This window comes from Oxyura jamaicensis, chromosome 2 (genome assembly GCF_011077185.1).
Source record: "Oxyura jamaicensis isolate SHBP4307 breed ruddy duck chromosome 2, BPBGC_Ojam_1.0, whole genome shotgun sequence".
Taxonomy (NCBI): domain Eukaryota; kingdom Metazoa; phylum Chordata; class Aves; order Anseriformes; family Anatidae; genus Oxyura; species Oxyura jamaicensis.
Window position 1 is genome coordinate 144,599,020 of NC_048894.1, and position 256,238 is coordinate 144,855,257.

Genomic DNA, 256,238 nt, shown 5'->3' on the forward strand with positions numbered 1-256,238 from the left:
CCCCCCGGTACAGCCCGTCCCAACGCCTGACTGCTCTTCCTGAGATCATCTGGGCAATCGTGCCCCCTACCACCCACTGAACCGGCTCTTATTGCGTGGGCCGGTAGGATAACCTGCTAGGATAAAGGGCTTTCTAACAGTGAAACTGACCACAACTGAACCATAGAACTGCTCAGGTTGGAAGGGACTTTAAGGATCGTCTTGTCCAAACCACCCCCAAAACAGGCAGGGGTGGATGCCACCCACTAGATGGGGTTGCCCAGGGCCTCGTCCAGTTATGTGCTGTTACGCTTGGAGTTTGTAAAATAAGAAATTAAACCTCAAATATCGGGGAAAAATAATAACAAGATAAAAATAAAAAAGGAGGCTCGAGGGAGACCTTATTGCTCTCTACAGCTACTTGAAAGGAAGGTGTGGGGAGCTGGGGGTCGGCCTCTTCTCACAGGTACCTAGTGATAGGACTAGAGGGAATGGCCTCAAGTTGTGCCAGGGGAGGTTCAGGTTGGAAATGAGGAGACATTTCTTCTCAGCAAGAGCAGTCAGGCACTGGGACGGGTTGCCCAGGGAGGTGGTGGAGTCACCGTCCCTGGGGGTGTTCAAGGGAAGGTTGGACATGGTGCTTAGGGACATGGTTTAGTGGGTGACATTGGTGGTCAGGGGATGGTTGGACCAGGTGATCTTGGAGGGCTTTTCCAACCTCAATGACTCTATGGTTCTATGGTAAGTGCTCCAGAACGAACACCCCAAACCTCATGGGGCTGGCCCTGGAGCGGGCCAGTGGTCAGGTGCTCCTGCAGGGAGCTGCCAGAGCACCCGAATGTCCCTCAGGCTACGTGTTTGTGCTTGATTTCACCCATTCCTCAGCGTTTAATTCCATAACCAGCAGCCTGGTTTGCTGGAGGGAGCCGTGCTGCTGGTTGGATGGTGAAACCAAGGACATGGCTGGGCTGCAGGAGGTGGCAGGAGAGCAGCAGGACGTGTGGCAGCAATGTCTGTGCACACACGGCTCTGTGAGGGGCAACAACACCACAGATGTTTCAGTGTACGGGTGTCAATCCTGCTAGCTCAGCAGCTGAGGGCGGTGGAATGGGATGGGGCAGGCTTCAAGCTGGTTGCACAAACCGTAGGTACCAAGGAACCATCCCATGGAAAAACCTGTGTCAGCACGTTTGTCCTGCTGCTCGTGTCGGTGTTAAAGCCGTAACAGGTGGGCCTTCCCCTGCTGCGATCCCACCTCCCACCCTCCTGCTGCTGTGTTGGAGCGCAACTGGGTCAAGCCAGCTGAAGGCCACAAACCCTGTCCTGACAAAAAGCGTGCCCATCCCCATGCTCTTCCGTGCCCCTGGGGCTCCTGTCGTGTCTTCTCCTCATGTCCCTCCGCTTCTGTGGAGCTAAGAAGAAATGTGAAGATGACAGGCATGAAGACGTCGTGCCTCCTCAGCAAAGGAGAGCCTAGCCCAGGACACGTTACCGACGGGAAATGAGGTTTGATCTCGTGGCTGGCGCCAAGAGGAGACAATTCCCTTCCAAAACAATTTGACTGTAGGGAGGATGGCTGAAGGAAGGAGGCCAGGGTTTCATGCAGAAGAAAAGAGTGAGAGTAATAACGCGGAAATTTCGGGTTCCTAGTCGAAAGTGATATGGCTGGCGTATATTTGGGTCCGGGGGCAGAAATTTTGGCCTGGGACGTGAAAGCAAGGAAGTGGGATTAAATATTAATGCGTTAATTAACCCTGTAATCCTTCCCTGAAACATTTGTCACAGCCCACATACCAAAACTGGGATGCTGTTCAAGAAAAAGAGGTCAGCTTCTTGAAAGGTGAACCAAGGCTGCTCGCAGAGGCACCTTCTGTCAAGCGCAGGAAGATGGAATCCCATTACTGTCTGCAAATTAAGCCTCTGGGGACCAGTTTCAAACAGAAAAGGAAGCCTGCGAGCTTTGCTGTCTGTGCCAAGGACAGTTGCTGTTGCAAGCCAATTTTGAGGATCGGGTGCTAGCGAGCCCATGGCACCAAAACACCTCTCACCACAACAGAGAGGCATGGGAAGGAAGTGAAAGCAGCTGGGTTTCCAGCAGGACTGCGGCACGCTGGAGGTACCGAGGCCATTACCAGCTTCGCGGCAGCAGCAATAAATACTTAAGCTTTAAAATGTCTGGGTCTGGACACAGGCAGCAATGACATCATGTTGCGAGGCAGGGAAATGAACCTCTGCAGATCGCTGCTGCCGTGCCCGACGTGCGGTACGGCCACTGCAAGACTCACTGAGGGAGAGGGTGCGTGCCCCTACCCGAGCTGTGGAGCTCCGGCGATCGATTCTCTTTCTGAAGACTGCCTTCAGAAACTGGCTGCTAGCAGCTGTTCATCATTTCCCTGGGTAACAGCATGAAATCAGCCTTCTCCAGCCCATTTTTCAGCAGCGCTCAGACCCCATGGGCACCGTGGATGCCACCAGGACTGGTGGGGAGCTGTCTGCCGGGCAGCAGGGTGCTCCAGCGATGCGAGCCTGCCTTCCTCGGAGGAAATAAATCTGCCTGCATCTGCTGTCAGGCAGGTGGAGTGCAAGCCAGCACAGAGATACCCAGCCTGGAGGAGAGGAGGAGCATTTCGTGTACTCCCCATCAAGGCTGAACCCCGCGTTCGCCGTGGCTGCTGTTGCCTGCTAAGGGCCTGCAAGCCAGTGGTGACTTTTGACCCTGGTCCATTAACCTTTTGCCCTCTTCCAAGTAATTTGTACCTTCGTGTGGCTGGCAGTTGTCTGGGAACCAGTCCAAGACCTCAAACGAAAGGCCAGGAGTGGGAATCAGTTTTCTATTTCTGGCTTTGCCTCTTAACACCTGTCCGACCCGTGCAAGTCGCTTAGGGACAGATTTAAAGAGGTGGATTAGCATGGACTCCTCCTTTGGGGTCTTCCTTGTGGTGCCCAACTGCGATTTGTAGCACCTCCAAAATCTAATTACTTGGAGTTCCCTGCTCTGGATGAGCAGGAAGCTCACAGAACCTTTTTTTGTGTGTGAAAAGTCCTTATTGCTCTGCACGCTTGGGTGCAGCTTCATTTTGATGCTGTTAAGTCCTTGACCGACCCACTGGGCATTGGATGTTCCTCTGTCTACTTTGCCTACAGGGCTCAATCTTGGTCTCAGAATGTACTCCTTGGATTGAAATCTACATAAAACATAAGAGAAAATGCTGCCACACTGCCACCTGTCCCCAACCCCTTTGTTCTGAAGTGTTTGCCCATGCAGGAGACCTGGAATCACCCTCATGCCTCAGAGGAGAGCACCCTCCCAGGCTGGGCTGAGTGGGATGCCCCTGCTGAAAGAGCTCCGTTCTGGGGCCTTGCGAGCATCTTGGCACGATGCAAGCACCTTCATCATTTGAGCAGCCTCCGGTAAGGAAATTCCCTGCATTTCAGTTCACATCTCAGTGCATCGCTCTTTTACTCATGCCATGGCCAGAGGAGCCACATCAGGCAAGCGCCCTGGCTTCAAGACCCCTGTTGCGCTCACCACAGCATCATGAATGTGCCTGAGGTCTAATTTAGGCAGGAACATGGAGAGCCTTCGGTAGGAAAAGCCTCCCACACCTCGGGGAGGAGGCTACAGAGCTTTCCTGCAAGCTGCTGAGCATCTACGTGCGTTACTCCTTGGTGCCTTACTGTCCCGTGAGAGGTACGTGGCACCTAAACCTCGTGGTAAATCCAACCCTCTGTGGGGTTTTTGGCATGTTTGAGTACCAGTTGTCCTGGTTTCAGTTAGGACAGTTATTTTTCCTCCTAGTAGCTGGTAGGGTGCTATGTTTTGGATTAGGATGAGAAGAGTGCTGATAACATGCTGATGTTTTAATTGCTGCAGAGCACTGCTTATACTAAGCCAAGGACTTTTCAGCTCCTCGCTCTGTCCTGCCAGCGGGCAGGCTGGGGGTGCAGCAAAAGCTGGGAGGGGACAAACCCAGGACAGCTGAGCCAAACTGGCCAAAGGGGTATTCCATACCATCTGACGTCATGCTAAACAATATATAGGGGTGGCTAGCCGGGCTGGGGGGGCCAGCTGCTCGGGGTTGGGCTGGGCATCGGTCAGCGGGTGGTGAGCAATTGCATTGTGCATCACTTGTTTGTACATATTATTATTATTATCATTATTATTTTCTATCTTAATAAACTGCCTTTATCTCAACCCACAGGCTTCACTTTCCCGTTCTCTCCCCCATCCCAGAGAGGGAGGGGTGAGGGTGAGCGAACGGCTGTGTGGTGTTTAGCTGCCAGCCGGGTTAAACCACAACACCAGATCTCACCGATCTGAACCATTTCTTTCTATTTTTTTATTTTCTACCTCAAGAAGTGCTGAGCTCTGTCTTGGACTCAGTGAAGCCATGGGGAGCCATCACACCATTAGGCCATCTGTAGGCCTCGGATTTCTCACTAAACGGGGTCGATAATACTTCCCTGGCCAACAGGACAGCCCAGGAGTTGACTTATCACTGCTGTTGAGTGTGTCATGATCCTAGGAAGAAACACAGCATAAAAACACAGAGCAGCCAGCATACTTGGAAAGGCTTGGTGACAGGCACGTGTGCGTTAAGCAGTGTCACCTGTTGCTTAATTAGCTCTGACTGCAGCCTTCGTGCCACGGATTCACCTTTCCATGGCCAAATGTGCTATTTCCCCACTTCTGACAGGAGCTGGGAAGGTCCCAAGGCAAGGCACCAGGTTCACCTTTGGAAAGCATTCCTGGTCTGTGGAGCTTGAAGGCTGACTTGCAAACTGGCTCTGCCTTAACGTTGCCTTTGCCCTGCATTGTATTGCTTCATCCAAAAAAATAAAAAATAAAAACAAAAAAAAAGGAAGTGGGGAGAAAGGAGGGAAAGACAAAACAGTAATTTGTGGAGTGATAATACTGCATTAAAATTATTCCTCAGCTTGAAGCAAATTAAAGCGATCTTTGCTCCACAAATTAATACTAACACTATGGTTGTTTATCATGTCTTAGTAATATCGCATGGGAATAAAACTATCAACTCTTATCCGTTTAAATAGCCAAGATGTAACTGCTTGAGCTACAGCACTGCAACAGCTGTTCCTCGTGTCCTCGGAAATAATTGGTTGCTACAGAGGCTATTTAAATGTGAGAAACTGACTTTGGTTTTATAATTAGTTTATTTTTAAGAAAAAACATCACTGCCCTTTCCTCAGGAGGCGAGGGTTTCAGGTGGGATGGAGGGACAGCCGTTCAGGCACCGATGTACTGTGACATTAAACAGCTAGTAAAACCAGAGGCCTTTAAATCCTACAATGCTAATCGCACAGCGGAGCTCTGCTGGGGGAAATCCAGGCTTTCCTGACTTCTCTGCAGGCAGGGCCCTCGGCAGGTGTTGGTACGGAGCAGGATGGCAGGGCTAAGTGCCATCATCCTCAGCCGGTGGCCAAGCTGCCATGCCGTGGCTTAAATCTCCACCGCCTGTGTGGGAAAGAGCCAGCACACGCTGCCTTCCTTGCCAGTGGATGTAAGCAAATCCCCAAGGAGGGGAAGGGTTGGCACGTGATGGCTGCCTGTGGCACAGCCCTGTCCCCAGTATTTCACAATGGCTTTGCAGATCGGGGTTCTGCGTAACGCTTTGGCTTTCCGGCCCCGGGGCTTCGCCGGCCACAGAGCCTGGTTGTTGGTTCTTCTTCCTTCGAGGAGTAACAACTTCCAGATTTACTCCCTTTCTAACTGAGCATCTTTCAAAGTGGGTGTCGAACTATTTAAATAGCTTCTGTGGAGGTGGGATGAGAAATTGCTCTTATTCCGTAGTCTGCAATCAGCACCAAACAAGCACTTTTCTCCACTGCACACACAAACAGGCAAGCAGCTGCCAGCAGCCTCAGCAGTTTAGATTTGATTCCCTGCTCGCTGCTGCAAGGCGTGAGGAATTCCACTGACATCAACAGCGTTTCAGCGATGTGGTTGTTATTTTATTTCATTATTTTATTTTTAATCCACTTACGTCTCCATTTATTTATTTATTTACTGCTTCAGGGGGGCCCTGGAGGCTGCACTCCATGAGGATGTGTGCGTGGTGCGGAGCAGCCCTGGGCCCCAGCGTGGTTCTTCTTCCCCCAGCTTTTGGAAGAGGCAGGGACCGGCTCCATCCCCTGCCTGTCCCCTGATGGCCAAAGGCTTCCTCTGGCACTGGCACATCTCTGCTGGGTGCAGGAGCTGGAGGCTGCGGCTGCTCCAGACTCATCCCCGCAGCAGAAATGCGGAGGGCAGCACAGAGCACAAGCAAGCCACAGGCCATCGGGGCACAGCAAGCCTCTTCGGTAGCTCCCAGATACAGCCTGGGCCTATACAAAGTGGGAGCACAGCAGGCAGCCCAGTAAAGCTCAATAAAAGTTTGGGCCATTGCTGAGTCAGTTCTGAAGCTGGCGATGTGCGGTATTTTCGTGCACCACTTTTTTTTTCCTCCTTTCGGTGCAAATATGGGTGGCAATCTGATTAGTTTATGATTCACCATTTGGCTAATGTCCCTACTTCCCCCAGTCCCCACCTGTTCAAATAACTGCTACTGTAATGTAGGCTGCTAACTTGGAATAACTTTTCCAACCCCTTTTGTAAATGAGCTCTGGAAACTGCTCGAACTCTTGTCCATGGGCTGAAGTTGTAATCATTTTAACCTAAATGCTGTTAAAACCAACTCAGCCTGCTGCAAAACTCCATGCGGGCATTTAAGGGGAAGCAAGCTCACTTTGAGCTGCCCCTACTCAACCAAGGGTGGGATCAGAGTGATGTTTTGGGAGGGCCACGTCTCCAGCCCCAGCACAGCTCCTTACAAAGGCTGTCACCTCCCCAGCACTGCCACACAGGGACATTGCAGATTTGCCGGTCCTGGGATCTGATCCAGGCTGGCCAAGCCTCCCAGCAGTGACAAGCACATGAGGTTGGTTGGGGCCGGTCACCTAAGCTCAGTTTCGCTAAGGTCAGCAGCTCTGAGCACACCTTTGGTCAGCCAGTCCCATGCCCACCGCTCCTCCTTTCGGCTAAGTCAACATCAGCCAGTTGCTCCCGTGACCCCCATAGGCCCTTTGCTCCAATTTAAACAGATCAATCAGGCTCAGGGAAACTTCACAAAAGACCTAAATTATGCAAGCTATGCAGTGCAAGCCAAAAAAAAAAAAAAAAAAAAAAGGGTGAGGGGAGTAATGGTGGTACTGAGCTCACCAGAGGAATGGTTTGTTCTGTTCCCAAACTGACCATGATAGTGCGACAGGAAGGTTAGACAGATCATTCTGAGGCTGTGAGAAGTCCACATGCATGTCAGCATCTGTGCTTACACCCTTGAGAAGATCACAAGGCATACCCCACGTCTCGCCTAGCCCTCTGACCACGCAGCCCTCTGCACCTCTCCACAACCTCCCCTGCCCAGCCCTCCATCACCAGCGAGGTGCACCTCATCATGCTCAGCTCTTGCTGTGCCGCAGACCTCTCTGATCCTCAGCCGGTGGATCCTCCCGGCCCCACGTTGGTGGGCTGGCGTGTGCACAGAGCTCCCCGTGCTGAGGGAAGGATGCGGCCGGTGCAGAGGTGATGGGGAGAGGAGCGGCTGCGTGTCCATGCTGCTGCTGTCAGGATACAGTGATAGCGCCAGGGCAGGCAGATGCTTTGCCTGTGGGTAAAAGCAGTAGGTTTGCCAAAGAAGAGGCTCTCCCTAGGTGGTGTGCTAATTTCACCCCTGGCAAATGGCATTAATATAATACATCAAAGCTGGGCACATTAATAGGAAACCAAGGGAAAGGATTTGCTATACATGCTAGCTACTTTTCAAATGCAAATGTCTGTTTTAAATCAGATTAAGATAGAAGGAAGCCTAGAGAATGCCAATAATTAATACATGATAAAGCAATAAACATCCAGGGCATGAAAAGGTAAAACACAATTGCAGAGATGAAAGTGCTCCTGCTCCTCCGTGGTGCATGCAGGTGCGAGTCCCCATTCCCACCTGCGTGGGCTGGTGGTGATCACAACCCAGAGCGGCGGCTGCTGCTGGGCACATCCCTCTCCTGCTTCAAGGGAAATGAGAGGAAGCCTTCAGCTCAGCCAGGAAAGGGGAGATTGCCCCAGATGGGGTGAGCAGTGCTACTGCAGCAGGGGAGCCTGGAGCTGCTCCTGAATTCACGGGCATGGCCCCAGTGGGGAGGCCTCCTGGCAGCGTGAGGATATCTGGCTCCTGCAGCTCTACTTCAGTAGGAAAGATGGGGATGGGTGCCAGCACCTCTGAAAACCTTGGGTGTTCAGGATCCCCCCTGGCCACTGCCATCAGCTGATCTCAGCAATGTTTTGCGCTGCTGCCCTGAATCCTCCTCCCATGAAGAGCAGACTTGGCATTGCCCTGTTCGCCTCCTTCTTCCAGACTTGCATGTTTAGTTACGGTTGCAGCAGGACGTATCTCGCCTACCTTGAATCTTAAAAGGTGGGGAATGAGAAACAAGGGAAATATTAACAGTCTCCTGTTTCTTATAGTTCACAAGGTCCTGGCATCAGACCCCGCCGAATACCCCGTGGTTTTACTTCCTTCTTCAACTGATGCCGAAAAGCAGCGCTCACTCCAGCTTTATTGAGCTTGCATAAGGCACCCAACTTCAGCAGGCTTTGCCTATCGATTGTGCCACCAGATAAGTGGGCTGCCTCGCACGCAGTCCATGCGTGTGGGAAATGAGCTCCTCTGACGGCAGATAAACATCGCAGTTAATGTTTGAAAGCTGCCGCTCAGCCCCGAGCCCCGGGTGGCTGCGGGTCCTGCTGACTGCTGCGGTCTGCGTACTGGTCCCTGGAATTGGAGGGCGCTTATCTATTCTTTATTTTTAGCCCGAGGTACCAGAAAATGAGCAGAAGTTTCTTCCCAGGCCTCTTAGGAGATATATTGCTGACTTACAGGTTCTTAGCCTGCCCCCAGTCAAAATAGGACTTAAAAATCAAATAGCTGAAAGCTGAGCAGTAATGGTGCACTGGGCTTCTCTCCCGATTTGTGATCACCTCCCAACATACAAAACCCTCTTGCTGGCCCATGGAAACCCAGGAACACCTTCTGCTAAAATAAACTGGGAAAAATACGTGATTCCCACATGCATCTTGGACATTTCCCTTGGAGCCCCACTCAGAGCGCATGCAGGGCTGGAGGGAGCCACGGGCACAGCCATGGGCAGTTTAAGCCATTCCCTTTGGACGTGTAGTTGGATATCTAGCAACCTTCGAGGCCTTTGAGACCTTTGAGGCCTTTGAGGGTAGCGGCCTGTTTCTGCCCCCACTCCCTCCAGCCCCGTTTTGGTATCGTTTCTGGTGTAAAAGTCGCGGTGTCACAGCACGGCTGAGGCTGGAAGAGGAGGACACCTGGTCCAAGCCCCGTGCTCACGCGGGGCCAGCTAGAGAGACCAAAACAAGGTTGCTGCAGTCAGCACCTGTGGTGGTTGGGCTCCAAACCACACGTAATGACCAGAATCCAGCCAGCCCCCCCCGGCTGATGTCCCCCTGCCCAGCCAGTGAGATCGGTCAGAGGGATCAAACGATGATCCCGGTCCGGATCTCCATCACTGCGGAGAGTGTGTAGATCCAGGTGTGAGATCCAGGTGTGCTGGCCAGACTGAACGAAGAGGAGATGCCAGGTGCTGCCAGCAGCATTAACATAATGTAGGACCCATGTCACTGCCCACCTGAGAGCACCTACAGGTCTGCTGAGGCCACAGACAGCAGCTGTTAACCTTCAGAAGACACTCTGGGCCAGAGGAGAAGATGGTCCTACGGATCTTCTGAGAGAGGGCTTCATATCCACTCCACCAGTGGTTATTCAAGCCTGACCATATCAACTGTTGATAATACCCAAGCCCTCTGGCAGATTGCTGGCGTCAGCATGGACTCTGATCTTTGGCTGCTGCCCAGAGAAAATTATTAATCAATCCAACAAACACTTTCCTAAGCAAATCCAAGCAGGTTGTGCTCCAGCGTTCAGGATTTTGGGTAATACTGAAGTTATGAAAGGTCTGAATTTCCATGTGGCCCCTGAGACCCCTACAGTTTGGTCCTACTAATTAATGCAATCACCGTGACCAAATGTTATAGAAGTGCTTACCAGCCTTGGTCAAGGGGACCTCTGAGATGGAAATTACCCTGGCATGGTGCTGAAGGAACATTGTTTCTCAGACCTGCATGTAAGTTTCTTTCATACAAGAACCAGAAGAGGGTTGCCTCCAAGTCCTCACAAGATGTAGCTGCTTACCATGAGCTGGACTTGGGTACAGGGGCACCCCTCTTAATAAAATAAAATAAAATATACATATAATATATCATTTTTAATTCCATTATGAAATGAGGGATCTCCGTGGAGAAAGGTGGGTGGACGCAGGATTTGGCGTCACAAGCAGGTCACTTTTGCTGTGCTGTAACTCTCACGACTGGAGGGCGCGAGCTGAGTTTCACAACCTTTCGGTTCTGGTGGTGCTTCCATCACAGACAGGGGATATTTGGAAGCACAAGCCTTATCTACCTTAGAGGCCCAGCTCCCTGCAGCCTTGGCAAGGTCCATTTTTTGCCCGCGGTGCCTCTCACTGGCGTGGGTTTTGTTTCCCTGGCCGATAACCTCCTCGTTCACCCCGGCCTTGCTCAACAGCCGCCGTGGCAGCTTCGGTTCCTGTCACAACCACTTGCTAAGTGCTGATTTCTGTCCTAAGCAGTGTTTCTTCTTATAACTTTGTTTTTATTTAGTGCCTAAAGTTCTAGATTAAATGCCATCTCCTAGCAACCAGTATATTTTTGTCCCTAGCCTGCTAACTTTTGGTGCTTGAATATTGCTCTCCATTCATTGTGCTGCCTCAGATAAAAAGCGAAACACTAGTTTCCAGATACCTACTGGTATTTACATTTTTTTATTAAATTTATAAACAATTGAGTCAGTTAAACAGCCAGCTTTATGGCTGCTAGTTCATTGCCTCTATAGGTATGCTCCAGAGAACCGAAGATACGCGGTGTAGCCCTCCTGTCTGGTGCATCTTCAGAGGAGAGGGACAGCGCAGGAGCTGCTCCTGCTGGGCACACCGCCTGAGGTGTTTGGGGGTAGGGCTCTGCCCTCCACCCAGCAGCCTGCCCAAACCCTTGCCTTTTCTTGACATGCTAAAGAAACATCCAGACGTGTGCTTCCTACTTCTGCAAATTATCTCACGTGTGTCCTCCCAGCCATGGCAAAAGCACCTGAGAAACTCCAGATAACACGGCAGGGGGCTGAGTTATCCCCGCAGGGAACCTGGCATGGCAGCAGGCTCCTGTCTCATGATAGGGCACAGGACATAGCCCACGTTACAGCAGAGCCATTTCTTTTCGGCCGTTCAGCCTCAGATTTTGCAGCATGACTTCTAAAAGTGTGCATGGAGAGGGTTTTGCGGCTTTTATCCTTGTCGGGTAGCGCCGCAGGAGCTCAGCATCCTGTGAGGAAGGGCATGTGGATCACGCCAGGTATCTCAGCAGAAATTCTCAAAATGATTAGGGACTTGTCTATGAATTTGGCTTCAAAGAGCATCAGCAAGTAGGGTTCGCTTCACCTAACTTTAGTCAGCCATAGGCTTTATCTGAGCTAGTTTGTGAGCCTTCTCTCATGGTCAGCAGAGGGGAAACAGCAGCGTTAAGGTGAGCTTTGCCACCGTGGCTGGCTTTTTTAGGCCAGGATGGAGATTTCCCCAGCAGAGATCATACAAAGACACTGCAGATGTTGACTGCTGGTCAGGTGAATCCCACTAAAACACCTTGTTAGAACCCATCCTTAGGCTTGCAAGTTCTTGTTCTCAAAGCTAAGTCACTTTTCTATCCATGCAAACTTGGCTTTAGCTATTCTTTCTGTTTGTGATAGTTATAAATTGAATTTATGTATAATAAAAGATGCTGTCCATGAGCATAAAAAACAACTGATGCTTCGTGACTTTTATTTCTGTAACTTCTCACTTCCAGAATATCCATTTGACAAACTGTGAATCATAGATATTGGCTTGGGTGGATATACTTAGATCTGATTTGTATAGTGAGATGTAAATAATCAGTTAATTAAATGAAAAATTTCTCTGCAAATTACTGCTTCCCTTCTCTCCCGTTTTCCCCTGCCTCCCATCCGCCTTACCTCACCACTGCTCGAAGGCATTTGTGACCGCCGGCAGCTGGGGAGGCTGAAGCTGCCCAGGACTTCCTGCACAACTGACACAGAACCAGGACGAGTTACAGGTGATGGGGCATTGAATTTTGCAGCTCATTGCTAAAACAAACAAACAAACAAAACAAAACAAACAACAACAGAAAAAAAAAAAAAAAAAAAAAAAAAAAAAAAAAAAAAAAAAAAAAAAAGCACTTCCAGCCCCATGCTTGGACTGTGCTGGCTCAGAGAAAAGGATGCTTGCAATATCCTTTAATACTGCTCTGTTTTCACCTGTAAGGGATTGTCCAAAGCTCTACTTTGACAGGTGGGTTGCAAGGTCAGATCTGCATCCTGTAGTCTAAAACCCATCAAATATCCGTGCAGGGAGGGACGTGTGTGAGTGGCCCCCAGCTGGCTGAGCACAGCGGCAGGCGGCCGTGAACATCCGATGAGAGCACGGATTTTGCCTGATCTTGCTGAGCTGGTTTGGTCTCGCCTGCTACATGCGACGGTCTCATTAGCACCTACTGCCAGATATCTTCCTCTCATTCTGGCCAGGGCTGCATAATCAGCAGTAGGCAATGCCGAGCAGACATGAGGCAGATTTGGCAACTTTGTGCCATTTGACTCCAGAAGGATTAAACCCTGCTCGCAACAAACAGAAAGGTGACCATTGTGAGTTCAGATGGGGACAGGTTGTGCAGTTTGGTGTATTAGTATTAGGTTAAAACAAGTCATTGTGCTAAGGCTTTTTGAGAGACGGTATTTTAAAAGAGCAGCTGTGAAAGCAGTCAGTCGTGTTTGTGCATCCTTCCTCCTCCTGTCCCTCCTCCCCCCAGACACAGCATTGCTTGCACACAAAAAGCAAGGAGCTGCTCCCCAGAAAGCAGCATCTGGGCCTGCTGATGGGCTGACTTCTCCAGCACAGCCCACTCCTCCTGTTCCTTGCCTCAGTTTCCCCTTATTTATGGAGCAAGCTCAATGGCACCAGCCTCCTGGACTTGAGTTATCAAGCTGGGTTCCTTTAGAAAGACAAAGAGCCTTAAATTTTTTAGGTTTTGTCTGGATGCAAACTGTACCATGCTGTTATATGCATGGGAATGTGTGCAGGCATTTAATAATTCATGACTGATCCACCTGATCTGCACCTCACAGCGGCCCCTTGATTTTGATGCGGTCACCAGTCGAGGATTTGGTCTCAAACAGCTGAAGGCTGGAGGTGATGTCTCTGCAGTAAGCTCAGGAAGCACGAACACACGTCTCACATGTCTATGACTATCACTTCTTAGTGCTCCATCTCCCTAGGACCTACCTTAGCACTCATAAATCCTGCAACAGCCAGAAAACCAAACGGGGCTGCCAGGAAGACGATCTGCCACAAGCTTCCCTCCCGGTTCCTCTCTCATTTCCCAAAAGGTGGCGAGGTGGGTCCCAGGGGTGAGGTGGGAACGGCGGATGATCTTTGCAGCAGCAATCTGAATGGACGTGTGCCAGGGAGGATTGCATGCGTCCGGGGCGGAAGAAAGGATGTTGCGGTGAGACGGGAGGCGATGCCAAGTTGAGCTGTGTGGATGGAGGGGAGAGGCTGTGTCTCAACAGCGGTGTGGAGGAAGGGTCTGGAAGGCTTCAGCAGAGCCTGGAAGTAATTGAGGGCTGCCCCATGGCCTCCGTTATGCACAAGGTCAGATTAGATAATCACTGTGGTCCCTTCCAACTTCAGCATCTATAAATCTGTGAAATAGGAGCTTTAAACCACAATGAAGGACTGAGTCCTTGGAGCATCACTTTGAAAGCCCTGAGTATCCTGAGATATTGGCCTTTAATACTGGGATTTGGGGGTATAGGAAATCTATTTGAGGAGTTGGAGTTGGCTTTTTTTTTTTTTTTTTTTTATTTTTAGGTTTACTTCATCTACCTGGTTTTACAGGCAGCGGCTATCAAAAGAAAAGAAACAACAACAAAAAAACCCTACCTAATAAAATATTTAAAGTCCTTTAAATATCCCTAAAAGAGTCTTTTCATGCCATGTGTTGCATAAATAGGCTGTGTGCTGCTGGGTGTGATGCAGACATCATGGCTTTGATAGTTTCAGAGCTTTCATGGCCAGGAAGCACCACTGTGGTGGTTTCCTCTGCCCTCCTGCATAATGCACACCGTGGAGCTTCGCCCAGCAATTCCCACTCCAATACATGAGCTACATCATGTAGAAAGACATCCACACTTAATTTAAAGATCTTTTTGGGTGATGGAGAATCTACCATATCCCACGTCAGCTCCTCCAGTGGTTAATTACAAGGCTATTAAGGAGAAAAATATGCCTCATTTTCAACCTGATTTTTTTTAGCTCCAGTCTTCCCAGCTTGCATGCCATTGTCTGCAAGAGAAAGTAATCCTCCGATGCAGCATTGCTCCTCCATGTGCAGATACTTACAGATCTTGGTCAATTCATCTCTCATGCTTCTCTTTGATAATATAAATGGATTGTGCTCCTTTGGGTCATCGTAAGATATGCTCTCGATCAGTCTTATAGCTCTTCTCCCAACCTTTCTCTGTTTTTCAAAGTGATTTTTAAGTGTTGACAGCTGAACTGGACTATTTTTGTCTCATTAATGCCAGATAGAGAGCTAATACATTTCCTTACACTCAGTATTCCCATTTATACATGCTAGGGTCATATTAGCCCCCTGAGCAAGAGCATCACATGGGGACCTCGTATTTGGTTGTTTATCCATCACAACCTCTAAAGTAAACAGCCATGGAGAGCTTCCTGAATGAAAACTCCCATGGGATCACTCTTCATTTGCAACTTCTCTTCTGAGACCTGTCATTTAACTGCCTCCTAATCCATTTAAAATGGGCAGTATTGATTTTGTTTTAACAGTGCTGCCTCTCAGCACAAAGCAAACGGCAGAGCACAGCCCCCAGGATCTCTCAGATGCTTCCCAAGCACCCATTGCCATGGATATGGCTGACCATGTTATCTCTCTGCGCCGTGGCAGGGGACGCGTGCAGGCATGGCCACCTCTTAGCGATGAAGGTCTGCTGCCTCTTCAAGTCTGCGATGGGGACCCAGGAAAACCAGAGCCAAGCATTGGCCATGAGCAAGGCAAACAGAGGAGGTAACACTGCCTTACAGCTAATGCTTTCAGAGATGGTAGAGCAGAGAGCAATTATTTTTGTGGCTGGATACCAGTGCCTCTCGTTGGCTTTCGGAGAATATTTCAAGACAATATCCTCCTCTCAGGGGGTCCCAAACCATGGCCTGTGGGGAAGTATCAGGCTGAAGATCCCATATAAATGCCCTGCTGACTGCTTGAAACCATACTGCTTTTATGGTGGTTTTAATTTAAGTCTAATGGGGAAGGTTTTGTGACGGGCGGCCCAAGAGAAAAACTGAGGGTGGTCCTTGGTCCAGCACATTTGGGTAATATTCCAGGCAATCTTGGTTTTCCTCTCGGTTGCCTTGTCCCTCATGGGATTAGCAGAACACTGTGAAAAAGGTCCATGTTTGGGGATTAAGAGGCAGCCTAATAACAAAGACTAATAACAAAGAGAAAGAGAAAGCATGAAGAAAGCCTCATTTACTCGACCCTCATTTCCTCGACCCTCGATACACATCTCAGGGAGGCAGAGGGAGGGAAGAAGAGCTGCTCCCAGAGGGCAGTAAGGGGCAGTTGTTATCGCCAGGAGGAATTAGGTGCTCGGAGCCCCAGGCTCTCCCAAGTGCTGAGGCTTCTGGCCAAGAACTCCCAACGCCAGTCTGAGGCTGGGACCGAGGGACATGCAGTTAGCAGGACTGTATTCCTCATGCTCTGCATTAAAACTTAAACAAAGGCAGAAAAAAACCCTGCATTTTCCCCAAAGTGCTACAATTTCTGGCTATAACAATGACAGGCAGAGTCTTATCTGGCTTTCCTGCATGTGGGAGCATTTCATTGTGCAAACGCTTACAGCTGCACTTTCATACGGGGCAACTTCTGCAGCTAAATAAAATTGTTTAAATGAGTTAATCAGCTTAGCACAATGGTTCCTGATACTTTCCATAAAACAATTTGCCTCCCACATTGTCAGCCTCTCCTTCCCTTCCTGCAGCAGGGAGAGCTGAAGTGCCCCTGGGGCTGCGCATCGGGCGCGTAGCACAGACCACGCTCCCCCTGGGCTCTCCCTGCAAAGTGCCAGAGCAGGGTGCTCAAGCCGAGACCTGCTACGTGCCCTGGAGCACTTCGTTTCTCTGCCTTAAAACTCCCAGTGAAGGAGAGGCTACACCTACAGCCTTCGGTGGAGGCGGAGGTGACCACACGCACCTCCAGCCTGCCCTCTGCCAAGGACAGATGAAGCTTTCAAGGCTTTGGACTGCTAGTTATAAAATGTTGCCCCTTTTCTGCCTTGTAAATGGGCTAAAACAGTTTCTTTTTCTCTTTTTTTTTCTTTTCTTTTTCTTTATTTTTTATTTTTTTTCTTTCCTTTTTTCCATTTCTATCCACCTCTCTTTTCCCAAGCCTCTTGCCAACCTTGCCCCAATTCCCTGCTTGTGCCCTGCAAAGAGCAGATGAAAGCCTGGATCTTCAGGTGGTCTCAGCCATGATCCTCACCATGACACGAGAAGCCCAGAACCAAAGGACAGCCCAGGTTGGATGGGACCTCAAAATATGATCAAGTCCAACCTGTCACGGGAAAAGGGTGCCTAGATGAGGTTATCTACCACACTGCCCAATTGCATCTTGAAAACTTCCAGTGATGGGGGCTCTACCACATCCCTGGGGAGGTTGTTCTGGTGTTGGATTGTCCTCCCTGTAAATTATTTCTCTCCTTTACCAGGACAAACCCACGCTGGTTAGGGCCCCGCTCCCTGCAGCCACCCCGCGCTCTGCCCTGTGCCCGGGGCAGCAGGAGCGGTGGACGTGTCCCAGTTTCCCGGCTGACAGCCTGATGTATTGACTTAAATGAGCCAGAGCATGTCTGGAATTACTCAGAGCTACAGAGTAGTAGGTTTCTACCTCCAAGAGGTAAAAAAAGAAGAGCTAAATTCGGTTCCAGCTGAAATGCAAAGTAATGATAATTAACAAAGTTAACTCTTTGCTTCCCATTCAAGTCATACCTGCAGAAAAATCGGTCTGAAAGAAACTCCAGGAGGGCACTTAGTTCATCCTCCTGCGCCAGCACAGGGTCAGGATTCCCCTTGGCTGAGCAGTTCTCCATCTCTCCAGGCAGTCTCTCCTAATCCTTCTGCATCCCTGTTCCTGGAAGGCTTTGCCTCATGTCCAGCCGGAATTGTTCTTGCTGCCATTTCAGCCTATCGCTCCAACACGGGTATGAGGAAGAGATGAATCCCCTTGCTGCCCTAGAACAAACCTGTAGCAGTTTGTCTCTTTTTTATCTCCTCCTAAGGCCAGTGCCTTGGTGCCATTTAGGTTAAAGCAAAACCACTTCAGTTGAAAGCATGTTTCCCATGCACAGTAACTCAGTGTACTTCTCACTCGATGCTAACAGCAGTGGAAGGCAAGGAATCACGCTAGGTGCAGAAAGCAAGGAGAAGGCAATGACAAACCAATGACATGACTGAGGCAAAGGAGTGTTCAGAGGAGAAATTAACCTCAGACAAATCAAGGCCAGACTGATAGGAAACCTGTTTTCTGGGGCTGGACTTCATTCACTGGACTTCACTGTGGTCTAAAGGCATTTGCTCACAGTGCAAGACTTTGCTCCAACTGAGCACAGACTGGCTCAGCTTATCAGGTCTCAGTTCAGGAACCCAAGGTTTGGAAGAGACTTTGGAGCAAAGGGGCCCAGCAGCATGGCCAGGGCTGTGACCTGTGGCTGCTCCCCAGAGGTACAGCAAGCTCTGGAGGACCCAGAACTGTGCAAGTCACTCTGAGGGCCATCCATCATGGAAAGGAAATCCACTGAATAACCAAACTGCACAACCAGCTGCTCCAGCGATGATTTAGGAATAATGAGCTATGAACTAGGAAACTGCCCACTGGTGAGGAAGCAAAACCCACAGAGCACACGTGGCAGGTCCTTGCCCCAAGCACCGGTAACCCTCTGTGTGCAGGGAGGAGTTTCATTGTCACGGCAGCTGCTGTTTCGTCCCACGGCAGATCTGATTTAGGTGCCATTGTTTTTAGTGGAAATAATCCTCATAGGCAGCCCCCAGAACATAGTCATATGGTGCTGCTGTAACCCCTGTGGAGACTACTGTGGTGCAAAGAACATGCGACATGGAAACTGCTTCCTGCACCATTATGGTTCTTCTGATTTCCTTCAGCCCAAACGTAACGTGCACAGATTTGTTCTAAAACAGAGCTTTCTCTGCTAACACATACTCCTCGCTAACAAAGTTCATGGAGTAGAAAGCTTTTTAAAGATGTAAACAGAATTTAGTAGATGGCAGCACGATCACAAAATGTTACAATAAATAAATAAATAATAATAATAATAATAAAAAAAAACATGATCTATGTTTTTTTTTTTTAAATGACAATTTATCCTGACTTTGTCAGGTCCATTGCACACTACATAATTTCACTCTATTATTTTGTATTAAGCCCACTATTTTCTGTTTGACCAAAACATGTCATCCCTCTCTACCTTGCAAATAAGAGAATGTTCAGAATTATGGCTGAAAAGAAACAAACAAAAACCAACCACCACATGCACGGAAGAACACAGTATTGTGCTGGAATTCCAGCATTAGCATCTCTGAAAACTACCTCAGCCACTGACTTACAAATTGCTGCTGTGCTGTAGGTGGGATGGGGGTGGGATGGAGATGAAGCAACATGCACCATCAAGCCTAGTACCTGCCTCTTTTGTGCTTTGGTCCCCATAGATGTCTTGTTGCATTGTGGTGGGTTTACCCTGCTACGGGGCTGAGCTCCAGCAGAACCGCTCTCTCACTCCCCCTCCTCAAAGGGAAAGGGGCAGAAAATATGATGGAAAGGGCTGCAGCAGGGCACAGGTCCTCTTCTGCTGAGAACTGTCATCAGTGGGCCTCTGTTCCCCATCAATTTTTTTTTTTTTCATTTTTTTCTCTTCATGCAATGGAGCAAGCCCAGCACTTGCTGAAATCAAACAAGATCCTTTTACTGTATAATAAAAATTCCATGTTTTAATACATCGCCATGCACAAATGAAGTCAAACGATGCAGAGTACAAAATTGTCAAATATACAAAATGATAAAGCAGATACCCAAAGCTTCCAGAGATCATGCCCAAAGATACCAAAAACTTGATATTGATTTTAATTTCATCATTTATAAGAATTCCTCCCTCCCACCCGGGTTTTATTTTCTGTTGATTTTTGAAAACAGAAGGAATTTAATAGTAAATATAAAAACCGTAGGGTGGAATTAACAGTGATGGCCACTTTGTATACTAAAAATCAGATTGCATGACAATTTTTGTTTTTGGGAAAAAAAAGCACTGCTATACAGATGAACACCTTGGATGCCTGGGGAAGCGCAGTGCACATCAAACAAAAGGCACGCTTTTGTGCTACGCCACCTGGTTTGGCTCTGTCTTTAAAATGCTTGCTCATAGATGGACAGGGAGTAACAGTGTGTCGCGTTTTAACCACTCGAGTGCTGGCATTCTCCTAGATTTTCAACCAAGTTAACATCAAAAGGAGGTTACAGCCTTAGAGTATTTCCCTGGTGAGTGTAGCTCAGAACTGAACCCAAGGGCAGCCAGACCAGGCATAGCTTGCGAGGCTGTGGGACCCTTCTGCCCATGCAGCATGGCCAGGGCACCGCACTTGTCCCTTTCTGCACCAGGCTCCTCAGCAGCTCTCCTGGCTCACCCCGGTGTATTTCCCAGTAACTCAACCCCAGGAGCTCGATCCCAGCCTCCCCCTTGGTTCCTGCAGCTCATGTCCATCCCCAGCTGCATGCAGGCCACGGATTTGGGGCAGCCTTTGGAGACAATGCGGATGTGGATACAGCTCCACCTGTAAATTACCTGCCCTCCTCAAGGACAGGTTCAGCCAACCTCAAATTCAGCTCCCCAGGATGGAGGAACCCAAAGCTGGAGGCCACTTTTCTGGCTGACACGGTGTGAGACTGATGGTAGAGTCAGGCAGCTGTCACCCTCATCTTACCCATGCTTAGCTGCGGAAAAGGAATAACTGTGAGGCAGGTCACAAGAAACCAAAGACAAAGCCAAGTGCATCCCAACCCTGCCAGGTGTCTTTGAGCAACCTGACCCAGTGAAAGATGCCCCTGCCCATGGCAGCTGGGAGTGGGGATGGGTGATCTGATGATCTTTAAAAGTCCCTTGCAACACCAGCCACTCTGTTATTCCATGATTTAAATGCTGTCGTTCACATTTTCAGGTTCTTGCCCCATGCAGTTCACCATTATTGTGGAGGAAGCCCAGCAGACCTCAGTGACCTCCGAAGGCAATGAGCTTCCCTGGCCCCGAGCAGGCTGACCCTGCAGGGGGGATCTGTCTGTCTGTCTGTCTGCCTGTCTATCTCCTGCCATGGCCCCAGGACAGCCTGGTGCAGGGCTCTGGGTTCCTCTCCTCCATCCGTGGAGCTGAGCTTAGCAGGAAGGATGAGATCTGTCTCAGGCTGAGATGCTCTGCATAGTCTGGAAGCTCATAACCCTCCGTGGCTTCTCCACTGCGCTGGAGGCCACTCAATCTCTTCTGCCTCTCTCAGGAGCAAGGCAGAGAAGGAGCCTCCTGCACACAAGGAATGAGGATGAAGCAGTAAGAGGGATCCAAGCATTTGTTTGGACTAGTCTTGAGGCCAGAGCCTGCCACAGTAGGGAAAACCTCTGTCTGGATGTAAAACCAAGCTCTCGATAAACAAAACAAACAAGTCCCCTAAGCATCTGATGGGCAGATTTTTTTTTTCTCTGCGCAGCTTTTTATTGCTTACATGCGGTTTTGCTGCAATATTGATCTCCCTGCTTTAAAAAACAACAACTGTATATCGCTATTTAATTTGGTGACATGATATTAAATAGATGAATTCAAGGCAAGTGCTTAACAGAAGTAATGTGATTAGAGATGTAACAGCTACAGAGGATGTTTTTTATTTATTTATTTATTTTCAGCAAAGGTATTTAGATATATTTGGAATTCAAATCAGAAAGGAGCTTTTCATTTCATTCTGACTAAGCCTGGACGTGTTATAATAATGCCTGAAATCCCGCTTTTATGGGAGAAGCAGACATGATACAGCCATCTGCAAGACCAGCTTCCTTCCCTGCCCAGCCTGACCTTGGCCGTGCCTCCGGGGGCTGTCTGTCCGACCCTGCTGCGAGGGGACACTCGTGCCACTGAGCACAGAGCCAGTGACTCCACGGAGCTCATTTGACGGGCAGCCGGTATGTACTGGTGTTCTTCAAACAATAAATCTAGCCCAAACTCATTTTCTTAGGATTTCACACTGGATTAGAGAGAGAATCCCCGAAGATCTTTATCTTCTTAGCTCTGCCTGTAGCCAGCTCCCTTCTTGTCTCAGCTTCGTGATATTGATTCAATACCAATTTGCAGTAAGTATTGCTTTTACGGTTTCTCTTGCCTGTGCGAACTGTTTACTCTTTAAAACATGCATTCCATTTCGTGCCATTTGCCACAGCACAACTCTGGAAGGTGGCTCTTGGCTTCACGCTTGCCTTGCACCTCCTGGCAGCAGCTCTGTGAGACCTGAGTGAGAACCCAAGCACTCCTTTGGTTATTTCCAAGGCGCAATATTCAAAACAGCCAACTGCACGGGACCCCTTATTACTCGGGGTTGTCCCACCGAAGTCGTTTCACTTCCTTCATTAACCAGCTCCAAAGGGGCCCATCGGGAGAGCAGGCACAGTTTGCTGGCTTTGAAGCAAGGAACTCACGCACCTCGTTCAGCAGCAGAGCAACACGATGTAATTCTCAGTCAGCACTTCGGCTTCCCTACTCGTTGCTGAACACAGGAGAAGCTGTTTCTTGCCAGCCCAATGCCGCCTCCTTGGTTAAGAGACAAAGCCATGGCTCTCACTCATTCCTTGCTCACACTGACCACTTGAGTGCGTGATTTTGTCCCAGGCTGTTATTAACGGAAGATGTCAGGGTTATTCTGTATGCCCAAAGGTTTTTGTTGTCCTTTCTTGTCCAGTTCTCTTCCTTTAATTACAGGCAGAACAACCTTGCAACTGCGAGGAGATCTAATGCAGCTCCTACCAAACGCTGGCAAGTTCAGTTTAGTTCAGGGCCCTTTGTTCAAGTCAATTTTGTGTGAAAAAAAAAATGAATATAGGTGAGCCAAGGCAGGCACCTGTAGCATCGGAAACTTTGAGAGAATTTAATTCAGAAGTTTGCATCTGATGATCTAGCCTAATCTCTGGCATAACACACACCTAATAACCTCATCCAGTGACTGCTGAACTGAGCCTAAATTCCTGTTTGAGGTAGAGCTTACTGACTTAGAAAAATACTCTGCATATATTTAAAGACTTTATGTGATGGAGAACGTGCCAGGTAACTAAGTAAGTTGTCTCTATGGGTAATTATCCTCCCTGTCGAGCGTTTGCACTTAATTTCTAGCCTGAAATCTGTTCCCAACCAGTAGAGCACATCATTCCCTTTTCCTCCAAATAGAAGAGCTACCTGCCTTCAGACAGCGCTTCCCCACACAGGTAGCAGATTGTGATTGCAGACAGATCAAGTCACCTCTTCAAATTGTCTCTGATAAATTAATAGCTTGAGCTTCATTAGTCTGGCACTATAATAAGACCTGTTTTCCTGCCCTTGAATGACACTGGGAGCTTTAGAAAATAATCTTTCCAAGTTGTCAATATCCTTTTTGGAAGATGGGCACAAACTGGCTCCATTACAGTGTCACTGTTGCCAGATCCTAAATCTCCTCCAAGTCCTACTGACTGTCTTCCTTCAAGATTACATTTTCCCAGCTGGCAAGTACATCTGTGGGGTTGATGTTGAACGGATTATTTACCAGACCTTCACAGCTACCCTATTCCCAACCCCCCAGGTGTGACTCTCCTTCTCCTCTCGTGGATTTCTGCATTTGCAGTACTCCAGGTTCATCATCATTTCGTACCACGCAACTTTTTTTGGTGATCTCTTGGTGTTGCCAACAGTAACTTTCTATTTCTGTGGGAGGAATATTGAAAATAGAACATACCTTGGGAGGAGCTCATTAGGAATAGTCTCGCTGATGATCATTTCATATTTACAGCCATTTTTTTGTGATCTAGCAAGTAATCGGCTTTAATCCACCTAATATGGGCTATACTGATTTTGCACCTATAGGAGGCTAAGTACTGTGCATCAGCAGAGTTTCTTTTATCAACAAGCCTTTGATACCACGAGAAAATGATAGGAAGTTTATCGGACACAATGCATTTCTATAAGTAATCATTCGGAGGGGTTTATCAATTTTTAATTGTGTCAATGATTGTGTCATATAAACCTTTCCATGATTTTCCCAAAGGAAAATAGGAAGCTAATGAGCCTATAGTTTTCTGGGTCAGGTCACTCATTCTTTTCTATTATTGTTTTGTGTGTGTGTGTGATTTAAAGCTTCTTTTGCGCTTTTGAGTTCTGATTAATCCTAGGTAAGTTTTCCTACACTTTTGGATTCAGTCACCTGGCTCTGCAAATTTAAGAATCTGTTTGGCTAGTCGCTGCTTAATATTACCCATAATTACTGACGGAGTACGAGGAATTACATTTTAATGTGCAATCTGACTCCCTCATTCTACCGCTTTCAAATGCAAAACAAGAATATTTCTTGTTTTTTGCATATTCTGTGAGTAATCACCACGCTGTATCTCACGTCAGACTCTGCTTTGCCACGACTGTATTTATTGGGATGCATGTAAAGTGTTTGGTCTTACTAGCCCTAACCTGCTGGCTACTGACTTCCCATACATTTTTGGGTTTCCTCATCAAACATTTACTTGCTTACTTGCTGATTTATACTCATGAGCCTGCCTAATCACCCATACATTACGTTGGTGGCTTTTTTTTGCATTGCAGAGTGCCTTCCTGAATTTTACTATAGGAGATTGCAGGTAATGCTGGTAATACATCCCCCTCCAACCATCAATTTTAATTATAACAGAGGGCCTTTTCTTTTTAAATTAAAATCTTATTGACCAGTCTATTTATACCGGGTCAATCATGCCACAGTCTTATAGCAGGGCCTTTCAAGGAGATTCAGATTGCAGAGATGTTATTTGTTAAAAGGGGACTGGGGTGAAAAATGCAGGTTTTTACTTTGCTTGCCTGAAACAATTTTGAATAATTGAGATCTTGTGGCTTCATGAAGGGTGGAGGGAGGTCAGTTTTAGTTATAGCAAAAAATCACCCCAGGAAGGGCTCCACAGCTGGCATTAATCAACAAATCTCCGGGGACTGCGATGGAGCAGTGCCAATGCAGGTCTGCTGGGGGCCTGCCCTGAGGTCTTCTGAAAATTCAGAACAAACCAAAAAAAATAATTTTGTCATTTTTAATGGTTTGATTTCCTTAACGACACTGCAGCTGCTTTCGGTCTGACTGTCGAGTAACGGAAGCAGCCAGGCACGAACCCACCGCCAGGGCACGGCGATGCAGACGGGTTGGCAAAGCCAAAGAGCTCGCAGAGCTGTTGCAGGCTTCCCTCCTGAAGCTCCTTAACAAAAAAACGACGGGGTATTCAGGCAGAGAAAGCCATGCAGATGTAAAAAACAAACAAACCAGCAACGAAACAGTGCAAAGGATGTTTTCAGCCGCAGCACGTTTTTTTTTTTCAGGTAAGCAATTCCTCCCGTTTCAGGTTTTGGCCTTCACATAATTTGAAGCGCTGAGGACAGCTGAGTCTCTGCCTGGGTTTCTTGTTGGGGCTGACGCTGCATCATCCTTCCCTGCACAAAGACAGCGGGTAAGAAGTGGCCGGGACAGGCACCCAGGGGCAGCAAGGCTGCAGGTCTGCGGCCAGGAGCAGCGCCCTGACCACGGGGAGCCACCCGTGCGCCGGAGCTAATAACCAGTGATCAGCGTAACGGGAGCACTGGCCTTTGCCAATATATCTATCTCCACAGGGCTGATAATTGCTGTTTTATTAAAATAGCATTAGTCTCCAGCTCTTTTGCACAGAACTAATGGCTCTGAGCGTATTTAAATTCACTTCCTTTGCCGGAATAACTTATGCGCTCCCTTTCATGTTGACTTGGTCTTTGGCACTCTCGACATAAATGATTTATTGACTAGAGATAAAGCATTCTTTCCACAGAACCGTTCTTGCGACCCAGGCAAAAGCGGATGTGTCTGCTATTAATAAGGTGTTCAGCATAAAAAATGCAATAGACTTGATTGTCTGCACTCAATAGCCTTTCCGAGAACACAGTACCTGCCCCCATTCATAATAACAAAAAATTTCTCCCACATGTTTATTTATATTAAAAAGTTTTCAGAAGAATATGCTGGGATCCAGATAGTTGTTCAGCAGATGCAGAACAATTTCATAAATATCCCTGAGGAAGCATGGCCTACTTTGGGAGAATAACAGCGATTAAAAAAAAAAAATCCAAACATGATGAATAGTTAAATACAAGCCAAAAAGTACAGTTATTTCCTTATGGCTCCTTCAGACAGTTAGACACGTGAGGAGTGTTGCGAGGCTCGGGGGTACTATTCTTGCTCACATTTGGAGTTATCCACATGCACAGGCTGCCTGTAGGATGGAGACCTACACCACTGTCCAACGAGCTTTGTCTGATGGGCACCTACAGCAGAGTTCTCTCTGAGTTTGGCTACACAAAGGGTCTGGACGTTGTTTTCACATTTCTCAGGGCCTATAACACTGCTTTTCTAGATCATCGTAGCTAAAATCCTGGGAAGCTTTTAAAACAAACGGTTTTAACAGGAGAAGTGCACACATCTAAATTCATGCCCATATACTGGAAGATGTTCAAAACTAACATTGATAAAAAAATGCTTCTAGTGGCTCTTTGCCTAACTCAACTTTGTCTCATACGCCCTTTTAAGATAACACTCTTCTTTTTTTAAAGATAAACACTTCTTTTATCATTCTAATTTTACAGATCTGTTTCATTGGATGTAATATAATATGAGAATCCCTACTGCAGAAGCATAGCATTCTCCTTTTAAAAATAACTTATATCCAAGTTGTTTCTTTTTTTAATTGCTGTACCAACATGAAATTGATGTCAGTTGCCAGAGTGCATTTTAAAAATCTGTAGCAGAAAGAGCTGTAAAATTTACTGAAGCTTACAATGGAATTCTGCAAGGCTCACGGCCACTTCTCTTAATAAGGATCAGATTCCAACCTGCAATGCTATGAAAAGCTCTAAAAAGTGCAAATGCTGCTGTTGGCAAAGATTCTTATGTCTTAAGGAGAACTTGTACACCAATTAATTTAAAATTAGGCGCCAGGATTTTCAGAAAGAAAATATAAAGCTCACTGCTTTATAATTTTGGGAGCTCCACTGAAAACCCATGGAAAGACCCAAACCATTAGAAATCACTAGCAGCTTCTGAAAATCTTGGCCATCAATAAAAATATTTTCCTTCTGGATTGAATAGTAAAGAAGCATTCAACATGCTGCATCTGAGAGGGGTGGAGAGCTGTAACCAAAGCCCGCACCCATCAGAAAAAAATTACACCCTAAATACATTTATCTGTTGGTTGTACAGGCACCCTCAGCAGTTGACCTTGCATTCTCTAGCAATGAACTGTACAATAGCTAAATATTATAACACAGGAACTTACTCTAAAAACATCCCTTGGCCTTGATATGGTTCCTTCTTACGGTTCCTTGATATTGCTCCTTCTCTCGATCACTGCATCCTCACACCCCTATGGCATCTCACCCACAGTTTGGCATACACACTAATGGCAACTCTACAGAACCTGTCTATCAGGCTGGAGAGAATGATGGTCTTTAAATACACAAAAAGCTACCTTTGATTTTAAAGAAAGAAGGAACAAATAGGTAAGCCTCCTCCGTACGCCGATGACATCAGTTCATTATAAAGAATATGTCAGGAAGGTCCTGATGTTAGGGACAGACATTAATTCCACTAAGTCCCCATGGAAAAAACAGTACCACAGCCAGCTGTGATACAGCCAGTGATGAGGCCAGCCATTCAGAGACTGAACAAAAAACAACGCTCAGGTTGAATGCAACAGTCTTGAGCCTGCTACAGTATATTGAAAGGCTTATTAGAACCATTTGCTTATTCCTATTTCCTACCAAAGTACTGTTTTGGATAGAAAGTGGAAAAAGTTAACAAAGAAGTCTGCCCTCTCCAGAGGGAGTGTCTTGCTCCTTAGAAGTATAGTCTTACACTTTACCTTTTTCAGAGAGTTTGGTTTGGACTGTGATTCCCCAGTCCTTCCCAAAACATAAATGGTCGCCAGCACAAAGAACCTGAATTCTTCCAGTTTGTTCTGTTTTTATTGTAGACCAAACCCAGGGTCAAACACATCACTGAGAAAGGTGCTCTCCCTTTCCTCTCCCTCACTGAGTAAGAAAACTCATTGGCAAGCTAGAAATGAGAACCTTTGACATCTGGTGGATGGGAGGGAGAGCAGACACAGTGTCCTACATCCCATTCAACCTACCCTGTTCTTGGCTACCTCTGTGACAGCCATTCTGTAAGTCTCAATAAAATGTCACACCTCTGTCATGGGCAAATCTATCTACACAATCTACTGTGAATCAGTGAAGGTATGCTAGTAGTGGACTTCAGTTTGGATGCAGTCTCAGCACAAAGACTGAAACGTATCCTCAGTATTTTAAAAAGACCTTTATATATATATGGGCTGTGCTATTTCTGTGTGGAAAGCACGTATGAAGTGCTGATATCGTTTAACAGAATACCATTAGACTGCAAAACTAACATATACAAGACGCTTACATTCCTATCAGGGATGTAATATTGTGAACATATCCACTGAGATTGGAGAATTGCTGTAAGTTTTTCCTAAAACATCATGCCATCTGCATACATAATAAAAGAATCCAGTAGTTGCCATGCTAAAACAGGACTTCTAGTGAAGGGCATAGACAGTCCCCTACAGGGAACTCAAAGTTATGCACAGTGATGAAAACTGGAAGAAATTTTCCAGCTAAAGGTCTGTCAATGACCATTTTGAACAAATTAGCACTGGATATTATGCACCACATCTTTACTCCGCAGCAAACCAGGTCTTCCCAGAATGCATCATCTTGAGTGGGCTGATTTCACTTCAAGTTTGCCTTCAGTCCTCCATGGTCACCTCTTGGCAGTGCCATTTATTTTTATTTATTTATTTACTTTTTCACCAAGGAAAGTTCACTTTCATATCAAGTGGCAGGACAGCAGCTTTAGAGGCTGGAAATATTTATGGAGAGCTCTCTGCTGGGGCTGTAAGAAACAAAACAGAAAACCAAAACCAGACAGTGAGTACAGAACAGAGCAAAGGAATTACCATATATTTCAATTAAAATAAAAAGTCAGGTTTGTGCTGAGCAAATGCATTTATAATGTAAAGACAAACTACTCCTAGAACATATATTGTGAACCTGGCAGTTTTATTAATCAGTTTCACTCATCAACCAAAAACTTCAGTGCTTAATCAATTCCTTAGATAAATATAAAGCACAAACCAGCAATCATTTGTCTGATTTGATAAATGCTACTTGAATTTTATTGCTTCATCTTAAAGCACTCTTCCTCTAGATGGAGTCCCAGAGAGTTTGAGACTTGGCTAAGCTTTCTTGCAATTTCTCCTCTCCTCCACCCAAAGTCTTCTTTGGGATGCACAGCAAAAAGACAAGAGGTAAGGGAGACAAGGTGCACCAGGAGATATTCCAGGCAGACACTGGAAAAAATTCTGCCCAGTGAGGGCAATCAAATTTTGGAACAAGTTCCCAAATGAGGTTTTGTGACCTCCACCTACAGAAGATACTCACCACTCAACCCGAGAAGGCCCTGAGCAACCTACCTCAGCCCTGTTTTGAGCAGGGTTGAATTGAAGGATCTCCAGAGGTCCCTCCCAACCTAAGTTGATCATAAAATTTTGGATGGGGATTTGTGTTCTCCATTCTGCCTTTGTAAACAGGAAACGAGTGCCTCTGCAGGACAGCTCCCACTGAAACACATTAATTTATTCAGTATTTACCCACCAAAACGCACACAAATTGCTCACAGGCCTACACTGGTGTCTGGAGCCAGGGAGCCGTGCAGAGACAAGCGCCTGTGTTACTTCAACAGGCCTGCTCTGGACACAGCTTCGTTTCTCACAGAGCCCTCAGCACTCCCAGTTTTACAGACCAGATCGTGTTTAATACATATCACAGATTGCTATTGCTGTATGAGTGCAATTTGGGAACCCTGAGGGCAGTGCTGGGACAGCCCTCATCAGGGCGTGCTTTGCACCCTCTCCAGCTGATGTCCTTCCTCATGCATGAACGTACATGTCTGTATGTGTGGAGCGAGATGGATCTTTGTTTTTTTTTGGGACAGATTCCAATTTGTGAAGCTAATGGGATGCCGATGCTGCCAAGGCAGTATTCATGTCAACTGAAACTCAGGCTGGCAGTAGCCTTCTACTCTTCACCCCTTCAAAATCATGCCCGGAGGGCTCTTCTCTACAGGGTGTGGACTCACTGGCTCTGCCAACCCATCAAGTTTGCCCATATTTGCCTCTCCCACCCCCAGACCCTTGCAGCTATGGAAATGGAGGTCTGATTGAGCGAGAAAAGGGTGGGATGCTAAACCAGCAGGTTCTGGAAGAGTACTGAGTAAGATATAAAACAACAACAACCACCAAAACAGACCCTGCCATGAGCACTTTATTCCTCAGTTTAAATATGGCCTATTAAATAGAGGAACAATAAAACCCAGTCTCCTTAGCTGTTTCCATTCTTATGTGGGCACATTCACCCAATTATGGTGCTAGTTTTCATTTTTGTTTTCACAGCTGTACTGTTTTTATTCTCCAGGTTCTCTAGGGTGATGATCCCACTAGCATCTACTGTCATCGACTCCATAATACGACCATGACAAAAGTGGCCCAAGAAAGATGCACATTTGGGACCTAGCAACTGTTTTATTCCATGAAAGAACGTCAGGAAGGTTTGGATCCAGGGACCTTTGGTCCAGACAGATAATTGACTGTATCCCCCAGGACAGAAAAGGACACACTGGCGATATTAAGCAGGTGTGAAAATAAAGGAGAAATCTGGGGGGACGTTTTAAATGTGGAGAGAGGGAAATTGATGCCTAACCTCAAAAATGTTGGATTCCAGGTGAACTGGAGGCTATCTCACTTCTGTGTAGCATTGGCAGAGATGTACTTGTCTCATAAAGGAGAAATGAGACTTTTTTTTGAGATTAAATAGCACACCTGCTGCAAGGAAGGGGAAAAGCTCGCTCAAGCAAATGAAAATATCTTACCTATCCACAGTTACAGGACTAAAATGAATTGGGTGAACTGGCTAACTGCATCAGATCAGACTTTAAGATTACACTCGTGCTGGAATTTCCATCATCCACTTTGTCTAAACCATGGACCTGTACTTGTGCTTTGGTTTGAACTGGGCCAGCTGGCCCGTGAGAAACCCATGAATGAGCAGGGACTGGTCTGTCCACACCATGGCGTGAGCACAACCATCTCAAGCCATGTGGGACACCAAACTGAGCCAGACTGGATACAACCAATGACACTGACCAAGGGAAAAGCAGTAAGTCTCTTAAGCTCTGAACTTAGAACAAAGCAAGGATTTAGTAGAGATTTAGCACCTCTCTTCTTGCTTTGTGTTTTGAGGCCAGGAATTCAGAAGCACTTACTCCCCCTTGTAACCTAACCTATCATTTCTGGTGTCCAGATGGAGACACCTCTAAGGATCCTGGTTTACTAAGGATCATGCATCCGGTGCTTTAGGAAAGTAAGATCTTCTAAAAAGGCTTCACAAATGAGCAGTTGTCTTTGAAAACATTGCCTTAGACTGAAAGCTCTTGGAACAATGACTGCTTTTTGCACGGGGTTTGTATGCTTACCAACTCAACTGCATATAGATCTAATCTCACATGACATTTTTGAGAAGCTGCTGTAGAAGGACTCCAATCATTTCACAGCCAGAGATGTATTTCCCTTTTGAGCACCTGTGATTTCTTTCTAAATGAAAAAGGGACATCTTTTTCATTCATTTTAAACACATGTTAATTCAGCTCAACCTAGCAGTATTATCTATTTGTCTTATTTTTGTAATTGAGGAATCCCGATAAAGAAAACAAGCATCTGTTTTCTTTGCTATGTTTCTTCTCCACTGGAACTAATTTTATACAACATTTCTAAGGTCAGGACATTTCAAACACGGGATTATTGTGAAAAATGCCGATTTCCAACATCCATATGCCAACTATCCCTTTCAGATTGGTAAAAAACTGAATTCAGCTACTTTTACTAGCATTTTTCCTGTGTCAGAAAGGTCATGGGTATCTCACTTAATTCTTGTAACATCACATGAGACATTCCAATATTCTGCAGATTGATGCAGACTTGTTGCATCTTACTACATAATAATTAGAGATACTACCAGTTTTGAAGATTTTCATACAATTGCAAAAGGAAACGGTTGCCAGCCCATTTGTAGATTTATCTTTTTCTTTTTTACTGAATTATAACCACTGAGGTGTATGAGCATGAGGTGTTTCTATGAGGCTAATGGAAGTTAATGTGAAAAAAAAATGGGGGAGCTGCTGATCCTGGTCAACCACCATGACAGGAGGAGGAATGGGCATTACCATGGGCTGGAAAATGCAGCTGAGGGTGGGTTGTGCCAAGAAGAGTGTCCCCCACTGCAATCATCGGCCCCAGGACAGATGACACCGAGTTTGTTTTCATCCTGAAATCATCCTCTTTCTGTTCTGGGCCAAGTGGGAGGAATTTCTCATCTTCTATTCTCTACGTAAAAGCAGCTATTGCTACACATCCTTATTACCTAACCGGTCCCTGATAAGCGGAGTCAACAGTGCCAGAGATGAAAGGTTACCCCAGCGTGTGCATGGTTGTCCTAGCTGGAGCCAGCACGGAGGAGGTGGCAAAGCAGAGCCCTCCAGCCTGCTGTGGCCACCTCTCTGCCCTCCTCCTCCTCCTCCTGGCAGGGCAGCCCTGTGTTGTACCGACAGCAGGACAAGCCTCCAGGCTGCAGGAAGACAGCAAGCTGCCTGGGTGCTGTGCCACAGCCTCGCAGCCCGTATTAAAATGATGTTAAGCAGTGACACATTAATCAATGGACTGAACGCAACACCCAGCAGCCAAAAGGGAAAGCAGAGACGTGGATGATTTTTGATCAGCCTGACAATTTTGTTTTTATTCCCAACCAGTCATGTGTTGGTCTGATTTTCCCCTCATTACTAAGACCTGGTAGCTGACACAGGCTTGAAGGTTATTTAATGTTGTTTGTCAACTGCAGTGTCAATATGGTAGGAAAATGCCGAGAGGGAAAAGGAAAGACGTCTCTTCTTGCTTTTGATTTCTGAGTTTGCTTGCCAAGCAGGAAACCAACATTTTAGTTTTGGAGCAGACAACAAAGGTGGATCTATGAGCATAGCAGAAGCATCTAGAGCTTCAAACACAGCAATCCTAATCCCAAGCATTTAAAATTCATTAATAAGGCCATGCTAAATAATTATAATGGCTGCAAGAGCATGAAATTAAAAATACATGTTGCTTTCCCATCAGTTCTATTTTTTTAGGATACCATTATGACAGATTCTTCATTTTCACCCCCAACCATGAAACAAGATGGTTTTGTTCAAACGGTCAGGGACAGAGATGTATCATCACAAGACTCCAGGAGCAGAGCCATTAAAACAAACAGCAGCTGACACGTGAAACGCGATTTCTGCAAATGTGTGCTCAGGGTTTCTTTTTTTTTTTTTGAAAACACTTATTTTTCTGGACAACACACTCCCATAACCAGGTGGTCTAAATGTACCTGTGTATAGTTTTAACATCAGTCCATAAACATGCCACTGAATTCCCGGGTGAGATACATGAAGGAGAATGACTTTACATGCAATAAACTCCTAGGTGTTATTTCTACGCTGCTCACCCCGAGCAGCCCCAGGGCTTCCAGGAGGCAGCTGGCACGCAGCTCACACACAGCCTGCCCCAGCAGGGCTCAGCGTGGGATGCTGCTAGCGCAGCGTGAACGCCGTAACAGCCATCATGAGCACGTGGGGACGCCGGATCCTGGCTCGCTCACAGATTCACAATCTGGATCTCGTCTTAAGGAAGGCTTCCGGGTGGCCTTCAAAAGCCAGAGCAGACGTCTCTCCTGTCACTTGATGCTGATGTACTTTAATGCCTCTCCTCTATTTTATATTGAGATTCTAAGGAGCTCAGCTGGGGGACGGCCGGGTTTGAGAAGGATGCTTGGTGCTTCAAGACAGATGATGAACATTCAACAAGGTCGGGCAAATATATTCCCCTATATTCTGACTAAAGAGAAAACTCACTTCTTGCTGGCGATGCAGGGCTCCGTAGCCTGTATCAGGCAATTTCGAGATGAAACATTTCTGGGAGAATGGATGTCATGGCAGATGCTCTCAGCAGGTAACCTTCTGAAAAGCCAATTAGTCAGAGGTTATCGCAGCTGCTCTGTGAAACACAGTTGGTTCACACAGAATGGGCTGAAAATGTAGTTGTCCAAAATGTGTTTCACTAAGCTATTCAATGTCCTCAAATAGTTGGATTAGCCAAAAGTCTCTTCATGAGTCACGCACAGTTCCAGCTTCCCTACTAAAGCAGATCTCTCAGCAACTTTACTAGGTTAAACCAAATGAGGACACGATCGATCTGTGCACAGATGATTTATGCACTAATTTCTGTTCCTTGCCTCTTCCTTCAGAAACTGGAGTTCATGAAGGGCATGATGAGCGCTCTAACAGGCTTGAGCTCACACTTCATCCTTGTACTGAAAAATATCCTGAAAGTGTTTTAGCATCTACAAAGCTTGATTTTACAGCGTTAATCTGGAATCCTCAGAGGAAAAAAAACATCCCCTCAAAATGTATGCCCTTTTCATGTCTGAGCCTAAACAAAATGTGACAATTTCCAAGCTTAAAAGTTAGGTTCAAAAAGCTGGGAAAATCCTGGGAGAGGCTTTCTTCTTTCAAAGAGGCTCATTCATCCCTACTCAGGATGCATCATACATCCCACCATCTACCTGCTGCTGCGAACACACAAAGAAAAAATAAATGTGTTTTTGCATTCAACAGAACACGATGATTTCCTTGAACTTACAAGCAGCTATAATATTTTGAAAAAGTGCAAGCAACCACTTCCTTAGTGTTTATAGCTACTTTCAAAGAATTCTCTTGATCTACTGCAAACTTACCCATCACCGTGAGCAGTGAACTGCCTGTCCACCAGCATCCTTCTCTAGAGACTCAAATTATAGCAAACCGAAAGATTTAAAGGAACGTGCTGCTAAGGAGTCTGGAAGTTTCAGCTGGTGCTGTCTGGAGCTGCAAGTGCATAGGAGATTGCCGACTTCGTACCCTATCATGCACATCTCTCGCTGCCTGCCTGTAATCAGTTCTTGATCTCACAAGTCCTTGTGGGGTGCTCTGCAGGAAGTGAAAAAGGTTGTCACAGATGAATAGGCTTCCACACACCGTGGCTCTAAATAGCCCTCTGCACTACATCTCGAAACTGCATCTGCATTGCTTTTGTCTTGAGACACTGGGTTTTAATACACAGCACCAGGAACTGTGCAAACTGAGTGAACTTAAAAACAGATACGGCCTTAAGTGGTATCCTCAGCATGCAAATAAGGTGCTTAGCCACACAGTCTGCGGTGGCCTGCAGTGGTTTGGTGGCTGCTCTGATCATCACCTGGAACGTGCCCTTGCATTTGTTCTGCAGCTTCTGCAGGACACTTTCAAACCCATCCCGTTAAAAACTGTGCAGCAGCATTTGGAAATATAGTTCTGTCCATTATGTCGCTATATTACTTGCCCGAGGATCTTCAGCAAAATATGCATTAAGTCATGAAGCATAATCAGAGGAAACTAAAGACTTCACTAGAAAAATCAAAGTATTAGAGCAAAAGGGTTTGGAAACTCTCTGGAGCTCCAGATCCCCCACTGCCTATGCAGAGCTTATGCAGGATTAATAGGTGGAACGAACTACCCACCTTTGGGGAGATATTCACTGTGAGGTTCCCTGAAATAAAAGTTTTAACTCGGTTTTCATTCTCTCAAATGATTAACCAAGTGAAAAGGAAAATTAAACCTACTAAAACCACCGAAGAGATTACATGTGCACGCACACACATTTATCACAAAACAAAACAAAGAGATCATGAAGCCTACAAAATCAGCCTCTCCCCCAGTACATTGAACAAGCAACTTTATTTACCTCTTTGGAGAAATGAATTATGATACATCCTTTACTTGTATTACCATATCACATGATCATTGTTTTCCCCAGAATCTTTGCATTGCTCTGAGCTCCAAACAAGGGGAAAGAACAGTAAGAGGACTTTGGTGCCATTTGGTACTTAATTCTCTTTACCCTGGTGGTTCATGTGGCACCTCATTTAATGTGCAACATCCAACCCCAGGAATAACTGCTATATTCATGGGCTCTTCTGGTGGACACACTGTCCTACCATGTCCCAAACAAAATTTTTCAATTTCAAAATACTCCACGAAAAGACATCACCTTATTTTACATTTCCTACCTAGGCACAAAGGGTATTCCAAGGCAGCATTGCTGTACAAGCAAGACCCTAAAGATGCAAAAGAAAGTCTGGGTTTGACCGTCTATACTGAATCCTCAACATGCACTTGAAATAAATAAAATAAAATAATAAAACAAAACAAAACAAATAAAATAAAAGGCCCCATGTCTAATTCTCCCAGCTCCAGGACCAAGCTCAAGGAGGTGCTGCAGCAGCAGCAGGTCTTGCCTGAGGCACAAGTCCCCTTCCAGCCCTCCACTGATGCTGTGACAGGGAGAGTGCTCGCTGCTCTGCAGATCAAGCTCGCGTTTCTGTCTGGGCGGCTGGAAAACGAACTACAGAGATCAAACTGATTTACCACCTCTGAAGAGTCCCTGGGTGATTATTAAGACTATATCTTGATGTATACCCACCAGAGACCCCAGATACCAGTGCTACTGCCTCTGCAGAAGGGCTTCGGAAATGAAGGATGGGCTGGCTGATTGTATCAAAGAGCCTCTTAAGTCAGGCCTGAAATCTCAGGCCTGAAATTATGTGGGCTGTGTTGATCACAGAGACAAGTAAAGAAGTCATTCATGAAATAGTAGGTATGAAACAAAGAATACCTCGCCAGTGTTCAAGAAGATTTGAGAAGTTCAGCTGTTGAGGTTTTAGGGAGAAATACTAAGCTCCACACAGGAACTGACTGATCAGTTGCAAAAATCTGCTTTATGCTGATTTGCCCCTTTCCTATTATTTTAGTGAGGAGGCTACCCAAAGCACTTGCATATTTTTCTGTCTCCTTTTGCATCAGGCACAAGTACGTTCTGAAAATATGATCACACAAATATATTTAAATGGTTTCAGACTGGTGGCTTTTCTGTATTCTGTGGAGGTGATTGCTATATTTGGTTGCTGCCAACCCCAGCAAAACGTTATTCAGATTTGTGTCATGTCCCCTGCCTCCCAAAATAAGCGATACGAACCATGTCCTTAAAGGGCCCTTTGGGTCTATGTTTGTAAAGGGTCCTCAGGGGGGTCTTTTGGGGCAGATCACAGGGAGGGTTGGAGTACTCCATGTCCCCCTTGATGCCTGCAAACCCAGCTTTCCTTCCCAGAAAAACCCACGCCATTCCCAGATCCCACGCTTGGCCTTGGAAGTGCTCTGAGGTGCTGCAGCGTAGACATACCTGGTGTAAATCAAGGACAGGACCAACGTACTTAGTGGCAGAAAATAATTTAATACCAGGTAGAAATTGACCTTTAAAAGTCAGACAGAAGGGCATCTCCACACTAAAAACAGAGGTGTTTTGGACTAAATGTCATATTGGGAAAAAAGACTTTCACTTATCATGCAGATTCTTTGCTGGGGCAAAGTATGGACGTGTACACGTCAGTGAAATACGCAGCAGAGCAGGGCCTCGGCCCAAGTGGTTGAGGTGAAGGCCTTGCCTCCCATGTCCGTGTTCCCTCTGCTGTCCAGCTCAGTAAATCCAAAATTGTTCCACACAAAGTGGAACAGCATCAAGAAAAGTCTATCCCCTTCCTGCCTGGGAGCTGGTCTTTAAGGTTAGAGATGGAAATAAATAAGCATGCATGGACTTCTGAGGCGATGATTCGGCTGAGCTGCTTTACTCTGAAGCTAGCTGGGCATTTCCACACTGCAGGCTGCAAAACAGGCCAAATGTAAACTGCAGGCAGAAGTGGGGCATGCGAATGCATCCCTGTGTTCGCTCAGCTATGAGAAGTAAAAGCACCAGCACACTCGGTGTTTGCACAAATTCATTTTATCCTCCTCTTGACGGGCAACCAGTCTAAGATAATTATCGAGGCCTCTTTGACAAGCGGTGGGGAAAGACAGGGCCCTTGGAGGAGTGATCCACCCTACTTACTTGTCGTATTGGATAAATGATCCTCTGGAAGGTCCTCTCTTCACTGATTATCCGGAAAAGCTAAATGATTAGCGCGGAGCAGGAATCCAGCAATTAAATAGCAAACGAGAGGTGACAGGAATTGCAACTTAATGCCTAATTTGATTGTTACAAATTCCAATTAGCATGTGAAATGTAGGTACCACAATGTTCAGGATTAGCATGTTTAATGCTTACATTTCTGCTGAAATCAAGAATGATATAGATCCCAGGGAGGGATAAGAGCCCTAAATTCCTTTGAGGCCTTGGATATTGGAATTTGACAGGGAAATTACACACTAAATAATCTTCTTAGAAATTTATATGCACAGCTGAGATAATGAGATGCTTCCTGCAAACAATCCACAAAGTAGCAAAGTTTTTTAGAGAAATTATTTACTCAGCATTACCAGTATCATTTAACAGCCGGGTAATTTATTGTGTCCGTGCTGCCAAATTGTTTCGATTTGCCACTGATTTGCTTTTCATTTCTACTTGCAATATATGAACAAATCGACATCATAGTCAAGGAATTTGCACAGGCACATAAAAAAACAGTAAACAAAAATTATGCTTTGTTTATTATTAAACACTTCTCATATTTTAGCTAAGGTAGGCAATTAGGTTGATAGGAATTTGAAAATAGAAGAGAAGTTACACCATTTTATCTCAGGCCAAACAGTTTATCACAATTCATGCACAGACAAACTTCTGTGCTTCAAAATGTCTAATGGGATATGGTATTTTTCTTCCAGTGCCAGAAAAATACAGATCCCAATTACATTTTTGCTTCAAGGAAGGCAGAAAGGAGGAATTTCTTCCATTGGAGCATGACAAAGATTTTGGCTAGAAAGAAGATGGACCAGATTTTCTAAAAAATAAAAATAAAAAAAAAATGATTTGCACACCAAAGTCTCATTAGAAGTCAGCAAGACTTTGATTTCTAAGTTACTTGTGAAAATTTTCTCTGATGATTCCTACAAGTCTTTTAATATTTATCCTAAACAAGTGCTGACATATCATTCAGAAGCAGATCTGGGGCTGCAACAAGTTCTGGTAACCCCTCAAGACATTTCTAAAGCCTCACCCACAAGAGATTTGAAACTTCTGGCATGTCCATATGTCTGAAATCTTCAGTTTGCATCATGCATTTGTCTATTTAGGATAATTAAGGGTATACCTCTGTGCACATTACTGCGAGGTAACCAGCGTCCGGATTTACAGCAGAACAGATGCTCTGCTATAACTGTCCATGGGCATGCCCTTACCCTGTGGAAAACACATGGCAGCTTAGCGCCCTGTCATTGAGTACGAGCACGCAACACACATTCAGCATTCGCACTCCATCTTCCTATTTCCTCACAGTAACTTGCTCAGGTACTTGCCACACTGTCATATTTGTTTTACAAGCCCAGCCCCTATCACACACTGCTCAAGAATAAACACAAAATGTCCTTTGCCATGACATTTTTTAGGCTGTTCACTGTCACCTCCAATCCGCCCTTCGAGGATTTTGTATTCAGTGCTCATCCCTGCTTAGGCTGCACCAGGCGGGGTGCAACACAAAGAAATGGATGCTGGAGGATGGTCAGCAAGGGGGACCCTCGCCCTGGTATTTTAGCAAGATGAACCTAGGTTCCTGAGAGGTTGTATTTAACCATTTTACTGATAAAATGCCAAAGTGAAAAAAAAAAAAAAAAAAAAAAAGCTATGACGTTGCAGAGATCACAAAACAACTAGACAGCAGCCTTGTCAGAAAGGCAGTGTTTCATTCAGATGCAAGACTTTCAGAAACTGCCACTTAGTTCGCCAATACTAATAGAGTTTTTTTGTTGTTGTTGTTGTTGTTGTTTTTTTCTGAAAGAGTCCCATATTTCAGGAGTCCAGACTTTGGCCCAAAGGGTGTGAGAACTGGAGAACTCTGAGAGAGCTGTAAACATGTTAAATATCAACTTCTTAATGACACCACCATTTAATTCTACTTTCAATTCTGAGATTACAAAGGGAAATGATCTCACCTCATCAGGGCGTAACTACAACGTGCTGCTACACCTCACACTTTTTTCCAGCTTTCTCTGGTTGGAAGCTCCCATGAGATTACGGTATCGGTGGCCCTAACAGAGCATCCCAGATTCATCTCTGCGATCACTGGAGCACAGCCTGCCAACAAGAATTCTGCCTTCATCCTCTTGGCCCACATTTGGGATTAGAAATTCTTTCCAAATCTAAGTAGGACCAGGATAATCTCAGGAAATTACATCTTCTGATATAGTTGAAAGGTGTTTCTTTATTGCACGTGGAATTTGTTCAGTTATTACACCGACCAGGCCACTCCAATGAGCACTTCTAAATCCACTGCGATAAAACCACCCTGATCATCAGTTGGAAGCTAAGAAAATCCATCCATTTGGGATTTTCAACTTGCAGATATTACTGGCTTTATGTAGAAAGCAAAAAAAAAGTAAAAAGCTTTTTTAAAAAGCTTATTAAGAAAAGTTTTTTACTTTTGATTCAAATTCTCAAGAATTTAACCAGTAAATAACCTGTGACATCTCCAGTAACAAGGTAAAACTTCTGAATCTGCTATATAAAAAAGTGATCCCGTGGCTAGAAGGTGAGTTTTTCCCCTTCTGTCTGTGAAAGAAAGACAGTGGCTCTGCTTCCAACAGGCAGAATACTCTGGGAGTGCAATTCCGTGAGCTGAATCACACAACAGTGGAGACAGCCACGGTCCTCGAGCTTTTCCTTCCAGCAGGCACCACGGCCCCTCTGCTGGGCCCAGCTGGCTGCACAGTACAATGGATCTATGAAACATGCCCATGTGGAAAACAAGACCAGAGAGCAATACTTGTTTTAAACCAATTCATTTCACTGATCTGCTTTAGAGCTCCACCACAGCCACAGCGGCCTTGGCAGGGAGTGGAGAAGAACGGCTGCAGGCAACGCAGGAACATCCTAAGCCAGCTTTGCAACCAGAGGATTCGTAAGATGGAGTCAGATCGTGTGTCTCCCCGAATGCTGACTGTGGTCTTCCAAAGAACATTGTCTAACTCAATTTAGAGAGGTAATAAAGAATGAAGCCAGTAGCCTGCAAATGGATAGATAGCGCTATAGATAACAGGCACGGCTAATTCTGTTTTTAAATAACAATAGGGACAGCAGACCCACTGGCAACAGCCAGAACATTTGTTCAAATTATGCATTCTCTGACTTTTCTTTTGCTACTGGAGGGAGGGCCCAATCCTGAAGCTATTTTCGGGTCGTGTTATTTTGTCAGTGCCCAGCCATGAATCAGGGTCCCACTGTGCTATTCAAGCACTTAACTAAAGGCTGGTTTCTCCCAAAAGACTTTGAAATTCAACTTAAAAAAAAATCCAGAGTTCTAAATGGCAGGAAGAACTACATTAGCAGCACTTTCTTTTATTGTTTTTTATTATTTTTTTAACTAAATATTGTTTACTTCATTTGCAGTAATTAGAGTAGAATAATGAAAAAAACGCTTTCAAGCAAAAGTCTGGAACAACTCTGCAGCACTGCTGGTGAAATAACAAGCCATTTCAATGAAATAAAATGTAAGCATTGAACAGCCCAAAATGGCTTCCACGGAGCCACAGCAGTATTGTATGCAAATATGTAATTTAGTTGTTTTTATGTAACCTGGCTATTTTGTAATCACAGAGGTGGGGATTAGATGAATGGGACATACGCAATTTCTAAAGAAACTGCATGGGAAAAATATGCACTGCAGTCACAGTCCTGGTATTTAAATTCAGATACTCAATAAACACATTGTCAGCTAACAGCAGACTATTCAGTTTCATTAATGATGCTGATTTAAAGTAGAACATACAGAAGTGAAAGCCTGGATATTTATATATATATATATGATCTTTTAAAACAGATTTTAATGGACAATGATTGCGTTGCCTTTATAGGGCACTGTTCATCCAAGGCTGTTTTACAAACCAACTGCAGACTTGCACACGCATTTGCCCCCAGACAAAGGAGTTCACCACGTCTGTCACTAGACAGCCATCACCTCTGCTGTGACAACAGGCGGTGCTCAGAAACACGCACAACACTTTTAAAGCTCTTTCTATACCATAAATGCAAAATACAGGCAGGATCTGCACCTCAAATCTAGACAGGATATGTTCCCCAACAACCCCAGCTAAAATATAACGAGAAACACATATATACGTAGCACAAAATCTGTTGTGATACCTACATTGTGCAGATCCAGCAGCACTACCAGCAGCACCCACCCATCCCGCCATGCTGAGTTATCATTTGCAATGACCTTTAAAGAAAATGACCCCATTCCCAGAGAGCAGGCTGCCTGCAGGACAAGTGTCGAAGATACGAGCTCATGATTGAGTGGCTAATATCTTTACACTACTCCAGTTCTCCTGATCTAACATGAAAGAAGGTTGTGAGACATTGCTTTCTCGCTGTGTCTGAGATTTGGTTTCCAAAACCTTTATAGCAGCCTCGAAGAGGGTTTTGGGAAGCTTGAAAACCTTCCTCGTTAAAGCCAAAAGCTAGGATACAGTCTTCTGCATTCCCGACACCCAGAACATAATTGAATTTCTCCAAATGTTCTTTAAAATCTGTGGTAAGGATCTGGATCCCTTCTGAAACCACCAGCCACGGATGAGTCCTCTGAGTCATCTACCAAAGCCTAAGCCAAAACTACCACTGAAGGCAACAGAAACCGTTGAAAATCTCGGTTTCCCCACCACACAAAATTAGTTACATTAGTTATATTACACTCAGCCCACAGCCTGCCTACCAGACTCACGATGCTTGGGCTGCTGTACCAACAAAGGACTTGCAAATGGAAGTGTGGTCTGGATTCATTCAAATGACCTTCAGACACCTCCTGCTGTCACCTAGATTCAATCTAGGTTAATTCAGGGGAGGGAGGTGGCCATAGGCCTCCTGTCGCCAGCCCCTGCCCATCACTGCCTCAGCTGATCACAGCGGGGCTCAGGGAAACCCAGGAGGTACCTGAAGGTAGATGGGATGAGTCCAGACCTTGGGTAACAAGTGGGTAGATGAAATGTGAACTGTGCTGCTTCTACAGAGCTAAAGGGAAAAAAAAAGCATCAAAACTATTTTAGCTAACCAAAGCCACAAGCATAAATCTGAGTACACAGAGGGAACAGATTTTTTTTTGAGCAAGGTGGTGCCGTTTTTACATACTGATGAGTAATAACACTCTAAAAATGTTTTAAAGGACTTGATTGTGAGAGACAGAAAGAGTTTGGAAACTTTGCCTTTTGAAGATCATGCACCATGGCAACCACTAGAAAGGTGACAACAGTCTCCCCGGGTCATTTCCATGGAGGTTTCTGATTGTAGCTTGCCTGGTGCTCACTTTCTGTGAATCACTGACTTTGCTGGGAACGGCCAAGACCCTTTACTTAACTCCGAGACACGACAAATCACTACTAATTCTAGTGCTGGCTGCGAATTACATTAAAACATTCATTAGAGTTTTTAAGGACCAGAAAACAGGATCTGGAGGACCAGAATGTAAGTTGTCCCGTTGACCAGTAACCTTGTTAATTCCATATAGCTGCCGTGATTCTTGGACTTTTACTTCCTTTAAATAAAAACCTGTGAAGGTCTGATACCAGCTATCTGCCAACTGCTAAATACTGTTCCGTGACTGCAGAGCAAGTCACCTAGGTCTGTTCTCCCTGGGACCAACAAAGCTCTCATTACGCAGAAGCAATATTCATCCTAAATGGATAGTAGCTCCCAGTCTGTAGAGACTTTGGGACTTCATGGTGTTGCCTCCACACCCCAGAGGAGTTGCTTAACGTAAGAAAGGGTGAAAACTTATGCACGGCGATGTGTTTGTGTATACACATGGACTATGAGTAAGGAATGAGCATCCTCAGCACCTGCTGGGGACCTGAGCGCATCACCTTTGGGTGACAGCTGTAACCCTGCTGCATCAGGGGTTAGCCAGTAGCTGGTTCCTAGTGTCATCAGATGCCTTTCCCCCATGTCACATTTTCAGAACAATCTGCAAACTTTCAACCTTTCAATATCAAATATGAAATCAAATTATATAAACAACCAATCTCTCACTCCAGTAGAAACATGAAGTTCAATCTCAAGGCAGGATATTTACACTGGGGAAGATCCCATTTGCATCTTTAAATTAATGACTACTTTTTGAGCTTTTTTCCCCCAAACAAAGGTGTTTCTAATGCTGATGATGTGCCCAATTAGAGTCGCTGATGTCCAAGGTAAAATGGCTGGAACCAGGACAAAAAAATCTCAGCCCTTCTGATGTCACCTGTATGTACGAGATGGACATTGTCACTGACGCCGATAGTCACATCTGGCTAACTGGGGATGAACTGGGAAGACACTCCTCATCGACAAAGCCATTTACTTATTTATTTATGTGGCTATCATCATTTTTCTTGTTTCTCTGTGTTGACACTTATTACTGCACACACCCACACTGCCAGCAGCTCCAAACAAAAATATTTTTCACTATTCCAGTCCTTCCTTTGTGTGTCACGATGCATGCCAGACTTGCCCCTAAGCGCCTGCATTTAAGTGTTTTTGTTTTGTCTCTCCATAGTCTGAGTAATGCTTATGGGAAATTTGCTTTTTGCTTTCAAGGTAAGACCGAAATGGACAGGCATTGCTACTTAATCAGGGATGATCTATTTAAAAATGTAACATCATCTCCATAACTCCTTGCAAATCAAATGCTTTAAAACAATGCTTTCAATTATTACTAGGGCACCTGAAGCCTGCTGCCAGTTTCTGTGAGTTTTCTGCTGTGTGTTTGTTTTTTTCCTGCGCCCACAGAGCGGTACAGGAAAATGACTTCACTTCTGATTTGCAGGGATGCTCAACTGTGGCAGCCTCCTTTGTCTTCAGGAGAAAGGAAGTGTAAAAACAGTTCAGCGTAACTATACAGGAGAGCAAGCCTAGATGTGTGTGACTATATAGATACACACAAACACAAATATATAAAAGGCCCACAACAATGGAGTTTCATGTAACTTATAACCTAAACACAAGCAAGCAGACAAATTAAGCAGATGAATGCTCTGTGTATACATTAATGTTGATATTAGACTTTTAAAGAATAACTTCCCATTACGCACTCCTTAAGCAAGTACAAATTCTGTTAGCACCCGCACACCAATGGAAAGACTGAAGCAGCCGGCAATATGAATTGTCATTCACCCCTCTGTAAAACAATTATACCCTCTGTGCGAGCTGAAATTCTTTACTGCTCATAATCAGCCTTCCGCTCTAAAATCCAAGTCACCAGGACACATACATAACTTACATTACGCTGTAAGATTGTGGCTGTAAAAGAATATTAAGGAGGAACCCTTGCAAAATAATGCTAAATATTTCCTTTCCAGTTAAGATCAGAATTATGGCTAAGGGAGTAGAGTCTTGCTAATTCACTTTAATGATTGGGAGATCCATTGCAAATTACTGAATTTTTCAACTAAGTGAGAAACACATTAAAAAAGCAAGTGTAATTTATCACAAAATGCACTTTGCTCATTTATTTTGACAACTGTTGTTTAAATTATTTATGCCCCTTCATCATGTACTAGTAAATGCACTGTAGTCTGTTTTGTAAAAATAGTCATCAGCAAGATTAGAGGAACATAACATCCGCTATTACCCTTTGCTTGGAGGTGAGTAGAAATCATCATTTTGTGCTTTGCCAATGCAAAACAGATTTTTCCCCCCATTCTTTTTTAAAGAATGCTGAACCCACAACAGCTCCTACCAGATTCAAGCATCTGCAGAGAAACTTGAATGGAAAGAGCTGAGTGTTGTTACCTTGAAAGTTGGGCCACTTAAATAAGTGCCTATTATGGGCTTAACACTGTGGTATTAGGATCCCCCCCTTGGAAATTCCCATCAGTGCACATTAAAAAGATTCTGAGCCTGAACTCAAAGTCACTGGGAGCTTTGCTTGAGCAGGCTGACAGACATTATTGTGTATCTACTGCTCTGCATTGATGCATCTCCTTTAAGCGAGAAGTTTTTCCTCCTCCATGTTCCCACTTCAGGTGTGTCTGGAGGAACAAAGGAGGAAGGCACACCTTCCTTTCCTGAGCTGTGCTCTGACTCTACAGCCTTGCATCACGGGCACAAACTCCAGGTGAATAAGTGCAAACGAGGAAGGAGAAAAGTTAAAGCAGATTTGGCTGTAGTCATTCCTGGAGTCAAGTTATGTCAAGAATATTAACCACTCGGGGTGTTGGCTGGCGTTGCATCACTGTCAACCTACGCTGATGAACGCGGTGTACTCAGGAAGCGAGGCAGTTGGGCATCCCATGAGGATTAGCGCTGAGGCTTGCCAGTGCATGTGCCTCCATCCGTTCTATCAAGTATATTGCAATTCTGAAGAAGGGTAGAAAAAACAAAACAAAACAAAACACAAAAACAAACCAAAATAGCTCCCCATCTCCCCAGTAAAAGATCAGCTCTTGTGAAAGATGCCAGACCGACAGCCTGGGAGCCCAACATTTTCCTACCATCTTCACAACAGCTTCCACAAAGCAGCACAAACCCTCCCCTTCCATCTGAGCTGAAATCTGCATGGCTTCTGGGCTGGGGCGAAGAGAGGCAGATCCACTTCTTGTGGGATCGTGCAGCTCAGCCCCCGGGGCTGATCAGCCTGGCTCTCCGCGCAGCTGGGTACATCCGAGCTGGAGGCTGGCTCTGTGGCGCTACGTGAGATCATTTCATCTCAGGTAAACACCAAACTGCTCTCTCCGACTCACCTCGGGTGCTAGCAGGGCTAGAGGTAGGGATGCTGTTTTTTTGGCATCGCTAGATGAGCAAGGCAGATTACAGGAGATCTTCGGGAGAGAGCTGGAAGAGCTTCTCGAGGGCGCTTTCCTCCGCTACAGATAGAAATCGGATCAACCAGAGTCTGACCTTACAATTGGATTCACCCCACCTAATTTACACCTTAATTAATTATGACTATTAATTACCCTTAATTACATTAGATCCCTAAATTAATGATGGCGCTTCTAAATTAGAAGCGTGGTTATCCTTGATATTAGGTGCCTCACCAGATGCCACGAACCAGGCCCTACAGTCGTACTTTTTTGCTTATCTACTCGCAACGAAGAGGGCTGAAAATCCTTTCTGTGCAGTGCTTAAAAGATGGCCTTGAAAATGCTCCCTGTGAAATCAAAGTTGCTGTATCCTGAACCTCACGATTAGCAGGTGAGCTTCAGAAAGTGTCTGAGGCTTAAGAAAAAAACATAGCCCATGGGTGAGGTGCTCTGTGTCTCGGTGACTCCTGGGGTTAGAGCCATCCTCGCTGCAGCACCGAGGGAAATTCACGGTTCCAGGAAAGCGACACGCTTCAGGCTTAGCTCACAGGGTATGTCGTTAAAAGCAGAGTCCTTAACCTGTAATTTAGGGGAGGAGGGGAGAGGAAAAGTGTGAAAAAAGATTTACCGATAATCTCACTGTACTCGCCAGTCATGTGAGTTAGCTTCCTGTGTGCTGACTCATCTTTAGCTGTTGAAACGTGTTTCCTTAGACATTTTCCTTTTTTTTTTTTTTTTTTTTTTCTTGAATGGCATAAACTTTTCTCTACTTAATATGGTAAAATGCAGTCAAAGGCACTCAGGCCTTCACCCTGCTCATTTTTTCCTCCCATTTTTTTCTGTCTCACTGGATCTATGGAAACCCAACCAGAGTTTCCTCTTGGCTGTTGTCCATCTGAAAGGCACCGCAGGCAGATGAAGCAAGCCTGTGCCACGCAGGGCAAGTGTCAGAGCCAGTCCTGCACAATCTTTTTGTTTGGAACATCCCTTTCAGATAAACAGGCTTCCAAGTGACCAAGGACAGCTGAATTCGACGGCACGATGTCCCCACAGCCAGTGGTACAAAACTGTCAGATTTCCACGTCAAGCTGGGAACAGCCTCGTTAGTGTGCTGCTCAGCCATGACTCACATTTCTACACCATTTAAAGCATGAAACACAAGGGTTAGTCCTTCCCCTGCCTCTTCCACCACTTTCTTCAGGTGCTTGAATAAATGCAAATCGGTGTCTAATTTTTAGATAACTTGCACCTATTTTGGATGGGCCAGAACAGTCTCAGAGCCAGAAAGCTGTTTGCTTCCCCACGTCTCACTCCTGTAGGAGTCCTTAGAAACTGACTGCTCTCAAAAAAAGGGAATGAGCTCTTCTTTCCCCAAAGCACAAAAGCAGCCCAGCCAGCTGAGGTCATCTGCTGAGCAATAGGGACAGCCCCTGCCTGCCACCTACACCCACCACCGCCCGCGCTCCCCTTGCTCTCACCCAGCTCCTGCTCTCCCTGACACACATCGCGCAGTTTTCCAGTGCTGGTTTGCAGACCTCCAACACATGCCCTCTGGAGGTGTGGGCCCTGTATAATGAGCCGAAGCCTGCTGACAAAAGCTGTCCTTCCTTGGTTGCCTCGCTCCAGCCCCTTGCAATAATCCCCAGACTCCCAGGGGCTGCAGGCCACTTCCAAAGTCGCTGCTTTGAACAACGAAACGACTGCACTGACATTTCTGGGGTGTGTGCAGGGGGTATTACTCCTCCAACTCCTGGCTGGATCTCATTAAGATCAGAGCAAGATCACAATACGGTGTCTCTAAAACACCCCAGGAGAAAAAACAAAAACACTGTCAACCCCCATTAGCTAAAGTGGGATTGCAGCGCTAGCTTTGTGCACACAGCAAATTATTAAACGCGCTTTGACTATAAATAATAACAAACTTGAAGAAGCAAATCTTCTTAAGGTCTGCAAAACGGAATCTTAAAATTTTAGGTGCAGTTCTCTAGTTAAATTACAAAGCACTAAACCTAAAATTAACTTGCTCTGGGCAATCTTAAAATAGTAGATTGCTGGATCTAAGCTTATGGGTGTTCTCAGCTAACTGCTTCTGAAGAAATATAAAAGTGGTTTATTACATCTATAATTACAGAAAAACTTTGCCCTGTACTTTTCTCTCCTGGCTGGAGGAGAGGAGTTTGGATATATCATGTGAAACCAAGCCTTGAAAATCAAAAGGACGGGAATCATAAACACGCACTAAGCAGCCGGAGCTATCAAAGCCTTTGAGATAAATCTAACAGAGCCTTATGCAGGATCGTGCAGGCTTGTCTCTTCTTCTGCAAGACCACTTATCAGCACAAACATGCACACACACACACATATATATGTGCTTACATGTACACACAGAGACACATATGCATATTCATAATCCTGCAAAAAAAGGAACTTTCAGGGCATATTTAAAAACAGATGCTCTTGCACACACATGCAATTAGTATTAGAAGAATTCACTTTTTTTTCCCCATATTTCTACCCTGATTTTATCTATCATTAGTTTTATTTTTGTATAAATTCTGAGACCCTGAACTTGACAATGAAATACAGTGCAAGAGCTCAGAGAATATTGACAATATTGTCAGTCTCAGCAGCAGACAAGAGTCAGACTCCCCTCCACAAAATCATAAGACTGGGTGAAAAATCAGTATGAGATCGATCTGCTTTCTGATTTTCCACTTGTTAAGAGTCACATTTCCAAGCTGTTCTCTCCAGATCATGAAGGGACAAAATCTTCTTTTTTATTGCTTAATGCAAACTGAAAATTTCACATGACTTCAGAAGCTGCAGCTCTTCAATAAATGCTGAATATTGTCACAGTCATGATAACCCTTCTGATTAGCCACAGTTTTAAGATTTGGAGGGTTGAAAGGTGCTGCCTTTGGTGGCAAGTCATGCAGATAGACTTTTAAGCAAGACATGAGCTGCAATAAAATCTGGAAAATCATGTTTTTATGGAAGAAAAGAAAGAGCATTGCTACTTCTATAAAGAACTCCAGTAGAGCATGTTACAGATATTTTGAAAACTTTTCTATAGGGATTTCAGCAATCACCATTTATTTATAAATTCACCTTTAACCCAATGCATGCAGAACTATCTTCAGGTAGGAGATTTCTCTTGGAGGAAGTAACGCATCTGATATCCCTGGGTTCGTACGTGGGATCAGATGTAGTTCCTTGTTCATGATTGTATCTGACACTGTATTGGAACATTGTATGATTAAGTCAGTAAACTTAAAAATATTTAAACTGCTCTTCTGATTAGAGAAGTTAACATATGTGGAGAGTAGCGGGGTTATCTCCAAGAGCACTTAGCTTAATTTTCCTGCCACTGAATTCAATTAAAATGACTGATTCAGAGAAACACTAGAGCAATACTGGGTGTTCAGATCTAAAACAAATCCAAACCCTCCCATCATACTATTTGTCCTCTACTGCTTTTTCTAGTGCTTTCCAGCCTACTGATTTTCTTAAACTTTTAAAAATTTTCTCTCATAAACTGGCAACTGCTCCAAAATATTGGCAATATGAGAATAAAACAAAAGCTATTCCCACAAGCATTCAAATCAACATTCACTAAAAAATCCAATACTTTTCAAAGATCAGCAGCCACTTCTGTTACCAGTGACTTTTATGGTCAATACTGATGAAAAGCTGGATGATTCAGGAAAAGCACCATGCTTCTCCTACAGACTATTTTCATACACAAGACGAATCTTGAAATATTAAAAAGCAAGTAAGACAATAACAAGCGAGATGTGTAAAGATTCCTCGATTCTGATCTAGAGGATGAGTCATGTGTTCGTTTACAGCTAAACTTGGATTTAATTGCTAGCAGTGAATCTGGGAGTGGAAAAATAAAACTACTGGCCAAAGATGAACTTCCCATGTCATTAAAAAAGAGAAGCGTTTCAATATATATTCCCTGGAGTTTATTCTGGTAGACAAATTCAATTAAGAAAAGGAAAACATGAAATTTTAGGCAACATGAAAAGTCTTTAAAAGTCTATTAAAAATTCTTTGCTGTTTTTTTATTTTATGATGAAGCAAAGGCCCTCTGTTCCCTTCAATGCATCAGCTGGTTTTTGATATTTTATTCAAAAACAAGGCATTCATTCACCTGTTCCACAAAGTGCAGTTTTGGGGAAATTAAAAGACAGTAAAGCATTCAATACAGAACCTCAGACCCCTTCAGTTCTCTGCACCCTGTGCCAGGTGTGGCCAAAAAGGTCCCGAGATGTCTGAATCACATTGATCTCAACCTAAGATAAATCTAGAGTAACCCCTGCTTTTACAGAACAAAATGAAATTAAAATGTATGCCAAAAAAAATACAATTTCAAAACTTGAAGAAAATAGACAGTTGCCTTTGCCTAGGGATTGTATAACTCATTTAAGCAAAAACTCATGGAATAAGAAGAGACTGATTCAAATATGAGGCTGCATATTTGCATAAGAATATGCTTTTTATAGTATCAAAGTTCTTGCAGATACTTTCCCTTTCCTCATTTTCTTTTGACAAAATGACACTGGGAAGCATTTTGCAGAAACTCCAGGTGAGAGTACAGCCTGTTTGCCGAGCCCACTTGCACAAACGACTCCCAGGGCTTCTTGTTTTCACCAGATGGTGTTAGGGTGGGATTGCTGGTGAGCAGCAAACCTGCCTATTTCTGGGCTGAGTCCTTCTGAAGGATTTGCTGACAGCACCACGTGAAACGCGGAGCTGTGAAGTCGTGTCTCCTGTGCGTGAACTTGGTTTTTCACAGCATCAGTCAACTGTCTGTGCAAGATAGCCATCCCCCGTATGCTCCCCGTCTTCTTCCCCATACCTCCTCCCAACAGTTAAAAACAAGTTCTGACTCCAGCCAACATTTTCTTGAATGTATATTATCACGCCAAGACATCGTGGTTCTTTGGGCTTTGTGTTGCCCTTCAAAACAATGTACAGAAACAGCGGTCCTCGGGTAGCGCGGCGCGCGTGTATCTTTTAATCTATGGCAGTTTTGATACATAAACATCCACCAGGGATTTTGTTTGAAGGAGACGCAACAAAAAATACAACTTGCTTGCAACGCTGCTGACTGGACTCGGTGTGTAAACTTGCTGTTTTTGCAAACAGACTGTGTGACATAAGAAGGAAATCTGGTTTTTAACTGAAATCACTTGGAACAGGCAAAAGGGAACGCTTTGATGCGTCATGTTCCTACACCATCCCGGGCTGACTTTGAACTCAGCGGGGATTGTTAGCAATTCTGTGCCATTTTAGCATGAGAGTTTCTCTAGTAGCAGGAAGTCCTTCATTGCACACTATCAAAAACTGTCCCAGTGCATTTGGCCAGTCTGCAAAGGGGAACTCTTTTAGCCCCGCTGAACAGTTTTCTCTGAAAATGCACACTCTCAAAAAAAAGGTTTAGCCCTGCTATTATCTAACATCAATATAAATTGTTAATAGCATACTTTTTCTGCCTCGATATCTTTTAAAAAAATAATCTTAAATCTTGAGAAGATGCATATTCATAACCCTTTTTACTCTTTTGCTCTCTTTTTAAAAATCCTTTCTTCTACGTTGCAATTAGGTTTATCCGTTTTCAAACTTCAGTTAAGCTGAGAACACACAATGGAAAACTTGCCCGCACTTGTTAGATGCTGTTTCACTACTGAGGTTAAGAACAATGAGAGGCTTTTCACTGCATGCACAATACCTTAGCTTGGACTGAACATGTCAAACTGCCTTCGAGCACTGGCTGTGAATGCCAGGAAAGCTGGATTGTTGAGACTACAGCTTTTGAAAAAGCTGTACTACGTTTGGCCTATCTGGGTATAAACACCTATAAGCCAGAAATTGTTCTTTAGATTTTTTTTTTGAAAGAAAAAGCTTGCAGAAAAAGGAGTCTAAGTTTAGAACCCAAACCAAATTATTTTTGCATCTACAAATGACCCGTCAGTAACAAATATGGGTTGACCCCAAATTCCACCTAATGGAATGGGTACCTGTGGACTTCCAGCACTTTCAGACTTAAGCTTCTTGCTTAGAAACCCAGATTTGATTTTGGAAGCCTAAGGTTAGAAATTCAACAGACTAGTTCCCAGTTTGCCAGTCTACAGAATGGCGAGGCTTAACCATACCAGGGGAAACAAAAAGTGGATCCTTTACTTTTAACATTCAACATACTCCATCCACTTCCACATCAGGAACAAACCTGAGCTCTAGCAAGTCCCACAATTTGTTGCTTCAATGTCCTTGTTCTCCTGAACTTCAGCAAAGGGAAGCACAAAGTCCTGCTCCCAGGGAGGAACAACCCCAGGCACCAGTACATGCTGGGGCTCACCACCTGCAGAGCAGCTTGGCAGAAAGGGCCCTGAGGTTCCTGGTGCACCCCAGTTTGCCCACAAGCTAGAAATGTGTCCTTGCAGCAAAAAGGGCTAATGCTACGCTGGGCTGCATTAAGCAGAACACTGCCAGCAGGTCAAGAGAGGTGATCTTTCCCTCGGCTCAGCATCGGTGAGACACTTCTGGGGTGCTGCATCCTGTGCTGGGTTCCCCAGTACAAGAGAGATGTGTACATACTTGGAGAAGGTCCAGCAAAGGGCCACAAAGATGATGAACGGACTGGAGCATCTGCAATATGAGGAAGGGCTGGGAGAGCTGCGGCTGTTCAGCCTGGAGAACAGAAGGCTCAGGGGGATGGCACCAATGTGTGGAAACACCTGATGGGGGAGTGAAGAAGGTGGAACCAGGCACTTCTAAGCAGTGCCTGGTGACAGGGCAAGAAGCAACAAACACAAATTTGACAAACAGGCAATACCTCTTAAACATAAGAAGTGACTCTTTTGTTACTGTGATGGTGGTCACACACTGGAAGAAGATGCCTGAGGTGGTTATGGAGTCAGTGTTCTTGGAGATACTCAAATCCCTACTGGACACAGCTCTGAGCACCCTGCTCTAAAGAACCCTGCTTTCATCTGAGGGCATGCACTAGATGATTCAAGAGGTCCCTTCCCACCTCAGCTATTCTCTTCCAAGATTGCTTCTTTCAACAGTGTCAACTAATTTAAGATTTGTACCCATGGACTTTTCTAAACAGCCTCAACTTTTCTAAGTAAAACACTGTTAAACTTTAACAATAAAGCGGAAATGCATTTAATGTTAATGCAACACTTAAAATGTTCTATTATGTGCTTATGGTTGGGGAATTTACTCAAATTCTTATACTCTACATATCATCCTTCAACTTCACCATCTATGGTGTAAAGGCATTCAGTTTACCATCTAGCCCTCATTTTATAGATTTCTATTTAGCAGTTTTCTCAGAAACTCTTCAGGAACAGAACTTAGGCATCCTATCAGACCCGTGGGAGGCTTGAAATGAGATCCAGTGGTCTGAGAGAAAAGATGACCAAGAGTCAGCATGTGAATGTGGAACACAGTGACCAGAATTACAGCCCAGACCTAGCCCCTGATAAACTATAATTACAAATTCATCATAGCCATTATCACAGAGAGATATTGGCAAATATTACAGCTCAATGCTTTTTATGTGTATATGTTGCTTCTGCAGCATTATTTCTATTCACTCCAAGACCACTAATTCTTGAAATAGTCTACAATTCAAAAAATTAATGCAAACCCACCTTGAGCAGCACATTTAAACATCTTTTCATCTACAGTAGGAGAACAGTGCATTGGCCTAAATTCTGAGTGAATGTGCAATAAATGAAACATTTTTGAGCCCTGCCCTACTAATATTGAGGAAAGATCATTTTTTCATTTACAAATGCTTTTTCTAATTCACTTGCTTTAATCAGTGAGTGAGCCATTTTGTATTTTTAATGTAAACTCTCAAAAATGCAGATCTTTACAACAGCACTGAAAGCAACTTTATAGTTAATTTCATCCAGAAGTCACATTTAGAAATTCGTCTTTATGAGAATTCATATTTAAGCAGCAAATGCATTAGACGCCTACATATGCCAGTATTTAGATATCAGCTGAAAAACTAACTTTAAAAAAGTAACCTTAATCCCAGTATTTGTGGTTAAAACAAAAAGTTTTACTCTACAAGTTAATGAATGTGGCTGAACAGCTGTTACAGCCACTGCTGGAGGAAAAGCAGCACTTTAATAAAGAGTAAAGTGATAATTACCCAGCATCCCGATTCATTTTAAGATATGGCATCTTCAAGCAACAGAACACACATACTGTCTTTAATTGATAACTGAAAACATTTCCTTGGGCTAACTAAATATCTAGTTGACTGAATTTTCATAAAAAAAAAAAAAAAGTCATATGATTCCCTGGGGAGAATGTTCTTCAATTATAAACATCCATGTTTCATTTTATAATCTCCTCTCATACCTTCTTGAGAAGCCCATGTGAAGCTTGTGCCAAAATCTCTTCTGAAGCAGACAGTGTTTACTCTCATTCATACTTTTTCCAGATCAGGAATAAATAATAAAGCATTCTCCACATCTGGACAGCATTGCATGCAACATATTTTCAGCACTACCAAATCACAAATCTACCCTAAACAATTTTCCTCCACAAATGGTATTAGCCAGATTTCATAACTCTTCCACAGTGACTGTAGCTGTTCTTCACCTTCTGAAAAGCTGCTAGCTGGAATGGTCTCAAGAAATGACCTCCTGTTGTGCCACTACCATGGAGAAGAGAAAGGATGGGAAAAGAAAGATGGGAAGAGAAAGGAAAACAAAGGAGGGGGTTTACAACACATGAGGATCATCTCTTCATTGGTCTTCTGGCTTCATCCCTAAAGATTTCTTCAAGGGTGTAGAGGGAATGAAGCAAAGGCCAAGCAACTAAGCTACATGATCTCTTCCAGGCTCATTTTACCACACAGGTGAGGGCCTCTGCTGTCTCTCTGCTCTCCCAGAAAGCATCTCTCAGTTTCTTTTTCCAGAGAAGTTTTCATGAGTGAGCAGTGTTGCAGAAACCCTTTCAAACCATTTTTTTTAATGATATCTGTGTGCAAAGGTCCCTTCCCTTATTCAAGGTTTACTCAGGCTCAGTGGTTTACTTTTACCAGTGAGAGCTGGCAGCCTGGTCATCAAGGTCCTCATTTCTTCATCCACCTTGTCCCACCACCCTCCCCATTCCCACTGTGTGTGCTGCTCTGCTAGTCCTATTAATTGCTGTGTCGCTTCTAAATTCCTGTCCATCCATGCAGCTGTCTTAGTGATTGTTCTATCAATGCAGACCTATAGATTTGCATCTAGATCACTAGGTCTTGGTGATCTATTAGTCCATAGCTGTCAACACTTTGAAATTTATCCCCAAATCTCTCATCAGATTATACATTTTCTGCCTGTCACTTGTTCCTCATCCACTCTTGCTGCCCAGCAATTCTCTACCTCACTCAAAATGTTGCTGTGGTGGCCACCATCCTCATACACCTTTAACAGCTCCACCCTTGTACCCTGAGCATCTCACGCCATCTCTGACATCCTCCCAGTCACTCTTCTTTAGAAGAGGTGTGTGAGGATGCCCTTCCACCCTGTGAAATTTGCCTTGAAGAGATCATTTGATGTAGAAGCATTCGGTTTACCACAGCCTCTTGTTCCCCATGAGGAGAGTCACGGCCAGAATTAAAGCTTCAGGCCTTTTTTTTTTCGCCTTAGCTGTGACACTATTTGTTAGCTGCTGTTTGTTAACGGCCAGGTGGATGATAACTGTGGTTCCTCTGACTGCTGCTTCTCAGTAGGCCACGGCCTGTAACAACCCCATGCCCAGCACATCCCCTCCTGTCCCCACCTGCTCCTAACCAGCCTCCTCAAGCCCTCTTCAGCTGCCATTTACTATAGACCTGTAGTAAACTACATGGAAGCAGGGAGCCAGCCCCTGGTCTGGTAGGCTTCTCAGACACTGCTCTGACACACACAGCATGCTGCAACAAACCCCACCAAAGGAGGGGGAGAGCAGGTAGGTGACATTTGTGCGCTGTGGGGAGAACTGGAGGTAGAGGAGGAGGCAGAATATGGACCAGTTCAGAAAAAGGACAAGAAATAGAAAGGTGAAGGAAGTAAAGCTGGAAGAAAATCCATCATCAGCCAGTATGCTATCCAAATTTTTCCTGATTTGCTCTATAAACCTTTGAACGATGGACTTTGGGAGCAAAGCCAAGCATTACAGTTGTAACAGCCTGTGTGTTAATCTCTGCCCAAGGTGAACTATATCGCTATGGCTCAGTTTATACTGAAGGGCAGGAGCATGCTATAAAATACACCTGTCCCACAATTCTGACCCACCTCAGGGACCCGCTGGAGCATCCTGTGGTGCTCTGCTACTTGGGCTTTCTCTGTATGGAAGCTGAGGAGTCAGGGTCTACCGACAGGAGGCCACGTGAGATCTTGCACCATGTGGAGCTGAGAAGTAGCCAGAGCCAGGAGCTGGGAAACTACTAAATCCCACAGTACGGACACAACTGACATTGTTAGTGGGTAAAGAGTTTAAAATTGATGGATCACATAGCAGTGAAGTTAAAAAAAAAAAAAAAAAAAAAGTAATTAACAGACAACCCCTGTCTATTCCAAGCTGCTTGTGGAGTTTTCTGACATGATTTTTGGGATGGACTTGATTAAAAAAATCAGCCAAAATAAACCCACTAATATTTACAAATCATATATTCAAACCATAAAACCATTTAAAATCTAACAGTAGTCTTTGTTCTTCCCATACACTTTGATATTCAAATGCTTTAATCTCCGTTATGAAGCCTCCTAGGACAGCCCCTTACAGACTTAATTTCAATACCATGAGCACAGTTATTTACTAAATGTTTTCAGGCCATAACTCAATCCCCTTAGGATAGGATTCATCTAGCCAACAGCAGATGTCTACAGAGTGGAACAGATGAGAGTTCGATGGCTACCCTCCTTTTTCCCACAATGGAGAGCTGCAGACGTTTCTGGTCTGCAGTTCGTCCCATCTCATCTGGAGGTAGATACCTAAATCAGGCAAAATGTAGGTCACATTATTAGTGTCGACAGCTAGAAGCCCAAACTTACTCTTCATGAGATCCAAGCTCAAACATCGTTCACTTTCCCTATGCCAAATATTCCCTATTGCTTTGATGCCTCAGAAACCATCTACTAAGAATTACAGTGAATGCAGGAAGAATTTATGCTGTCTCAGTTTGGACTTTCTAAGTGTAACACATCACTAACCATGTTACACAAAAACTATAATAAAACACAACCTCTTCATCAAGTTTTTGTCAGAAATGTAGTGGCATTGTTGCTAACATTACAGTCACTGATGCTTGTAATAGAAAAAAAAGTTACTTTTAACAAGATCCTGGAATTACCAAATACCCTCCTGTCATCCATTTTGTGTCAACTGATTGCAGAGATGTGATTTAGAAAAAAAGCTGTAAACGTATGTCTCTGGAACACAAGAGCAGATCCTTTAAGGCACTTTAAGTGTCCTTCATTCAACAGACCCACTCAGATCTGCTTATTCAGATAACCTGCCCCACAGCAGCTCATCAAGTCCTGCTCAGAGCAAAATGGAGCGTTACAGCAAGTCTGCCATGGGCACAAGGGAGCACAAGGCTGGCTGTCCTCACCTTCTTTAGTTGAACAGAATTGATGACATTCAGGTCATGCTGCCTATCTGTTCTCCAAAGGTTTTTCTGAGTGTGGGGAAGGAAGTTCTTAGGTCTGGACATTGCCATTAATTTATATGCTGTAGGTGACCATTTTTATTATTAATCTTCCGTACCTGTGCCCAGCATGTTGGATGGGTGAATTTTAAATAAATTAAATTTTGCATACTCACTCCCTTTGTGATTTTATTATGCAAATAATGCTCATCTCTTCACCTCTGAAACCATCCACAAACCACAATTTCAAAGTCAGCCTAATTTATAAAAATGCTGATAAAGGCTGATCTTTTTTAAGGATTCAATACAATAAGAACTGAATCCTGTCCCTTTGTAATCTGGAGGGTATATGGGAGAGCCTGCTGTTGTCACACATTTTTTCTTTTTTGGAAAGTAGATGTTTAATTGTAATTTTTATCTGCACTTATATTCTGTTGTCTCTGTATTTCTACAGGTCATCCTAAATCCCATCTGTTCAACGGGCTGTGGTTATTTTATAATTTGCTGTGACACAGACTGCAACTCGGAAAGCACAAAACACAATCATTTCTTGAGGTGGTTGGGGATGGATGAATTCCCAAGGCAATGGGGGACAGGCAGGGGAGCGGGAGAGGCAGGACAATGTGGAGGACAACAAGAGGGGAAGCTGGCAGCTTTCGAAGCATTCAGATTGCTCTCTGGAGGCCTTCCCTGGAAATCAGCAGAGTTCTCAGCAGGATGTATTGAAAAGATATTGAGCACATAATCCTCAGCTCCTTCATAAATGCTGATCCACAGCTGGGTCACATCAGCTGCTGCAGAGTATAAGCGGTAGTAACAGATGCTACCAATACATAAATATGTTGGCTTTCCTAAGCCTCAGGTTTTGCAGAGGTAGACATAGGCTAGTTTATTAATTTCAGGTTCCTTTTTGACTCTGTGGAACCTTGGGTGGAGTGGGGCTCCCCCTGCTACCCGTTTTATTGGCTGGTTCAAACAGCAGAACCAGTTTCATCAACATTTAGGGCCATATTTGCCTAACTGTTAGCATTTATTAAAGGCTGTGCATGCATAGTGATTATTTATCACTTGGAACAAGGGTCAGTCTTTCTTGGCTAGAAAATGTGCATATTGTTCACTGCTTTCTTGACCTTAGACTTGAAAATTAAGTTATTCAGCTGTCCTGGTGGACTGAATACAGTCTTGCTGTAGTGGATTTGGCCCAATTCAAATTCTAGAGACTTTTGGAGGACATTTTTCTATTTTATTGGTTCCACGTCCATTTCACTTTGAGTACTTCTTTTCAGACTAACTAGGAAAGCCGTAGTCAGTGTTTCCAGTTAGGACTCCTTTCTTCTTTATTGTTTTCACTTAACACTTTATCTTATTTTCTTTAATGAGTGCCCTGTCACCTCTGCATTATGCAAGACTTCTTTGGTGCATCCAAACTAACCAGTAACTACCAACCCCAAAGACTCCCACTCTAATGATGAATCCAACAGATCAGATAGAGAAATAATTCAAAGGAGTGATTAGCAATCTTAGCTTGCACAAGAAAAAAAAAAACTGAAACACAATGAAAAGTGTACTTATTTGATCTGTTCACATTTAGCATCAATTATAGAGATAGTGTGAAGTTGACAGATCTCAAATTTTAATTACCTTGAAATTTGCATAGTGGTTTACTAAATGCCTTTTTGTTTAAGTCTGTTTAATACGGTGTTTAATTAAACCGCATTCTAGGTCAAAGTAATTTAATTAAAAAAACTTACTGCCTGTAGGTCCTACATAAACAGCGCTAAGCACACCTTGCACGTCGAGATCATACAAACACTGAGAAAGTTTCTTCCTTGCTCAGGGAGAAGCTGATTATTTAGAAGTCTCTATAACAGAAATTGAGGAGACACAGATATGAGCTTTGTGATTTGCAAATTCCAACACAAAATACATCTGACCCAGAGGAAAACGCTTCTGTACAAAGGGGCCGTCCTGCTGTGTGTAGGATACTGCACCGCAAGCCCAGCGCACATCCTTTAGTGAGTGGGAACAGGAGTCAGGGGTTAAAGAATTTTAAATTCCATTCAAAAGGATTTTTCTATAAAACAGTGAAAAAATCCCACAGATACATATTCCTTTTTTTTTTTTTTTTTTTTTTTTTTGCCAGGATGCACATAACAAAAACCTGGTAGCTTTAGAGTCTTTTTGGGGCACTCATACTTGGCCCAAAGCATGTAAAAATTGATGCACAACACTCCAGCCATTATTCTAAAATGTGGCAGTACAGACAGTGCTCCAGCAAGGACTTGGACAATCCTGCATAGATTAAAAACATATTTAAGTCTTGGCAGTATATCCCCTTTACTGTTACAAGATTTTTTCATCTCCAACATCAAATGAAAATTTGTCCAAGCTCGTGACTATCTTTAGAGCCAGGGTCCATCAGCTGTGGGTGTAACACTTTACAGGCACTCCTGGCCCTGCTTCCCATCCATCCGAAATGCTGTCACAAAGACTGCTCTCTGTTTCCTTGCTTGATGATAATGGATTCATATTTGCAACAGCAGACTCAGAAATGCCTGAAGACTTTCAAGGTCCCTCTAAGCATAGCCTATCTTTGCCTATCATTTCTTATTTGTTACTGAGCTATTGATCCTAACTCTGCCAGTGACACCAATCTCTGCTACCCAGTCAAAAAAATCTCCAAAGACAATTAGATTTTCTCCAAAGAGGCTCTCACTTCTGGGCAGAGTTTGCTCAAAACATCTGCGAGGCCACACATTCCTGTCTTTTTGAAAATCCTAACCTATAATGACTTTCCTTTACCATGATGTCCACAAAACTTTAACAGATTTTTTGGGGTTGTGGCTTACTGTAAGAGAGCTATTGTCTTATTATTCTCCAGTACTAATTTGCTGCGTTTATCTGCTGCTTTCTGATATATTTAGCATGCAATCTATTGCAATCTTTGCACTCCATATTCATAAAGCACCCAGTGCCGTGCGGTGTTGGCCCACAAGGAGGGCTTCTGAAGTGCTGTCATAATACAAACAAGCACAAAGAAATAAAAACAGCTCATGGAAAGAATTGACTTTACCCTCTGCTTTTCATCAGTAAGAAAAGAGGGCTCCAGTAAGCAGACAGAAAATAACGAGGGCATATTGCAGACAGACTACGCGTGCCAGTCAATGTGCAGATCTTGCAGGAAGCCTCATGATTGCCTTCGCAGGGAAGCAATCTGCATATCTGCAGATTAGCTTCGCTCTTCATGATGACACCGTAAACAGGGGCCAGGCTGAAGCACACTTAGGCACCTGTAGGACTTGCCACATTACTGGCTCCTTCACTCCCTGGCCTGGGGAAGGGCACACAGGTCTCCCAAAAGGCCACCCAGCTCTACGCCTGGATTCATGTCCTTTGGGTCAAGATTTAACAGTGTATGTTAAGGATATTTTCAAGAAGCGGCACAGACTCTCTCGTAAATTGTCTCTCTTCTCTGTTTATCTAATTGCGAAACTACTCAAAATGTATTGAAGAAGAGAAAATAAGCACTTGATAAGGCAGAAGGTGAAGTTTTGAAGAAGCACGATTGATGCTTGATTTTCAGAGGTGTGAAGCCCCCCCGCTCTCTGCAGTTTTCGACTCTCTCCAAATAAACCTATGAAGATTTAATACAGATCTTTTGACACCCACAGGTGTCAAAAATCACGCTGTCCCAGGGAACACGTGCACATAAGCAGTCCCTATTTTTTGTAGGATATGCAGCCACGTACAGCTGCTTATTTAAGGCAAGCTTTGAACTCTGAGTGAGATGCCCTGATAGAAAATGTTGCAATGCTGTGGCAAGTTATGTAAATATCACCCACAAGGAAGTACCCTCAAACAGTAATCTTGTTTGTGTTCTCTCTAAATTTCCATCAGCTTGGATTTTAACTAAGCAAACACCGTTCTTGTTGTGTTATTATTTGGAGAGGGAACCCAGTGGGAACTCTACTTCTTCTCTGAACCATGTCCTAGATCTTTCCAGCTTAAAACCTCCACCACCCACATCCCTGGACAATTCTCCTTTCACCTGCAAAAATTAACCCTTCACTCTGCTCTGTCTTTCCACATCTCAAGACAGTTGGTTACCAGGCAACCACCCCCTATTTTCCCCGGCTTGCTTGTTTAATTGAAGCCTGTGCTAAATAACATTGCCAAAGAGGGAAGGCACTCTCAAACAGAGCTCCAGTAACTGAAGTCACCGGTACACGGGTACAGGAAAGCAGAGCCCCGCCTACGTTGTGCTCTTAGCACCAGCAAACGACTGCTAAATATTCAAGGAAATACTTTTTATATTAATCTTCTGACCCAGCAGTGAGAACCCCACAGGAAGGTGGGGACCCCTCACTGCCTGCACAACCCTTCCCTCTGCTTCTTGCCCCCCCAGCACCTCATGCAGCCCTCATGGATGGAGGAAACCACTAAGCTGCCCCAGACTTCATCTGGGGAGAGACCTAGACCTGATCCTCCACTGACAGGAGCTGCAGCTCATCTACCCTGCCTGCTTCATGAACAACTGGGGATATGGAACACCTCAGGGGGCAAATTGCACCGGGAGTGCTCCCAGTGTACACAGGTAACCAGTTCCACCTCTGAGTGGGGGCACGGACTCCAGACAAGGTCAGTCCCACGGCAAATCATAGAATCATAGAATATCCTGAGTTGGAAGGGACCCATAAGGATCATCGAGTCCAACTCCTGGCACCACACAAGTCTACCCAAAAATTCAGACCATGAAATACTTTGGTGCAGCATTTCCAGGAGGCCCAGTCCAGCACGCACCGTCCCAGCACCCATACGCTGCACGTGCAGGAGGTAGAACTGGAAACAGGCATTGACGAAAGGGGATTTTTGCACCTATTCCTGAAAGCCCAGATACAGAAGATGTAACCTTTCAGAAAATGCAGGGCCTTCTTTTTGCAGTAACGTTGCTCAGAGGGAGGTGGCAACAGGGCCCACAAAGTCAGGCCTTAGTAATACGCTCAGGTTCTGTCCTCCCAGATGGGACATGAGTGTGCAAGCAGAAGGGGAGAACACATTTTCATGATGCAAAACACGCTAATGTGAACAATGAACGTCTGAGTACACAAAAATCCTAATGCTTTGGTAGTCATTAGTCATTGTTTCTGGGTAGACCAACTCAGTCAGGCAGTTCTCCACACCACTGCCTGAGTCCCTGGAGAGGAGTTACGAGTTTACAACAAGCTGGGGAGGAGAAGCTGCAGCAGCCTCCACTTCGATGGTCTGAAACGGCTACAGAAACATCTGAAAACTCGAGCCTGCCTACTAAACAATCCCATTACCACGTTAGGTGGAAAGTTGTGCTGCCTCTATAGACATCTGCTTGGTGCAGAGCACTTCAAAGCAGCTGCTGACTAGACCGGCTTCAGCACAAGCCTGGCCTTGCAGATGAATTTGCATAAAATTCAGAGCAAATGGAATGAAAAATAAATCCACAAATTTTCTCACTTAACGAGAGGAGGATGAGAGATGTACTGATTTTTAGGAAGAGTGTTCAACCACTAGTGTTTGACCTAAGTCTTAGGCAAAAGAGCAGCCCGATCAAACACTTTTATAAAGTGAGATGTGCGCAGCAAGGAATTATTCTGATAAAAAAAAAAAAAAATCCTCTGCCTGGCTTCTCCAAGTAATTCCTCACTCCCTGAAAGCCAAATTCTTGTCCAAACAAATTCTGTCAGGCCTTATAGTCTGGCTCCATCCCACCTAATCAAAAGCATTTAAAAGCCTTCATAAGCTTAGAATCTAATTACTTCATATTCAAAGTATAAATACAGCCTCAAATTTGAACTGCCCTCTGGATGCTTATCTGAACTGGTGGCTTGAAAGGGGCTTCTGGTCTCCCAGCTTCAGGCAACCAATGCAAGTTTGGTGGGAAGAATCCAGGTTGTTCTATTTCCCGACTGCACGCTTCCAGCACAGAGGAATTAAGGACTTCTCCATTATGTCTGATTTTCTACTTTGTGGCAAGAGAGATATTCCAAAGAGATAAGAATAAAATGTTTCACCCAAGAATTTCAAGAACTAAGAAGTAGCTTGTGATACCTGAAATAGCACTACTGATAAACTTGCTTTGTATCTCCTCCTGACCCATGACGCCTATCTTTAAGATATACTCTGCCAGCCAGCTGATAAGACTTGTCTAGAAGCTCCAAGTGACTAATTGGTAAGAATACATCTCAAAGAGAACACTTTTAATTATGTTTGACATCCTTCTATACATTTTGTGAGATAGGTTTCCACTGATGCCATATGGCTGCTCACAAAAAGCTGAACAAATAAAGTATAATGAGGCTCATTCAATTAAAAAAAAGGAAAAAAAAAAAAGATCTGTGATTAGAAGGACTTTTGGAATTTGCAAGATGAGTTTCAGATGGAGGAGATACCCTGTATATTGCTGCTTTGGGCTTTCTGGTCGATGGTATCAGAGGTACCAGTCAGTGGACTTATGAAGAGAAGCAGACTCAAGAAAACTTGAACTATGAATAGAAGGTAGAACAGAATCAGCTTTCACAGAATTATATGCAAGCCACTCATCCTTAAAAGTGGAAAAAATGAGAGCTGCCAGTTGATGAATGTGACAATAATGACTTGGAACCAGAAAACAGCTTCAAATGGTCAGATGACTATGAATTTGATGGTGCCAGGCCAGAAATGCAGTTGCAGTAGTAGGGCGAAAGAGCTATGGGCAAGAAATGGGAAAAAGGCTCTACTAAGGGGACAGTGCTTGCCTTTCCTGGCCACATGAGAGAGGGAAAGGAGATCCAAGGAAAATAAAAACAAATCACAAAGTACTGCAGATCAGCGTTAATGATTTACAGAGGGATCACCAGGCAGCAGCAAAAGCAGCCGCAGTGGTTGCTTGAAGAGGTTCTCGAGGGTCTGTTTACTCCAAACACACAGTTGCCTTACCACCAGACTGCACGTATCTTGGGGGGCAGAGGACAACCCCTGCAAAGGAGGTCAACCTCTGCCACTAACAATGCTTCCCAGTTCAGTCAGGAATTGTGATCTGGAAACACGAAGGGCAGTCCCTGGCTACCCCCCGGGCAGGGCAGAGGTCCAGCTATGTTGCTAGCACAGCTGAATCTTGGCTTCCTTATTTGTTTTTCCTGTGCTGTTGTTTCATTTTGTTTCCATTTCCCACTCAGTAAACATCTGTTTGCTTAAATCTCTTGCTGCGTATTGCTTGTGAGATGGAAATCTGCATATCACTGAGTCCACATACAGAGTAATTTAGCACCAAGGCATGGTGAGAACTATAGCAATCCTAAAAAATAGACTCGGGATCCCTACTATCGCCTTGTGACACATACGAATAACCAGGCAGTGCCATGTCCCTTCCACCAGGGATTTCTGAGTGTTTCCAGCAGCACTAAAGGATGCTTTTGGGTGACCCCAGAAGTTATGATATGGATACAGCCACCTCAGGCTTCATTTGCTCTGTGGCTGCTCTCACTTGAGCTACGCTAGTTAGAGAAGAATCACTTGAGCTAATTCTGCACCGAAAATCTGTCTAGAGCCTTAGAGAAAAGCCCAGCTGGTATTATTGTAGGACGCATCCACTGCTTAATTATTTGTTAGAAGTGCAGCTCAGAAAGATCGGGCCGTTTATTACAGTTGCTGTCGGAACCAGCCTCCCTTCCCTCTGCTTCTCATGTCTGAGTGCGTGCTGCTTCTCTGCTGAGTCGAGGACAAACAGGGTGGCGGTGAGTCAACTGCGTTTGGAATCGCTGTGCCAATAGCCTGTGTTATTTTACTTTATTATACATTTTTATGGTGAGATTATTCAAGTAAAGGGAGCAAAAATCAATTAAAGGAAGGGCTGATGCAAATTATTCCAAGGTAGTCTTTCATACTGGACCTAACCCTACTCTTACGCCTATGGTAGTAAAAGCTGGTCACAGCATGGCACTTAGACTTCACATCTTCACATTTCCCTTTCCCTCCAGTTTTAACAGACTTGCAGTAACAACAACTATTGTGTCTGTAACCCCTGGCAATTTCCTAAAGCTCAGTGCCTTTACCTAAACCCATCGCACTGCAACACTCCTCGGTGGGATCCCTGTTTTAGACATTAATGTCTAAAATAGTGTCTTTAATAGAAGCAGCAGATGTACGAGGAAGAAATGAAGACATACAGAACAGGAAAGAGGGAGGACAGCACTGATTAAGTTTTGCTGTGTTACAGCTTGTTCTTTCAGAAAGGCTTGCCATCAGCTGTTCCCTAGCGCTGTGCATGTGTCTCTTTTGGCTGGAAAGCACTGCATTGTGTGTCAGCTGCAGCATGACTTCTCCTGGCTATTGCTCACTAATTGCAGACCCACTTCAGGGTCATTCAGCTGAGCAGCCTATCTCCTCAACAGGATGCTGCATTTCCCCGTTACAAAAAAACACTCCGCGTGGCACATTATGCTGAAGGCCCTACAATGAGATGTACAGTGTACGAATTACATTGCATCAGCTGTATACTTTCTCCTGTCTCATGTCTTTATTTTTTAATGAAAATGAAATAAGCTAATTCAGGATAAGACTTTTGGTGTTGATCTAACTGTGGTTTTCCCTCTTTGTGCGTGTAAATGCATGTAGAGGAGAAGTGCACTTCTCCAGTACCTTGAAGGATACAGACTACAATGGTATCCAAACATCACTAAAGAGCCCCGACCCTTCTGGCCATGTGCCTTTAAAAGGTCCTTTCATAAGGAAAGGCAAGAAAATGGAAATAACTCATAGTGGCTCCATCTGCCAAGTCCAGAGGATTCACAATTGGGTAGATAATGTGGAAGAAATGTATCAGAAATGATCAAAATAGGGAAAAAGTGACAACCTTTGTACTTATTTACAGGCTGCTCAGACATCCAGAGGGAACTCTGCATAGCTCTTAAAATTCCCCAAGCTGGGGAGACTTTTATGAGATTTCACTACCCCTGTCATATTCACCCTATTTTACGTTACCGCAAAGAGGACTTAACGCTGATAAAATATACTTCCAAAGAGCACATTAGTTTCCTTTTGGAATGATGAGTTTCCATTAAGACTGACAGGTATTTTCCATAATTTCCCATGGGAGACTATCCCCAGACTCCTCTAAAAGGTTTTCAAACCCCACTGCTACTGCCATTCAAAACACACAAGCACAACACCCTGCTCCTACTGCCCGACTCAAAGGGCCGTTCAAAAACAAATGACAAATCCTTCAATAAATTGCTGCTGAATACAATTTGCCTGCCCTCCTTGATTTTGCTTATAAGGAAGAGTGTTTTGTTCGCATTACTCTTCCTGCCAAAAGCATATTATCACAAGCTAAAGGGGGAAATTACTTTGTGGGAGCCTTTAATTAAAAGAGGGTAGCGTTTCACTGCCTTTCTTCTTTGTGATAGACACTGCCACCCCTCCCTTCTCCTTTCTCCATCTCCCAAAAAACAATCCGGAACAGGTTGGCATGATGCTCTTGTACCGAACCTCCATCACCGCTGAAATTCACTCCTTTTATACGCTGGCAGAACGCAACATTGCATAACGCTATAAATAACTTCCTATTCATCAAGGGCCTGCCTGGGACTGGCTATCACGCTGCTCTTTCTAGCACTGTCCAATAATTGCAAATTACAATTTTCTCACCAATGTGTTTATTTAGCATTAAGAAATAATTGCAAGGAGCATGGTATCACAGTCTGCCTTTTTTTTTTTTCTTTTTTTTTTTTTTCCTGTCCCCTTAGTTGCATCTAAATTGTTCAAACTTCAATGTGCTGTTGAGGGGAAAAATTAATACAAGCATCCTTTTCCATGTTGTTAACTTTACCCGGGACTAACCTAGGAAACTAGTCCTTCGTGCCTGCCACGAGTCTGAGTGAACTGCTATGTTCATTTTTTCTTGGATGAGAGATAGTGTATGTGTGAGTGTGTGGTTTCTGGATGATTAGACTCCTTACCTCTGCTTCCCTTCTATCTTCACTTCTATCTACTTGACCGAAATATCAGTCAGAAGCCTGTTCCAGACATCCTCGTGCTATTTGTGATCAGATATCTTTCAGGGATTTGCCATCTGGCAGACCACTGCAAGATTTTAGGACCTTCTGCAGTAATTCCATTTTTTTTTTTTTTTCCTGGAAACAGACTTTTCTCCTCTAAATGGATTCCCTCTTCCTTTTGGGGCTGCTATGCATCTATGAAGTGTATTGTGCTTTCAGTGCTTAAAAACTCTTGGATCAGCAGAAGTGTGTGCAACAGTAGATGTTAAGGGCTTCTCTGACAGCGTGAGGCATTTGGATGGTAAACTCCCAAGCTCATTTCCAATGAAACTATGGGGTTTTTATTCTCACTGTTATACAGCGCAAATTTATCACAATTGGAATAAAAGACTTGGCAAAAAACATAAGCACCTCCTTGTCAAGAAACCATTATCTAAATAGCCTCTGAGATGTATCACAAGCACAAAACCACATTCTTTCCTCAGGAGATGCCTTTCAAAGCCAAGAGGTAAAAAAGGCAGGGAAAAATACAAGGCTCAGAAAAAGATGACCCAAGGTCTGTACACTATAATTCAGCATACACGAGCTCAAATCCAAAATATGGAAACACTGAGGAAAATTAAGGTAAATCACCCTAAACAATGAAGGCCCTGTGTAGGAGGTTGCATGCCCTAAACTTACAAATGGATGCTTGCATTCAAGCATGAAGTAGTCATAACTCACTACATCGTAACTCTCCTTAGAGGATTTTATGTGCTTTATCACAGATGCATTGACTTAAAGCATTAGCTGATTTGGCTTATCTTTCCTCCGTGTATTTGGGCATATATGGCCCTGCTCTGTAATGACTCATTTGAAAGCTGAGCCCAGATTCACCACAGCAATTTGCCCTATTGGTATAAATCTGTCTCACCCCCAAGTAACTGCAGGACAGGTCAGGAAAAGAGAGAGGTCCTGAGCACAGCCAGTGCTATGAAAGTATCTACTGAACTCCACGTTGACATGCATTTAGAAAAACTTGAACCATGTGAAGCTTTTGTATCTCCCCAACATCTCAGTCTGGTATTTCTGTGAACATGCCAAGTTACAGCCATAGGGCTGCACTGTCTTGGTCGGGAACGGTCCTGGTATGAAGAAATTGCCATTATAGGACAACAGAAGCTAAGGCTGTTTATGAGCTACATTATAAAAGGCATTTTAAGAATCCAAGTAATAAAAGCTGTGGTTCTAGTCTAAAGAATGATTCCATTAAAGAAAGTGTCACTAGATGTTTCCATGTTTATTATGTGCTAGTAACTCTGGACTGAATGTGCTCAATTTGTGAGTACAAAGACATTTTTCTTCTAACAGCCAATCTTAAAAACTCAAGCTGGGATCTGAGAGGTGGGGTGGGTTTTTCATTCTCATACCTCATTACCAATAAATGTAAATTAATATATACTTGCTTATGTAGCTATAACCGCTCCTTATTTTGTTGTTGTTTTTTAAAAAAATCTTGAAGCTATTTTGAAAACAAGAGCCAAAACATGCGAACCAGAACACAGGGTTTATGCAGCGCTGACCCAGTGCCTACATACTGCAACTCAGCGTACACCAGCACAAATCCAAAACATCTGACTGAAGCCACAAATGTTGCAAGACTAATAACCAAGATAGATGGTGAAGATACAACAAATTAGAGTCAAACCCTCCCCAGACTACTGCTTGTTGTTACTGTCCTCTGAACTCTCGCCAGTGTCTTTTCAGGATGGAGCAGCTCAGGGCTCCGTGTTTTATCCTAGATAGTCACAAAAACCAGAGAGGAAGGCTGTTACCTCTCTGTATTATCATATAGGAAGTCTGCCACCACTTCCCTGCTGGCAAGCACCCGGTGCTGTGAACCAGTGTGAAACCCACAGCCTGAATGCTACAAGGGCAGGAACTTATCCAAATGGCTTTGAGCAACTGCTCGCACTCCGTCCGTATCTCAGAAGGCACCAGATCGACCCAGACGAAGGGAACTTCGAGCTCCTGGGATCAAGGCTGCAAGAGCCTTCAGTCAGTAGCCATGCTGTAACAAAATGAGATTTTTAGAAGACTAGCCTAAATTACAATTAGTTCGTAACAATTAGCAAGGAACAACAACAACAAAAATAGCATTCATTCACTCAAAATGATTTTTAATGTTATAATGACTGCTACATAATTATACCAGAGAAGGGCTATTGAAAAGAGGGAGAAAAGATAACTTCAAAAAGGGGAACTCATTTGGTGTTTATTTGCTGCAGGCTTCTAATTACTCTGGAAGCCAGCAGCCCTCCTGATAGGATTACCGCCACAAACGCAACTGCAGCTGCGAGGAACGCTGAGCACATCAGTTTTTTAGCACCATTAAAACAGTCCTCTATAAATACCAGATGCATCTATCTATCCATTACTATCCCTTCTCAGCACTTATTAGCCGAGCAGTCGCAGAGTATATCACAAAAATGAAATGTGTATCTGTGGCAGGACCGGCGCGGCAGCGCAAGTAATTTGTATCAGGCTGTAGAAGAGTTTAAGTTTTATTATTAAGTATATGTCACAGATATACTAGTACCAGTTCATCTTTTTCCCCTTTATAGTCCAGATTTATACACTTATTAATAAACTCCGGGCAGTCATTTCAACACTCGCATGTAGCAGAATAAGCCGGTCAGATCTGATCAGGCTCGCGTGGATTCCACGTGGCAAAGTACAGAGCCCTGGCAACTTTAACTGTGGCAGTCTGAAGGAGATTTATGGTGCTATCCATCCTGGTCCTAGCTAATAAATCACATCTCCCCTGGTCTTCAGCTGATAGGTTGGAGGAAAAATGCTGGTAGGTCTCATTAGTGCTGCCGAGGGTGGCTCTGAGGTAGGCTCCCGAGAGCACCGGGCTGCCAGGGAGCCTCGCTTTTCCCACCTTTTTAGGCGGAGTTTCCTCCGCTTTTGCCCACATGGGATGCTCAGACAGACAATTGCTGGTGGACTCTAAAAAGCATTAAGAGGAGTGATTTTGCTCAGGAAGAAAGGCTGGAGGGGCAAAAAAGGCTTTAGAGCTAAGGCACCGGACAGCAGGTGCAGCCGTGTGAGTTCAGCTCTGGTTCCAGTACAGATTTCCCGTGCAGCCTGAAGCCTGAGCTTCAGTGCTTCTGTGCCTCCTCCAGGAGCAATCCTCAGATGATGCTTCCTACCATTTGTCTTGTATAGTAGATAAGCTCTTTAGGACAGCCACTGCCTTTTACTATGCATATGCAGCCATTCTCACCAGGGGGTAGTAGGTACAACAGCAATAGAAAACAATAACTAAAATAGCAGGAAAACATTTTCAAATGTCAAGTTTTTGTATTCTGTCCCTCCCTTGCATTTTTCCAGCAAGCTAGTAAGAAAAAATAAATAAATCACAGAGCAGTTAGACATTTCTAAGGTCCAATGTGAACAGCACAAAGCAAAAAAATGTAGACATGCTCTGTAAAATAATACATTTCTCAAAATACTCAGGAGACGGGGCAACGGCAAACTGGCAGTTTCATTAAGAGATCAACCTCTAATCCTCTTTGTGATGCAACATCAGTGGAGAAATTAAGATTCCTACATTATACTCTTAATTACTGCGTTATTCTAAGACCTGCAAGAGCAGGAGGGAGCCGGCACTCCCAGTACTCTGCACATGCCCTGGAGCCGTGCGAGGCGAGCCAGACGGGGCACAAGCAGCGTGCAGGTGGGGAACAGACGAGCTCTGGTCATTACAGGGCAGCTCTGAAAGGTACACTGATATATTGCTTGTCTAATTCATGTGGAAACAAATTAGTGATGGAAATGTTCCCCTATGTCACATGCCGGGTGCATTTCCAAGACAAAACAGAAGTCTGCAGACTGAGTGAAAGGTATGGATCCAGGTTTAAATGGGCTGGATGGCGAGGAGCAGCGACAGCAGCAAAGCACAAAGCTTTTGCTCCTACAGGTAGACTTCTCCAGGCTTCCTGCCTGGTTTACGCTTCAAGCTGCAGAAGGCAGTGCAGACACATCCAAAGACAAACGCAGCAGATGCAGAGATGCAAGGGAACAGCAAGACAACACAAGAAAGCAAGCAGTCAGCACGCTCCAGCAGCTCAAATGCTGCCAAATTTTCAGCCAGCGGGGTTATCAGGTGGGGTCTGCGGAGACTGGAGGCTCTCGGGGAGCTCTCCCCAAGGAGCAGCCCAGGTGATACTGCCGTGGGTGATGGAGGGTGGGATGGCAGCGACGGGAACAACTGCGCTTCCCACAGGAGATGCCAGGGAGGGAGGGAGCCTGCGAAGGGCTGGAAGATGAGAGAAGCTGCCGAGGTTTCATGTACAGGAGTCAGGCCTGGAAAGGATTTCCAGTCACTTTGTGGGGGCAGCTCACCAAAGACTGCAGAAGTTCACTTTGTGCTTACAGGCATCGCCGAGGTAGGTGCATACAGACAATAACACAAACATTTCTGAAGTCTTCACTTATCCGAGTTGTACGTGCAACAGTAGGAAAAGACTCCATCGTATCTTTGTTAATGACTCCATTAATGAACATAGAGTGAAGCTCAGTGCTGCAAACCCTAAATAGCTGGCTAATGCTTATAGGTGCAAATAGCACCTATTTCTTGAGCAATCACACTAAACACCATGCTTACTACTTCCTCATGTTTCCAAGGAGAAATCCAGCTTTCAAAGGGGGGAAGAGGGAACGAGAATGCTGCATGCAGCCCCATAATAGTTTCAGTTGTGAAAAAGACAGAGCTCCATGATTTCCAAAGTTGCTATTTTTGTACATGCTTGGAGAAAGCGCAGTTTAACAAAACTTCACAATCAGCGATCCTCACAGTGTTCAGCACGTATTTGCCAGTTCTTTACTAAGCTGATTCAGTTTTAAAAGCATCTCAGCAGAGATTTCTGCTCAGATTTAGATTTGCATTCCACTGTATGATATTCTTCAGTAGAAACGAAATACATTGGAGATAAAAACAACTGTATTGTTTCATTAGCCTGAAATATCTCAGAAGGGGACAGCAATAAGAATAGATAGCTTTTAGATATGAGCACAGCCGAAAACCCGTGTTTCAGAGTGAGGGTTCAGAATGACTCTGGCAAATAGCCTGCTCTTCTGACAGAAACGTGTGGGTAAGGTCAGGTCAGAACGAGGACTGACACGTTCAACTGATGAAGTCCTGACTGCTCTCTCAGCTCCGTGTGTTGGGCACCCTAACACACCAAGTTTCAGCACATCTCAGTGGTTGTTTTATCTCACAGGGAACAGCAAATTCAGAGGTAAATGTTCCCTGATGAGAAAATGTTCCGTAACCTCTCTAGACGGAGCCAGCCTTGTGATCCATACATGCTATTTTTCCTGAAGACAAGTCAAGCAGGGTGCCATTCACGTGTGGATGTCTCAGACTTTTCTTCCTCCTTCGATAGGAAACATTTACAAATGTCCCTTTCTCCAAGTCATCACAAGACTTAAGTAAAGCTTGTGGAAGTCCATGAGAGCCCCAAAGCAGATTTTAAGCAATGCTTCATTGACCTCCTAATGCATTCATTTCTTCCCAGAAAAGCTAAATATTGAACATTTCAGAACCAAAACGCTATTGTATAAAGGAAGCCAAAACCACTCCACACTGAATTATTCTTAATTCCTTTTCATCCTGAAAAGTTCCTAACACTTTGCTAGAATATAACTCCGTAACTTGGCAAAGGCTTTCAGCAGGATTAGTACAAAGTACTCCGTGGCCATCTCTAAAGCCAGCTCGTTGGTAGCAGTGTCCAGGAGACAACATAGATCTGAAAATGCAGCTAAACCAAAATAAATGATATACTGAATTTCAACAGCCTTTCGGGTTTGAATGTTATTGGTATATATTGCTGTGATTTAGTTTTTAAACTTCGGAGGTACATCAGAAATTATTTTAGGAAGAACTTAAGCTATGAGGCACAAGCTGACATTTTGAGGTATCATCAGAAAGATTACAATGAAATGTTAAAGAGAAAAGCTATTCTCTGCAGGCTGACAGAAGCGGGAATGGCACATCCTCATCTCTCCATCTGAAATTCTCCAAGTCCACCACAAGCCCTAAATTGTACAACAGCACACTTCAATTATTCCCCTGCTTTCAGCGTGCTAAAAATAGGACTGACATCATAAACCAATTTTAACTAATATTCTAAGGCTAAGTGCATGCCAGTGTCAGTAAATGAAACGTAAAATTAATTGTACTGCAAAAGAGGAAAGCCTTATGAAAGAATTCACTGTAGTAGTAAACGGTGAGCACTTTGTATGCCCTCAAGCTTCACTGAAGTCATTATTACTTGTATGTCAGGAAGGCTACTTTCAAAAGTATTTTTCAACATGATTTTCATAATTTATTATTGGGCAGGCACCAGCTAGGCAGAGCCTGAGAATCGGTGATGCTGGCTTCTCATGATTTCAAGGGGCAGTATCTGGTCTCACATGTGCAAAAGGGAAACTGTTCTTAACTGAAGTTTTCACAGAACACAAAATTGTCTACTTTAGAGAGACAAAAGGTATCATTTTCTGAAAGAAATACGAATGTCATGTTCTCAGCACAGGCAATCATTAACACGGAGTGCTGAAGCTTTAACGTGGAACTAAGCAAATCAGGGGAATTTTGGAAACAGGCCCTCCATATATCAGCTTTCTACATATCCTCAAGCCATCACCACTTACTTTCCTGACCAAACAAGATCCAGTTGCTGTTACTAACACCCTTCCATTGCAACTATGGATGGGCAGACTGACCTCCATGTGCTACTTTACACCTTAACTACAACACCTCCAGGTAGAGTAAGTCTCTTTTGTTGGTGGAAGATGTTGAATTCCTGAGGAGATGACACATTCCTTTAGGCTCCTTTGTCTTTAAATTTTTTTCATTTTCTTCTCCAAATAACTGCAGCTTTAAGAGGTTAATGAAGCAATACAGAAGGACTGAATTTGATGCACAACAGTTTTAAGACCAGAAGCAGAAGGTACAGAGATAACTTGTTCCTCGCTCCCATGGGGCATGCAAAACGCAGGTCTGAGTGAGTCACCGGACGGGCACGGCAGCTGTGGGACACAAATGGCCAATTTAACAAGCATGCTAATGTCCACTGAAGGGAATGGCAATTAGAAGCCCAAGCTGTGTCTTAGGGATGAGCTGAAGTGACAATGAGGAGATGCAGCTGTTCGGAAGGAAATGTGCAAAGGTAGGAGCACTTTGCATGTCTCATCTGTGCTCTCTACCACAACGATCTTGGTTTTGCTACAAAGATACTGATCATACTGTGGTGGAAGATGGTTTCCAACCAAGCTAAATGCCACATGAAGATGTTTTTATACGTAAAACATGGTATTTGAACTCCCTGTGCCTTGGCCTTAGCCTGTGGAGGGGCATACTGCCTAATACACAGGGATGAGGACAAATTTATTACAGCAAAATGCTATGACTAGCTGGTGCTGGAGAATGAAGACGTGTTAACAGCCTTGTTCCAAACGCTGCTCTTGCTAAAAAGAGGTTGTACTAAATATGTATAACTACAGTGGTGTTGGGAGAGTGAGAATAATAATTTTCAGAACACCTGCACTAAGAGCACCACTTTTTCAAACACTTAGGAAGCGAGCACCTTTGCTCTTGTAAGGTCAAACCGACTTGTGTGGTGTTTACGTGCCTGCTTTTGCATGTGCATTCGCATCAGAAGAGCTGGTTCCTCGGAATGCCATCGCCATACATAATTTAACATGGCCACGCGAAATTTAGTTTAATATGCAAAGCAAAGATCACACGAAGTGATAAACATTTAATGCTGGTGGAGATGAAGGTGACACGCTACCATAAAATGAAAACATATAAAGCAGTATTTGTTCTTCCTGTCAGCCTCTGCTAGACGACTTGATAACAAAATGACACACATGTATTTCCAGGCTTAATCTGGATGCACAACAAAGCCTAAAATTTAAACTAACAGGCCTCAAGGATCCTGATCCAAGAATACACTATGCCAAGAGAAAACAGTGAAATCTGATGATTACACTTTTCAAAAGAATGATCCCTCAAATGTGTCATGCCAAGATTATAAATGTAACCGAATATCCACAGAACCTACAGGCAAAATTTAAAATAGAAGCCAGCCTTTAGATACAAGAATTTCGACCTGAGCCAAAGCTGAGGATATTTTTCTTTAAAAACATTTTTTGGTAGTTATTTTTTGGTTTATTAGGCATTGATGACACTGACCAGTAGCTTCTTCTCGCTTACACCCAATTAAAAAGAAATAATAATAATTAAAAAGTCTTATACCAACTGAAAAACCAACTTTCCTTCCCTACCAATTTTGACCTTTTCTGTTTGGGAGACATTGATTTTTTTTTACCGCCTGTGTTTCTAATGGAGCTTGAAATTAACACGGCTTTTTGTTTACCTCCTAATTTGTGCACCACCATCATCAGTGTTGTCAGCACAGCTCTGGGAATAGGGTTTGTTTACTGCTTCTGCATAACCAGCAGAAGGAGCATAGGAGCAGAAAATAGGTTTGGTTTAGAGTTTTTTTCCTTTATTTTTTTTTTTGCCCAGGTCCTTTTATAGGTTATGTATTAATGACTTGAGCGATAATGTGACCCATTTTGTCAATATTTCTTAAATGGAACATAGCGAGGCTTGAGCTGGCTCAGGGATATGTTGAATTCCTCTGGCGCACACATCATAAAAAGTTGGTATTATTGTGTCAGTCCAAAGCATCTGTCAGCCTTTTGCACAGTGGGAGTTTCAGCGAGACCTAGCACCGCCTGCCTAGTGTGGAATACCAACTAGAGAAGTTCTACAGCAACTCATTCTCCAGCTAGCTTCTTTGGCACAATGTCCCCATCTTTGCATTAAGACAGCCTCCAATACCTGAGCCCCTGACATGACACAGGACCAATGTCATCTCCTCTTCTCTGCGATGAATCAAATATTCAGGACCAGTAGACGGGCTTGCATTCTCGTAAATCTGCAGCCTTACCAACTCTGTAAGAATACTTATTTCTCTTGGTCACCGCCGAAGTGCATGGGAGGGGATGGCATACAAATAAATTTGAATAAGTTACCATCCCATTAACAGCAATCGTATGGCTGATACATGATATGTCCAATTAGTACTGCAATAGGTCATCGCATAATTGACATTTGTGGTATGCTATCAAACCATGAATATTGCCAATTAAAAATAATTCCATCCATTTTCCAGGTACAGCTATAAACGCTGTGCATTGATCTTGTTTCATTGCAAAGGGATGGACTACATGATCAGGAAAACTTCTTATATCTGTTTTCTATTCCTTTTCAACCTAGACTTTCTTTCCTAGGGAACGTTGTGGTCCAAGGTGAAAGGACAATTCTGTTCACAAACATCCCCACTCCATGCTCTTGTGTGGACACTGACATAACCTGTACATGAAGTACACCACCCATTCACAAGCAATATTCTAAACGGTTCCTTTATTTTGTTGCTTTAAATCAGATTCACCTCTTCAAATGTTCTACCCACAACAATACACAGGGCTGATGATCTTCCTTGGCATAATCTCAACGACATGAGTTTCTTGTTGTTCCTGTCACAAATGTACTCCCCTTCCCCAAATCCAGTACAGCCTCCTGTTACACTCCCCAGTTTTCTCCTGCTTATAGAATGCCATTTGAAGATCCTAAGGATTTAATGCTGCATAGATTCAATGCCTTCGATGATGGGCAACATATCTAGCCATTACGTAATCCTTAATAAAACCCTCACTACATTCCTTGTGACATATCAAGAGCTGTGTTTTAAACAGTGATGAGGCATGCTGAAAATCATAGCTCCCCTGCTCTGTCAGCTGTGCTTCCATGTCAAAATAACACCTTTTAGTTAACTCAAACATGCAGTGTATTTCAGTTGTTTCTTTTTCTGTATTCTGTCTACTCCCCAGATGACAATCTTGTTGACTTCTGCCAGTATCTTCATGCCTAAAGCCTTTTTCCCCTACAGAAGGTCATTAAGTTTGAGCTGGTTTTTTGTTTTGTTTTGTTTTCCTGCATGAAGCCACCAAAATTAGGTTGTCTCAGCATCATCCTGTTAGCATCCCAGAGACTAAACAACTCTACTTCCTCTGGAGATAGGAACTCAGAAAGGCCATCTTCTGGCCCAGCTGGAACTGTCCACTTGCACTCCTCATCCCCCAGGTTGTCTGTGGACTCAGTGTAAATCATTATCAAGTTGTAGAAAGCTGAAAGCTGCTTTCTGATTTTTAATTTATCTCTTCTGAAAACAAAACAAAACAAAGCCTGGGGACTTATTTAGCTGAAAAACTTTAAGGTACGAGCCAAAAAAAAAAAAAAAAAGAAGAAGAAGAAGTGTAATGAAGTGTAATGCAATTCCCAGCCTCAGCTGTTGACCCTAACCCTAAGAGGAAGCATCACATCCAAGAAGGAGAGGACGATGACCAGCCTCAGATGTGTTACTTGGCCTTTCTGAGGAGAGCGGATGCTCTGGTGGCAGCTTGGTAATGCGGAGATTCGTTTTTTAGTGGGCACGTTGGAAAAACGTATTCATTTCCTAAACTGTCCGATCTGACTTTAATCTTCTGTTTACTTCTGGCCTCGGCTACGTGGAGGCGATGACAACGCAGACCACTAAGACTCTCATGAGCAATCCAGACTCTCAGCAGACTTTCTCAAAAATAGTTTAACTAACAGATAATTTGACTGCCCCACAGGCACAGCGGGTCAAGTTAGAACCAAGCAGAGTCTCAGAGGAGAAATTTGCCTGAAGAGATTAGGAAAGGATTCTCTCCCTTTCCTCAATAATCATACAGTGGGAACCATTAATAATAAACATTTCTCATCTCTCTGCAAATGAAATAAAAGGGCATCTCCTACTCTGAGAACTCTGTGGTTAACACCAATGCCTGGAGTGACGGGATGTGGTGCTTTTCATAGTAATTGCTGTAGCATCGTACATTTGGTTAACCAGCTCATTCGGGCCACTGCCAAAGGCAGAGTGTTCGTCTGAAAGGACCCTGGTCTGACCGGAGAAGCCAATCGCACATTAAATATATCCATGAAGTTCAAAAGCAGATCTCTAAGCAGATCTCTGCTGTTACAGGATTCAGAGGCTGGAAAAAATATGCTGGAAAGGCTTCTAGAAGTGTTTAGTAGAGGTTTACTAAACTAAATTGGTTTGCAACAGTAACTGAGTATTTACTAGGTCACAAAATCAAAGGATCTTAAGGGCACAATTTTAAAATAACGAAAATGGTTAAAGTTTGTATTCTTATCCACTGCTATTACAATAATTGCCTTATAAATAGATTCATGCGTTTGTCTGTTTTCATTTCATTTTTTGTCAAAGAGCGATGTACCAGAATGTTAATGTTATATAATTATATATTCTGTAAATTAAAGCAGCATGGCGTACTGGTTGGGAATAGCACATTTCACACTTCATTACTTCTGCTGCAACTCAACCAATGTTAAGCTCTGAATTTTCTGTTTCCAGTAGTCAGGTTTTCTTTGTTTATTACTTCCTTCAAAGCATTTCTGTTTCACAGTTCTTTGCTGCTTATCCACAGGCTCTCCCGTCCTCAGTAAAGGACAGGTGGATAGCGATGGCAGAAATCTGGGGGGTTCCCCTAGTAACGAACGCAGAGGGCAACGGAAGCAAAGAGTAGGTTTTGGAAATGTACATGGGTATCATATGGGGCGCTGGGACAGAATTGTTACTGGCAGCTCAAAGGTCAGACTGACAGAAAAGCTACAGCCAACGGACCCAAATGCCCCACTATTCAGTTGTAAACCGCAGCAGGTGTCCCGAATTCATCAGATTAGGATAAATACCATGTTGTGAGATTGCTACCAAGTTGTGAGATGGTTAGCTCAACTTTTAAATACAGAAGATCACTCTCATCTGCAGAAATATATACAAAGAATATGCTTGGTGAACTAAAAGAGGCTTAAAATACTGATAACAACTATCTCCTATTTTACCACCACCAAAAATGTAATCTTTACCTACCCTTCAAACACACAATAACAAACCACAGAATGTGCATTTTTGCAAATGCAGCTATAAAAAGATAAAGCCAACATGCCACCAAAATCCATGTCTTACTTTACCTTTACTTTATCCAAATTTCCATGTGGATTTGGTGACAGTTTTGATACCAGTCGTGAGAGCAGCAGAGAATAACTTAGAAAGCAGGAGAGAATAACTTAGATTTTGATTTGCAATGCAGAAGAAAGTCAGAGCCTATTCTAGATTTTCATTTGGTTCATAAAATACAGATTTGCTGAGTGCACATTGGAAGTGTAGCCAGAGTGGCCAAGGTATTCAATTATGAATGTAAAACAGGAGGTTAAAGAGTTGTGGGTCATCTTTAAAAGATACAAATCTTTGGATTTACCCACATGGGTTTAAGAAGTGGCAAATGGTGGAACTAGCCATCTCTAATACACCAGCTCTAACCATACCATAGCTGGGAGTGCTGGTAGGTTGCAGTGCTTATTCAGTAGCTGAAAGCTGCACACATGGATTCTCCAGGCAGCAGCAGGAGTGCCCTGTTCTCCCACTGATCACATCACGCTGCCTGCAAGCTTCCTATTATATGTCACAGCAGAAGCAACCTCACAGGTGCGAAATCCTTCCCCACCCAGATCACAGACAGCTCAACTCACAGCCTCTGGTTTCAGTTTGGCTTCTAGCAGCAAGCAGATTGCACGTAACAAAATCCCCTGCTCTGAAAGCCACGTGCAATGGGCACGGAGGCCATCAGCAAACCACCAGGTCCTTCTCTGCGAAGCACTTTTTTTATGTTACCTTTTAACTCGTTCTGAAGCAGGGCCCCTTACTGCAGCTGCAGGCTCCACTGTGCTCAGATTCCCCAGAGATGCAGTCATGCAGTTTCACAATGCTGCCAGTATTTTAAAGGGTGTGAGCCCTTGCTAATACAGTAAAGAAAAAGCTGCCATCACTACAATGTCACAGCAGTTTCTGTTTAAAAAACTTCCATCTCCCCGTGCTTACAAGCACTCCGAAGTGCCAAGACTCACAAAACCACCATATTTTACATATGGACCAGCAGGGAAAACAAGGGTTAAGTTTCTGGTCTGGTTTCACCCAGGAAGCCCAGAGCAGAAATAGAGCCAAGATGGCAGTCCCATACTGTAACCCCAAGCACATCCGTCCATAAAGGTACTTTATTTAAAGATGCACATTTTCCTTTCCAACTTGGCAGTTTGGTTTCTTTTTAAGACCTTTAATTATAGCTCAAATTATGTTCAATTTATTTTTCCATGGTTGTTTTTTTCCTGTCTAGGGCTCCACTGTTTTTTCTCTCTCTAGAAACACCAAATGCTTTAAAATCTCTTTTGTTGTTAGCAAGCAGGAAAGGATGAGATTTTTTTTTTTGAGAATGTCTTTCTCTTTCTACATTTAGGAAGCAAAACAGATGTTGTGCTCTCTTCAGGGAGAAGGATCCTATCCTGTACCAGGTGTGAGCAAAGGAGAGGAAAAGAGCAGCCTTAAAGGACCTCGCTGGAAAAGCAGAACCAATGGCAAAGACATTTGGGTTTTGAGCAAGAAAGGTAAGTTCACCCACCTAAAGAAAAGAAGGGGTACCAGGAAAATAATAGGGAAACTAACACCCTGCTTTGCATTGGCAGGAGGAATAACCACGACTGCCAACCTTCCCAATATTAATCGAGTGTTTCCCTTACGGCAACAGCTCCACAAACCAGGGAATGGCATGAACATTTCTACTTTGGTTTTATAAAAGGTTTAATGCTTCAGCCTGAAACCAAGAATAGCAAGACTCAAACTCCCAAAATGTGGGTTCCTATGAAACCTCATCTTTTCTGAAGGGGTCAACACCACATTTTTAATACTGTAGGCTGACATTACTGAATAACTTTCAGAACCCCAAACATCCCCTAAGTCTTCTGTTGTAACCCCAAAAGATAATTACAGAGAATCCCCAGCATAATATGAAACAATTACCTAAATACTTCACCTTTTGAAACACTTCCTCTGAGTGTATGTGAATATGTAGCTAAGAAATAATCCTGTTTGTATTAAGAGAATTGCTTATGCATATGGCAATAATTACACACAAAAATGGCATAGTTAGTTCAGACCATTGATTTGATATTGGCCTCACTTTTGATGAAACAGTCATGCTCGGTCAGTATCACACAGGGAGAGAAAGGTCAGAGCAGCTTCCTCCATCTCAGCAAAGACTGTTCCTCCAACGAAAAGAAAAATTGTTTCCTTTGGAGTTTTATGGAGTTTTATTTTCTGTCCTCCTGCAGATCAAAGAGTATCCCTTCCTGCATGAACTAAGCCATGTTTGCATAAATGTCAGCTCAGTTTTAAGGACAGTCTTGCACTACAGGCTGACAGTTTTATCTACAGAGCTTGATTTAAAAAAAGGAGACATAGGATCTGGTCCCAGTGCTGGTTCCAGGATCAAATTTAAGAAGAGACAGGTGTTCACAGGAATTATTTATACGCAAATGCAGGTCCAGATGCCTCCCTAGAACCTGCAAACCTCTTCTGTGGCCTTCCCCTGGTGTCTTTTTTCTTTCATGCAGGAATAATGCTAAAGCAAACCAAAGCCTATTCCCTTGGGTATGAGAGCACTGTGGTGTTCAGGTACTATTTTACTTGTTTAGCTCATCTGTTTAAATTTGTTGTATCCATTTTTGACAAGTCCTTGGTGAGGAAATCTGCCTGTTTACACAAGGGATGGGGTGCTGGAGGATAGGCCAGACTGCTCATATACCCACATATACAAATAGGCAGCAGGAAAATCATAGAACGGTTTGGTTAGGAAGGGACATCTAACAATCATCTAGTTCCAACCCCCTTGCCATGTGCAGGGACACCTCCCACCAGACCAGGCTGCCCAAAGCCCCATCCAGCCTGGCCTTGAGCACCTCCAGGGATGGGGCATCCACAGCTTCTCTGGGCAGCCTGTGCCAGTGCCTCACTGTGCTCAAAGTTAAGAATTTCTTCCATATATCTAATCTAAATCTCTCCTCTTTAGGTTAAAACTGTTAACTCTGGTCCTACCACTACAGGCCCAAGTAGAGTCTCTCTCCATCTCTCTCATATGCCCCCTTTAAGTACTGAAAGGCTGAAATAAGGTCTCCCTGGAGCCTTCTCTTCTCCAAACTAAACAACCCCAATTCTCTTGGCCTGTCTTCATAGGACAGGTGTTACAATCCTCTAATCATTTTCATGCCCAAATAGTGCTCAAAATTGCTGAGAAGCATTACCATATTGTGTCATGACACACGATAGCTGTATAAACATGTGGTATCACCACTGGGTACAGCAGGAAACCAGTAGAGCTCGGCCCCAGAGGTGCAGGAGAAGAAAACAAAGCCAAAACCACAACAGCAGGCCTCTTCAGAAACCCCAAAACTGTGCTTCCAGGAACTGTGTGCCAACTGCAATACGTAACATCACACACTGATGCACAACAGAACAGACTTCCATTCTTTGGGTTAATTAAAGGTGAGGTGCACAGGAACACCTCACATCAGGGCCTTGTCTCAGGCACACAAATTTTTACAGCAGGTAACAGTGGAAGAATATGACAAACAAACCCTCTGAGGGGTCCTCCTTCCTCTGAGGACTTGAAAAAGAAATAAAGAAAAGAAAAATGTCTTTGATCTTGACTTGCTTTTGTCCTCAGAGAAGTGAGGGTAGCCAGAGACTGGAAGTGGAAACGTTGCCTGGAATAACTAACAGCAGTTTTACAGGAATCCAAACCATATTTAATAGGAACACTGTTCTAATGCAGTGGATAGTCAAAAGCCCACTGGTGATCATTTTCTTTTTCTGCCACCCTATTCTAACCATAAATAGTAGTTGTGGTCCTGGTGCCACCTTTCTGGCCCAGTAGTGAAGGGACAGGGGTGCATTTTGTGCACGATGGCAGCGCTGCTGCTCTGCTGTGACCAGAGAGGCAGTGGTGTGGTCTCCTTGTGCTGGTGACAGGCCATGAAATCCCAGCAAGGCAGGTAACTCGGTCAGATCCTATACCTGGTAAGAACACAAACAGGATCCCAAGTCCATCACACTTTACCTTTTTACGACTGCAAAGAGTGAAATGAAACCTGGTCTGCTGTATGCATGGACTTCCAGAACTACCAGGAAGCCAGGCCAGGTTTGTCTCCATTACCCAAACGCACCCTGTATTTTGTACTCTTGAGAAATAAACAGATTAATAAACTCGGTCCATTGAACAATAAATAATTTGTGTGCACAAACAGATCTGATTCACAACAGCCCAATGGTGCACGTTACTAATGCAGCAAGCTGCCTGCTATAAATGCAATGTGTTCTCCAGCTATAGGAAAGCAAAGGGATACAGCTGCTGAAGGGTGATGTGAAATTAAAGAGGGAATGAAACGTGTGATCTTATTTAATCACACCTGGTGCTTCAATTTTTCAATAACAGCACCCTGCTAGACTGTGTCAAATCGGTTCTACAAAGAAAAAAAATATGGATGGAAAATGAATTAACTCTTTCATCCCCACAGTTAATGCATTACACCAGTCAGAAACATCTTTAACAGTGGCTGTTAAGAATCTTTTTTGCTCAGATGAAAGGTGCTTGGCAGCTGGCTGAATGGTGCTCAGTGGCTGATAGCACTTCTGTGCCAGTGGGTGAGCATGTGCCCTCCACGCTGACATAAGCACAAGCCTTGAGTGCATGGATAGCCTGTTCTTACACACAAGAAATCTTCCTGGTCAGAATCAACTCGAAATATTGAAGTGCCACCCTGAGACCAGTCATTTCCATTTGCTTCCTTAGGTGGGTGGCACATATGTGCAGAGAGACACGCAGGAAGCAGGCAGGCTGGGGACAGCAGAATGCAAAAGGGGAGAAAGCAGCTTTCCCCTTGGTCGGTCTGCTCAGCACATTTCCTGTAAGAATAAAATTTATCCCAGCAATCACTTCTGTTTCCTTATGGGCTTTTCTCTTTTGAAGATCTGTTTTTGTTTTTGTTTTTTAAGTCATATTTTGCAGCTGGGTGTTTGGGTTTATGATAAATGTCAAACATAATGTGATTCTGCAGGCATCGCATTGTGTGATTACTTATGTTCCATTGGCCAGCCAGACACTGATCATCAAACAGTGCGCCCTATGTCCTAGTAAATCACTTCTGGTGATAGATAGCAAGGTGTTCTATCTAATGCAAAAAATGGTAATTGTGGTCAAATGTTTCATTCTTCAGGGAAAAGGGAAAAAAAAATCCTTCTACATGATTTCACTCAGCAGCAGAAAATAAAAAGCCAATGTATAATTAGCTTAACATAACCATCTTTATATTAAATTCATAGAGAAGAAAATCAAACATGAAAAATAACTAGCAGGCTCCCATTCTGGTCTCCTCATTGAATTAATGTCACCACTACGGCATCAGATAAAATAAGATGCATACGGCTACTATATGGATGAGCTGTGTCTTTAGAGAGTAGTTTATTTTTAGAGAGGAGATATTTCTTTATGCAAGTGTTACCTATTTAAGAAATCTGTATTTATTCCAACATTGTTGTCTCAGGAGATGTCTAGTTTTTACATTATGGTTTCAGCCAATTTACTGAAAACCTAAGGCATTAAAACAAATACCTCAGAACAGTTTTAAGAACAAACATATTAGTCTCTTCATCATTACTTGTATAACTCATGCTCAAAAAGATTATCACACCAAGGAGCGTACACTGATATATTTATTTTTTTTAATAAATAAAAAGGCGTTGTAAAAGACCTCCAGAAATAGAAGATGCTAACACTGCAACATGAGGGATTAATTTAAACCAGGGATGTTTAGAATGCTCAATGTAATCACCATTGAAATTAACAAACAGAAATCCTTGGTTTAAATCACTTTTGTTTTTGTTTTGCATTTTTAATTTGCATTTTCCTTTGGTGGGCAGAACCACAGGTTGAACCGAAGTGGACTTCAAAAAGATCACTTAGTCTATCCCTCTACTCCAAGGTAAAGGCAGATATCCTCACAGCTAACTCCTACACTTCATACCTATAACCCGCCTCTACTCTCACGCCCCCAAATACTCCACTCTGTGATATGTTTATGCTAAGTTTCTAATACCCAAATCTCCTTAGTTGCAAACTAAACCAATTACTTTCCATCTTACCTTTGGGTAGGGAGAGAGGGCATGGATAAGCATCACTTTTATATTACAAATCCTTTAATACACCTGAAAGTTTTCATCTCTTCCCAACTTTGTCCTTCTATCCCGAAACCAGTTCTTTTAGTATTTCCTCACCAGTCTTTTCTAAATCTCTTCTCACCCCCACAGCTCACTCTCATCCGGCCTTCTCCAGTTTGTCTATACTGCTTCACAGCCTGGAGCCCACTCCGGATACTACCCCAGCAGAGAGACAGTGAGCCAACAGAGAAGAGTTAATGATATCCTTCAGCTTAAACGCACGACTCCCACTTAGACTGAAGTCTGAGCTCTTCCCCATTCTCATTCTCTCCCCCAGCAGTTTTGGGCTGCTGACTCATGTTCAGCGTGTGATATCCCACCCCACGTGTCCCTCATCTACATTCATACGTTTGCTTTCCCTTCCTTGCCGCAGTCCTCGGTACTTACATTTGCTTAATACTCATCTTACTCATTTCAGCCATTTCTGCATTTCATCAGAATTGCTTTGGACTCTAAACCTGCCCTCCAAAATGCCCAAAGCCTGTTAGAGCTGATAGTCCCTTACTCCTGTGCTCTCCAGTCCATTGGCTGAGATATTATTGCAAATAATGACCAGCACCCGACTGAGGGCACAATATAGCAGAACTGCACTTCAGGCTCCTCTCCCCATTTAACAAGAAAACAGTAACTAGTCTTTGAACACAGCACTTCAACCAGCTCTTCACCTACCTTGGTCATTTCACCCAGATGATTTTTCCCTGTTTACTTGTAAGAAGGCCACATGGCTATCCGCAGTACTGTCAAAAGCCTTGCTAAAGTAAAGACATACTTGCTACTTCTCTTTTTTATACACCTCTTATTCCATTCAGAAAGGAAATTAGAGAGGTTTGACACATTTTTTTTTAAACAAATCCTCACTGGCTGTTTTTCTATCAGCTTATTATCCTCTAGGTGTTTAGAAATTGATTAATAATTTGCTGCAGCATTTCACCATGTATCAAAGTTAAGCTGACAGGCTTCCTCATTTTAAGTGTTTAAGTTTGCCCTTCCTCAACCTTCACAAGTTTTAAAGATAAAAGCCAACAGCTCAGGGATGATTTCATCTGACTCCCAAGTACTCAGGGTCAATTCCCACAGACACCAATGTCTGCATCTAACTTATCTCCATATATTTAACCTCTCTTTCCCTATTCCAGCTCGTGTTCTTTTCCCTCTAGTAAAGTTAATAGTCCCAAGCACCCCACCATGCTTAACCCATTTTGGAAAACAGAATCCAAGAAAAGTTGAAATGTTCATCCTCCTCTTTGTGACCAGCTTTCCCATCCTTGTTTTATTTCCTTCATATTTCCCTTATGCAACTCATTAAACGAAGTGTTTAGGCCATCTTTTATTTTTTCCACTTCGTAATGCATCCTCCTACTCCCATTCCTGATTTTCAAGTAATTGTTGAGGTCCTGAAGTAGTTGTGATATTTTGTGTCTACCTCCTTCAATGGGCTGCCATGCTGCCATGTCTGTAGCATCTTTTCCTTCAAAAACCCATCAATTACCTTGAACTTTCTTTTCCATCCCTATCTATAACCTATCTATTCCAAGGTTCAAAGAAAACAGCTCTTTTAAAGTCCTTTGACATTATTCAACTGCTTTTACTCATTTTTTCCTTTCCTTCAGATCAGAAACTCTTTTGTTTTGTGATCATTTTCACTCACTTTGCTTTCTGCCTTCAAATTCTTAACCACTTCTTTCCAATGAGTAAGGATATAGCATAAAGTAAATTACTTCACCCTCAGAAACAAAAGCAACCCTCTTTAGATGTTAATTCCTACTAGACAGCCTAGACAAGATTCACTTGACCAAAGGCAGGCATCTATTCAGCATGTCATGGAAGAGATAAGGACCTGCCACAGCCAGATTCAACTTACTCCACAGTAGATGCCTAAAGCAAATTACACAAAACACCTCTAATGGCTCCTACTTTCCCTACAATAACCCATGAAGGGAAACCTGGTTATTAGCTCACACATCGGCTTCTCTCGAAGCACAGAGCCATGCAGCATGGACGGCACCTCTGGAAGTCTTGCTCAGAGCAGGGTTAGTGTTAAAGTAGGTCACCCAGGGCTGTGTCCAGTCAAGTCTGGGTTATCTACAAGGATGGACATCCACATCTCCGGGCTTACTCCACCATCCATTGACTGTCCATTGACTTGCTCCAATCCGTCAATGTTTTTCTTGTACTGGAGAGCCCCAAACTGCACAGAATCTTCAAGATTTAGTTTCACCAGCACCAAAGGGAAGGGAACAATCAGTTCCCTTGACCTGCTGGCCTCACTGCTGCTTCTACAGCCCAGTATGTTGCTGTCCTTTGCAGCACGGGCACACTGCTTCTTCATATTCAAGTTGTTTTCCAATGCCCAGGGTCTTCTTTAGCTTGCTCCCTGGCGATTGGCCCTCAGCCCGTACGGGAGCAGGGGGTTATTGCCTCCAGAGGCAGCACTCTGTGTTTGCTGGACTTCCTAAGGTCTATGTCAGCACACTTCTCCAGAGTGTCCATGTCCCACTGCGTGGCAGCGCTGCCCTCCAGCATACCGAGTACGCCCCCAAATGTGGCATCACCCTACAACTCGCTAGGGGAGCACCCCACCTAATCCTCACTTTATGCCACTGGTTACAGCCCTGTGAGCCTGATAGTCTGGATGATTCTCCATCTACGTTGCTGTCTAATTATCCCGTCCATATCTCAGCAATTTGGGTAGAAAGCCTCTGTGGGAGACCATGTCAAATGCCTTGCTAACATCAAGTTCCAAAACATGCACTGCTCCTCATAACTCCTCACACAGAAGGCAACAGGGCTGGTTTGCCCTCAGTAAACCCACTTCAGCTCCTCCCAGCTACCTCCTCGTTCTTCATGTGCCTGGACTTCTAAACCACAAGAGCTGACTTGTCTACTCTGTATTCGCCATACGCTGCTTTCTGTTAATACTCCTTGATAGTTAAAACTTTTCTTACGCCTTGGACCTTTCCTATCAATATTTCTGTTAAGTAGAAAAATGCAGAAACTACTTGTCCTAAGCTTGTGGGCAGCAGAAGTAATACTGAGCTTGTCAGGATGTCGATCTAAATTTGAACATAGCATGTATCAATAAGTAAACATGGCATTTCTTTTTCAGTTAACACAACCTACACATATTTATTCACATGCTTAGCACTTCTATACACAACTCGATTGATTTTCATTGCTGACATTCTTGTTATACTTGGTCATTAGTAATGATAGGCAACACTAAGGGGTTTTTGTTTGCTTGTTGTTTTGTTGTTGCTGTTGTTTTTTATTATTTTGGATTCATTTTAACCTCTAGTTGTAAAATAGATCTTAGGGTGTAAAAGCAAAGTTCAGTAACAATGTTGAAGAACAGTATTTTCTAAATACACTACATAATCAAGGCAAAACTAAGCCTATCATTACACTTCAAGTAAGCAGTCTTATTAAGCAAGGAACATTATCTTCACTCGGTGAAGTGAATATCTTACTTCTGGTTACCATATTTCTCAGCATCTCAGAACTGGTAGATGCTATCCTCCACTGCACAGGTTTTGTTTAAAGATTAAAAGCAAAATAAGCTTTTCAGCTTTTTTTTTTTTTTCTTTTTTTTTTTTTTTTCATCCCAAGTGGGATGAACTAGTCACTGAATTGAAATAGCTGAATAAACATGAAAAAGATATTATCTTTGCACCTGCAGAAGTCAAAAAAGAGCTTAGCACTTCAACAACAGGTGTTTAACCAGCGACTTTCACCAGTTCGGTTGTCTTGACTTCCTTTGCATTTCAGCAGCAAATGCTCACTGCTAGATGCTGAAAAATACGAATTGAAGTAATTACAGGAACCTGTAAGGTCTAAGGTTACTCTGCTGTCTGAAGTTCAAATAAATCCAATGTACTTCTTCTTTAAAAAAGTAAATAGGTAGCACAGTTTTAATTTAAAAATCACAGTAAATATTTTATACCCACTTTGCACTACACAATTTGCAACTGTTGGAAATACTGCAGTGTTTGATCACAGTTTTTAGTTCTTTGATTTTTTTTTAATAAGAGAAAAGATTGAATACTGCAGCAGAGTCCTTGCTGCATAAAACCACCCAGAAACAGTCCTTGCTTCATCCCCCATAGAGTCCAAGTGTGTGCTGAGGGGAAGAAATGGGAGAGGGGTAGATGTGAATTAATCAGCTTTTGCTGCTATAGGACTGTGTTGCAATAACTTCTGAGCAAACACATCACTGGCTTCGTATAGTTTTTATTTCATGCTTTTGCAATTGTACCACAGTTTTTGAAAATTCATGCTATTCAAGCTGTAACTTGTACAAAATCTTGCTTTACTGCTTCCAGCATGGTTCATCCTGGCTCTCTGCACTGAGTTTGACATTTTTCCTACTTCAGACACAGCTCCGAACTAAAAAGCTAAAGATGCCTAATGTTGCTTTTAAAGCTCACAAGATCAGTTTGTGATTGTAACAGTTTATTTGTCTCTGTTTTCCCTTTATTTTAAATGAAAATACCTCCTTATTTATACACTGGGTAAGTTGAGCAATAAAGACAATAGTTCTAAATAAGAATTAGAGATGTTTAAAACCCAGAGAAGCGGGCATGGATGAATTTTGGTTTTTGGTTGGCACATCTGTCAGGCACCTAGATCTGATGTGCTGATAAAACAAGACAGCTTAAGGCAATAAACATGTCAGATCCATCTGTTCTTCGGGACACAGAGAAGAAAAGGAATTGCTCCCTGCAGTATTCTGTACACTCGAGACCATTTTGGAGAGGCTTCCCTCTGCTGCTGACAGCAATTCAGCTCTACCACTTTAAACCAGAGGGTTTCTAACCTTGTTTCCTGTGCTCCAGCTGGGCACCTTGTGTGCCCTTGGCTTCTTCTCCAGGCCCTCCGCTGTCTGAGAATCAGTAGTTTGGAAAAGGATGCAACTACGTGGGAATGGCTGCAGCAACGTCAGGAAACAAAGCACAGAAAGCAAGAGTGGAGCACATCCTGGGTGTATGTAACCTCACATCCTGGCTTCTGCCGTGGCTTTCAGCAGCTGCATCTCAGACCTGGTGTATACTCATTCACGTCCTCCACTACTTTCTTAGAAAAATCATCTCCCAGCCATGTTTTAACAAAAGCCATGTTTTAGCCAGCTGCAGCCACATTCGAGGAGTTTGGCAGGTGTTCAGGGGGCATGCTACATTCTCACCTAAGGAAGAATTAAAAGAAAGTTTTTGTTTGTTTGTTTGTTTGTTTGTTTGTTTTTCAGGATATACACAATGCTCTGATGTCGAGCTGGCTGTATAGATCTGTAACTCAAGTAACATTCATTCATTTCTCACTTTTGACTGGCAGGAGAAAAGAGGGAAGAACATCCCCATCCTAAATGAACCCAGGAGACCCAAATAACAAGCACAAAGCTCAGCTGTGTTCTGGAGTGAGCATCACACAGTGTTAGCCACATGCAGGCAGGAAACAAGAATGCAAAAGCTCTTTTGTCCCACATATTGGTCACACATCCATATTATCCAACCCACCTGAAAATCAAACCTCCAAGAAAACAGAGCTCAATGGAAAAGATCCTGCTTTGCTCAGCCCTGTCAGATTACTCCCAGTGCTGAGAGGTCTCTAACCTTGGTTCAGCTTTCCCCTAAATATTTAAAGCTAACATTGAGCTGTCAGTGTTGAATCCAGGCTGAAACAGTCCTACTGAGAATGACTTGGTCTAGGTCAAAACCACACTGAAACCACAATGAAGCAGGATGACCACACATCTTGTCCTCAGACTCCACGTGCAGGTCATGCAAGAGAGTAGGGCACAAATATGAGGAGATGGGCTGAGAAGGGGCTGTGGGGCAGGAGGATTTCCCAATCCAGAAACTGCAGGTTCTGCTGTGCAGTGCCAGATGGAGCGGCTCTGCACATCACAGGTGTAAATGCAGACCTCAGATGTGGAAAGCAGCTTCGACTTTCAGTTCATCATTCAACACGTACATAAACAAACAGCCAGCACAGTGGGCTGCAGAATGCACAGAGGCTCTGGTGAAGCCCTGCAGAAAAAGGGGATGGAGACAGAAGTCTTGCAATGCACGAGGTCGAACAAAGTGTGATTGGACCTTTACTGTCTCACTCTGCTAAGCATCAAAGGTGACGGATTAAGCGTATCGCCCACTGTAGTTCAAGGAAGTCATGCATATTATCGGTTTCTTAAAAAGGCTGACAAAAATTGTGAAGGAACAAAACATGTAATTAAAGCTGAGGGTCTGATTAGTGAAACCCAGAAATACCCTTTTGGAAAGCCAGCCCTATTTGCTGCAAATCAGTTTCAGCAGCCAATTTGAAGCTATCACACCAGCATGCTGTTATATGCAAGTTAATAAGCACTTACTATTGATGGTTTCTGCAGTGGCTGTTAAATTTTTAATCATATCCTTAATTTACTGTTTACGTTCTTATCCAATTAAAGTGTGTGTGCATGCGTGTGACGGAGAGAACATGGAAAGCTGTGTCTGCGTGGACGTACAAAGCCTGGGTGATGTGTGTCCATTGGAAACATGTTTTTCCTCTTCCCTTATCAAATTCAGTGAGACTGCTGTCCTTTCCAAATATAAAGAGATTTAAAATCTTGCTTTCTAAATGAAGAAGTATGTGTCTCCTTCTGCTTGATTTTTTTTTTTCCACACAGCCCTCTTATTTTTCAGGAGGATGCCATCCCAGTCTGCTGTGCTAAGTTTGCACAATTCTGCTGTTAGAAATGGGCCCCGCTGACCTCTCTGTACAATGCTGTAGCTGGAGTTTTGAAGTGAATGTCATTAAAATGCCCAGTGCTTAAAAATGGGCAGCTTTATTGGCACTTTCCTGAACTGAAATCCCAGCATCCCTTTTCATTTGTAGATCAGACATCTAGGTAACACTCTGGGACATCCTCATCCTCCTCATCCCCGGCTCAAGCTTTCAATGGATTCCTACAGCCATAAAAACGAGACTCACTGAGGAGATGGGAGATGGATCATTTATTTTTAAGCACTGACAATTTTTCACGGTGATCAACAATAAAGTTCTCAATTACAGAAGGAGAGTAAATAAACTGAAGGTGGATACAGCTTTAAAGAGAGCTGGGTGATGACGGAAGGAGAGAGATTAGAAAATCTCAGCATCCAGGAAATGAGCTAATCACAAATAAAATGACGTTACAGTCCTATTACTACCACATGCTGAAAATGTCCAGGCTGCCATATACTTTATTTTGTTCTTGGGATAAAAAGAAAAAAAAATGCAATTCTATCACTCTGCAAATGTAACACCTCAAATTTCTTCTCTACAGCAGAAGAAAAGTAAAGATAGGAAATCAATACATTCATAGAAAAAAATAAACTTCTGGAAGTTCCCACATAAGGGAGAAACGAAAAGGCTGCGGATGTCCTAACAGTGTCAAAGCGGGTTGGGTTCATGTGCTGAGGTAAAAGACTAACAAATAGTGATGAGCAAACTGCTTTTAGAGAAAATGCTGCAGGTTGCATTGACCTTTTTCAGAAGGCCATTAAACCTGCAGCCGAAGCACTGGGCAGTTGCGCACACCTTTGTGCAGGGACCGTTCCTCAAAACACCCCCACCAGGGAGTTTTTCTCCTAAGTGCGCTCAGACCTGCACTCCAGGAACCAGACTCCTGCCTTTAAAACAAAAGCCGCCTGCATCAGCCTGGCAGCTCAAAAAGGCAGCTTCAGTTCTCGTTTTATTCTTTGCCCCCGGGGGCAGGAACTTGCAGCAAGGAAGGATGAGAATATGTAATAAAAGGGAGACAGGAAGGTCTCCAGTAGGCTCAGAGTCCTAAAGATAGCAATGAAACTAGCACGAAGGGAAGGAGGAAACCACCCTCCCACATGAGAGGAAACCCCAAAATAAAACCTTTTGGCAGATGGTAAAAGGCTTTAGCATTCAATAAAATGAACAAGCTGCATGAGAATGCAAAAGAGCTTCAAGGGAGACACAGAAAGCACAAACAAAAGAAGTATGAAAAAGCTTGGTTTTCCAGTCATTCTTTTGTGTTATTATTTTGAGCCGTTTTTGGATAGGCTTTACCAGCCTTTCTATTTAGTTCAAACTATGCAGTTCATGGCTTTCAAGAGACTTACACCTTCATTGCCCATACGAATTACATGAAAGGAAAAAGTTTTCAGTAACTTTTCTGAATTACAAAGCTAAAAGTTAAGTTCCCGATGAGCACTTCTGCTGGGGCTCTCAGCCCGGACCTGGCCTTCATGTGCACAACTCGAACCACCTTCAGAGAGGCAAGAAAAGCCACAAACCTAAAATAATACTAACGGTACACTATTTGTATCAGGCTCAACCACATCCAGAGAAGAGGAGGAGCTCAGAGCACAGGACCACAGTTAGAACTCATTGTCAAGAAAAATTGCCAAAGCACAGGTAAGTTATAACCCAGGACAGTTTATAAAGCGAGACCATCACCGATTCACACAAAAGGAACGTTTAAATTACAAGTAAGAAAACCACACCAAAACCCCTTAACCCAGAACTTGTAATTTATTAGTTTTAGCCTTTTTGGTTGGCGCTTTAATTCTACTACCAGTGAGCAGTAGTTAGCTCAGGTGAAAAATTCTTCACAGAAAGTAATAGCATGTAAAAGATGATGCTATGAATTGTAGAAAAAAAAATCAATTTAAGGCCATAGCATAACCAAATGCTGCTAACAGGTACAAGGTAATGGCAGAAAAATTAATATACTAAGGCAGTGGAAGATTGGCGGCAAATTAAAAATAGGTAACGTCACTTGTTATATACTTCACGCTGAGAAGCAAAAAATGGCAAAATCTACTGCCTTGCCTTTCCTCTATTCATTTTTAGCTAACTCAAATTAGATGGTGAGGCCTCCAGCTGACAAAGGAAAGAGCCTCCAGAGGGCAATGCATTGTGCCTATCATGGGCATCTGTTGTAGAAAGGCACAGTTTATCTCTGGAGGTGGCTATCACTCTTCATTGATTACTTGCGAAATGTGAGCAAGGACTTCAAACAGACACCTAACTTTTGGCTAGCTAATGTAAGACACGATAATGACACTTCAAACTGCTCAAGCTAAAAGACGGAATACTTGTATTTATCTTTGATTATGCCATTTTAGTGAAGATCATGAATAGAAAAATAAGATAAAAAACAGGTTTTGTGGTTTTTATTTTCATCAGTGATTACAAAATTAGGATTTCAAATAACATAGGTAGTGAGCATCATCAAAAGAAAATTTGAGACCAGGTAGGAAATAGGCTTTATATAGCTAAGAAAAAGTTTATAAAGAGAACAACATATCAAAACTGTATTTTTGATACAATAAAATTGGCAAGGGATCAGGATATTTTTCAATTTTAGAAAGACCTATGCTGACTTAAAGAACAGAACACTTATGCTTCTGGATTTGTGGTTTTAATTAAGTTACTAAAAAGGGTTATGGATTTGATCCAGAGGTCAGCAGAGTCATCAGTACCCTTCATTGATTTGAATGGGCTTTATAGTCTCATGCTGTAGAGGAAAAATGGGGTTGATCTTGTTCTCATTTTAACTAGTTTCACATTTCACCAAAATCAATGGAGCATTACTCCTTCATTTGCCCTCACACAACCAAGAACAAAGTTGAGGTCTCAGATTTTCAAAGGGAGATTATTTGGATAAAACCAACCTGGAGCTGGTGGTAGACATAGATTTGCATTCTCAGTAACTACTCCTGCTATATGCTCACTGCATTAGAATTGATACAGATTGTGTGCTTGAAGAGTATGGACCAAGTTTTGAGTCATCTGAAGACCTTCTCAAAGACCTTATCCACATTAATTATAAGTAGCAGAAACTTAAAGAAGACACTAGCATCAGGAGCTCCTAATTCTTAGAGATACCCATGACAAAAGGATTCATCTTCTCTGGTCCCAGCATCTGTTTAATTTTCCTCATCTAAATACCCTGGGTTCTGATCATCTGGGTCAAGAGAAAACATGGAATAAACTTGTAAAACAAATTCTTATACTAGAATTATCATGTGATCAGTTAAACCATGTAGAAGTAAGGTAAAATTCCCACAGTGACAGGTCCCATTATTAGAGAGAACCAAAGAGATCTCAAGAACAGCAGTAACAGTATAATAAAGGAAAACATGAGTTGCTGACAAAGCAACAATCACACATTTTAGTGCTTAACACAGCAGCTGATATTTAGGAAGGGAGAAAGAGAACTTATCAACAAACAATTCTAGCAAGCAAGTATCAGTAAACAACAATAATTCACTCTCAGAAACAGCTTATTAGGATTAGAAGAAAATAAAACACTATTTTCACAGCAACAGCTAAAAAACCCTCTACACCTAAAAGACAGATTTCTAGAAAAAAAGACAAAAAACTCATAGATATCTAATTTTAAGAAGATACAACCCAGCAAAAAGACATTTGTTACCTTGATGGGCTGTAAGGGCTGGCTACTTTCCATTATCCTCAAAAACTGTGACCCAGGTTGAAGTAGAGATCTACAGAAGTCAACAGTATTGGTGATTAGTGTCACAGCCAACAGCTCCACCAGAACGGATGGCAGCTGCAGTGCTGGACACATTAAAGTAATTCATGAGCCTAGAGAAAGATGCATTCAGAAACTCCACAGGTGACAGCAGATTTGTCAGTGGAGCTGTGGAGGTAGGACTATCCCTCCCTTCCTTTTCCTGTCCCTTTCATGTGAAAAATGGTTTGCTTCAAAGTCTTTCAAGTTTGGAACAAGAATTGTAACCTCCATGACACCAGGGGAGTGATGAGCTTAAGGAATTTGCATCCTTAATTGCCTGACACTTTTAAAAGCCAGTCCATCATCTAAGAAAACACCGATTGCTTCTTCCAGCATCCAGGAGCCTTTAAATGCGGCTGGACCATCTTGGCACCTTATGACAGAAAATCACAAGGCACGGCTGAATAGCGTTTCACATAACTACGCTCTCTGGAACAAGCTAAAGAAATTCCTCACCAGACAACTGCAGTCTAGTCAGCCCTTTAAACACACAGGCTAAGGAAAAAACAGCAAAGGAAAACTAGAGCAGTAGATATTAATCTCTTGGACCAACTTTAACAACAATCCTCAGTTACTCAGGAGTTCGTAAAGGAATGAAAGACGAAAAGAAATAGTGTTAGAGAGAAGCCCTTCCTCTTTGTTTCTCGAAAAGGCTGGAATGAGCTAACACTTTAAAGAAAGAAGGAAATGTGATTACTATTCCCCCTCCATCTCTACCTCTGACATATGCTGAAGAGAAAAGAAAAAAACATACTGTTTAGAGGACTTTGGAGAACACATTTTAATAACACAAGTTTTGCATTACTGCTCCCTGAACAAAGACATTATCAGTTAGAAAAAAAAAAAAACACTTTCTTTTTGCTTTACAAAACCTTTTTTTTTTTCCAGGTCTTTCTCTCAAAACCCATCTCCTGAAGATCCTACACAACAATGCTCCCTCAACACAGCAAACATGAACTGAACTTCAGAGTCTGTTGACGGATGTTATTGCCAGCAAAGCTTCCCAACTGGTCTCAGTAAAGGACGAGGCAAAATTATTTGTTTCAAGACCCAGGTGTTGAAGTGGCTCCAAATCCACTTCACGGCATTAAATGCCAGCTGATGGCAGCTGGGTGTCCCAGATGAACTGACTGGGAAGACCTGAATCCTATTTCTAGTGGAGAGGGCTCAAAGCTCTATGACCGTGTCCATGTATATGCCTTCAGACTGCCCTCAAGCTTGAAGGGGAATCTTGACATGCTTTCTTGTTCACATACAAAAGCCTCTAAAATGCTTTCCCTATAGTTTCTGAGGATGAGCTCCAGCTCTCCTGTATAATTGAACGAGTGTGCCTTGTCAGAGTCCTGACATTCTGAATGGGGCTGTCTGGATATAAAATGAAGTGAGCACTCCTAAGCCCAGCTGTGTTCTAATGAGTTGTTCTCAGGCGGACATCAGTTGTACAAGCCAAGTGTATGTAAACTAACTCATTTTCTAGCTATGTGGATAACTGAGATTAAGCGCTAGGATGTGGGTGAAACCTTAGTGTGGCTGAGGAGCTTCAGAACTGTATGGCATTGCCATGCACATACAGACTAAAACTCAACCCTTTACTCTTATACTGAGAAAAACAAAGACTTGCTCAATGGCCTTAGAGATGATACCTGAGTTCTGTAAGGAACGACTCACTGCAGATTTTCACAATGCATCCTTTCTTCACACAGGTAATTTTTAATAAGACAAGTGACTGGGAGGCATTTTTTTACTGGTAAACACTTCAAAAATTCTGTGAATGAAAAACTATGAATAACAGTACACATTTCAATATTCATAGAATGGCTCAGGTTGGAAGGGACCTTAAAGACCACCCAGTTCCACCCCCCTGCCATGTGCAGGGACACCTCCCACCAGATGAGGTTGCCCAAGGCCCCATCCAGCCTGGCCTTGAACACCTCCAGGGATGGGACATCCACAGCTTCTCTGGGTAACCTGGTTCAGTGCCTCATCACCTTCTGAGTAAAGAAATTCTTCCTTACATCTAATCTGAATGTAGCCTGTTTCAGTTTAAAGCCGTTACCCTTGTCCTATCCCTACACCCCCTGACAAAGAGTCCCTCCCCAGCTTTCCTGTAGCCCCCTTTAGGTACTGGCAGGCCACTGTAAGGTCTCCCTGGGGCCTTCTCTTCTCCAGGCTGAACAACCCCAACTCCCTCAACCTGTCTTCATAGGAGAGGTGCTCCAGCCCTCTGATCATCCTCGTGGCCCTCCTCTGGACTCGTTCTAATAGGTCCACGTCCTTCTTATACGTTATGATCACACAACACAGCTGTAACTGAACTGCAAACAGAGTAATAGGTTTATTTAAAAAAACATTCATCTGGCCACTTACTTCCATTAATATTCACGTTGAAAACCGTGGCTGCTGTATTGATGTTGTCATCTGCCGGAATTAGCACTTAAATAAAAAAATTACAGGTGTTTCATGAGTACTATCCTCAGGCTGCATAGAGGAAAATTAAGTATTTGTTGACAGCTGTTCAGAATTTTGTTAGAATTCAGAACTCCTTAATGTCAAGGACCACAAGATCATTGTTAAACACTTCGATATATTACTTTACAGGGAATCAATTTCAATTAAAATACATTCAAATAGTGACTGAAAAAAATTTATAATATTGATCTTAAGGGGGAACTAGTAAAGTTAAAATTATTAATCATACCTGAACATGTCATGAAACACTGGTCTAGTACCCGTGTTTTATGATCATGTCAAATAAAAATGTTTAAAAAAATCAACCCTTTCCTTTGTGGAAGATGCTTAGTAATAAAATAAATTCAAACAAAACAAAACAAAACAAAACAAACAAACAAAAAAAACAGATCATAACACTGCTGACTGACTATGTATGACTGTGTAAATGAAGGTGCTCTATCTCAGGAAGCATAAAAGCCATTAAAAGAAAACCTTTATTTGAATAAAACCACATTTATTTTAAAAATTACAGTACAGAAACGTTTTAAAGAAATTGAGTGAAAAAAATAGAAAATTTTAAACAAAACACATACTTTTTATATAACTTAGAAAAGCAAGTTTACAAAGGTATAAAAAGGAGAGGGTTTTTCTCCCACCTCCCTTGATTCTTTCCAGTAATTATAAATCTTTATTGCACAGGCCATAAATGCTAGCAACAACAGGAAGAAAAAATGCTTTTGAACTATTTGGCAAAGTCCACCTACAGGGACTGAAAACAGCAAAACTCTGTATTTTCAAGAAGGGTTTAAGTGACTTTCTTGTTTGTTAAAAGCACCAATATGGTGAAACACTTTGCTAACAGAACACATTCATGCAGGCGTCAGTAACACTGGTTTCATAAAACTAGAAAGACAGTGTTATCTGAGTGGAGAGGGCAATTCATCCAGCTTTCAGAGCAGCATTTTGCTGCTTGGGAGTTTACATCTAGGCAGAGAGAGTGGGAATTATCTCACCTAATATTAGTCGTCTGCCCTGTAGACAAATACACCTGACAGACATCCTGAGCTTCTACAGTAATCAATGGAGAGCAACAGGAGCAATTCCTCTCATTTGTCTGAGGTGTGACTGGTCTGTACGTGAAATACAGAGGATGCATGGCTACTACCGCATGCACGTGATAGAGGGATTGCTTTGTCTCTGTAGAAGGCAGAAGAGTCCCAACCGAAGGCACACAAAGGTAGGCTTTGGCAGTTTGGGCTCCACTGAGGATGCCAGATTTCCATTTTGTAAAAAAAAATTATTGTGAAGAACTTATAAAGATGACAAAATAAGACAGATACTAAATGGATAGCAAAATAATTAGGAAGGGATTATTCCTAATGCAGGAATTCTGGATGCTGGGGAGCACAAGGAGATGGGACCACAGAGAGGGGCCAGGGTTGTGGGCTCTGCCTAAGCAGCATTTCCCACTATCAGAGACAGAGCATTTGGAAGTGGGATACTCTTCTGATCCAGAAGGACACTATTTATCCTCTTATTTCCAGCTCTGCTCACTCAGATCGATCATAAAGGTGTTAGCTGATGAAGACTACATCAACCAGAAGCCCAGCAGTGTAAATTCCAATGCATTTTCCAAGAGGTAGGAAGGTATAGTTAGGGCTCTGATCCTTCATTTATTTCATAAAATAACTATCAATCCTAATTTTATTCTAGGCCCGATTTCCGGAAAATCTCATTGGAAATGACAAATATGTTACATTGTAAACGCTACCAACTTACAATATGTAGACGTGATTTATTTAAATTCTGTGTGAACAACTGTACCTATTGCTGGAATCCCTTTTAACAGCCTGTTCTTTTTAGCTGGGTGAAAACAAGTGATTTCTGCTGGCATTGATCACAAACAGCTGCTGTAAAATCACAGCCTCTGACTGTTCAAAACTTTCCTATTTGGTTGAAAGTCTTTCATGACTGGTCACAGCACAAACAGCAATATTTAATTTTTTTTCTTAAACTTTTTAGCAAAATTGTTTATTCTCTTTCCAATTTATACATGAGTGGGGAAATATTGCATATGTACAAAAATATATATATAAGATCTATTTATTCAACATGTAAAACAGTTCTGGGTATGGATTAGCTTAGAAGGGCCAAACTCTCCACACCTAATTTTCCAGCGTACTGACTTCTAAGAAATTTGAAAAGCAGGAATGAGAAAAAATAAAACATTAATAAAACAGTAAGAAAACGAGACAACTGCAATCAATCATACAAAATGGATAAAACTGCATTCCAGCTAGTCTAAGTTGCAATATCGTTTATAGAAACATATACAAATGCAAACATCTAATAGTATTATGCAGCTAAAATCTTGCTGTACAAGTTCATCAGTATAAATTTCATAGCTGCTTACGTTTCCTTATTCAAGCTCCAAAATAATATACTATGCATATGGAAGGGCAATTCTGTGCTAAGCACATCCAGAGTGCACTACAAGGTATTGGCCAGTGTACTGGAACCTGGTCTGTCAGCTGGCTTGCTTGGTTGTTTGCTATGAATATATATGTATTAGCATCACAGCAACAGCTAAAAGGTAACTATTAGAACCAGGGCAATTCCATGGTCTATCAGGGACTGCTGACTGCACTGTGAAGTCTCTTCTTCAGGTTAGAAACCAGAAACATGAAATTCAAATAACTGATGCCATAGATGGAACTTGATATGCATCATCACTGATGCACGTATTTTAAACATTTTTATCTGCGCTCAAATAGACACTGCACATACAACATTCTACTTCAGCTGAAACAAATGAAAACTATAGAGAAACCCTCTGTGCATACTTGTAACCTGAAAAAAAAATGATTTTCAGAAAACCTAACAGTGCCTGAAGTCTGAAAAACCTCTCAGAAACAACCACAGCTTCTGACTACCAAGACTATGTCCTCTTTAAGTGCTGCGTATGTCCTTGACTAGGAGAAAAATACAACAACGACTGCTCTTTTGTACTCTAGGATGGCAACAAAGTCGTTTTATGGTCTTGGAAGAGAAGTGTTAAGCACTTAGCACAAGTGCTAAGATTCCTACAGCGGCACAGGAGAGAGAACACACAGCAGAAGGAAGTAAGAGGGATAAGGACATATAGTGAAAATAAACCAGTATGGAGAAGAAGATTAGAACTTCTTTTTCCGTAACCAGGCAATTTACCATGTTGAGTCCTGGAATACAGTAGTTTATCCGTGGACTTTTAGACAAATTCTGCCAATATTTCCATGCTGTTCTTTATTTTTTATTTATGAGGTCTCTTAGAGATTTTGGAGCATAACAGGAGCACAAAGCAAAGGAAATCCAGCTGGGAATTAAGTTTGCTGGAGCTTTTCTGAACTATCAAGTGTTTTTTTTTCTGTGCATTGGATAGATGCCATGTATGCAGCATATGCAAGAAACATTTGCATAGTAATTTGTGCTAGAAGAAGAAAGGCTCTTCCTGACTAGCTGGAAGCTTCCACTTAGGGGTGAGGTCAAGACAATGAAAACAAAAGAAAACGGGTGCCTGGTAAGAGGACAGTCAACATTTCAAATGCCTCATGGCTCCAAACACCGCCACAGGGATGTGAAACCCAAATTCCACAAGTGTTACACACTTCCTCCCATCAGCTGCCTGGGAAGGCAAACACACTGCCTACCTTGACTGCACGCAGAGGCAACATCTGCTGTTTTTTACAGACATGAAAAAGAGTATTTCGGGCGGAAGGAACTCTTGATTCCTTAGGTGCCAAAACCTTGAGTCCATAATGTACCCAGGAAAGAAAACAGTACATCCTGGAAGTGTAACAGGATCACCCTCTATCACGAACTTCGTTTGTTCTGACTTCTTTACAAGGATGACAAAGAGGTGTCCTGATCCCAAGCCACAGTTCTTTAAAAGACATAAAAGACAGTAGGCAACAACAGCTCAGATACTACTGTATCCGTAAAGCCTACACAGCAGGGGCACGGCAAACTGCAATCTTCTCTTGATTCCAAAAGACTTTCCAGTCCTGCACTTCAGAAGGCACTGTGTTCTCAGATCTCACTGCTCGAGCCCCTTTTCAGGCAGGTTTGTAATTCCCAGCCATTCATGCTGTGTACCGGACCTACCACGACGGGGAAGGCCTTCCCATGTGGGAATTCAGACAATGGGAGTAAGTCTAGCACTTTCAGGCTTTGATTATGGAAAATGACAACGAACGTCCCAGACACGGCTGTGCAAGGTGGAAAGGCAGCATTCAAATTCCTCCCACCTTCAGTACTCACAAGGAAGAAGAGGACAAGGTGAACAGGAATTAGGGTGATGCTTCTGACAGGCTGGGAGGGTTCTGTGTCAAACAGCTCAAACTTTCTTTGCTTGATCATGCCTGACTTTATTACTAAAAGGCTGCTAATACTACAAAAATCCTTATAACAGGATTCAGTGGGGTGGGGTTTGTAGTCCTGGTTTATTCACCACACTGGTCCTGAAAGCAATATTTCTGTTACAAGTTTCCTCTAATGCCCAGTGAACAATCCTTCGCTGGAACACGTGGCTCCTGCTTCATCTTTCCTCAGAAGATGAGATGCACCTTTGAAGGCCCTCTAATTCCTTTCCTGGAAGAATATAATGCTAGGGCATTATAATACATTTTGAATGGGGCTATTTTGGAAATTGAAGCAAGGAAAAAAATTGGTCTTATTGTCGTTACCAATGGGCATATATGTTTTTCAGTAGCTTAGCGCCAGGGCAGGATGAGTATAAAACTTACTGAAGAAATAATGTCAACAGGTATCAACAGCTGTGAAGATTTTCACTGACACATAAACCCTTATTCTAACACATTTTGCTAGCTGGAGATTTTTTATTTTAATTTTATTATTATTTTTTAAGAAAATGGCACATCCTGTGGCCAGGCAGCATATTCAAGCAATGTTTTGCCCTATATGAAACTCAGAGAGAAGCATACAAGAGGCTCCAATGTCATCTTAAATGCAGGTATCTGAATTTAATCTAAGTCCAAAACTGCCTGATAAGCTCAGCCCTATTAGCAGATGGCTGTCTGTGGATACTTTGCCGAGAATCACACATAGCGTTGTTCTACCATTTTGAGGACAGTCTCTTCTGTGCTAGCCAAAACCAGGACTCACATTGAAAAATCTCAAAATAACTTCTTTGTGTAGTTATGTAAGGCTTTTTTTTTTTTTTTTTTTTTTTTTTCAAATGATCTTTCAACTTAGATTTGGAGTGGAAACAGTACAATAATGGTGTTTCCAGCAGCGTGCAGCTCTCTCTAAGAGACACTGGAAGATATTTTGTCAAATTAGTTCCTCAACATCACTAAGTCTAGGAAAAAAGCAGAGATCAGTAGTTGGGCCTCTACCCTTCTATCCTAGTGCAGGTTGGAATAGCATTTCTGCAGATAATAGCCTCAATCAGGCAGTCCTCACTCCAAAGAAAAGTCTTCCTAAAACTCCAGACAAGTCCTCAATTACACAATCACATACTATTCCGGCTTTAAGATCCCCTGAACAGACTGGATGGTGTGTCCTGAATGAAAAAAAATGAAGCAGTTTTTGAGTTTTTAAAACGAGGTTAACTTTCTCTGTGGACAACAGAACACAAAAACACTTAAAATATCTGATAAATAATACATAATGCTTTTTTACAAACCTTCCCTGTCCCCTCCAGCTTCAATCAGGATACGAACTAAAGTTAGTGGAAGTCGTTTTACTGACATCAGTGGGCTCTGAATTAGGACCTCACTGCTTGTAACCCAGCTGGTGTGTTAAATGAATTCAGAAAGGATTTTTAGTGGCTTCTTTTACCTAAAGACCTCTTGAGCTCTGCACCAAGAGACAAGAGGGCTTTCTTCTTCCCATTTTTGGAGGATATTTTGGGGGACAGCAGAGGAAAGTGTAGCTACTGCTGCACTGAGGGCTGCATTTTGCAAGTTGAATTTCCAAAAAGCAGAAACTGCTGGCATGCAAATCTGTTACTCTTCAGAGAAAAAAAGATCTCCAGAACAGAAAAACACTTAGAGGAAGCTATTCCAGTAAAAACCTCAATTAGAAATGTATAAGACATAGCAAGTGTGGACACTGTTTGAAGGAACTGGGCAAGGGGACAGAACCAGCTTCAGAGAAAACCTGACATCCAGTTTTACAGACTGCACTTATTTGAGAAAATGTATCTTAACCTTAGTACTTGCAAACAAGCACTCTCAACAGATACACTCCGGCTTGGTGCAAATGAAGTGATAAGGGATAGGAACACTGCTGTCAACCTATCACTCATCGCCCCCTGCTCTGGGATCACACAATTAGCACAGACCTGCTGCATGAGGGAACATTCAGTGGACAGCTGTACAGCCCCGTAACTCCTGCTCTATTTAAGGAGGCTAAAATGGAGCTCAGCACAGCACAATGGCTAGTGCCACTCTGGGGGAAGACAGCAGGAGCTGCAGACCATCAGCTTTTGGTAAGCTTGTGCTGTTTTTCATAAAGCACACGATGGCATGCCTTCATATGATCAGACTAAGCAACACTGTTCTCTCTACAAGGCAGAGAGAGACTACATTCAACACACACCCATACATCAATTGCTAAATTTTCTTTCATAGTTCAGTATGTGTTTATTCATGCTCTTACCAAAGTCCAAATTTGTATCTTCAACTGCACAGACAAGGATTAAATCTCAAAGGATGCTTCACTAAATTCCTTGAAATAGCAGTCACCGCTGTCTGACTGATCATGACTCATAGTTGATGTGTCCGGAGGGAAGCCAGAGAGAAACAGAAAAGGAGAAGCCTGGAAACACATAGTCCTCAATACTAAATACAGCTTCATGCAGAAATCTATCTACAGTGACCGACTGACCCACATTTACAGCTCCTGGATCTTCACTGTCCCATATCAGTAAAGTTTACTTTCATAAACCAGGCTACGGCAGTGATGGTTGACAACCAGAACTTCGCAGCCTGTAAACTCTTCAATAACACTTCTTATGTAGGGGGAAGAGAGAACCCAGGCAATACCAGAGAAAAAGATGTAGGAATAATGGATGAAAAGATGAATGGATGAAGGGAAGAGGGCTCTACACATCTGGTGAGCACGCTGGTGCTTCAGCATGAGCACTGCCTTTGACATGACAAAAGACGAGGTGAAGTCATATTCACAGATCATGGTGATATAAAGGAGCCCTTAAAGCTCCTCATCACAATCCACAAGACACCAAGCCTGAAGGAACTATTCAGCTCTTTCAAATAAAATGCAGCTTCCTCAACTAATCAGAGAGTTTTTCCCCAAACACAGTGAGAAAGGCTTAATCGGGAACATAATGTCATGTGTGAAGGACGTTTTGTTAAAAATATACTGCATGTACTGAAGAACTCTATTTTTTTCATACGATGTGACATATTACAGGCACTGAACCAAAACGCCACAGAAGTGTGCAGTTTATGCTATCTCACTGGACTACCAAACAAGGTTTAGCATTGAGAAAGTACTGCAGATATGTATCAGAAGATGGATAAATGTTACTTTATGCTGTTACCACAATGACTGCTTTTCTTCTGTGTTACCACAGCTGTTAAAAACCCTAATAGAAAACTAATAATGCAAGTCATTATAAAACATCTTAACCTCATTTTGAAAATATGTACAAGCTTTTTTGTTACTCCTGCTTGCCTGTCTCCTAATCAAGATCTCCATATTGAGCCCAGTTTTCCTTTTTCTTAGCAGCATAAATTAGAAGCAACTCTATTCAAGTCAATAAAATTACTCCAACATGAAAAAGGAATCAGCCATCTGCAAAAAGCTGAGTCTAACAGGTAATTTTCCACTGACAGCTCTTACCATAAAACAGGTTACAGAGATGACTCTTTTATCTCACACTGAAAATAAACAATTAATGCAAAATGTACAGCGTCTATAAAGACAGCATGTTCTCTACTTGTTCCCTTGTATGTAATTATTTTCATGTTAGTAAGCAGACATTTAAGTAAGACCACCATCAGTGGTAGATTGAGCCTACTCATCATGCAAAACAAGCAACTGAACATCTCTGTTTGTGCATTATTTTACCTTCTGTTCCCAGCTTGGAAAGCATGTGGAATCTATGAGGCATTTTCACGCATCATTTCTTGCTGCAGAATGTCAAGTCACCTTTTATTCCCTCAGGCAAACTTCTCCTACCTGATCTCAAGGGCTGCCCACACCAAAATTATTTTTCATACCTTGTGTAAGCAGCTGGAGGTTTCGGACTTCTTCTCTCACCTTCAGCTGAAGGACTTGCTGCAGAATGTGCTGTCGCAGGCTTTCCTGGGCAATACCCATTCGTTCAAGCTTTTTGTCAGTAAGTCTCAGCAAAGCACGGCCTGGATGAAAAAGTCAGAAAGAAAAATCACACAAGGATTTCTGTTAATGTAATATTCTCACTCTGACAGGCTAATTTCCTACAGCAAAAACTCCCAGCCCTGAAATACTTCAGTCTGAGATAGCACAGTCTCCTCAGTTAGGTACTGTTTTACTGTCAGAGATCTATGTCCCACTCTCCCCTTTTCTCTTGACTTTATATATTGTTTTGATACTTTGTGAGCCATTTGGACATGGAAAATAGGTACCTGGTGCCATTTTAGATGACCAATTGCTGTACCTGAGTGCCAGCTGGTTTCCCCCAGAAGTCTACAATTGGCCCAGGTGTCTAAATAGGCCCTCACCTATTATCAAGCATGTAAATTACTGTCATGAAACCACCAGTGAAAGTGAAATTTGACCAATTTAATCAATTTTTAGATATGCTGAGGATGAACATTGTTGCAATTCAGACATGTTTATAGTGTAATAGCAACACCTCTCAGGAGAGCCCTATACTTGGAGATCCAGCCTTCCGAATCCTGCTAAGCAGTAACCTACAACAGCAAAACAGGGAAAAAAAAGAGCCAGAGACTTCCCTTATATACCCTCATGCACAATCATTTGTATCTAAGTCATTCCTGAAAAAGCTGTTTGCCCAGCTATAAAGATTGTCCTATTACAGTCTTTGCAGGCTTTGAACTCTCTGTTCATGACTTATCTTCTCCATTAGGGTAATGTTGCACCACGGTCCCATGCAGATTGTAGATGTTAAAAACAATCCCCACTCCCCACATTCTGCTAGAAGAACTCTGACTCCATCTTTTGGGCATCTTCACACCATGAGCAAACAGGAGGAAGGCGGCACACTGGCAGAGCCAACAACTAGAGTAGTTGGACCAAGTAGAGAACCGAAGCATCAAGCAGAGCTTTGTATTAGGAAAAACAAACAAACAAACACCACCAAACCTTACTCTTTTTCACCTTCACCAGTGCTGTGAGCTAGTACAGGGAGGATTGTCCTGTGGCCCTCTACTGCCCCTTATTTCCCAATGTCTGTGTTTGCCTGGCCACAGGTGCCATGGCTCACAGTGGCAAACCACGCTGGAGCTACATCGATACCACCTTGGAAAATGGCACGACGCTTGGTTCAATGTTTTTAAACAGACTGAACTTCTTACTTCCTCTAGTTCTAACGGCAAGCACTTTTAATTATTAAAAATCCCTTCTTGGATTTCTCAGGCTTTATTCTGAAAGCAGAAGAGGATAGTGAAGAACAAGTTACTCTCTCCACAACACAGCAGTCTCTGTGCTGCCATTAGTGGGGCTTTTGGATGAATGGTGCAATTTAGCTCATCATAAAGCATTACTCAACACAGCAAGATAAGGTCCTTATTCAATCTCTTTCTTTACAAAACAGCAATATGGGTACAGAATTCTTATGATTATTTTAATTAAAGAATTTGAGATAAATTAACCACCAATAATTCAAGGGGACACAAAATTTGCCCCAAACCAAGTAGTTAGCAGCATCCCCTTCACTAACTGCTACATTTCACTCATAAAAAGTTCTGTGAAGTGGTTGGTGGGATCTTGATATGATGTAAATGTAATGTAAAGTGCTGGGATATTATTATTAACAATGCAAGATCTTATTGATCAAATGAAAAATGACAGGGTTCATTCATTTCCTGCCCTTCCATGTCTCTCAAGCTATCAGTACCATGGAGGATGACCTTTTGATTAGGAAAACTTTATTTGAAATCATAAACAAGAAGAATTCTACGGGTTAATGTAATAACAAACTATGGAAATTAGTTCCTTGCAGATCAATGCCAGCTGTCCAATTCCCTTGGTGATAGAGATAGTAATAATGACTTCAATTTTTATGTCGCCTTATCACACTAAAACATCTTAAAGCAATTTACAAAGGATGTACAGCAGCCTAACAGTATGGTCTGTAACGTCAATCTAGCAACTGAAAGCAAACAAAAAAATAAACAAACCATCGGTTTAAAGAGTGCCACCATCCATGTCATCTTAGGGCAGGGAGTCAGCAACAGTAATATGAAAGAACAGACACAGGCTACGCATCTCATCCAGTGTCCTCCACCTCTTTTTGGCCATGGATATAGTCACCACTCTTTACTTCCTCGGGGCACCTCTTTATTCCATATTCAGGTCAGTTTTCTACCCCAGTCGCTGACTTTGGAAGTTGAGTGTGCACAACACAGAGACATCTCTTTTCAACTCCTGGCATGCCAGTTTCTCTGTGGCTTTGGCTCAAAGCACAATGCCATCAGAAAAAAATGTCTTTGACTCATACTATTTGCAGCAGCTTTTACAAGCTGCCTTAAATTAACTCTTTCCTGCACCAAATGCAACGTGACCTGTTGAGGCAGTGATGAGGCAAGAAGGTAAACATCCATAGGCAGAAGGTGGCATTTCTAGAATGCAGAAAGTGACCTGAACTAAGACAATCCAGTCATCCCCATGATATCTTTCTTCCCTCTCAATATTCAAATCAACAAAATTCAAGTCAGATCTGGAATAACTTTGAAAAGATAAAGCTAATGACTGGAGTCACCAAAGCCAATTAGTTACTAAGTTCCTAAATTAGTTACTAAGGTCCTAATAATCAACTAATGATTTCAGATGCTTCACTATACTGCTTCCTGTACTGTACATACCTGAAAAGTGCTATGGACTCTGTAAGGGTTACTGAACACTGAGCTTAGATGTCCAGAGAGGTTGTGGAGTCTCCATTTTTTGGAAATACTAAAAACTTGATTAACAAGGTCCTGAGCGATTGGCTCTAGTTGGCCTTGCTTTGAGCACGGGGACAGGACTAGATGATTGCCAGAGGTGTCCTCCAAACTCAGCTATTCTGTGCTGCTCTGGCTCAACCTTCATGAAGGATCGCAAGATTAAGATCCATTTTCATTGAAAAAGAGAAGATTAATGAAGAAAATTAATAAGCATATACAAAAGATGGTCATTTTGGCAAGCATCAGGAATAAAAGAGACAGCTATGCAGAAACCATTGGGGCTAGATTTTTAATTCTCAGAGCATGTTGGACAGAATATATTATCAAGAGCAGAACACGTAACAAGCATAAGGTTTTCAAAGAGCGTACACTGATCTCTGCTAGGACTCAAGTAAGGAACTTTACTTACATCTCAGGAAAACTTCCCAAAAATAAAGAATGGTTGCTACCTCTTTAAAGGCTGTTTTATTTACATGTAGAAGTAGCAGCTCTCAGAAGTATCTTGGCCAACAGAACAATAAAGATTGTAGTCACAAACACGTAGGCCTTGGCTCAAGTTATTTGCACGGCAGGGAACCAAATACTTAAAAAAAAAAAAACAAAAACAAAAACAAAAACAAAAACAAAACAAAACAAAACCCTCAGTATCTCTATGCATCTTTTAGCACCTAAAACCCAGCCCTCACGTACTCAGGCAGGAACAGCCATGGAACGTTCTGAGACACCCCGAGGGCAGACAGAATATAAAATACTTTCCAGCTTAATAATGGATTGATGGCCTAATTTCTTCTAATATGACTTAGCTGTTGCAGATCTCATCTGATCAAGCTGGGATTAGATGAAAATTTAAATGGAGGGAGAAACATTGCATGCCACAGAACATTAATATGAGTATAAGCATTGGTCCAATGAAGTTGGCATTGGCCCTAGAGCAAGGAATGTGGCGCGGTTGGCTGTACCTAATCAAAAATGCTCATACCTCCCCTCACGGGTATAGCCTACTGCTCCTCTTCTGAGCCTGTGAAGCTGACAGTTCACAGATACCTAGAGGGAGACCATGCTAGAAGCCCTGAAAGTGTACTTGTAAAGGAGGTGAATGCTTAAGGAAGAAAGGATTTATTAAGTATAGAAAGAACTGAAGAAATGCAGGAAAGCCAGAGCAAATAGTAGGAGGTTGATCTCACACAAAACCTTGAAGAGAACTATGGCTAATTTAAAGTTGGTAAGATAATGAACCAAGGGTGGGAACAAACACTGTGTGTGAAACACCAAGAAAGGTGATCTTGTCTTCTGAGTACAACCTGATAGGCATACACGAATACCAAGACAAAATATTCAGTTTATTTACCATGGAGCACAGAATCTGAGACAGAAAGAACAGGACAGAGAACACAACGACATTAAAAAATGCCCTACTGCCAGACCAGCAGTTCATCCAGCTTTATATTCAGAGATGTATTTAGGGAGAGCTACTGAAAGGGTTATTTTCTGAAGTCACTCCACTTGAACTGTGCCTGTTACACTAGAGATACTGGAGAGCACATCATTTTTAGCACCTACATCTTGTCCTGATGTCCATAAATTTGTCTTCTTAAACCTGCTGATACTGTCAGCTTCTGCGGCCTCCTGGGATAGCAAATTCCAGAAGCTCACTGCCCATTTTTGCCTGTTTTATATTGATTTCTCACTAACTGCTTCAGGTGTTCCCTAGCTCTTGCATTGCAGTATTTGGTGAACAATTCCACAATCAGCTTATCTGTTGCCTTCAAGATTTGTAAACCTCCATCATTTGCCTTTTGATCATATTTCTGGATGACAAACTTAGAAAAACAGGAACACAGAATTCATTAAACCACTAAATTATCCAAGCTGAAAACTTAAAAAAAATATTTCCATCTAGAAAGACCATTTTAAATTCTTGTTGAAATGATTCTATATTCTTACTTAATTGATATTAACTTGCCTCTCTGGTTTTTGTATAGAACAATTTCAGACATACTGCTTTTGTATTTATCTCTTTAGTTCCATTAACATATTCATAATTCTAGTTCACTGCTTTTTTTCTACTTGAAATAGTCTGATCACAGCTTTCCTTTTGTTTATACAGGCTGATGTTTGCTTCTCTTCACTTCAGTGCTTGAAAACAAGCCTCCTAGGACTCACCAGGTAAGAAATTTCCGTGACAGAGATAGAGACATTAATATTATTGTTCGGGTGCTGGTGAGACAGAAGTATAAAATCCTCATCACACGCTCAGGAAGGAGGAATTCAGACAAGAACAGGCAGAGAGAGGCTATGACTTTATAGTGAGGAATGGTGCAATTATTTCATGTGAGGATGCTAGATAAATGTAAAGGCCACCTACAGAATGAAAACAGCCTCACAATGGTAGTGGAGAGAGATGAGTACCAGAGAAAGAGAAGAATTATTAAACAGAGCTAAGAATTATTAAAAAACAGAGAAGAATTAAAAAAGAGAAGAATTATTTAACAGAGCTAAGAAATATTAAAAAGAGCTAAGTTAAAAAGAGGACAGATGGATATGAACACAATCGAGGAAGCTGGGTTCAGGAAACTTTTGTAAAAGAAGTAGTACAAACCGGCAATCATGCATGTTTTCAGAACAAACTTGATACAATGTAATGATGTTCATGATAACCCATCAGATCTCATACAGTCCTAGATTTTCTGCTTTCCATATAAGAATTTAAGAGCATATCTCTTTCTCATGCCAGTCTCATCACTAGTCAACCAGACACATCAGTCACTTCACCATCAATGCCCTGGGGCAAATCTACAGCTTTACCTGCCAAAGCAGTTAGATCTGGCTCATCTTACTCATTATTTAGCCCTGAGATCAGTACAGGCTGTTGGTAAACGGCAGTTGCATTGCCTCTTTCTTTGCCCCACTTCAACTTTCTAGCATCTCGCTAATGAGGCAAGACTCAGTTGTCAGACTTAGCACTGCGGCAAACACTTCATCGACACCTACTAGCAGAGTGGCAAATGCCAGCATAGGCAAAGGACAACTTTCTCCCAAAATTGCTATTGGTAGCTGCCTGGTGCTTCTAATATGATGAACACTTCTCAGCTGGGGACCCACTTAGACAGGAAATATAAGGAATACTGGTACGGAAATAAAGCAAAGGGAAGAATAGTTTCAAATGATATGGAACAGAAGGAGCAAAGGAGACTCTTCAACCTTGACAAATATAAGATCTCCAGCTAAGGAAGTTCTCTAACATCCATGCCAGTATTCTTGTGCTTTCTCATCCTGTTAGCAAATGCAGAAAAAACTCCATGGAGCAGAAGGAATTATTTTCTGGTAAGTCATAGGAAAGAGAGAGGCTCACATCTCCAGCATTCCTCCAGTGGAAGAGCAGGAAAGCACAGGAAGACATTTTAGATTTGCTCATGTATCAAATTAGCTTTGGACTCGCCTTTATTTGTTAATATCATCATACATGAATAAGATGACTTTCTGGCTCTTTATCACTCATTATTTGCTGGATCTGGATGAGGCCAGCTCTACAGTAAACTTTATGAAAGCAAACACTGTCATAACTAGTCAATTAATGTCTGATTAATCTCAAAAAAGCAGCTATGTAAACAAAGGCGCTTTCTGAATATTATCTGCATCCTTTGTTTTCACATCATCTCTGTTTACAGTTCTGAAAAGAGGAAGAGAGGACTATTGTTACTGCTGCCATTAAGTCTACCATCAAACCAGTTTATTTCCATAAAAGCCCTCTCAAGCTGCAGTTCTCTTGCACCTTTCTGCCCTTTTCTGCATTTCTGAGCTACAAGCATGAACAGGATATGGATGAAAAATAACATAGCTATATTTTCAAATACAAAAATAGCAGCAGCCAAGACATTACTTTGTTTCTAAATTTCTCTGTTTCTGACAAACTTATTTAGCAGTCTGTAATAAATCTGTGAAGCTATTTAACTCAGATTTCTTATTGTGGCCTAACTTCCTCTCACATTAGCATTGCCTTCCCAGTTCCCTCCATGTTCCATCCAATAATGCTGTTTCTTTCTATTCTGAGCTAGTCGTGTGAGCTACGTACCTTCTGGTCCCCAAGGTTCTCTGAAAATGAGCCACCTTAGAATTACTGAATCATAGAATCATTAAGGCTGGAGAAGACCTGCAAGATCATCTGGTCCAACCATCCCCTGACCGCCAATGTCACCCACTAAACTATGTCCCTAAGCACCACATTCAACCTTTCCTTGAACACCTCTTGAATTAAGAGAGCATGGGTCATGGATATTAATTTTAGGGACTTAACTTTAGGGATATTAATTTCAGAATAAAAACTTCTTCAAGTCAGTACTATACTCTTGCTCTCTCCTTGGTAGACACTTCAGCCAGCCAGGCATCCCAAAATAGTCCAGGTATCTTGAAAAGTCATTGTAAAGACAAAATTCCCTCTACAGAAATAGGAGTCTCCCGACTCCCACAACCTTCCATAAAAAATATAATATAAATAAGTAAAAGAAATTCCTGCTCCCTGACTCATCCACACATCTTCAAGAAACTATTTTAATCATGTACTACCTAGTGGGGAGCATCACACATCCGTATATAGAACAGCCTTAGTTATTACATGTTGAATGAATTGCCTTAGTTTGTAAAGAATTACAAAAATATTCCAAAATAACTTTATTGGAGGAAAATAATGATTCTATATAGAGAAAGGAAGGGGTTAATGAGAAATTGTGCATCGTGATTACTGGAAGTGGTTCAGTAAGTCATTTACTGTACTGATGGGAACTATATTGATTCCTTACAAGTCTTGGGTAAAAGACTGTTAGACTGACCTGTTTTTCAGTTGTACGTATTTGGGACCTGATGATTTTAATAGGAGGGAATAGTAATTACTTGAATTCCCCTCTGAAATATAAATTCAGGCACAAATCATATTACACCACTTTGCAAATGTAATGTAAAATGTGAGACAATCATTTTTAGTACTCGCAGGAAGGACCCGATAGGACCCACAAAGTAAATTAAGGATAAATGTAAACCTTTAGCAGGCAGTCTATAAATCCACATTGCTTGTTATATATACATTTGCCAATCTGCTTCCTGGCCATACAAAATAATATATTATCTACAGCTATATATAAAGATGTAAAGACATGTAATAATGCACTTCATATTTTTGCACATCATATTTTTAAGAAACACAATCCAGGACTATTGTTTGCTGGTATCAGTGTGGTAAATTTATGGTCCCCCTATACAAATAAACAACCTCAAGGTCTTTTTTGTTTGTGATGGAGTGAATCTGTCAACACCTTTGATTTTGTCTACCATCAGCAGGACATGCAGTTCTTCCATTCCTTGTTAATCTAATGTTGCTCAGTGTGCAACCCATTATGCATTAGATATCCCATTTCTTTATTAATTGCAAAAAATCACATTAGATCATGCCCACTGGCAAAACTCATGTTAATTTATTCAGGAGTAAACACACATTCGTATATTATAATGCACAGTTTCTACACAGAGCAGATTATGAAAGGGCAAGCCAATTTGGGAAGCATTAGAATTGACTGAAGTCTTTACAGCAAACTCAAGCAAGAGGCTTTCCTGTAAGTCCTAACGGTGGACCTTACAAAAATCATTTTTCTTCCAGAAGAATGATAATTTAATACCACAAGAAAAATAATGACACACACACACAAAACAACGGTTATTCCTGAGGTGCCCAACCGAACTGGAATTGGGAAATTCTTGAAAGCACACAGAAGACTGTCTCACCTTTTGGCATTTCTAAAGCAAAAGTGGTTCTGCAGTTCTGCCTAGAAATAAACTGGTGCATGCATCCAGCAAAGGGGTCAAGCCCCACAGTACACACATGAATTCAGAAAAGCTGCCATTTAATTAAGTGAGGAAGAACACCTGCTCCCATCACATGCAGATATACCACTGAGCTCTCTGAACTGCACTATAGTGGGAAACGCTAATGTGGCTGAAGACTGGGCTCTGGGAGCATGCTTCCACAATCCAAGGGACAGAAATCGTCAGTAAATATTGTTGCTTGCTCTAATTTGCTAGTGATCAGTCCACCCAATAACTCAAAGATGCTAGGCTGCAAAATACACACCAAACTCACAATTCTTCAGTATGCAGCATATGGAAGGACAAGGAAAGACAACCCATTTCTGTGCAGTATCTTCAGTATCTTTCAGTATCTTTTTTGGGTCATGGCTTGGTGGGCAGTCGTGGGAACCATCTCACCCCTTCTGTGCTGCTAAAGAGAGCCTGCCCTGCCTCTTTCTGATTACTCTGCCACACAGCTTTCAGGCAGAAATCTAAACACTGGAAAATGTTTAATTCATTTGCTGAGTTTCTTACAATGCCAAACTTGTGGGAAGCCAGGAGGACCTACATAATGTGACCAGACAGCTTACTGTACTGCAAAAAGAAAGCTGTTGGTCATCATGAGTTCCAGCAGACCAGAATTTAAGAACTTAGATTTTCTAGTAATACTTTCCAATCATTTTTGTTTTTAAAAAAGAGTAAAATTAAAATTTTATTAAATATTAAAATAAACTTTCATAATCCCAATGCTGAGGAACATAAAGTATTGCTACGTTTCCTGATCTGTATCCCTAGCTCTCCTCTGTTCCACGCTGTTATCACCAAGCAGCTTTCAGTGGTGCTTTCTTCCATGCCTGTTCTGGCTTTCTCCTCCATTTTTTAAATAAAAAATGAAATTGAAAAAGGTTTTGTGTTAATATTCATGATGTTAATAATTAATGTTAATAAAAATGGAAAATTAAAAGCAGCATGCTCATAGGTTAAGCACTGTAGACTGCTTCAACTCTCCTAACCTGAAGAATCAGGCACATCCCCCCCACTGCACTACCAGGTCTCTGTGTAGGCTTCCGACAAGAAGCCTGGCACCTCCCAAGCTGCGTGCACCACCTTTCGTGGACCCCTAATTTATAGTTGACCATTTTATAACCTCCAGGAGAGTACAATTTTCTTATTGTATGAGTCACCTCTAGTCAATTATGTACACAGCCTTGCAGGTACAGATACTAATCTCTTGCTGCGTTGCTGGTTCAGTAGCATGATAAACTTTGTAGAGCTCCTTTGCATTTCTTCCAGCTTTTATTATTGTAGCTGTGAGGTCAATCGGGACATAAGGATTTTATTCTGCTGGCCTATTCCTTCTATTTAGTACTTGACCTACAGAAGACTGTGGGACCACATTAATTTTGGATCAGAAATAAAGCAGATACCTGAGCAATGATTTATTCTATCTAATCTGTAAGAAACTGGGTCCTATGAGTCCAGCCCTTATTTTTGGAAATTCTCCTTCCTATATATACCCCGTGACTCAGAAAGGCATTCCACCATGCATACAGAAACAGGACCAAACCCAACAATTATTGTAATGATAATGGTAATAATAATACACTAAGGTACAGGAAGGCTACCAAAGGCTGCAGCCTGATATTGCAGTCCAAAGGGAACATGCAGCCCAGAGCCAGGCTTCAGGTGTCGTGATCCTTTGGAAAAATAAAAGCTAATTTTCCCTGCAAGGGACAGAAAGATGACGTGAGGTGTGACATTTTAAATAAAAAATACTAGAGGTAGGAGCAATGGAGCTCTCTGGAAAGGAGGGGGATGCCTCATGCCCTAACACCTGGGGAACATGCTGAACCCCAGCGCTACTCCAAGACAGGGCCCCCAGGCCCCCTGAGGAAAGGAGGCCTTGCCAGGAACACACTTGGGGAGCTGTATGCGAGACCCAAGGGACAAAACCTCTCGGCTGCTGTACACCAAGCAGGAAGGCCGCCTGAGTGTCACTGCCAGCTCCCAGACCCTTTCCAAGACCAGACCCTGAAGTCCAGGCCTCTGTGGCTGTTACAGAAGCAGGTACTCCTGCCCACCAGCAAAACCATCGGCTGCTGGGCAGGCCGAGAACTTGGAGGCAGGGTATGAAATCCCTCAGGCTGAGGAGGAAGCCACACATATTTCTCCTTGTTCCTGGACGAGTGCTTCGGTTCCACAAAGCCCATCCTCCTCCCTCACCAGGAGCAGCGAGCACAACTGTGCGCTGCCTGGAGGCTGGTCCTGGGCCAGGCACACCAACTGAGCGTGCTTTTTCAGTGAGCTTATGCACCCAAAGACCTGCTTTCTGAGTCACCACCAGCTGTAAATATGAGCGAGGTGCTCTTCTGCTCAGACCCAGACGATTTTAGACACGCGTAAAAACGCAGCTCCAGGCACCAAGGTAAATTTACAGCTAAAATGAAAAAGGGAAACACGATATTCAGGTGTCTCCAGGCTTTTCATCAGCCACACAAGCTTGGGACTGTTTCGGATAACGATTTGGGATTTTTTATTTTTTATCTTTTCAGTCTAGAGCATCTCACCTAGGTCCTGTGTTCAATGCCAAAGCCCAAAGCTGGCTCTGTGCCTGTCACCAACTAGCTGGCTGCTCTGTAGCTGATGTCTAGAAAGGCTTGGGAGCAAATCAAGAATGTGACACTGCTTTCCCCAAAATCTGTCTCCCAAAACTTCTCATTTAGGGACTAATTAGCATTAACAGAGTTGGCCTTATTTGAGCATCAGCTGAGCCTAAGGTCAGTGGATGGCTTCCAGTAATTTTAGCCTTACTTAGAGCTGCTTGTGAACGGAACCTCACCGACTACTTTAAAATGACAGGATAATTCTCCCATCTCCAAGGTGATTTAATCCAGCAGGATGGGGCAAAACAAAAAGCAAGTGCTGCAAGGTAAACCTAAACTAATTAAAACGTGAAAACAGGCAGAAGAGTTCAGTAATGAAGCTAATGCACAATAAGATGTAAACTAGCAGTGAAATGGGTGAATCTCAACTCCTTTCAGTCTGCAAATGAAGCCTTTGGAAGAGACAATTCAGAGGAGCTTAGGTTATTGCAGTCTGTACAGGTTGCAGTACTGGAGGGCTGTTTACCTCTGTGTGAAATCCAGCAGTCCAAAAGGCCTTAGAAAAAAGTGTGGGACAGAGTAAGGGGAAGAAAAAGAAATGTATATAAACCAAACAAGTACTAGTCAACTCCCAAAACTCTTTTTTTTTTCTTTTTAAAATTTATATTATATTGTTTTTCTGATCATTTCAGTTGGCTTTCTTTCTACTATAAATTAAATTCTTCTCTTTTAGAGACAGCTTTCATTGCTTCAGATCAGCAAACATTAAAGCACTGCATTATGTACGAATCTTCAGTTGCACTTTGTTTTTAATAAAGGAGTATATGGAGAGGAAACATTTGAAGATACAACATGATCTACCTTCAAGACTTTTTTAAAAGAGGCAGGCACTGAGTTCAACAAACACTGATCAAACAGCAAAATCAGATTAGAGAAAAAGAAACTGCAACTAGTGGATGTACTAAAGCCCATATGAACCATTTGCAAAGAAAAATTTATATAGAGGAATAAAATTGGAAACTATCAGCACAGAAGATTCCAATAATAATATTGAAGACTAGCTACCTAAGCAATCTATGTCTAAGTACCCAAGCAAAAGAACAGATGACTGTTTAAGCAGTGTTTTTACTTAGAGAATATGCATTAGGTATCAGTGACAAGACACTGGTTAAATCTACGGCCAGAGACTGTCCTGGCTGAAAGAATGACTATTCTGACAAGTTCAATGAGGATACATCCACTCACAGCAGAGCTCAGATACAAATATAGAAAACCTTTTTTTTTTTTTTGCTGTTTTACACATACACAGAGAACAAAAGAAATACATTTTCAGCCTGGCAAAATTTTCCTAGACTGTAAGAGTCTAGAGTGTATTTTCTGAGTAATAACACTGAGCCACAAATTAAACCCTTAGTCAAGTACAAAATTGGAGTGCCAGGAGTTGGACTTGATGATCCTTACGGGTCCCTTCCAACTCGGGATATTCTATGATTCTATGAATTGCTTATTTATCTTCATCTCCACTCATTAGCTTGCGCTCAGGCTTCAGTACAAAAGCCAAATCATTTTAGGGTAAGCTTGAAAACTAGTTTTGGTTATGTACAAAACAATTTCTTGTTTATACATGATAAATTAACATTTAGGCTCAAGACTCTTTCCTGGGTTGGAGACACATGCCCATGAAACTCTAGCAAGTATCAATATTCCCACAGCAAGATCTGAAGAGCAGCAACAGAAACCTAAGAAGCAACAACAGGTACAAAGAAATGATTTACTTCATTTTCCAGCGTATAATTAAAATTCTAAAGCAAACGTCCATATCTGTAAATACTCTTTGCTCAATTCACTTTTATTTTCTCTTCAATGTTCTCCTTAGAGTCCTCTTCACAATACACTTTATGTTCTGTTTTCCTCACCGGTGTTTTTCTGTTTGCTTCCCACTGGAACATGTTATTTTCCACAGTTTTCTCAGACTGCAAAGCTTCCCTGGTTAAGGAATATGCTGTGTACCATGGACTGGCCACGTGAGCACTGACAGCGTGAAATCCTGTCAATACCCCAAAAGTAAATCAGCTGGATGGTAAGCAGGATCACAGCTGTCTATAGATTGAAGTATCAGCTACAAATCCTTCAGCACAGTTGCTTGAGAAGCTGATCTAAATCAAGTTATTTCTAGCCTGCTCCCAAGCAATTTTATGATGACCTTGAAGATGGGCAGGCCAAGATCCTGTCTGCAACATAGAGCCATGGGCACTCCCTTTTTTATCCTCACGCCCTTGTATCTGCTCAGCAACCAGGTTCTACTTAAATGATATGGAGGAGATCACATAGTTCCATTTACAGTGTTGTAGAAAACCTTTTTTTGTTATTAAACTAACAGGAAAAGGACCTGGGGTCCTGGTGGACACCAAGTGGAACATGAGCTATCAGTGTTGCAGCAAAGAAGGCCAATGCTCTCCTGGGCTGGATGAAGCAGAACACTGCAATCAAGAGAGGTGATTCATCCCTCTGCTCAGCCCTGTGAGGCCACCTCTGGAGTGCTGTGTCCAGTGCTGGGCTCCCCAGTACGAGAGAGAGATGGACATATTGGAGCAAGTCCAGCAAAGAGCCATGAAAACGATTATGGACTTGAGCATCTGTTGTACATAGAAAGGCTGAGAGAGCTGGGAGAAGGCTCTGGGGGAGCTTTTCAATGCGTATAAATACCTGACGGGGGAAATAAAAAGACAGTGGGTGCAACTCAAGCACAGGAAGTTCCATTTAAATGTAAGAAAGAACTTTTTATGGTGAATGGGGCTGAACACTAGAACAGGTGTCTGGAAAAGCTGCAGAGTTTCCATTCTTGGAGCCAGTCAAACTGGTACAGACCTGGGCAAGCTGCTCTGGTTGAACCTACTTTGAGCTGGGAGGGTGAGCAAAAATGACCTCCAGAATTGCCTTCCAGCCTCAGTGACTCTCTGATTTTACAGAGGAGCACTGAAAACCCAGTTGTCTGAATTTCAGCAGAGTTAGCAAGGTCACAATTAGCAGCAACCGAACACAAGATTCTTACATAATTTGTATATCAATATATTCGATTGAAATGTGCAAACTATGGAGATAGGTGAAAAAATACCTTTGTAGTTGGAACGTTACTCAAAATTGTTTGTATACTAGCATACGTGACCTACAGTATCCCTCAGTAGGAACACATTCAGACATCGGATTTCTATAAAGGAAACACTACAACTAGCAAGGTTACAGATGCAGAAGGATGAGGGCTATTAAGCATGTAAAACAGGGCTTTTTTTTCAGCCCATTCACCTAATGTTACACACACTGAAAACCAGGGCACAGCTGGTTCCCAGAATCTGCATCCCAGTAAATTAACCAGTGCCACAGTTGTCCAGGCACTGGAACTCAGTCATTTTCATTATCATATTGCTCCAGGGGTTCCTGGTATGATTTGGCCTGGGCCAATTAACGCTTTCCCAGAAACTCCCAGATATGGTTCAGGAAGAAGCACAAATTAGGGGCTATTCTCCACAGACAGTGTGAACACAGCCATCCTGCTCTGAAGAGCAAAAGCCCGTAGCAGCCTGGGCGTGAGCCATTCCACACCAATTAGCCTTGGTGCCAGGAGATGTTTGTGGAAATGCCACTGACATCAACACAGCAGTATTACAGAGCCATCAGTTCTGTCGGTAAAACCCAACCAGCTCTACTAACACAGCAAAATATAAGCTGGCTTCTAAGAACTCAGGGGTCCAGAGGTGAGACGATAATATTTCCTCCCTTGGGAGTCCTGGCATGTCCACTGGCACAACTCAGCAGTTGGAAGGGATTTCCTCCACTACTTCTTATCTGTACTATTTAATTATACAGTTCTCTCAACAGTGAAAATGAGAAAAAGCAACAGAAAAGAGACATTTGGGCGTGCTTTTACTGATTACAGTGGTTTTATTTAGATTTAATTCTGCTAGAGTATTTCATTTCCAAGCATCTGAAGGATCCTGTCTGTTTTCAGGCCTGTCTCAACTCTTACGTATCCAACAAGAGAGAGATATTCCAATATTTTCAAACACTGAAAATGAGGTGTAAGTTATTGGGATGCTCTGTTTGAAGAAAGCAACACAGTTCTTCTGGGAACACTGTTTTTGTGAAGCCCTGTAAGAGATAATGTGTGAAAGCACCCAAACAACAGCATCTCAAGTCCAGTTCTGGACTACTTCTGAAGGGCAACATGCTGCATATCATCACATTGCTCAAGTCAGGAAGGCTATCATGGATTTTCAGGTGCATATTCTGCCTGCTTCATAGGAAGCACTAATTACAGCTGTAGGGTATGTCTGTGCCAGCTCGCTCACCTGCATTTCTTGGGCATACCTTTAATGTGTTCTGCAACCCTGACCTCTGCAAGCCGCTGTTGCTTCGGAAGCCCTTTCAGGTCACAGCAAAAAATGCTAATGAATACTGGTCTCCTCCCACCTGCAAGAACAGTAAGACCACTGGCCCAGCCTCCATAGGAACAGCTTTAAAGCAGCTGAGAAAAAAAAGAAGAGTGTCAACAGTGGGATACTTCTAAAGGTAGTTTACAGGTTTTGATCTTGACGTAACCACAGTAATTAGTAGGATAAGATATCACTCCGGGCTCAGTATAAACACCACGTGATAAAAGTAAACCACCTTCTGCAAAGTATGGGGAAGCACCTGCTTGTTGCTCACCAGGAGCCTCCTGCTGTTGCAGAGTGGCTGTGTAGAAGCAGAGCTGCTTTGGGACTGCTGCAACAAAAGCATGCACAGACATCAAGAAAACTACTCTGCTGTCACAGAAGTGGGCTGTATGAAGGCAGTTGCTAATAGTTTGTACTGCCAGGGTTCCTGAATGGTACGGAGCTGTTAATAAGAAACACACTCACTGTCACTTCCCACTCTAAGTTCTGAAATTCACCGTAGGTATTTTCATCAGGCTTTAGAGCACCATACTGACCACTGCAAAGGGTTTACCTCAAGGGGCTACTGGAAAAGATTAAAAAAAAAAAAAAAAAAAAAAAAAATGCCAGGTTTTTGAAAGGTCCTGGCTTATACCACATACATGCTGACAACTGGAGCAGTTGCATCTACAGAGACAGAAACTCAGGACTTGCAGTGTTTGGGAACTGCAAACTCTTCAATATACTAAGCTTGCAAAACCATTCACTAAACACTTGCCTTGAAAAGAGAATCAATCCAAGTCTGTCTCAGGGAGCCCCAGAATGATTGGAGAAAATGGCTTTTAGAGTGCTGAAGGTTAAATCAGCTAACCAGGCTCTTAACACAGAAACATTTCTTGCTACAGCTGACTTCTGCAACACGACCAAGGGTTTTCTGCAAGTGAGAGAGAACTGCACTTCCACATGGAGTATCAGGTAATCTCAGTTACACAAAACAGCCTCTGTGGAAGTGAAGTGATTGAACAGAGAGGAGTCTCTTACTTCAAATCCAGGAGCAGCTTGTGGGAAATGCATGTTCTTAGATAAGAAATTTTACTTGTGCGATAAAGTAAAATATTGCACGCTTCAGAGCCTCACATATGCTCACCTACTTGTGTGTGAACTCATGCAAAGTGTTAGTCGTAAGAGGCATTCAAGCTCTCATTCATATTTTATATCTTCAGTTTTGATACGCTGTTTGTTACAAAGTTTTCTCACAGGCCTTGTTCCAAACCTGCTACAAGATTTGGATCTTACAGCAGTAGTGCTTGAAAACAAAAAGAGAGGAGTATGAAGCCATCAAATGACAAATGCAATGAAGTTTCAGGATAATATTTATTATTTTTAATTAAAAAAAAAATGGATTGTATACCAAGATGAAAGTTGTTCACATTAAAACGTTTTTACTGAAGAGTCACAAGGCTGTGCAAAGCTAGAACAACGTTTGCTTAAGGAGGCCAAATTGCTTCTTCAACACCGAAGTTTCTCCCTGTCTTCTCACATTGATACAGCAATGAAAAATAAAGCAGACAGGTTATCTCTGGTGCCCTTCTAAAATTCTTTTGGTCAGGTGATACTGTTATTTTTTAATCCTTTATTATTATTATTTTGGATTGTGGTGAAAAAACACACAAGTGGAAAGACACACCACTTTTCCTGAGCTTTCTCCTTACTCTAAAAGAGGAATAAAAAATGTGCATCATCTCTAGCACAGCTGTTACACCCAGTCCAGTGGCAGTGTGGCAGGAAGGCAGCACTCACACGTTATTTCTCCTCCCCTTAAGTTCCATTTCTCCATAGTCCTACGTACTTAAAAGAATTGGAAATGTCTGAGTGGAGATGGCCCAGATTTCTGCTCTTGCTCTGCCTTGGAATCACTGAAGATTTCTATGACTCGACCTAGTGCAGTGGGTTAGCAGCCCCTGGGTTTGGGCACAAGTTATCTTCCTGACACCACGACAAGCTTTGGAAGCAATACGGCACATGTAAGAAGGACACGCAGGATGCCTAGTTTACAGCACCACACCTCTCATCACATCGTTAAGCAGCAATTGTCAATGCAATATAGTTTAACCACAGTAATTCCATTTTACAAAGGCACTGGAGAGAGCCCTCGTTGTCCCCTTCCTTAGCACCTGCCCTGACTCCTGCTTTTATACCTCTGTTAAAACTCCTGCCTGACAGCTGGCAGAGATAAAGCTCCCCTCTCCAGGGGTCAATTACACCGAGCATTTCCAGTACCTGACCACAATACACTCGCCTGAGGCGTGACTGGGGAGTGATCCGGACAAAGACGTGATCTCCCACAAGTTAAAATCGCAGAGGATGGTAACAGCCACACACCAGTGTTTAAAACCAGAGATGAAATCCTGCCTGGATGTCCCTGGAGCAGGGCAGAACACATTGGTCTGCAAATAAATACCTCTTTACTGGCTGTATGAGGTGTAAGAAACTACCTACAAAACTTAGTTGGCTTACAGGAATTACAAGAGGACACAACAACATCCATGCCTACTTTGTTGAGGGCAAATCCAACCCACTTTTAAGTGAACCCACTTCCAATGTGGTTTGACAACCAGAGGACATACAAAGTTTCTGGACACAAGGCGTGGAAGTACAAAACAATTCAAAGTTGAGTCAGACTAATTTGTTGTCCATGTTGGGCCACTGCAGTTGCAATCAGCTCCAGCATTTTTCAATAACCTCCTGCAGGGGAGAATTACATGACTGGTCACTGTGGTTCACATCAAACAAAAGAAGTTCAATATTCCAGCTATGGCTCTGCTCCAAGGTCGTATTTGGCAACTTCACTTTTCTGCACGCGGAGAAAGCCATTAATTGTTGAAACAAAGCAAGCTGCCTTTTTTTTAATGTATATGTATAGTCATGTCTCAGACTAGAATTAGCAAGTCCCCAAATGCTTTGGGAAAGACATTTAATCATTTTGATATATTTTTGAGAGATATTATCAAAAGACACCGCTTCCCATAGTCTCTTACTATCAATTATAATTGCAGGTTTGTGCAAGTGAGTCTTTCAGACTGGTTGTTTATATCATTCTTTTACTGTAGGCAATTCATTGAGGTATAGAACAGATCCAGCACATCAGAGCTTTTTCCATACAGAAGTGTTAATGGCACTGCAGTTTACAGCATTTTTTCCCCTGCCAGATGGATGATCATATTGGTGTAACAGTTCCCAGCGATTTTTGCAAGTCAGCAATAGACTGCACAAGATTTAGTGGATGCTGTTTAGCTACAGTTTGCTTACATACAGAGTATGCAAATACTTGCTCACTACTAAAGGATTCACTCAGATGGGATGTGGAGAACCACGTTCTACTTTGCCTTAAATTTTCCAGATTACTCTAAGAAGAGATGAAGTTTCCACCTTTTCCTTAAATTGTATTCTGACACCTGGCATTCTAGAGCAAGCAGTAAATGCTGACACTGTAATTGTTATTTTACTGACAACTAACTAGCTCTCTCTTAAAGGGGAAAAACAAACAAACAAAGAGTCAGTCCCGAAGCACACCTGGTGAAAATAAACAATCTGTCATGGAAATGAAAGCCAGGCATCATCCAGCGAAATCAAGAAAATAAAAAGGCTCGCCGAGTTCCTGCGAAGTGGTGCCTCTGAAGGTCAGAACTGCATGCAACAATACGGATCTGTAAGGAAATGTTGCAGGTTTTTCAAAGCAGACTTCCAACGATGTTGATAGAAATATCTCAAGCAACGCAAACGTAAATCACATGTAAGAACTGGAACGGATCCACGTGGGCTTATATTGTGCTCACTGAGGTTGCATTTTTGCAGGTAAAAATATTCATGCCACCAAATAATCATTTTGCAACTAAAACATTAATTAAGCATCAATAAAAACTACAAGCTCAGAAGGCACACTTTTCTACTCCATCAGCCTGTTTTGTTGTCACTGTGGGCTTTTTTGTTTGTTTAATACCCGTATTACTCTCTCACATCTTAAAATGTTCATCTCCTCTAGTATCAAACATACCAGTACCACTGAGCACATGAAAAGTCAATATTAAAGCTGCACTGTTCAAATCTTAGAAATCAGGGAATGCCAGCTTTTGGGTTGCATGAGCACTCTTATCTTTGTCCTTTACTCACACACATTACCACAGAGATTGTGTCTGTGTGTTCATATAGTGGCTGCTCAAAAACTTGATTTATCCTGCTTTCTGGAAGACTGAACCACAAAGTGTTGGAGGGCAGGAGGGTATTAGAAATATGTATGACATATGCTTGCCCTGTTCTCACACTCCTCCCTAAGCACTTCATTTGGACAAAGGTAGGACTCGAGGCTAGATGCATCATGATATAGTATCCCCAGAATCACACCTATTTTGCAGCTTTAAAGAGGTCTGTAGAATATATTGGAATACCATGAGGGGTGAGAAAAAATGCATGGGAATCATTACAGCACATTGAAACTGCACACACAACGGATTAGTTGTAAGAAATTAAACTCACCAATAATTATTTTCTAAAGAGGAAATGATAACATACTTGTAGTTTGAAAAATTCACTTTTGAATACAGTAATGAAATAAGAGAAGAAAATGAAAGCTTCCGTAACAGTATATACTTGATTTGCAGCATAGGAGCAGCCCCTCTAGACAGGCATTCCCTTTACACAGAGAAAGGTGCACCGCAGCTGATCCAGCCTCGCAGCAATTAGGGATTGCATACATTCCTGACAAAGGAGACCAAATGCGTGTTTGGGTACACACATACAGCACAGGTGCTGATGACTGTGATTATAGCCGCTTGACACCTTTCATAATCATCAAGTGTTGCTGAACCACAACCACCGAGGCTGAAAATTTCCACATCAGTTATTTTGCATCAAACTGATTTTTGGTAGGCTGAATTGTTTTTGCCAAAATTTCCACGTATTTCAATACAAAGTCAGGGAAAATATTTGCAATTCTGTTAAAAGAATTAAATAGCAATTGGGAGGAAGAAAACAACCCCACAGTTTCTAGTGTGAAAGCAGAACCTGAAAACAAGCCTTTGTGCCAACATGCTGTCTCCATTAAGATCTATCTGAATTTCTTCATGTTAGAACCTTGTAATCTTTCAGTTTGCAACCACTCAAGACTCATTCAAAACATCATTTCAAGAGATTGTGCATGCTCCGACCTAAGACCATGGGACAGAGTCATCCAAGCCAGGTAGTGCCGTGGTGGAGCCAGGAACAATAAGAAGAAAACTGCCCTTCTTGAACTTCTAAACGTTTCCACTGCTGGTTTGGGTGGCAGAAAGAAGACTGTTCAGACTTTTGGTCCTTCTGTTGAACACAGAAGAGAAGATTTTTAAGAAAACTAAGACTAGGAAATGAGGAAAGCCCTGAGCATGGAAAAAAAGAAGCAATGGCATTTGCACAAGCAGAATACACTTTTGCCTAAAAAACAAAACCAACAGAACCTGCCTGCAACTTGCTTTCCTTTAGATTGATTTGATGTCCACACTTTGCATCTGTAGGTCCCATCTCAGCAACACAGAGATGGATCAGCAATCTCTATGGCACTGCTTTATGTAGTGTATGTAGGGCAAAGGTAGTTCAAAACCTTCTATTGATCTGATCCAGGCTGCATCAGTTGATGGCCACAGATTTCTGAATTGGAAAAAAAAAAAACACTTGAAGTGTTATGCTTTTGGAATAAGTGGTCTTCAAGTAGTTATTTTTGTCATCAGTGTTAAGACAGCAGGATAGCCACTTCTGATGTTGCAAACGTAAGGAAATGCATAGTACGACAGAAGAATTATCCACCTGCCCTACAGGGCTTTTTGCAGCAATTCCCAGGCAACGGCTCTAGAAGTCAGAGTCTCCTGGCAGGCTGTAGGTTTTGGTATCCTCCCCAGTAAGAGCACATCAAATCAGCTTCAGCAACAAATGTTTCCTTATCTAGGAGAATGTGTAAATAAACATGGCAACCAGATGGTATTAATAGGCTATAGGGGGAATTTTGTTCAGAAGCGAGACCTAAGAACAGAACTAAAGAACGGCAGGTATGTGAGCAGGTATTAGCATCCCACCGGACTCACAACAAATAGATTGTTTACAGATGTCATCTTTGCATATAAACCGTTTGGTATATTTGCAAAATTCAAACCACAGGGGGTTTCAAAAGAAGATAGAGGACATCTTGAAATCTCAGAATTAGCTTTTCTATACCGTATCAATCTAGTCTAACACACTCTTTGGTCAAACACAGAAAAAATGTAACGGATTCAAGCCCTAGGAGAGCAAACATTACGAATATGAATTACTGATTGGTTTTACCACGTAGTTTCTTAAGTGTAGATACTTACCCCAGTAGTTTCTTAAGTGTAGATACTTACCCCAGATTTTTACTAAAGGGATGCATCTAGTAGCATGCAGGACTCCTCTAAGTGGGAACACAAAATAAGTTGCCCTTATATCAGAAGTTTTAGCCTAGACCTAGTGTGATGTACTGATTGAATAAGAAAAATCACTTGTAGACCACAAAAACCAGCTGGGTAACTTGCAGATTATTTCATCTGGAGTTTTTGCTAATTAGTTTGACACACAATGTGGGATGCCTTGTTCAAGGCTCATTTGAGCTTCCCAGGGACCCTTGCTTCTGGAGGCCTAGACTCTCACGAAAAGGAAAAAACAAAACCACAGAAGCTGTAGAGTACATTGCAGCCTAGAGATTGCAGGTATTTCTGCTAAAGGACCCCTGTGATCATGCAGCTTTGGGTGTTGCGTGTACACATGCCTACCGGGTATTTTTCCACCCATCCATCTCAGCTTTTACAAACTCGATTCTGTCAGTGTCTGCCTTTTTTTTCCTAGTAAGCAGCTCCACTGCTGAATGACCTGCAAAGACAGGATTCATTTTCTGATTACTGAATCGCTCAGGCTTCCAATTTCAGCTTTTGAACATATGCTGTTGTCCTGCTAAGCCCCTATACCCGGTTATCGAGTCACCTATCAAGCTTCCTTTCAGCAGCTTCATCTCCTGTAACACGACAAGACAAGGCTCATCTTCCAGGCTTGGGAAAAGGCTGGGCTCTGCCTTCCATCTATTTCTTTGCTATTCTTAGAGTTGAAACATCACAGCTGGACAGAGGATCCCGGCAGGAGTCCTAAGTGACCTGACCTGCGTGTGTTACAACAGCCCCTGCTATTCAACACGACTTCTATAATCAGAGATTACATTAGTCCCATTAGCTTTGCGTTTAGAGTACGCGTAACGCGGCTACCTACAGAACTCCTAACTCATTTTCTTCTTTGACGGGCTGCTTTCCAACAGGGGAGAGGCTATCCCTGCAAAATGAAGGGACTTCTCATATACTGCAATACATTTGGCTACAGCTAAACATATTTTACGAGGACCATTTAGCTAGATTGTTCCTACCACACTTGTATCACCAACATAATTGTTTGCTGCTGCACCTCACCACAACGCTTAAGCCGCAGACACAGGAAGTCTGAATGATGCTGCGTGACCAGGGGACACCAGGAATGTCCCTCTTCGTTAGCATCTCCTCACGCCAGGGCAGAGAAGTATCTGTCAATGAACCAGTCTGAGTCCAGTGCACAGCCTACGCATTAAAAGGCAAATGTTTAATGAAGATGCCACGTGAGCCTAAGCTGTATGCTTTGGGAGGGGAAGTATACCGTATTCCACATGGTGGCCATTAACAGCTAAACTTGTAACCCTGCCAATGGAAAAGAAATAAGAAAGAAAAGAGTGTCAGGTTACTCTGACAGGTTGGACATCAAGATGACCGGTGTTAACTATACAACGCAATTCTTTGTTGACAGAAACCCAAATTAACTGTTCCATGATTTTGGCAGAATTGGCAAGAGGCTAACAGGGCTGTAGCTCCTTGTGTTGAGTGTAACAAAAAGAAAAAAAATCCCAGAGCATCATTTTTGAAAAGAAAGAAGCTTTCTCCACAAGACGGTCTTGGAGCAAGTCGGTATGATATGGGTCTGAATGTGTCTTAATGTGACATAAAAAAGGATTGTACACGTCTGTGAATGGCAAATTCAGAAGTAGATTAGCTTAGGATAAAGGTTACGGGTGACGTTCATCACAGTCAAGCTGTCTTTTGTTTGTTTTTGATAAGCCAGTATATGACAAGCTTTATCTACATGCGTCTAACATTCATAAACCGATGGACACAGGCATTTTAGCACTGCAGTTTAACTAGTGCCTGACAACAGATTGGATCGCAGCACTTTATAGATTTGCTCACAACAGATCGTCACATTCCTGGCATTTCTCCAGACAGTGTTTATACTTAACAACAGCAACAAAAAATTAGAACACGTAACAAACATTTCCTTATAAGCCACTTGGGATTGTTCCACATTTGGCACTGTTTTTTGAATAACCCTACTAATCCATCTTCAGGTTCTGAGCTGTTATATTTAGGTCAAGAACATGTGCTAAGAGAAAATCTATGCAGCCTATGCAAACTAAACCTCAAAAAGTGTAAGCTGAAAATTATAGTCAAGGAAAACCTTGACTAAATAGACCATCTGTGCAGACTTCCTAAACCCTACTGGACACAGTCCTGGACAATCTACTGCAGCTGACCCTGCTTGAGCCAGAGGGTGGACTAGATGATTTCAAGTGGACCCTTCCAACCTAAATAACTCCAGGATTTCATTATTTTGATCTGTGAACAAGTAAGTCATCTCAATTCTGTGACTCACTGCACCCAACAAAACCTGCAGAGATAGTGGCTGAGGTTTATATACATAAACTTGTTTGGACTACTAAACATTTCGGCAGAAGATCTTCCTCTAATCGCAGCAGAGGGAAATGCAGGTGCCCTGTCAGAACAATTGACAGGACAGGGATTATGTTGACGGCCTGTCTTAAATACATGGTGCAGTGACAAAAGAGACACATTTCCTCAAGTGTATCATTGTTCTGCATTTCACTGAACAGAACCTCAAATTCCCCTTTGGGGAGAATTAGTTTTTTTTTTTTTTTTTTTTCCAGTCAGTGATTAAGAAGTGACATTTTTAGTCTGTGGAAGTTGGAGGCTTCTCTTACCGAGCTGGTGGGCAGGAATTCCTCTGTGCTTCAAGCAGAGCTGTTGGAGAACTGGGTGAGGTCTGTACAGCTTAATATGTTGCAGGCTCCTGAGATTCTCAAGACTTTTGTGGGATAGCTCACGTTCTGCAACCATTTTTGTGTGCCATGCTTTAACCCTGCTTCTGCTGTATATGTGCAGCAAGGTAATCCTAAACGACTAAAATCCACAGCAGAATGTACTGCAGTGACCTGATTTTCAGCAGCAACACAGCCTTCAAATACAGGCACTCACATAAAGGACTACGTAAGGTAGTAGCTGCAATTAATAGTAAGCCATTAGAACAGGAGTTCCCAAGTTTTATCTGAGGTTAACCACTTAATGCTGATTGCTGTTTAACAGAGTTGGCCTCCAATAAGTACTTTTGGGGTCAGTAAAGTTAATGAAACCTGGGGGGAGGGAAGGAACTATTATTATTACTTTAAAAAGATGCACTGAAGGCATAACTGCTTAAGAAGGTCCATGGATTAATCTAGGTGTCCATGCTGCAGACCAAAATGCCTTATTAAGAACCTACTTTGTTTGTGTCTAGGCTCACATTTATACCTGCAGGGCTCCTGGTCACAGATAACAAAAATCAATAAAAAGGCTCAAGTTTCTTGCACTGGATTCCTCTTCTTCAGAAGCAAGCAGTCCTACGGGCTGCACGCAGGAGGACAGTAAGCCTGCTCCTGCATCGGTAAGTGTTGATCACTGCTGAGACCTGAAGACTCATATAAACACTTCACAGGGTGCACAGATCCTTGTTGGGCAAAGGGTTGAAAGTCAATTCCTAAATGCATCCAAGTACAGGCTTGGATGTGATCCAGCCTCCTTTTTTTTTTTTTTTTTTTTTTTCCTGTTCCGAGAGCTCATTCAACTGAATTCAAGAGGAAAATGCCGGGTCCTTACATCTTTGTTGAAGGAGCCAGGTATTTGTGACCTCCCTCTGCTGTGTACTGTGCAGTAATGAGGATAAAGCTCAGCGTCAGACGCGCCGTACCAGACCCCGTCAGACTTTTCAACCTGTTCAATTAACTATATCAAATCAAACAATAATTTTCACTGGACCGCTGGGAGGCACTTCTTTTTACTGAAGGCTATTCCCTTGGCAAATCTTGACTTTCAGAGGCCAGCTGCTTCAGCACTTGAGCTGTTCAAAAAAAGCAGCTTTGGATTTTACTTTGAGTAGAATATGGGGGAGGTAGGGAAGAGAGGAGTGCTTCTTCCTCCAGGCTCTTTCTTCTCTGTAAAAGGCTCAGCTCGCTGGGCTGATATTTCCAAAAACTGAATTGTTTTCAAAAAGGGACATGAAAAAATTAGCATCTGATGAGCAAGAGTCTACAAATTACTTGGAAGAGTCTGAAAACTGGGGGTAAGGATTGGCTTGTCCTACACAGACAGGGTGTAGTTGTCACTGACTTACCCAAATGCTGATATTCTGTTGGGATAAAGCCTACTGTAGTTACTTAGAGCTGCTGCTGTAATTTTGCCTCAGACTGGATAGCAGGTTCCCAATACAGCACCACAAAGTTGCTGAAAATACAGCCTAGTGGAAGCCTGAACCAGAGGCTGGAAACCAGTTATTTAGCTGGTGTGCAAGCTCCCCCCTGAGGAACTAAGAATTATTGCACTACATATCAATAAACTGCTGGGGTCCTTCCTCAACTACAGAAAAAAAAAGTGTTTCTACCACATCGCACAGTGGGAGAGAAAGAATCGGGTCTCTCCAAGCAGTCTTAAAGCTTTTGTTCAAGTTCTGCAAAGAATGAGGTAAAAAACAAGACAAAAACCCCACTGCTTTCCCAAGTGCATTTCCACTTCTTTCTGAACATCAGCCTAGATGCACCTGGGATGTACTGAAGATTACCTATGGCTATTTCCCTTCACCCAGAAACACTGGGGGAATTCTGGGCACAAAACACCTACACAGGACAAGTCCAGTTCTTGTTGGCAATTCCATGAGGATCCTGACAAAAAGTCCAGAGGAAAGAAAGCGTAAGGTAGTTGATAACATGGGGAAGCACAACAGAGAGCAAAATTTAGGATAAGAATTAAGCTATTTGTGAGAGACACAATGGAAGAGTAGATTTGTTGGCTACATATATATATATATGTATATATATATAAAAGAGACAGAAACAGCAGAGAACCTGGAATCACAGCATCATTGTCCGTGGCCTCCTGCCTAGGGAATAGTCATGGGGGATCAGCTAATAGTCGAAGTCTGAGGTGAAAGAAGGAATACCACAAATTACAGACAGATCGGATGTGTGAGATTAACTATGCACTTGCTTGCTTGTGTCACAAAACAGAAGCCAAATGCTTGGATGCAGCTTCCTCCAGGTTTGGAATTTCAGGAAAGCTTTCTTCTGTGTTTCATCATTAGGTTAGCTTTGTTATTAGACCAGGGAACACTGCCAAATAATTATAAGATTACGTTAAGACTAAATCCCCATATCATGAATAGCACATGCTGGCAAGTAACAAACTAAAATAAAATGAATCAGCTCTAGCTGCTCACTGATATCACAAACACACACCCACTAAGCAGCAAATTAATTCCCTTCTTCAAAGTGAAGAATTGTAAGGTCCTCTAACAACTCCTCCACTTAATCACTGAAGTTTTCCCCATCTAAGTTTTCCTTACCTACAACTGAGCCATAAAATTGACTTCATGTCTGCACAGCAAGAAGATAAATACTCCTTCCCAGGCAATAGCACAACTAATCTGAAAGAAGATCATCCAGTACCTCCCATTTTTGTCCCAGTTCCAAACAGAATGGGAATCTGAACTTCCAAAGTGCTGCAGAAAAAAAATATAACTTTTCAGTAAATGAGAACCCAGAGGTACTGACCAGCAGTTTAACCTAGCTGAGAAAGTAAGTTCCAAACTCAACGGATACAGCAGAAATTTTTAAAAGCACTAAAGAATTACAATTTAATGAGACTTTGGTCAGGGCAAAATAGGCAAAATACTTGGAATCAGCACAATTCATAGGAAGGCCTAAATATTTCATGACCTATTGCAGACTAAGGACTTCATCCTTTGTTTCATTGGAAGACTCCAAGCTGTTATGCACCATATTGAAGCAGTTCATTAGTATTAACCAAGGGGGGAAATAAAAGAGGGAAATAAAGAAGCACACTCAAAGTTAACAATGTTACTTCCTATGGTTTCACACTGCTCCTTGGAGATCTCTAGGTAATAACAATGCTTCACCCTGCCTAGCTTCATTACCCCTTTCTCTAAGCCCACCAAATTATTCTGTTTGGAGGTATGCCTTGCCTTTCCACCCGTGATTACTTGAGCAATTTACTCACTCACCCTTGGTCTTCTGAATCACACTTAAGTTGGATGTCTGAGTCACCTAAGATAGATAGGGTAAGCACCCACAGGCTAAATCACCAGCTTCTAAGCTTTTTGGTTCTGTCAGTGGATCACAATCAGTGTTTAGTTCTTGCAGACACACCGTGCAGCCTTATCGGCAAGCTAGGAAATATCACAAGGCTTTACAATATGGTTCAAGAATTCCTGAAATAGGTTTTGCTAAGACATTTGATACAGCTGTCCATATCTTACCTAATTCAGATTTTTAGCTCCCCTCTGAGTAAGAAACAGAAATTGATTTTGAAACTGGCTGCCAAGGTGAGAGGTTCTGTCGGCAAGTTTTACATGATACTGATGTGAATCAGTGTTTCCTTTGGGGATAGAGTGGATCCAATTTACAAGGAACGGATAACAAAGGTCTTTTTGAGAAGAAAGGTAAAAGATGGTATGATCTCTAGTTAGCGGAAGTTGACTAAAACAAATAGAACAAGATTAAATTAAAAATGGGAAAAAAATAGTGTTAGAGGGAAGAAATAATCCAATTATTTTTGCATGTAATTATGAAATGTTAATTCCCCAACATCTGACAGCACTTGAGAACTAAGTACTGAGGAGTAAGTACAAGTAAACACTACTTCAGATGAAGAGCAATATATACTTTTTGCTCCTGTCACCTAAATACTCATACTCTAAAGGTACAGAACAAGTTCTTTAAAGCTAAGTTGTCAGGGAATTTCGAATCTGAAGCTCAAGGACCAGAATTCAAACGTTACTTGGATTCTGTTATACATCAGGTAGGAGTAAAAACTACAGCAAATGGGGCTACCGTGGCTTTTAGTGAATTCTTATAGAGTAGCAGAATAAAGAAAAAGAGGCAGCTAGAGTGCAATTCAATTCTGAGTATGCTGTAGAGGAATCATTTATTGAAACCGTAAGAAATCTTCCCAGGTAGTTACAAGCAGAGAGAACATACCCTAGCAAAGTAACCAGATCCAAGAAATATCAAGTAAGACAGGAAACAGTGTAAAACATTCATCAACGACTTGCACAGCAGTTCTCACATCTGATAATGGGTGAGGAGTATGGAAATCGTTCATTCCAAATTTAGTAGATAAAGAAGCAGTAACATTAATATGTCGTTGGCAAGAAAGGCCAAAAATGCCTCAGTAGCCCTTTGGCAAGTTCTCTTTCCTATTAAACATAACACGGTAATACAAGTTCCTCCGCACATGCTTTCATGTAACAAATAATGGAATTAGACACTCCCCACTGCTTTGTGCACGAAGAGAAGATAGCTCCGCTTCATGCCTAATCGACTCAAGTGCTGCGTACACAAACGGGCTGGTTCCCCTGTGCACCAGCAGCAAGTTGGCTTAGCAGTAAAGACTCCGTCATGGCAGCTAGTTAGAAAATAATCTCCTGCTTCAGCCTTTTTTTTAAAAAAAAAAATCTCAAGAGAGAAGACTTTCTGCCATAGTACTCCACAGGCCATTTTGCATGCATAAAAAACAATTTCTCAGCAAAGACATAAGTATTTTAAAATCAGAGCATTACTTGAACGCTTCCAGGAAGTTGTAACTTAGGTGCCCTCCACCCCCATCTCAAATGTAGAAAGCTTTCCTGGTCGGCCTAGGTCTTTAATGAGCCGTTACAATTTTGTCTTCTGGGAGTTCCTTACACAGTGCATGAGCTATAATCTAACTGAAAACCCTGACCCAGGCGTCACTGTTGAGACATGAGAAAAGATTACTTCCATGCAAACCTTTCTTTTATCAATAACAGGTTAAAAAAAAAAAAAAAAAAAAGGTAGAAAAAAAAAAAAAAGACTCCCAGTTTCCAACTATCTGGCCCATCCCAATTTCTTTTCAGTTAAATACATATAAAGCTATATAAACACACGGTTGTGCGTTCCAATACTATTCTCCGCACAAAAAGCACAGTTAGACTTTTGCCACATACTATGCAAACAGGAGCCTTATCCCAAAGCCGTCACTCTTTGATGTGTTCCACATGTTAAAAGTTTGAAAGCAGCCAAGTATGAAATAGGAAAAAACTCTTTAGTCCCTCAGACTTTCCAACACTAGCATCACAGCTCCATGAAGCATGTTGCAAATAAGACTGACCTTATAGAGGGAGAGCAGAATAAAAGCTTTCTCCAGTGTGAAGCTGCAATTTTGCTTTATTTTTTAAATTGCAGATGGAAGCAGGCTGGATTGGTCTGACAGCTTGCCAACTAACAGCACTGCTAAGACTTCACAGAGCAAGGAAAAGTGGCAGAAAGGACTGTGGGCAAGGTTGGCTTACCGCTGGCACCACAGAGAAGAGGAGAGCTTTGCAGAGATGGCTGGAGAGGGAAGCTGCTTTACGAATCATTATCAGAAGGACACTGCCTGGGAGAAGAGGTCTATTGTCCTGAAGAGAACTGCCACATGCAAAACAAGGAAGACAATGTTTTATTGGAAATACCCTACATTTGGACACAATGAAGGTCCTTTTTTTTGTTTCTATTAAAAAAACACTTTATTTTCTTTTTCTGGGAATGAACTAGGTGCTTTCTGAGATACCCGAGAGCACTAAGGAATGCTCAAAACTTGCCACACATTTGGAACCAACCAGAAAACCATAGTAAACAAAACTCAAATAATATTTTACAGGAGGTCAAAGTACTTCCAACAACACTTTGCTTTGACCCAGGACCTTCTTTACTTGGAACCAGTCCTACATCTGATCATAAAACCAACCCTCAACCAATAATAACCCGGAGGGGAGGTTATAACCATTTTATACCGGAAAGTAAAACAACATACGATAAAAGAAGCCAAGAAAAGGTGCCAGTTTGTGTCATCTTCTGCACTGAAACTATAGTAGGATTTGTGAGAAGATTCTGGAGGGCCAGGTGTCAGGTACTGCAGACAGGGAAGCATCGGGGTGAAATCCTACTGAGGTCACCTTACAGAGGCTGTTATTTTGCTTCTTGTGCTAGGCCCCACATTAGGTACAATGTGCAACCAGCACAAAAGATATTTTGAGTCGATGTGATACTTATCAATCATGAAAGGATGAAGGATGGCAAAGTTGTAATCATTTCTCAAGGGAGGGAACAGTAATAGAGAAGTGGTTTCAAATGAAAAGTACTTCCACCTGGAGCACTGCATTCAGCTCTGGAGCCCCCAGCACAAGAAGGACATGGTCCTTCTCTAGAGTCATTCCAACAGGCCCATAGAGATGATCAAGGGGCTGGAGCACCTCTCCTATGAAGAGAGGCTGAGGGAGTTGGGGTTGTTCAGCCTGGAGAAGAGAAGGCTCCAGAGATCTTACAGCGGCTTTCCAGTATCTAAAGGGGATAACAGGAAAGCTGGGGAGGGAGCCTGTCAGGAGTGTAGGGATAGGACAAGGAATAATGGCTTCAAACTAAAAGGGGGGAGATTTAGATTAGATATTAGGAAGAAATTCTTGACTATGATGGTGATGAAGCACTGGCACAGGTTGCCCAGAGAAGCTGTGGGTGTCCCATCCCTGGAGGTGTTCAAGGCCAGGCTGGATGGGGCTTTGGGCAGCCTGGTCTGGTGGGAGGTGTCCCTGCCCATGGCAGGGGGATTGGAACCAGATGGGCTTTAAGGTCCCTTCCAACCCAAACCGTTCTGTGATTCCGTGATAAAAGAACCTCTTAACATGAAGACTCAGGTAGGTCTTAAACATTTTTTATTCACATACCACAATACATTTATTTAAAAACACCAATACCTTTATCCCTGTTGTATAGACACCAAAATGTTTATGGGGATCTTGATAAGGAGATCACAACATAGTGAATAAAACCACGTTTTTCATCACCCTTCATGCCCACTGAGCCTTGAAACTGAGATAGGAATGAGACCCAGGCCTTCTGCATCCTGCTTCAGACCTCTCACCCCTATGACATTTCACTGGTTGCAGCACAAAACCGAGTTGTGTGAAGCAGAGTATAATTTCACTATATATTCTGGAAATGTATCTGGCAGCACTGTGATAATTAGAAGGAGTCTCTTGCTCTGTATGAATAGAATAACTTAGATCCTTAGGATTCAGTATGCTGCCTAATACCAGAATACCCTGAAATGGAGCCAAGACTTCTCTGAATTCCAGTGTAGTATTTTAAATCACAAGACCATCCGTTTACCAACGTGCTCATAATCTAAGTATTTCAGCCGTTATGATAAACCCATTATATTTTGCAAACATATTATTCAAATGAAAAAAAATCTTTTCAGATTTTAAAAGCATTATTTTTATATGAATTTCATAAAAATATAAGGCAATGTAGTTGATTTAATGAAAGCACTTTTAGAGGTTATAGAATTAGCCAGATTTTAAGGCCATTTGTAGGTTTTCACTAGCAGTTTATATTTCATTTTCGGAGGTGCCATTTGGTATTTAATGAATATTCATAAATTCTGGTCCCTTCTAAAACTAAAAAGAGGTTTTCTTGAGTCCTGTTCCTTCCCTCCTTAAAAGTTTAATTTAAAAAGGCTCGAGTCCTTTCAAGTACCTCCTATCAAATTCCTTTCCTTGGACCAAGGTACCTCTTGGGTATTACTTTGACAGAATGAGGTTTGTTTAATGATCATAGCATTAAAACCTCATGCTCTGAAGACATGCATTAGCACACTGGGGAACAGGGTGTAAAAACAAGAGGTGAAGCAGGGTTTCTTTCCTTCCTTCCTTTCTTTCAACAAATCGCACATGAATAAGTAGTTAATTAGGCATCATCTTTATTACTTTGTCAATGAACCATTTTCCCCCAAATGGTTATTCCTTAGTCATTCTATGCCCAGTCTTGCTCCTATTAATTTTGAGACATGGCAAAAATCTTCATTTGTTTCAATAGTACAGGATAAGGCTGCCAAAGAACAATTCATCTCTCAAGAACTCCCTAGTCATTTAAAAGCACTGCTGCCTGGCAAATTAAAGCCGCATCCAAACACCAAAAACAAGGTACATTTCTCAGTTCTGCTCCATGGATTATATTTGTATAAAGCAGGTATAAAGGGCTGTGCAGTCAGAACAACTTTTTAGGCTCTCTCATGCTGGTGTAAAAGTCACCACCAGTTGTAGAGCCTCCAGTGCCAAGGTCGTACCATTACATTCTTTTCTTGGTTGTACAGGCCACTGGCATCTTTGTTTTGCACTTTTTATTGTCTTATTTTTTTCCTACCACTGGTAATTCTTATCACGTGCCTTAGATCTTGCTCAGAGTTAGTCTTTCACATTGTTTTGGTCCTGTCTTGGGTCAAACACAATGTAATTGTCCTCTGGCCTTTTGCTGAATATATCAACCAGATGCTCCACTCACCAAATCAATTTTTGTGTATTAAAAACATCTCCCAACTTCTTATTGGACCTTTCTATATTTAATCCTCCCCTACTGGCTGTAAAATGCACTTAATTGGTTCTGAGGTGATCCATATGCATTCAGCAAATCACAGCATCACCAGAGAACACAGGTTGGAAGGGACCTCAGGACATTTGTAGCCCAGCCTCCTGCTCCGAGCAGGGTCAGACATGAGATCAGATCACGTTGTTCAAGCCTTTTCCAGCTGGGGCTTGAAACCCTCCCAGGACAGAGACTGCACAACCTCTATGAGCAACCTGTTCCAATGCCCAGCTATCCTCGTGGGGAAAAAGTTTCTTAACATATTCAGCCTTAACCTGAATATGTTAAATATATTTAAATACAGTGACTTAAGTATACTTAAGTATACTCCCATACATCTCTGTGATGAGCCTGGCCCCATCTTTATGATAACATCCTTCCACATGCTGGGGGCTGCTGCTCATCCTCTCGTCCTACCCCTGGCAAGCTGCCTCCTCAGCCTGAACAAGCCCAGCTCCCTCAAGGCCCTGCTCACGCTGCAAGTGATCCAGCCCTGAGCATCTTTGTTGTCCTCACCTGAGCTCACTCCATTTTGTCAATGTCTTTCCAGCACCAGAGGTCCAAGAACTGGAGTCTAAAATGTGTAGAGTCCAATAACCACTGTCCTTGATCTGCTGGCTATGCACCTGTTAATACTGTCCAGGATTCAGGTTTTTTTGTTTGTTTGTTTGCTTTTTCCCCGTCTATCAGGACCACAGGTCCTCTTCAACAAAGCTTCCCCAGCCAGTCAGCCCCAGCCTTTACGGGGTGCTAGGGGCTCTGCCTTCCCAGATAACAAAACTCCACATTTGTCCTTGTTGAATTTTATATGGCTCCTGTTGGCTCATTCCTCCAGCCTAAGTCCCCGTCAATGGCAGCCTCAGTCTTGAATGCATCAACCCCCAGTTTGGTGCAAATCTGATGAGAGTACACTGTCCCACAACATTATGTCAATATAAATGTTAATATAAATACCATTTTCTTTTTCCTTGCTAGGTATAATAACAGATTTTTCTCATACATCTGCAGCTGCTTTTTGCCAAGAATGCTATAAACATAAATTCTCTACAAAGGACATTTTGTTTCAAATTTTTGCCCCCAAACCGATAAACTATAATCAGTAACTAACAGTCCCCAGGTACTCAAAATGCCACACTTTTCAACACCTATGGTTAAGGTGACAACATCTAGATATGTTTGTCCAACAGTTTTTTTCCTGGCTTATGACCATGCCTTAGATTTTATCTTCAAATAAAGCTTAAAAATCTTTTTCTTGTCATTTTCTTTTGAGTCCCCTTCATCATATTTTTCCATATCAAAGAAGCCTGTAAAGTCAACTTAATTCCTGAGAGATTTTCAACAATCACATTACTTTTCCATAGCCATATCTGGAAACAGTTACACTATCTTGGCTTAATCTTCATAGCAGTTTTCATGCTCATTTCACATTCTGCTTTTTTGAGCGAATAGTCTAGTGTTCTGTCCCTTTATTAAAATATGTCAAGTACTTTGAGGCACGGGACCAACAACACTGGAAGTATCCTCCTGAGTTACTGTTTTCACTCATAATACTATCACAATAATTTGTAAAATCCATACAAATATTATCACATTTCTTCTGTTATCAAATATCCCGAGTTGGAAAAGACCCATGACAATCAAATGTAGCTCTTTTCTTTATTGCAGACTTACTTTCTAGCACTCATATTTTCCTTTTACCCCTTTTGAGTAAAGTAAGAAAGATTGATCTTGATTCTCCTTTTTCATAGAGGTCTATAAAGTTTGAAGTTTCAACCATCTACAATGAAACTACACAATTTCCATGTACATTTAAGTTGAAATGAAAACTTTTTTTCTTCAACTTCATCTCACAGTTCCTTAATTCTAAAGAGACACTGTAATGGTAAAACGGTAGTAGAAAAAAATGAAAAAAAAAACATTTCAAAATTTTCTGGTAGCTCTCTGGAAGCAGTCACCCATGTATACATGGGTGGGGATAAATGCAGTCCTTAGAAACGTAGTCTAAGATATTGAGAAACAGATGATGACTTAGAGGAAACAGGCAGTGATTACACACTAAATTTCAACATTTACCAAGGTGACACAAACCACCTCTCACATATTACCCATGAGTGTATTCATGGCCACACAACAATCCAAGATGAGTAGTTCAGTTTGCCACGTTTGCAATCACTCATTATCAAAAAGGAAGTAACAAAAATGGGAATTAATGGAAAAAATTAAATACCACAAGTGCACGTATACAAAGAGGCACAGATTAAAACATGTATAAGTTAACAATACGTTATTGTTAGACTGAGGTTTGCGTGTGGAACTGAAATTGCTGCTTTATATTAAATGGCTGAATGCCATTTCCAAGTTTTGTATACTACCACTTCAGAGAACAAATTAGTGTTCCACATCAGACTTTTTACAGACTAATTACTTCCTGGGATACAAGCAAAAATGTTATTTAACTCCCCAGTTGCATTTGTATTTGTATTAATCCAGTTACTCAGCTAAACGGATGTCAGTTCAAAGTGGCCAAGTAAAATACCACTACCAGAATCTGAAAAGGAGTTAAAAAGTCAAGCAGATCGAGAAAATCAATATCAACTTCTAAAGTAAATAGGAAAATAAAAATACATTGATGCTTTTTAATATATTGTTTGCAGACAAAACTCCAAGTATTGAGGATTTGGAGGTCTTGCGGGTATTTGGAGGAGAAACTATGACAAAACAATTATTTTTTAGACTGGCTAAAGAAAATATGTGAAAGTGGGAAGCCCTCTATCCAATAAAGGAAAAAACACAAGAAAAAGAACAACCGTGTACCCCAAATACAGACTTGGAGCAGAAAACAGCTTCACTAGCAGCAAATAATAGTTCAGATTGATACTAGAAAACTTTAGTTAAATAACCACGAAGTTCTGGAATAGATGTAAAAATCTTCTCTGATCGCAAATTTTCTAGAACAAAGTTAAAGAAATATGCATCAGAAACAAACTTTCGGTGTTGATCCTGACTCAGTCCTAGGGTGGGGATCACTTGGGCTCACTTCCCAGCCTACACGTTAACAAATCTAAATGTAACGAAAAAAAAAGGCCAAAAAGATATGAACTCCTTAAGGTGGAACACCTCAGTGAAAAAAAAAAAACATAACACATTTTTCCTTGTAAGTTATTTCTTAATGTTTAGGGTTTTGATTTGGAATGAACAGGGTGTGGCCTTTACCCACATGCAGACTGACTTCTTTTTTTATTATATTAACCTTGAATAATCTGAAATTTGTATTTAAGAGAGCTCGGAAAAATCTGCTATTCACTACAGCCAGGGGACACTGTTATAGTCCCCCTGCTCTAGATCTTGCAGCTCTTTAGTCATACAGTCAACAAAAAGCCCTCAGTGTACAGTCACAATCTATTAACAACGTAAAACAATTTATGACATTTTAACTAAGTAAAATATTTCTGATAGTGCATACTTTACCAGTTATGTCATGCTGTTTGAATGACTCACTGTAGATTTGATACTGATTAGGGCAATGCTTCTTCAGCCATTTGCAGACATCCTGCTGGGTCCATAATGCCACAGGCTTGGTCAGCTTCACAGTCCCGGACTAGAAAAGCAGAATGAAGAAGAGGAATGACGTTTAGTGCACACACTAGCTTCAGGAATTTTACGCTAATATCCCATATACGGTATTAAAATAATAAATGCTAGACGGGAGCTGCTGTTGCTGGCAGATATCCAAGGCACCAGCACATTACACAAGACCCAGCTACTCAAATGCATCATAGCAGGTATCACACAAAATGAAAGGTGTTTTAACAGTGTTACGCACGGCATGTATGTTCCTTGCATCACAAAAATGTACTATGCCACATCTTCCTTGAGCAACAGCTTAAAACTCTTTCTGGAAAGATTTTGATCATAAAGGATCAGATTCTTCCCCGTGCTTTGCAAAAAATCACCAGAAAGCCAACGTTTATGGCTAACTGGTCAATGCTACCTTTTAAAAGATAAAAGGTCTAATTTCAGTACTTAAAAATCCCATTATTGTTTATTAACATGGTAAACACAGTAAACATGTTTTCATTACAATAATCCTTTATTTTTTGTCCATATTCCTTACACCCACAAACAGAGGTTTAATTGTTGCTGTGATTCACTTTAAGGACTGTCCTCTTCCAGCTCCACTGAGAGCCCCTTTTGTCTCGCTGTAGCTCTCCATCTCAGTTGCAGCCTACCAGGGTACAGTTTTTCTTAAGTTTTGTTGTGGTCTTGTATTTGAAGTTAGTTTGGAACTACTGAGTGTAATTAGGGGTGGAGAATCTGTTACCTACAAACGCTTCTGAGATAGACATATCAAAGCGACATTTTGCTCTAAATAACAATACTACATCTGGTGTAAGAAGGGTCCAGACTTTTCATTTATTTTTTTTAAACAGTGAGTTTACAGATGAAAAACAGACTGAAAAAAATTAAGCCTTTTTTTGCTCTTCATCAGACCTGTGTGATTTCCACTGTCATAAAAGGTCCAGATTATGGACAACTGGCAGATAACAGAACTGAAAAAGTCCTAATACAAAGCCAGCTTGAACTTCACGTCCTGGCTTGGGGAACAATTTCTTCCTTACTAAGTGTTTAACAGACAGTAGTTGCAGCCCTGTGAAAAGTTCAAAGCCAGTGCAATCCAGCCCCCCTGACCAACTGATCCCCGCTCGGGGCCAGGTTCAGGCTCTCACTTTTCACAGCAGACCCACGTTAGAGCCTCGGTCAGACCTTTCCGAAACTACAGCTGTTCTCACACCGCAAGGCTAGCCATGGTAACTAGCAGGTGCAGAGCTGGCTAGTCTAGAAGATAGTTATTGAATTTATATATATGAAAAGTTACAGAGAGCTGCATGACTACAGTCAGTATTACAAGGCAGAAAAAGGCAGTGTGGAATAACCACTCCCCCATTTGCCATTATCAACTTTCAATTACCCCAACCTACATCTCAGTGCTCTCTTTTACTACTATATATGCAAACAGTTTCCTCCTCACCCATCTCCAGCACTCCAAAAACAAAGGGGACCCAGGCAACCTGAGCTCTCACCTGAAAAAACGTGACAAATAAGTCACATCAGCACTGGCCACCAACAACCAAGAAGCAACACCAGTAGATGAGCCTTCTCAGCTCAAATCTGTGGCTATTTAGATCAAAGAGTAGCCTGAACCTGTCATATCATAAGGGTGAAATTCTGCACGCAAACGGCAATAGCTGCAGCCTTTGAAGCCTTCAAATTCACAAGTGAGACCTAAATTTGTGTTCCAGTTTGTAACAGATTATCTGGACAAATAGAGTAACAATTTATGAATGTTCCACGCATAAATTAAGTCAATTGCATTTTCACATGTCACATATCATTTAATCAACCAATTCACCTTTGCAGATATTTTTTTTAAACGTACAAAAATGCTGGGTTGCAAAGTATCTTTGTTCCCTTGCTGTGCATGCAAAATACTGATCCCTCCAGCTCGCTGGGTCTTGTGGAAGGTTCAAGAGAAGTTTTCCTGCACAAACTTGAGGTGAAAGAGAATGTCACCTCAACCATTCTTCTCCATTAGGACTTAGGGTAGATTTTCTCGATGTTGCCAGCCTGGTTTTCTTCCAGCATTTAGGCAGATATATTTTGTCAGACAGCCGTTTTCAAAGTTGCTTTGATTTTTTTCATTACTGGAAGCCCAAAGGACAACAGCAGTTTTAAGCTAGTGCTTTGCATGTCTTATTACGTCCGTAAAGGACATCACACAAAGATACCAACTAAGGTCCAGGGAATATGGCAGAGCTAAAATTCTGACACGTAAACATGTCTTGAATTTCTCATGTCCAATTTTCCCTCTTTCTTTTCATTGCCTAAATCAACAGCAGAAAAATATTGTTGAATATACAATACAATGCCCATCCATTAGCTTAGCCTTTTTTGTTTTAAACAAAAAAAGGCTCACCAGAAATACGAATCCTGTTTCAAACACATGAATATACATCACCTGCATTTAGAGGTAAGCCATTAATGCAAACCCACCCCAAATAATTGATTCTCATCCTGTGCTGTCACCCACAAACCTACGGCGGGTAGAAGCCTGACTGACAGACTTGCATCCACAAAGAAAATTCCAGAGCTGTTTATGATGCACTACAACCAGGACAGTGCTCGCTTTACCACTAACCCTTCCGGGAAGCACGTCGGTCTCACACACGTACAGAAAAATGCTCTGGACACTGCACACATCTCGAGAAGGGATGCTCTCTGTAAAAAGAGCAAGTGCCCTGTAACTGTTCCTTCTGCAGCTAGGAAGACTGAAGAAGCTGAATTTCAATGAAGAGCCCAATATGATAGTGTTGGTTAGCTGACTTTTATTACAGATACATATATATAATGCATTTCCTTCTCAAATACATCAAAGAAAAATACAAGTAAAAATAGCCATATAATAGGAGTTATCTCTCTGATTCCACAGAAATTCCCCAATAACAGGATCTAGACTTTATCATGTGTATCTTTATACAAGCTGCTGCTTAAATTTAAAGATACTTCTCGAGCATTAGAATTTCTGAAGATGAGAGGAAAATCTGTCAGCCCTTGAAAAATAAATTTTTAATGTTTTTTCTTGTACATTACAAAAATCCTTAAATTACAAATATTTGCAAATATATGTAGCTGGCTATAGACTTATAAGCCATTTATTCCTAGCAGAAAGTACACAAGCAGTGACAAAGTTGGTTTTGACTAAGAGGATGCTGCTTTCAGTTCAGTAGCTATTCTCCTCTTACGAGCTTTAAGCACCGTTATGTTAAATATCTGAAGAACAAGTTTATCAGCAGTTACAGTACAAATTTAACACTTCCTTCTGTGCCTGTAGAAGTGAAAGATGCTTCCAAATGTCGCTATTATGGCATGCAACATACACCTCACTGCCCAAACACGTATGCTAATCCTTTACTGTCCGGTGTTCAGACTTATGATTGAAATACTACCAACTTAAACTTATGACCAGCCCTACCAGGATATTCTTACATTGGCACCATCAAGCATTATGTTTAATTTTCTAATTTGTACGGACTTGCTGAGTTAGAGGAACGTCGGTTTTTTTAAAGCAATGGTTATAAACAGTATATTGTAGGTGCTTTCATTTTTGGAACATCATACCCAAAACACTTTCCAGCCAGATGCTCTAGATGTAAGGTTATTAAAAATATACTTCCCTCCCACAGAACTCATTTGTTAGCTTCTTTCCTGTTCTAAAACTAGATCTTCTACTAAAAAATTCCCAGTACGCCAAGGAAAATGACCCTTACCATAAACATACCTACAAAATGAGTCCCCTGCCACTAACTATATACAAACTATCTAGACAGCTGGAAAACACATTATTTTTTATTTCTGTTTATCAGCTCGGTCAAATAATAACCCCAAACTGGTAACATACAAACCTTGGTCTAGCCTTCCATTTTCCTGACAAATTTATCCTAAAATTGCCTTTTACTGGCAACATTTCAATAGTCTTAATCCTGCAGAACAGTATGCCAATCTGGCTTGGGCCACATACAGGTCTAATGAGCACAAAAGTTCTCAGTATTCAGGTCTTGTCTTGTATATTTGGAGGAAAACCTGTTTCTTTGGGATTTTGTGTCAAAGTCTTCCTTTTAAATTGCCTAAACACAGTTTTTGTTATGTGTACCTCCGACTATAAAAATGACTGCCCCATGAGAAAAAAAAGAATCAGCATATTTAATACATGACATTTTTACACTCTGTTTCTTCCACAATACAGAGAATATAGTACCTAAAATCAACAACTCAAGAATAAATAGATAAATCAGAGTTATACGCAGTGCATTATTAGAGCGTATCTCAGTGTTCAGAATAGCATTAGCAACCAGTTCCTGTTCTTCCTGAGCAGCGACATACATGTTCCCTCTTACAGCTGTAGTTTACCAAGTCTGCCAGTTTCCAAGGTAAATTTATTCACCAGAATTTTTTTGTCTCTATCATATTTTACTCTGGAACAGAAAGAAAGGCTCTTGTATTTTTGGATGGCAGAGGATTCAATCTTATTGTTAAAAACACTTCACGTACGATATTCCGATTTATTGCAAAGAGCATCCCAAAACCAAATATTTTTGGTTTGCCATTTGTATGTTTGCATTACAAAATCCAGGAAATCTGGGATCAGGGTCCTCATTTAAACAAGGCTGCAGGTCTGCTGGAAGAATGCAGCACAATACCACTTGCAACATCCAATTTACCACATACTAATTCTGACCTATCAGCAAAGGCAATGCATATTTACACACATATTTATCTGAAGTCAGACCTCACAACTTCTGCCTAAAAAAATGTTTGCATAAAACAGACTGGTAAGAGGCACCACTCAAAGCATTAAGGCAGACTGTGCTCCCACATCACAACTCATTCTCTGCTCTGCAGTTTACATTTTAACCAAAAAAAGTCAAAGCAGCAGCAATCTTGTTAGAGCTGCATTGGTCATAGGACAGAAGCATGGCGAGGCTGCAAGAAGGACCATGACTTCTCAGAGCAGCACGCTGAGCCCTGCCAGCTGCACTTTAGGCATGGAGAGATCTTCACACCAAATACAACTGCTCTGTGTTGAACCATTTCATTAACCCAGTTCGAGAGAAAAGGAGGCCATTAGCTGTGAGGGATGGCGTAGGAAGAGCAAAGGAAAGAACACGGTCACTGCCATCTAACAGGGACAGAGATGGGTGGCTGTCACCCCTAGAATAATGCAGGGTCAGCTGGGGCAGGAAACATGAAAACGCATCAGAAAGCACACTGATGTGTTTGTGATCAGAGAGAATGGGGGGAAAGAAAAGCGATCACGTCATGCAGGATACTGAGAATGAAATATTTGGTAAATCAAAACAAACACCCTCTGAAAGCAAACTATGACATATTTTAAAATTAGAAAAATGAATTTGTATTTGTATTCGATATATGTATATATAGCAGTGAACTTAAACTTCACAGCTCTAAAAAAGCTGCTATTTCAGTTACTGTCAAATCTTCCAGGCTGTTGAGGAAGCAAGACTAATGGTATCATCTTCATAGTTTATGGCACAAAGACGTAGGAGCAGCTTTGTCCAGGAAGACTTTCAAAATCGTGCTTTTTTTAAAATATGCTTGGGTTGTATTTCTAAATCCAAGAATAAAGAATCTTTTTCATATATTCCAAATTACTTCTCTAATATTAAACCGTCCATGTAAAATTCAGTACCAACGGCTAACATAAAAGCTGTGATGAAATGAGCAAGGGTTATGAATATATTTTTATATGTTATCTTAAAATATTGAAGAACATTGGAAGGAAACATTTTAGTTTAGAAATATACCTTCTCAGGTAATCATACGGATTTTTCTAGCAAAGACCAAAGAAAATAACAGTAATAAGCAGACAATCCATAAAACACTGAAACCTCCATTGTGTTCGGTTCTTGTCTGTGTTATTTAGAATTTTAATACTTAGAAGAGATGAAAACAACAAACCAAAGGAAATGTGTTTCCTTACTTAAAAAGAGACAAAGGGAAACACTGTAATATGCCTCCCCTTTTATACTGATAAAAAAAATGAATGTTTAAAACTAATTGGTCAGAAATTCTGAGTTACGTTGTAATTTCTTACGTAACTGTAGAAAAGCAATCAAAGTCAGTATAGTAAATAAAATATATTTTAATATATATAATATAAATAACATATTTTTAAATAATCAAAAATATGTATTATATATATATTATAAAATATATATTATATAAAATATACATTATATAATACATAATTTAAAAATATATGTTTTTTAAAAAAAATTTGATTTAGTTTAGAGGACACTTTAAAGACCTACTTTGCACCAACATTAACCATGAATTAAACCATTAATCCTCCTTGCGTGGTGTGAGCAAAGTAGACAGCCTACAGCAGCTATTCCAGCCATACACCTATGACTGGCCGACACACAAGGCCCACTTTGAATAAGCCAGGCACGACAGACCTGCGAAGTCTCCCAGATTTTCTGGAAACGTGGTCAGCCAGCACCATGCATTCTTTGAGTTGCAAGTCGCTCTCTCACATTTGCAGACCGGTACCAAATTTGCTTGCTCCACACAGCATGGCACTGGCTACCCTAATTTGTGACCACCAGAGCATGGCAGAGGCCGTCTTATAATGAAGGCAAGAGCTCAACTTGGAGGCTGTGCAATTCCCAGGGAACTCGCGTCTATTAACACAGCCTGATGCTCAAAACCACGCCACTGGCAGAAGCACACAGACCACATCTCAGCTGCTCCCCCAACACTCACATGCACATTGTCCCTCATGCAGTTCCTCCTTGCCTGGTCCAGTCCGGCCACACCGCACTGCCTGACATCAGGGTCCACATTTGGGATCCCACAAAAGACAAGACTGGTTACAAGTGCACGCAAGAAGGAATTACTTCCCACCACCGGTCAGCAGACAGATCAGAGTAAAGCCATAATGCCATCAGATTCCCCTAAATCCACACTGTCAGAATACATAGGGTTGTTTTGTGTGTGTGTTTTATTTATTTGTTTGTTTTCAGAAGTAACTCCACAGCACAATGACTTCCAGCCAGGGTACCCAAGGTCCCAGAAGAACCACATCCTCAGCAACTCTGAGTTAAACACGCCTGAAGTTCATGGACATATACAAACTGGACTTGCAGAGAGATCATTGCCCCTGAAGAGATGGGGACAGTCATCTGCCATTGTGTGGGCAGAGAGGGTGGACAGTTAAAGAGGGAAATAAGGACATCAGGGCAGCACCAGCTGCAGGTACTCTTCAGGAACTGCTCCCACACGGCTCCGTCCCATGGGGTCCATCCCCCAGGAGCAACCTGCTCCAGCACGGGTCCCCCATGGGCGGCAGCTCCCCCCAGACCCCCTGCTCCTGCGTGGGCTCCTCTCCACGGGCTGCAGCTCCGGCCCGGGGCCTGCTCCTGCGGGGGCTCTCCATGGGCCGCAGCCTCCTTCAGGCCACATCCACCTGCTCCACCGGGGGCTCCTCCACGGGCTGCAGCGTGGAGATCTGCTCCATGTGGGACCCATGGGCTGCAGGGGGACAGCCTGCTCCACCAGGGGCCTCTCCACAGGCCGCAGGGGAACCCCTACTGTGTGCCTGGAGCACCTCCTGCCCTCCTGCTGCACTCACCTGGGGGGCTGCAGGGCTGCTTCTCACTCCTCACACTCCCAGATGCTGTGTCACAGAAAGTTTTGTTGTCATTGTTACTGTTTGTCGCTTTCTTAAATCTTCTCTCCCAGAAGCACAAACAACTTCTCTTATTTGCTCAGCTCTGGCCAGCAGCAGGTCCGTTTTGGAGACAGCTGAAACTAGCTCTTATTTAACATGGAGCAGGTTCTGTGTTCTTTTCACAGAAGCCACCCCTGCAGCACCCCCTTACCAAAACCTTGCCACATAAACCCAATACAAGGGAAAAGACTGAAAATAGGTCGGGAAGCCCTCCAAGATGCAGGAGAAATGGATATGGCACCCAAATGTTGATTTGCTACTCCTACCCTCCTGCTTCCAAGAGCAAAAGAAGAAGTAGGAGCAAATGCTCTTCTGTCAGGGCCTCCCTCCTATGCCGCCCTCTGAGTCACTTTGCCCTTCCACAGTCCCAAAGGCAAAGTCAGCCACTGACTTCTTTTTTTGCCTCCAGCAGACTGCTGGGGATTGCTGCCCCTAACCAGGGACTGCTCCAGCAGTACTGAAAGCCAGCTCTGCACAAGGGGAAACTGCTCCCCTAGGGTCCCAAATCAGCGCACCACCAGCACTCCAGCACACACCATGAGACAGGTTTTTATCTGCACTACCAACAGAAAAAGGAAACAAATTATGAGAAATAATGAGATCAGTCTGGAAAGTAACAACATGATAGAAGGAAGTTAACTCCATCTTAAGACTGTCACAAGTATATCTATCAGCAGGAAAGAATGAACTGTGCTGCCAAATAAACTATCACTGGGCATTATCCTGATAGGGATAAATACTGTATTGAAACAACACGCAAGAATAAATAAGGTGATATATTTTCTGTAAGAGTATTCTCTCTCATTGCAGAGATATTGCACTCTGAAAGCAAGAATCACGACTGGCAGATACTGGTGTTGAGATAAATTGTAGCATTATCAACAGACTCTGAAGAACTGAAGTGTCAGGATGAGAAAGGTGAAGACAGAGCACTCCTCAACGTCATCAAGAAACTTGCCCGACACTATTCTGATTGCTATCAAAATCCTGAAAACCGCTACTGTGACAGGCCAAAAATGCTTAAAACACAATCACAAGCAGGACCAGGAGGACAATCAGTTTTGGGGGTTTGACGGCTAAATCTAAATTAAGTGTGCGTGTAATGTTTTAAAATTCACTTCATCTAAAAACACTGTGCATTTTTATCTTGCCAAAGGAAAGATTAATTTCACTCAGTAGAGAAGATTCCTTTCAGTCCAAAAATACATACTTGCTTTTGGATATTTGCAGAGATAATCAGAAAAGGAGAGTTACTCTGTCAGGATAGTGATTTTAACTTCACAAAACACACCAGTCGTTCAATACCTCTTCACTGACGTGTATTTCATTCCCCTTCTCCTACCTGAGACAATTCAAACCACCCAGCTCACGGCTGGGGCTCTTACCATCAGCATCTTGCATCACAGATCACAGTCTTCATAAAGTAAGTACAAGCCTTTCTGCTTTTCCACATAGAAACCTACTCTGGATCCTGCACAGACCTGGAGAACAGACCATTTCTGTTCGCACAGCAGGTGCCCTAACTAGCATGCCCTGTGCAGCTACGAAGATAAAAGGCTCCTTCTCAAACTCCTCTAGCCTGCTTGATACTATCACTCGAGTCAAAGAGGAAACATAATTAATTTTAATTAACAGCCCCGTATTAACAACAACATCAAGTAATTAACTAAAGTTTATTACAAGCACATGTTCATTATTGCACTTAGCCATCCACTACAGCGAGAATAGAAACTCGAGACACTCACCCTTGACATGGCACACACAACTTGTAGGCTGGCTCATCTTTTATCCTGTGTGAAAAACTAAATGCTACACCCATTGCGAAGGAGATTTATGGCATGAGTCTTCATCACAGAGTACTCCTCTGCTCAGACTGGCAGGAGGTACAGAAGAGTACCCCATCTTGGTGAAAGCACTGAGTTCAAACCCATTCAGGCAAAAACATGAAAGTGAGCAGGAGTTGCCTAATAACTAAAGACAGCGATGAAATGTAGTCCGTCCGTCCCCCCGTCCCCCCCCCTTTTCCAATAGTTTGCCCTGAACTCAGAAGTACCGCCAGGCAAACTGCAATTCCACTTCTGGGGAAATTTACTATTTGTCAAAAATACTTTCTCCAGGTCTACATTAAAATAAAAAATAACACCACCCCAAAGCTACCTATATTACAGAAGTGACAATTACAAAGGAGTCTTCATTCCCACTTTTTTCTATTATTATTTTAAATCAGTCCTGGCACCTCAGCAAGTTACATTCTAGACTATTTAAGATCAAACTAAACTGAGATTCCTTGTATTTAATTTTAATGGAACTGCTGACAAGGCATATTAGTAGTTCCACTGATTTTCTTGGAATTTCTCACAGATTTAAAGATAGTGATGTAAAAGAATTTAGCAAAAATACAGCCTGGAGCCGCAATGAAATCCATCAGCCAAAACACTGCAGAAATGTTTAATTTGTGCGAAACTATCAATAATGCACTGAAATCTTGTTGCTCTTTAATTACAGAACAATAAACAGAACAAGAAGAGAGCTAAATGTGTAAAGATCTGAAAGACAGCACAAAATTTTGACTTCACACTTGTGAATTCCATAATAAGAATTAAAGGAGGTTGGTCAGTTTGCATTTGTTTTGTAGATCACAAAAATGCTTCAGTCAGAAGCATGTACGTCTGGCAATGCCTTATCTGCAATTCTTCAGTCACTTAATTGGACTCTTTCAAAAAATAGCTGAATTACCAATAGTCAGCAAGAGGAATTACAAAACAGGCTGCTCTGAAACGAAAAGAGCTAGACAGGGCTATGACTTTTAAATGTACCTGTTCCATATTCACATTATCCATAGTAACACAGATATGAACTGAAATGTGACAATTTAAAATTATGAAGTGTAGCTTAATGGCAGAATTTTCTAAGGCTTATAAAATTAATGCCTTTACTAAAAATACTACTCTAATACAAATAGGTCTTTATTTCATGAAAAAGGGAGGTTGTACCGAGCAGCACTCTGTATTTCCAGAGATTTCATGTAACTGTAGTAACATAGTGTATCTGAAGTCCCAATGCCTTTCATTTATAAAAATAAGAATAAAAAAAATCCTTATGCTTCAAAATATTCAGGATATTCTTACAAAAAGTTGTTCAAATACAGGCTAGGTGTAATCTCAGAAACAGTCACCTAATAGTGTCAGAAATCTGTGCTTTTTGGTGACCTATTTAAAAAAAAAAAAAAAAATATGGCAAAATACTGCTTTTGCCAATACAATGTACCTTTGCCTGGGAGCGCTTTCATCAATGATATTGGAAGATTATTTTTATTCTTGCGATTTACTGGTAGAGTTAATCTGACAGCAAATCTGGGCAGCAGAGACCACACCTACATCCTTCTATTTCTAATTATAGTGTTTTCAGAGAAGATGCTTGACATGTCATAACCTAGGGTTTGAGAAGTAGCTGTTTAAATTTTTTAATAGCTGCCCAATGTCAGAAGTGAGCGTGACACTCCTTTTTTTCCTTCTAAAGTTAAAGAGGAGGATTTCTGGATGAGAAGAGCTATAAACCAAATTGTTACTTTGGCCTTAGCAGATAGTGAGGTTAGTTCTGTCATTAGCTCAACAACAGTACATTTGTACGAGAACATTTAACATCCTGAGAGGATCTTCATCCCTATTAAATAATGACAGGTTGCTTTCTTACAAGGTTTACTCCTTCTGAGTGAATCACATTGTTGGCACCTTTGTTTCCCGCAGATGTGCCAATTAAGAGGACCGTACCGTATGAAGCAGCATAACCTTTCCATGCCAACTTTCAGTCTTTATGGGTAGGCTCATTCATATGCAGAAGACAAGTGCAGCAGCCAAGGCATTTTATAACCCAACAGCAATCAAAGTTTTCTGGATATCTTTGCCAGTTCACTCTTAACTACATTGTCTTGAGCCAAACACATTTTGAGCAGAACAACTTTATAGGCCAGACATGTATGTGAGTATTAATAAGAAAAGGTCCCCAAGCCCCAGCTGACAGGTCAACCTCTTTTTCCCAGTGATGTTTTCACTTGCAGCAAAAAAGGAGAAGGAAGGGTAAATGTTGATACAAGAAGCAGATCAGCCCAGCCATCTGATTCACGCAATATTGTTGCAATATCTGTGCAGAAGGTTGCAATGGCTTTCTCTACTTAAATAAATATCTAGATGGCAGATACACTACCTATTTTTCCAAACATGCAGGGCACTTCTGACGTCAATTTAATTTCCTGCTAATTACTTTTGAAAAACTAGTGTTCTCTACCTAATGAGGGAAATGCTTATTCTCTTATCTTCCCTTTGAAGTCCTATATTCATAAAAAGAGCTTAAGCTTGACAATGCCCTTTTATCCCCCTTATTAGAGAAAGCATATAGCTTCAAAACTGACATTCACGAAGGCCAGCCCCTCTGGCTAGGAAGCTGCCCAAGTTAGCCAACAAGAAAATAAAGAGAAAGCCACAGAGCACAAGGCCCACACTCACATAAGGGCCAACCCAGGCCAAGGGGGGACATCTCCTCTCCCTCACAGGAAGCACTCCGTGCAGTGAGGCAAATGAATTCAGATGCAAAAGAAAGGTCAGGAGCTTGTCCTTATTTTAAAATGAAACAGAGGCATGTGCCAGCATCACTGTCTCCGCTCACGAGCCCAAATATTTGGAGCTATAAAGCCCGCATACATGGGATTTCGCAGATCAGATTCAAGAAGAGACAAGAAAAAAAATACAGGTGGAGGGTAATATTACTGCCATGCTCCAAACCTGTTTCCTAGATAAAGCCTGACATGGGAAAACAAGTCTTTCCCAGGAACACCCTGCCTCCACAAGAAGGTTAAGCAGGGGAAGAATGCCACTTACATGAAGATTTTGCCTTTGGCTCCATGCAACCTTTGAAAATCTAGCCCCAAATGTGCCAGCAACACCTTTCCTGAGGAAGGCAGCTAAGAGATGTCCCTAGAAACATGGAGTTGATATTTTCAACAGCAACAAAAACAGACCTGCTGCAAATGTTACGTCCACCTGACCTCAAAATAAGGAATTTAGGTGTTAAGGAGATGAACGCTGTGAAAGGGCTCAGAGAAGGTAAATTCAGTATTGCGAGGAACAATATTTATCTGCTATGATGTGCTGAGCGCACACAATATATATCCTTCCTGGAGAGAGAGCTGTGAAGGGCCACCTAAACCATTGTGCTAGAAAAACAAACTGGCCCTGAGTAAGAACTAAAAATATTTTAATTACATTTCTGAAAGGAACTCAGTCAACTTCTCGTTCTTGGGTCATTTGCTTGCAGTTTAAGATTACACAAATAATTCACGCTAATCATTCACTTTCTGTGAGCAGGAAGAACAATACTGTCAGGCAGCAAACAGCAGACAACTCAAGATCCACTCTAGGGGCAAATTCAGCTCACAAGTCAAAACTTACCCCTTGGTTAATGAGCTGATGTTCTATATGCAGATGACTGCATAAAGACTCAAGTAACTTTATGCATCTCGAATTCCACATCAGGTCTGCCATGCTGTTCTGCTGTTTTGATCAGGGCTTTCGTCTCAACAGCAGCCTTCAGCAAGTGATATTTTTACACAATTAATACTCCAGAGCTGGCATATTTTCTGAATAATGAAAAACGCAGACAGGTCCAATAATACTTCAATCACATTAATAAGGAAATCTTCATTTTTATGCAGCTTTTTATATCAGTCCAACTACAGATGAATAAATGACTCGAGGTAAAACTCACAATTGCATTGATTCATTTAAGTCATTTCTAAGAAGCATTACATTCAAAAATATGCTAGTTGCTATCCATCCAGAAACAGCAGGTAAAACTGCAAAGTTGGTATGCAAAAGGGAGCTTTAGATCTGCAGATGACTTGCCAAATCTGCTCTGCAGCTTTATTCTAGATCACATTGTCGCAGTGCCTCTCAGGTCAGATGCATAACTGAATTCTCCTCTTAAACACCCTCCAATCGACAATGTTTGTTCAAGGTTTTCATGCTGAAAGCTTCTGAGTTTGCTGAAGTTCAAAACAATGCATGTTCTCAAGTGAAAGAAGTTGAAAAAAATTCAAGGATGGAAGATGTTTCAAAGGAATCTAGTCAACACTGTTTTTTCTTCTTTGACAGCCCTGCCAAAGCCTCCAAGTTTTCTAATCTCCCAGACATCAGAATTCAGAGAAATGAACTGTTAAGGAATGTTACCAGACCTTTTACATGAAAACCCAGCCAAACATAAGGAGCATGAGTAAATAATAGCTGATATAAAGAGCACCATCTACTGACAGGCAGCATTTTGACAGACCCAGTTTTGCAAGGCACTGCATGTGGCTTCCAGATAATGCAACTTGTATGGAATTCAGCTTTCTCCTAGCAATGTACGGTATTTTCACATTTTATCTCTCACTTGCCTTGTCACTTCTGTGCTGTTTAACCTCTTCTGCTCACCTCTCACAAGACAGCCCACACACTCCAAGGAGCAGCTGCAGCAGCTTTTAACAATCAGTCCCCCCTTTCTCTTTCCATTTCTCTCATTTCACTTTCTCATTGAAGTTTCCCACTTTGAACTACTCTCCCCTAGTACCTACCTGCTATACTACTATTTTACAATTATAAATTAACATTTTATTACCCGTTGCTTATGAGGACGCATTTCCAAAACCTCCTGTGTCAACAGCAGTTTTCCCTTGAAGCCAGCTACCTTCAGACTGTCCCTAGATGAGAGGCATCTAGCCTCAAGATTACTGGAAGCTTCAAGGTTTCCTTGATGAGATGAAATATCTTTCCGTATTCTTTCAGAGGAGATTATATGGAGGTGAAGGTTTCTTCCACACTTAACCTATTTCTCCTCTATTTCTTTGAGCAAAGTATTATAACCTTTTTATTATTTTACAAGACAAGAAAGTATTATCAATATCCACAAGTGGTTCTGATGCAACTCTTGGTTAGTATAATCAGAAATAACCTTTAGGAATGCTATTTAACATCTTGATCACTTCATACCTCAGCATAAGATAGAGTAGAAATGCACAGCGCTATTATGGCACATTGCTTTAAATACTTGCTAGCACTATTGCAGTTACCATGCATGATTTGTGTTGCAGCATAGTAGGAGCTAAATTTATATATATATGGAAAATAATAAAAAATTAAATGATAATAAATTTCCTAACAACATGGTCAAAATTCTCTAGTTGTAAAGGCCTTCACTAGTAAACATAAGAATCACTTCTCATAATTAATCTTGAAAGTGAAAGTTGAAAAGAAATATGAAAATACAGATTGCATTGCTTTACTGACTAAAACATCAATAATGCATTTAAAGCTCAGTTACATTTTTATATTTCATCCAGATTCCAAGAGTCATAGAATCATAGAAAAATTAAGGTTGGAAAAGACCTTCAAGATCATCTCGTCCAACTATCCCCTTACTACTGATGTCACCCACTAAACCATGTCCCTAGGCACCAGGTCCAACCTGTCCTTGAACACCCCCAGGGACAGTGACTCCACCACCTCCCTGGGCAACCCTTTCCAATCTCTGACTGCTCTTTCTGAGAAGAAATGTCTCCTAATTGTTTTAATTGTTGAAGAGCAGTGCTCTTTGTTCAATTCTTTAATTGTTGAAGAATAGGGGCATGACGTTTCAATATTTCCACTCACCAGGGACATCGCCCGACTGTCAGGACTTTTCAACTGTGATGGAGAGAGATGGAGAGAGGCTTGGCAACTCCATCAGCCAGTTCCCTCAGGACCCTAGGATATGTGTCATCAGGTCCCATAGACCTGTACCTGTTTGGATTCATCAGGTGGTCTTGAACCTGCTCTTCACTTACAGCGGGTGGGACTTTGATCCTCCAGCCTCCATCTACGGGTTCAGGGAAATGAAAGACTTGGGAAGCCTGCCTACCAGTGCAGACGGAGGCAAAGAAGTTGCTGAGTACCTCAGCCTTCTCCGTGTCTGTCATTACCAATTCCTCAGATATAGAAACTCACTCCTAATATAAGAAATTAGCCACCTATAATTGCTTACACACTCTTACTTCCACCCCTCACTCTATTTTAACAAATGTTAAAGGCACATGGTGGCCCTCGGGGACTCCTCCTGTCACCCCAGTGCAGCAGCCCAAAGGAAGCTGGGTCCTCTCTTGTGCTCTTCCTCGAGGCTCTGTGCAGAAGGGATGCCACCTCTGGCACAAGGGCTGGGGGATGGGAAAGAAGCACTCACACAACCCCTGAGCATCGGCAGCAGAGTTCTTTATTGCCAGTTCTTAATTTTCATCTTGCAGGCAAGCCTGCAGGATGTCCATGGTGTTTGGTGGCTCCAAGCTAATGCTTGGGATGGAGCCTGAGTGACAAGCAGGGAGCTTGCTGGGCACTGCTGTGATGCTGTTTGTGCGCTCAGACGGCAGGTAGCAAAGACATCTCAGGGTAGCCCCAGGTCTGCTCTGGATGAGGTGGATCCACTTCCATCGGCTCCTCTACATCTCGTGGATCCACCTCCATGGGTTCCACGGTGTTTGGCAGAAGGACAAGCCAGTCCTTGCCCGGGACTGCCCAAACGGGATACCTTCTGTCAGGAATGTTTTCAGGCCAGGGTGCTGAACCGGGAGGGCGCCCAGTTCCAACCCTTGGTCCCACGCCACTGTTCACCTGATTTCCATACACTGGTTCAACGCTGCCATCTGGTTTATGGCCCTGGCTTGGTCCCAAGCTCCGTTCCGGACCATTGGCACACCTCTGCTCCCCACGGCCGTCTGCCTGGCGCTCCGCGCCACCACTGCGCCACTGGTTAGGCCCAGGCCCCCTTTCGCTGTGTGGCTGAGGGGGCGGCCTCTTCCCCGCATTGTTGCGGTGCCAATGGTGCCGCCTGTAAGGGTCTGTGGGCTGGGCACCAGAGGTCCCTCGAGCACTGGTGTCAGTTGTGCTGCGGGCTCTATCCCCCTGCCCATGACACTTCTCCTTCAGTGCATTCCTGCTCGGTGCTTCCTCGGACTGCATTGCTGTCCTCACACCGAGGAGGCCTGCCGCTCGCCCTGCTGTTTCTAGTCGTCTTCCCGCCACACAAGTTGGCCATCAGAGTGCCCAGAAGCTCAGGGAATGGTGGGACACCTGCAGGGGGGCTTTTTATAGGGCCCGCAGCAAAGGTGGGGCAGTGGTGGCCACTGTGACCTCAGCAAGGCTCTGTGATAGAGTGGCCCCTGGGTGGCCACAGGCAGCTGTGTTGGGGGCGGCCTGGAAGATGCTCTCACATGGAAGGAGGAAGAGGGTTTGGGGGGCTGAGGGCCCCTTTTCTGGGGCTGGATCCCCCGGGCCATTTGGCTTACCAGAGAGAAAGGCTGCCCCTCAGCCACAGGGACTGCCCTGCACCTCCCATCCTGTGCCCTGAGTTTATTTTTAACACTGTTTTTTAGGCAATTAAAATTAATTTATGGAAAAGAACAGAAGCAAGGTGCATCTTCAGCCCTAATTCCCATGCATGCTTTGTGCTCTGATGAATTTCTTCCTCACATCACATCTAATTTAAATCTCCCCTCCATTTGTTCAAAGCCATCATACCTTGTTCCATCGCTACACTCCCTGATAGAGTTCCTCTCCAGCTTTCATTTTAGGCCACTTTTATGGGTTAGGTTAGGTGGCAAAACTGCAGGACCTTGGAAATTGCAGCCTTATCTACCTTGTTGCACATGACTTTTTCCAGCTCAAGCTCCAGCCTCTCATCAGCGTAACAGAATCATAGAAACATTCAGTTTGGAAAAGCCCTCCAAGATCATCTGGTCCAACCATCCCCCTGCCGCCAGTGTCACCCACTAAACCATGTCCCTAAGCACCACATCCAGCCTTTCCTTGAACAACCCCAGGGATGGTGTCTACCCTGATCCCCAATACCTTTTCTGCAAACATCACTTCCAGCCATCTGGCTTCCGGCAGCTACTAGCACATGAGATTTCTCCTCTCCTGGTACAAGTCTCAGCATTTGCTTTTGTTGAACTGCATCATGTTCCTGTCAGCTCATTTCTCCAGCCTGCCATACTGAGTTTATTTAATTTCCATAATGATTAAAATTTATTATTGCTGAAGAGTCACTGCAAAACATTCAATTTACTGTTTTTATACAATAAACCTCGTCAATCTGTTTAGAACAGGATTGAAAGAGAAACACCTGATACATTTTGCTAACAGAGATGTTATAGTCAATCTGCTCATGTATGTAGCAAATTAATACCCATTAATAATGTTATGACAGTAATTTTCTAATAGGTAGGGAAGTTCCAAATTCTGCCATGATTTATAGTCCTGCTTGCTGGGGTCAGCACAGAAGCTTCATTTTTCTAGACTATTTGCATGCAGAAGCAACAATTTTCCTTTTTTTTTTTTAAAATATATATTTAAAAAGCTTTTCTCTGCTCTAGAAATTTTTCTCCCATTACACTTTATTTCATCCTTTGCAGTCCAATTCCCTTTTGCTGCCTATGTTCTTTACCTGATCTCCTTCATCCACCTACTATTCATATAGCCTGTGCCTTCCTCAGCTTTTAATTTTGACCCTTTGAGATGTCCCAGGTGATGAGACGGGTAATTTCACTGCTCCCCACTCTACTTCTCATATAATTGTAGCTCTGGAGTCAGACAGCAGCTGCACTTCTCTGAACAAAAAAAATTTTGCACCAGTTTCACCGAAAGCACAACCAATTCTCATCTCTTATTCATCAGGACAAACTAAAGAATTTGGAAAAGCTGATGAGGTGGTATAAAAATCAAAACTCATTTGGTTAATTTTGGTTAAAAGAACACATTAGGTTACTACTCTTTTAGGTTGATACCTCCAGTTCCTCATTCTCATCTCAGTCTCCCCTATCTAGGCTGCAGTTCCATGGACTCTTCTCTCGGCAGCACAGCAACGCTCTCCCTACCTGCTGCCTCTACGGCCAGGTGATTAAAATAAGCCAAGTTAACACGGGAGTGCTGCCAAAGGGGACAGTTCTCACTGGTTACTTTTGACCAACTAGTATAGAGTAGTTTTATAACTAACAAAAGTCAAAGTGAGACAATTCACGTGGATGATAAATTGATCATCAATTCACCAAAGTCAAAGAACTGAGCAGTCAACTCAACAAAATGAGAGTACGTAAGGACTAGGTGCTGAGATGTGCTGCAGGAAGCACACCATTAAAAGAGGTGCTCCATCATCAGCTCACATCAGCTGGGCCATACTTGCATTTCCACTCCATTCTCCGTTCCTCTGAGATGCCCTGGTACAAAGCTCTGTATGATCCTGAAGTGCACCAGGTTTGTCAATGGAAAAAAAAAAAAACAACCAACCAAAAACAAACAAAAAAAATCCAGAAACCCAGAACAAAAGCCTAACCGATAGCAAAGCAGGTTAGGGAGGAAGATGAAGATAATCACGCAGAAAAGAGAGCTGAATAAAAATCTCATCAACAATGACCTCGCCTTATTTGCCATCATCATGCCATGTATAGAAGTGCTGATCTTATTTTCAAGTCCAGTTCCATCCTCTCATTTTATTTTCATTTTTTTAGCATCACTTGTAGTTTGTGTAAACTATTTTATAGCACAATAAGATGCACTCTTTTTTTTTTTTTTTTTTTCCGCCACCGAGTGTCAGGCCTATCCATTTAAATTGACTGCATTCTACAGTGTTCTTTGTGGAATCAAAAGTTAATGCAACTGCCTTCTCTGTTATTATTCTTTCTGGATTTTAGCAGCATTTTTGTGCCCTTTGCAACCTGGAAGCCAGTGTGGGGAGAAAAAGTTAACAAGAAAAAAACGTTTGTCTTTTACTGTCTCCCTTCCAGCAAAACAGGCAACATATTCTAATGGACACACACGAGTAACAATTTCATCTGAATGTGAGATTTTATCACCATGCTGAACACTGATCTGAGCACCTCATTTGGCACTGTTCTTTGTTTTTCTCCCCTTCAGAAATACTGTTTAAAAATGAAACGCTTCAAATACCAAAGTTATTTCAGCAGATATTAAGGGAAAATTAAATAACAGCTAAGGAAAACAGCACTGATAATAATTAGGTCAAACCCCATTTTTCCAAATAATTGTTCATCTACTAGTTACTATGAACAACTAGTTATAGTCTGCAAGCCATAAAGTAGCCTTCCCTACAGAAAAAGAAAACAGCAGTGACAGCTGAGTAAGCATGAACCTTAAAAAGCACTTCATTTTCAGAATCTTCTTCTACAATTAGCAATAAAAGTTTTGGGAAACCTGACTACATGGAATAACGTTCTCAGTTTTCCTCATTGGGTCAATGAATATCACCAATCACATTGAAAGATGAAATACTGACAATAAAATTATTTTCTTCTTCAGGACAAACCAAAAGAAGAACGAAATGGCTGAGTCACCAGAAGACAAATGTTTGAGACAGTCACGTCTGAAGGAGAAGATGTAATTGTGATAGAAATTGTACCAGAAAATGTTTTCCTATTCAATCAGCAATTAGTTAGCAATTAGTTAAAATAATCTTCAAACTTAGACACAAGCTGTATTTACAGAAAGGACAGCGTATCAGCAAAGGTATGCTGAAGTTCAGTCACATCTACTTTTTCTTAATGAAAACATTCACAAAATCCTTGGCAATCTAAAGTGTACCGTTAAGATTGAAGGCAATCAGCCTTGAATGAAAGATGAATTAATAGCGATTCCAAAACCATTAGATACAGAGCCGATTATCACGCTTTTGTTTAAAGCGAGGAAAAAAAGGAAAAAAAGTCGAGGGTGTCTAGGTCAGCAAAGTCATCAGTAGTTGATGGATGCACTTACAGACATCGGAGAAAAAAGGGAAATAGGCAGAACATAATACCCACTTACAAGATGCCATATGTAAAGAGTAGGAAAAAAAGGCCTCAAGATGAGCAGTAACCCTACCTTGTTCAGAGCTGAAGGTTTTCTATTTTTGGATATGCATGTCAAGGACACATTTAACCCTAGAATTGCAGCTTGATGCATCGTAACATTATTCATTCCTAGACCCTGATAAAATTAGAAATATTCACTCTACCAACTACATCTTCTGAGAACAGCCCCTACCAGTAATGTCCGTGAACCCTGGGTGAGGAATTAGGGGGTAAAGGAGTCAGAGGAATTCTTACTTCAGAACGTGTTGATAACTGTTATGTGGTTAACCTATAGGCAAGCTGGAAATGCAATGTTTATGTTGTAAGAAATGGTCAATTTAACAGCGTGCTACTACCCAACGCAGTGGCCTGGCTCCGTCTCCCTGGTAATTTGCTGCTACTGCTTCTGCTGGTAGAGCTCTTTAGGTTGCAAGGAGAAAGATCACATCTGTTAGCTGCTGTGAGATATAAAATGGGCATAGATGTCTCCCAGAAGCCATGCTGAGCTTTTGCTGCAAACTGCAAGAGGCCCTCCAATAACAGAACTAGAAGCTCCGGCTCAGCTGAGCTGAAAGAAAATAAGCATGTGGAAACCTTCCCCAGGCTGAAGCATTGGGTCTGGTTTCACTTCCTGGCATCACAGGCAAGGAACCCCATGCTACTTATTAATCATTTGGTCAAAAAATTTAGAGGGGTAAAGGGAAGAATCGTCTCATTAAATATGACATTCTCCTTACCTTCTGCTTGCTTCACCGATAATACAAAGTATCACAGAAGATGTCGTCTTAGACATTTGGGAGTTATCTTTCTGCTGCCTGCACTGGCACAACAGCTACACAGTAATCTGCAGCAGACAGTGGAGCAGAGAGAAAACAAACTCTTCTGACTGCCATCCACATCCAGAAACAGCCAAAAAAGTAGTATTTGCAAAATGTGAGATCAAAGCATACTGGAAAGCCTCCTTGATTTCAGATGTTATTGTCAGTATTTGTATGATGCCTAAAGGCCCCAAATGTGACAAGATATCCCTCAGCACCAAACACCACACACGGTAGTATGTTCCCAGCCACCAAATACTTCCAATCAGAATCATAGGCAAGACACAGGAAGCATTAAAGTTCTCCAAAATCCTCCCCAGAGTAAAGTCCTTACAAAAACGGAAAATCCCATCTACACCGTCCATCAAAAATTAATTAAGGCTTGCAGAAGAAAGCATATACCAAACCCCACTGTGCTTTTTGGGAACTGTGGTGGAACACTGTCCTACATCAACCCCTCTTTTAATTGGAAGTAGAGCAGACAAAGCACCAGAGGAGGCCTTCACCATTACCCACCATGGAAAACAGCTGGAGAATCTATTCCATGGAGGAGAATGAGAACATGCAGAAAATGCATCACAGCATTTATTATTATGGAGCATCCTGCCCAAGTCAATGTTTTCCAGGTTTCAGGCACACATGGCAAAGCGTTTGGAGAACCAGTGTTACACATGCACAAGAAAAGATTGGTAGCAAGTTTATTCCAAGTCTCTTTTCTACTCAAACCATCAGTCTTAACTCATCCTAATCATCTTCTTTCTACAGCTGGAAAAATGGATCCACACATCAGAAATTTCACTTCTAGAGAAAAATAACAGATTTCTAAAGTCCAAGACCTATTAAAAGAAAGTGGGTGGGGGAATAAACACTCCAATCTTTTCCTTTTAATCCAAAGGACAGACTTTTTCCAGATTAGGCAGCTTTTGCTTGCTAGAAGATCATACTGAACATAGCTGTATTCATACGTCTAGTCTACCCTAAGTGTTCAATGTATGATTTTTGAGATAAACACAATTTCTGAAACACGGTCCTCTAATGCATTTCACCTCCGTCAGACATTTGTAACCAATTCAATATCAAACAAAGGCTCGTTAGCTAGTAAGGTTGAGCACAGAATTCAGTCTGAGCTTAGGATACCCAAACTCACATGTCAACGTAGTCCATAAAGTGTAGACAGACTCCGCTGAGCACTGCTCGCTTCGGATCAAATCGAAACCCTCTCTATGCTCTTCTGAGTGTGCTGACTAGATCTCCAGCAAAAAATAATTGGAGTTTAGATACCTAGCTTACACACGGACACTTAATTTAAGTTGCCCTCATCATCAACAAGCTCAATTCCACTCATTGTAACTGAGGGAAGGACGGACTCCATTCTGCCCCCAGCCATCCTTTTCCGGACCCTTAATGAAATCAGAAATCACTTCCTTCCTTAGCGCACCTCTGCACTGAGTGAAAGCTTGACAAGTTGATAACACAAGAAATGCCCTTCGGACACTATCAGGGCTATTTCGTTCACACACCCCTTTTGTGACTGTGACACATTTCACTTGCAGTGCTAAGCAATTATGCCATTTTTTCAAAATGGTAAAGAAAAAAAAATCCCACTTGTAGAGAGAAAGGTGGACTATAGCAACTGCTGATCAGTTTTGTCACAAGTGTCCGGCAAACACATGTGGCAGATTAATGAAATTATTGTTATAACTCAGATGAGATGCACAATTTGCAGAACTCACAGTGCCAGCAGTGAAGCATTAAACTGCTTTCCTATTTTAAATGCTAAATTGGTTCTATAATACATTTTGTAATCCCTCTAATCAGTATTCTATTATTTTCTTTAAAGGACAATTCTATACTTTTTCTTCTCCACCAAGGCAGCTGTGTCATTAAAATACTGATTTATTTTTAAAGCAATCTCCGGGAAGCCCTTAGCGTAGTTTCAAAGTGAAAGCAGAGGTTTTGGATGGCTTTGTGGAGCAGCTTCAGAACAAGGCAAGCAGAACAGGCAGTGTAAGTACATTATGCATCTGCACGCTGTATGGAATTGCTTTTTTCCTCTAAAAGCCGCTCCATCTTTTTATCTGTATTTCTTTTTCCCTGAAGAGAAGTTCTTTTAAACAATGCGTCTGTGCCCACATGTGCCTACAGCATCAGGCATCCCACTTATTTCTAGAGTACTGCCACGTCTTTTTACTACTTGTTTGCTAATACATCCTGCAATCGCTGCTCCTTTTCACACTACTGTAACAGAAAAGCACACAAATCTCACATTGATAGCTTTCACAGGACAATAGAAGCCTGAAGAGACGGCATTTCCCTCCTTATGCTCCCTCAGCTGCCTCTTTGTAACCATCTGCTCTTGCCTAACCTACACGTGGAGGCATTCGCTCCCTGCAGCAGAAACCACCATTTTGCTGGGGAGTTGTGCAGCCCCCAGCCCACCGCAGGGTCACAGGCTGCGATGCTTCCACCCTGCCTTCCTTCATGTGCATGCACTGTGCGCTTTCAGGCACTGAAAATGTTTTAATTGATTTTTTGGTGAAAAGTCCAACTGTAAGAGGCCTGAAAAACAGGATTTTCTCTTCCTGGTATCAGTGATCCTGATGCAGCGATAGACCTTACTTGTAAAGATGAATGCTGTAAAGGATCCCTTCAAATAGTTCAGAAGGTCAATAGTGAGGTCTTCTGTGAGTAAATTTCATCTGCTCTACTTACAGCCATCTAAAGAGCTAAGTATTAGTCTGAGCTAGTTATTTTGAATTCCTGTGGGGAGAAAGAAGGAAAAGAGAAGCAGTAGGAGAGTAATCTCATCTTGAGACAGGGAAGGAAAAGAATAATGGTCCTTTGCAGATGCCCTTCTTTTCCCTTCGCTGTCCTGGGCAGAGCACAACAAATGAGGTCAGGCAAGATCTCCCACTTATATGCAGCTGCTGTCAGGGCAGATGATATTTCAGAATCTCTAGGTACGCAGTCACAATGAACTGGAGAAGACAGATCTTTTATGATGAATGCAGAAATCTTGCTGCAAAAAACATGAGGCATCACAGTACACTATTCGTAACAAGAATGGAAGACAGAGAATGGGGGAAAAACACACGGTATTGAGAATACCTTTGGACTCCAAATCAGGCATTCGTCCTACAACAAGCTGACTTGGAGCAGCAGACAGATCTGTTTCTTGTCTCGCTGGCTAACTACAATTTAAATTCTGAACCAAGCAGTTAAATTCTGCCCTACAGGTAGGGTTACTCCAGCACTTCAGTCCAGCCAGTGAGGGATAAAAACATCAGCCCCGGCTGCTGGAAATGTACAGGGTCACCCAGCATTCCTGTTCCACTGCTGAGGATACAAGTAGACTCCACTGCACAGTGTTGAGACTTTAGACATCAGAGGTTACAAACAAATTATAAGCTGAGGGAGGAAGACAGGTGTCCACAAACATTTCAGCACCTGAGTGGAACAGACTATGCAGGGTCACGCTGAACCTCCACTTAGCCAGGTGAAACACTTCTGGGTTTCAGCCAGTCCAGTCTGGGTTCTTGTTTACATACCCCATGGCCACCACAAAGAAGAGGGGAATAGTTGGAAAACAAAGCAAAATGGTAAAACTTCACCAATCAACCCACTCAGTGGCTGTTGATGTTTCTCAACCAATTAAAAAATAAAATAAAATGGTTGAGCAGCTATTATGAATACATATGTAACGTTACACATATCACTAGGACTGCGGCTTGGCAAAAACCCTCTCTTTCATCCTACTCATTTTATAAGTTTGACTACAAAGGATAATACTGTGAAACTGAAGTCACTGATTAAAAAACCTAGAGGATTTGTTTTTCAGAAAAAAATATATTTTTGTTCTTCTGCTAGAGAATAATCTTTTCCTTTTTTTGGGGGGGTAACTGACAAAATATCTATGATGCATGCCCCAAGTACTCCTGTGGCAGAGCAGAGCTCTTCAGGAAGCCAGAGGAGCTTCTTCCACCCCCATTGACCCTGAGCTGCGCCCAGAAAGCTGTGATAAATGCTCCCCTTGGTAGTGAGCTCAGTCAGCCCTTCAGTGTTGTTTCAGTGTCGCTTTGAAAAAGCTTTTTTTTTTAAGAAAGCAAAAGCAACCAAAAGAATTAGAGCCACACTAACAAAAAATACAGTCTACTGGTGTCTACACAGCAGTCATCAACAGAAGGCAAGATAAAACACCTCTCTATTTACCAGTTTCCTTCCAGAGTTTTCACGAGCATTTCAAAGGACTGTTAATTTGTCTCTAAGCCAGATAAAAATCTGCTATTACTAACACAAAAGTCTAACTGTAGTGGTTAACATTAAAAAAATCTTTATTATTTGCTAGTGCTGCTCCCACACGAGATAAAGTGTGTCATCAGATATATGCACCTTACTTAAGAAACAAAACTCCCTGAAGAAACAATCTTTTAATGAGTGACAGACCAGATTTGGGGGTCACGCTCACACTGAACAGCACTTCATGAGTGCAGTACGTGGGCAGCCTTGATGAAGTTAGCATTTCTGTAAGAGAGGCCTTTCTGAACCTTGTTAGGAAAGGCTTCCTCTGTTAGAGTCTATACTGAGAGAAATATGGGACTTGAAAAGTATAGTAAAACTCTCAGTATCCTCAATTAATGCACCTCTGTCCATGAAAATTAGATTCCACACTCATCAGAAACTTCTAGATGAGAGCTCCTTCAATGAAACCACACTTTCTGCTGTCCCCATCCCAGATACAGAAACAAATAGTTGCATTCCCCTATTTGCAGCTGCATGAGAAGGAACTTTAGATTTATCTGTAGCCCGTGAATTATTACTGTTCAGCAAAACCATAAGCTGAAGACAGAAAAAGAAGGACACGCTCTATTAGAAAGGAGACTCTGTTTGTTTCTTTGGACAGCAAAACCTTAGAGCTGCCAGGGGTTTAAAGTGCTGGAATTGGTCCCAATGAAGACAAATTAGAAAGCTGAAAGCAGAGAAGACAGTCTATAAGGCAGCCTAAATTGCATTCGATACATTGCAATGCTTTGTGCAATATATGTCTCACCACTGTGGATATGGAGAATGTTTAAATATTATTTGAATGCACAGGATTGCAAAGAAGCCTTTTTAAAAATAACTGAGCAATGAGGAAATATAGAAGAAATGGATCTGCCCAAATGTTTTATTTACAATACTTGCTTCTATTCCTTCTCATCTTTCCACTGTACGGATATGATTGCATGTATAAAGTTTCATAATGACAGCTTGCTTCAACTCCTAAAGCCACACAAGTGACAATCCCAACTCTATATTCACATTTTAGAGGATAAAGCAACATGGTTTTGACATTTAAGGAGAGCAAGCCTGAAAAGATAAGCCACCTCAGGCTATAACATGAATCCAGATGAGAAATGTCACAAAGTTAATACCACACACACACACAAGTTAAAAACAAGGCACTCACAAAAAGCAGCCCACTTTGTTAGCTTGATATTATTATGCCAAACTTATTCCATCAAGCAAAATATTTAGTTCGGGGTGGGGTTATTTTGCTGGTTCTGTGTTAAATCTGAAGCATGCCCAACTCACACTAAATAAAGCTACTGTAATCAGATTGAGGAAACCAATGGCTGATTTCACTACCTTCAGAGCAGTAAACTTCCTCTCTTTCCTGGCTATCCCCTTGCACAGACAGCCTTGGAAATGGTTTGCCATCCATCAATCCAACAGGTACATCTCACATAACAGAAACAGGCTCCGTCATATTAAATCACCAACGTATTTCATTCCAATTTTCCACTAGAATAAGTCTTTTGCAAGCAAAGACAAGCCTGATCTGCCTGTGTTCCATGTCAGCTACATGAGCCCATTCTCATCTGAAAGCCCCATTGCATCACTAAGCTCGTTCATGCCTAAGCTTGTAAGATCTCTTCCGAGTTTAACATACTTGAGTTTTCAATACAGGGCAGATCTGCATCTGGTAAGGTCGAAACAGGGCAGAAGTCAGCTTGCTTTTGTAAGTGCAAGGCTAGGTAAACACATTATTAGCTGAGCTTTGTCTCAAAGCCCATCTAAAATTTGGTGGTCTTTATATCAAATGGATGATTCAACTAAGCACAAGCCTGTTTGCCAAGGGCTCAAGAGAAATCAGCAATGTGCTTGATCACCAGCCCCAAAAGAGACTACAAGTAACAATGATTTTCATAGAATATCCCAAGACGGGAAGGACCCACACGGATCAGAGCCCAAAGAGAGACAGGCTTTCATCAATGCCAGCTTGAACTGGATCTAGTTAACAAAGTTGACAAAGACAGAATGAAATGAGTATAAGGTGTTCTCATTCATAACTAGGTATTTTAGATAAATATCAAATGGAGAATTCATACCAAGCATTTATTGCTAAGGCTACGGCTCAAAACATTTAATGCTATTTTATTCTAAAAGTGAAATACCTCATAACTGTATGCATATTATTTGTAAGATTTACTGTATTGATGACAGTAAATACTCTTATATTTGTTCAGTCATTGAATAAATTGTTATCGTACCTAGCCTTTTTTGGTCCTTAAAAAAAAGATAGATGACAACAATCATTTTATTTGCTCTACTAGCTCCCAATGTGTCAGATTCAGTACCAATGAAATTTTTCATCCCCTCAGAGAAACTGCTTTTAGGCAGGCCAGTAAGACTGATGGGGCTCTTAAAGAATCTTTCCCAAACTGCTAGTATTTTTTTAAAAATATACTCTCATATTAGATATATTTTTAACTAGAACAACATGTGAAAAATTATTGTTCTATACCTGAAGGGTCTGGAGCACACACATTCACCTGCACTTCACAGTCATGTCAACTGCACACAAACAAGAAATAGCAAAACTCTCATCAGCTTATGAACGGGTATAGATGCTTCATTTGTCTTCATGATTCACCTTTGAGGTGTGTTTATTCACTGACATACCAGATATGGAAAAACTGACAGGGTATTTTACATAAAATTAGTCAACAGTTTACGGAACTCAGTTATCCATATAAAAATCCATTCGTTTAAACCTTTCTCTTCCTTTACCTGCTCCAGAAAAAAAATAAACAAGTTAACAAAAAGAAGAGAAAAAAAAAAAAAAAAAAAAACTATCTATTGCCATTCTGGCTGCTACTCAAGTCATTCAGAAAACAGGTCTTCACAAAGCCCGAAAAATAGCAATTTCATTATTTATCATTATCTTCACATAGAGAGAAATAAAATAGTGCAGCATCCACGATGTGTGTGCAAAAACTCCACAGCAATACCTCCCTTCTGTAACACCCACTTCTTTAGACTTATTTTTGCACATTTGTATGTCTTCAACAGGATGATAAATGCTTTTTTTTAGCAGTAGTCAGGACTTCAAAATGCCTGAATTCTTAAAGACTCACCAAAATAAGTAAGGATCCAGCTCTACTTACTTTAGATATTTCTGGTTCCACTTGTTGCTTTTTGGGGGTCTCTTTTGACTCAGGCCCTTTTGGAGCACTGGTGTTCTTCGCAGGGGGCGATTCAACTCCTTCACCTTCAAGTTGCAGATTAATACCTTCTGTAGGGACAGGGTGATCAATACCATTCGGATTCAGATTGCAATGGATAGCTGGGAAAAATATAAAACAAAAAAACACTGCTTAGGATAGAAGAACCCAAATGTTGCAAGCACTTATCACAAAGCACTAAGAAATGCCATACAATAACAGAGTTATGACAGATAATGGCAAAAGAACTGTCCGTAGCTAGACACGGATCCAGGATAAGATATTTGAGGAAGAAAATGCAAGGGAATGCAACACTGTATAAGGCTATTTTGTGCAAGTTTCTGTGTCAAAATATATCCTCCTGGCATCACTCCAGAGTCCCCCAGCTTACAACTTTTACTAGCATAGGACAATCTACCCCGTGTATTTATCCTTCAGTCATACCTTTTTTCTCTTTTCTAGGCAAGAAAGCTCAAGTTTTTCTATTGCATTTTCCATTACCTATAACATGCAAGGTTCTAACCAACGTGGGATAAGAGAGCTGCGCACAGCAAATCGGTCTTTGCACAGTAATGCCTTACCCAGCTGATCATCTCCCTTCAGCATTTTGTACCGCTGCAAATCACCACCCACGCCATCCTAACAAGCAAGAGGGATGTGCTCTCTAGGAGCATATAATGAGGTGTGGACTAATGATAGCAGAATAAGGAAAGCAGCCAGAGGGGGAAAAAAAAGAAAACAAATGCAAACCATCCCACAGAAACGCACATTTAGAACTATGGTGGTGATTTAATTGTTTTCTGCCTGAAATTTCACAGTTCCAGCACTCACGGAGAGAAGCAGCCTTAATAACCTTCTTGGCACACGCAGAGATTTTAAAACGTATGGATCCTGAGGCAACTTCCCTTGATGCAAGGATCAGATTTTGGTATTCCTGCTCACGGGTAACTGCGCTACCTCTAGCACAGCTCAGTTAATGGCCCGAGCTCCCTTGTTCTTATGCAGTGGTGTGATATTTGACAGCCCCAAATAGAAACCCAAAAAACAATGTGAAACCAGAACAAAAGCTGCCCTTTTACTCGTGCTTGGCTTAGACGCAAAGGGTGGGGAGCAGGGGAAGGAATGAGAACTGCCAGCTTTAGCAGCTATGTAAAAGGCCCCGAAAGCCTCTCATGGAAAACAGGCCCCAGCAGGCTCAGGAAGCGAGGGGTCCTTCAACTGCAGCACCTTTGGATATCCATACACCTGAAATCCAAATCCTAACTGAAAACTTTGAGGTTAAATAATAGAAAATCCTTGGCGCAGAATTAAAGCAAACCCAGAAGACCAAAAATTTGCCTTTTCTCCTTGGGATTTCAAAAACACCCAAATACTTGTAAACAACAAGTGATTTGTACAAGGGCTACAATAACTACATCTGCAAGTTAAGGATGGAAACTTATTCTACGTTCAAGCCAAGAGAACATTATGAAGGGTAATTCATTGACAACACTGAGTGATGGAAAGAAGTAAGGAATTGCCACGTTTTATTACAAACTGCATTCTTGCTAGAAGAATGAAAAAACGTGTCACCGGCACACAGAAAACCAGTATATTAAAGTAAAAATTGGAAGGGAACTAAATTTCACTCTTACTCTGAGTGGCTATAAGGGAGCCTAAAGGAAAAGAGGTCTGCAGCAGTCTGCATGGCTGTTGCTCATATCTGCCATCTTCTTGCCTCATTTCAGCAGGCCAGGCATCTGCAATTTCTTCCTGGAGAGCTGTTACAGAGCCCAGTTTCCCAAGGCAGCTCTAAGGAGTTCTTCCCCAAGCCTAGCTGCAGCTCTTTTTATTCGAAAGTCTCTCTTCCTTCATTCAAACCAATTCTGTAGCTTGGCTGCAGGCAAAGGAAAACCCAAGTCTCCTCATTCTGCCATTGCCTCTCACTGGTGAGGAGGGAAAACAGACGACATTCTGCAAGGCACCTCTCCTCCTACTGCTTCTCCCAGGCACACCACTGAGTCAATCCAAAATTTAAACACTTAAACCTTCATAATCTCAGTAGAAGAACTTCCTAACTTTTGAGTCCTTTATTTCTAGATACATGCCAGACCTACCTCTCCCTGGATTTTGCTTTTATCATGGCTACAAGACCACAGTGGAGCTAAACTTGAGCACAGCTGCTTGATTTTTCCCTTACAGAACCTCTTTCTGCAACAGAAAAAAAAATATGTAAAAACCTTTTTACTTCAGCAGTGAAGCCTACAGGCTGTATGGCTGTTATGGGGAAGTATCGTGAACCTGATGAGCCGTTATGACGGAGGGAGTCTTCAGCACTTTCAGGCTCCCAAGGGAGGTTTCGAAGAGACTGTTGTGTGGTTTATGTTTACATTCCAGTGTGTGTAAGGACACCAAAAAAATCCCTGTCTCCTAGATCACACTGACCTATCATGATCTCTCTTCTAGATCATATTTGCCTACCTAAAAGAAAAAAAGTAATTACTAATGACTACTTTGTCCTCCAGACCACAGAAAAAATAGACGTGATCCACCAAGGCAGACTTTTCCACGGCCCAATACATATGGAAGCTGTTCTGTTAGTAGCCAGATTTAAGACTGCAATTCTCCTCCTTCACAACAAAAAGGGAGATACCCTAACCACCCTGTAAAAGCACTCCCTTCCAGCACACCCTGCTCAAGCAGAGGCTGGAAACGAGCAGTGAAAGAGGACTGGTAAGGAATGGGGGCCACAAAATAACTATCCAACTGTCTTTCCTGCAAGTATCTTGCCTAGCCCAACAGGAGGACTCCTGCGCACTCCTTCATAACACTAACACACCACAGCAGCATCCAGAAATGTGCAGCTTCTGGCTGCCAGCCTCCCTTCAGCGCTCACCAGAGAGAAATCACAAAGCCCAGTGGGACTCGAGCTGGCTGGAAGAAGGCTGCCAGCAGCAAGCTTCCTGTGGATTGCAACCCCTCCCTTCCCAGTGGCCCCAAACAATACAGATTCGGGAGGAGGACGGGATGCACAACAAAAGCCGACAAGGAAAGACTTCTAGGTTACAGCACCAATTTGCTGTGCAGTACAGGGAGCAAGCGACCCAGCTTTCTGGTAACATGGCAGCATAATCATCACCTGAATGGCTTAAGAAAAAAAGGAATCACGTGGCAAGGCACTGCTCGACTCTTAGCCCATCATTCTTTCAAGAGTAAAGAATGGTAGCGCTGTTTCAGCGATGCTTTATTTTGGGTTCCTTTAGGATACAGGAGGAAAAATAAATTGGAGAGGCTGCTGGCAACTACATATGCTCCCATTACCTTTTCATTGAAAAGATGTGACTGTTCAAAAGAAACATGGACTGCCTCAGAAAAGACTTTTCCAAAGTTGCCAGTGTTAGGGTGGGAGAAATAAATAACTTTTAAATTTATTTTCTAGGAGAAGAGGGAGAAGCAAAGAGAGTTCATCCCTCCTTCTTCCCCCCCATCACAGTCTTGGCTTACCACTAAGCCTGGGAGTCAGTGTTGCTTCAGGAAGGCAAACCCAGAGCAAGACCCTCAGCACGAGGATAAGGTAGACTGTCGGAAAACATGCAGAAGTGAGAATAAGTATCACCTTGGTCACTTGGCAAAGCTATTATCTCTGTCAGGAGGCATCATCAGGTAGCCAGCTCTATTGCTTTTCTCCAGTGCTTCCTCCAGCTCTGAGCTGCACAGAGACAAAGAAGGAAAGAGCATTCTCCTGCATTCTCTGTTACTTTCCGTTAGCAGACAGAAATCCCTTATTTTCATTTCTAGAGCAGACAGAGCTCTTGCTTTTTAAAAAAAAATGTCAATACAAAAACCATAATTGCTCCCTTCCGAGATTTGATAAAAGCAGGGAAAGAGGTGAAGGTCTGGGCAGTAACAGCACCCCCTCTTCTCAAATCAGCACCTTGTATAATTTCAGCCAGGTAAGACCAGCTCAAAACTTCAGGACTGGCTATGCAAAGCTGAAGGGCCTGGGGGGCTGACAGCTTCCAGGGCTGAAGTCCTCTAGAACTGATCTAAGCAGCTCTAACAAGAGACCTCAAATCACCAACTTAATCACAATCCAACTTCTCTGATCTGCTGACTCTTAATTGCAAAGCTCATCTCTTCCAGGACTTCCATAATGTCTGACAAAGATTCTTCTAACTATAGACAAAGGAGTTTCTTACTAAAATACTTGTCCAGGCTTCTGCCTCTCTCTACCCTGCCCTTGGCTAACACTACCTTCCCCCATCCTCTGGCATTTCCCCATACCACTGCTTTGACAACAGTCCCAGCACTTCTTTGTTGTGCCAGATCAAATCCATCTCAGCACTCGCAGACATTACAAGCCCATCAGGCCACCAAACCCCACTTCATTACCAGCTGATAGCACGAGCCTAGTACCATACCTATCAGTAGCATCCTTAGATTTTGAAGCAGAACCCCTTCCAGTCTTACTCCAGACATCATCCCTGTATCTCAGTAACACAAGTCTCCATCCCCTTCCAGACTGCTGAAATTCTCCTTTCCCTTCATGCCTACCAGCGTGCTGAAAACCCCACCTAACAGCTGATTAACGCTGTGTCTGTCTTCACGCTTCCCAACAATTGTTATCTTGCTTGGATTGAAAGCTTTCTGCGGTGGGAACGTTCTCCTTTTGGGGCTGGGTGCTCTGTACAGCACCGACCGCGGAGCAACAAGCACATGACAAATGGTGCTGGCAGACACAATGACACAGATCTACAGATTACATTTAGAAAACCAATTATTTAAAAACAAATGTACTTGAGTGCTCTTGTACTCCTACCTCAATGGCAGAGCTGAATCTACAGGAAAATATCGCCTTCTCCAGAACTTTAAAGGAAAGGCTGCTTAGATCTGCCAAGTTAGGAGAGTCAGAAACTGTGAGAAAATAGTAAAATGAGCACCCAAAGTGGAAAAATGACCACATCTGCCCTAAAAGACTAGGGAAGGGAAAAAAACAAACAAACAAAAAAAAAACAACCTAACGCAATGCAGTGTATTTTTCCCATATGTTAGAATGCAAACCCAGCACCTTTCTGAACAGACAGAGCAGGGGAATTTGTTGCCCTCCAGAATCTGATGGGGAGAAGAGCTCTGTGCCCACGCAGCTCCCCTCCGGCACATGTACTCAGCTCTGAAGGAGCTCTCAGGGCAATGTGCAGGCTCTGCTCCCCTAGCTGCCTTCCTCCCGTCCACGTCTGCCTCACGGACAGCAAGCAGCCCGGAAACAGCTTGTCTGAGCACGCCTGATGGTACACAGCAGTCACCAAGAGCCACAGAAAGCTACTGGCAGCTGGGAGGAGGCCCGGCATTTGACTAGAGGGTACTCTGACAATCTTGAGATGAGCCTGAAGGCACTCTTCAGAAGTCAGCCTTGATACATCCAAAGTTTTGTGTGGCCAGATGGGGAGTCAGTCTCTCCATCTGGGGGCTCAAGGCATAGCAGATCAAACCCAGGATCAATCTTCACCTCTGCGCGCTCCACTGCCTACCGTGTCAAACGTTTCTGAGCTACTTGTTTCAGTGGGAACACTGCTGGCTGCTCAAAATTTTAAGGAGATCAATTAAGACTGCATTAAAGCATACTTGGCAAGTGCTTGAGTTGCATGCAGTAACAATTGCTCTATTCTGAAAAGCAATTGAGTAAAAATAGCATCTTCTTACTCATCTGCCCTGTTCTGCGTGCATCACAGTCATGTGCTTGCTTTTGCTCTTTGGAGACAGAAAGAGCGCACAGGAGACACCCATCCAACCTCTGAACCGTTAGAAAACTTTCAAAGGTAAAATACTTGCAAACACGCAAGCTCCCTTTCATGTACTTGTGCCACGGACTTAGCTGCACTATGCTAGGAGCTGTGTCCACACAATCCACCTTCCCATCTTTGCTTGGTTCTTCAAAGGCCAACCAAGTCTCCGACCATACACAATTCTGCAGTCAGCTCTTTCAGCCAGGCTCCTGCACACTTCCAGGTGCTGCATTCCAATACTGGGTGGTCTAACAGCATCCACTGGGCTTTTTGCTTGGTATCATTCACAATCCACTGTAACTGCATTGATCAGAATCAGGGAGACACTGACATAGAAAACAGATCTTGTTCCAGACAGATGGCTGCTTGCATTGACCAAATGAACAAGAAGGAGCTGCACACAAAGCCCTACCCAAATTTCCAGAAGCTTGTACCCTACCAGTAATTCTGAACATCCCTAGAGAACACGGGATTAGTCAGGAAACTGTCAAACCTGAGTAGTTGTTACTGCTTCTACAATTCTTGAAAGGGAAAAAAAAAACAAAACAAAACATAAAAACACAAGATTAAAACCACTTATACAGATGACCTTAATTAGTACCATAAAATATAGGAATATTATGACTACGTTATCTGGCAGGAAGTTTTCCACATTAATCTGTTTCTGTAACTCCTGTGGACGGTCTGCCCACCTCATCAATCTGTTCCTACTTTGAGAAACTGTCTGGTTTTTGCCTAAGGAATTACCTCCCCATGCAGTGCAACCTCCAGCTAATGTAAACCAGCCCAGTCCCACCAACTCATCACTTTGGGCCAGCTGAAGCTATAGTCAAGATCTCACATGAACCTATCCTGCTGGTTACATTGCCATCCAGGTTGCTGGCAGCCTTCAAGATCTTGCCTACCGTTTCTCCAAGCTGCTTGTCTAATGGTCTCAGCAGCATTCACACGGACCAAGAAACCTCAAGTGCATCAGGATTTCTTCTGCTTCAGTACAGACAACATGGACTTACCAGAAACCTCCTCGAAGGGTGAAGCCCCAAAGTGCTTTGCTAAATTAACACCAGTGGCAAGTTAACTGTTTTTGCTGGTCAGCATCAGAAGTGAGCGTTAAACAAATACAAATAGGCTGTGCCAAAACCCAGGGCTGAGCTGCGGGGAATTTTGCAAAGCGGTCCTACCAATGAGCTGCACCAGGTGGTTTGGGTTCAGAGCTCAGGCAGACAGGAACAGAAAGACAAAGCCAGAAGTACCCACACTCCTGGTGTGGCTAGCAGCTCTGGCTGAGCAACTGAGTGGTGACACCGTGGTGCCAAGGAAATTAATACTACAAGCCATTCACTCTCTCCAAAAAACAAAGAAAGAATGCCCAAAACTAAAGCCAAAGGCAAAAGCAAAAAGGGAAAAAACATTAGACAGCTGCCTGCACTCCACACACCTCTCTTACACCTCAGGTGTAAGAGGCAGATGATAGCAATGAGTCGTGTATAGGATCAGAAAGACATCATGAAACCAGAACAAGTATCTCAGGAGTTTCAGTCTGACTCAAACTGAGCAAATAATCCCATAATTTGGTTGAAGCCCATGCAAATCCTAAGTGTATAAAGAGGAGAAATACTCCCTACTCGTCTACTGAACAGAAACGCCAAGTCCAAAACAAGAAATCTTTTTGTATATGCCAGGCTTGCCTTTAAAGACCCTTGTCCCACCAGGATTCGTATGCACTTTGGTCTACTCAGTTAAGAAATTTGCTCTTGCATTTTTGTCAATTTTCCTACTGGAAACTACTCATTTATTTTATGTAAGGCAATACCTACTTTCCATCTCTTATTTCACAGCTTCTAGTAACTCTGGAATCCAAGAGGTTTCTGTTCCACCTGCTCTTCAGGACACAGCCTGCACTGGCTACCGCTGGGCCAGACAGGCCCCGGAGCCTCGGCAACGCAAGATCTGCCTTTTGTAACAGCCACAGGACCGCGTGATGAAAAGCAGAGACAAGGGCTGGGTAGCCAAACTATTTCTGAAGCATTTTTTTCATTCTGTTTTAATAAATGTACAATTGGTGCAAGCAGCTCTTGAATTCACAATGGCAACAGATGGGCTCATTGAAAAACAGGCCAGTTCAGTGAGCAAGGCAAGTCTATGCTAAACCCTGCGCAGGTATATAGAACGAAAATGGGACAAAGACAGCGAACTAGTGAGCTATGCAATTAGCTCATAGTAAACGGACCTCAGTGGGAAAAAAAGTAATAAAGGTCAATAAGTAACATGCATCCCGTATATACAAGAACATACTACCAACTCTCTTGTGCTGTAATCCATTGTCTGAAGTATGTTTTACAAATTGATTTTATCCATTGTTAATAAAAAGGCTTATGCCAGCATCTGCAAAGTTTCTCCTGAAAAGTGAACAACTCCTCTGGATTTCAGATAGGTTTGTGAGATGCACGGCCTTACAGTCAAAGAGGATGCTACAGGAGGTAAGAGGCCTGAGTATGAAAAACACAAATCAGGAGGTAGACAGATGGGAAGAGGGCTGAATTAATAATCTCACTGGAGGAAAAGAATCCACCATACATTGCAGTCAGTACCAAACAACTTGTGCCAACTCCAGACTAGATACCACTGGTTGTTGCCCACTGAGGATTTCAGAGTGAACACAGAGAATTAGATAGAAAAGGGTCTGGAGCACAAGTCCTGTGAGGAGCGGTTGAGGGCACTGGGGTTGTTTAGTCTGGAGAGGAGGAGGCTCAGGAGAGGCCTTATGGCTCTCTACAGCTACCTGAAAGGAAGCTGTGGGGAGCTGGGGGTCGGCCTCTTCTCACAGGTAACTGGTGATAGGACTAGAGGGAATGGCCTCAAGTTGTGCCAGGGGAGGTTCAGGTTGGAAATGAGGAGACTTTTCTTCTCAGAAAGTGCAGTCAGGCATTGGGACGGGTTGCCCAGGGAGGTGGTGGAGTCACCGTCCCTGGGGGTGTTCAAGGAAAGGCTGGACGTGGTGCTTAGGGACATGGTTCAGTGGGTGACATTGGTGGTAGGGGGATGGTTGGACCAAATGATCTTGAAGGTCTCTTCCAACCTTAATGATGTTATGATTCAACTGGGTGAGAAGCAAGTCTTCATTGGTTCCACTACTCCTGGAGCAAACTTGTCTTGTGGTCATCAAATGAGCTCCTGAATATTTTTGCTGTATAGATTAGCAAGTCATGGCCAACCACAGCCTGTATTTCTAAGAAAGCTCCCAATCCTAACCACACTACTACTCAATTCTACAACCAACCAGTGGTACAGCCCAGCAAGTCCATCCAGCACATACCAAGCCCAGCCCAGATGCACACAGGTAAATATTACAGCATCAGCGGTGCACTGTCCCACACACACATCACAGATCTCTTGCCTTTGCCCTACTGCCCCTAATGGAAGCTGGTGTCTGCTGAGCACATGCAACACAAACAGCTGCAATTCAGCTGTGAACGCAGGCTTTACTCCCTGTCCTATGTATGATGCACAAAGTCATCAACATGCAAAGGCAGAAACAGTCATCCATTCCCACTAGCATAACTAGTCGCAATCTGGCAGCTGACTTCTGTTTCCAGTCCTGGCTTTCTCTCAGCTGCCTGTTAAGTTACCTCTTGTCGGTCCTCAAGGCTATCCCTTCCCTTGCACATTTAACAAAGGAGCCTGGAAATGCCTTTGTGCCTTCCCCCAGCAAAATTCTTTACCTCCTACAGCTTACTCATACCACTGTGTCCTACTCCCTCCAGTACCACAGCTGACTCTTGTAGTGACAAACCATTAGCTGAGAGCATGCAATTATTTTGCTGGAGGAAAATCCAGGAGAAAGCTTCTATTTGCACACATTAAAATTCCTTTTATTTCTGAAAGAGCATTATTAAAGTCTGTTTCTTGCTTTTACTGGGATATTTGCAGAGAAGCAAATCAACTCAGCTAAAATGCCCTCTACCAAAAGAAAACCAAACAAGGTTCCACAGTAGACAGAGGTGGACAGGACTGCACTAAAGACAGGCTACAATCCACTCCAAATTTCATCCACAGGCCCTTTTCCTACTCAGTCACATATTCTCTGCAAGCATTTTAGATCCCATAGATGAATGCAGAGCTCTCTTCAGCCCACATTCAGTCCTGCTGCCCACCTGCTTGCTTCACCAAGGAGCAGCACACATTACAGTGATCTCTTGCTGTCCAGTGTGATGAAGCTGCTCTTTTAAGCCAAGTTGAGCTCACGGATGGGTAACGTGCAGCCACTGACAGCATCTCCTTCACCATCCTCTCTGAGAGCAAGGACCCTGCACAAAGGGGAGGGAATGTACAGCCTCGATCCAAGTTGAGTTCTTGTGGTGAGTGGGGTTGTTCTGGGTGCACACAAGTCAGATTTTCTCATAGAAGTGATCAGGATGGGTCTGACGAAGTCCAGCCCCATATGCCACCACTTAAGGGAACAGTGTGAGAACAGCACGTACGTGAATTAAACTTGTCATGGCATGTTAGGAATGACCCAAGGTTGAACTTAGGAATCGTGTAATTTGAAAAACTATTATTTTTTTAAGCACAAAAGCCAATACCTTCATTGTTCTGCCTTGTAACCCAGTTCCTTTTCCACCTTCTCCAAACCATTTATCAATGTCTAAGGATTCTCTTCATGGTCATCTCCTTTACAGGTTAAAGAACCAGAACCTTCCCTCAAAAAACATACCATACCTCTAACCAGCTGATTGCCCTTTTCTCTAGTCCTTCCAGCCCTGTGTCTTTTTTGGGGTGTGGCAAGCAAAACTGCAGAGAGCACTGAGAATAAAAGAGCAATATCCAATGAAATAGTTTTTTAAAAGTTTTTTTTTGAGCTCTTCCTCATAGTTCCTAAATTCTATTTGCTATTTTGACCATGACCAACCAGACGGTTCCAGAAGACTTCAAAATTACTCAATTTTCTGGCCCTTTTCTCCACCTTTGCCTTTGGCACCTTCCAAAACTACTCCCTCTACATTCTCTGCATGCTTTGAGCACATAATTTAGGGATGAGTAGTTCAATTGTTAATCTTCAAGGCTAAACATCTGTATGGCAGTCAAAGGCAGCAGCTCTCATAAGAAGTAACTCACCATAGGATTGCTCAGTCCAACCTTTGAGTATCTCTTGTTCACAGAAAGGGGAGTCCTTGCCTCAAAGATCATATCCTTTGAGCAAAAGAGAGGCCAGAGAGATGGGACAGGGCACAAGCATGGAGGCTAAAGTTGTCTCAGTCATGACAACAGAGAAAGTTAGCACCAGAACCAGACACAGCACCCCTAGCCCCAAAGCTCAATACTCAGGACGCTGAGCAGTAGCCCTCCAACAGCTCTACTAGGTAGTTGTAGCACTCTGAAAGTCCAGTTGGCAAAACAGTAATTCCCAGTGCTACCCAGACACTTATATCTGCACTCACTGGCAAGCCTTGAGAAGATTTGGACTGAATCCTCCCCGGTGCTATCAGCTGAAAACCCTGCACCAGTCTGCAACTCTGACACCACCTGGCTGCAGTGCCTCACTTACGGTGCTTCTATGGCTGCTCTCCTGTCATAGCCCTTGTGACAAAGCAGTCCTGCAAAGTCCAAGAGACTGGCTCCAAACAGCTCGCCCTGTCCTCATAAACTGACCCGTGGGAGGAACAAAGCTACACAGCCTCCTTTATGTTACCTACCTTGCCTGGACATCTTAGGGGAAGAAAAAAAAAAACTCTCAAGAAAAAATCTGTTTTTTAAGTTCCATTTAAGCAGTAAATGTGGGATCCTACGGTGTCACTATAGGCTTTGTCAGTGCTTTCCAGGAGCATGTTAGGAAACGCAAATAACATCTATCTTCTGTCATTCGCTCTCTCACTTTCTTTTCTTGGTAGAGAAACTACATGAACTTTCAAAGCACCATTCTTTCCTTCGCCCATACATCACCACCACCACCAGACAAGTTTTATCCTTGGGATGGGATTCCATTGCATCAGAACAGCCAATTTACATCAATCAATGTCCTCCTGGAGCTTTGGAGTCTTCCAGGTGTTTTAAAGGGTAAGAACAAACAGTCACGGAATTGGTTGACCTGAAAACACTTCTGAGTTTTCAGGTACACGCTTGTGCTACAGCAAGATCTCCTCCAAGGAAAATGCAGTGATATGCCAAGCCTAAACTGATTCCTGCCTAATGTAAGTTCATTTCTAAAAGCAGGCAGAGGAAAACGACCACACAACCTGAAATCATGTCCCCTCGCCACTCGGTCTAAACTCACCCAAGTTGACTTCAATGTAGTGCCATTCTTTATTGCACCAGCTTAATTTTGGGGTGTCTGATTGCCACAATGCACCTCCTGAACTTCAGCTTGCAGCTTCCCTTTACGATGCCTGAGTAGCGTACCTGTTGGAAATTAGAGCCTACAGTCCAAAGCAGATGTTTGGCTTTAGATAGTTAGTGTTCCTCTGGAGAGGGATCATTAACTACCTATCTTTTGAAAGATGCAAGGAACTGCAACAGAGTTGACTTTTCAAAGGTAGATCCTTCCTCTCTGAGTTGCTAAGGGGTGGTTCAGCACAGAGGAGCATGTTGCCACCAAGCTGTGTGCATGCTGAGGTGGGGCATGAAGGGAAGCCTTATCCTCCAAAGTCAGGCTGCTGCTGAGCAAGAAAGAGGAGCACAGATGTTACTGCCCAGGAAGACTGCCACGTGAAAGGGGGTGGAAGAGCTATGTTCCAGCCTGGAATCCTGTAACTGCTGATGCACTTTTACAATAAATGGTCACCAAGTGACATACAGAAGCTGCACGAAGATCAAAGACTGCAGTTCAGGTCTTCCTCTTGCCTTGCCACCACTGATCCTATCGCCCTCCTCTGCTATAATCTGATGGGACACTTTGAGCTGGAGTGGCAGACACGTATATCAGCTCTGCCTCCAACTGGCAGCTCTTTCCAAGCCACATGTCTGAGCCCCTCAAGCTAAGGAGTGGTTGGAAACTATTAAAGAAAACAAGAGCACCGAGGGAAGCACATACTATTTTTGAATGGCAGGGTTTGTGACTTCTTTGCTAGGCAAGGAGTTAAGTGTGCTGAAAAAACATGTGTGAGATCAGATTCCATGAAATCTTAGGTGTGTAGATATCCAGTCTGAGCCTGGAGTGGGTTTAGGAACAAGGAAATGCTGAATAACTGAACACTTGTTAAGACAGTTGTACTGAGCACGCTACAGAACAGCATGATGGGTACCTACACTAAAACTCACTTCAAAACTCTCTTTTTGATGGTCCTGAACTTGCTTTAACATTCTTGGCAGAGCTGGCACTGCAAGTTATGAGCTCACCGTATCTCAAGGCTCTGAGGAAACACATGGCAGCACTCAATATCCACTGGAGTTGGCTGAGCACTGCAAGCTTTCCACCCAGGTGTATCACACTGCTGAAATTCAGGACTGCTCTGACAGAAATCAGTTCCAGGCTGCAAACAACTTCAGTCTTGCAGCAGTTAGCCTTGGCTCCAGACCCCATAACACCCCCAACTCCTCTGTGTCCCCAGTCTCCTTCAGGGCTGCTGAAGGGCAAGGCCAGAGCCTTTCTGTCATTTTACGTCAGCAAGTCTCTGCTTCTTGGTGAAAAATGTTCTCCAGCAGGTAGATCCACCACTGCAGAAGAGCCATAGGACAGGACAGAGTTTATTTTTCCATCAGCTTTCAGGAGACTAGCAAAGAACATATGCATATACTTTCCAAAGCACACGCATAGAAGAGAAGGCATTAGACCAAGCTTCACTAAACACTTGCTAGGAAATAAATCCATGACATAATTGGCACTTTTTTTTTTTTTTTTTTTTTTTTTTTTTGCTCAGAAATCTTCAAGATACTGCAGGTCAGAGCTGCAGGGGAGCTGACAGAACTGTGTGGGATTACCTGCACTCATACATTATCTGCTGGCTGTTGTCAGTCTCTTGCTTTCCTGTGCAAGAAGCATTGTGGGGGGAAGTCACCATTCTCTTCCCCTTTTCCTCTGCTGCACAAGAGCAAAAAAAATTATAATATATTTTTGAGAACACTGTTGCAGGGATCAAAAGCCTTTTTCGACTGGCTCTGACCTAGTTCTTTCATTCTTACTAGAGGGAGGAAAACACTTAAAGGAACATTGTCAAAACTGCTAGGTCTAAAATTAGACTTACCTTGGCAGTGCTCCCATCTAGATGGGCTCGTGGTAAGGAGAGCAAACTCTCTCTCCCCACACAGACACTGATATGTTCACCCACCCCAAACACCGATATTACGAGCCTGAAGGACCACCCAGTCCATGAGATCTCTTCTGGGACAAGTAGAGTGAACCAAGATCAAGCTCTGTTTTGGCTGAGTCCGTCTGACCCCCTGCTCAGGTGTGTGTTATGTAACTGCCAAAGAACTCTGGTATCCTCCAAATTCCTATTTCATATTTGCAAACCCATCTCTGACAGCTATTCCGGTAAAAAAAAATGGGATGTTTTCTTTAAGTAAACTGCTGGACATTTGTTACCATAACTAAGCTCCAGCAATCCATCCTAAGACAGCATTAAAAATAATCAAACCCAAGGAAGATTTCAACAGGTTGTTAAAATAAAGTCAGATTTTTTTTACCCCAAAATTCTCCGCAAACTGTAGGTTACAAAATGCTGCCATTTCAGCCACACGGAGCATTTCTGAAATGAAAGAGGGTAAAAAAAAAAGTCTCTGGCTTCGTGGCTGAGGCTGTTTTCCCCAGAACAATAGCAGTGGCAGAGCTGGTCAGGCAGCGGATGTTGGCTCCCGCCAGGAACTCCCATGCTCCAGGACCTGTGGTTCCCTCGTGCCCCCAGGGACCCCCCCCACTCCCTGCCACTTGTGTCCTAAAGCCGGCTGCTTGCGAGTGCGCACGAGAAGCTAGCAGGCCTGGCAGTCCAGAAGCCTTGTGACACTAAAAAAAATAAAAAATAAAAAGAGTTCTGAAGACCCAGGAAGTCCACGCTAGCCAAGCTCCCAGCTGAGCCTGAGAGGCCGGACACATTCCACTTAAGCCAGGTTTTCAGGGCTTTCCTTATTACCAAGCTTCCAGAGCTGAGGTACAGAAGGTTATGCTCTCAAGATCCCAAGCAGCAAAGCAGGAAAACATTTTTTTTTTCCAACAAAAACAAACAAATCAACTAAAAAAAAAAAAAAAAGCAGTTTGTGTTTCCTAAGTCCAAGACATTGAGTTCAGCAAATTGGCATTTTTTTCTCCAAAACTCTTTGAATTTGGAAAATTCCACAGCAGCTTTACTTTTGACTAGAGCACAATCCACATGCTGTGGTGACAGGAGCCATGAGGGACATGGAGGAAGCTCGGCTTCCCTAAAAAAAGGGCCATGTGTTACCTGCCAAGAGGCACAGTTCATGAAAAGCACGCGGCCCACACCCAGGGCTCCAACATTGTGGAACATGCATTAAGATAAAAGCACGCTTTTCAGCGCATTCGCACAAAGAAGCCCGGTCCCAAAAGAAAATTGAGGGTAAGAAAAGGACTTAAATGTGCGTGCACTGCATTGACAGAAAGTAGTCGCAGCCACAAGGCTCCTCGTGCTGGAGAAGTAAGGAGTCATCTCGCTGTGCTAGTGAGAGGGGCGGAATTGTGCAGCAGCACAAAGGCAAGAAAAGTCGAGGGAGGAAGAAAACAAAGCGAGGGGAAAGTGGGGCATACAGACAAGAAGGCCTGTTTTGAGAGCCCACAGCAGGGATGCATCCCGGGGAGAGGAAATGGGAAGAATGGGTTAAAGAGGAAACAAATCCCAAATCAGCTCAAGAGAAAGGAGAGGCACTGCTTCCCAAAGGTTTAGCAGAGCTTTCCTTCATTAATATTTACAAAGCTTTTAGAGATTCTCAGATGGAAGGCACTGCAGATATGACAGGAATTATTACAGACCTGAAAAAATCTAGCAAACAGACTGAGAAGGACTTCAAGTGAATAAAGGAGGATGACACACAGAAAGAGGGGTTGCTGCTGGCGTATGAACCATCTGGTGCATGGCAGTCCATTTCATTTACTTACCCACTACCAGGCACGCATGCGCGGTTCACATTGCTAAGTTTTTGCCACAGAAGAAGAAATGCTTTTATCCAGGACCACTACCTTCCTTCCACCATTACGGTCTCCAAAACTGCTATTGAACAAAGCGCCCTGGGCATAAAGGACCTGTTTTCCTTTAAGGAGAGGCTGAAAGCTTGGGACAGGCACCTTTTGAGACGTAGTGTTTTTATTTACCTTAGTATCAGTTTGCCTAGGAAGTTGTTTTGCAGGGATGCTAAGGCGTCCACTGGCCAAGTTTCAGCTTGGCACTAATTTGTGCTGCTCACTTGGGTACTTGAAAGAGCTTCCGCATGATCCTCATGGATACAGGTGGCCTCAGATGGAGCCACAGATCTTATACCTGAGAAACAGAGCTGAACGGGGGCTGCCTGAAGCTGAGCACCCCCCAGAACAGCAAGATACCCCAAGTTATGCACAGGGGGAGGCCGTGTGGCTGGTTTTCATGCCGTGGACTCCTACAGCTCTCCTGTGGGCACAGAGGAGACCAAGATGGGCCCTGAACGCAGGAATTCCCAACGCCTTGCTCTTAAGTGCTAGAAAACAGGGAAGTTCAGAGGCAGACAGCAAGCAGGAAGATGCACCAGATGCCCCTTTCCCCCCACGCCGACCCACAGCTCTCCTTCAGCTCCCCAAAAGCTCCACGGAGAGGGACCACGCGCCCACCGGCGTGGCACCTACCAGAAGACCTCCACGAAGCAGCCACCTGCCCCAGGAACCGGGCTGCTCACCGAGCTCTCTCCCCTTGAATTTGGGCACCTCTTGCTCGGGGAAGGAAGGCGGGGGGGCAAGGGGGGAAGGCGGGGGCACACGTCCCCGGGCCGGGGGCTGTCTGGGGCTCACGACCACGGCGGTGGGGGTGGCACCGAGGGCCGGGAGGCGGGGGGCAGAAGCCCGTGGGGGGGGCTCAGGGCTTGGGGGGGGCATTTGGGAGGGAGGGAAGGAAAAGGAGAGAGGGAAGGAGGGAGAGAGGGAGGCGCAGACCCGCCGCCCCCGCCCGACGGGGCGGCACCTCGGGGCCGACCCCCAGGGCTCTGCATGCCCCGGGCCGCCCGCAACCCGCCGCCCCCCCACCTGCCCCTTCCCAGACCCCGCTTTGGGTCCGGGCATGGCCGCGCACCCCCGGTGCCGCCCCCAAACCCGCTCCGTCCCCGCCGCAGGTGAGAGCCCGGAGGGGAGGAGACACAGGAGGGCCCCCGGGGGCGGCGGGCGAAGGGACGCGGAGCCCTCCTTACCTTCCACCGCCATCCTCCCGGCCTCGCATAGTGCGCCGAGCCCGGTCCCGACCCCGGCCCCGGTCCTGGCCCCGGTCCCGGCGGCGCTGCCCCGGCCGCCCCCCCCCCGCCCCGCCCGCGCACGGGCTCGGCTCATCTGCAGCCGCCGCGATCAACCTGCAGCGCGGCCGCTGACAGCCGGGCGGGGCCGCGCCCGCCCCGCGGCTCCATGGGAAATGTAGTCCCCGGCTGAGCCCCTGCCGCCGCCGTGTGGGGGCGAAATGGCTGCTCCCCCCCCCCCCGGCCCCTGAGGGGTTGTTGGCTCCGGAATGGGGAGGAGGGCATGGGGTGCTTGTGGTGGTTTGGTGGGGTTTGGTGGGGGTGCTGCTAGGGTGCGAACCTTTAGGGGTTGACCTCCATTGCTTTGCTACCCGTAAGTGTCCAAAGGGGGGGTTCCATGGGAGAAAGGCTCAAAAAGCATCAGGAGCGTGCCATCGTCACCTCTGGGTACAGGCACACCACAGCGTGAGGTCCTCAGTCTTCCTCTGCTTACCATCTTTATCCAGAATCACAGAATCATCTAGGTTGGAAGAGACCTCCAAGTCCAACCTCTGACCCAGCACTAACAAGTCCTCCACTAAACCATATCCCTAAGCTCTACATCTAAACGTCTTTCAAAGACCTCCAGGGATGGTGACTCAACCACTTCCCTGGGCAGCCTATTCCAGTGACTAACAACCCGTTCAGTAAAGAAGTTCTTCCTAATATCCAACCTAAACTTCCCCTGGCACAACTTTAGCCCATTCCCCCTCGTCCTGTCACCAGGCTCATTATGTCAAACATCTCTCACCCTCATGACCTGCCCTGAGACGTTTGCTGTCTTAAAAACAGTGCATTTATACCCTTTTTAAGTTTCATTTTGAGATGTCAAAAAGGTTTTGAAAGATTTTTCTCTCTCAAAAGTGCCTGTCTTCTTTGGTTTTAAATGTATCAGCAAATAGTAGCCTACACAGAAAGAGTCTTTGAGTTCCTTCACCCACCCAAGTTACGTCATTAATGATATTGAGAGGACAAGAGTAGAGGGACAGAGTATTCAAGGGCATGTACAAGTGGGGCATGAAAACATTTGCATGTGTTTGTTTTTATTATTATTTGTTACCACTGGTTATTGCAACTAACGAGCATTATTCAGGACAGGTTATTTTTGCAAAACAAACCTCCACGAGTTCAAATTAGAGTGCAAAAATGTAACGTGCAAATGAGTAAGGTGTTCATAAATGCCAGGAAATTCGACATTCCTGAAATATCTGAAGTGATTAAAATAAAACTGGGTCTTCATTATTTATTTTATGAAGGAAAATCAGGGCCTATCCAGGACACCCTAAAAGCTCCAGTCTGGCCTGAAGCCTTCTATTACCAACTTTGCCCTAAGGATCTCTTTGCTCTCATATGCATTTGAACTATTAGCCTTTGTGTTGTATATGAGTCAAGATACAAGCTCCCTGGAGCAGCAGCCTTGTCTTTCATGTATCTGCAAAGCAGCAGGCATGCTCACAATGCATTGTAAGTGATTATAATTGAGAGGATATGCAGAGACTGCAGAAGACAACACAACCACACACCTGATCCCAGCTGCTGTGTGAAATGGGCTGATAACTCCCATACTTTCTGTCAAGATAATGGGGTGTTCCTAGGTTTCATTGTTTTCAAATATGTAACACACACAACCTTCGGAAATGTCTTCCTCACTACATAAACTTTTGTGATTTTAATGACATTCTGTGTTAAGCTTATGTATTCGACTCATCATTATTTATTTATTTAATCATGACGGTATTGGGAGGTAAGTTAGTGCAATTATCTGACTAGTGTATACGTGGAGCTTTCTTGGTTAGAATGAGTTAGAAGCCATGGTGTGAATAAATCAAGGCTCGGAGTTCAGATGGTATGGATGTGGAGAGCTGGAGCCTATCTGCATTAGTATGCTGAATTTCTGACTGGTAACTACACTTCAGCTGTGGGCCCTGAGGACATCCCTAGTGAGTACAATTTTACTAAGCCCTTTAAAAGCCCTGTAATTTTTAATTACAGCTTTGTGCCTGATGAAGAACAGCAAAATTATGGCTGTGACTAGACAGCAAATAGGGCATGACAGATGTTAAAAGGTATAGTTTTTTATATTTAAGGTTACATAATAGCTAGTGAAACCTAGTATTTAACAAAATCTAAAAGCATCAAAAACATCTACAATTCTGGTCAAGACTAGGCAAATTGTAATTTAATATATGTCACTCATTAGAGAAAAGAGGCTGCAAATTGATTCAATTAATATATGGGTAAAGCACAATCTGTTTTGAGCGTAGCTTTCAAAAACATCAGTGAGAGCTAGCTAACTTTCTAAAAACACCGTACTAAATTATAGAGTAGAAAAAGACCAGCTTTCTCAGCTCAGAAAGAGCTATCTCATCACTCTTCCTTGCTTCTTTTTTTACCTTGTCTGTCTCCAGATATATTTCTTCTAAACTTTCTCTTAAAAGTATAGCAAACTTCCTTGAAATACACTTGGTTTGACACAGCAGAAGTCAATTTCCTGTGTACTTTGCTCTAGGTCTCCAGATGAAATAAGCAGTACTGACCAAAATCTCCTTAGCCATTCAAAACATTTATAGGCAGGAGTTGTGCCAGCTAAAATTAGATGAAAGTACATCCATCAACGAGCACAGCTCTCCTAGAAGAAGAGGGCTAACCTACATGCAGGGCTTGAATACATCACTATGCTATAATTGATCATCATTTTCTCCCTTTTCTCCCCCTTTCACCTTAAAAAAATAAAGTTGTTAAGATTTAAGTATCCCTTTGTGCTGTGTAGTACTTCACGTAAAACACAGTGAAATTCTTACTCATAAGTCTGTAGGACCAGATCAGTTGCATCTGCGGGACCTGAAGGAACTGGCAGATGAAGTTGCTAAGCCACTGTCTTTTGAACTTCAGAAGCTGTGGCACTGCGATGAAGTTCCCACTGACTGGAAGAGAGGAGACATAACCCCCCTTTTTAAAAATGGAAAAAAGAACAGGGCAACTACAGGACAGTCAATCTCACCTCCATGCCCAGCCAGATCATGGAGCGAGTCCTGCTAGGAACTATGCTAAGGCACATGGAAAATAAGGAGGTGATTGGTGACAGCCAACATGGCTTCACTAAGAGGAAATGGTGCCTGACAAATCTGGTGGCCTTCTATGACAGGGTTGCAGCACTGGTGGGTAAAAGAAGAGTAACTGACATCATCTACCTGGACTTGTGCAAGGCATTTGACACTGTCCTGCCTGGCATCCTTGTCTATAAATTGAAGAGGCATGCATGTGGTGGATGAACCACTTGTTGGATAAGGAATTGGCTGGATGGTCACACTCAAAGAGTTGTGGTCAACATCTCAGTGTCCAAGTGGAGATCAGTCACAAGTGGTGTTCCACAGGGGTCAGTATGTGGGCTGGCGCTGTTTAACATTTTGTGTTTAGTTTGCTGATGACAGCAAGCTGTGTGCTGCAGTCAACATGCTGGAGGGAAGGGATGTCATCCAGAGGGACCTTGACAGTTTTGAGAGGTGGACCTGTGCAAACCTCATGATATTCATCAAGGCCAAGTTCAAGGCACTGCAAATGTGCTGGGGCAATCCAAAGCACAAATACAGGCTTGGTGGAGAATGGATTGAGAGTAGTCCTGAGGAGAAGGATCTGGGGGTGTTGGTTGATGAGAAGCTCGACATGAGCCAGCAATGTGTGTGCTTGCAGCCCAGCAAGCCAACCATATCCGGGGCTGCATCAAAAGAAGTGTGGTCAGCAGGGCGAGGGAGGTGATCCTGTAAGGCCTTCAACACAGTCCCACATGACATCCTGATCTCCAAATTGAAGAGAGATGGAATTGATGGATGGACCATTCAGTAGATAAGGAATTGGCTTGAAGGTCACACCCAGAGAGTGGTGGTCAATGGCTCAATGTCCAGGTGGAAGCTGGTGATGACTGGTGTACCTCAGGAGTCTGTCCTGGGACAAGTACTGTTTCATATCTTTAAAAATGACATAGACAGTGGGATCGAATGCACTCTCAGCAAGTTTGCAGATGTCACCAAGCTGAGTGGTGCAGTCAATACAACAGAAGGAAAGGATGGCATCCAAAGGGAGCCATCCTGGACAAGCTAGATAAATGGGGCCATGTGAAACTAATGAGGTTCAACAAGTCCAAGTGCAAGGTGCTGCACCTGGGCTGGGGCAATCCCAGACATGAGGACTCACTGGGAGAATAATTCATTGAAAGCAGTGCTGCAGAGAAGGACTTGGAGGTTCTGGTGGACAAAAAGCTCAACATGAGCCAGCAGTGTGAACTTGCAGCCCAGAAGGCCAACTGCGTCCTGGGCTGCGTCACCAGAGGGGTGGCAGCAGGGGAGGGAGGTGATTGTCCCCTCTTCTCTGCCCTTGTGAGGCCCCACCTGGACTGCTGCATCCTGTTCTGGGGCCCCCAGCACAAAAAGGATGTGGGGCTGTTAGAGAAGGTCCAGAGGAGGGCCATGAAAATGATCAGAGAGCTGGAGCACCTCTCCTCTGAAGAAAGGCTGAGAGAGAGCTGGGGCTGTTCAGCCTGGAGAAGAGAAGGCTCCAGGAAGACCTCATTGTAGCATTTCAATTCTTAAATGGGGTCTTATAAAAAAGATGAAGAACAACATTTTACTTGGGCAGATAATGATAGGACAAGGGAGAATGGTTAAAATCTAGAGGATAGATTTAGATTAGATGATAGGAGGAAATTCTTCACTGTAAGGGTAGTGAGGCACTGGACCAGGTTGCCCAGAGAAGCTGTGGATGCCCCATCCCTGGATGTGTTCAAGACCAGGCTGGATGAGCCCCTGGACAATTTGGTCTAGTGGGAGGTGTCCCTGCCTATGGCAGGGGGCTTGAATCTAAATCATTTTTAAGGGTCCCTTCCAACCCAAGCCATTCAATGATTCTATCATCTTCATCTTATGACCTTGTTAGTGAGGTACTTCTGCCATATAGGTATGATTCAGGATTTTTAAGTGTGATCAATTATTTTGGGGGCCCAAACATCCAAAGCCACAGAGCCATCGTTCATGAACAGTTGAACAAACATCTGAAAATCAAGGACCTAAAGTCAGTCACCACGTAACTCCAGCAGTGAACAACTTCACAGCCACAAGTGTAGCCAAGATTTGCTTAGCTGAATGGGCCTAGGCTGCAGTGGTGAAATAAAAACCATTCAAAGTCTGTTATTGAACTAAAGCATGAACTTTAGTACTGAACTAAAGATTGAGCTCCCATTCTATGATTCATGGGAAACATCTTTATGCTTGCATGGATCCAATCCTACTATCACAGAATGAACCAATTAAAGTGTAAGCAGTAATATTCAGAAGCAGTTTTCAGAGGTCTGAAAGTGACTTCAGAAGCACTATTTTTGGGAGCTGCCCAAATATATTAAATATATATAAAATATATATAATATTATTTCAATTTTATGTCATTAAGACTCTGTAAAGCAGGTTTTAATAGTGCAGCAGTGTAACTGTATAATCAATATTCTTTGTATTTTCTATAGTTGAAATATATTCTTAGTGTTGTTCATATTGCACACCTATATTCCCTTATTCTCAAAAATACCTTGCATAATAATCTGTGATCCATAATGCTACAGGAAGTACATTTGGAACTCTGTAGGAGACTCAGAAACGATCTCTGGATGTCTTCATAGCATATTTTATCCTTACTTTTGCTGTTTCTGGTGTTTTCTATTATTATATCTGTAAAGTAATTGATTTATTTTTAAAAATAAAGACAAAAAAATGAGATTCGTAAATAACTAATGTCTTCTTTTATTTATAACGAAAAAAATGGAATTTGATTGTTAAAATGCTTGGAAGATCTGTTGAATTTATTATGTTTTATCTCTTATGTTAGAGAACTGGAGAAGGGAAATGGATGGGTTAATACAACCTTTTTATGTATGGGGTGACAGTAGTATTTATACACAGAGGGTCTCTCCTGTTACAAGCACAAGGTAACTTCCACTCTCCAGTAACATCTATGTTTTATGTCATGCACGGACAGTGGTACTGTCTGTTGCCATCATCAAATGAGCTGATGTTCTGCTTAATTCATTCACTGCTTAGTGGTAAAATAAAGTGAAATTTTATGCTAATATGGAAACATGCTACACCATCTTCATCCTGAAGCAAATTTGTGACAATTTGCCCAGCAGGACAGACCAGAATCAGTAGTGAGCCTTCACACTTAGACCCCAGCTGTGGCTACCAGGAGCAACAGCATTTTGAGTCAGGCCTTTCACAGCGATGCATGGTGGGTGGTTGGGATAAATAATGCATGAATTGAAATACATTAGGTTCAGGCTGAGTATAATGAAAACCTTAAGAGATACATGCATCGCAAAAACTCTCTGAGCAACCTGCTCCGTTCTCCATCCTTGGAGATTTTCAGGCCCCAGCTGGATGAAGCCCTGAGCAACCTGCTCTGATCTCACAGCTGACCCTGCTTTGGCAGAAGGTTGGATTAGTAACCTCCAGAAGTCCCTTCCACTCAGAAGTATCCTGTAATCTTATCAACACTTGTAGCTACCTTGATCTAGCATTGCTATCAAAAGCAGTAATTTACCTTCCTGTCCTCTGTTGCTAACTTTAGTCTGCAACAGCCTTCCTTTTGACTTGAAAACCAACCTGGCACAAAACCTGTTGAATGTCAACCAGTCACCTTCTGCCATTCACTGCATGACTGCCAAAATCCATGTGCTAGCACAAGGAATTGGGCAGCATGATGTGGGAATGAGAAAGTGACGGTAGTTTCTTCTGCTGATGGCTTGAAGGGACTCTAGGCTTTTAGAGGTGCAACCCATTTTAAACCAACTTTGCATCATCGGGGCAGGTGATCATCCTCTCACTGATACCCTGAGAGGCTCAGTGTAAGGTTAAGTCACATCTGCTCTCCCAGCTCCAGCCTTTCGAGAAGTGCAGAGCATACTGCCATGACTGAACCCAGCTGATTTACACGTTCTATCAACAGCTGTGCTTGTGGAACAAGTTATCAGCCACTTCTGCCCAGATCTGCTTGTCACCATCCACTTAGACATTGCCACTCTCTTTCCTGTCTGTGCATTCACTGCTTCCTAATATTTTTGGTTGAAAGGAGCTGTGTCAACTTGTGCGGCTTCTACAAAAGACTGTGGCCAACGCAGCTCATTTTGACTGAAGCGGATGAGAGTTTGATCGCATGTACTGAGAGCCGCTTGGGTTCAGCTATCACTAGCAGTGCTAGTGATGAGGAGCTGAGCAGAGTGACATTTTTGAATAGGAGAGCTACAGCTGGAGGAAGATATATTCATAAACTGCTATTCCCTTTCAACAGGGCACACATTATAGCTATATTCTGGCTGACCTGAGTGTACAACCCTTACAAAGATCTATGTAAATCACTCGTGCCTGTATTTTCAAGAGAAGATACAAAATGGCTAAAGACAAATAATGGTGTTAAGAGTCCTTCTCCATCCTTTTCATAAGACCCTTTTAAGTATTGAAAAGCTGTGATAAGGTTTCCCCAGAGCCTTCTCTTCTTCAGGCTGAACAGCCCCAGCTCTCAGCCTATCTCCATAGGAGAGGTGCTCCAGCCCTCTGGTCATCTTTTTGGCCCTCCTCTGGACCTGCTCTAACAGCCCCACATCCTTCTTGTGTTGGGGGCCCCAACTGGGATGCAGCACTCCAGGTGGGGCCTCACAAGGGCAGAGGAGAGGGGACAATCACCTCCCTCCCTTGCTGCCACCCCTCTGGTGATGCAGCCCAGGACACAGCTGGCCTTCTGGGCTGCAAGCAGCACTGATGGCTCATGTCAATCTTTTCATCCACTGGAACCCCCAAGTCCTCCACAGGGCTGGTCTCAGTGAGTTCTTCTCCCAGCCTTTCCTCATGTCAGGGATTACAAACAACAGAGATAAGAATTAAAAAGCTCTGAAGAGGATCTGTATGCACATATTGAAACTTATTTCTATCTTCTAGGATTTATGACCTACTTACTTTGGGGCTTCAGACAAAAAGCATCATCCATATCTCCTTTTCTTTACCTTCTCTGCATAAATGGCAGCTGGCCCAAAGAAAGTTTAAAATTCATCAAGAACAGAAGCAGGTTTCTCTACTAGGCATTTAAGGACTAGAAGACTACTGCATCTTTAGCGTTCTCCATCAGAGACAAGGCAAAGGAATGCTCCTCGCACCAATACAGAAATGGGCAGTTTCAGTGATAGCCACAGCTGGGTTTGTACTGGAGATGTGAGAGCACTGATGGAGACTTACAGTTTCTAGAAAAAAAAATGCTTGTGTCCATCTTCTTCAGAGAAAAAAAAAAACACAACACTGAGTGTCCTCCTTGCTCTCTGTTGGAGAGTGTGAATTGCTGAGCCTTACCACATCAGCATTCCTCAGAGAAAATGAAAGAGCCAGACCTAATGGGAGAACAGTCTACCATAGCAGATCCACGTGACTGTCTGGCAAACTGAGTCAATACAGCTGGATAACTTGTTTAAACAACCCCACGTTCTGCTGTTATTTGCTGAACTGCAGCTCAGTGTGGGCAGGAACAATCCAGTGCTCTCTGTAACCTGCAGCCACAGAACCATGCCGTCCCTGGGGCTGGATGGCAGCTCTGGAGATCATCCATTCCAACCCCCTGCTCAGAGCACGTTGCTCAGGATCATGTCCAGTCAGGTTTGAGTATCTTCAAGGCTGAAGACTCCACATCCTCTTTGGGCAACCTGCTTTAGTGCTTGATCACTCCTCACAGGTTCTTCTTAAGTTTAAACAGAATTTCATGTTATTTCAGTTTGTGGCCATTGTACTGCATCTTTTCACTTAGCACTGCTGAGAAGAGTCTGGCTGCATCTTCTTTACTGCCCACTATCAGGTGTTTATACACATTAATGAGATCCTCCCTGAGCCTTCTCCAAGGTGAAGAGACACAGATCTATCAGCCTCTCCTTGTGTGAGAGACATTACAATCCTTTAATTATCTTTGTGGCCCTTCGATGGACACACACTCCATTACACCCATATTCTCTGTCTTGTCCACGTTCCTCTGAATGGCAGGACAGCTGTCTGGTATATCAGCCACTCATCGTGGTTTTGTAGCACCAGCACATTGCTGAGGATGCACACCATCCCATCCTTTCCAGTAGGTCATTAATGAAGATACCAGAACAGTGTCAGCTGCTGAGGTTTACCACTACAGACTGGCTTCTAAATGGACTTTGTGTTGCCGATCACAACGTTTTGAGCCCGGCATACCAGCCAGTTTTCAGTCCTCCTCCTCATCTACTTGTGTAGTCTGTACTCCATCAATTTTTCTAAGAAGGTTTTATGGGACACATGGTTGAAAGCCTTGCTAAATTCAATATAAACAATATCTCTCCTTGTCCATCAGGTTAGTCATTTCATCATAGAAGGCTATCAGGTTAGTCAGGTATGATTTCCCCTGTGAAAATCCATTTTTACCATGGATTCCATCCCAGTGACTTTTCCATCCTAAACATGGTTGGAAATGGCTTCCAGCATTAGTTGCTCCATCACCTTCTCAGGGACCGGGGTGGGGGTGACTGGCCTGTAGTTTCTAGATCATTTTTACACTTCTTGAAGATAGGAGTGGCAACTGCTCTTTTCCAGTCATCAGGAAACTTCCCAAATTACTATTAGGTTTAAAAGGTAATTGAGAGTGGTCTTGCAATGACATAAGGTAGCTCCGTTATCACTTGTTGTGTGCATCCTATCAGGTCCTGTGGGGTTATATTCATATGGTTGGTTAAATGTTCCCTAACCTGATGCTCATCCACCAAGGGGATGTCTTCCTTGCTCCATTCAGACTTTTCCACTACTTTGAGGGGCCTGAAATTCCTGAAGGCTGGTCTTACCAGTAAAGATGAAGTGAAGAAAGCATTGAGTACCTTGGCCTTTTCCATTTCCTTTGTCACTAGGGCCCCTGTCCCTTTTAGCAGCAGACCCACATTTTCTTTAGTCTTCCTTACCTGTAGAAATTCTTGTTGTCCTTCATGTCCCTCACCAGATACATCTCCAGGTGGGCTTTGGCTTTCCTAACACCATTCCTGCATGCTTGGACAGTGTCTTTGTATCTTCTTCTCGACTGATTTGAGGTTGCTGAACCATGTCTAAGCTAAGCTAAGCTAAGTCAGTTCTGCTTCTGTAAGGTCGTTATTTTGTTGACTCTATGTTGATTTTTACTGGCTGAGCATTCAGACCACTCCTGTTACAATCATGTTAGACACTGGTTGATGTGTGCACTGATGTTTTTGTTGGGGAAACATTTAAATGTCTGGAAACATTTACACTTATGCAAAATTGATTTTAAATTCATATTGGTAGCTTTCAGCACAGGTGTAAATAAAGTCTGAGAAACAAAGTTTTAGGTAGCTTTAGCATATCTCTCCCAGGTCTGCCCACAGAAAAATACATGAACCTGTGCAGTGTGGGACATCCGTACACAGCACATCTAGAGCTCGATCAGTGTGTACATGAGGGCCGATACATCCTAAGCATAGTGCACTTACACCCAGAATATTTAATGTCTACAGTCACAGTGGCCCACTTACACTTGGGGAAAATTACTAGGCAATGAGAAAAAAGGACATATATGGGGAATTCCCAATACACAAAAGTCTTGCCATGGAGAATCTGTAACATAGAGCTTGGGAGATGACCTTTAAAAAATAGTAATGTTTGTCACTTTCCTCAGCACCAGTAGAATAAAGTGATAAGTAATAATCAATACTGCATAGACTTCAGTGTAATAACATAACTCGTGATCCTCTGAAGGTCAGAGCTAAAGAAAAATGACCTGCCTCTTTCTTTAAAATTATTTTATGTGTTGGATTTGGATGGAAGCAGTTGTGTTATTGGAGATTATAATAACTTGATAATGATCAGAGTTGATAATGTCTTTGCATGATGACCTTTACCTGCTTGGGAATGGCTCAGTACTGTTGAAAAAATCAAGCAGTTGGTGTGATTTGTGAGCATTTATTAAGGCAAATCAGATAACTGCATTTAACATCACAGATGGCTTTTATTTTCTAAAGTGCTTTTATTTCAGTGCAATAAGATGACTCAGAAACTCAGTGGGGTATTATAGCCCTGATTTTTCATTACCTCACACCTCATATAGTGAAATTTCCAGTGCAGGGAAGATGTAGGTCCAGTACAGAAGGATTTATCACTGTTACTATGCAAATATCAACTGTTACCAGACATGCAAAATATCACCACCCTATACTATTTCTTATATTACTTTTTTTAACCAGTGTTATATTTTGAGATCATTTGTATAGAGTTACTACTTCGCATGCTTTTACTACCCAGAAAGACAGAGAAATGTACAGTGATCTAACAGAATGTGAAATTGTTCTTACAACCCAGAAAAGATTACCTATTCCACATTCCTAAGAATGTTTCGCTTATTTCTGAGGAGGTTGCTTTGTTTTGCTTTTTAATAAGAAGGGAATTCCACTTGTATTCCAAGCACAGGAATTCGGAGCACTGCTCCATATGGGCAAGCATAATGTCTGCTATTTCTTGGCAGAGAAGCAGCAGCGCGGGTCTGCTTTCTCTTGGCAGGGAGCAGGAAGGGTAGGATTCATCTCGCTGAACTTTATCGAAGCATCAAACACTCAGTAACACTGCATTTCCTAGAAGTCACCAAGGGGAGAAAAAGCAGCATTTACTGAAGGTGCTTGTCATCTTCTCTACTGACAACAGCTGTATTCCAGATGACCAGCTAGCTTAAACATGTAACTCAGAGAAGACTATGTTTATAAAGAGAAAGTCTGCTCTCACTGTCTACTTGCTTTATTTTCATTTGTTCTCAGGCAGAACTGCTCACAAACAGCAAGCAGGCACCTACCTCTGGAGCTTCAGCCTTAAAACCAGGGTTATTTCCTAGGAAGCTCTCACCACTGTGTAGAACTCTGGAGATATTAAGAGAGAGTGAAAACTACTGCTATTTGCAACAGCATCACCAAACTACAGTATTTCTGCAATGAGACTCTGTTGTATGCCAAGAAACACCACTCCACAAAGAGCATTACCCAGAGCACCTGAAATATCTCTCTGCTGGAGTTATGACAAAGAACCAATATTTTCTCTCCCTGACATTTTCAGTAACATATAATGATCTCCAGTACAGGCTAACAGCAGTTCACAGCCATTATAGACCTCCACTAAGTAAGCTAAGGGACTAGAAGTTCTGACAGGAGGTAAGGTTGTAAATTGCAACTAAAAAACAGGATATAAGCATGCACGGGTTTTATCTATGCAAATGCATAGCTCAAGCTACTTCTGCAGTGGGGATACATCAGCTGGAATGGCTGCAAGTAATCAACAGCTCTGTCCAGCCACTCCGCTAATCTAATCACTCAGCTCTGCTAATCAAATCACTCCAGTAGCTGGAGTGGTGTTCCCCTGAATGCCAGTGCTCACTAAAACCAAGCTAAGTACAGATGAAATCATTCAGGTGTATTAACTTAAACTAATGATTGTCTTCCAATGAAGACAAGCTCTAGGAGTGCCAAGTTATTTCCTCCTTTCTCACACCCACAAGCATCATTCCAGGAAAGTGAATGGAGTTATTTGGGTTATTCTGGGGTTGAAGCACAGAGAGGATCTGGCTACAGTATTTAGCATGGTTCAGTTGACCTACAGATTGGGACAGCAGAAATCTTTGCACTTTCTGAAGTGGCTGTACAAAGGTCTTGCTGTCAGGGCCAGGGGTAGGTTACAGACTGCTGGGAGCAAGTAAATAACCCCCAAATGGCCTGTGATACTTACCTGCCTGTTGTAGCAGGAGAAAAGCCCAGTTTGGGGAGCAGCAAGTAGCTACATGGACAACTTTGTCACTACTGCTGCACAGGAGGGGATTGGAATGCGAGAGGTGCTGGTTTTGGGGGGAGGAAGTGCACCTTTCCTACTGTCACCCAGAAGCAGAAGGAACCAGCCCAGCTCACCAAGGTTCTTCTGAGCTGTCATGCTACCTCTCTGGCCTTTTCTTCCTTCCCTGTTGCCAAAACAGCCTGAGGTGAATGTGATCTATCCAGGGTTGGGGGGAGGTCTCTTCAGTGAAAAATTGATTCTCAGTCAGATGGAGGAATGATAGTGAGAGAAGAACATGAAATCCTTCCCTTTCCATCTGCATGGCTGTGAAACCTCCCGTGACCACTTGACGTTTTTCTTCCTTAACTCAACTTTTTAAGGCAACCCCCAAACCCCTCTCTGCTGGAAAGCTGGATTTTGCCACCTGAAAGATAAGCACAAAATAAGTTATAAGTTATTTTAGGGTCATTTTTGCAAGTAGCTTTGCTTGAGCTGTTGAGAAGCCTTGGGAAAAAGAAGAGATGAGGGAAGAAGGAAATGTTGGAAGACAGCAATGCCAGACAGCACTGCAGGCTGAATACATTATTTAGGTGCCCTACAGACATTATGGAACTGTACCAAAGTGGCTGAAGGCAGCTCCAAGTGCCCTGTTCTCACAAATTGTGATGGAGAAGCTCTGAAATGTACAGGAAGCCCAGAGAAGCAAGTGGTATTTGTGACCCTGGTGTATAGATGTTCTAGAGTCAATCTGGCTGTCTAAACACAAGTGTTTGGTGCCCTTTGAGATGTCCAAGGGTCTCCCTTCTAGCATATAATTGCTGCTACAGAAAGCTAGGGGGTTTCTGGAGGCTCTGTGTTTTGTCTGCAAACTGCATGTGGATGTCTTGGATGTCTTACTGCAGCTCGGGTATCAGAGAGGGCCAATGCTGAGTAACTGCTGAGTAACTGCTGAGTGCAGTATGTCTTAAACAACACACAGGATCAAACATTTGGGTGTCTTAATCTCTAAGCCTAATTTTGTGTTCCTATAGGAACTGAGCTGAAGTTCCTGGTGCTTTCCGTGACATTTCTGGCAGTCCTTGTGGTGGCCTTTCCCACCACAACCCAGCTTCCTTCAGAGCAGCAGGAGATGGCGTGACTGTCCTCTTGGGTCCTGGGACAGAGGCTGTGCTCAGCAGTTGTGTACTTACCATTTGTTTTCCCAGCTGCCTGGAAATGCCTGCCAGGAGTAACAGAGCCCAGGGAACAGCTCGGCCTGCTCCTTCTGCTGGGGAAGGAGCCGGTAGCCATCTCCTTGTACGTCTGCATGCTGCCTCACGAACACCATGGAGCAGCTGGGGGCCGTGCTTGTCCCCAACACTGGGGCAGTGTGATGCCTCACCCAGCATGGTCCTGCACAACCCTGACCCACCTTCAGCCTTGATAAAAACATTCACAGCAGGTGTGAAGATCAGAAGTGGGCTGAGGTCAGCCCTGGGACGGGGGGAGTTCAGCCCACCAAGGAGCTGTAGCCTAGGCTGGTGTGACTGGTGTGACTACTGAATGAAGTAAGCAACCATACTCTGAGTCTTTCATAGCATTATTTCTCTAAGACAATAGGCAAGCATATTCTTTCACTGTGTGACTTGCATGTAAGAAAGCTGTACGTTCTACTAAGATTCCTACTTCAGATTATTATTTTTGAGAAAGTAAATTGTAATGAGCTTCCTTTTTTTTTTTTTTTTTAACACACACAAAGAAAACAAAGCACTATCTTTTAGTTACACTTTTATTTTTCCACTTCTATTCCCTTTTCTCTGTGAGCTTGATCACATCTGTTTTGCAAGCCTTTAACATCAGAAATCTCAATTATTGTGACAGAACTACAGACTCCAAATATGACTTTTCCACACTTTTCCCAAACAGCAGTGAAAAGACAACATTTTGTAATATACAACAGCCTTGTAAGGGTTTTAAAGCTTCTTTTCCCTCTCTACTGCTCCAAAAGATCTTTTCAAAGAGTTTTCTTCTAATTGAGTCTGGAAATCATCCACTTTTAATGAGAACTTACTGACACCTAATTGCCATCTGCCTCCTTCAGTTTCTCTTAAGACTGCTGCATTTTTCCTTTGTGCTCTGAACTGCTCCACAGTTGGTGCTGCTGTTTGTGCCCTAAGTGAATCCTTAGGTCTTCCTAGCATAAGTTTTTAGTCCTTTATTCTGTATTTCACCTTTGACTATTCGAGAACTATGCTAGCCTTTAGAGCTAAGTACATATCAGCTGCAGAATTCAGACACAAGCTTCCTACCACAGCACTGATGTTGCTTGCCAGTGTGTTTTATAATCATATCTTCTCTTATCCGATGACACTGTACCAGAAAGGTGAAACAGTACATGGCAATATTATGTGAGAAAAGTAATACGAATCTCACAAACAAGGAAATATAGGATATCTTCTGCAACATGAAGTTTACCCCTTTGCTGAGAGCCTGCACAAAGTTGTGCCTTTAATCAAGGCCTCTAAATGAGCCATCAATACTGCTTTGTGGTGGCCTTCTGTCCAGTGGTGAATTCACTCCGTGTCAGAAGCAAGGAATCTCTGACGGACTGAGGGCTGAATAGGCCTTTCAGAAATGTTTGGCAAGGCACATCTTAACATGCCTCTTACTGTTATGCCATAAAAGACTTTATAGAAAGTCGCCAGTGAGGGTTTTCCTGCTTTCCTTCAGTTAACAGTTCCTTTCAAAATTCTGCTGATGTTTTAAGGTTGTCTGGTCTACCTGAAGGTAAGCTGTCAGCCATGTCCCTGTATCATGCTTTTGACCCATAAGAAATTCCCAAATCCAAGGTTGAAAATGGTGATCCTTGGTCAGGTATTGATTCTCTCAGGTTTTCTTCTTGGTTGAAAACAGTAGAATGAAACATGAGCCTTAGTAGCAGGTGCAGCTTCTGACATAAGTGCTATTTCTGGCCATTTCTTATCAGGAGAAGAGCAGAGCAGCAGCTAAGTGGTGCGTGAGCTGACGGGCCTGTCACATCAACTGTGCCATGCTGAACCATGTAAGTCAGGCTGAGAGAGCAGCGTATTGATCACCGTTATCTTCTTAGGAATTCTGTACGTAACGCAGTATTTCACACACATTTGAACTAGAGCATCCAATACACACTCTACTGTCAGGATTTTCTTCTGAAAAACAGTTCCGTTTTAGCATGAATCAATTGTGTATATTTTGCATATAGCTGTATTGCAATAACAAGATAGTGAGTAACTTAAAGCATGCAGCTGCATTTGGGGAAAATTCACTTGCAGTCTGAGATTAAGATGTTTAGGATTGCTAGGCCACCTTGTTGCCAGAAAGCCACTTAATTTTTGTTGAATCAGATTTAAATAATTGCACTAACCATTCTAGTATTCCCTACAATTACTTGTTATTGTGCAGAAACCTAGTGAAGGCAGAGTGTCCTGTGTTCAGCTTCTGATCTGCTTTTTCTGGCAGTAAAAATCTGAATTTGTGCCTGCAAGTTCAAGTTCCCTCACTGTCTATTAGGCATTTTATATCTTTGCTCATATGAATCCTTCCATTGTTCACAACCCTTTGATAGCAAAATAATCTGTATGCTGTTTGCATTTATGGCTTGAAGGGTAGTTTCTCTATTTTTATGTACAAGAATATTTCAATAGTGAAATACTTTCTCTGGGTTTTATTAAGTGTTCTTGCCTCAAATGTAGTGGCCTTACTATTATCCCAAAGGGCTTAGGCAAGCAGCGCTCTAACTTCATCGTCTGAGGCATTGGGAATCAAAGCTGCAGTAGCACAAGATTAAATGAGGCAGGTGTTGGGCAACTTATGATCCAGAATTTCACTGTTTCAGGGCAGGTTTCTGCAAGGTCTGCCCAGGGCAGGCTTGAGATTCTCTGAAGTGATGCTTATCTACACCTCAAGCAGAGACAAGGATAGAGTTTCTTTAACAACATGCAAGAAATAAGCCTATGAAACAAGCATTATGTCTGCCATTTTTCTAGCAGTGCTAAACTTTGATACCTGCAAGCTACTTCTTTGTTATGTCAGGAGTAGATTCCAGTCCTGCTGGAAAAATTATATTCCTAAGAAAAATACGATTCAATCTAAAGTGTCATCTCACAAAGTTCAGCTTCTGTCCTCCGGAGCTGATACAGAACAAGATGACCTGTGTCTCTACTGGTTGTGCTTTTGTATTCTTTTTGAATAAAATAAAGCAGTAAAATGAAATAAAGTAGAATAATACAATAAATAAAATATCATCCAAGTAATACTGGGTTTTGGACTGATTATTGAGAAACACAGACAACAGTTCTGAGAAGCATTCAAACAGTTGCTCCAAAAGGCTTTGCAATTAGTCAGATTCAAAATCTTCTCTCTGGACAAAGAGGAGTCACACTTTAAATATAAAGTCAAGAATGTATCATTTTTATGACTGAAATTTTAATAGATTAATCAAAAAATCATTTCTGGTCCAGATGTAAGTATTGCAGAAAATAAAGAAAGAATAATAACAAATTGAATATCTTATGTAGAAAAAAGTGTTGGTGGTAATAATAATACAGAGAAAATTGTTATATTGGCATTTCCCAGTTCCTACCCCTTCCCCTGGTGTTATGCTCACCCTTCCACTGGGCCCTCAGATCACTGGGCTCAGTCTGGGGCTTGTGGAAGTGTTAGTGTGAAACATCAGCGTCTGCAATACTTTGCCAGGAGGAGTATGATATTGATTTATTTTTCTTTCTCACTCTAGGATCTGCTAGGGGATCATCTGAATGTGTTTTCTAACACAATTATATATGTGCGCTTTCTCATTGGTTTGCAAGTCCATCTCATGTCCAAGTTTGTGCTGTTTTATGTATGTTGGATACTTGCTCTTTTGTTACCTCCCCTAAAACTTCTTTTGTCCAGATCCAGGTCTGCATTTCTTTACCTGGCTAAGGGTGAGTTGTTTATAGCATTTGGATCTGCAGCACCAGCCTGTGCCCTATCCCTTCTCATCCCCTGCCTGTCTCCACATCACAACACCCTGTTTCCGCACTCCTCAAGGCCTCTGCTGCCACACCCGGCCTGTATTTCTCTGAACTACATCATTATGTTAGTCATAAATATCTTGTTCTACACGGAATTACTGCTTTTTACAACTGTCTGTATAAAATGATTGCTGTACCACACAGAGATAAGGAAAAGTAAAACAAATCTCGAGTAGCCATCTGGTTAGAAGAAAAATTGCTGTTGCAGCTTAACCAGGTGAAAACAAAGCTTCAGGCATGGCAAGACAAGATCAGGCAGGGCAAGCCTGACAAGCCTCTCTCCTGAAGCCCTGCAAATTTTGTAGAAAGCCTGAAGCCTGTTGCTAGCAACGGTAATGCTGTATTACTTCTCTGTGGAGTTATAAAGCTCCATCCTTGGAGTTTTTCAAGAGCCTACAAGGCCCTGAACAACCGGGTCTGAGCTCAGTGTTGGCTCTGCTTTGTGCAGGAGGATGGAGTAAAAACCCCCAAGGTCTTTTCCAGCCTAAATGGCTCTGTGAGGCTGTATTAATGCACACTCATATAGACATATTTAAAAATAGAAAAGCTTATCCCCTATAATAAATGCTGGGAGAGCTCTCTTATCCCCAGGAAATATAAATTGGTTTTACTCATCCAGTCTAGGGCATACTTTAGCACCATAGTATTTCACAAATACTCCAAGTCCTTCTAGCTCTATTCCTATGAGTTCTGTGAACTTGAATCTTGTTGGTCACAATGGCCTTTTCTGGTGCTATATGACTTTGTTGCCATTGGGTTTGTGAATGTTGTCATTGGGCTTGTGAATGTTGTCATTGCAGTTCATCATTTGCCATTCACGAGATTTGGTTTCTCCTTTCACATCATTCAAGCCTAATTTTTAAGTTTCTGTGAGTCATCATTTCTTGCTGTCAGTACTAGTTGAAGTAAATTCTGCTGTGTGGGATCAGATTAAGCTGACTTTTATCTCTGAAGAAATTTCCTTCGGCAGAATTTCTTCCATCAGTGACTCTCATAATAAATGAGTCTGGACTCTGCATGGCACTGAAGCCCAAGCCTCATTACTTATTTGTGTGTTTATTGTATCAGTACTGGACCTTTGCTTTTCTGGTAGAGAATTCAGCAGCTACACAAGCCATACACATAGTTATAACTACGTGCAAACCACCTGCAAATACTGTCAGGAGTTTCATCTCTAGGTGGCAAACTGCACGTAAGCTGGTCAAGTCTTAAAACTGTCTCATGTTATGGAGAGTAAAAAATCTGCATCCAACATTAGTTAAATAAAATGTTTGTCTCTCTGATGACACAACAAAAATATTGTCAACCAACAGTGTTGTACCTTCATTGTATTTGAGGTTGTTTCTCTCCAAACTCCAAACATCACTGTGAGCACTTTGGGGAACTGTGTGCGCAGATGGGGCACTTGTGACTTGTCAGCAAAATGTATTTTTTTTTCCTGCAGTGTCCCCATCCAACTTTCCTCACAAGACAGAAAGCATTTGACACCAAGCACACAATGGGAGGGTATTTGGGAGAAAAGGCCCCTACTCCTCTGCCCAGGAGTGCCAGATCAGTGCCCTCCACAGCAGGGCAAAAGCACCAAGTACAACTTTTCCAGGGATGCTAGATGAGTATCTTCCGTCGCGTAAAATAGGAACTTCTGGGCTATCTTCTTGTAGATTTATGCGTCCAATGGCAGCAATTAGAAAGTTGCAGCAAAATATGAGGTAATGTAGGCTTTAATCCTCTTGCAAGGGGAGACAGAGAAGCTGGAGGAGCCTGTGCTACTTTTCTTTCCATCCTATTGATCTGAAGGCACTGATCATTAGGGAAGACAGCTTTTCCTAACCACAGTGTAAGGCTCTCATTTGCTGTTCTTTCACATGCAGTCTTTACATCCAGAAAGGAAGAGAGGATGAAAATACTGTGAGTGTAGAACTGCAGAGCACTTCCTGGGCTGCAGTATTTGTGAGAAGCATTTTCTAAGAGTTTCGGTCTCATGAGGTTCAAAAAGGTGAAGTGCAAAGTCCTGCAACTGGGGAGGAACAACCCCAGGCACCAGTACATGCTGGAGGGCAAAAAGGATCTGGGGGTACTGGTGGACACCAAGATGACCATAAGCCAGCAGTGGGTCTTTGCTGCTAAGAGTGCCTGGCTGCATTGGGCAAAGTATTGCTAGCAGGCTGGGGGAGGTGGATCCTTCCCATCTACCCAGCACTGGTGAGGCCACACCTGGAGAAGTGCATCCAGTTCTGGACTGCCTAATACAGGAGAGATGTGGACATACTGGAGAGTCCAATGGAGGGCTACCAAGATGATCAAGGAACTGGAACATCTCTCATATGAGGAGAACTGGGACTATTCAGCCTGCAGAAGAGGAGGCTCAGGGAGATCTCATCAATGTGTATAAATACATGAAGGGAGGGTGCAAAGAGGCTGGAGCCAGTTTCTTTTTGGTGATGTCCAGTGCCAGGACAAAAGGCAATGTGCACAAACTGGAACACAGGAGGTTCCCTCTGAACATCAGGCAGCCCTTCTGTGCTGTGCGGGTGTGTGAGCACTGGCACGGGTTGCCCAGGGAGGCTGTGGAGCCTCCCTCCTTGATGATACTCAAAAGCTGTCTGGACATGGTGGCTCTAGGTGACCATCCTTGAGCAGAGGTTTGGAGCAGATGATCTCCAGACATCCCTTCCAAATTAAACCATTCTGTGGTAGCGTGTCCTTTCACCTTGCTGCTTGAAAGAGGGAGAAGTGGAAAATGGGAATGGATTTCCTTGAACATTTACATGGGAGAGTGAAGCAAATACTGACTTGCGGCTTAGCAGAGAGATGGTAAAGGTCAAGAGATGCAGAGATAGGACTGTAGAATCTGAGAGCAAGTGTGATTGACTGGACATTGTCTGGGGAACAGGAAAACATAAGTCTGATCTCTGGCAATTCTTTTTGCTAATGTCTATATTTATGTTTATCACTGGATTGTCTACAGTCCCTCAGCAAGCTGCCATCCAGAAGCTGTATGACATCACTGCATCATTATATGGTATTTTTAGCATGTTTGCATATAGTTCACTGTTTCAGTTATGCATCAAAAATCTAAGCTTGTTGGCCTTATCTAGAAATGACAGAATTGCCTTTTTTGTTTTGCTTTTTTAAAGACAGCCATCTGTCTATCTTAAGCCTGTTCAGAGTTCCCACAGGCAAAGTATTTTTAACTATTTCAATTATGGTTGTATCAACTGTTCTGTAATTATTGCCCTGTAGCTTTTCCCTGCTGTATCAACGTCCTCTTTTCTAGTTTCTTTTTAGAGAAATCATGATCTCATTCCTGTCACCCAGAGGAAGAACACTCCATGTATTATTTGCTGAGGAGCAAACCCAAGTGTTTGCAAAGCTGCTTTTTTTCAAGTGGTGCTTCTCTCTGCTGCTGTAAAAATATCCTGCCCAAGTAAAAGGCATAAACACATTTCTTCCTCAGCAAACTCTCCTTTGTTATAACTCAGCAAAAAGCATACGTTTTGTATTCACAGTCTGTGTGAATCTAGTTAATTCATTCTAGTTTTCCCTGAACATTTAAATTAATAAAGTAAAATGTAAATGAATTAAAGATAAGTCAGTTGAGATGACCTGCTGCTGATGGCCCTGATTCCACATAATAAGGTAGTCTCAGTTAGGTAAGTAACCTGAGGATTTTATTTAGCATTCATTATTTCTCATGTCTATACTTCTTTGTGTCCTACACAGTGTTTTCAGCAATTGTTTAATAACTGCATTTTATACCATATAATTGTACTCTGAAGTCACATGTGATTAAGTCTTCCATCTCTGCCTCAGCAAATACTACATTTTCCTACCTCGACCATATAAATTTAAGACTGAAAGTCACCTGACACAATCTAGCATCTAATCTCCATTCCTCTTTCACTCAAGGCAAGGCATACAGTATCTTATTCAAGATAACACAGTTTTCAGGAAGGCTAATATCTCTTTCTCTAACTCTGAATAAAAATTGCATTGGGAATACTCCGTGGCAACGTTTGTAATGAGAAGTGAATTTTTGGAGTAGAAATAATTTTAATTACATTTGCTTTTCCCCAGAGACTCAGATTGTCCTGTCTTTGAAATAATCTAATATATTTTACACCATAGGGCTCTGAATATATTTCAGTATGTTATTAAGACCGTTATTTAGTTTAATACTGCAGTAACTGTGAGCTGTGTTGGCCCATTGCCTGCAGAAGCTAATAAGATACAGAACCAGGCAAGTATTGCAAAGTTGCTTCCACGGACTCCTCTGTAAATCTCCCCCTTTAGGCTTACGGATTTACATGAATATGGGATTGGCAGAGCATAAGACCTCCTGCTGATAACAGGAATGCATGATTCAGAGAAACTCTGCTCCTGAATTCTCTCGCTGAAATATGCATGGGCTGTTAGGGAAACGGGAGTTCACCTCCTTCCACTATGGGTAGAAGAAGACCTATACTACAGACCAGGTGTTTGTAAGGACCTTCAAACCCAAACATTCATTTACTGGAAGGAATATTTATGAGTATAAAGTATTACAGGAGGGCAAAGATACAAAATTTTGTCCAGCTGGTTGGTCTTGAAATATTGCCAACACATATTAGCAATTTCTAAGATAAGTAGACTGGGACATCTGTCCCTTCAATTGTCCACCTCAGTAATAATTCTCTGAGCCTTGTGACCAGCTTTGTTAACCTTTCTAATATTGTTTCTCTCACTAATCATATCATCAAGTATGTGCATAGATATAGCCTACAGTAGTAATTAAAGCCGTGAAGCTGCTTGGCATGCAACTAGCCTAACTGGTACCTATCTCACAGCACCCATCTGGCATATGACTGTGGGGTTCACACTAAGAGTATGGATAATTACAGGTTTGGGAACAAAGAACAACTGGAGTGTATCCAAAAATACAGAATGGAAAGCAGCAAGTGCTTCTACTATATCCTCTTACGATGCACTATAATCTTTTTTGGCTATTCTTTATGTCTTCATAGTATAAAAAAGGTTGGCTTCCATCCACCAAGCAAAAACTTCCGTATTAAAATATGAGTAGCTTTTCAGGATACAAAAGCCATCTGCATGGTATGACATGGCTGACCAGTCTGTTCTTTCTCCATGTGCCAGTAAGAGGGGAGTTTGAATGCAGTATCTGAGCTTCCTTCTTTGTCACATCTGATTTTTATGAGATCAGTAGTTACTACTGCTTTAGGACGTATTCCTTATCCTATAAAGTCTCAAAGCCTGTAGAAGAGAACATGAGGAAAATCTAATGCCATTCCTACATAGTCCAGCACTTGTACAAATTGTGTTTCTTCTAAAAACACAACAAACAAACAAAAGCAGAACAAAAGAAGTCTTCTATACATGTGTGTGGGTTGTTTATAGAAGTGGATGGGGCTAGTGCTCTTTCTAAGGAAGGAGGCTTCTGTCCGTATGAGGTTCTTCCCTGATATCTTTAACACTTGCTTGGGGAATCCTCAAGAACGTAGATCCTACCTAATGAGTTGCTTTGGCTTTGTAGGACCAGTTCTGAGCTTAGGACACATACTGAGTATCTTTCACACAATGTTTTTTAGAAACTCTCATTGTCAAATGGCTCTTGAGCAGTTATGTGAAAAGAAAAGGTATTTCAGAAAGACAACCTGAGCAAATTCTGGGATGGCAGCCAACCCACCCACCCATTCTCCTTGCTAATGACTGTACATCAGTACAATTGCAGAAGCGAGGAACAAAGAAATAAAGAATCATGAAGACCTTCATGGGTTGCTCAGTTTTGTTTCTTTCAATTTGAGAAACCATGCAACTGCAGACAATTTGTAAAGTTTCTAAACTATACCAGGCTTTATCCTAAAGTATAAGTATGCTTTCCAGCACCTTAGAACCAAGTTAAGGTCTGCATTAGATAAAAGTAAAGTTATAATGGGCTATAGGAAACGTAGAAGAAGTCAAAGACCTCTTCCAAGTCTCTGGAAGGTTATTAAATAAAACTCTTAAGTTATGCTAGGAAGGGGTCTACCACCTCATGTTACAGTGAGGACAGAAGAAGGAACAATATCCCAGTTTCCCCAGATCACTGATGTGATACCAAATCAGTTAATTGTTCTACCATGAGCATTAAGACAGGGTATACCAATCAATCACCCAAGACTATAATGATACTATAATGATATTAGAACCACCAGTGTTTTCCATTTACATTCTCTTAGGTTGGGCAACCTCCAGAATTTCATGAAATATTCTCCTTTTCCACTGATTCCACCTCAGAAGCTGAAATGTATTTATCAAAGATAGCAACATTTTCCAGTTTCCTACAAAGAATAATTATTAAATGCAGTATAAAACTAAACATGATATATGCAGTATTATTAATACCATGTGCAAATATATAACATAAATATGCTGCAATCAAACAGTAATCCATCCGTCAGTTTCTTGGAGATCCCAAAATATCAAGTACCAAAGACTAGTGTCACAGGTTTCATTTTCCAGCTTGTGGCATTTTAGTCTGCAAAACTAAAAGTTCAGTTTCCCTGAACATACCAGGTTCCATCTTAAAGTAAGCTCAGAATCTCATCATTACTTATTTATTTATTTTATTTTATTTTATTTTATTTTATTTTATTTTATTTTATTTTATTTTATTTTATTTTATTTTATTTTATTTTAAATCTCTGTTCCCAAATTTAATTCCTGGGATGTTTAAGTCTTTTTTTCTTTTGCTTCAACTAAATGATTCTTCTTCCTTTTTAACAATTGCCCCTGAAAATAAAGAACTGTGAATCCCCTCTGAACCTTCATAAACCATAATTTTTCTTCATTAAATGGCTACTCCATTCCTTGAAACTCTCTGTGTTCTTGTTACAATTTAGGTTCTTCTTTTTTCTTTTTTTTTTTCTTTTTTTTGTTCTTTTTCTTTTTCTTTTTCTTGAGCACAGTTGAGCAGAAGAGAACATGATATTCCAAATTACTTCAGTGACTTGTGCAAAATGTTCTTGTGGTGACCCTCTACTTTCTTGCCGTTGATAAAATCCTCAGCTTCATGTCATATGCAAATTTCATTAGTAAATAATTTGATTCTACCTCCTTGGCCACTTAATATGTTAACCAGCATAGATCCCAATACTGATGGTTGAGGCAGGAACATCTGCCATCCTCATATGCCTTTAAATATGACATAGGGCAAATTTTCCCTTGAACAGCTCTTTATCCACTTTACATAAATCCCTAATATCTTCAACTTAAATACTAATTTCCTATAAAGTGCTGTAAAATATGCTTAACTATAATCTATCTAGGTTATATCTGCTCCATTAGCTCTGTGTAGGAAATCACTGATTTTATAAAAAAAAAATAGATTAGATTAGTCTGGCATGATATATCTTTGATAAAACCATGCTGCAATTTAGTCTACCTTCTACTGCCTCTCTGCTCTTATTTATGCATACCTTCAAAATCTGTTCTACATTTTTGAAGAGGGTCAAAGTCAAGTTCAGAAGCCTAGTGTTGCTTAGAGGTTAGAAGGAAATTCTTCACTCAGAGGGTGGTGAGGCACTGGAACAGGCTTCCCGAAGAAGCTGTGGATGCCCCATCCTGGAGGTGTTCAAGTCCAAGCTGGATGGGGCTTTGAGCAACCTGATCTTGTGGGTGGCGTCTCTGCTCATGACAGGGGTGTTGAAACTGGATGATCTTTGAGGTCCCTTCCAACCCAAGTAATTCTATGATTCTATGAATTATGTATTCCTCATCCTCTGAAGATAGGTCCTACATTTGCAGCTTTTCAGACAACATTTGTGGTTTCACTGGAGTCCTTTCTACTGGACCTCCCATTCCACATTCCAGTTCCAGTGGATTTCAGTTCATGGCAAATGAACTTATATATTTCTCTATTGATAGGTCTTCGTTCTCTTGACATTTTGAAGCCCATCTGCTGTCCTAAGCAAGATTGTCATTGAATGTTTCACTGTAAAAGTGGGAAGCATGATTTCAGGTATTACTCACCTCTCCTGTAGCAATTAACCCAGCCCTTGCTTTTTGCTCCTTTGACATCTTTTTGCCCCACCGAGTACTGAACTGTGCATCATGTCCACTCACCAGCTGCAATCCACCCTACACCTCCTGGCCTTTTGAACATCTACCAAGCTTTTCTCCCTCAAGGAAAAAGGGAAGGACAATATTTACTTCTGGAAACACAAGAATTGCACAAAGGTTGGAAATGCTGATCACAAGATAAGCTCTAGTCTAAAATTGCATCATCCAGAATGGCTGGCGTTACTGAAGTTGCCTCATGGTATGGACACCCGCAACTTTACCACATTCCTACGATAGTATCGATATTGATTTTTCATTCAACTAAAGCAACTATTTCATATAATTAGAGCTCACCAAATAAATAAATAAATAAATAAATAAATAAATAAATAAATAAATAAATCTCTCTTAATGAAAATACTGACTTTACATAAAGGAAAAAAAAATAACATTTGGCCAAGAATCAATTTTCAACTCCAAATTCTTTAACAAAACAAAACAAAACAAAACATGGTCACCCAAGGAGCTATATTCTCCATCTTCTTTCTGATGCTTCCCTGTGAGCCAGGCTGCTTGGCTAAACCGTGTTTGCCCTCTGGCACTGTTCTTTGTGCTGATCCCCATAGCACATTCAGGGACACTGGCAGGAGGGATCACTCAGCCCAGGCTGGCCCCAGTGTGCTCAGCCTGTCTCCAGGACCATCTCCAAATACAGCTGGAGCGTTGGGCCACAAACCAACACCTTTTCAGTCCTTGGAGATTAGGATGCAGGAGTGTGTGTGTGTGTATGTTTGGGGGGGTAGGGGATGTTACATTATTCTGTTGTTAGTTTGTTCATTATTTTTTGTCTGAGCGCTAGAAATGCTTGAAATTATTTTGTCTATGAGTGGAGCAAGATTGAAATTACTTCTTATTATTAAACAATATTGCTGGATGTCCACAAGAATCCTGTAATGTCTATCTTTGCTACCTAAATAATAACAGCTATTTTCTCTGGCTATAAATATTACATGTCAAAGATAATCTTCAATCCTCTTTGCTTATTTTTTTGATACGTTTTGCTGCACCTTTAAAATAATATAGAAATGCTTTTCAGCATGTTAACTGTCTGCTACCTCTTGCAGGCAGTGTTAATGTTTCCTTGGTGCTTTCCATTAATCCCACAGTAGTAGAGTTTCATTCCTTTCATTTGCAAAATTCTCTTTCTTTCTGTGTAACTATGTGAGCTGTCTGCATTGCAAATCATTATTTCTAAATTATGCATCTTCTACTGGAAGAAATGATTTGCTGGAAGAAATGATCTTTTGCAAGTGTTTTTCCAGTGTTTGGGTTTCAAACAGATTTCCTGAGCCTTCTCCTCCAGACTTCTCCCACATGTCATCCCCAATCAGAAAAATATCAGGAAGGTGGAAAGATACCAGCCAGAGGGAAAATCCCCTTTATCATTAACCATAATAGCTCCATAACCAATAGATTAAACAACAGGAGCCTGGCTTTTGGTGTAGAGGCCTTTGTGAAATTAAGCCTACATGAAGAGCATCACGTAAGCATCCCTGAAACTGTATGTTGCTCTCATTGACACCACTTGTAGGAGCCAGACCTCTCTGACTATGGCTTTGCAATGTGCACACCCTTCAAATTACTGGGGAAGCTTCATCTCATCCTTGGGCTTGCCAATGTATATCCAATTACAGGATCATTAAACTAGATTAGCATCTAAGTATTGTTTTAGGAGGCCTTAAAAATCAGTGCTGGTTTTATATGCCTTTAAAAAAACCTTGGGGCACTATCTTCAATAGCAGTGGCATAACTGCAATCAAGGACCCATTAGTGCTGTCCCAAAATAACATAGCCCACCAAAAAAAAAAGGTGTTAAAAGAGCAAGTGAAAAGTCAGGAGGAAACAAATAAACAAACCCTTTCTCTTGGGAAAATAAGCAAGTGACATCTCTGCTCTAGTTTAACGGGAAAATGTTGTTATTGGGCATGTTGGTTATAACACATACATTGAGCTGGTGGCAAGTCATGGAGTCAGGGTACACCTGACTTAGGCACCACGAGAGGAGAGCTGAGTATGCCCACCCATTTCCATGTCTTAGTGCGTGACTTAACCCCATCGGAGCTCAGGGACATTTTTGGACATGCAGGAATAGCAGAGAAGGTCCTAATGGCTTATCAGACCCATTAAGAAAATGGGATAGGTGGAAGCAGTGCCTCAGAGCACAATGATATATCTCTCACTGTACGAGTCCTGCAATTGCCAACACTGCTCTCTTATTAAAGATGCAGCATTCCTGTTACAGCCAGTGATGCTTTTGCTAGCACTGCCTGTTTCAGGCAAACCATTGCTAAATTCCTTAATTCTCTTTCTGTTCTGCTAATGAGGATCCTGTGTGTTTCTACATCTGGGGTCCCTAATTAATCAAACACTTAAACCACCTAAGAACAAATTATATTTTAGAAAGGAAGATGCAATCAAGGACAAAGAGGTCTAATCATTTTGGTTATTCTTTTATTATTATTATTATTATTATTATTATTATTTATATTATTATTATTATTCATTTGTTAATAGAAAAGGAAACAGAATATAAATGGAATGTCATTTTGCTCTAATTATGAAAAATGAAAATAATTGTGTATTCTACTTCCACTTGGGACACCTTGTTGGAAGCTTAAAGTACAATTAAATTGAGGTCAGGCAATTTCAGAAGTGAAGATTTTTTTGCGACTGTGCTGAACAGAAGAGAGCTGTCTATAATAATGATCATCTCCTATTATTACATTGACAATTTTTGCACTCTGTGTTTGCTTAGTTTTTCTTTCCTCTTTTTGTCCTGATTTTTTTCTTATTTATCACATTTTAATTATAATTTAGCATCAATATATTTTTCTCTCCCCCTCCCCCCCCCACCATTATTTTCCCTTGTTTTCTATAGACTTTTCCTTCTCTCCTCCTCCCTCCTCTGTTTTTGCCTGCCTCACATATGCCTGTGGAAGATCAGTAGGAAGACCTTGTGAATAATCAGATCAGATTTTTATTAAAATATTTGGATGCAATATGAGGTGATGGTGGATAATGATCAGACTCCTTTTTACATGCCCTCAAGAGCTCAAACAATGCAAAAGAGTTGACCTTGACCTTGCTGCCTGGATGGATGATATGCATATATATATTGCTCATTCTAAAGCCATGCAAAATACATGTGCCGGACTTTATTCTCACTCACTGTTTCGTAGCTCTTTGGGTGTAATTTATCCTTGAGATGACAAAATGCAGTTTACAAGTTGCATCCTGTATATGTAATGAGGCCATTATTCCAGAAGAGTCTGAGCTATCTGGCAGAACTGACACAGAAAACCTGTGCTGGAAATGAAGACCAAGTTTGTTTAACCCGAGGGGCTCCCAGTTAGGCTGTTGTTTGCTCGCACATAACTTCCGTTGGTGAAAAATGGGGTCTCACAAATTTGCCCTGAAAGATGATTCAAGCCAGGTTTCCCAAGGCTGTCTCCAAAACATTTGGGTTTTCAGAAGCTGTTGCTCTTCTCTGAATGTTAGCTACGAAAGGAATGGTGAGTAAACTGAGAAGGGGTGAGGGGTGAGACGTGTCTTCCTTTCCAACTGGTGCAGCAAGAGCTGTCTACCAAAGGAGGGAGGCAGCCAAGAGACGAAATTCATGCTGCAGGCAGAGAGAGCTCAGTGTCTTCCAAAGCACTGCAATGTAGTGTGTGTAGTTAACACATTATTTTTAGTTTACAAATGCTTGTTGACAGGAGTGACAAATAAAATGTGCGTATGGGAGTAAGGAGCAGGAACGAAACATTGTCCTCACTTGAAATAGTCTCCTTTTAATCCAAACACACACCTGCAAATTCTTCCCAACTCAGCCAGCTGGAGCTCAGAAGATGACTCACGTTGTGCTTAGCTGGGTTGCTCGCTAAGGTAGGTCTGTTGACACGGCTTTCTGTGTCGTGTCATGGTATGTTGAATACCAGAGAGGAGCAATGTTGCAATGCAGCAATTTTAAAAAAGATCTTTCTTCTTTCCAAGCAACTGCAAACTATCTGCCAGCAGAGCTACTTAAAAAAATAAATAAAAAATACAGCTCTACATTGGCAGGGGAAGAGAGAGAACTTAAAACACAACTACAGACCCGGATGTGATGTTTACTGCACTGACTGAACTTCTCAAGGTCTCCTCAGAAATTCTGTGGATCAAATTCTGTGGGGTTGTCCTCACTCAGGAAATGCTCCTGATCAGGTCAGCGCAGGTTTTGACCGTAAAGCACAAGTATTGTGTGTTAATAATATTGAATAATGTGTATTAACCTTTAGACAGCCAGCCCCCACGATGTGCCTTTTGCTGGCACTTCTGCGTGGAAGTGGGACCAGAGAAGAAACCACAGTATATGCTACTGAGTGCAGAACACACTGCTTGTGGAAGTGTATAGCTCAAAAACACAGCAGCAAAAACTAAGAAGGGTATCACAGTTCTACATCTTTGTCCCTTTTTCTTATAATTTGGGTATAGGTACTCAGTTTCAAAGGATAATAGCAGTCTAATTATGCTTAAAAGTGACATATTTTTAGTAGGTTTGAATTATTCAGAGCATCAGAATGGTTTGAGGACACATTATTCAGTGAGCAGGCATGTCAGCGCTGGGTGTCTGGGTAAGAGACACCTCTGCCACGTCTCTCAGTGGGCTGCAGAGCTGGGCCAGGTGGGCACAGCCGTACTGACAGCGCAAGGACCAATGTCAGTCTGTCCTTGAGACTTCAGTGGGGTGATCCTGGGCCAGAAATATCTGGTCCTTTGACCAACAAGTCTGTCTGAATAGCTGGCAGTCACCACATATCTACTTCATGTCTGAGTATTGGAGAGCGCGTTGAGCCTGCACTTCATTTTAAGGAAAAAAAAAAAAAAAAAAGTATTTAAATCCATGCTAACTTTTGCATTGACTATGAGGACTAGGATTTTACCCCATGCTTTTTTTTCAGAAAGACACTTTGTAGTCCGGGACATGTCATTGCCTTCTCAAATATGTTCTTTCATTTCTCAGGTGGCGGTATGCTCTTCAAAGAAAGGGACGAGGGGAGATGGTGTTGTCATTGATACTTTTGCTGGAAACCCTTAGGCTGCACTCAAACCAGGACTGAAGTTTGGACCTGGTGCTCTACTCAGTCCCATTTTTCTTTGAAAGCATAAAGAAGAGTAGAATTTTTTTTTTTTTACCTTTGCTTTTCTGTTATTTAATTTTGTTCCCATGGTGACAGGTGCTTTGTAAATATCTGAGAGAGATGCTCTGTGCTGTGAGGAGAAATAGTTTCAAAATGCACAAGATTCAGAAAGGAGTCCTGCTCTTTTTGTCCCTTCTGCACAAACAGAATATACCTCAGAAATTGAATCCAAGGTCATCAAGAACACATGCATGACAATCTTAATTACATTTTCTCTCTTATCTTTTCCTGGATTTGAAAGTCCTTATCAGAGGATTGTATTACGGAAAACAAGATCTAGCTAAGCAAAACTGAGATTCCAAATTTGATCTTGTCTGCATGGTGGGAAAAAAATCAAAAACAAACAAACAAAAAAAGGATCAGTCTCCTGGGGGGAAGAAAATAAAATAAAAATAAAAATAAAAATAAAAATAAAGGAAAAAAAAAGAACTCTGGTGTCTTTGTGTCTTTTCCCTAGATGCAATATTGTTATATCTGTGCTTTGGAGCTGGAAATAAAAATGTTATCCTTCACTTCTGTTTCTGCAACAAGAGCCCAAGACGCAGGGACAAAGCACAAATCCGCTCCAGTTGTCTAATTGGACAGAGTTGTTGCTGAATGCCAGCCTGACCTAAATGGAACTGAAGGATTTTCTCCAACCTTTCATCCTTTTGTACTTTCTAAGGTTAATCTTCCTTCCTTTGTATTGCTCTCACTGGGCTACAGATGAGGGAACAAGAGGTACAGCTGAACTCAGAGTATCCGTCCATGTCCAGTCGATAAGGAGGCGGTTTGCTTGAGGCTAGAGCTAAATGACCTATTCATAATAAACATTTTTTCAATTAATTTAATCTTTTCTCTTGTGCATCAGTTTGTCATGATGAGACCAGTTTATATAAATGCATTCCTCATCTAATATCATTTGATGAATGGTTCAAGAGAAAATAAAGTAACTGCCTTTGTATTGCTTGAAAACTGTCACTCCAGGGATGCTTGCCACTCGTTATGGCATCACTGCTGCAGAGAAGAAAAAGTGGAGAGGTTTGTCAGGACCACTCTGCAGCTGTCCCCTGGAGGGGACAGAGCAGCAAGCAGTATCTAATCTGGGAGTAAGCTTTTGAGTTTGGTCACTGCAGACAAATTGGTTCAGGTTCTCTCTGCAACTCCAAACTAGCTGTGGATGGTACACCCAACGTGTCGTCTTTACATCTATTTGGCAGCACATGATGCAGTTAGGGCAAAAGTTACAGCTGGGTTGCATTTTGCCTTTCCTTTCCCCTGGGATGGCAGCCCTCCTCCCTTCCCCCAACAAACTGCCAGAGTAGAGGTGCTAAAGGTGTAAGCTGGAGGGATAAAATGCTCTAGTTCATGTCCCAGCCCACCAGCATGAGTAGGTCTGATGCAGAGAGGCAGAGCAAGATCTTCAGATAGATCTGAAGATCCTCAACCCTCACCCAAAACAGTTTTGTGATATATGAAATTTTGATGGAGGGGGGGGGCAACATTCACAAAAGATGCAATGATTTACGTGCAATAAGTTGTTTTATACCTGTTAAACAGTTGCTATAAAAAAATAGAAAAAAAAAATAAAAACCCTGAAAACATGAAGGTGAGAGTCCTGGTTTGCTGTGCTGGCTCACAGACCTCCCCCATTATCCTCTCAATCCTGCAGACGAGAGATTTTGCTGCTTCCTCCCAGTCCCCACTCCTCGATGAAAAGCCTGAGCTCGGTGACATATGGCAGCTCTGCTCGCAGCGGATCTCTGGGCTCGTTTCCAACATGCTCTAACTCCGAATCACCAGAATGGCACTTATGGATGTCCAGTTATAATGTTTTATCAGGGAAAATGCTTTTCCGATGGTGCTGTTTGCTGCTTTGAAAAGAATCATTTTGTCAGTTGTGACCTTTATTTTCGTAAAGAATGCAGATATGGAATATTTAATGTGATGTCCTAATTAATGCAAATATGCCCAAAACCTTTATTTTCCTGAGAAAATTATATTACACTGTTACATTTCCACATTTCGTGGCTGCCTATTTTATATACTGTAACCATGGTTACCATGTCATTAAAGTCTATTCAGAGGGAGTTGGGCATAGCATAGAGCTATCACGGAGAATGATTGCTTTTGTAAATTTAAAAGAAGCTCTGCAGCTAATTAGTGTGAGTTTGTGGAAATTGAACCAATGGAGAGCGTGAAATTTGGAACAAATTATTGTCGAGTCTGAAGCAAATCGAGAACATTTTTATTTGATTTAGGAACTTGCCTTCTGCATCACAAGCTTCCTAAAGTTTTAATTGTATACAAGGCTGAAGCCACACACTGGCGTGCTGCTGATAGTGGGAATGCAGATAGCACTTGCTGAGCAGGGAGGTGAATATTTTTAAATGGGAAATGCTGGTGACTGACAGAAAGCTGGGGAGAGGGCAGAGCATGCTTGGGCTCCTCCAGTTTTGCAGTATCTGGAAATTTTAGAAGCAAATTCACCTGCGTGGGAATTTTTCAAGCCGTCTCTTGTGCACCAATTAACTTTATATTTCTTCCACGTGGTGCACTCTGTACGGGGAGTGGGGGTCTCTTCTGTCCTTTGCTGCCCAGCACTCTAGTAGCAGGTGCAAAGTGGGGCCTTGCATCACACACTTCCTTAATATTATTTCAAACACTGTTATCCTCTTTAGAAAACAACATATCCATGGCCACGTGCATGCCTAGCAGCCCTCATATTGTATGAGAGGCTGCATTCACAGCTGGATATCCTCCTGTTTTCGATTTTATGAATCCCTCTTCCAGCATGCCCCCAACTTTTCAATAGTTGCATGATTTGTGGCACCCATGCATGTTACTAAGAACTTCGCCTTTGTCACTGTACCTCTGTGCTGGGCAAATGTGCTGTGCATTTTGTTTCACCTGCCTTTGAAATACCTGCAAGGGCCACCACGGGCAGCCCATTTGAATGTCTGCACAGAAGTGAGGGCATGTGGGGAGATGGCTTCCAGCAGCAGCGCCGTCACTGGCTTGTCCTTGTCCCATGCTGCCATGCACCCTCCATCTGCCAACACCCAGGGGCAGTGATTGATGACTCTGCTCTTGGCAAGTTTTCTGAGTTTTCTCTATTAATATATTTGCCAGATATTAACAACTAGGAGCTAACTGCTCCTCATGGACACAGGGAAGCTAACACTTTGATCAGAGCTGAGGCTTTGTATTTTGTTGATTGTGTAATGCTGGGATACAGCAGGCATTTTTCAGACTTCAGGATCTCAAATAATAAGCAGAAAATCTACAGCATTTTCTCCAAGCACTGTGAAGCATGTACAAAACCAGGCCCAGCAAAAACCTCCAGTCCCCAGCCACTCACCTTTCCCATACTTTGCTGACTGAATCCCAACACAGGAACCATGGAAGGAACCACACTGGTGCCAGCAGCTTCAGGGAACATACTTCACAGATGAGGAAGGCAAAATAAATAAAGAAATAGACCTAGAGCAGTCACTAACAATCCCTTTCTCTTCATTGCTTTCCAATTTGATCCCTAAAAGCAGCTCTGCACAGCCTGGGTATCAGTACCCAGCATGATATCCTTGGCCAGAGAAAATGCAAAATCTGGGTTTCCCGTTGACCACCGCCAGTTTGTCCAGTTGCAGTGTGCTGCAAGCAACCCTCAGATGAACAGATGCTAAAACAGGAAAAAAAAATCTGCCAGTGCTAAAAACCACTTAGTCTTGCATAGTCTTTTTGTACAAGCACAATTATAACAAATAATGAGGCTGTTTTGATTGCAGGACTGTTAATTGAATAAATAAGATCAGTGCCATGGCACAGAACTGTGTGCAGGAGTCCATTCTGCCTGACCCGAGCACCGACAGCTGCAATTGTGAGATTCAGGCTCTCTGCCAGCCTTTTGTCCACTAAGTGTTCCTGCTTTTTTTTCCGCATCTGTTCACTTATCCGATTTATCTGCAGGATACCTGAGCCCTTACCTGGGATAATGCCCTGTCAGAAAGTAGGTAATGGCATGGTGCAGTATAATGTTGTTATGTAGCAATGCTGTGATGAAATATCTAGGCAGAATGTCAAGGAACATTGTATTTATCTTTCTGTGGTATTTTTGCACCATTCTGGGAAAGGCCAAGAATGTCTACGATGGTGTGATTTTATCAGAGAATATTTCAACACCTATTTTGCACTCAGAGAGTTAACAACAGGAGAGAAAAGCCAGCAAGCACTTTAACATCACCAACAGTGGGTAATCCTGCACCTCCTCATCTGCCATAGTTCAGCAAAACCAGCCTCCAGCCTCGTTTGGGAAGTGTGGACATCACCAATATGCTCAGACCGAGCTCTGTTTCCATCTCTTGTATCACTCCCTGGCAGAGCATTAACTACTCATGGGTAATTCCATTCAGAAACGCACTCTATCTCAGTTAAACGCCTTAGAAGCATACACAAGACACACATTTGTGTGGGGAAAAAGAAAAACTGCCCTCCTGGCAAATGCAGTAAGCACATAATCCTCCACGTGATGATGGCTTGCAGAAGGCACGACACATCAGAACTCCAGAGCACTCCACTTGCTACCTCAGTCTGCTGCTTTTGTTCATCACTTCTGCTAAATCCACATCGCATTTCCCATTAACTTAGCAAATGCTCATTTCAGAGAAGCCCTTGCATTTTATTTTTTTAACATTTCCAAAAATAAAGCATAACCGGAGGGTTCCTGTTATGTAACATAAATATTTTATTATCTTCCACATTACTGATGTGCAGAAAAAGAAAATCTAGACACATTTTAGGCTCTTTCATTGAGTTGCCTTGAAAAGATATGATGCCATATTGCTGAAGTTAGCCTTCTGCCTAACCATGGAATATTGTGTTAAGTATACCTGACCCTGCCAAACTGATGCTTGGAAAGGCAGGAAAAACACAAGTCTGAATCTTACAACAACTCCTATTGCTTTTTATCTAAAAATAATTGTGCCAGGCACTATTTTTTGATATTACAACAACAACAACAAAAAATGTAATTTTTGCTTGATTCATTATGCTGTATCACAGAGCTGTAAAAATTTAATTACTAATCCTGTGGCCCTCAGTCTACCCGGGTCAAGTGCTGCACAGTGGAGAGCTCTGCTGGGTTTTGCCAGGTTGCTGCTCAGATGCAGTTGCTCAAGTGGGGCTCCCAAGGCTCGAGTGTGTGCAATTAGCTGCACTGCTGCAGCTACTGGACTAACTAACAGAGTGGGCAACTCCACTCCTTGATTAATTTGATGGTTCTCAGTTCCAGACTCGCCACATAAATTGTAAGCAAGTGTGCTTGTGCTTGAGGCAAAGACGCAGGCTGATCTGGGAGGGCCAGGTGCGGCGGCGGAGCCCAGGCACACACGGTGCCTCAGCGAGGAGCTAGGCTCTCGTTCACGCAGTTCAGACAGGGTTGGTGCTGGCGGGGGACAGGCATGTCCAGCATCCAGCAGCTTTCCAGCTTTTCCTACCCTTTTCCTACATTACCAGTATATTCATTAGAAAGCTGCCATCTTTGCAAACATACCAGGCTTAATCAACAACAGCAAGAGTAAGAAGCAGGGCGTTCTCACCTTTGGCTGTAAAAGACAAGTTTTCCAAGAAACAGAAACAGCTAAGGCTACTGACAGCCAGATTCTCCCAGAATCATCTTCTTCATGTCTTCTCTGAATGTACTTTGGGCTGCTGCTTTATTTCTCCAGGATTTCCAAATATATGGTAGTCCTTTCCTGAGAGTCTGCACCCCATCCTGTGCCTGGGCAGTCACTGAAATTACTCAAACAGCGAACTGGATGTGTCCATCCAGGTCCACTTCGTAACCAGAAATCTTCAGTGTGTCCTTCAGCACACGTGCTGCCAGGTCAGCCTTCTCCAAAAGGCACAGCTTATTTGGCATATGTGCTGTTTGCTCATATAGAAAAGGCTCAGGAGGTCTCAAAATTCATGGATGAGTCTTAGGAAAACCTAACTAGGTAATACATCAGTCCAGCCTGTGGCTTGCTGCATAAAGAGCAAGAGAGGAGTGGGTTATCAGCAACAACACAGAAAAAGTACCAAGTTACATTTAAAAAAGCATGCCTCTTATTAAAACACTTCATGTACTTAACAGGAAATCGCCCAACACAGTCCTTGTCGTTCAAGCACTACTTGAGGTTATGTCAGCCTGCCAGAATGAAGCTCTACATTTAGTAGATATCAGGACTATTTAAGGTTTGTGATAACATTTACAGTTCACTTCATCTTTATTTGAATTACATGCCAGAGATACCAGTAATATTTTGGTATTCTTGCCAGGGAAAAGCTTTTAATATTTACAGACACACTTCGAACATGCCAGCTGGCTGATGCTGAGAGTTTGAGTTCTCCTTAAAAAAAAAAAATAATAAAAAAGAGTCATTTACGTAAGTCTCAATGACAGTTTACTTTAGCTTTATTTTCCAAGACATCAATATTTGCATCTATGATTTATTTTGTAGTCTTCTGTGGGCAAAAGAAAATCCCTTACCTCTGTATTCATATTAACATTTATATAAATCAGCCAGTAATCACTTGGATCTAAGAGCTGTATGCTGTGCTTTAAACAAGATGCAATTGAACTCCAGGGCCCAAAGCCAGTAGATTAGGCCATCCAGGAAACACGCGTGATAGGTCGTCAACTACAAGCCGATACTCCAAAAAGTTTTGGTCAATGGATTAGGCAATGCTAGGTCCCATGAAATATTTTCATTAGGAAATTTCATCTGTTGATATTGGATCCCATCTTCTTTGCACAGAAGGATTAAATATAAAATGGCATAATGGCATAGTTTCTTTTCCTCCTGCTTTTTTTTTTTTTTTTTTTTTTTTTTTTTTTTTTTCCCCCAGCTTTTAGCCCCAGATCTGCCCCCTCCTTCAGGCTTTTCACAGAACCAAGCATTTAGCCCTGGGCTTCTTCTCTGCTGGGTCATTCTGTGCTTTTTATCTCCCACTCCTCACTTTACTTCAGACAATTTTCCTGCAAAACCACCAATACATGCAATTGTTCATGTTTTGAATGGACATCTGATTTGAATGATGGCAAGAGTGTGTGTGGATTCTGATAATGATAGTCAAGAAACTTGTTTGCCATTGAAGACAACTCTAAAAAAGGAAGCCATTGCTTTGCTTTACCTTCAGTGTTGTCTTTGTTTACCTTCAGTGTTACCTTCAGTTGTTTCAGATGAGAATGAAAGGGTTGTTTGCTTTATTTGTTTGCAGACTACTGTGTAAGATGCTGCCTTAGGAGGGAGTAAAGGGCAGGCAGGAGAAAGGCAGCTGCTCCTTGTGCCTGGCAGCTACCCAGGGGTGAAGCCAACTCCCCGTCATGGGCACTGACAGGTATGGACTGGTGGGAGAAGCCTCCAGACCACAGCAGCGGTCTTCTGGTGGATTTCTTTCCCTGGCTGCACATGGAGCTCTAGATGATGGTGCTACACTTCCACCATCATCTGAACATCAGTCCTGCAGCAGGGCTGTATATTTTGCACAGCAAACATAGTGCCACGGGCCCCAGCTGGCCCCAGAGGAGTTGGGCCTAGCGCTCCCTCCTGGGACCCCCGGAGGCCATGCCACCAGCTGGGCCGGGTGCCCACATCGCCATCAGCTGCAGGCATCTGCAGCTGAGGCATGAGAAGGCTTTAATTTCTTTTCATCAGGAAGTGAAGGGTTGTGTAAGAGGTTTTGGGTGAGTTCACAGTTAGGGTGACAGTGTTGCTTTCAACAGAGCACAAACAACTGACTCCCTCACCAAGAGCAGCACGGTGATACAGGCAGGTTGCATCTTGAGGGCTGTGAGGACGCCGATTCTGTTAGAGCAGCCGAGAAGTGACACAAAGTCACATCTGTCCCCTTACCTACACCAACCCCTTTCAAGGGTACAGCACTACCAGAGTGCATTTGTACCTCATCTCGCTCTGCTTCTTGAGCTCCTGCAGAGGTGGCACCAAGCTGGCAGGCCTTTGGTCCCCAGAATGGGGAAGACATCTGGATTGCAACAGCAGAGAGATATTCTGATCTTTGGAGATGGGAAAAGCATTGGTGGACAAAGTAATATGAAAAGAAGTAACATTTCACTAGGCTGTCTCCACAAGACAATAGAAGAACAAGTCTCAGGAGAGCCATGTGCTCCGCATGTCAGAGCCTCCAGCCCACATGATCCCACTGATCATATCAGCTCTGGTACAAAAAGCACATCTGTCCTCTGGGCTCCCTGATGCACACAGACAATTTTGAGTTACCATTCTATCCTGAACAGCCATGCTGCTGTGGAATCCCAGCTAAATCTTTCCTTCAACATTTTCCAGGGGAAAAGAAGGGGTCTGAAGATTCCTTGTATTCCCAACACTGAGGAGACCTCTGAGAGCTGCTGTAATTCTGATGATAGCTTTTAGGACCTCACTATACAAACAGCTGAGGAGATATATAGCTGTGCATCTCACTGAAAGTTCAAGGCACTGTGTACTGTAGTAGAACTGCTAAGTGACCAGCTCTCTTCAAATACAAAGGCAAATACTTTAATTCGTATTTCTTCATTCTGTTTTGCACTGGTAACTGCTAAAAAGAAATGTTGAACTGAACTCTGACTTACTAAGTGAAAAAAAATGCCACGTGTTCCTTTTGCAACAAAACTGTTTTTTGACTGTTTGTCTAGAATGACTTGTAAAGACTCTGAACAGAGTTTCTTGGCCACATAGCAACTGCTATTACTGATGCCTTGCAGAAAAATCTGGAAATTATATTAAAGGAAAAAAGGAATAAGGAAAGGAAAGGAAAGGAAAGGAAAGAAAAAAAAAAGAAGAAAATAAAAAAGAAAAGAAAGGAGAAAAGAAAAAAGAAAAGGTGGAGGAGGAAGCTGTGTGAGAAAACATTCTTTCCCTGATCCGTATCTGAATGTTCCCAACCAACAGGCTCTCAAGTCTGCACTTGAACCGTGCATCAAAAGACACAGCCGATGTATATCCTCTTGTCAAGCTCATTCCAAACTGATGCATAACAGCTGTGTACTAGACAAGGTCATTTCAAAGGTGTTTACTTTGACTGCAAACTAAATTTGTCCCTCTTCAGTCAGAGATAAAGTCTATGATATTTGTAAACCAAACATTGCAAGGCAAAGGTCTGACTTGAAGCTGATGCTTATGTTGGAGCTGGGAGCATGAAACAGCTGCATAACTGTGGTATTTCCCTGGAGATGCTGGCCATGACTATGTGATGAAGGCACAGTTCAGAGGCAGGACCTTGGGAAATGGCTCTGGGGCAAGCCAACGATACCTCGCAGGGCAACACTAGAGCCTCTTCAAGGGTTACCCTGCCTGCCTGTGTGTGACAGCTGGCACCCAGGGCCTTCACCAGCCCCTTCTGGCCTGGCTTCGTGGCACCCATCCATAGCCTGCTCCTAAAAAAGAGAACCCTGACACAGCCTGCTGCCAAGCAGCCTGAAATCAGTCTCAAAAGCAGTCTACCTTGAACTGGATCTGTGAACACCCCCAGCTTTGACAGTCTCTGGGACCAGCCAGCTTCATGTTCAGCAGGTCACAGCTAGAGCACCTCAGGTGTTTTAGGAGCTGCAGACTTGTTCTGTGCTTCTGACACACCATTCACACAGGTGCTGGGTGATCTCCTGTCCAGTATGAAGGAAATGATCAGTCAGTCTCACAATCCATGGCGCTTTTTAGGTGGTCAGGGCATGCACCATGTCCCTACAGGCCCTAAAAACTCAGGGCTATGAAAATGAGAGGATGCAGTGACTATCACAAGCAGCTGGCTAGACAGGAGACCAACTTATACCAGTACCAGTGCACATCATGCTCCTAATCTGGGGCAAACACAACACTGTTGTTCTATTTGCACTTATCTTGGTCATGAGCATGTACTTTATTTTCTGTTGTCCTTGTGTGCCGCATAATACAGATTTTACATTGCCCAAACCTGTTGGATTTTTAGCATGCATTTACAGTGTTACCAGGACAATGTACATGCAAATATTTTTCCAAAGTGCTTGAACTTTCATCTACTGGTTCTGTGATGATGCTGATAAAGAATTAAAAACAGAGTAGCACACCCTGTTTAAAGCAAGAAGAGTCATCTTCAAATTATTGCATATGTCCTACATTATGACATTTTATATTTTGCAACATGAAAACAAAAGAGCACCTAGCTCACCTTAATGCTGCTAATGGAAGACAAAATGAGTTCTTTGTAGTTAACTACCAGGTGCTTGACATTTCTGACCAGACACAGTGCAGGACTTCATTTCCACATTGGTACTGCAGCTGCTTGCATTTGCTTGTGTCTAATCAAGCAAGAAGTTAACCTTGAATACGAAACACAAAATCCATAAGCTAAAAGCTAGAACAAACTTTATTCCCTGAAGGTCACAGAATTGAAAGAGAATGGATCAAACCCATCTGAAAATAAAACATTCTGCATTATTCCAGGTATATAGTTATATGTCTCTGAAATAGAATTTTGAAACTGTTTATTAACCCTTTCCAGAAAATTGTTTCAAGTAGTGAGAGCTTTGAGTCAAATCTGGCTGTGCTTATTCAGGAGTTAGTGAAGCAAGGCTGGCACCCCGGGGCGAGGATGTCAGTGGACCTGTGCAGCAGTGGAAGAGAAATGAGAAGTCTTTCCTCCTCTCTTGCATGAGCACAGAGGTTAAGTAATCCAATTCCTTGTGCTCCAGTAAATGGTAGAGACAGAAAAGAGCCGGCTCTGCAGCGTGGGGGAGGCGAAAGCAGATTCGTATTGACCGAGAGGAGCACAGTGGCCCAGCTCCTTGTGTAGATGGAGCACCGTGCTCACTGGGTTTCCTCTGTCACTGCGGGAAGAGCTCAGCTCTGCTCTTACTTACAGCCACAGTCCATGTGGAACTTACAGCCACAGGTACTACAGGTACTACATCCTGTGTGCAGCAGTAGGAATTTTGATTGAGGAAAGGTTGCAGGCTCAGGCCTTTTGAGATTCATAGGTTAAGATTCAAAGGATGTATTTATCCACACAGTCATTTCTTTTACAACCTCATTTACAGACCAAATATTTACTGCTCCTCCTCATAAAAATTTGAGGACATTTGAGATTCTGTGCTCTGTTTTGCAACGACTTACTCTGTTACTAGGATATCCTTTACTTACGGAGCAGTTAACACAGATAACACACTACAGGGGCCACGTTCAGCTCCATACAATGTCATCTACATCTGAATTTAGGCATCTGCTGCCATTTTGATCTGGGACTCAGCTCAGGTGCCTGAACATAAGGGTCTAGAGATATCTATCTGAGATACTTGCATGAGGCTAGTGGATGTGACCCAAAGCCTGCACACTGCAGGGGCAGCTGGCTTTTCTCTGGGCTTCTAAAATGGCACCAGACACCTCTGTGTGTGCAAGTGCAGCAAGTCCCCCCCTTGCCTTTCTTGCAGGCAGCGCTGGTGGCTTCAGAGAAAAGTACAGTCTTTTTAGGCAGCTGCTTCAATCTTCCACCTCTGCCGTGCTGAATGCAAGAGGGGAATTTCACTCTTAACCCACTTAGCAATCAATTTAACACCCTCAAATATAATGTGTTGTGGCCCACTGAATTTCCTCCTTGGAGCTGCTGGCCTTGCTTTTATTCTCACGCAGACTGTCTCATCTTTCACTGAAACTTCCCAAACTACTTACCGCAATTTCATCTCCCAGACAGTTCTACAGTGAGCCTTGTGCTAAAAAAATATAATCTCTTGGATTTATGTTAATGCTGTTATCAGAGGAGAAATATGAAACGAGTTCAAGTTAATTAGAAGCATGACTGTCAGGATCCTGGGCACTGGCAAGGGGTTGTATCCTTGTGTGAAGTCAAGAGTTTCGAATGAGACCAGATCTCACAGACTGAATCGTTGTCCCCCATTCAGCGGTTTCTTCTGTTTGTAATCTTCATTACTAGCTCCTCTACCTGGGAGGATAATTGTACACAGAGGTAATTGAAATATTTCACTGGAATTCTCCATTTAAAAATTGTTTTAATTTTTCATGTCTAATGATTCTATGATTTGGTCAATTTTTTTCATTTTAAAAAGAAGATGCTTTCAACAAAAAATTATTTTATTTTTTAGAATCTTTTAATCTCCTCCATGCCACTTTTTGCTGTAATCCACCTCCACACAGTTCTTTCTGTGTGTAAATTCAACAGATAATTGCTTTAATTTGTGTTCCCGTAGAAAGAAATCATGTATTATGATAATCTGGAAGCATAGCGTTGTCCTTTCTAATGACCTTGAATTGCTTATGGGAGGCAGTGGAAGAAGCTAAAGAACACTTTTGTGTGTGTGTGTGTGTGTGTGTGTGTGTTTTTTTGTTGTTTGTTTTTTGTTTTTTTTTCACATCCATCAGACAACATTTTTGAGCCCTGAATAATCTCTTTCTCCCTGTGTTATCCACCTAATACAGATAGGATCCACCTCCACTCTTTGTCCCATTCCCTACCAGTGGTTACCCACGTCGTTTGTTTCAGAAGAAAATACTAATCTTTCTTTAAGAAAAATGGGTGGAACAAGAATGGGTCATGCATTTTCACTTAAAGGCACCATAACTTTTGTTTTCATCGTTGCAAGGAGTTCACTCCTGGCAGAGGGCAGGACCCCTGGGAAAGCCCTTAGTGAACACTTGCACGATGAGCTGCTGGAGGGGAAAATTACTCTCCATAGTAATTAGGAATTGTCAGTAACTACAGCAGGGAGGTTGTGCATTACCTGCAATTCTTTTCTACCCCATTTGATTTAGTACTATCTTTATGGTATGTAATCTCTCTTAATGTCACTAAACTCTTGACCTCAATATGTTTTAAAAATGAGTTTCACAAATTAATTATACATTATGAAAGACACCACATTCATTTTTACTATTTTCCTTTTGGTTGAAAGTGTTCATTGCTGGCTTGAGCGTGCATGAACATTAGAAAACAATCTCTTGTGCAGCCATTTCTCCAAATTTATGCCAACACTTGTTACTTGCTTTTCTCCAGATTTCACCTTTGCATTCATTAGAAAGTGTTTAGATGGCATTGTATCAGAACAGAGACAACAAACTGCCTCCCCTTGTAGCATCTCTTTACAGCTGCTAAGCTTTTTGGAACTATATCTTCAGGCAGCCCTGGCTCAGATCTTGACTTTCTCAAAACCAGTTAAAATTATTCTCCCTCTGACCTTCCTGCAACAAATGTAACATTTATTCAGGATTTTAAAAACAGGTTAGAGCAAAGATATGAGGTTAAATCAAAACCAAACTTGAAAATTGGCAAGCTGGGTTGTCAGTGTCAATTTCTATCATTTCCCATCTGAATTCCACATGGTTTGTGACAAAAACAAATTTAAATTGAGTGACAAATTGTTATTTCAGTTCTGAAAAACCCTCTCACAATTTGAGAGAGAAAATGCTCTGGTAATTCTTATTAAAATCAGCCTACATACCATCTAGGCCAGGGGCCTTTTTTGATTTCATTTTTAGAAGAGCCATCTGGACTTCCTCTGGAGGTCTGAGCTTGGGCATGGCCTCTGGTTTTTATAGTCGCTTTGCATACCCTGTCCAGAAGACCTCAGGTGCAGCTGAGCTAATGAACTGTGTGCAGGGATATGCTTCGAGGGGTCTCTTAGGAACCCCTTGGTAAATTCTGCCACCAGGCCAGAGGTGCAAAGGTTAATAAACCTGCCTCTACCAAGGTCCACCAGATTCAGTGCTGCCAGAGATTTGCCCCTCATGCACCTGAAAACCAGCTGAAGGAGAAATTGTTTTCCCCTGTAATTATTCGCACTCCTTAGGCTGGACCTGGATCTTACCACATGCAAATATAGTTTATTTATTTTGTGATTATTGACCAGTATTGGCAGCACAGTGCTTGCATGGCAGAAGTGTGCAGAAGTCGTTTGGTGCTATTAATCGTGCTAGCATCTGAAGCAGTCTTCCATCCCAGTGATTTTGTATTTGGAGCTGGAAGATGATAAGTATTTTGGCAAGAAGATAATTAGCCAGAAGGCAGCCTCTTTTGTCATTCCAAGGCTGATCCTGAGGACCATTCACATCAAGTAAAATGTTCCCATTGGGTCTAGAAAGCCACGTCCAGGTGCCTATAGATCCTTCAGAAGACAGCAAGGGCACCCACGGAAATGGCATGCCATGGGGTAACGCACTCCATGCCACCCTCACCACAGGAGATGTGTGTTCATTTTAACCCAGTGCAAATGCAAAGCCACTAGAATTGGGTCAGCCTTACTGCAGAGGGTTAAACCAACCTAAATTTTCACACATTTGCTTCAGGCTGAAAGCCTGTGTACTGGCAGCATTTGTGAATCTGAGAGACCATTTTGGCAACAGTGATGTTGTCTGAGCCTAGAAAGCTCATCAGAAACCTCTAATATGTTCCTAAACTAGGGAGTCTCAAGCTGATTGAAGAGGCATATATCCAAAAGACCGAGTACCACCAGAGTAGGAAATGTCTCACCATTTTTATCCTCCATGTCAGGAAAGTTGGAAGATTAAGCCTGTTTATTTATTTATTTATTTATTTTGCTTTTATTTTGCTTTATTTTATTTTATTTTATTTTATTTTAGATTTTCATGCCATGGTGTCAAAATCTCTTTGAAACTGCTGATTCTCGCACTCTTGTTTTTCCATTTTTCTCTCCCCTGATTTTCAACAGATGTTTTAGTTCTCCAGTCCTTCTGCTGTTTTCAGCTCTTTTCTCAACAGTCTTCTGTCCTTTAAGTTCTGACAAACCGAATACGAACTTCGGCAACGTGGGGATTAGTATTGCTGGCTCAGCTGCCCCACTGCTTACCAATGACCTGGAAGAAGGTATGTGCACACAGGGGATAAAGCTTTCCGATGGTACGGAGCTGGCTGCAGGACTGTCAATACAACTAAGGAAATAACTATCCCAGAAGGTTCTGAATAAACTAAAGCCAAGAGAAGCGCAGTAGCACAAGCAAGAAATTGAGCAAGAGGAAAAATTATAGGTTAAAACTTGGGGTAAATAATCAGGGTGGAAAGATCTTGAGATTTGGATATAGCTTGGCAAGGAAAGCCCAGTTCGGAGTGTGGAATTCAGAAACCCCAGGGAGTTGCTTGGGCACTGAATGCACGGCTGGGAAGAGCCCAGCAGCCCAGAATAGGATTGAAAGCATTGGACAGAGGGAGGAGGTGCACAGACCACAAGCTAGCCAACAGGAACAACAAAGAGAACATTATGTCTGACACCGCACTTTCTTTGTGGAATTAAACACCTCCCTTCTGCCGTGGGACAGGCTGCTGTCATCCTGGGCCAGAACTGCTGCCTGCACATCAGCAGCACTGGGTCCTGGGCATAAATGCTGGAACATGCTGTTGGTTATAAAAACAAGTTTGCCCAAGCCAACCTGAAACTCTATATTTCATTTTTATTTTTTTTCAGCAGAAAAACAATTCTATTTTTCAAGAAAGTTGTTATTTTCACCATAAAATGCTTCTATTTTGCCAAGAAAGTATTCACTATTAGACCATTCCAACTGAAAGTTCCCACCCTGCTAAGGCCCAAATTGTTATAACAAACTTCCATCTTGCAGGTTAAAGATTTGGTAGGTCATAGCTGCAAAAAAAAATACAGATTTCAATACAGTATTCTTCCTGAGAATCAAATCCTCTAAAGCAGTCCTTTCCTACGGTGTTTGACAATGCATACAATTTTCAGGTGGAAAATAAAAGTGAGCAATATCTCAGCTTTAGTTTCTGTGACAGATAGCTAGTTTTGAATATCTAGGCTAACCTAGATTGGGATGGACAAGTACAACTTATATTACTGTAACCCTCTGGTTTGCATTCCTTGAATAACTGTGTGTGCTATCTGCTGAGACACTCTAGCATTTTCCCAGTTAACGGAGAAGATCTCAGAGTGGTAAATCTATCTTGAATTAAAGCATACCCAAACTGGAGGAAGCAGTTCTTGTACACTTGACCATAGGAAATTAATGGCTCAGGTCAACACAGGTGAGAGCCCAGATTCAGAGAGCAGTGAAGGGTGTACATTAGTAGCAGACTCATGGCTATGAGGCATGTTTTGGGGAGATCTATGCACATTGTAGTCCACCCTCTTTCCTGAGTCTTAGTTGCTGCTGGTTTAAGGTGTGCCCCACATTTGGCTGAAGTGTTACACTCTACACATACTGATTTCAAGTTGTGTCATATCAAATAAAGGACTAATAACTTTTTCAGGAGCATATTTAATCAAACAAAAGACATCAGCTATCAGTTGGCTCTTTGGATAGGTAATAGTATCACTGATTTTTTGGCCTCACAATGGGCATTAAAAAAATACTGTTTTAAAAGAATTTCCTCCAAAGACCTGCATTCATTATTGATTTTCTTTCTACAGTTGTTTAAACATCAATATTTTTCTAACCATCCACTTCATGAAAATGCAGTTTACCAGAAGTTATTTTTATCTTATTATTCTTAAGTAATTTATTTTATATCTCAATTGCATGGAAGGGTGAAGAGTTCAGGGACAAAAAAAAAAAAAAAAAAAAAAAAAAAAAAAGACCAATATCTGTGTTCTCAAATGTCTAACCTTTAAGAGTTGAATTAGTTGAAATGTCTTTTACCTCTCTCTTTTTTTCTTCTCCATTGACATGAAGAACACAGACTCAGATTTACTGCAGGATATTTTGAAATTAGGAACAAATAACGAGTGTTTGTTCAAGAGAAGACAATGTCCCAAATTCATTCTACAACAGACAGATGTTAGCAAAGGTATTTCTAAAAGGGTTGGTTCCTGCCCTTCCACTGGCTTCAGGCTAATCTATTGCATAAATGTTTTGCTGTGGCTTCTTCTGTACAGCAAAGATGTTATTACTGAAGAGCTTTTCTTTGTATTCTGTAGCTACATATTGACATTTAAACTCACACGTCCTAATTAGAGTAACTGATTTTCCTCTGGGAGTTAATATAAATGATAGCAGCAAAAAAAGTGCTGCCATGTCTCAGTGTTGCAGTCGCTCTATCGCAGATCTGGCTTTGTAAGGCTTTTAATTATGGATGAACTGTCAGGTTGCTTAATGCTTTCCAAGCAGTCAAAAATACAGAGCGTTCAGATCAGGACGGCTCCTTCCTCCAGTATCACCCCCTCACCCCAGCAGGAATTACCACCCAAAGCTGCCCTACCTGTGGTACCTCCAGAAATGGGCCACAACAGCTTGTGGTCAGCTTTATCAAAAAGTATAGAAAGATGTATGTCCATTCTAGATTAAACTCCCTAGGTTAACTCCTGGGACTCAGTATTTAGAAGAGTTAAAATGCTGCTGTTTATAGCCATTCACGATAATCTACTCCAATGCACACATAGAAGGGAAGAAAGAGAAGAGGAAGATGTATGATTTCTCGGGGAAAAATGCAACCAGTACGTAAAGCAGAAATATCCTTGTCCATATAGGGCAACATCAATAGGTTCATAAAAATGAAGAAATTTGAATTAGCTGGTGGCACACTTGTCAAGAAACAAGACTTGGTTTCCCACAGGTCAGTGGCAGTTTTGTTACTTTCCTAGGTGGAGTGGTATTTTCTCCTTAAAATAAGTGTTATTTGTAGCTGCTGAGGGTCTTTCTGTGCCTAGCGATGAAGTTAGGGCAGACTCATCAGAAGAAAGCAACGTATTGCTGCCTTTACTCTCACCTATGTCCATAGCCTTGGGCTGCCTGAAGTGAAGTTGACAAAACTGCCAAGCAGCTGAAAAACTATTCATAACAGGAAATCATTGATCTAGTACTCTCTATGGAGAAAGTCTAACTTAATTCACCCTGCTTATCACTTGGGTTTAATATTTCAGAATGATATGTTTTGAGAGAGAAGAATAACCTTTTAACTTCAATCTTTTTTACATCTATTTGGAAAGTTTCCCATTCTCATATTCTGAGCTGTGCAGATCCACTGGAGGTGGGGAAATGACTGATATGAATAGAGCATAGACCAGAAACAGTCATTTTTAAAGTTGGAAAGGTGCAAATTGGGAATAAGCAGTTAGTTAGCAACTGTCTTCATGCCCTGCCATCCCTAGCTCATTATTCTGTTAGCTGTAACAATAATAATGGCTGACACTTAGCTATTAAAAAAAAAAAAAAGGAAAAAGAAAGAAAGAAGAAACAAAGAGAAAGGGAGAAAGAAAAGAGAAAAAGGAAAAGTATAAATAAATAAATAAATAAATAAATGCACATTTCTATTGCTGGGAAGGAATGTCCTAACAAGGTGAGTAACAGAATGTATCCTTTGCACCAAGTTCTCAGTTTTACTTCTCCTGGTTCATTTACTTATATGTGATTTGTAACAGATTTTTATCTTGAAGTACAGTGGAAAGATGCATACGGGGACTCTGTTGAAGAGTAAAGTTATTACAGACAGTCTGAAGCAACCATTGATGGATTGTCCAAAAGGTGCTTGGAGGAAACATTAATAACAAGAAGGGATTGAAACTGGAGGTTTGGATTTTCTGTATGGAGAAGGATCTGTGGGATAAGGTCTCAGAGGTGAGTAGTTAAGTGGTTTTAAAATAGCAGTTAATCATTGTTAAGAGTCTTTAAAATCTCATTGGGATATTTCAGCACTCATCTACTTTTTTATTTTTTTTGGGGGTGTAACTTTAATTAATTTAATCTGAAATCAACCTAGTTGAAGCAGTGTGATTCCCAGAAGTATGCACCATTACTCCAACAAAGTAAGTCACCTCTACTGGTCTAAGGCAGTTCTGCATACCTCTCTAGGAAGTAGTTAAGCTTTGTCACAAATTTTCAGTGTGATCTAGCATGTGAGAAAAGCTCAGACCTCCATCAGTGTGTAAATAATACACTGATAGAGAAAAATTGTAGAATACTGGCTTGAGAAGCACAAGCAGCCTCCTTGGATAGGATGGATTTGAAAAAGCAAGATCTCTGGCCACCATACAGATATGTTCTCTGCCTAGATAACAGGAGTTATTGGCAGACCTAACCAAAAAAAATGGCCAAAGAGACAGATGCAATTCATTTCTTTTGAAATGTGGATCTGAGTGTTATCAAAGTCTTCTTTTTTTATTATTATTAATTTTTTTATTATTTTTTTTCCCTTTTTGAATATATTCTCTCTCTAATTTTAATAACTCTTGTGCTATTTGGTTATTGCACTTTTTTGGCTCCAGGGAAAATGGAGTCCTGGAGAGGTGCTATGGGAAGAGCTTCTGAAACCACATTCCTAACTCAGGACTCAGACAAATCAGTGACTTGTCATGGGTTAAGGAAATACTGAATGAATTCCCAATGGTTCAAAAGCACATGTGCAAACTATTGTGCACATCTTGTACTGAGGTTTAAGTTGAAGTGCTTTGTCTTATATTGGCTATGGGCTAAGGGCATTCACACAGCTAGTCATCAAAGCTCATATGCTGTAAATTGTTAGACCGCTGCTGTGTCTCAGCACTCAGCCTCTGACAATTAGGAGAGAAAATATGCTCATGTCTACCTGAAATGTACACATATTGACTTCACATATTACCACCACAAATCTCATAAAGTAGCTGTCATTGGGAATTACAATCAAATGGGGTGCTTCTTGTAGTAAAAGTAATGCTTACAGGGGAAAAAATAAAAATAAATAAATAAAAAAAAATTGTTTATTTTAAGCCACACCTTTCAAATCAATTGACTTTTATTAAAATCAAGTGAAAGTCATATGTCAAGAAGAAGAAATGTAGACAATGGTTGCAGAAAAACAGCAAGACTGCTGAAAAGCAAGAAGAGACAAGTGTAGGCTTTCATTGTGATTATTGAACACACCAATGGGGTCATACATATGTCAACAGGAGAGTCATGGGTTTGGTTTTTTTTCTCTGTTTGTAGCCTTACTGATCAGACTGAAACTTGAATAGCCATACAGATCAACTCTTCACATTTCAGAATGGATGCTGAAAAATCAGAGAAGATGTTGGAAGGAATAAAAAATTGCCAAAGTCAAAGAGATATTCCTTACACTGACAACTGTAATGGGCTCAAGAGGTTTAGCTAATCAAAAAGAAGACTGGGAAAATATGATTGAGTTTCTACCAACTGCTGAAAAAAAGAAAAAAAAAGAAAAAAAAAAGAAAAAAAAGGCAGAATTGCAGATAAAGCCAGACATATGCAAATTAGAAATCAGTAATAAAATTTTAACTGGGAGGGCAATTAGTCTTTGGAACAAATTGCCAAGGAAAGTTATGGATTATTCACCTCAGTCTTTCTTGAAGGGCTTCTTTTTCCCAGTGAACTCAGTATAAGGATAATGGCAAAATCCATCAAAAAATAGTCTGAATCTTTTTCTGCTGAAACTTTATGAATGTGTGGTGGAGAGAAGCTGAAGGTGCAAGCCAAAGATGAGCATTTGCAGCTAAGCAGGTCACACCAGGCCACTGGCAGTGGAATGGTGATGTTATTTCTCCAGCAGTTTTCCAATGCGAACAAACAGCTGAGATTATCTCATACTGCTCCATCCCCTCCAAAGCTCCATGCTTGCCTTGGCCAGCCTCTTGGGTCCCAGATGCTGACTGCTGTTAGGAGGGAATATGTATAACCCACTGAGTCAGCTTTGTAGGGCTAGCGCGAGACAGCATATCACGATCCAGGGACTGCTGAATGACCGCTTTGGGACAATAAACTCCCTCGCTGCTGAAGGGGAGCTTTAGGCTTTTGGAAGAACTTACCTTCTTGCCAAAAATGATAAACCCAACAGAAGGAGCATGGGATGCTTTATGTGGGGAGAGGCAAACCGCAGTGTCCACTACAGATATTTTGCTCAAATCTGAATTACTGGTGCTTAAGATGCTGCAGGTTTGCAGGCAAAGCTCTGAAATCAGCTTGAAGCCACCTGAAAGCCCCGAACAGACTAAACTCCAGGCACACCAGTGCATGGGAAGGGAATACTGAGCTAGGCCCGAGGGCACTGCCAGGGGGACCAGGGCGGCCCGTGCAGCAGAGGACGCCGCTGGCCCTGGTGAGAAGAGCTCAGCAGCCCCTTGCCTGCTCCTGCAGGGCCTGGAGCCACCGTGTCAGATGCCCGGGTGTAGCTGAAGCTACAGCAGATGTGGGGCGATGGCAGGGCCAGGCGAGGGGCGATGGCGGGCGAGCTGGACGCTGTGCAGCTATGTGCACAGTTTCCAGGCCCAGCAGATGGCACTCACATTGCACGATCCTGCCGCCCTACGCCATGGGACAAATCCCACAGAAATCCCCATCGCCCTGCCTGGCCCTGGCCAGCAAAGCACCCTGGTCTCCACCGGGCCTGCGAGTGAGCCAGCCTGCCCTCCAGTCCGCTTCATCCCCCTGTGCTGACAAGCACGGCTGTTTGCTGCTTTACCTGGATTATCGACTTTCTTGCAGGCATCCTGGCTATTGCAGCAGCTGCCGAAGTATCGGTCTCTGCACTCAGAAATATCAGTTGCTGCACTCAGAGCCCCACAGGACAGCCTGAGCTACACCCACGGCTGCAACACCTGGGTGTAGGTATGGCCAACCTGGCTGGACAGGCTCCAGGGTGGTTGTCTCAAGGGAGGACCCCCCCATCGTGGGTGAAACTGTGAGTTTCTCCCCGTCTGTTTTGCAATTTTCTTTCTGGGAAAGGGGAGCACACCTTCAGGGACTTGAACACCCCACCCACCTTCACAAAACAGCCCACGGCTGCAGCCACCTTCCATGCTTCAGGAGAGGAGGCTGAAGAGCAATCCTAAGGGTGGTGGAGTGCTTCAGGCTTCAAAAGCAACCTGACAAAGTCACTTCTATCCCACATCAATAATAAAAGAAAAAAAACATTCTTCAATTACAGTTATCTATGAGCTTTATTTTACCTCCAACCAATCTCTCTCATGGGACAAAGAAACAGGGTCCTCTGAAGATAATAATCTTCCCATACAGATAACAGTGAAGCAGGCAGTCTGTGTTTTCTCCTCTTTGTGGCGGAAAAAAAGTAAAAGGAAAGGGGTATAAGGGTCCTGAAGTCACACAGTCTCCTCTGTGCACAGAGATGGGCATACATGACAATCCCAACAGTTAGGGTAACCTCTTGGGTGCTTGCTTTCCAGTCTGTGCCCCATCTACCTATTGTCCCAGGTGTCCACAGTATGGCTGATTAGTTTCATTTATATGCATCCATGCCTTTTTGTTGCTGTTGTTTTTTAATTATTATTATTCCGACCCCATGCTTCTGCAAGCAGCTGCAAAACTACCTCTTTATCCTCTGATCAGTTCCCATTTTCCCTAAAGTTCTTGCTTTTCCAAAGAACTATAAAAGGTGTGACAATACCTAGACTGATATTTCCTTGCGATGATTTGCCAGTCACACTGTCCAGTGTTTTCTTTTTCTTTCCTCGCACTCCCCATCTGTCCGGACACATTTGTCTTCTGTTGTCTGAAATTTGAGTTATAATCTCTTTGGGACAAGAATATTTTAGACATATCCTTATCCCGTGTTCTTACACATGGAGTTGTGGTCCCTGAGCAGCATTTTTGGGGCTACGGTAATAAAAATGGTTGTTATCAATACTACGCTACTCCATAGTGTAAGTTTGCCTGATGCTTCTAATTATCCCTATTCTAGTTATTCTAGTTAATCCCTATTCTAGTTATTTATAACTTTGTAAATTTTTATGCTGGGTGTCTGCCGCTGCTTAAATTTTTTTTGGAAAGTTTCAGCAAAAATGGTTATGCTATTTCCCAGAAAAAAAGATTATGAAAAAAAGACATTGTTTTGCCAATGTTAATGAATTGGTTGTAAGAATTCTTTTTTGGAAATGCTAGCTTCTCCATGCTTTGACTTGAAGGTTGGCAGGCTGGAGGCATCCTGGTGCCAGACACATAAGCATTTGCCCATATTTGGGTGGGTTTTAAGCCCTATTCATTATTAGTATGGTAGACTTTGGCAGATAAGTTATTCAAAATTCCTGTCTGTCCTGAACATGTGCTACCTTTTGCATGCCAAATGCATTATCTTGAGCTTTCTGCAGCCTTACCAACCAAGGGTTTAATTGCAGATGCTTTAAAAGTAGCATCAAGCTGGCACATGACTTTTGCCTCCTAGCCTACACACTGAGAGATCAACAGAGAGCAAGAAACCATTTACTGGAATCTGGGCAAGAGAAGACCAAGGTCTTGGATGTGTGGCCAGAGAGAACCAAGAAGCCGAGCTGAAAAAGCATGGAAACTGGTAGATTTTATCAAAAAGAAAATAGGAGAGAGAAACTGTTTGGACGAGCAGACATGAACCTAAAATTGGTAAAGAAGAACGAGGGCAATATGAAAAAAAAAAAAAAAAAAAAAAAAAAAGTGAGACCAGTGAGATAGGGTAGAACAAAGTCAGGGATGAAGAAACCCTTATTTGCTAGATAAAAAGCCACAAGGAAGGATGAGGGTAAGGGCATAGATCTTGTGATCTAAAGTGATCTTTAGACACTGTTGGGATGAGGAGTTAATTATAAAAGAGAATAGCTTGGATGATAAGTCAATCTGGAAGAAGAAAAACTGAGGAAAGTGAAACAATTGAACAATGTAATCTGAGAGAGTTAGACATGGGAGTTAGTGAGAACTGATTAATAGAAGGAAAGATTGAAGCAAAGACCCCAAGTGAGAAAGATGATGAAATGTAGGCTTGCTGGATCCAGAGCTGATTTTGAGAGGATGACAGTGGAGCCAGGATCATGTACATGGCAGAAAAGAACAAAAAGGAAACTGAAGACAAAGAGCAGAAACAGGGAAGAAGTGGAATTGGAACAGAAAGTATATGTTATGTTGAATAATGCTGCAGTATGGGAATTCCTACGCAAACAGGAAGGGAAGCTTTGCGGCAAGAAAGGGCTAGAGGAAATAAGGCAAAAAAAGCTCAGGAATGAAAAAAAAAGAAAGAAAGAAAGAAAAAAAAAAAAAAGAGAGAGAGACTTGTGAATCAATACATATGATCTGTGGTCATCAAGGCTTGACATTGTACCCAGTTGCCATTTGTCTGCATAGAAAATGTTTCTGTGAAGTTTGCTTGCAGACTGCATCTTGTGTTCCCTTGGAAAGCCTGTCCATGCAGAAGGTGACAGTCAGGTCTTGCTTTCTGTGGGTAGAAATTCCAGCCCTGTCAATGACCCGTCCATGCTGTCAATATGATTCCACACAGTGGAACTGCTGAGAGCATCTTGTTGACTTTTCAGAAAAACTTAACAATTTCAGACAAAACCCTCTTCACAGCTAGCTGAAGATCAGGCTCTCACATGTTAAGAAGCATAAAAATCACAGATATCTACTGGAATCTTGATTTAATGTTCTTCTGCATAGCTGCACACAGAATGGTTCTGTTTGGAGTTCACTTTCATAACACTCAGCCAGACACAGATACACATAAGGAAGTTTGGGCTGTAAATAATTTAAAAAGAATAGGCACAGAAGAATAATTTTACTGAGCACTCAATATTCATTATAGAACACAATAGTGTGTGGTGTTCTACCTGGATTTAGAAGTTCACAAATAACTGTGTCTCTGAAAGAGTAAAGTAATCCTAAATAAATGTCTGTGATAACTCTTCCTGTTTCTTAGAGATCTTCAGCCAACTTACTTGGTTTATAAATCAAAGTTGCATACCAAATGCTATATCGCTATAGAAAAATGTAACAGCTTATGTCCATACTATCAATATGGTAATTTTTTATTATTTTTTCCCCTCCAGAACCCATTTCTCAATGAGGACTCCACCATTCAGCCATCTCAAAACAATTACCATTGGAAAGCTCTAACTTCCAAAGGAGGAAGGAATTGGTGTCAGACACCTTGAATCCTCACCTTCCTCTGTGCTTGGGCAGGCTTATGCTAAGTGTAGGTATGGAGTACAATTTGTAGTACTTGCTTTAGGTGATGTTTCGCTTACTTGATGATTAAAGTACCATTATAGAACCATCACCAGTGCTTGATACATCTGAACAAGAGATTTTGTAGACTTGCTGTTACACAGCTTTGCTCTTGAGACAGCCTCAGAAAGACCATGTAGACTATTGACTTTTGGTACCAGTCTTTCTTTTGGGAGAGGGGATTAAAGGGATCTATACTCTAGAATCAATTTGTATTCCCCTATTAATTTATACCCCATTGATTCTGGCTTAGCTTTTGAATGAAGACACTGGAAAGATTAGGGAGGAACATTGACTTCAGTGCATACAATTTGGTGAAGACTTTCAGCTTTATTCAGCTATCATTTCTGATCTGGATGAGTGATGGGACCACTTTCATGAGCTTATGCCCTGACTGAGATCTCACCACTCATGTCAGACAGGATGTGTTGGGTAGGGACTGGAGCAAGAAGAGCTGACAATTTATACCAGCACTTCTTGAGAAAGCATGACTGCTACTTGTAGGATGGAGTAACACAGGATTCAGTACATTTCAGTGTGTACCTGGATGCTCCAGCAACAACTCTGGCCAAGAACAATTTCTTTGCTCATGTCAAGGCAAATGTGACATTTTCTGCCAGATGCAAATCTGTCATAGTCATCAACATTTTGTTCACCCAAAATGAAGACCATACACCCATGCCACTTCTCTGATACAGAGTCATAACGAACACTGAAGTCCTTTGAAAGAAGCTATATATATTAAAGGGCTGTGTCCTAAGTACTGAACCAGAGTGTAGGTGCAACGTGTCCCTCTGCATTCTGCATTTTTCTTAGTTTTTCTTTCTACATCTTCCATTTACAGACATTTCCCATGACGCTCCCAAGCTGAGGGATTGTACTGATTCCTTAGAAAGGGACCAGTGCATGCCTGTGGGTCTGCTTCCTTCTTAGACTCAGGAACACAGAGACCTTTTCATATTCTGAGGCATTTCTTTCATGCCTCACAAGCATTTCAGAACAGGCAGAAAGGAGGATCTAGCCCAGGCCTTGCTTTTAGCAATTATATAGTGTGGGAAGAAATATTTATGGTTTCTCAGTGGATGCGAAAGCAGAACACACAGCCTCATCTTGCTCTGGTTGGCCTTCATGAAAGATCTAAAGTGTCTTGTCCTAAAAGGAGCATGAATCATCTGTGAAATAAGGATATAAGCTTTGTGAGCAGCTGTGTTCTGGAAGGGAAATTTAAGAAACATATAGACATGGAAAAGTGGTGGGCACATGGGCTAAGGATTTCAAATATTATATGGAAACCTGACCTGCAAACTCAGCTTGCTAGACTGGGCTTGTTTTTTTTGTCTGTGACATGACCCTGTGTGCTGCTTGGCAGCTTGCAGCACCAGAGCTCAGCAGTGGCTGGTGACACCTGGAAGAGGCTGCAGCTCTGCACCGCGTGTACCTGGCTGCTGCACCTCTAGCAGTGAGTGGGTCTGGCTGGGTGTCTTATGCTGGAGTCTGTTTTCAAATGCATCCCAATGACAAACTCATTACTGTGGTCCTAGAGCAAAAATATTTCAGTAGAGTTTAGGAAAAAAAGAAGTAATTCCGCTGAAAGTGCTTTGCAGGTCACAATATGTGAACATTTGAAATACGATAATTTTGGTGGTGTAAAAAGAACTTACAGCAAGAGTGGTGGCAGGAAATGTAGATGAGGTTGTTTGTCCTCCTTCACCTGCTTGAGAGTAATGATCGCTCAGATCCCAGCCACTATAACTCACAGGACAGCAACCTCCTTCCTCACCAGCAGTCTTTTTCTCATTTCACTGGAAGAGGGTAGTTGTTTCCTTCACATGTAGACTCGGTAATAATGGTCTGTCTTTTTCATCACAAAAATGGATTACTCGCCTGAGACTGTTTTGTAAATTATTTAGGGTCACAATGAAACTTATCTGAGAATGTGGGATGCCCTAACAGTTACAACATAGGACAGAAAGGAGTCCTTAATGTTCAAGTGAGGGTGTGGTGCAACAAGCATGAGCAGCACCTGGACAGCTTCAGAAATTCAAAAATTATGATAAATGTCAAAAAGGTCTTTTAGCTGATGAAAACTAACTTGTCAGTAATCACAAATGCTTTTTCCCTGTATCTGATTGATAAACAATGCCATCAGACCAGAGGATTTAAAATGCAGGAGTTAAAAGCAGATACAGAAGACACAAGGCTCATGTTTACATGGTGCAAAACAATATTGATGCCTCATGGATATTGAGGTAACTCTCTGTCCATGAAAAATACAGCAGGCTGGGGTGTTTATTTTTTATGGGAGGGTGCAGACCTATTCGTTATGCAACTTAGACCTAGGAAGTGGTATGGGGTTGGTTTTGGCTTCTTTGACATGGTTTTGGATAAGATTTTGGTATGTGAGCTTAAACTGAGCTCAGATTGCAAGCTTCAAGAATTCATCATTTTTAGTGGCTTGCAAAAGTGGTCCAAAAATGAAATCCTGTGGGACAACTGATGTTTGAAGAAATGCCACAATTAAAAATGAAATAAGGAACATGAAGTAGCTATTGGAAAATGTGGTTCATTTTATAATATGATTGAATAATAGAACAAACACTTATGAACCCGCAACTAAGCCTGAAAGTGTGGGACAAGGTTTTAGATAGAAATAACATGCAGCCAACTGTTGCAGAAATAAGTAAAGTGCTGTAATTGGTGAGGTCCTGAAACGCGTGTGCTGCCAGTTTTTAAATGCACTAGGCAAACTTGAATTTGTATTTGTTTTGACTCAATCCCCTGAAATAAATTTGGATCAGATATTTAAAATCCAATTATGCTATCTGCCATATTTCAAATGCTAAAATAAACCCCCCAAAAGGAAATAAGGTCTCCTTACTGCTTTCAAGTGGGTATTAGTGCTGGGAACAACCGAAGAACACTATCATCTTGGTATCCTCTCGGTTAACACGATGGTTTCACTTCACTTTTGACTCCCACTAAAGCAATGGTATATTGGAAAAAAAACACAGGAACTTCTTTCTCCCCAGTAAAAATATACATGATGCTCATTAAAACCCAAATGGGTTGCCAACGCACCCACATGCTTTAGGATTTGTGTTGTGTTTTCCTAGTGAAAACTTCATGAGCACTTGAAATTGAAAGAACAAATTCCAAATTTTTATTTATTTATTTATTTTTTTCTGTAGTGGAACTCAAGAAAAAACAAAGTGGGGAGAATTTCCCTCAGTAAACCTAATGTTTCCTATCTTGAAGAACAAAACATATCATGTACATTGGTTCTTCTTTAGGACCAATGATTCTCACATTCTTTAATAACATTGGAAATAGAAAAACATGGAAAACAAGGGGCAGGTGTTTCATCCCTTTCCTTTTTTTATTTTTTATTTTATTTATTTATTTATTTATTTATTTTACAGCTTTGCTCTCAGGGGAATTCAATAATGGTCCTCAGGAGCTTTTGAGCATGGATTTGAAAAGTACAGCAGGGAATACACATGAAAAACAGCCAGGTACACACTGAAGTGCAACTCCCAAGGGAGTGTCACATCCATTGCACTCTGCTAGCTTGTCAGGGTGGCCTGGAAGGGCTCTTGGTTGTGAGACAGGATTTATGAATATGTCCTTCCCTGTGTACTTGTGACTGCCTCACTGTCATGTGAGCATTCATCTCATACAAAAATCTCAGACGAAATATCATTTTCCTTGTGATGAAAAAATGTTGATAAGTATTTCAGTGTATGAACTGTAGAGGTTTCACTCAGACTAAGAGGAGCTCCCAGTACTGCTCTGTGTTGGATCGATCGCTTCAGTTTTACATTAGTTCTGTACTGTGAGTGGAACAAAGGCTTTTCACAAATTTTTAATTGCTATTTTCCTTTAACTTGGGCTCAGCAACAGAATCATCTCACAGAAACAATTTCCAGTTCTCACAATCCTGTTGATAACAGGACTGAAGAAATTCTAGAATTCTAAGTGTGGGATATCTCTGGACATAAGACTCGTATGAGATTTGGACCTGTTTGGCCTCAGCTCTGCTGCTCTTTGCTTTCCTCACTTAGTTTCACAGCGATTGTGCTGTGGATGGAGCCCCAAGTTCCCTACCCACCCTGTTGGTGAAAAACAATCTCAACCCTAGGTCTGTCTCCTGTGATTTTTGTGGTGGGAGTGAAGTTCATGTACCTTCTATGGACTAGCAGTCTGCAATGTTTTCTTTCATGAATCTGCTTACACCAATGAAGTAGTCCCTAGCTCCTGCATTGTGCTTGCTCCAGCCTGGCCCACATCTGCAAGCCATACTCCCAAGTTTCCCTCTTTCCTAATTCCTAATTCCATTTCTAATCAGGTCCTTCTTCAGTTCCATCAGGCCTGTGCCCCAGGCCTGAGCAGATCAATAGCCCCAGCTTCACTTTGGCTGTCAATCTCACTTGCTAGAGATCTTTCTGCTTTCCTTTCTCTTTTTTTGCTCCCTTTGACCTGTGGGGCTTTTAAGTCTTGTAGTGTCCACATGGGGTCTTTTCTGTCAATCAAGAGACAGTCTTTAGTACTGTGTCGTCCTAAAATATCATCATACCCTTTATTTACCCTCTTCTGGGTACTGTGAGCTGCAGAGTGGAATGCAAATACCTTTCCCAGTGTTTCTAAAGTTTGAAATAATTAATGAAAACAAGGTAGGAAAGGTTATCATCCTCTGCCAGACTTTCCACACAAGAGTGACAAATGGTTTCTTGTGCTTATTCCACAAGCAGTTTAGGCAGAGATTTGCCGCAGCCTTCTAAAGCCTCTCAATCAAATGCAGGAGCCGTGTCACCTAAGAACTGTGCCACCCTCATCACCGTCCCAGCTGCCACTGGCACAGCTTTCATGCCATCTCTGTTCCTGCACAGCTTTCTGCCTCCTAAAGGAAGAATTGCCTTGCAAACTTGGTGTTAGTCCCCTTGGAACCCAATGACTCCAGAACTATTTATTTGAACCATTTGTACATGCATAAGGATCAATCTTACGACATTTTTTTTGCTATATCTTTCTGTTCTAAATAGACGTGCAACAGAAACACTGCACCAGTGCTGGCAGCCTGCAGTCCCAGATAGCCCCCTTCACGTTACCACTTCCTTCCAGATTTTTGTCATTGTTGGACACAAGCACAAGGAGCGGGTTGTCTCATCATTTGACCTTCCACATCTGTGACAGTAATTTTCATCTGACCCACATCTAAACATGTGGGTTGGCATCCAGCTAATTTTATGCAAAATTTGAAAATTCCTCAAAGTAATTTCATTTCCTTTGGAGCCGAGCCAATAAAGCCTCTCCCTCTGTCATCCTCATTTGTCATGCTCATCTTGAGCTCTCAGATCATTTTCCTGCCATTTCCTGTGAGAATGGGCAGTGCAAGGAAGGAAGGAAGGAAGGAAGGAAGGAAGGAAGGAAGGAAGGAAGGAAGAAAGAAGGGTTGGAATATTTTGACCAAACTATTAATTAATGTAGTGCAAGCAATAACTCTTCAGGATATTGATCCACTTCTGACAATTCTTTACTGAGCAAGTGTCAGACCCTGCTAGCTGGCTGCACCCAGCTGTTTTGAGGTGATGTTTAACCTCTCATAGGTTGAAACCTTTCATGGAGGATGAAGGAGTTTTCTACAGGGACTTGACCAGGTTTATCTGCCCAGGTAGTGTTGAGGGTGAACATGCCTGATTTTGAAGGTAAGGCTTATGTGGCTGTGAATTTAAGAAGCTTACAGTTTTGATGAAGTCTGCTGCATAGAAATACCTATGTCATACACATGTATTTCATGCCTTCCTCTTTGCTAAACATACCTTACTTCAAATACTTAAGAGGAGCAATTCCCATGTTTCCCAACTTATCTTAATATTGATACTATTTTTTACCTAGATAACAGTGAAGGCTGTTTCTGATCATTAAGAATAATAAAAAATACTGGCAGATGTATAAAATCCCAGTAGCTTTAAAGTAATATTAAGCCATGCCTTTAATAAACTTGTGATTTCTCCCAGATGACTTCATTATCTGAGGTCTGCCCTACCTGAGAAACCAGCCAGAAGCATTATAAAAAATCAGACCTTCTGCACTTCTGACTCATCTTTTTCAAAATTTTTTAGGATGTGCCACAAAGGTGAACATCCACAACACTATCACCCCATCACCCAGATATTTTACTGCATCCATTTCACAAAAGGGCACCAGCACAGAGAGAGTGTAAGTGACTTGCTGGGTAACAGTAAAATCTGTTGGGGGGTGGTGTTAAAAGTACAGTTAATTTATTCCACTGGTGTAAAACAATCACATTCTCTATCTTAAAGTTGTTGCTGACTATAAAGGGAGTAGTCCTATCTTTGCACTTGAGTAACTTCCTGAGCTGTTAACAGGATCAGGCCTCCACAGTATGAATCCCCTAGGAGAAAGTCCTACAGAGTTATTGCCTTGCTTGCTTGGCATGGCAAAAACAAGAGCTGGAGCCCAGCCAAAGGCCCTTGACTTCCCATTTTTGGCTGTGTGTGAGACCTCACCCTCTCCACAGAGAATGGGAATACTACAGAAATAAGCAGCAAGGGATCTATCAGGAATGCTGTGTGTCATAAACACGGCCAGCACTCCAGGCAGTCCTTGCAGCCCTCATTCTAGGGATTTAAACAAAATATTTCTTCATCACTTCTGCATTTTAGAGCAAATACAGAACAAGCACAAGGTCTCTCCAAACCTCAGACAATTTACTTTGGCTACCAGTACACCCACAGAAAGAGTTTTGCGATTTATATATTTATCCTTTCCTTACTTAGTATTGATTCTAAATAAAGAAGAAACCATGCTTGACGGGAAACCTATGAGTAAGGACATATGAATTAAAGAGTTTGTTTTATCTACCCACTTTCCTTTTACTGCTGCCAAAGAAAAAGTTTTTCTCTTTGTAGTAAAAGTAATGGTGCTCTGCATTTAATCACTATGGTATAGATTAAGTAGAAACTTCTTTTTCAGATATTGAGTACTGAAAAAATATTAAATAATTATTCCTACTCCATTATTAATATTTCATCAGTCTTATCAAATCTTCCCATCACATATTGATTGAAACATGTACTGGCAGCATACATAAAATTCACCTCTCTTACTTGCCTATCACTGCAATCTGTCATTTTATACATCTTACATATTTAGTTTAAATTTGTCAGATATTATGACTGTTGCAGAAGTAAAAAACAGGTACTTCTGTGGCAGCAAGTGTCATGGAGGAAATTCAGACTTCTGAATAGGGGACAGTCTTGTGTTCCTAAAGTTCTAATAATTTTATTTTACATCCAGATACTTCTATCAGTGGTAAAAGGCAGCCAGTTTTCCTCAATGGATAAGTTTAAAACAATATTTTTGTTATGTCTGTGGAGAACTATAATAACCTTGAACCAGCACTCCAGATGCAGGTTGCACTATATAATTAGGTACTCTAGATAAACATTACTGTAGAAGTTAGAACTGAATGAACTTTTAAGGAATGGAAAAAAAGGGAATTATGATCCAGTGGTAAGAATACAATTCGGGCGATGGTCATATAACAATGTTTTCCTGACGATAGTTTTACCCATTTGTTTTAGTAAATAAGAAAATATGTTTGGAAAAGGAATCAGGACCTTTTTTTAATCTACGTTCACTTCTTGTTTTCAAATTTCAGCACGATACATATTACTGCTAGATGGGAAAAAAAAAAAAAAAGGCAGTTCAGCCTATAAGCACTTGTATGCACCAAGTGTTATGCTTCCTTAGAAACGTCACGGGTTAGCTTCTCTGAAATCATTTTGATGTTTGCCATTATTTTATTTTACAGAAATAGCCATTAGGCATAGGTGGGGCCTGATGATATGGCTAATATGGAAAAAAATAAAAGTATTACACAGAGAAAACAAAACACCATGAGCAGATGCCAGTGAGACACAGAACCAGCAGTACTCTCTGTAAGGGTCCAGATTCTCTATTCTCCATCCAGGCTTTTGAAATAAGGGTGGCTGCTTCGGTGCCACTGTGGCTTTGGGGTCAAGGTGCTAAATTTGGTCATCTGAGCAACACAGATGAATGTAAAGTGATGCTGCTCCATTCAAATACAAAGGGTAAGAACTAGTGCTGTGGCATTGCCAGTCACATGGGCACTCTGAGTTGAGGCCAAAAGCCCCACTGAAGTTAATGGGAAGACTCCTGGTGATTTCAGGAGGTTTTGGAGGAGGCCTCATGGTTATACAGTGCTCTGTGAGATATGTGGTACACAGGTCCTTCAGTGTGTCCAGCCCAAATAAATAAAGGTGTAATTTTTGCTCCTTGCTGTGAGTCCCTGAATTTGAAACTCAATTTAAGAAGTTATTGATAATTTCCTCCTATGCCAAAATAAATCTGCTTTAATGGCAGCTCTGGACTACTCTGTTGATAATAAGGCTTCACTGGTGGTAATGGAGGGCACCTATTCCTCACCAGTGCTCATACTCTGCATAGCATTTTCCTTACTCATGCCTTCATTTTAGTTCTGGGAAAGTGGCCCACACCTAAACTGGACATGAAGGAAATGGATGCCTGCAACTAAAAAAAGACTGTAAAGGAGAGAAACTTGATGGTTTAAAAATGAACAATGCTTGTGGCTTAGATGATGCCTGATGTATTTTTGAAATATTTGAGCTGCAAATATGAGGATTTCTGAAGTGGATGTGAAACTTCCAGTTCTAAGTTGTTCTGTGAACTGTCAGGTGGAGACGTGGCCCATGGCATAAATCGAGCAGTGCTACATACCGAGTTCAGGTTTGATGGAAGGTTAACAGTGTATGTCTAAGTTGGTTGATTCCAATGTGTTAACTTGTACTTGTTCACAGCCAAGAAATGGAAAGGCCTATGAACTACCTCATGTTAATAGAATCAAAAGGATGGATTCACAGCCGAGTGTCATTTCAATATCTTTTTCCAAGAAGAAGAGCAATGAAGCTAGGGGCTCAGCACACAGCTGGTAGTGACCATGTGCCTATCACATGCTGAACCAACAAAAATCTGAATAACTTACCAGCCAAGATCAGATACAAAAGCAAGCACTTTAGCTATGGAAATGGCTATAAAATGACTATAGCAATCACCAAAGCCTCATTGGTGCTTTTCTCTTCTTATACAGTAGGTGACCTGGATAACCTAGCATCTCCCATGTGTCCCACAATGCTGGCATTCTCAGTTTCT

General features: G+C 42.4%; 1 protein-coding gene and 2 long non-coding RNA genes across 4 annotated transcripts; 1 reads left to right on the top strand and 2 right to left on the bottom strand.

Moving 5' to 3' along the window:
* Nucleotides 1-24,126: 24,126 nt before the first annotated feature.
* SAMD12 (sterile alpha motif domain containing 12) lies at nt 24,127-191,063 on the bottom strand. Of its 2 annotated transcripts, XM_035317358.1 has the most exons (6): nt 190,915-191,051; nt 176,264-176,299; nt 173,783-173,961; nt 144,803-144,932; nt 107,730-107,870; nt 24,127-28,506 (listed from the first exon to the last, which is right to left on the bottom strand). In XM_035317358.1, the coding sequence occupies exons 2-6, from the start codon at nt 176,268-176,270 to the stop codon at nt 28,484-28,486; spliced, it is 480 nt and encodes a 159-aa protein (XP_035173249.1). In that variant the 5' UTR covers nt 176,271-176,299; nt 190,915-191,051; the 3' UTR covers nt 24,127-28,483. The 2 variants fall into 2 exon arrangements, with proteins under 2 accessions (XP_035173249.1, XP_035173248.1); XM_035317357.1 differs by lacking the exon at nt 176,264-176,299 and having other exon boundaries at nt 190,915-191,063.
* Nucleotides 191,064-202,054: 10,991 nt separating this feature from the next.
* LOC118161282 lies at nt 202,055-203,190 on the bottom strand. The gene is made up of 3 exons (XR_004747925.1): nt 203,051-203,190; nt 202,867-202,930; nt 202,055-202,651 (listed from the first exon to the last, which is right to left on the bottom strand). It is a non-coding gene; the product is annotated as an uncharacterized LOC118161282 (long non-coding RNA).
* Nucleotides 203,191-206,546: 3,356 nt separating this feature from the next.
* LOC118163252 lies at nt 206,547-210,602 on the top strand. Its single transcript, XR_004748943.1, has 3 exons — nt 206,547-206,684; nt 206,797-206,926; nt 210,309-210,602. It is a non-coding gene; the product is annotated as an uncharacterized LOC118163252 (long non-coding RNA).
* The last annotated feature ends 45,636 nt before the right edge of the window (nt 210,603-256,238 follow it).

Coding starts and splice junctions, on each gene's coding strand:
- SAMD12 (XM_035317357.1), bottom strand. CDS start 191,050: ATGAGCCGAGCCCGTGCGCGGGCGGGGCGGGGGGGGGGCGGCCGGGGC. Junction 107,871..144,802: donor CAAACAGCATGACATAACTG/GTAAAGTATGCA, acceptor TTTTTCATCCAG/GCCGTGCTTTGCTGAGACTT. Junction 28,507..107,729: donor CCTCCAGCTGCTTACACAAG/GTATGAAAAATA, acceptor TGTTTCTTACAG/CCCCAGCAGAGAGCTCTCCA.